Source organism: Aotus nancymaae, unplaced genomic scaffold (assembly GCF_030222135.1).
Source record: "Aotus nancymaae isolate 86718 unplaced genomic scaffold, 86718_ANA_hifiasm-v0.15.2.pri h1tg000072l, whole genome shotgun sequence".
NCBI classification, from domain to species: domain Eukaryota; kingdom Metazoa; phylum Chordata; class Mammalia; order Primates; family Aotidae; genus Aotus; species Aotus nancymaae.
In genome coordinates this window covers 14470118-14749721 of record NW_026988487.1, presented here as the reverse complement: position 1 = coordinate 14749721, position 279604 = coordinate 14470118, and the positions used below count along the sequence as shown (strand labels likewise).

At 50.9% G+C, this 279604-nt stretch overlaps 3 protein-coding genes and 1 long non-coding RNA gene across 10 annotated transcripts; 2 read left to right on the top strand and 2 right to left on the bottom strand.

Moving 5' to 3' along the window:
* The first annotated feature begins 52138 nt into the window (after positions 1-52138).
* MYO18A (myosin XVIIIA) lies at positions 52139-155535 on the top strand. Of its 5 annotated transcripts, XM_064367650.1 has the most exons (46): positions 88741-88811; positions 92222-92287; positions 95652-95792; positions 98192-98250; positions 100996-101688; positions 103552-103626; positions 104818-104853; positions 106966-107053; positions 107251-107357; positions 107480-107656; positions 107995-108208; positions 108443-108585; positions 109767-109867; positions 110863-110926; positions 111122-111266; positions 112817-112828; positions 113415-113591; positions 113813-113903; positions 114165-114357; positions 115176-115262; positions 117394-117535; positions 117668-117827; positions 118602-118788; positions 119189-119432; positions 122721-122830; positions 125928-125993; positions 129769-129897; positions 130563-130706; positions 131082-131171; positions 131297-131416; positions 131622-131733; positions 132185-132312; positions 132628-132782; positions 134427-134550; positions 134636-134836; positions 135404-135514; positions 136063-136167; positions 136487-136633; positions 137015-137128; positions 138496-138612; positions 138804-138887; positions 139319-139456; positions 142395-142580; positions 142904-143043; positions 147002-147124; positions 154511-155535. In XM_064367650.1, the coding sequence occupies exons 3-46, from the start codon at positions 95753-95755 to the stop codon at positions 154653-154655; spliced, it is 6024 nt and encodes a 2007-aa protein (XP_064223720.1). In that variant the 5' UTR covers positions 88741-88811; positions 92222-92287; positions 95652-95752; the 3' UTR covers positions 154656-155535. The 5 variants fall into 5 exon arrangements, with proteins under 5 accessions (XP_012304740.1, XP_064223718.1, XP_064223717.1 ...); XM_012449317.3 differs by lacking the exons at positions 88741-88811; positions 92222-92287; positions 95652-95792; ... (1 more) ...; positions 100996-101688; positions 103552-103626 and adding exons at positions 52139-52482; positions 62954-64033; positions 143833-143877; XM_064367648.1 differs by lacking the exons at positions 88741-88811; positions 92222-92287; positions 95652-95792; ... (1 more) ...; positions 100996-101688; positions 103552-103626 and adding exons at positions 52139-52482; positions 62954-64033.
* LOC105715106 (uncharacterized) lies at positions 135423-148599 on the bottom strand. Its single transcript, XR_001106976.3, has 5 exons — positions 148525-148599; positions 146979-147143; positions 146080-146807; positions 136667-136719; positions 135423-135686 (listed from the first exon to the last, which is right to left on the bottom strand). It is a non-coding gene; the product is annotated as an uncharacterized LOC105715106 (long non-coding RNA).
* Positions 155536-172208: 16673 nt separating the features above from the next.
* PIPOX (pipecolic acid and sarcosine oxidase) lies at positions 172209-186032 on the bottom strand. The gene is made up of 8 exons (XM_012449323.2): positions 185843-186032; positions 184240-184388; positions 176177-176390; positions 175715-175897; positions 174638-174784; positions 174110-174268; positions 173455-173530; positions 172209-173167 (listed from the first exon to the last, which is right to left on the bottom strand). Exons 1-8 carry the CDS (start codon positions 185954-185956, stop codon positions 173037-173039), a joined length of 1173 nt encoding a protein of 390 aa, XP_012304746.2. The 5' UTR covers positions 185957-186032; the 3' UTR covers positions 172209-173036.
* Positions 186033-224615: 38583 nt separating this feature from the next.
* On the top strand, positions 224616-276866 carry SEZ6 (seizure related 6 homolog). 3 transcript variants are annotated; one of them, XM_012449327.3, is made up of 17 exons: positions 224616-224834; positions 249678-250346; positions 251107-251240; positions 261877-262072; positions 267174-267359; positions 270810-270978; positions 271112-271278; positions 271882-272076; positions 272281-272419; positions 272532-272728; positions 273620-273814; positions 274224-274415; positions 274521-274718; positions 275006-275044; positions 275284-275401; positions 275486-275588; positions 275769-276866. In XM_012449327.3, exons 1-17 carry the CDS (start codon positions 224780-224782, stop codon positions 275796-275798), a joined length of 2982 nt encoding a protein of 993 aa, XP_012304750.2. In that variant the 5' UTR covers positions 224616-224779; the 3' UTR covers positions 275799-276866. The 3 variants fall into 3 exon arrangements, with proteins under 3 accessions (XP_012304750.2, XP_012304747.2, XP_012304751.2); XM_012449324.3 differs by having other exon boundaries at positions 275753-276866; XM_012449328.3 differs by lacking the exon at positions 224616-224834 and adding an exon at positions 248104-248210 and having other exon boundaries at positions 275753-276865.
* Positions 276867-279604: the final 2738 nt, after the last annotated feature.

Here is a 279604-nt window from a genome sequence, read left to right as displayed (position 1 = left end):
CTCACTGCAGGCTCGACCTCTTCGGCTCAAACGAGCCTGTCACCTCAACCTCCTGAACAGCTAGGACTACAGATGTGCACCACTATGCCTGGCTAATTTAAAAATTTTTTTGTGAGACAGGATCTCACTACATTGTCCAGGCTGGTCTTAAACTGCTGGTTTCAAGTGATCCTCCTGCCTTGGCTTCCCAAAGTGCTGGGATTACAGGTGTGAGCCACCAAGCCCAGCCTGAAATTTCCACATTAACATCCTGCTCCATGTGTATGTTTGTTCACACTGTCTTCAAGCTGCTCACTGCCTAGACTCCCTTTGCTCCCAGCAGGTGACCTTACAACCTATTTTACCAGGCGTGGGTTTCCTCAACTTTCTGTCCCTGGAACCTGCAATACCTGCAGAGTATCTATTACCACACCCACCTCACCTCTTTATCTCCAGCCCCAGATGATCAGCACTTCCTGTCCTGGATTTTATACCTTCCTACTGTCTCAGGAACTTCATTTAATCAATAGCCCCCTTTTATCTAGTATTTTTAAAAACAACTTCTATATTTTGTTAGAAAATTATGTATAACTTAAGAAGTCATATATTCTTGTGTCATAAATATTTAGTTCATCAAAGGTATATAATATATATATATATTTTTTGAGATGGAGTTTTGCTCTAGTCACACGGGCTGGAGTGCAATGGCATGATCTCAGCTCACTGCAACCTCTGCCTCCTGGGTTCAAGCAATTCTCCTGCCTCAGCCTCCTTAGTAGCTGGAATTACAGACACCTGCCACCACACCCAGGTAATTATTGTATTTTTAGTAGAGACGGGATTTCACCATGTTGGCCAGGCTGGTCTCGAACTCTTGACCTTAAGTCATCCACTCGCCTCGGCCTCCCAAAGTGCTGGGATTACAGGCGTGAGCCACCGCACCCAGCCTACATATTTTTTTTTAAATCCAGCAGCTACACTGCCTAGAGGTTAACATTTTCAACTTTTTAAGCTTTTCTTCTGGTATTTATCGATTTTGACATTATGTATTGATTGATTATCGGTTTTGGCAGATAAGATTTTATCCCTCTGGTCAGGCATGGTGGCTCATATCTGTAATCTCAGCACTTTGAGGGCCGAGGTGGGAGAATCACTTGAGCCTAGGAGTTTGAAACTATCCTGGGCAACATAGTGAGACCCCATCTCTACAAATAATAATAAAAAAAAAATAGCTGGGCATGGTGTCTCATTCCTGTAGGTCCAGCTACTCAGGAGGCTGAGGCAGGAGGATTGCTTGAATCTAGGAGGCAGAGGTTGCAGTGAGCTGAGATGGCACCACTGCACTCCAGCCTGGACAACAGAGTGAGACTCTGTCTCAAAAAAAAAAAAATTATCCTTCTTATGGTTCTGTCCCCCTCCCCACTGTCCTGTGGATGTATTACAAATTTTACTTAAATCCATATTCAGTGTTTCCATGTCTATGAGTTTGTAAATATTGTTCACTGCTGACCAAGTAAAATCTGATAGCATTTTTTTTTCTTGAATCATGTTTTGCTTTTTCTGGAATTAAGAAAATGCCTAATGTTTTCCATAGGTTCAGTTTCCTGGCATCTTCATTAAATACCTCTCGCATGATATTCTACATGCTTGAACCTGTCAGATCATGTCTCAGCTCCATTTTTCCCCCAGAAGACCTCCTTTCTGGAAGCCTCCCACCTCAGCCTCCCAAGTAGCTGGGACTACAGATACATGCCACCATGCCCGGCTAATTTTTGAATTTTTTGTGGCGATGGGGATTTGCCATGTTGCCCAGGCTGGCCTTTAAACTCCTGGGCTCAAGCAATCCTCCTACCTTGGCTTCCCAGAGTGCTGGGATTACAGGTGTGAGCCACAATGCCTCACCTGGAAGGCGAGTTCTGTTCTGTTCCAGTCTGGGGAGGTTTCTCCCTATGCTACTCCCGATGCACAGCTGTTGCCCCGAGACTTCTCTTGACTGATGTCCTGGGAATTCCCTTTGCTTGCCTTCAGGGTTGAACCCTATGTCTTTCTCTTTCATAGTTTACCCTCTTGTTTTGGTAAAGCACATTCTCTAATAGTGTCCTGAGACATGGTACACATAGATAATTTTTTTGAGGTCAGAATGTCTAAAAATATACTTTTGTACAGTAGCATTTAATTTAAGGTTTGGCTGGAAGTAAATACAATACTAGTACTCTGCAAATTGTGAAAATACTTCCCCTTTGACTTCTATGTGCAATGTTGCTATTGGGAAGTACGATGCCATTTTAATTTATGATTCTTTGTATAGGATTTTCTCTTCTTTCTAAAAACTTTTGGATTTTTAAAAAAATCTCTAGGGACATGAATTTCCTGAGGCTATGCTTTTGTGAAAGTCTTATTTTCTTGATTTTTCCAGGCATTTAGTAGACTTTTCCAACCTTAGGAAATCTCTGTTCTTCAATTCTTAGAAATATTATTGTATTTTTAAAAATCATTTTCTCACCCGTATTTAATGTTTCTCTTCAATTTCTATTGTTTGGATGTTGGACTTCCTGAATTGATATTCCACTTTTCTTATATATTTCTTCTATTTTATGTCTTTGTCTTTTTTGTGATTTTTTTTTGAGACGGAGTCTCACTCTGTCACCCAGGCTGGAGTGCAGTGGCGCCATCTCGGCTCACTGCAACCTCCGCCTCCAGGGTTCAAGCAATTCTCCTGCCTCAGCTTCCCGAGTAGCTGGGATTACAGGCACGCGCCACCACTCCCAGCTAATTTTTGTACTTTTAGCAGATACAGGGTTTCACCATGTTGGTCAGGCTGGTCTCGAAATCCTGACCTTGTGATCCGCCCACCTCTGCCTCCCTAAGTGTTGAGATTACAAGCGTGAGCCACTGCACCCGGCCTTCTTCTTCTTCTTCTTTTTTTTTTCAGACAGAGTCTCGCTTTGTTGCCCAGGCTGGAGTGCAGTGGCACAATCTGGCTCACTGCAACCTACACTTTCCAGGCTCAAGCGATCCTCCTACCTCAGCCTCCTGAATATCTCAGCCCACAGGTGCATGCCACCGCATCCGGCTAATTTTTGTATTTTTAGTAGAGACTGGAGTCTTGTGGCGAGGCGCGGTGGCTCAAGCCTGTAATCCCAGCACTTTGGGAGGCCGAGGCGGGTGGATCACGAGGTCAAGAGATCGAGACCATCCTGGTCAACATGGTGAAACCCCGTCTCTACTAAAAATACAAAAAATTAGCTGGGCATGGTGGTGCATGCCTGTAATCCCAGCTACTCAGGAGGCTGAGACAGGAGAATTGCCTGAACCCAGGAGGTGGAGGTTGCGGTGAGCCAAGATCGCACCATTGCACTTGCCTTCTTGTTCAAGCTGGTCTTGAACTCCCGGGCTCAAGTGATCCTCTCACCTGGGCCTCCCACAGTGCTGGGATTACAGGCATGAGCCACCACACTCAGCCTTTTATTCTGACTTCTAAGAGATTTCCTTGATTTTAGCTTTTAACTCATATTAATTTCCTATTGCTGCTAAAACAAATTGCCCCATAAAAAGGGAACACTTATACACTGCTGGTGGGAATGTAAATTAGTATAACCCTCTATGGAAAACAGTATGGAGATTTCTTTTTTTTTTTATATATGATGGGGTTTCACCATGATGGCCAGGCTGGTCTTGAACTCCTGACCTCAAGTGATCCACCCACCTTGGCCTCCCAAAGTGCGAGGATTACAGGTGTGAGCTACCACGCCCGGCCATCTTTTTTTTTTTTCCCCTGAGATGGAATCTTGCTCTGTTGTCCAAGCTGGAGGGCAGTGGCACCATCTCTTGGCTCACTGCAATTGCAACCTCCACTTCTCAACCTTCACTTCAAGTAATTCTCCTGCCTCAGCCTCCTGAGTAGCTGGGATTACACGTACATGACACCATGTCTGGCTAAATTTTGTATTTTTAGTAAAGACGGGGTTTCACCATGTTGGCCAGACTGTGTTCAAACTCTTAACCTCAGGCAATCTGCCCACTTTGACCTCCCAAAGTGCTGGGATTATAGGCATGAGTCAGCCCGCCTGGCTGGAGATTTCTTAAAGAACTAAAAGTAAGGCCGGGCGTGGTGGCTCACGCCTGTAATCCAAACACTTTGGAGGCCAAGGCGGGCGGATCACCTGAGGTCAGGAGTTCAAGACCAGCCTGACCAACATGGTGAAACCCCGTCTTTAAAAAAAAAAAGAACCAAAAGTAGATCTACCATTTGATCCAGGAACCCCACTACTGGGTGCCTACCCAAAGGAAAAGTCATTATATCAAAAAGACACCTGCATGTGTATGTTTATTGCAGCACAATGCCTAATTGCAAAGATATGGAACCAACTTAAGTGCCTGCCCATCAACCAATTACTGGATAAAGAAAATATGGTATATATACACCATGGAATACTACTCAGCCATGAAAAAGAGAAAAATAATGTCTTTTGCAGCAACTTAGATGGAGCTGGAGGACATTATTCTAAGTCAAGTATCTCAGAAATGGAAAACTAAATACTGTATGTTCTAACTTAGAAGTGGGAGCGAAGCTCTGGGTATGCAAAGGTATGCAGAGTGCTATAATGGACCATGCACACTCAGAAGTGGGAGGGTGGAAGAGAGGTGAGGGAGAAAAAACTACATATTGGGTACAATGTCCACTACTCGGGTGATGTGTGCACTAAAATCCCAGACTTCACCACTGTACAATTCATCCACGTAACCAGAAATCACTTGTACCTTAAAAGCTATTCGAATTTAAAAAAAAATTAGCTGGACAAGGTGGCTCATGCCTGTAATCCCTGCACTTTGGGAGGCCAAGGTGGGCAGAGTGCCTGAGCTCAGGAGTTCGAGACCAGCCTGGGCAACACAGTGAAACCCCATCTCAAAAAATATTTTTTTTTTAATTAAAAAAATGGCTGGACATGGTGAGTTTTGAGACCCTGTCTCAAAAAAAAAAAAAAATTACCACAAATATAGTAGCTTAAAACAACACAAATTGGCTGGGCACGGTGGCTCACACCTGTAATCCCAGCACTTTGGGAGGCCAAGGTGGGTGAATCATTTGAGATCAGCTGGCCAACACGGTGAAACCCCACCTCTACTAAAAATACAAAAATTAGCAGGGCATGGTGGTGGGTGTCTATAGTCCCAGCTACTCAGGAGGCTGAGGCAGGAGAATTGCTTGAACCTGGGAGGCAGAGGTTGAAGTGAGCTGAGATCGCGCCACTGCACTCCAGCCTGGGTAACAGAGACTGTCTCAAGACAAAACTAACCAACCAAACCAAAAAACACAAGAAACTTCACAAATTTATTATCTTACAATTCTGGAAGCAAGGCTGCACTTTTTTCTGGAGGCTATGGGGAGATTCTATTTCTTCGCCTTTACCAGGTTGTAGAAGCAGCCTGTATTCCTTGGCTCATGGCCTCTTCCTCCGCCTCCAAAGCCAGTAGCACAACATATTCAAATTTCAGTCTCTTTGACTCTGAGCTTTCTTCCTGCCTCCCTTATAAGGACCTTTGTGATTACATATCCCGATAATTCAGGACAATCTTGCTATCTCAAGTTCCTTGATCACCTCTGGAAAGTCTTTTTGTTACATAAGAACATATTTACTAATTCTAGGGATTTGGATGTGGACATCTCTAGAGGGCCATGATTCTGTCTGCCACAAACTCTTTTACCAATCTGTTATTTTATTTTATTTATTTAGAGACAGAGTCTCACTCTGTTGTCCAGGCTGCAGTGCAGTGGCACGATCTCGGCTCATTGCAGTCTTGAACTCCTGGGCTCAAGTGATCCTCCTGCCTTACCCTCTCAAGTAGCTGGGACTATAGGAGCACATCACCATGCCTGGCTAATTGTTTTTATTTTTATTTTTATTTTTGTTTTCTTTTTTGAGATAGAGTCTCACTCTGTTGCCCAGGCTGGAGTGCAGTAGCATGATCTCGGCTCACTGCAAACCCCGCCTCCCAAGTTCAAGCAATTCTTGTGCCTCAGCCTCCCGAGTAGCTGGGATCTCAGGTATTGCCACGACACTTGGCTAATTTTTATATTTTTAGTAGAGCTGGGGTTTCACCATGTTAATCCAGGCTGGTCTTGAACTCCTCACCTCAAGTTATCTGCCCTCCTGGGCTTCTTAAAGTGCTGGGATTACAGGCATGAGCCACTGTGCCCAGCCTGTTTTTATTTTTTAATAGTATGTTGAGGACAGGCGCGGTGGCTTATACTTGTAATCCCAGCACTTGATAGGCCGAGGCGGGCGGATCACCTGAGGTCAGGAGTTTGAGACCCCTGTGTGACCAATCTGATGAAACCCCATCTCTACTAAAATGGTGGCACCTGCCTATAATCCCAGCTACTAGGGAGGCTGAGACAGACAGGAGAATTGCTTGAACCTGGGAGGCAGAGGTTGCAGTGATCCGATATTTCGCTATTGCGCTCCAGCCTGGGCAACAAAAGTGAAACTCCATCTCAAAAAAAAAAAAGAAATGTATGTTGCCCAGGCTAGTCTTGAACTCCTGGCCTCAAGTGATCCTCCTGCTTCAGCCTCTTAAAGAGCTGGGATTACAGACATATGAGCCACTGCCCCTGGCCTGGTCAGGTATATTTATATCCCTCAATTAAGATCTGTCTGTTGTTTTTCTCATGATTAGATTGGGGTGATATTTTTTGGAAGATCGTAGAGAGAAAAAGCCAGTTTTTTTTCTGAGATGGAGTCTCACACCTTACTCTGTCACCCAGGTTGGAGAGCAGTGAGGCGATCTTGGCTCACTGCAACCTCCGCCTCCCGGGTTCAAGCAATTCTCCTGCCTTTTAGCCTCCTGAGTAGCTGGGACTACAGTGGCATGCCACCACGCCCGGCTAATTTTTTGTATTTTTTAGTAGAGACAGGGTTTCAACGTGTTAGCCAGGATGGTCTCGATCTCCTGATCCGCCCGCCTTGGCCTCCCAAAGGGCTGGGATTACAGGTGTGAGCCACGGAGCCCAGCCGAGAAAGAGCCATTCTTACCACATCACGTCAAAGACATGTACTATCAAGTGACTTATCGCTGGTGTGACGTAGTGTTTGTCAGTTTTCTCCACTTAAAAAGTTACTTTTTTTCCTCCTTTTTTTTAATACTGCCTTTTGTTTTTTCTTTTGAGACAGAGTCACTCTGACGCCAGGCTGGAGTGCAGTGGCACAATCTTGGCTCACTGCAACCTCCACCTTCTGGGTTTCAAGTGATTCTCCTGCCTCAGCCTCCTGAGTAGCTGGGACTACAGGCATATGCTTCCACGCCCAGCTAATTTTTGTATTTTTAGTAGAGATGGGGTTTCACCCTGTTGACCAGAATGGTCTTGATCTCTTGACCTTGTGATCTGTTCACCTTGGCCTCCCAAAGTGCTGGGATTACAGGCGTGAGCCGCTGTACCCGACCTATCCTGCCTTCTTTGGAAGAAAGTCACAATGCACAGCCCCCACTTAGGAAATGGTGAGTTATGGCTACCTCCTTTAAGGCTCTCATTTGCTTAAGTTGTATGTGTCTACTAGTTTGAATTTCTGTTTTTCGATCTCCACGTTCTGTTCCTGCAATTGTAACTTTTCCTCTACTGACCCTTTTTCAAGATCCTTCTCTTCAGCCTATAAACATGTTTAAACTTCTTTCATCTTAAAACAAAACACAAAACCCAGCAAAGACTCTACTTCCCTTTCTGGACATGACCCATTGTCACGCTGCCTTTCATAGCCCAGGCTTTAAAAGAATGGTGGCCCCTTCAGTGTCCTCATTGGCCACCCAGTCTTCAATAATGGCCTTCATATCTCTATCCTTGCCACTCTTCTGAAACCGCTTTGGTAGGGAAGACAAGTGGCTTCCATTGCCACACCCAATGGACTCTTTTTCAGGTTTTCTTATACATAATATCTCTACACCATTGGGACTATTGAACACTTTTTTAGAAACCTCTTTCCCCTTGACTTCCAAATCACCTCTCTCTGTTGCTCCTCCTCAATGTTTTTGTCCATTCTTTTTCTTCTTCCTGTTCCATCAATGTCAGTCTTCTCAGGATTTGTTCTCGGCCTTCTCATCTCTTCTCATTCTATACTCTCCTGAGGTCATCTCATCTACTGCCAAGAGTTCAATACTACTTTGTGCTGGTGGCTTCCAGATGTATTTTAAATTCATACATCTCTTTTTGTGTTAGTTTCTTAGGGCTGCTATAACAAACTGCTACAAACTTGGCTTAAAACAGCAGAAATGTATTTTCTCACAGTTCTGTAGGTCAGAAGTCTTCAATCAAGGGTTGGTTCCTTGACTTAAGGAGAAACTTAAGGCAGAACTCGTCCCAGACCTCTCCTTTCTTCTGGTGGTTGCCAGCAATGCCTAGTGCTCCTTGGCTTACAGAGGCATCATTCTGATCTCTGCCTCTGTCTTTACGTGGCATTCTTTATGTGTCTTGCTATGTCTTGTCTTTTTTTTTTTTTTTTTTTGAGATAGAGTCTCACTCTGTCGCCAGGCTGGAATGCAGTGGCGCAATCTCGGCTCACTTTGACCTCTGACTTCCTGGTTCGAGCGATTCTCCTGCCACAACCTCCTGAGTAGCTGGGGTTAGGCACGCACCACCATACCCAGCTAATTTTTGTATTTTTTTTTTTTAAGTAGAAACGAAGTTTTACCATGTTGACCAGGCTGGTCTCAAATTCCTGACCTCGTGATCCGCCCACCTTGGCCTCCCAAAGTGCTGGGATTACAGGCATGAGCCACCACGCCCGGTGGCTGTGTCTTTTTTTTTTTTTTTAATTATTATTTTTTTGAGACAGACTCTCGCTCTGTCGCCCAGGCTGGAGTGCACTGGTGGGATCTCGGCTCACTGCAACCACTGCCTCCTGGATTCAAGTGATTCTCCTGCCTTAGCCTCCCAAATAGCTGGAATTACAGGCGTGCACCACCATGCCTGGCTAATTTTTGTATTTTTAGTAGAGATGGGGTTTCACCATGTTGGCCAGGCTGGTCTTGAACTCCTGACCTCAAGCAATCAGCCTGCCTCAGCCTCCCAAAGTGCTGGGATTACAGGCATGAGCCACCACGCCCTGCCCTCGTTATGTCTTTTCATGGTCTTCTTATAGGGACACTAGTCGTTATATTTTATGCTTACTTTAATGTGGTATGAACTCATCTCAATTTACCTTATTTCATCCCTAAAGACCCCATTTCTAAGTAAGGTCATAAACCAAGGTTCCAGGTGGACAAGAATTCTGGGGAGACACTATTCAACACAGCATACCCTTCAACTACCTTCCAGACCTCTCAGGTTAGATGACTTCCAACAGACCCCCTAACCCAACACAGCCACGCTGTTCAGATGATCTCACTATTGTCCTAACTCCAGCCTGATCTTCCTTTGATGTTCCCCATCGCAGAGATGGTACCACTCAAGCCAGAAATCTAGGAATCAATCTTGACACTTCTCTCTCACCACCATATCTAACTTTTGGCTGAATCTTGCTAATTCTACCTCCCTGATAGTTCTGTACAGCCCCACTTCTCCATATGCATTGTATCATTTACTATAAGTTTGGCTGCAAGTCATAGAAAACTGAATGCAAACTGGCATAGACAATAAGAAAAGTATTTAGTTCACTTCACAGAAAACACAGTAAGGTGAGCCTCAGGCTTGGTGGATCCAGTGATGTTTCAATGACTGGGGTTTTTTCCATCTCCGTTCTACTGACTTCATTGTTGACTTCATCCTAAGGCTGATTGCTTTCATCATTGTTGGATGTTTTCCAGTAACAATTGGGGCTGTATTCTTCATTGTTCACATCCATGGTGGGGGAGTTTCCTGAGCCTTTCTATTTCCTTTTTTTTGAAAAGCAGCTCATTAATGACAAGTACTAATCCTTTTTTTTTTTTTCTTGAGGACAAGGTCTCACTATGTCACTCAAGCTGGAGTGCAGTGGCATGATCATGGCTCACTGGTAGCCTCCACCTCCTGGGCTCAAGCAGATCCTTCCACCTCAGCTTCCCAAATAGCTGAGACCACAGGAGTGTGCTACCATGCCTAGCTAATTCTGTATTTTTTTGTAGAGACCAGCTTTCACTGTGTTGCCCAGGATGGTCACGAACCCTGGCCTCAAGTGATCTGCCCTCCTCAGCCTCCCAAAGTGCTGGGATTAAAGTGCTGAGCCACCACTCCCAGCTCTTGGGTTTTTCTTTCTTTCTTTCCTTCTTTTTTGAGACGGAGTTTCGCTCTTGTTGCCCAGGCTGGAGTGCAATGGCGCAATCTCGGCTCACCTCAACCTCCGCCTCCCAGGTTCAAGCGATTCTCCTGCCTCAGCCTCCTGAGTAGCGGGGACTATAGGCATGTGCCACCACGCCCAGGTAATTTTTTTTGTATTTTTAGTAGAGACAGGTTTTCACTGCGTTAGCCAGGATGGTCCCAATCTCCTGATCTTGTAATCCTCCCGCCTTGGCCTCCCAAAGTGCTGGGATTACAGGTGTGAGCTACTGCACCCGGTTAGACTTGGTTTTATTTATCCTACTTAGGACTTCTGCTCCTCAGCTGGCAAAGTCCTTTCTTTCTTCAGTTCAGGAAACTTCCTCCCATCATCTCTGCATGCTGCCTTCCCTCCGCTGTTGTGATTTTTCCCCTTCTGAATTCCTGTTTGGAATTTATCATACGATACACCTTGTCATTCATTTTGTCTTTCTTATTTTCTATCTCTTTACCACTTCCTGAATGATTTCCTCATATTTGTTCTGATTCATTAATTCACTCTATAGTAGGATTTAGTTAACTGTTTATTAAGTTTTGTTCAGCTGGGTGTGATCTTGGCTCACTGCAACCTCCGCCTCTCAGGTTCAAATGATTCTCCTTCCTTAGCCTCCCGAGTAGTTGGGATTACAGGCATGTGCCACCATGCCCAGTTAATTTTTTGTATTTTTAGTAGAGACAGGGTTTCTCCATGTTGGTCAGGTTGGTCTCAAACTCCCAACCTCAGGTGATTTGCCCGCCTCAGCCTCCCAAAGTGCTGAGATTACAGCTGTGAGCCACCACATACGGCCAACCCTGTCTCTCAAAAAAAAAAAAAACAAAAAACACACATATATATATATATATATACACACACACACACACACATATAATATATATAATATAAAAGAAATATGTTTAAAATGTTGTTTAAAGTGTTCAAGTACTTAAAGGAAGAAATAGAATGTATATGATGAGAGTGAGATACTATGGGGGAAAGATGGGTTTGAAAAAGAACTAAGAAGAAATTTTAGAAATGAAAAATGATGTGTAGACATTTAGGGTTTTTTTTATTTTTTTGAGGCAGAGTCTCGCTCTGACACCCAGCCTACACTGCAGCCTCAGCCTCCTGGGTAGCTGGGATTACAGGTGTGCACCACCATGCCCGGCTAAGTTTTGTCTTGGCTAATTTTTCTGGTCTTAAACTCCTACCTCAGGTGATCCGCCTGCCTTGGCCTCCCAAAGTGCTAGGATTACAGGCATGAGCCACAGTGCCCAGCCCAGGTTTTGTTTTTTTTTTAAACAAAACTTTTAATTTTTTTTTTCTTTTTGTTTGGGCGTGGAGGCCCACAACTGTAATCCCAGCACTTTGGGAGGTCAAGGAGTGCAGATCACTTGAGGTCAGGAGCTCAAGATCAGCCTGTTCACCATCATGGTGACACCCTGTCTCTACTAAAAACACAAAAATTTGTCTGGTATGGTGGTGCACACCTGTAATCCCAGCAACTTGGGAGGCTGAAGAGGGAGGATTGCTTGAACCCAGGAGCCAGAGGTTGCAGTGAGTTGAGATCATGCCACTACACTCCAGCCTGGACAACAGAGCAAGATGCCATCCCAAAAAAATATATTTTTTTCTTTTTAAAGTAGAGATACACTTTCACTGTATTGCTGAGGCTGATCTCAAACTCCTGTCCTCAAGAGATCCTTCTACTTCAGCCTCCCAAAATATTGGGATAACAGGTGTTAGCCACTGAACCCAGCCTGAAACACCTTTTATTTATTTATTATTTTATTTAAAAATTTTTTTTAATTTAAATTTCATCCCCTCCCCTGCCTATTATTTTAATTTAATTTAATTTTATTTTATTTTTTGAGACAGAGTTTGGCTCTTGTTGCCCAGACTGGAGTGCAATGGGGTGATCGTGGCTCACTCCAACCTCTGCCTCTCAGGTTCAAGAGATTCAGCCTCCCGAGTAGCTGGGATTATAGGCGCCCACCACCATGCCTGGCTAATTTTGTACCTTTAATAGGGACGGAGTTTCACCATGTTTTCAGGCTGGTCTAGAACTCCTGACCTCAGGTGATCCGCCCACCTCAGCCTCCCTAAGTGCTGGGAATACAGGTGTGAGCCATCTCGCCAGGCCACATTTCTTTTAAATTAGCATTTGTGTTTCGTGAATTGAAACATTTTTTCAGATTGTCCTTTTACCTGTAATTTCCGGTTGCAACATTTTCTCATTCCTTGCATTTGCCATATGTTTATCATGGCATTTGCTTCTTTGTTTCCTAAGGGATCAGGGTCTTTCCCATTCTCTAGGTTTTGGATCAACTCCTGTGAGGCTACTTTGTGTTTCTAGCTGCAAGTATTTTATGCGTTTCACCACCTCTGGGCAGTGTTTACTAATTTCTTGCCCCAGGGTTCTCAAACGGCAAGTCTGGTGTATATTCAGGTGCCACCTCTCCGATTGGCACAGGGTTGGAGGTCTGATTTTTTCACCCACAGGCTCCAGGCCGACACCTCGCTCTTTGCTGTGGTGCAGTTTTTCTGGAACCCGTTTTATCTACCAGACAACACTTTTGTTCTTGACTTTGAGCAGGAAACCTGGTGGCAGCTCATGGGCCTGAGGCCACATCTCCCATCCCCAGAGGGCATTAAATTTCTGATTCTGATACCCTGGGCTTATGATAAGTGAGGCCTGGGGGTGTTCTGTGATTGGTCACAAAGAGTTTTTTAGGTAAACTTTTTATTGAAATCTATGAAGTCATGCCATAGAAAAGTGCACAAATCATGAGTAATCAGTCTGATGAGTTTTTACAAAGTCCACACACTATAACTGCCACACAGATCATGATATAGAACATTATTGGCAATCCCCTCCCTGAAACCCCTCCAGACCCCTCTAATCACTACTCTGCACATAAAGGCAATTAGTATTCCAGTTTCTAATGGCATTTCTTTTTAACCATTTGGTACTTTTACCTTATACAAATGGAATCATACTTTATGTACTCTTCAGCATCTGGCTTCTTTTGTCATTGTATTTGTGAAATTTACTCATGTTACTGTGTGTAGTGTTCTAGTCTATGAAAATACCACAATTTAAAAATCTGGCCGGGCGCGGTGGTTCACGCCTGCAATCCCAGCACTTTAAGAGGCTGAGGTAGGCGGATCACTTGAGGTCAGGAGTGTGAGACCAGCCTGACCAACATAGTGAAACCCCGTCTTTACTAAAAATATAAAAATTAGCCAGGCATGGTGGTGGGCACCTGTAATCCCAGCTACTGGGGAGGCTGAAGCAGCTGAATTGCATGAACCTGGGAGGCAGAGGTTGCAGTGAGCTGAAATTGTGCCATTGCACTCCAGCCTGGGCAACAAGAGCGAAACTCTGTCTCAAATAAAATAAAATAAAAATAAACATCTAGGCCAGGCGTCATAGCTCACGCCTGTAATCCTGGCCAAGGTGGATGGGTTACTTGAATTCAGGAATTTCAGACCAGCCTGGCCAACATGGTGAAACCGTCTCTACGAAAAATACAAAAATTAGCCAAGCATAGTGGCAGGTGTCTGTAATCCCAGCTACTCAGGAGGATGAGGAGGAGAATTGCTTGAACCTGGGAGGCAGAGGTTGCAGTGAGCCAAGATCGTGCCTTTGCACTCCAGCCTGGGTAACAAGAGCAAAATTCCATCTCAAAAAATATATATATATATTGTAGTGTCAATAGACCCTTAGGTATTGCCCCACTTGGAGGCTATTATAAATAGTATTTCTATGAACATGCTTGTATAAGTTTTCTGGTTAACATATATAAGCATTTCTTTTGGGAATATACCTAAGAATGGAATTGCTGGGTCATAAATATGCTGAGTTTTAGCAGATACTAGCAAACAATTTTTCAAAGTTGTACCAGCTTGTACTCCCACCAACAGTGAGGAACGTTTTGATGTCTATGCGTCACATATTAGAGGATTCAAAACTGGAGGAAATCTTGTCTCTCAACTACACTGGATCAAGTATTTTTTATTTTTTTAGATGGGGTCTGGCTCTGTCACCCAGGCTGGAGTACAGTGGTGCAATCATGGCTCACTGCTGCCTTCAACTCTCCGGCTCAAGCGATCCTTCTTCCACAGTTTCCTGTATAGCTGGGACTACTGGTTCATGACACCATGTCTGCCTATTCTTTTTTTTTTTTTTTTTTTTTGTAGAGACAGGGGTCTCACTATGTTGTCCAGGCTGGTCTCCAACTCTTGGCCTCAAGGGATCCTACTGCCTTGGCTTCCCAAAGTGCTGGGATTACAGGAGTAAGCCACTGTGCTTGGCCTCAAGAATTATCCTTTTTTTTTTTTTTTTTTTTCCCCCGAGATGGAGTTTCGCTCTTGTTACCCAGGCTGGAGTGCAATGGCGCAATCTCGGCTCACTGTAACCTCCGCCTCCTGGGTTCAGGCAATTCTCCTGCCTCAGCCTCCTGAGTAGCTGGGATTACAGGCACGCGCCACCATGCCCAACTAATTTTTTGTATTAGTAGAGACGGGGTTTCACCATGTTGACCAGGATGGTCTCGATCTCTTGACCTCATGATCCACCCGCCTCGGCCTCCCAAAGTGCTGGGATTACAGGCATGAGCCACCACGCCTGGCTCTAAGAATTATCCTTTTTAAGGTGAATTAATTAAGACTGATGTCAGAATCCTGGTATATGTTGTTCATACTTCATGGTATATAATTACAAAGTATTATGTTTCAAAATCCCTACAGCTATTTTGAACATTTATCTAGTGCCAGGTACTGTTCTAAGAGGCCATTTCATCACACAACCCTTTGGGGGAGGTGTTAGTATTTTTCATACGGTTCAGGTGAAGCAGCTTCAGGTTAGGAAGATGAAATAACTGTCCCGGGTCCCAGAAACAGCCTGACTCCAAAGCCTTGGGCTCTTCCTGCTGCACTGCAAATATATGTGCTCCTGTGTTTCCTTCCCAAGTGTGGACTCTGCCTCTTAAAAAAAAAAAAAACCAAACAACTCTTTTTAAGCCTCCTAAAGACCTAAGATCAGAGCTATATGTTGCTGGATACAAATACTTAGACCAGATGAAATTTGTCCAACTGCACCTTGAAACTGTGCCTTAGTATCCATGGATGAAAATAGGTGAGCAGTCACCTTGAAGAATTCTGTCCCCAAAAGTCTTGTTTCTCTCCAGCGTGCTGTGTGTTACAATGGCTCAATGCTGGCCCATAGTGGCACCTCAGTAATATTGGCTGAATGAAATTCCAGAAAAGTTCATATTTGTGCAGTTGATGGCACCCTGCAGACTGCAGCGCCTAGCCTCTAATTTCTGACCACCAGGGGGCAAACGTCTGTTCCCAGAGTACCCTTATTCCTAGCGGACTCTGCAAAGCAGGGTCCCTAAGGACAGGGAGTCCCAAGGAAGAGAGGGACTCTCCCAGAAAACTCTGAATTGAGAAAAAAGGTACATTAAAATTGTTTTTTCAGAAAGTGGTCCAATATCCACCAAACAATAATCACCTAGGGTGCGTGGTTAAAGTGCAAACTCCAGCTGATTCACTTAAGATTTTCTGGGGTTAGGACATAGGAATTACATGTTAAAGCCTCCAGGCAATATCCCCCCTGCACATGGCTGTTTGTTCGGAATACCTATGTTCAATATTGTGTTAAATGTGTGACCTCAGGCAAGTCAGTTAACCTAAGATTCAATATTGTCATATTAGGGGAAGATAAAAACCTAACTCCTCGGTATGTTGTAAGGAATAAATGTATCAGTCCATCTAGAGAGCTTAAAAGGATGCCTGGCAGAATCTTGGCTCTTATACCTCTTAAGATATGCTTATTATTGAATAAGCATAGGAAGGAGCGTGCTGAGGGGGCAAGAGCGTGGTGGATGAGAACCGGAAATCTGAGATATGTGACTCCAGTCTGGGCTATGCTACTCTTACTATATGATCTTGGGCAAGTCAGTTAACTTCCTGGGGCCTCAGTTTCTTTCTTTTGTTCTTTATTTTTTCGGGGAGACAGGGTCTCACTCTGTTACCCAGGCTGGAGTGCAGTGGCACAATTATAGCTCACTGCAGGCTTGAATGAACCCCTGGGCTCAAGTGATCCTCCCACCTAAGCCTCCTGAGTATCTGGGACCACAGCTGCGTGCCACCACTCCCAGTTAATTTATTTTATTTTTCTTTGAGACAAAGTCTTGCTCTGTTGCCCAGGCTGGAGTGCAGTGGCATGATCTTGGCTCACTGCAACCTCTGCATCCCAGGTTCAAGTAATTCTTCTGCCTCAGCCTTCTGAGTAGCTAGGATTACAGGCACCTGCCACCACACCTGGCTAATTTTTTTGTATTTTTAGTAGAGACATGGTGTCACCATGTTGGCCAGGCTGGTCTTGAACTCCTGACCTCAAGTGAGCCACCCACCTTGGCCTCCCAAAGGCATGAGCCACCACACCCCACCATACGAGATCATTTTTAATATTTTTGTAGAGATGGGGGTTACTGTTATGCTCTCCAGGCTGGTCTTGAACTCCTGGGCTCAAATGATCCTCCTGCCTCAGCCTCCCAAAGCGTTGGGCTTACAGGTGTGAGCCGCCATGCCTGGCCAGCCTGGGCCTCAGCTTCTACACATATAAAATGAGGGAGTAGGGCTAATTGGTCTGTGAGATCCCTTCCAGTGCTAATGCTTTATAAAAAACTTCACAGGGGCCAGGTGCAGTGGCTCACACCTATAATCCCCAGCACTTGTAGGAGGCAGAGTTGGGAGGATTGCTTGAGCTCAGGAGTTTGAGACCAACCTGGGCAATACAGCAAGATCCTGCCCCTACAAAAAATCAAAAAATTAGCTGGGCATGGTGGCGCACATCTGTGGTTCCAGCTACTGGGGATGCTAAGGCGGGAAGATTGCTTGAGCTCAGGAATTTGAGGTTGCAGTGAGCCATGATTGCACCCCTGCACTCCTACCTGGGCAACAGAGCAAGACCCTGTATCAAAAAAACAAACAAATGGCAGAGCGTGGTGTCTCAAGTTTATAATCCCAGCACTTTGGGAGGCTGAGGCGGGTGGCTCACTTGAGGTCAGGAGTTTGTGACCAGCCTGGCCAACAAGGAGAAACCCTATCTCCACTAAAAATACAAAAATTAGCTGGGCCTGGTGGTGGGTGCCTGTAATCCCAGCTACTTGGTGGAGCTGAGGCAGTAGACTTGCTTGAACCTGGGAGGTGGAGGTTGCAGTGAGCTGAGATCATGCCACTGCACTCCAGCCTGGGCAACAAAGCAAGACTCTGTCTTAAACGAACAATCAAACAAAAAAAAACCCAAAAACTTCACAGGGTTTGAGGATCCTCCTGAACACACACACACACACCCCCCACTTCCCTTCATTTATGTTCCTACAGCCCCTGTGTGGTTCATTCATCTTGAATGACATTGCTAACTCTCTTCCATGCTTTTTTGAGGGTAGGGACTGTGTCACATTCATCCCAGGACCTCAGAGCCTGGCATGGTGCCTACCATATGGTTCCTGTGCAGTAAATATCATCTCTACTGGAGAAAGTAGGAATATAAAGTGTGACACAAAGGGGAGGGACGGGGATAATTTTTTTTTTTTTGAGTGTTGCTCTGTCGCCCGGGCTGGAGTGTAGTGGTGCGATCTCGGCTCACTGCAACCTCCGCCTCCCATGTTCAAGTGATTCTCCTGCCTCAGCCTCCAGAGTAGCTGGGACTACAGGCGCATGCCACCATACCTGGCTAATTTTTTGTATTTTTAGTAGAGACAGGGTTTCACCGTGTTAGCCAGGATGGTCTCGATCTCTTGCCCTGGTAATCTGCCTGCCTCAGCCTCCCAAAGTGCTAGGATTACAGGCATGAGCCACCGTGCCCGGCCCATGATGGGGATAATTTTTTTTTCTTTCTATTCTCCCATGCTGTAGTTGGATTGCTAAGATTCTTCTTTTCCATCATGACAGCCTGGGTTTGTTTCCTAAATCAATCATGTTCTAGATTGATACTTGGTACTTCTGAAATAGCAGGAATTTGCCGAAGCTTAAATATGGTAATGAGATTAAAAAATGTTTTTGAAGGAGCTCAGCGGTTAAAGTCAGCTTAACTAAAAGCTCACATTCAAAGTGTGTGTATGTGTGTGTGTGGCGGGGGGGGGGGGCGCCGCACTTGCATGTCTGTATTTAAAATATCTTCTTTTTTTTCTTCCTAGGACCTTGTCTTTTTTTGTTGTTTTAATTTTTATTTATTTTTTATCTTTAAGATTGTCTTTTTTTTTTTTTGAAAGAAAGAAAGAGAAAGAGAAAGGGGGAGAGAGAACAGGAGTCTTGCTCTATTGCCCAGGCTGGAATGCAATCTAAAAATAGGTGTTAAAAACCTCTTTTTTGCCGATAATTGTGCTTAACAGCGGAGACAGGAAGGATTAAGAGAAGAAAATAACAAACAAACAGCCAATCGATATTTCATTTCAGTCTGTGAAATGCTATGCAAATGCTGAAGAGTGATTTACTTCCAATTATGTGGTCACTTTCAAAATAGGTATAATGTGATACTGAGAAAAGTGTATGTTCTATGGACCTGGGGTGAAGAATTCTATAAATATTCACCGAGTTTACTTGTTCCAGGTCTGAGTTCAAATCATAGATGTCCCTATTAATTTTCTATCTCATTGATCCGTCGAATATTAACAATGTGTTGTCAAAGTCTCCTGCTATTATTGTGCGGGAGTCCAAGTCTCTTTATAAGTCATTAAGAACTTGTCTTATGTATCTGGGTGTTCCTATATTGGGTGCATATATATTTATGATCATTGACTCCTGTTGTTGCATTGATCCTTTTACCATTATGTAATGTCCTTCTTTGTTTCTTTTGGTCTTTGTTACTGTTAAAGTCTATTTTGTCAGAGACAAAAGTTACAACTCCTGTTTTATTTTTGTTTTTGTTTTTGTTTTTTGTTTTTTTTTCTCTCCATTTGATTGGTAAGTCTTCCTCCAACCCTTTGTTTTGAATCTTTGTGTGTTCTTGCTTATGAGATGGATCTGGATACAGCGTACCGATGGGTTTTGACTTTTTATTCATTTTGCCTGTCTGTGTCTTTGATTGGGGCATTTAATCCATTTAAATTTAGGATTAATCTTGATATTTGTGAGTTTAATATTGTCATTTAATGCTAGCTGACTATTTTGCCCATTAGTTGATGTAGATTCTTCATTATGGAGATACTCTTTACCTTTTGGTAAGTTTTTGGGATGACTGATACTGGTTGTTCCTTTCTGTGTATAGTGCTTCTTTCAGAAGCTCTTGTAAAGCAGGCCTGGTGGTGATGAAATCTCTGAGTGCTTGCTTGTTCATGAAAAATTTTATTTTTCCTTCATTTATGAAGCTTAGCTTGGCTGGATATGAGATTCTGGGTTGAAAATTCTTTTCTTTGAAGATATTGAATATTGACCCCCACTCTCTTCTAGTTTGTAGGGTTTCTGCTGAGAGATCTGCTTTGAGTCTGATAGGCTTCCCTTTATGGGTAACCTGACCTTTCTCTCTAGCTGCCCTTAGAATTTTCTCCTTTATTTCAACGCTGGTGAATCTAACGATTATGTGTCTTGGGGTAGCTCTACTTGAGGTATAGCTTTGTGGTGTTCTCTGTATTACCTGGAGTTGAGTATTGTCCTTCCTTACTAGGTTAGGAAAGCTTTCCTGAATAATATCCTGAAGAATATTTTCCAGCTTGGATTCATTCTCTTCATGACATTCAGGTACACCTATCAAACATAAATTAGGTCTTTTCACATAGTCCCATATTTCTTGGAGACTTTGCTCATTCCCTTTTTTTTTTTTTGAGACGGAGTTTCACTCTTGTTACCCAGACTGGAGTGCAATGGCGCAATCTTGGCTCACCGCAACCTCCGTCTCCTGGGTTCAAGCAATTCTCCTGCCTCAGTCTCCCGAGTAGCTGGGACTACAGGCGTGTGCCACCATGCCCAGCTAATTTTTGTATTTTTAGTAGAGACGGGGTTTCACCATGTTGACCAGGATGGTCTCGATCTCTTGACCTCGTGATCCACCCGTCTTGGCCTCCCAAAGTGCTGGGATTATAGGCGTGAGCCACTGTGCCCAGCCCCGCTCATTCCTTTTTACTGTTTCTTCTCTAATCTTGTCTTCTCATTTCATTTAATTAAGTTGGTCTTTGACCTCTGATATCCTTTCTTCTGCTTGATCAATTTGACTGTTAAAACCTGTGCATACTTCGCAGAGTTCTCATATTGTATTCTTCAGTTCCATTAATTCACTTATATTCCTCTCTAAATTGTCTATTCTCCTTAGGATTTCGTCAAACCTTTTTTCAAGGTTCTTAGTTTCTTTACATTGGGCTAGGACATGTTCTTTTAATTCACAAAAGTTTCTTATTATCCACTTTCTGAAGCCTAATTCTGTTATTGGAACACACTCGTTCTCCATCAGGCCTTGATCCCTTGTTGATGAGGAGCTGTGATCCCCTGTAGAGGGAGAGGCATTCTGATTTTGGGTATTCTCAGCCTTTTTACGCTGGTTTCTTCCCATCATTGTGAATTTGTCCACCTGTCATCTTTGTAATTACCGACTTTCAAATTAGGTCTCTGAGTGGACGTCCAACTTGTTGATTCCCAGCACCAGAATCTGAGCAACCCACTGCGCTGGCTAAAACAGAGTGGTGTTAAGACTGATGTTGCTTTTCTGCCCAGGAATCTCTGGTCTGGCTTCCTTCTTGAGTCCCTTTTTCAATCAGCTGAATAGGCGACTCTGCCCTCCCGGAGCTCCAAACGTTGACCAAAAGGGGACCCAGTCCCGTTTACTCTGCACTGAGAACCGCCGCACCAGAGCACCAGCAAAACCTCCGCGCTGGCCACAAGAGTCGCACTGGTGACCCATGGGGCTCCTCCACTGGGAATCTCCTTGTCTGTGAGCAACAAATATTCGTCTGAAATTGTGGTGTCCTCTTGTTCTCTGCACTTTCACTGGGAGCTACAATCCTGAGCTGCTAGTAATCGGCCATCTTGGATCTCTCCCTTTTTTTTTTTAACGGTGGGGTTTCACCATGATGGCCAGGCTGGTCTTGAACTCCTGACCTCAGGTGATCTACCCACTTTAGCCTCCCAAAGTGCTAGGATTACAGGCATGAGCTACCACACCTAGTGATCTTTTTTTTTTTTTGAGACGGAGTTTCACTCTTGTTACCCAGGCTGGAGTGCAATGGCACGATCTCGGCTCACTGCAACCTCTGCCTCCTGGGTTCAGGTAATTCTCCTGCCTCAGCCTCCTGAGTAGCTGGGACTACAGGCGCGTGCCACCATGCCCAGCTAATTTTTGTATTTTTAGTAGAGACGGAGTTTCACCTTGTTGACCAGGATGGTCTCGATCTCTTAACCTTGTGATCCAACTGCCTCAGCCTCCCAAAGCGTGATGGGGATAATTTTTATTCCTAGTTGGTCTTTCGGGAAATAGTTGTTGGCAGTAGCTGGAGGGACCTCGAGACCTAAGCAGGGTGTTCTGGAGTATTGGGTGGACGGAGACCTGGGTGCAGGGAATGGGGAAAAGGAAGAGCAGTTTGGAGCAGGAGAGCCTACAATGTGTTTCACCTCCCAGGCTTCTCCTGCAATTGACTTTTGTTGTTGTTGTTGTTGTTGGTTTGTTTTTTTGGAAGAAGCAGTAATGTGGCCGGGCCCAGCCCAGTAGCCTGCATGGGGTAGGCCTGCAAATATTTCGAATATGAAGTCAAGAGTCATAGCACCTGAGAGCTAGAAGGAAACACAGAGGTTTGAGGCAGGCTTCTCATTTTTACAACAAAGTAGAAAACACAAGCCAGAAAGCAGCGTCCCTTGCCTGTCAAGTTGATGCATCAGTAGTAGTGGTGACGGGAATGTGGGTCTGCCAACTTCCAACCCAGGGCCCCACCCTGCACCCTGCTTCCTCCAACACTTTGGCTGAACAATGAATGACTTGCCTGGGAATGTTTTGGAAAGTGTGGTCATGACTTCACCAGTCTTTGGTTCTGTCCAACCATCTAGCTGCCTCCTCCATGGCTCCACCTGGATGGCCCCCGGGGCGTTTGAAATATAGATAGGCAGAACTGAGCTTGTTACCTTCTCCCAAGTTTTCCACTTCCCTCTTGTTTCTGCTCTCAGTAAAGGGTGCCACCATTTATTATTGCATTGTCCAGATTAGAAATCTGGGCGCGGTCCTTGACTCCTACTTCTCCCTCGCCCCTCATTCGTTACCAGTGCTTGTCAATCCCACCTCCTGCTCTCTTTCCATTTCATCCCCGTCTCCAGTACTGAGGCTCCAGTTCAGGGTCTCATCACGTCCAGGCAGACTCCTCATCAGTCTCACTGCACTTGGACTCCAGTCCCCAGCAGCTCAAAGTGTCACCTGCAGGCTGTTTGTAAAACACAAACCTGGTTGAATGTTGATTGAAGTCCTGTGCTTGGTGCTAAATGAATGATGATGAACAAGACAGATGGGGCTGAACAGTTAACCAGGGCAAGGGCAATATGGACAAGTATATTCTAATTATAATATACCACAGTGAGGGTGTGGCAGGGGAAATGCAGAGATGCGAACCTTGTGGAAGGACAGCTCCTGAAGCTGGTGTGTTGAATTAGTTCATGTGAGTAATGAATACTCCTAATCCTGCGAGATTCTAACATTTGCTTCTCTCCCTGTGTCATGTGGGCTGCGTGCTGTAATTGGGAGTGTGTGTGTATGCAAGTGCATGTCTGTGCACGCATGTGTTTCTGTTGGGATTGCATTTGGCTGTGAGTGACAGAAAACCGAAAGAGTGGCGGCTTAAACAAAATGGAAGTTTATTTTTTATCTGACTTAAGGTTCAGACCCAAGTGGTCCAGGATTGCTGTGGTGTCGTGTGTGTGTGTGTGTGTTTCTTTTTTTTGAGACAGGGTCTCACTCTGCCACCCAGGCTGGAGTGCAGTGGCGTGATCACAGCTCACTGCAGCCTCGGACTCCTGGGCTCAAGCCATCCTCCCGCCTCCTCACCGTAGCTGCAACTACAGGTGTGCGCCACCCCAAATGACTAATTTTCTTATTTTTGGCAGAGATGGGGTCTTTCCCTGTTGCCCAGGCTGGCTCGGCTTCCTGGCCTCAAGTGATCCTCCCACCCTGGCCTTCCAAAGTGCTAGGACTATAAGCATGAGCCACTGCACCCAGCAGGTTGCAAATTCTTTGACACTTCTCTCATTAAGCAGTTGATCAGTGAGAGCCTCATTGAGCTATAAATAAAAGTTTCAATTACTATAGAAGAAAAGGAATTTCATATTAGGGGAAGGTTAGTAGTCTCTGTCACAATGTGTGTGTGTATAAATTTTCTAGGCATCCTCTGTCCCTTCTCCTTGAATGCTGGTGGACTTGGGACCGCTTTGACCAAAACAGTAGGTCTATTAGAGTAGGCAGAAGTGATGGCAGGTACCTTCTGGGGTTCAGTTGTAATAGGCCATAGAGCATTGACTTTGCTCACTGGAATGCTTGCTCTGGGAGCCCAGGCTGCCATGTAAGAAGTCCAACACTCCTGACAGCTGGAGAGGCCACATGCGGATGTTCCAATTCGTAGTTCTGGCCGAGCCTTCCAGCTGTCCCGGCTGGCATGCCAGCCATGAGTGAAGCCATCATGTACTCTCCAAGTCAACCCGTGTGCAGGCTGAATTCCACCAAGTGACCTCAGTCAATGGCACAAGGAGTAAAACAATTATCCAGCTGAGCCTTGCCTGGAAGTTGCACTTACCAACATGATGTTTATCCTGGTCGACCGGGGAGTAGTCACATGGCCACACCTGGCTGAAAAGAAGGCTGGAAAAAATAAAGTCCTTATTCTGGGTGGACATTGCCCAGCTCTAAATAAAAGGTCCAATTACTATAGAGGATGAGAAGAGGAATCTCATATTAGGGGAAGGTTAGCTCTGTCACAGCATGTGTGTGTGTGTAATGTAAAGTTTCTATGTGTTTATCACTGGAAAGTCATTCAATATTTATTGGTTCTGTCACACAAATGAGGACCAGAGAGGTAGAGTGAGCCGCCCAAAGTCACACAGGAAGTGATAGTGCCTGGGCCTCTAATATCAGGTCAGGAGCATCCGGGCAATAGATAGACTAGGAATTTGCAGCTTCTGGTCCCAGGCCTACTCTGTCACCTCCTAGGACTATACTACTGGCACCTTTTCCACCTGACACCCACTTCCTTGTACCCACACTTACTTCTGGGTGGATGAGGAGGCCCTGGATTACAGCAGTAATTTCCTAGCATCTTCCAGAAAAGAGGGAAGACAGGCAGGAGGTGGCTCCAGCCTGGAACCCTGGGCAATACTTCTGAGCTTGGCCTAGGGAGCCACTGACATGTGGGCCAACCTGGCTGAAGGACCTACAGTCAGATCTTTTGATCCTTGGAAGGAAGATGGCTAGGAAAGACTTTTTTTTTTTTCCTGCATGGTGAAACCAGTTTACGTCAATATTTCATTACATCCTCATCCAGGGAGGCACCCGTCCCATCTGACTTGCTCATGGAGAGTAGTTCCTGATGCTGGTGACTAGGTAGCCTGAGGGATACTGGCGAGTCTTTGTGGTGCATGTGAATGGTGTGGCTCAGTGATTACAAGATGATTTTGCCCTCTGAGGATCAGTTTCCTCTTATGTAAAATGAGGATCGTAAGAACTGCCTCTTAGGATTTTTATGAGCATTTAAAATGAAATAATATTGGCCAGGCATGGTGGCTCACACCTGTAATCACAGCACTTTGGGAGGCCAAGGTGGGTGGATCACCTGAAGTCAGGAGTTCAAGATCAGCCTGACCAACATTGGTGAAACCCTGCCTCTACTAAAAATACAAAAATCAACTGGGCGTGGTGGTGGGCACCTGTAATCCTGGCTACTCGGGAGGCTAAGGCAGGAGAATCGCTTCAACCAGGGAGGTGGAGATTGCAGTGAGCCAAGATCGTGCCACTGGACTCCAGCCTAGGTGACAGAGCGAGACTCCGTCTAAAAATAAAAAATAAAAATTAGGGCTGGGCACGGTGGCTCACACCTATAATCCCAGCACTTTGGGAGGTCTAGGCGGGTGGATCACGAGGTCAAGAGATCGAGACCATCCTGGTCAACATGGTGAAACCCCGTCTCTACTAAAAATACAAAAAATTAGCTGGGCATGGTGGCGCATGCCTGTAGTCCCAGCTACCCAGGAGGCTAAGGCAGGAGAATTGCTTGAACCCAGGAGGTGGAGGTTGCGGTGAGCCGAGATCACGCCATTGCACTCCAGCCTGGGTAACAAGAGCAAAACTCTGTCTCAAAAAAAGGAAAAAATGAATAAATAAAAATAAAAATTAATAAATAATATAGGCAAAGTGCTTATCACAGTACCTGGCCATAACAAGCATTTAACACATATTAGCCATTACTATTATTATTATAACCACTACTAAGTCCTGCCAGGCTATAATATCTCTGGCTCTAAGAAAAAGGAATTTGGAAGAAATAATAATGGCAATCAGTTTGGATATAGTTATTATTATTATTTGAGACAGAGAGATGAGGTCTCATTTTGTTGGCCTTGAATTCCTGAGCTCATGTGATCCTCCTACCTTGGCCCCACAAAATGCTGGGATTATAGGAGTGAGCCACTGCACCTGAACTTGATGTAATTTTTTGCAGACCTTACCCGTGTTTTCCTTACTGGCATTTTCACACTTATGCCCACCACTGGTCCCTTTTCTAGGGGCTGGACTGTCCTGTGCTCATTGCCTCAAGATGATGCTGCAGAAATAAAGTTGCTTCCTGGCCTAGTTCCCCAGAAACCCAGCCTTTAGGGGAATGGAGAGGTTTCTGAACACAGGCCACATATTTGAAGGAAATACCATAAATGAAACTGGGTGGGGTAGGCTTAAGGGGAGTGGGCTTCCCTTCAGAAACTAAAGAAGCTTCCTCCAGGCTGGTGGCAGAGGAAAAGGAATGACTGTGTAGGTGGCCATGAGTTCCAGCAAGAAGAACCCTACTGTGTGTTTGGGGCCACAGCCTAGGCGAGCAGGAGAATGGCCCCATTGTGAGGCTGGGCAAATGAGAACTTGGCCCCCTGGAGTCCTGGAACCCTAAGTCTGGCATGAATGTAGTAAAAAAAAAAAAAAAAAAGCCACCAGAAGCCAGGCATGGTGGCACAGATCTGTAGTCCCAACTACTCAGGAGACTCCCATCCTCATGGGAGGATGGCTTTAGCCCAGGAGTTCAAGGCTGCAGTGAGCTGCGATCATGGCACTGCACTCCAGCCTGGATGACAGAGCGAGACACTGTCTCTAAAACAAAAAACAAAAAGCACCCACATGTGAGTCAGTGACTAGCTGAATAGTGGATGACACAGTGATTCAGATCAGCGGCAGATGACATAGAGGCGGAGTGCTTTCACCCCCGCCTTTGGACACTTTGGAAAAATCCTGTTGCAGAAGGAGGGGGATCCTAAAATTGGATGTGATTAAACTGAGTTATACAAAAGTTAATACCTATTTCCTGTACCCTAAAGTTGGGGGTGAAGTTGTTCCTGCTACACTTGTGTCAAGTACTGTATAATTTATGACATGAAGCCATCAAGATTAAGTCAATCAGATCTGAATTTGAATTCCAGCCGTGTGACCCAAGATAAGTTTCCTAACCTCTCTGTTCCTCAGTTTCCTCTGCTACCATGTAGGGATCCTAATATCAACCTCATAGAGTTGATGGGAGGATATGAATGAGGAAAGGGATGTAAAGTTTTTATGTGTTTAGCTCTGGAAATCCATTCAATATTTGTTGGTTCTCTTACACAAATAAGGACCAGAGATGTAGCGGGAGTTGCCCAAAGTCACACAGGAAGCCATACAGCCCTAGGCCCTTGGTTTCAGGCTTGGATGCTGAGAGATGTCAGGAAGGCCAGAGCATCTGGGCAGGCTTTCTGGAGAAGGGGACCCTCTCTTGGGAAGGTGCTCCTGGATGTCATCCCCAAGCTTCCCTGCCCCTTCCACCAAAATGGGAGAAAAGGACTTCACGAGGAAGAACTGCTCTGGGGAGGGACAAGCCACAGCTCCTGATTCATTCCTGCCAGTGTACACCAAGATCTCTTGGGGGCCAGGTGGTTTCCAAGCCAGGCCTCATCCGCCCTTCCACATGGGTGACCACGCAGGAGCCTCAGGGCGTCCACACTTGTGGGACAAATTTAACGAATCTGGCAAGCCATGGCCACATCCAGGTCCTCAGTGCTGGCAGTGGGGGGATTCTCGTGGCTTCTGTTGTGCCGAGTGGGCAGAATTTTCAGCACGAGGGATGCCCATTGTGTCTCCCAGCTTTTGTCCCAGCCTTTTCTGAGTTTTGCTCCTGCAGGGCCCCCAAGGCCTGGGGATAAACAGCCACATTCTGCACATTTCCTGGTCTGCAGTACCCCTAAGCAGGCGGCAGGTTTATTTGGACCTCCAGCTCTCAGAGACAACTACCTCCTTTCAGGTAAGAGAATGGTGGGCCTGGCTCTGGGGCTGTCCAGAAGGCAGAACTACACTAACAGGGATTTAGGATAGACTGAAGGAGCATCTTGCTGATGGGAGGAGAATGAGGCTATGGAGCAGGGTTTGTCTACGTGTTTGGTTCAATTTTTCTCTCTCTCTTTTTTTGTCTTCTGAGAGCATGAGATGTACAGGCCTTTCATGCCCTACCATCTCTCCTTTGGAGGCTGCAGAGCCTAAAGGGCACTGGCTTTGGAGACAGCAGACCTACATTGAAATCCCAGCCCTGACATTCAGTTTTCTCACCTGTAAAATGGGAAAAACTATATATAATCATATATATAGAATAACTATATATATCCTTATTATAAATTCCATGTAGCCATTCATTCAAAATGCTTTCATTGATTTTTGAGGAACACTTGTACCAGTAACCAACCTAAGGTTACAAATGAGAGACAAGTGTAGTTTTGACATGAATGTTGGTTGATAGTCTCATGTAAGTTAAGGAGTAAGATGAAAGTGAAACAATGAAGACTTTTGTCCTGAGCTTCATTCCTTATTCAATGACATGAACAGCCTCTTTGGTGAATCTGATAGTAGTTTACAAATACTGAAAGAATATTTCCTCGAATTTTTGTGCTATTCACAATGTAATGGCTACATACAAGACACATTATTAAGTTTAATCTACATAATTAACAATTTCTCCATCAATTTTTTTTTTTGAGACAGAGTTTCACTCTTGTTGCCCAGACTGGAGCGCAATGGCACGATCTTGGCTCACCGCAAGCTCTGCCTTCCGAGTTCAAGCAATTCTCCTGCCTCAGCCTCCTGAGTAGCTGGGATTACAGGCACGCGCCACCATGCCCAGCTAATTTTTTGTATTTTTAGTAGAGACGGGGTTTCACCATGTTGACCAGGATGGTCTCGATCTCTTGACATCGTGATCCACCCGCCTCAGCCTCCCAAAGTGCTGGGATTACAGGCATGTGCCACCACACCCAGCTACTACTATTTTTAGCAGAAACAGGGTTTCTCTATGTTGGTCAGGCTGGTCTTGAACTCCTGACCTCAGGTAATCTGCCCACCTTGTCCTCCCAAAGTGCTGGGATTACAGGAGTGAGCCACCGCACCTGGCCTCCATCAATATTTTAAGTCTCAATAATCAACGAAACAATAGATCAAGCCCTTTGTTTTGCAGTTTTTGCTGATTTCCATACTCTTACCATGGCCAAGTTCATGCTACCAACGTGACATCACTGAGCATGGAGGTGGGAGATTTACAGTAGTACACCACAGTGTTGCACTTCTACTATGCAGATATAGTAGACATGAATAATCTCAAGAACATAGATCATAGGAAAATGTAGTAAAATAATTAGGAAGTTATGAGTTTTGTTTTGAAGATAATTGACTTAATTATAGGCTTATATCATTTAATTTTTTATAATGACAGTACTTAACAACTGACTAAAAATTTGACAATCAGCTCTTGTGAGATAGTGCAAGCTGGCTGCAGCTCACCAGTGCACAGAAGATAAGGTAGGTCTTGTAAATGGGAGAAGTTGGCTGGGTATGAAGAGAAATTGGGCAGCACCCCCTTTCCCTAAATGGGAAGCTACTAACCAGGTCCCAAAAGCGCCCATCATGTGTAGTGTTGTCAGATTATCCAATTTTCTTTCCTAGAAATCTGGGTTTTTATGTGATTCTTTTAAGAAAATTGGCAACAAGTGAAGACATCTTTGCAAACATAGTGCAAGCCAAACCAAATCTATTTGTGTGCAGGATACAGCCTGTGAGCCCCCTCTGCCTTCACCTGTGCCTCATGAGCGCTCCTGTTAGGGACCCAGTGATGGCCAGGACTAGGATGAAGGGAGTGAGGCACTCACCCCAGTCATAGAACTTAAGGGGATGCAAAAAATTCAGTAATCAAAATAAATGATATTTTAATGCTATATTAAAAAAATTTTTTTAGGGATGGGATCTTGCTATGTTGCCCAGGCTGGTTTCAAATTCCTAGGCTCATACAATCCTCCCACCTCAGCCTCCCGAGTAGCTGAGACTATAGGCACACCACACTGTGTGCCTATATTTTTGGCAATGCCATATTTTTAGCAATCGGATTAATGCAAAAAAATCCATATTGAACAAAATGATATTTTCAGTAAAGACAGAATCAGTAACAGTATTGTGCCAGGGCACACTGGAGCCTGAGGCAAAAGTAAAAATCTATGATATTGATTTGGGACTAGGGGAGCTCAATGGGCATTTGTTAATGGAGCTTAATGGCACCATCAGTGCCATTCTCCGGCCCAGCGTCCTAGGGCCTTAGGGAAGGCAGGGATACTTTAAGATTTCAAGCTGGGAGGCCAAGCGTGGTGGCTCATGCCTATAATCCCAGCACTTTGAGAGGCCATGGTGGGTGGATGACCTGAGGTCAGGAGTTTGAGATCAGCCTGGCCAACATGGTGAAAACTCGTCTCTACTAAAAATAAAAAATTAGCCGGGCACGGTGGCTAACGCCTGTAATCCCAACACTTTGGGAGGCCAAGGCAGGCAGATCACAGGTCAGGAGTTTGAGACCAGCCTGGCCAATATAGTGAAATCCGGTCTCTACTAAAAATGCAAAAATTAGCCAGGCATGGTGGTGCGCACCTGTAATCCCAGCTACTCGGGAGTCTGAGGCAATAGAATCTCTTGAACCTGGGAGGCAGAGGTTGTGGTGAGCCAAGATCATGCTACTGCACTCCAGCCTGGGCTGCAGAGCAAGACTCCATCTCAAAAAAAAAAAAAAATAACCGGGTATGGTGGCGCACACCTGTAGTCCCAGCTACTTGGGAGGCTGAGGCAGGAGAATCACTTGAACCCAGGAGGTGGAGGTTGCAGTGAGCTGAGATCGCACCACTGCACTCCAGCCTGGGCGACAGAATGAGACTCCATGTCAAAAACAAACAAAGATTTGGAGCTTGGAAACTTCCTTCTAGGCCTTGGCTCTTCTTGAAGGCTTCTATTTTCCATGTGGTTCCTAGGAAGGCCCAGAGAATGCTTGCTCAGCAACCTACCCCAACCCCAGAAGATCTGAGTTAGACGAGGATCGGAATCCATCCACAGTGGAGCTGATTTGCATGACAGGGCTTGTCATTGATGAGGACCTGGGGATTCACCACTCCTGACTCTGAAAAGTCCTTGCTGTGTGACTTTGCGCAGCTGATTGGAGCTTCACAATTTCCTAGGATATGGGGCCTATGTTATTCTCCCTAACTTCCAGCCAGTCACAGCATCTTGTTTACCCCTTGTGGAGTTTTATTTTAGTTTTAATTTTTTAAATTTTACTTTAAGTTCTGGGGTACATGTGCAGAACGTGCAGGTTTGTTACATAGTATACACGTGCATGGTGGTTTACTGTGCCTATCAGCCTGTCATCTAGGTTTCAAGCCCCACATGCATTAGGTATTTGTCCTAATGTTCTCCCTCCACTTTCCCCCGATCCCCCTGACAGGCCCCTCCCTGTGTCCATGTGTTCTCATCGTTCAACTCCCACTTATGAGTGAGAGCATGTGGTGTTTGGTTTTCTGTTCCTGTGTTTGCTGAGAATGATGGCTTCCAGCTTCATCCATGTCCCTGCAAAGGACATAAACTTATTCTTTTTTATGGCTGCATACGTTTTATTTATTTTTTTTTTGGAAATATAGTCTCACTCTGTCAAGCAGGCTGGAGTGCAGTGGTGCCATGTCAGCTCACTGCAACTTCTGTCTCCCAGGTTCAAGCGATTCTCCTGCCTGAGCCACCTGAGTAGCTGGGATTACAGGTGCCCGCCACCACAACCACACCCAGCTAATTTTTGTATTTTTAGCAGAGATGGGGTTTCACCATATTGGCCAGGTTTGTCTCGAACTCCTGGCCTCAAGTGATCTGCCCACTTTGGCCTCCCAAAGTTCTGGGATTCCAGGTGCAAGCCACCACGCCTGGCTGAGTTTTACATTTTACATCCTAGAATATAAAGGTCATCTCTCTCCTCCCTTTCCTCCAAGCAGAAAAACACTGTGTTTAGCCTAGATCAGTGGTTCTCAAATAAGGGTTGGGGGAGTTTTGTCCATCAGAAGACATTTGGCAATAAAGGCGTTTTGGGTTGTCATGACCAGAAGCAGGGGTGCTACTAGCGTCTACTGAGTAGAAGCCAGGAATGCTGCTAAACCCCCTACAATGCCCAGGGCAGTTCCCTACACTGTAGAACTATCTAGTCCAAAATGTCAGTATGCTGAGGTTAAAGCTGAAGTTGAGAAACCTTGGCCTAAAAAGATAGATCTCTGTCCCGTTTTCGAAATTCTCCTGGGAGACTTGCTCTGCCTCCAGTTTTGTCTCTCTTCCGTTGCCTGAAAGCACCTTGGCCTTCCAAAGTGCTGGGATTATAGGCATGAGCCACCACGCAGTTCTCTTCCATTGCCTTAAAGTTCTGGCAACCAGAAACTTCTAACTCATTCACTCCTATTGTTGTTTTAGAACCTTCTTCCGGTCTAGCTTCAAGGGAGATAGAAAGTAAGTTCCTCGCCGGGCGCGGTGGCTCATGCCTGTAATCCCAGCACTTTGGGAGGCCGAGGCAGGCGGATCACCTGAGGTCAGGAGTTCGAGACCAGCCTGGCCAACATGGTGAAACCCTGTCTCTATTAAAAAAAAAAAAAAAAGTAAGTTCCTCAATCCCCACTCTCTTCTTGGGTGAACTGGCGTTTCTCCCTCACTCTTCTATGCCTTGTTTATTTATTTCTTTTCCACCCTTCTCCCACCAGGGCTCAAATCAAGAGAAGCAGGGGCTCAGTTCTGGTTTCCTAGATTTGAGAAGGAGCCCCAGCCTTTGCTCTGTGGAGAGGCAGGCCAGGGAGACAGGAGGTGAGTTTCAGGGTCTGTGGGGGACCAAGGACTAACAAGGACGAGCAGGGAGCTCAGCAGATGATTAATAAATATTGAACAATGGGGGGCAGGTAGTTCCCTTTTGCCACCCACTGTGCTTGGCAAGAAAAGAAGGCTGGGCTTGGTGGCTCACACCTGTGATCCCAGCACTTTGGGAGGCTGAGGCAAGTGGATTGCTTGATCCCAGGACTCCAGACCAGCCTGGGCAGCATGGCAAAAACCCTTCTTAAAAAAAAAACAAAAAAACAAATTAGCTGGGTGTGGTGGCACACACCTGTGGTCCCAGCTACTTGGGAGGCTGAGGTAGGAGGATCACCTGAGTTCAGAGACGTTGAGGCTGCCTTGAGCTGTGATTACACCACTGCACTCCAGCCTGGGCAACAGAATGAGACCTTATCTCAAAAAAAAGGAAAAAAAGGAAAGAAAATGCCCAGAGGTCTCCATCTCCCAAGTGCCTGCTGCCTGACCAAGGCGGCATACATAAAATGCCAGCCCTGCAGGAGCATCTACTTCCTTAGTGGTGGTGGTGAGGAGTTTAAATACTCAGACTGGGAGTTTCTGGTATTTTCTTCCTGAAGAGTGAAGAGAAGGGTTTTGGGGCAGCATGAGAGGAACTGCCAATAGCAGTAATAATAGCTTCTATTTATCACTGAGCACCCGCCAGGTGCCAGGCACTGAGGAAGGCCCGCCCACCCCCACCATTTGGTTATAGACGTTTTTTGGTTTTTGTTTCGTTGTTTGGTTTTTTTGTTTGTTTTGAGACAGAGTCTCACTCTGTAGCCTGGACTGGAGCACAGTGATGCGATCTCGGCTCACTGCAACTTCCGCCTCCTGGGTTCTGTTTTGTTTTGTTTTGTTTTGAGACAGAGTCTTGCTCTGTCGCCAGGCTGGAGTGCAGTGGTGCAATCTTGGCTCACTGCAACCTCCGCCTCCTGGGTTCAAGCTATTCTTCCACCTCGGCCTCCTGAGTAGCTGGGACCACAGGCGCGTGCCACCAAGCCTGGCTAATTTTTGTATTTTCAGTAGAGACGATGTTTCACCATGTTGGCCAGGATGGTCTCGATCTCTTGACCTTGTGATCCGCCCACCTCGGCCTTGCAAAGTGCTGGGATTACAAGCGTGAGCCACTGCACCCGGCCTGCCTCCTGGGTTCAAGTGATTCTCATGCTTTAGCCTCCTGAGCAGCTGGGGTTACAGGCACCCACCACCACATGCAGCTATTTTTTATATTTTTAGTAGAGGCAGGGTTTCACCATGTTGCCCAGGCTGGTCTTGAACTCCTGACCTCAAATGATCCACCCGCCTCAGCCTCCCAAAGTGCTGGGATTACAGGCATGAGCCACCATGCCTGGCTAATTTTTGTATTTTTAGTAGAGACAAGTTTTCACCATGTTGGCCAGGCTAGTCTGGAACTCCTGACTTCAAGTGGTCTGACTCCCTCAGCCTCCCAAAGTGCTGGGATTACAGTCGTAAGCCACTGTGCCTGACTGGTTATATAAATGTTTTGTGGTAAAATATACATATAAAATTTACCATTCTGGCTGGGTATGGTGGCTCAAGCCTGTAATTCTAGCACTTTGGGTGGCCAGGGTGGGCAGATCACCTGAGGTCAGGAGATTGAGATCAGCCTGGCCAACATGTGGACACCCTGTCTCTAATAAAAATACACAAATTAGCCAGACTTGGTGGTGAGCACCTGTAGTCCCAGTTACTCAGGAGGCCGATGCAGGAGAATCGCTTGAATCCAGGAGGTGGAGGTTACGGTGAGCCGAGATCGCACCACTGCACTCCAGCCTGGGCAACAGAGCAAAACTCTCAAAAAACCAAAATGTACCATTCTCGCCATTTTGAGACGTACACTTCGTTGGCATTGAGTATCTCCACAGTGTGGCTCAGCTGTTATCACCTCCATGCCCAGAACTTTCTCATCATCCCAGACAAACTCTGCACCCATTAAACAATAACTCCCCAATGCCCCTCCCCTAGCCCCGGAACCTCTGTTCTACTTTCTGCCTCTATGAATTTTGGGCAGAGTTTTACATTATCTCTCACTGTCACCATGTCTTTGTCATTCTATGTTAAAAATCTCTACTTCACAGATGGGAAAGCAGGCCCAGAGGAGTTAAGTAATTGGACCCATAGTCACACAACTAGCAAGTGGCAGAACCAGGATTTGAACCCAGGTCTGTCTGGCTCCAAAGGGCAGAGAAAGAAGAGGCAAGGAGGGAGAATGGAGGAGCTGCCTGAAGTGAGGTATGGGTGAGGAATGGAGGAGGCTTGTGTTTTCTTTCTTTCTTTTCCACTGACAGCTTGCTCAGGAACGCTGACCGGGTGCGTCTCTCTCTCTGACCTACCTAATTCAGGCCTTGAGCTTTGAGTGAGAACAGGTGGGTTTCTTTCCTGCCTAGTGCCTCTGTTTCCCCAATTTCATCTGACATCCTTCCTAGCTACGGTAAGGAGGAGCCAGCAGTAGGGGAATTTGGAACTCTGGGCTCTGAGTAAAATCTGGCAGAGCTTCCCCCGGAGCCTCCCTCCTCTCAGGCCTTTCTGTTCCTGGACAAGTTGACCAGTGTGTGAGTCTATCTGAGCAGTTCCCTTGTGCTTGCTGCTCTGTAGGGCACAACAACAAGATAAGGCCTGATAACAGGGAACGAGGCCAGCCAGAATGTGCGCAGGGATCCCGCATAGCGGTGAGCACAAGGAATTCAGGGATGGAGGTGTTCAGGGTGGGTTGGAATAGTCAGGGAGGAATTCCTAGAGGAAGTGGGTCTCAAGAGGTGGGTAGGATTGGGATGAAAGAAAAAGCAAAGAGTGTTCTTGGAGGTGGGAATAATTCAGAAGTTTTGGAGAGTACGCCTCTCTCTGGAGCTCTGGGAGCACCAATCAGGGAGGAATTCTTTCAGCTACCCATTCAATCTTTCATTCATTCAATAAACATATATTAAACACCTACTTCATATAAAGAGTAGTGATGGCCAGGCATGGTGGCTCACGCCTACAATCCACACTTTGGGTGGCTGAGGCGGGTGGATCACTTGAGCCCAGGAGTTTGAGACCAGCCTGGACAACAGGGAGAAACTTTGTCTCTACAAAAAATAGAAAAATTAGCCTGGCATGGTAGTGCATGCCTGTAGTCCCAGCTACTTGGGAGGCTGAGGTGGAAGGATCGCTTGAGCCTGGGAGGCAAATGTGGTGGTGAGTCCAGATCATGCCACTGCGTTCCAGCCTCAGTGACTCTGTGAGACCCTATCTCAAAAAAAAAAAAATAAGAGTAGTGACAAATAAGATACAGTTTCTGCCGTTGAATGATTCACAGTCAGGTAATGGAGATAAGTTTTGTGTTTTAAATGGAACTTGTATATGAATGGGAATTGCAGACATGATGCACTTAGCAGGAGGCCACCATGGGAATGGCCAGTCCTTTCTGGGATAGGATCAGGAACTGTCCTTGGAGAAGCTACTGCTTGAACTGAGTGTTGGGAGGTAAATAAGAGTTGGCTGGAAAGACAGTAGGGCTGGACAGGCAGAGGCAGAGTGTGAGTGACTGCTCAGGAGCATGGAGCTGCCTGCAGGTGTGCAGGGCTTCCAGGTTGAGAGCTGGAGGGTAAGGAGAGCACAGATGGGGCTGGAAGTGCAGGCAGAGGCTAGATTAGAGAGATTAGAGAGGGTCTTTCATGCCATCTTGGGGAGTGAGGCTTTATCCTGAGGACAATGGAAGCCATTGGAGAGTTAATTATTTGTTTATTTTTCTGAGATAGGGTCTCACTCTGTCACCCAGGCTAAAGTGCAGTGGCATGATCTTGGCTCACTGCAACCTCCACCTCCCAGGTCCAAGCGATCCTCCCACCTCAGCCTCCCAAGTAGCTGGGATTACAGGCATGCACCACCACACCCAACTATTTTTTGTAGAGATGGGATTTCACTATGTTGCCCAGACTGGATCAACTCCTGAGATCAAGTGACCTATCCATCTTGGCCTTCCAAAGAGTTGGAATTACAGGTGTGAGCCTCTGCACGAGGCTGAGAGTTATTTTTTTTTCTTGAGATGGAGTTTCACTCTTGTTGCCTAGGCTGTAGTGCAATGGCGTGGTCTTGGCTCACCACAACCTCCACTTCCCAGGTTCAAGTGATCCTCCTGCCTCAGCCTCCCAAGTAGCTGAGATTACAGGCACCCGCTACCACGCCCGGCTAATTTTTGTATTTTTAGTAGAGACGAGGTTTCACCATGTTAGCCAGCCTAGTCTTGAACTCCTGACCTTGGGTGATCTGCCTGCAGCTGAGAGTTTTAAGGAGGGAGATGAAATGGCCAGATAACCAGATATACATTTTAGGAATGCAGCCATTGAGAGGGTAGCTCAAAGGGACAAAACTGGAGGCAGAGCAAGTTATAAGGAGGTCAGCGTGATGATGCTGGCAAGAGAAAGAGGAAGGTCTGGACTAAGTCTATGCCATGGACTGATGAGAAGGCAGTGGGTGCAAGAGATATTAAGGAAGTAATACTGTGGGGACTTGGTTACCAGTTCGATGTGGAGAAGCAAGAGGGAGAAATTACAGATAATGATTAGGATTTGGGCAACCTGGCTGATGGTGCCATTCACAAGACAGGAAGAGGAGTAGGTTTGGAGGAGAGATAATAATACTTAATATTAATGAAGTACTTACCATGTGCCAGGCACTTTTCTCAGTCCTTTATATTTATTAACTGAGGTAGCCCATACAACTCTACGAGGTAAATCTCCTTAGAATCTCCATTACACAGATGAAGAAACAGAAGCGTAGAGAGATTACGCAACTTGCTCAAGGTCACACAGCTCGGGGCATCTAAGTGCAAGTTTATAGCCACTATACCACTCCTTTCCAGGACAGTAAGGTTTTTTGTTTGTTTGCTTGTTTGTTTGCTCTGTCGTCCAAGCTGGAGTGAAGTGGCACGTTCTTAGCTCACTGCAACCTCTGCTTCCCAAGTTCAAGCAATTCTCCTGTCCCAGCTTCCCGAGTAGCTGGGATTACAGGCACCCACCACCATGCCCAGCTAATTTTTGTATTTTTAGTAGAACTGGGGTTTCACCATGTTGACCAGGCTCGTCTCAAACTCCTGACCTCAGAGGATCCACCTTCCTCAGCCTCCCAAAGTGCTGGGATTACAAGTGTGAGCCACCACACCCAGCCCAGGAGAGTATGTTTAATGTGAGCTGGAGATGCCTGTGGCCATCCTAGCTGACTGCATCCTCCAGGACCAGTAAGAGGCTTGAAGTATCTTGAGGAACGTTAATGTCTACAGAGTGGAGAGAAGCACAGCACATTGACTCAAATGGAGCAGCCAGGGAGATAAGAGTCAAGAGAACTTGGCTTCATGAAAGTTAAGGAGGAAGAGGGAGGGGTCTCAGTAGGATCCCCAGGATTCTGTTTAGGAGGGGGTTAGGAAAGCAGTCAGTTATAAGGAAGGGTGGGGTCTGGTCTTTACTCTGAGTTTGCATAGTAAGCATGCTACTTACTGCTATTATGTTTAAACTGTGTCAGCCAGGTGCAGTGTCTCATGACCATAATCCCAGCACTCTGGGAGGCTGAGGTGGGAGAATTGCTTGAGGCCAGGAGTTTGAGACCAGCCTGGGTAAGATAAGACTCCCCCCACCACCACCCACTGCCTCTACAAAATAAAAACATGTATATATATATATATATATATATATATATATATATATATATATACAGATTTTTTTTAGATGGAGTCTCACGTCTCACTCTGTCGCCCAGGCTGGAGTGCAGTGGCATAATCTGGGCTCACTGCAGCCTCGCCTCCTGGGTTCAAGCAATCCTCCTGCCTCAGCCTCCTGAGTAACTGGGATTACAGGCATGCACCACCACACCTGGCTGATTTTTGTATTTTTAGTAGAGTCGGGAGTTGGGGTTTTGCCATGTTTTGCCAGGCTGGTCTTGAATTCCTGGCCTCAAATAATCTGCATGCCTCAGCCTCCCAAAGTGCTGGGATTACAGGCATGAGCCACAGTGCCCAACAATTTTTTTTTTAATTAGCTGGGCATGGTGGGACATACCTGTAGTCCTAGCTACTCAGGAGGCTGAGGTGGGAGGATCACTTGAGTCCAGGAGTTTGAGGCTACAGTGAACTATGTTGATGTTACTGCACTCCAGCCTGGGTGACAGAGTGAGACCCTGTCTCTAAAAAAATACAATAAGTAAATTATGTGTTTATATGAGAGGCAGAAGAGAGAGTGTTGACGGAGATAACGGGTGTAAATGCCCCACAAGCTATACACTTGGAATTTTTTCAGTAATTCTCAGGATCAGAAGCTGCAGAAATGTAAAGTAAAATGAGATTGTTGCAGTATGAGGCCTTAGGGACTTGGGCAAAGACAGGAGGATGTAAGACCTGTCTCTTTCAAACCCTGACATAGTAGCCAAAAAACATGTTACCCTGGACCCGGGAGGAAACACAATTTAGGTCATGAATTTCCACTGTGGCACCTTGGGAGAAATATCCCTGGTATAATGTAGATCTGGAGAAAATGCCAGGACAATTGGGAGGCCCGAAAGCCTGTTTAGTTAGGAAGAGTTCAGTGGAAGCCTGACTGTAATACGAGTGTGCAGCCTGTCTTGGTGAATTTTGGGCTGTGCCGAGCTCCTTCTGGGAGTCGCTGCTTCCATCTTTTCTTCTGCAGTGTCCTTTTCTCTGCCAGCTTGTTCTTCACGTCCTTGTCGGGCAGCGAGTGGCATGCTTGGGCGTCAGGCACAGATGGAACTGGAGCTCTTGCTGTGGGCCAGAAATAGCTTTGCAAATATCTGGCTGCGGGGGGATCATGTTTTCGTCCCCTCACTTCCATTTCTTGGGATTTCTGTGTCCACAGATGAGTGACTGGTCATTCCTGGGCTGGCTCCTGCGCCGAGTGCAGAACCATCCCACCGTGGTTGGCAAGGTATGGCTCACTGTCCTAGTCTTCCACTTCCTGCTTGTCACCCTGCTGGGAAGTGCTGTCTGTGGGATGAGCAGTGCAAATTCATCTGCAGTACCCTGCAGCCCGGCTGCACCCATGACCGCTTCTCCCACTTCTGCTGCTGGCTTTCCAGCTTGTGCTGGTGGCTGTACCCTGCGTCTTCTTTGTTGTCTGTGTGCTGCACTAGATGGTGAGGGAGGAGAGAGTGGGTGTGGAGAGCGGGTGTCTGCTGGAGACCTTGCAAGAGCTGGCAGCTGGAGGGGGCTCTCCCAGGACCCAGGCTGGGGCCCCTGGAGGCTTCTTACTTCCTAGAGGGGCAGCTGTTCATAGCAGAGATTTCCCCCCAAATGCCTTGAGGCTGCCACCCAGTACCCCAGCCTGCAGCCATACAAGGTCTTGGCCATCTGCACTGCCCACGTGGTGCTGCGGGCCTGCATGGAGCTGGCCTTTCTGGTGGGGACGTACTCTCTGGGTGTGATGTGCCATAGTTGCTTCACTGCCACTCCTCCCCCGCCCCTCCAGTCCTGACTGCTTTGTGTCCAGGGCCACGAGGAAGATCTTCCTGAACTTCATGTTCAGGTGCGGTTGGGCTGCTTCCTCCTGCAGCAGTGGAGTTGCACTACCTGGCTGGGTCTTCCTTTGCCAGGCACGCTCTGTGGCCTGCACCAGCTACTGCTACTTCTGCTCCACCGTGATGAGGAAGGACCTGGTGCTGGTGAGTGCCCGGGCAATGCAGGCCTCAGCACCACAGGCCCCAGGCTCACTGCCCAGTGGTGACAAGCAGCTGGCTTAGGGCAGCAGCAGAGACCTGACACTCTCCTGCAACAATGCCACCCAGCAAAAATATCCTGCCATCTCGCTTGATCTTTGAGGGTGGGGAATGTGGAGTGGGAGCTTCCTCCTGAAGACCTTACCTCAACAGACATAGTACAGTGAAGTGATGAAGAGTGAGGCCTCTGGAACCAGACCACCTGGGTTCAAATCCCAGCTCTGCCACTTACCAGCTGTGTAACCTCGGACAAGTTGCTCAACTTTTCTGTACCCCAGTTTCTTTACCTGAAAAATGGAAATCATAATAGATCATACCTCATAGGAATGCTGTGAGGGTGAAATGAGTTTATACGTGTAAAGTGCTTACAGATAGTAGCTGGTAACAACCGTTAGCCATCGTATTAGCCTCAGCTGCCTACAGCGTTGCTTTTGCCTCGCCTAGCTGCCTGGGCCACCCACAGTCGTGGAATCAATTGTCAATTCCTCCCTCACTTGCTGTTAGGGCTGTTGGAAGGCAAATCCCCCACATTCTTTCTTGTAAATCTCTCCTACACCTGTCCCCTCCGTCAGGTCCCCAAGTCATCTTCCTTGTTCACGTTTGTATTCTTGCCCCCTGCACTGCTGTTGCTGAACCTGCCAAGCACCTGCACTGCCCTTCCCTCCATTCCAACCTACACCTGCCTCCCTGTGGAATCTCCTTGAATTAATCACTAAAAACTTCTCTGCCTGGAAACCAGCATCTTCCATGAGCCAGTCCGGACCTCCCTTTCTAGCCTGATCACCCACTTTTTCTAAAGAAGCCCTCCATTCTAGCCACACCAGGAACTGTGCCTGGGGCCTTCACAGGCTCCCTCACCTTCCCCCCACCCTTTGCTTGTGCTCCCTCCCAGGGAGCTCTGACCTAGGAAGCTTTAGGACTGAGTTCGAATCCTGCCCTGCCACTAGATGGCTGTGTGAGCTTGTGCAACTACTTGGTCCTCTTGGGATCAATTTCCTGCTGTGTGAAAAGAGACTAATCATACTTACTTCACAGGGTTATTGTGAGGATTAAACAAGCTTCTCTAGGTAACGTGCCAGGCACACAATGTTCATCAACGAGCAGTAGATGCCATGATTATCACCTACATTCTCCTATTATTGCTCAGATACTACCTTTTTCTTTGCAGCCTCTCTTGACCACTCCTCTGATCTTTTCTCCTCTGAGCTTCCAAGGCAATTTCACTTGACAATTAGTCATGCAGTGTTTTGTGACTTCCCCTTTACTGTGGTCTTCAGCGGTTATTTAAATCCCATCCTGCTGTGTAACTTTGCACATGTCTCTCTTGTCTCTCGCTGGTCTTTCATCTCAGTTGCAAGGAGGGGTGGTGATGATGTGCTTTGCAGGAAGAGGACACACCCTTCTGCTCCCAGTTTAGCACTTTGCATGGAATAGGAGCTCAACTCATATATGCCGATTAAATTAATTTTGAAATCTTTAGGCTACATTTAGAACTGAGTCCAGACCTCATTTGATCCTTAAAACCCTGTGAGGTAGGAGTTTGTAGACCCAATTGCACAGGAGTGGAAATGAAGAGATTGGCATTTGACGAAGCACCTGTGCCAAATAAGTGGCAAAGGCAGGGCTCAACCTCAGCCTTTTGACTCCAGACGCGTTTGCCTGGCTGCCTCCTGCTTGTAGATATCCATAGTTTGGGGTGCCGGGCTCCTGGCTGGCGGAGCTATGGATCCCCTGTTCACTGTAGAACCAGGCAGAGGTCAGGAAGTTCTTGGAAGCGTAGAAGGAGCCCCACAGCGATGTGCAGATCAGTGCAAGAGTAAGGCTATAGGTTCACAGAAAGGCCAATACATAAACTTAGGCCATCAGGGGTTTGTAAGAGGGGCCATATTCTATGCAATAACCAGGCTCTTAAACAAATTTTTCTTGTGGTAAAATATACATAACCCAAAATTTACCTTTCTTTCTTTTTTTTTTTTAAAGGCAGGGTCTGGCTCTGTCACCCAGGATGGATTGCGGTGATATGCTCATAGCTCACTGTAGCCTCAAACTCCTGGGCTTAATTATTTTATGTATAAAATAGTTAATCCCAACATTTTAACTATTTTATGTGCACAATTCAGTGGCATTAAATAGATTCACAATACTGTACAACCATCAGCACTATCCATTTCCAGAACTTTAAATAATCCCCAGTAGAAACTCCATACCCATTAAACAATGACTCCCAGTTCCCCCACCCCCACCAGCCCCTAGTCCATGGTTAACTTCTATTTTCTGTCTATGAATTTGCATATTCTAGGTAGCTCACATAAGGAGAATCAAACAATCTTTGTCCTTCTGTGTCTGGATTCTTTCACTTAGCATAACGTTTTTAAGGGCTATCCATGTTGTAGCCTGTATTGAAATTTCATTCCTTTTTATGGCTGAATAAAAATATGCATACATTATAAATATATGCCATATTTTGTTTATCCATTTATCTGTTGCTGGATAGACTCTTTTTATATTCTTATATTTCAAGTGAAGACAATCATGAATTTCTGATATCTTAAAGTATTATTTCAGAGACAACTGGAGACAATGTGTTTCCAGATATAAGACATATTCTTGCCAAAAAGGAAAAAAAAAATCAAACTCAAAGCTGATCAAGCCTCTAGATCTATCTGCCAATGATAGGCTAATGAATTACATGATGTGAATGCAATAAGCAAAATCCTGACTGTGAGAAAATCTATAGGATCAATGACTGTGTTTCTCAACAAATAAGATTCAGGGGAAAAAAAAGAAAGAGATAGAAGGGAAACCTGTAGATTAAAAGATACTTAAAAGTGGATCTTGATTCCAACATTTTTTTAAAAAGACATTTATGGAGATCATTCCATCATGGAGATAATGGCATATTTGATGATATTAAAAATTATTGTTTAAAGGTTGGTACGACAATGGTATTGTGTTTTTGTTTTGTTTTTTATGTAATCCTAGTGGAGCGCAGTGGCTCACTCCTGTAATCCCAGCACTTTGGGAGGTCGAGGTGGACGGGTCCACTTGAGCTCACAAGTTGGAGACGAGCCTGGGCAACATGGTGAAACCCCATCTCTACAAAGCAAACAAACAAACAAAAATTTAGCTGGGCGTGGTGGTGTGCACCTGTAGTCCCAACTATATGGGAAGCAGAGGTAGAATCACTTGAGCCCCAGAGGCGGGGTTACAGTGAGCCAAGATTGTGCCACTGCACTTTAGCCTGGGTGATAGAGCCAGACCTTGTCTCAAGAAAAACAAAAAATAAAAACAAAACAAACCCTTATCTTTTAGAGATACAGGATTAAATTCTTTCTTTCTTTCTTTCTTTCTTTTGAGACAGAGTCTCTCTGTTACTGAAGTTCAGTGGTGCAGTCTCAGCTTACTGCAACCTCTACCTCCTGGCTTCACAGGATTCTCCTGCCTCAGCCTCCCAAATAGCTTAGATTACAGGTGTGTGCCACCTTGCACAATAATTTTTGTATTTTTTTAAGAGATGAGGTTTCACCATGTCAGCCGGGCTGGTCTCAAACTCCTGACCTCAAGTGAGTCACCTGCCTCGGCCTCCCAAAGTTCTGGGATTACAGGCATTAGCCACCGTGCCCTGCCTTTTTTCTTATTTTGAGACAGAGTCTTTCTCTGTCACTCAGGCTGGAATGCAGTGGTGTGATCTTGACTCACTGCAACCTCCTCCCTGGCTCAAGTGATCCTACTGCTTTAGTCTCCCAAGTAGCTTGGACTACAGACCCACATCATGCCAGGCTAATTTTTTTTTTGTATTTTTTTGTATTTTTAGTAGAAATAGGGTTTCACCACGTCAACCAGGTTGGTCTGGAACTTCTGCCCTCAAGTGATCTGCCTGCCTCAGCGTCCCAAAGTGCTGGGATTACAGGCATGAGCCACCACACCTGGCCTGAAATATTTCATATGAAATTATGTGATATCTGGGATTTACTTCAAAATTATACTTGATGTGGGGGTTGGGGAGTAGATGGGAAGGTAGTTGAAACACTATTTCTGTGAATTGATAACTATTGAAGTTGTATGCTGGCTACTTGTGGGTTTATTATATTATTTTGTTTATTTGTATATGTGTTTGATTTCCTGTTAGTAACTTTCTCACTCTATCGCCCAGGATGGAGTATAGTGGCACAATTTTGGCTCACTGCAACCTCTGCCACCCAGGTTCAAGTGATTTTCCTGCCTCAGACTCCCGAGTAGCTGGGATTACAGGTGCTTGCCACTGTGCCAGGCTAATTTTTGTATTTTTAGTAGAGACGGAGTTTGACGATGTTGGCCAGGCTGGTCTTGAACTCTGGACCTTGTGATCTGCCTGCCTCGGCCTCCCAGAGTGCTGGGATTATAAGCATGAGCCACCGTGCCCAACCTCCTGTTAGTAACTTTTTTACCTCATTTCAGAAACATGTTCCTTCATTTTAGACTGATCTTCAGCAAGTACTCTGAGAATTTAGCTTTAAGTTTCCTGGAGAGCATTCTCTACTTACACTCCAAATTTCTGTGCAAATGGTAAAGGATCTTAAGTTAATAAGTGCATTTTGAGGAACAGCATTTAAAGATGTGCTTTTGACATTTGAACATCAGCTATCAGACAGATTTGCAATTCTGTGGACTTTTAAAAAAGCAGACTCGCTTATTTTCAATTCTTTTTGGAGAGTTTTGTATTGTAGTAACTTGCCGGGTGTAGTGGCTCATGCCTGTAATCCCAGCACTTTGGGAGGCCAATGTGGGTGGATCACCTGAGGTCAGGAGTTTGAGACCAGCCTGGCCAATGTGGTGAAATTACTAAAAATACAAAAATTAGCTGGATGTGGTGGCATGCGCCTGTAATCCCAGCTACTTGGGAGACTGAGGCAGGAGAATCACTTGAACATGAGAGGCAGAGGTGGGAGTGAGCCAAGATCATGCCACTGCACTCCAGCCTGGATGACAGAGTGAGACTACATCTCAAAAAAAAAAAAAAAAAAAAAAAAAAAAAAATATATATATATATATATATATATATATAAATAATTGGTAACTTACCACATGACAGGCATCATCTTACACACTTTGCATTTGCTATTTCTTCTAATCCTCACAGTAACTCTACATATTATCAACCTTCATTTTACAGATGAAGAAATAGAGGTTCAGAGAGATTAATAATTCCTAACACTTGTTAACCACTTACTATATTTCAGGCACTGATCTAATCGCTTTAAATGAATTTGCTTATTTTATTGTCTCACACCCTTACAAGGTAGGCAATATTAATATTATTATCTTTCTTCTATGGATGAGGAAATTGAGGTTTAGAGAGGCTAAGGAGCTTGCTGGCAAGTTGCTAGAGCCAAGCATTCTCTCTGCATGGCCCCAAAGCTGGGCGCTTACCACTCTACCCAGGATTCAGCCCGGAGGTTCAGGGCAAGCATTCCAGGCTCTGCTATTTATTAGTCACAGTGCCTTGGGCAAATTAATTCACTTTCCTAAAGCTGGTTTCTAATCTGTAAAATGGGGATAAGAATAGCATCTCCCTAATAGGGTAATTCTGGGGATTAAGTGAGACAGTGTATTAAGGAGTTAGCATAGTGCCTGACCCATAGTTAGGCTCCCTTGATATAAGTGATTGTTTTTTTTCTTTTTTGAGATAGAGTTTCATTCTTGTTGCCCAGGCTGGAGTGCAGTGGCCCGATCTCAGCTCGCTGCAACTTCTGCCTCCTGGGTTCAAGCGAGTCTCCTGCCTCATCCTCCCAAGTAGCTGGGACTATAGGCGCACGCTACCATGCCCGGCTAATTTTTGCATTTTTAGTAGAGACAAGGTTTCACCATATTGGTGAGGCTGGTCTCAAACTCCTGACCTTGTGATCCTCCTGTCTTGGCCTCCCAAAGTGCTGGGATTACAGGCGTGAGTCACCGCACCTGGCCAATATAAGTGATTTTTATTACCAAGCTTCTTTCTGGGGTGGGGAGCTTCGTGATTAAAGTTGGGTCACTTTAGGACTTTAGGAATCTTCTGGAAAAAATTGGCCTTCCCATGACCATCTGGGTGACTTTATCTGGATACTGCTTTGGCTTTTTTCTATGTGAAGAGGAGAGGGGTGCTTTACTTTTACTTTTACTTTTACTTTTACTTTTACTTAGAGCCAGGACAGGGTTTGTTCTGGCCTTTAGGAAGGAAAAGACTAAAATCAAGTGACCAAGAACCAGAGTTACTGTGTCAGTGTGAGTGCTGCCCAGTCTTGCCTGGTGTCTGAAACTGGTTCCTGGTTCAGGCAAGAAGAACTCTCAGGGACACCATGTGCTACTCTGAGAGTGCCCTAGGTGTAGACACATGTCAATAAAAGAGTTGTTAATATACCTATTCATTTCACTGCCATGGTGTAGGGAAAAGAATGGGTTTGGAGTCTTAGGGACTCAGTTTGAATCCTGACTCTGTTACTCTTTGGCTAGGTGCAAGTCACAAACCTGTCTGTGCTTAATTTCCACAACTGAGTTAGAAAAGATAACCAAGCCAACAGCTATAGAATGCTTACTATGTGCTGGGTACTATTCTTTTTATACATTAAATCGTGTAATTTAAAAAAAAATTAATAAATACAAGGCCAGGCACAATGGCTGTGCCTGTAATCTGAGCACTTTGGGAGGCCAAGGTGGGTGGATCACCTGAGACCAGGAGTTTGAGACCAGCCTGGCCAACATGGCGAAATCTTGTCTCTACTAAAAATATAAAAATTAGCCAGGTGTGGTGGCACGTGCCTGCAATCCCAGCTACTTGGAGGCTGAGGCATGAGAATCACTTGAACCTGGGAGGCAGAGGTTGTAGTTAGCTGAAATATGCCACTGCATTCCAGCCTGGGTGGCAGAGTGAGACCCGGTCTCAAAAAAAAATAATAATAATAATAATAGGCCAGGCACAGTGGCTCATGCCTGTAATCCCAGCACTTTGGGAGGCTGAGGCGGGTGGATCATGAGGTCAGGAGTTTGAGACCAGACTGGTCAAAAAGGTGAAACCCCATCTCTACTAAAAATGCAAAAATCAGCTGGGTGTGGTGGCAGCTGCCTGTAATCCCAGCTGCTTGGGAGACTGAGGCAGGAGAATGGCTTGAATCCAGGAGGCAGAGATTGTAGTAAGCCGAGATTTCGTCATTACACTCTAGCCTAGGCAAGAGAGCGAGACTCCATCTCAAATAATAATAATAATAATAAATATTATTTTTAAAGCAGTTTAAGTTCACAGCAAAATTGAGCAGAAAGTACAGAGATTTCCCATATGCCTCCTGTCCCCACACATGCACAGCCTTTCCCACAATCACATCCTTCACCAGAGCTGTACATTTGTTATAATCGATGAACCTACATTGACACATCGGTATCACCCAAAGTCCATGGTTTACATTAGGATTCACTCTTGGTGTGTACAATAATGACATGTATCCAACATTGCGTTATCATACAGAAGAGTTTCACTGTCCTAAACATCCTCTATGCTTTGTATTTTTATCCCCCCCTGACCCTAATCCATGGCACCATGAACCTTTTTATTGTCTTCATAGTTTTGCCTTTTGCGGAATGCCATATAGTTGGAATCATACAATATGTAGCCTTTTCAGATCGGTTTCTTTCACTTATTAATATGCATTTAAGTTTCCTTCGTGACTTTTCATGACTTGATAGCTCATTTCTTTTTTTTTTAGTGACACATAAAATTCTATTGTCTGGATGAGCCGTATTATTTATCCATTTACCTACTGAAGTTCATCTTGGTTGTTTCCAAGTTTTGGCAATTATGAATAAAGTTGCTGTAAACATCATGTGCAGGATTTTGTGTGGACATAAGTTTTCGATTCATTTGGATAAATACCAAGGAGTGGGATTGTTGGATTGTATGGTAAGAGTATGTTTTTTCTAAGAAACCACCAAACTGTCTTTCAAAGTGACTATACCATTTTGCACTGCTACCAGCCATGAATGGGAGTTCCTGTTGCTCTATTTTCTTGCCAGCAGTTGGAGTTGTTGGTGTTTTGGACTTTGGCCATTCTAACAGGTGGGTAGTTTTATTTCACTGTTATCTTAATTTGCTATTCTCTTATTACATATGATGTTGAGTATCTTTTCTTTTGCTTACTGCCATCTGTATATCGTCTTTGGAAAGGTACTGATCAGATTTTCTGCCCATTTCTGAATTGGGTGGTTCATTTTCTTATTGTTGAGTTTTTAAAATTCTTTGCATATTTTGGATAACAATCCTTTATCAGATATCTTTTGGATATATTTTATCCCAGTTGTGGCTTGTCTTCTTATTCTCTTGACAGTCTTTTGCAGAGAAGACATTTTTAATTTTAATGAAGTCCAGCTTATCAGCCCTTTCTTTCCTGGTGCCTTTGGTGTTGTATCTAAAGAGTCATTGTGATACTCAAGGTCATTTAGGTTTTCTCCTATGTTATCCTCTAGGAGATAGTTTTATAGTTTTGTATTTTACATATAGGTGTATTATCTATTCTGAGTTAATGTTTGTGAAGGGTATAAGGTCTGGGTCGAGATCTCTCTCTTTTTTTTTTTTTTTTTGCATGTGGATGTCCAGTTTGTTGAAAAGCCCCTTTTGTTGAAAAGACTATGCTTATTTAATTTTCGAAACAAATTTTGAGGGAAGGAGTCACTGTTACTATCCCAATTTTTTAGATGTACAAAGTGAAGCACAGAGGGGTTTTATAATCACCCAGAGTAACACAGCTAGTACTTGACAGAACTGAGATTTGAACCCAGGAAATCCAGCTCCAGAGCACATGCACTCAACCCCTATCTATAATAATAATGTCTCCCTCATAGGTTCATTATGAGGAATAGAGACAGTGTCTAGTGCATAGTAGGTATTCAGGAAACACTAATGATAGTCATTGTCCTACCTCGCCTTCAAGTTGCTGCTCAAATGTCATGTTTTTGTTTTATGTTTTTTTTTCTTTTTTGGAGACAAAGTCTTGCTCTGTTGCCCAGGCTGGAGTACAGTGGCACAATCTCGACTCACTGCAATCTCTGCTCCCAGGTTCAAGAGATACTCCTGCCTCAGCCTCCCAAGTAGCTGGGATTACAGATGTGTACCACAACACCTGGTTAATTTTTTGTATTTTTAGTAGAGATGGGGTTTTACCATGTTGGCCAGGCTGGTCTTGAAATCTGGCCTCAAGTGATCGGCCTGCCTCAGCCTTCCAAAGTTCTGGGATTACAGCCGTGAGCCACCACACCTGGCCCCAAATGTCATTTTTGAAGCAGCTCTTCTCACTCCTCAAGCCAAGTAAGCCTCCCATCATAGCACCTATCTCATCATCCAAGTTATGCCAGCATGGTGAACCCTATTACTGTCACAGTTCAGCTCTGCCTGTTCCCCATGTGATTTCCCTGGAGATATGCCATGTCTGATCTCCCTCTCTGTCACCCCAAGTGCCTGGGGCTCTACTTGTCACTTAGCAGGCAGTTTGTTAAATTGAGTTTGAGTTGCATGTAATTCCAAAATGTGTATCCCGCCTGGGTCTATTTCTCAGGAACTCCTAACTCTTACTCAAGTCTTTGCTCCTGAGCCTCCCTGCTCCAACCTTTCCTGGTCTGTCAGGTTGGGCTGTCCTTGCCTGGAGAAGTTCCTGTTTGGGCTGTCTAGGGAGGCAGCTGTCTTTGTCTGCTACACCCTTCTCCCTGTACCACCCCACTCAGTTTCTTCCACGTTCTGGCACACCCACCCCAGCATGGACACTGCCCAGAGAAGTGTTCATGTTTCTTCCTCTATCCAAACTCCAGACATAGCACCTATCTTGGAGGCCTGGTCTCTGGATGTCCCTTGGCCTCTCCCAGGAAGCATAAATTTTCTTCTTGATGGGTAGAGCAGCTCACTTGATATTTACAGGACACCGTGGACCCAGGGACAGACTGCATTCCAAGGAGCTTCTGAAAGTATTAATCTTAGCATTGGTGAACTCCTTCAGGGAGTGAGCGGCACTTACAGCCGTGTCCCCTGGGCCCTCGTACGCCTCTTGATCCACTCCACTTTGAGGCAGGGCTCTATCAGACCAAACTATTGGGAATCTGTTCTGACCTTGGGGAGTGCATTCTGGCAGTGCCATCTCGGACATGGCAGGCAGTACCTGCTATGGACTGTCTGGGGCACCATCCAGCAGGGCCCTGTGTGTGCCTCTGCAGAGCCACCTTGGGAAGAGATGGCCAATTGCTTCCTCTAGACAGAGCTACTTTGAGCACAGCCTGCAGAGTTCGGTGCCTGCCTTGGACAGCCTCTCTTCCATACGTGCATCGTGACCCTGGTGCCTGTCCTGGGCAGTGCCACTCAGCCCCTTTCAGACGCTTTTCAGACAGCCTCCAGTGCCCAGTGCAGACAGAAACTCCAGGTAGGGCCTCTCTCAGACACAGCGAGAGGGGCTTCGGAGCCCACTGAGGACGGAGGCTCCCAGGGCCGCGCCCGTGCCCGCCTGGCCGACGTCTGGCGGCGCGTCCTGGCGCTGCCGGGCAGGGCGGGCGTTTATCCCCAGAGCCGCCAGCAGGGAGCTCCCTTTCGGCTCGGCTCGCGCGGTCGCGGGGGGCGGCGCTGAGCTGCGCCGCGCTGCGCTCCTCTCCAGCCCCGACCGGGCCGGGGCCGCTGAATGCCGCGTCTCCGCTTCTGCTGCCTGCCGGGCGGGCTCCGGCGGCCGGTGAGTGCTGGTCGGCGGGGGCAGCCGCTCCGTGGCGGGCAGGGCCCGGTGGGGCGGCGGGGCGGGATCCGGCCGGGCGGGCGGGCGGGCGGCGGGGCCCGCCGGCTCCTCCTCCTCCCCTGTCCCCTGGAAGCAGCGGCCCGGACTCCCGGCTCCCGTCCCTGGCGGCGCCGTGGAGCTCGACGCCCGGGGGTGGGGGCCGACAGGGAGCGGCGAGGAAGGGGGACCACCGGCCCTTCTGGCCAACCTAGGGGGCGCAGGGAGGCAGGACAGTGTGGCTTTTAGTGTGGGGGGATTTGGCGCTTGGAGGCGCCCAGGTGGCCCGGAGCTGAGCGGGGAGGGCTTCTCTGGGCCCGGCGCAGGCCCCCCGATGGAGCGAGTGAGCGAGCGGGGCGCTGGGGAAGGCAGCGGGGAAGGCGAGCACCTCTACCGAGCCTTTTATCCCTCCCAGCGGCCTTCACTCTTTCACTGCCGGGCCGACAGCGGGCTCCTCTCAAAGGAGCAGCTGCTAGACAGCTGGCAAAACAATGGAGACCCCGCTTCCCTGGGCCCCCTCCTCTTGGGACAGAAGATGGGGAGTGGGTGAATGGTGGCTGGCTTTGGGGATTAGGGAGTGCAGGCTGTGCCCTGCGACTGAATGCTCACCTCACCTTTCCCTGTAGAGGGGTGGGGTGCGTGTGGGAAGGTCGGACAGGCTGCCCCAGGCCTCTGGAGAGACCGCCCCGACGCCCCGCCCTGCTAACCTGTCATGCCAGTTGTTTCGCCAATGGGAAGGGGAGGTGGTAGGGGTAGCTGCCCCCTCACCCTGGCCCCTGTTAGTGGGGGGACGCTCCTTGGTCCCAAGCCGGGCCAGGAGTGTGGGTCCTGTTCCTGGGTGCGATAAAGGCCGCAGGGACCGGCCAGGCTTTGGGGCTTTGTTGCGGGGGCGGAAATGGGGGAGTTGCCCTACTGCTAGGCACATGTGTCTTGCTGATTAGTTGGAAAGGCTGTGGCCCGAATAAGCCAGAGGTGGGGGGTGGGGGAGATGGGGAGGAAGACAACCGGTTTGTTTTTGAGCCGGCATTAATTTTGCCTGGTCACTTGGCCAATGGGGCATGTCTTTGGCGCTGGCCTCATAGTTTGTGTTTGTGTGGGGAGGGCTGGGGGAACGCTTCCTGAGAGGGACTGTCCTGGCTAGGCCTTCATGCCCTCAGACGGTCGCCCAGAAGTATAGAATTGGGTTCCCTCCCCACTTCACCCTGCCAATGACTCGGGCTAGTGTGGATTTGTCTTGTCTTTTGGAGCCCCTGGCGTCTGTGGCTGAGGAAGCCTCATCAGTGCCCCTATAGCAAGTGAGCTCTGGGAAGTGTGTATGCACTGTGGCGTGCTGGAAGGGAGGGGAGGCCACCTGGGTGATTAAGAGCAAGATCACCTGAGCAGGACGGTGAGTACAGAGCCCATTGAACCAAGCTGCCTTTCCCTTGTGCTGTGGAGCCCTTTCTCGAGGAGGTTGGTGCCCTGTTGTCATGGCAACAGGCCTGGCCTAATGTTCCCCACACTTTTTAGTTCAGGAGCTACTTTCTATTTGGGGATGTTGAAAGTTGCTCTCCTGAGGTCTCTAGCTTCCTGACAAGCCTCCTTGGCTCTTTGTCCATGGCTTCCCACCTCTTCAGCTTCCCCTCTGTTTTTTTTGTGATGAAATCTTTCCAGGAAACATCCTCCTGGTTTCTGGATTTGACATGCAGGTTATATATATCCTCTGGTGGAGGTGTGCTTGTCCATTTTGGGTTGAGGACATTGGGGTTGTGGCCTCAATTCCAGGAAAACTATGGCTTTTAGGGGCAGCTATTGTGCTGGGGGGGTTAGGGGAATGAGAAGGGTTGTAGGTGGGGGTGGGGAGTGGGCATGGGAGGGGCAACAGGCTGGCGGTCACTTCCTTTGGGAGCTTTGAACTTTAAACAGTTGATGACCTGGTGCCTGGTAGCTCTGAGTGTCTAGTTTGTTTACTCTCTCCTGGCCTGGCCCAGGTGCCAGAGTGTGTGCCTGAGGGCTTCCTCCTGCACCCCAGACTTTCCTCAGGAGGGTATGCCCTTCCTGACTCCCACCTGGTCCTCAGCCTCACTCTTGGGCCGTCCGTGAAGGCCCCCTCACTGGCCCTGCTAGTGGTTGTTCATTGAGGGGCGCATATGTCTTTAGAAGCTGGGCCTCAAAACTCTGGGTCCCCCTTCAGAGCAGGTACCTGAAGGTGGACTGGGTGGGGCAGAACTGGGGCTCAAGCGAAAGGGAGAATCCACCCTGCTAAGGTGGAGCTGGGAGTTGTTGGAACTCAGGAAGCCTTGATCCCGACTTGGTGTGTCACAGGTCTCCAGGGCAGCAAGGTTGTTCTTACTCCTTCAAACCAGAGGTCTGTCCCCAGCCAGATCCCCTCACCTGGAGTGGACGCCACAGGCAGGAGCCAGAGCATCCCTGTGAGTTGGGTTTTGTTGGTAGTCTGGGGCCCCAGGCCTGAGTGTGGTGGGAAAACTGAGGGGCTCTGGCTGGTTGTAGTTTAAAGGTTTGGGGGTAGGAAGGCCCAGCCCACTGTCTGCTGTAATTGACAGGTTCCCACAGGACTTGAGATTGGTATGGGGACTTGATGGAGTTTAAGTTCTGCTTTGGGTCAGACCCCCGGGTGCTTTTTCTCTGATATTCAGACAGGTTGAACGATGGGCCGAAGGTCACACAGCAAGTCGGAGGCAGAGCGGGGTTAAAACCTGCAGCGTATGGTTGAGCGGAATACCTCTCCAGCAGAGGCCAAGGGCCAAGTCTGAGCTTTCAGGCCCTTGGAGATACTGTAGCTGAAATAGTGGAGGCCTAGAGAGGGAAGGGGACTTGCTCAAGGTCACACGGAAATGGGTGTTAGCCGAGCTGAGTGCCAGGCGGTGTACCTGGAAGAGCAGCAGGGGACCTGACGGGGCCGCGAGATTGCTGCGTTCCGGGGGAGACGGGATCGCAGCAGGAGGCGCCGCCGGGCTGCGGCTGCGCCGGCCCAGCCGCCGGGAAGAGCCGAGGGCCGCCCAGCTCCCCGTGCGGCTGCGGGCGGACCGGCTGATGTCACGTGAGAAGTGTGCGGTGGGAGTGAGGGAGCACACCTGGAGCCAGATAAGCTCCGTGTGACCTGGCAGGGAGTCACCCGGCGCTGCGGAGCTCAGCATAGCCGGCCAGGAGGAGGCTCTCTCTGGGGCGTGGGGCCGGGCCAGGTGCTGGCGACCCCTCCGGCCGCCGCTGTAACCCTCCGTGTGGGTCAGAGCCGGGATGGGGACCCCGGGGCTGGAGGAAACAACCACTCAGGGAGGTCAGAGGCCAAGGGAGAGAAGCCGGCTCTCTCGGGAAAGTATTTCCTTTGTATTTATTTATGAGTGTGGTCTGGGGGTTGGGGTGGGAGGACTGACCTAAGTATCCACCCACCGCAGCCAAGTCTGGGCGCCCTTGTCTTGGGACTCTCTAACGTTATAGTTTCCATTTCCTGTATTTTTTTTTTTTTCCTTTCTTTTGCCAGCTGCTGGGTGACCCATTTAAATGTGTCCCCACTTACAGCCACAAGACACCAGTGAGCTCTTTTTTAACCAAGTCCCCGAAACTTTTTCAAGACATGAAAATCCTTAAATTGACCATTACCCTGTTTGCAGATTTACTGCTAGTGGATTGCCTACTAGTTTGTCCAGACTTTTTTTTTTGGTCTGGAAAAAAGTTGATTCTTTAGGTAGAAAGCTAAAGCGTTACAAAAGTGTTACCCTTCTTCTTTCCTACTCTCCAGAGATGACCACTGATCAATTTTTGGATTGATTGTTTTTTAAAAGCTTGTTATATATATTTTAGGCATTATATATGTTTATAGTTTAATATATGTTATATAAAATATCATCTTATGTAAATGCTTTAAAAATTTCTGTGGCTGGGCGCGGTGGCTTACGCCTATAATCCCAGCACTTTGGGAGGCCGAGACGGGTGGATCACAAGGTCAAGAGATCGAGACCATCCTGGTCAACATGGTGAAACCCTGTCTCTACTAAAAATACAAAAATTAGCTGGGCATGGTGGCGCGTGCCTGTAGTCCTAGCTACTCGGGAGGCTGAGGCAGGAGAATTGCTTGAACCCAGGAGACGGAGGTTGCGGTGAGCCGAGATCGCGCCACTGCACTCCAGCCTGGGTAACAAGAACGAAACTCCATCTCCAAAAAAAAAAAAAAATTTCTGTAGGAGGCTGGATGCAGTGGCTCACACCTGTAATCCCAGGACATTGGGAGACTGAGGTAGGCAGATTGCTTGAGCCCAGGAATTTGAGACCAGGTTGGACAACATGGCAAGACCCTGTCTCCTCAAAAAATACAAAATACAAAAATTAGCTGGGTGTAGTGGTACATGCCTGTAGTCCCAGTTACTCAGGAGGCTGAAGTGAGAAGGATCACTTGAGCCCCAGGAGGTTGAGGCTGCAATGAGCCAAGATCACACCACCACATTCTAGCCTGGATGACACAGTGAGACCCTGTCTAAGAAAAAAAAAAAGGAAAAAAATAAGAAAAGTAGAAGAAAAATGATACATAACCCCACTCCCTAAAGCTCCTAGGTGTAAGCAAATACACATTTACCAGATGAATGTTCTTGTAAAAAAATTAAAATACAGCCCAGATGCGGTGGCCTATGCCTATAATCTCAGCACTTTGGAGGCCAAGGTAGGTGGACGTCTTGAAGCCAGGAGTTCGAGATTAGCCTGACTAACATGGTGAGACCCCATCTCTATTATTTTAAAAAACAAAAAATATTGAAATATGGATGAAACACAAGTCTATTTGACCCTTCTAAAATTCCAGTCTCCTCCCCAGAGCATACGATTTTCCTACGCATATGCAAATATTGTACACAATGTACGTGTAATATATTCACACACATATATATAGGTTTTTAAATTTTAGCAAAATTACAAACTATCCTGCAACCTGTTTTTTTCACTTAGCAATGTAGTATAGAATCTTTTCAGGTCAGTATACACAAATTTTACATTTTATATTTGTAGATTTGGTATTATAAACAATGCTTCAAGGATTAGCCGTATGTATTGTGTGAATGTACCTATAGGTGTCTTATAATGGAATTGCCCAAATAATATGTACACAAATATTTTCATATACCAGGTGCAGTGGTGGTACCTGTAATCCTAGCTACTCTGGAGGCTGAGGCAGGAGGATTGCTTGGGGCCAGAAGTTTGAGACCAGCCTGGCAGCATAGCAAGACCCTGTCTCTAAAACAATTTTTAAAAAATTAGCCAAGAGTGGTGGTGCATACCTGTAGTCCCAGCTACTCAGGAGCCTGAGACAGGAGGATCACTTGAGCCCAGGAGTTCAAGTCTGCAGTGATCTATGATTGAGCCACCAAACTCTAGCCTTCGTGACAAAATAAGACCTTGTATCTTAAAAAAAAAATTTTTTTTTTTTTTTACAGATGCCACTAACTTGACCTCTGGAAAGATATTAGTTGGTGCAAAAGTAATTATGGTTTTTACCGTTTAAAATTAACAGCGGCCAGGCACGGTGGCTCATGCCTGTAATCCCAGCACTTTGGGAGGCCAATGTAGGTGGATCACAAGGTCAGGAGTTTGAGACTAGACTGACCAATATGATGAAACCCCATCTCTACTAAAAATACAATAATTAGCTGGGCGTGGTGGGCACCTGTACTCCCAGCTACTCAGAGGACTGAGGCAGGAGATCGCTTGCACCTGGGAGGCAGTTGCAGTGAACCAAGATTGTGACATTGCACTCTAGCCCGGGTGACAGAGCGAGACTCTGTCTCAAAAAAAAAAACAAGAAAAGTAATGGCAAAAACTGCAATTACTTTTGCACCAACCTACCAATTTGTGTTTCCACCAACACGAAAATCTCTGCATCCCGTGGCCTAATTGATTGATGTTATCTACCTTGACAGTTTTTAACTAAACTGCTAATTAAAAAATAGTATACCTCAATTTCACATGTCTGTGAATATTATGGAGGCTGAATACCTGTTGATGTTTGTTGGTCATATTTATGTCTGCCCCTATGAATTAGCTGTCCATAGCATCCTTGGCATTAGCTACATGGGGCCTCTGGACTCAAGCCAGTGTGATCAGCTTGGCCTTGTGCTTATCGGGTTACCTTCACTTCTTTGGGCTTTACTTTTCCTGTACAAAGGTTTTGACTTATTTTAGTCATACTTGTCCTGATAGTCATTTGTGCACTCTGTTATCCTCTCTACTGTCCCATTTAGATGGCAAAAAATGTGCCCTGCTACTATTAGATACCTCTCTGAGAGTCTACTATGGGCTAGGCATTATATGAAGGGCTTTTTTTTTTTTTTTGAGACGGAGTCTTGCTCTGTTGCCAGGCTGGAGCACAGTGGCGCAGTCTTGGCTCACTGCAAACTCCGCCTCCTGGGTTCAAGCGATTCTTCCGCCTAAGCCCCCCGAGTAGCTGGGACTACAGGCGCGTGCCAAACACCCGGCTAATTTTTGTATTTTTAGTGGAGACGGGGTTTCACCATGTTGGCCAGGATGGTCTCGATCTCTTGACCTCGTGATCCACCTGCCTCGGCCTCCCAAAGTGCTGGGATTACAGGCATGAGCCACCGTGCCTGGCCTTAAGGGATCATATATGTATTTCATTTAATTCCCTCACCTTAGGTGGTAGTTACCATTATTATATCCAATTTACAGATGGGGAAATGGAGGCATGGAGGCCTTAAGTGGCTTGCCTGAGATTGCATAGCTATTTACTCATATTTTTTTTCATTTTTATTTTATTTATTTGAGATGGAGTCTTGCTCTGCCGCCCAGGGTGGAGTACAGTGGTGCAATCTTGGCTCACTGCAACCTCCACCTCCTGGGTTCAAGCGATTCTCCTGCCTTAGCCTCCTGAGTAGCTGGGACTACGGGCTCACGCCACCATGCCCAGCTAATTTGTATTTTTAGTAGAGACAGGGTCTTACTAAACCCACCAAAGACCAGACTGGTTTTGATTTAGCCCCCAGCATGTTGACCAGGCTGGTTTTGAACTCCTGATCTCAGATGACCTGCCCACCTCGGCCTCCCAAAGTGCTAGGATTACAGGCATGAGCCACCATGTCCGTCCCCATTTACTCAGATTTGTTCTCAGATTTGTCACTTGATAAGCAAAGCCCAAACTCTGACACTAGGCTTATTTATCTTTATGTTGCTTGCCTTTAGGAAGTGACTGAATGGATACATACTTTTTCCCAACATTTTATCGAAACGATCTGCAAGCGTTCAGAAAAGTTAAATAATTTTGCAATGAACATCCTTCATCTCCTAGATTCTACAGTTAACATTTTCCTATCCTTGCTTTTACCTAATCTTTATCCCTTGGTTCATCCATCAGGCTATTTTTTTTTTTTCTTTGTTTTCTTTCTTTCTTTCTTTTTTGAGACATGGTCTCACTCTGTTACCCAGGCCGGAATGCAATGGCATGATCATGGCTCACTGTAGCCTCGACCTCTCAGGCTCAGGTGATGTTCCCACCTTAGCCTCCCAAATAGCTTCCACAGGTGTGCACCACCATATCCAGATAACTTTTTGTATTTTTAGTAGAGACAGGGATTTGCCATGTTGCTCAAACTTGTCTCCAACCCCTGAGCTCAAGCAATCCGCCCGTCTCAGCCTCCCAGAGTGTTGGGATTATAGGTATGAGCCACCTTCCTCAATCTCATCAAGCTATCTCAAAATTTTACACATCTCAAAGTAAATTGTAGACATCAGTATACTTCACCCCAAATACTTTAACATATATATCATTCACTAGAGTTCAACATTTGTTTATAGTTCTTTAATTTTGAGTGAATATTTACAAACAATGAATGCACAAATCTTATGTGCATCATTTGATGACTTGACACATTTATCAACCCAAACCGCTATCCATATACAGGATATAAGCATCACCCAGAAAAGTTCCCTCAGGTAATCCCACTCCTACCCCCATCATAGGTTAGTTCTGCCTGCACTAGAACGTCATATAAATAGAATCTTACCAGTATGTACTCTTTTGTCAAAGACTTCTTTCCCTCTCACTTGACATCGTGATTTTGAAGTTCATCCCTGTTGTGTGTATCTTTGACTGTTTCCTTTTTCTTGCTGAGTAGTATTCCCTTGCATGAATGTGAGAATTGTTTATGCACTCTCTGATGGACAGATAGATGTATATTTGAGCTGAACGGTCATTGCCTTCAGGAGCTTACTCTCTTAAAGCGATAGAGCAGCTGAGTTGACAGATTGTACTTTCCTTTTATTTTGGGGGATAGTAAGGTCAAGATAAGTCAGGTCCATACCCTAACTTACATATGTACCTTTCCTCCTCTTAAAATTAGGAAAAGCTTCTTAGAGTATGGTGAGGAGAGAAAGGCAGAGAAGGAGGTCAGGGAAATTGTAAAGTTACCTTCGCTGGAGTGGAGGGAGAGGGTAGGAGGGAGAGGAAGGGGAAGCAGATAGAAACTGCAGCCTGGGATGCAGGGTAGGAAGGTGGTGGTGTCAGAGCTGTTGGAGGCTTTGGAGCTGAGGCCAGGAGGTGCTGGAAAGTGCAGGGTCTACAAGAAGGTGATGGAGCAGCAGCTGCATTGCAGATCTGATCATGGACGGGAGGCTGCAGGCAGCCAGGCAGCTCTAGACGCATGACTCAGGAGAGAACCAGTCCACAGCCAGGCCTGGTGATTATGGGGATGGCAGTGGGGAGGAGGTGCCTTGTGAGCTGTGTAGATGGTGGTGACAGGACAGGGGTAGTGAGGGAAGGGCTGGCTAGCCTCATTCTCTCAAGGCCCCAGAGTTGGGATGAGAGAGGTGGCTTTGGCAGAAGGTTAGTAGTTTAACCTGTGTCCCCAGGAGACTTAAATATTTAGAATTTTAGAGCCAGAAGAGACCTAGATCATGTAGTTCAACCTTGAGCAAAGTGACAGGCTAAGGTCCCCCAGTGATTTTTTTGGCAGATCCAGGCCTAGATACCAAATCTCCTGAAACTTCTGGCCAGCACCATCCTGTGTGCTGCTGCTGTGACTGGCTGCTGTTCCTCCCTGCCACAATGACAGTGAGGAACAAGCTTTTGCTGAGATGGGGGTTTCCATGAAATTACTTTTCAGGGACCTTTCCAGCCCAAAGATCCTAGAATGCTGGGAGCTCTTTTCCACTCATATTCCTCAGTGATCTAGTCCCCAGCAGAGAGCCAGGATTGGGTACGCATTATAGACAGAGAATTGGGTGTCTTGGTGGGACAGCATTATAGGCAGTTGGGTTCTCTATGGTTGGATTGAGGCCAAGATACTCTTGTTTGTCCCATCCAAGTCCCCAGGGTGGATTTATTTCATTTCTCCCCCAAGTACCCCTGGAGTTATCTTCTAAACCATCCCTTTAAGATGGTACAGGCAGTGGTGGGTGAGGTAAAAGGTGGCAGTAACAGCTGAAGATCCTACAACTCGGTTTATGGTAGGACTGTGCCATACCCCATGAGTATTCCGGAGGAGAGAGACTCCCCTTGTCATAGTGGAGCCCTGAGGAGACAATGCTGGCTGTCAGATACTCCTCCACCCCAAATCAGTCCAGACCTAGCTGGCCAAGGGCCCTTGCTGTGTACCTTTTGGGCGCTGGATTTCCTGTTTTCTAACTCCCAGGTACTGTGCATGTAGCATTTAGAACCAACACGTTCAGAGAGAACTTTGTTTTCCCAAGTACAAACTGAAGTCAGAGAGGGAAAAGGGTTCACACTAGGTACACAGAGATCTAGTGACTGGACCAGATGTCCCTTTTTTTTTTTTTTTGAGACAGAGTCTCTCTCTGTTGCCCAGGCTAAAGTGCAGTGGTGTGATCTTGGCTTACCGCAACCTCTGCCTCCCAGGTTCAAGAGATTCTCATGCCTCAGCCACCCGAATAGCTGGGATTACAGGTGTGTGCCATCACACCTGGCTAATTTTTGTATTTTTAGTAGCGACGGGGTTCTGCCATGTTGGCCAAGCTGGTCTCGAACTCCTGACCTCCGGTAATCCATCTGCTTCAGCCTTTCAAAGTGCTGGGATTACAGATGTGAGTGAATTTCTGACCTCAAGTGATCAGAAATTTCTGACTTCAAGTGATCCACCTGCCTCAGCCTCCCCAAATAATGGGGATTACAGGCATGAACCACTGCACTTGGCTTTGAATTATATTTCTTATGGACAGCACTGCTCTAGAAAGGAAATGAGTTGATATGCCAGGAGTGACATAAGTCAGGATGCTGGGCAGGGGGAAGCAATTAGCCATTGCACTGGGGCCTTTGGGAATTTCTGACCTTGATGCCTTCCTGAGCATTGTACCTGGGTTGAAGTGTGGTCCCTCTCAGTAGAATGGGGATCCTGGAGGGCTCTGATTGGTTGTGGGGGTGGGGCACACAGAGAGGAAAGGCCTGTCCAGGGCCTGGCAAGAGGCCATTACTAGAAAGGGTAAGTTTGTAGATCCTCTGTTTGAAACTCAGAGGCATAGGCTTTCAGAGAGAGAAAAATTCATTTGATTTCCAATTAGGTGGCATGGCCTATTTCTTCTTCTTGTTCCCAGCTGGTTAGAAGAAGAAAGGCTCTCTCAACTCTTTCCCCACCAGGCTTTTCTCAGTCCTGTCCCCAGTTAGAAGTGCAGGGGGGTGGGTAGGTTGGCGCCATGGTTGCACGTACTCTGGGGCTGGGTTTTTTCTTTCAGGAGACCACAGCTTTCTTCCTGGGGCTATATTTAGGTGTTGGTCTGGGGAAAAGGATGTGAATTTTTTAGGATCCTGTTTATCCAGCAGACCCTACCCCACCCCCACCTCACAGCTGTCGATTCTCTGGTCTGGAACTTCCCTTCCTTCCCTTGCTGCTTTACTTTGGTCACTCAGGCCCTAGAAAGAACTCAATATTTGCAATTGAATCCCAGCATCACCACTTATTAGCTGTATGACAACATATGCTTAATTTTCTGTGTCCCATTTTCCTCTTTCGTGCAGTGGAGATAATGATATCTACCTTGCAGGAATGCTGTGAGGCTCAAAGAAGATAGTGCATGTAAAGTGCCTGGCATTACGCTAGCAAGTGGTAGTCATTAAATAAATGTTGGTTCTTTTGAGGTCTTCTCTTAGGTGGTGGCTAAGGATGCTACTCTAGGGGTAACAGGCTGAGCAAAGAGCCCAAAGAATGGGATGTCTGTTGCTTAAATGAACATTGTCTGTGGGAGGTGATGGTACGCTGAGACCATTTCCTTTTCCCTTTGTGTTTGAATCTTTTTTTATTTTTATTTTGACAGGCTGGAGTACAGTGGTGTGATCATAGTTCACTGCAGCCTTGACCTCCTGGGCTCAAGAAATCTTCAGCTTCCAAGTAGCTAGGACTGCAGGCGTGCACCACCATGCCTGGCTAATTTTTGTAGAGATGGGATCTCACTATGTTGCCCAGGCTGGTCTTAAATTCCTAGCCTCAATCTTGCTTCAGCCTCCCAAAGTGCCAGGATTACAGGCATGAGCCACCCTGCCCAATCCGTGTTTGAATCTTGTCAGGTCCCAGGTTGACTTGAAATATCCTCTCACCAGGAGGTCAGGTCTCCCAGATACTACCTCCAGGTACACCTAAGTCTATCAAGGATTCAAGGAAATGACAGGCTTTGGAATCTGGGCTTTTACTGCCTTATCTGAACCTGAAGTTTCCTTATTTGTAAAATGGGGTAATAATAGTATCTACCTCTAGAAAGGTTGTAAGGATTAAATCAATGGAGACAATATTGGGTAAAGCAGAGTGCCTGGCACATAGCTAGCACCCAGAGGAGCAGCTGTATCATTCATTATGTCTGTACTGGAGACACATGAGGCTCTTTTTGAATAACTCTTCTCTCTCTGTTTCTGTTTGTAGCAGCAAAGTGGGGCACCAAGGCCCTCTGCTAAGGACTCATAATCCACTGGGGGTGCCACCCCTACAAACAGCACCCCCACCATGTTTAACCTAATGAAGAAAGACAAGGACAAAGATGGTGGGCGGAAGGAGAAGAAGGAAAAAAAGGAGAAAAAGGAAAGGATGTCAGCGGCAGAGCTCCGGAGCCTGGAGGAGATGAGCCTGCGACGTGGCTTCTTCAACCTGAACCGATCCTCCAAGCGTGAATCCAAGACGCGCCTGGAAATCTCCAACCCCATCCCCATCAAGGTGGCCAGCGGCTCTGAACTGCACCTGACTGACATTGACTCCGACAGTAACCGGGGCAGCGTCATCCTGGACTCGGGCCACCTAAGTACAGCCAGCTCCAGCGATGACCTCAAGGGTGAGGAGGGCAGCTTCCGCGGCTCGGTGCTGCAGCGGGCAGCCAAGTTTGGCTCACTGGCCAAGCAGAACTCACAGATGATTGTCAAGCGCTTTTCCTTCTCCCAGCGTAGCCGGGATGAGAGCGCCTCAGAAACCTCAACGCCCTCAGAGCACTCTGCCGCCCCCTCGCCACAGGTGGAGGTGAGGACTCTGGAGGGACAGCTGGTGCAGCATCCTGGCCCAGGCATCCCTCGACCAGGGCACCGATCCCGAGCCCCTGAGCTGGTGACTAAAAAGTTCCCAGCTGACCTGCGCCTGCCCCCCGTGGTGCCCCTGCCCCCGCCTGCCCTCCGGGAGCTGGAGCTGCAACGACGGCCCACTGGAGACTTTGGCTTCTCCCTGCGGCGCACAACCATGCTGGATCGGGGCCCCGAGGGCCAGGCCTATAGGCGGGTGGTCCACTTTGCTGAGCCCGGTGCAGGCACCAAGGACCTGGCCCTGGGGCTGGTGCCAGGAGATCGACTGGTGGAGATTAATGGGCACAATGTGGAGAGCAAGTCCAGGGATGAGATTGTGGAGATGATCCGGCAGTCAGGGGACAGCGTGCGGCTCAAGGTGCAGCCCATTCCGGAGCTCAGCGAGCTCAGCAGGAGCTGGCTGCGGAGCAGCGAGGGATCCCGCAGGGAGCCAGCCGATGTGAGTGCTTCCCTGGGCACCTGGGCTGAGCAGGGATGGGGAATGTGGGCCCCTCCTGCTGTTGTGCTTGGCCGGGTATTTGGGGTACCCAAGAGCTGCGATCAGAGCCTAGCAGTGTGTAAGTGGGGAAGCTGCGCTGCTCTCTGAGCCTGTGGGGAGCATAAGCTTAGGAGAAGGTGCCCCATACTCACCTTGTGAGGGTGCCACCCCTACAAACAGCACCCCAACCTAATGAAGAAAGGCAAGGACATTAAAGGAGTCATACTTTGTCTCTCTACCTTGTTCTGGGAGCTGAGGACAAGTCCGCAAAGGGTTATTACAGTAGGGTTCCCAGCAGTTTGGCCAGGCCTCATGGTTTTATGGTTCCCTCCAGTGTTCTGTGTCTGTTGGATTGACCTGACTGAATTCAGCGTAATGCCTTTCTCAAGGGTGCTGGGCTAGACCAAGCTCTGCCTGAACTTTAGCTGTAGCTCTGGAGCCCTCGAGAGAGGTCTGCTATTGGTTAGTAATTACTGTGAAAGTATTCAGCTTCTCCACTACAAGGACTGGTTAGGGGTTTGGGCACCATATTGCCTGAGTCCTAAATTGGGGCATGTAGGCTAACATGTCACTTCCAGGTATAAGAGACAATCTGGACAGTAAAATACAATATTTCCATGTTATTTAGATCTTGGGGATAAAAAAGACAAATGATTTCAAATTAGGGCTGTCATGGAACATCTGAGAGGTACAGCTGGTATGCTTATATCTTTGGAAAAGATGACCTCAGGCCACAGACTCCTCTTGCCCCTGAGTGAGCAAGGGAATACCAGGTGAGGCTGCAAAGAGGGCAGAGGCAGATCGCGGAGGACCTTGTAAGTCACAGTTGGAATTCAAATTTCATTCCAGTGAAATGGGACCATTGAAGGTTTCGAAGCAGAGGAGTAACTGGATCTAATTTATAAAGGTCCCTTGGACTCCAAGCATCTTTATTACCTCTCCTGGAAGGAGAAAAAGCGTGGACCCGGAAAAGCAAGAGGGATAAAAACTACACAGATAGTATGTCCTGACTGTCCCTGAGACCCCAGCTGCCAACCTGCCCACACAAAAAGAACAGCAGGAGGCACAGGGGCAGAGAGGTTTAGATCAGATGCAGGGGCAGATCTCCATGGCTCAACAAGCTCTTTTGATACGGTGGCTACATAGCAGTTTGAATGTCCTGCCTGGAGATAGTGCATGAAGGACAAGTTGTCCTCTGGCCATCTTCCCCTCCCAGCTGTGGGTTTTAGGACCATCCAGATCTGGCCCCTGCTGCCTGACCAACGCATGGCCTGGCCAGGACCTTTTGGTACTAAGTGACCAGCCAGTTGTGTCAAAATCAGAAATGGGAGGAAGTGCTAATGGAAGGAAATAGGCAGAGTCCCGGTCCCAGCTTTCTCCCAGGGAGGGGAAGCGGCTGCTAAGGATAACTACTCAACCCAGCAGCACCTTGGGCCTGAAGGGGGCGCTGGCAGTGGCAGGGTCAGACTGGCAGGAAGCCCTGCAGTTGGATTCCAGGCCTTCCTTTAACCTGGAGCTAGCTGGGTTTAGGCAGCTTTGCTAGTCGGGGAAGGATAATGAATGGGAGGAGGCCTGTGTGGAAGACCTGGACTCTTCATTCCAGAAGCACACATTGAGCACCTCCTATGTTTTAGCCACCAGGTTAGGCAGAACTCAGAGAACCACAAGGTAGAGGGGGAAGAACAAGGGAGAGGTCTTTATCTCAGAAGCAATGACTGTAACATGTTGCCATGCCTGTCTGCATGAGTTCTTCTGGGCTAACACTGCTTTTAACAGATGGAATTTTCTTCTAAAGAATGAATCCCCCAGGGGATTGTTGCCAGCTCCCTGCTGAACCACAGCAAGGCCTCTATGGGGCCCTGGGCCTGGCATCCCAGATGCTGTTTGATTTTCTCTTTATAGCACAGGGAACATCCTGGCATCTCACATTTCCTAGCTTTCCCTTCCCAAGTGGCTGCTGCTATCCCATCCCTGGGGAGGTAGATGGTTTAGCTTTGGAGGTCCTTGTGGATTCCAAGTTACAGCTGGTATCTCTGAAGTGCTGGCTCACTCTAGCTCCCATGGGGTAAGCCCAGCTGGTGCCCAGAGGACTTCTTCTCCCAGCCTCAGCCTGTGTCTTCTGCCAGGAAACATGGTAGCAAACTCCATCCCCATGTGTCTCCTAGAGCCATGTGGCAGGATAAGGGACACGTGGGCCTGAAAGAAGCCCAGTGTCTTCTCTCACCCAGGTAGGCGGTAGGGACTCATGCCACAATCAGAGAGGAGCAGGGTAAGCCCAGCGTTTCCAGCTTCCTGGACAGGCCTGGGAGTGGCGTGGGGTGCTCTAGCCTATTCCGTACCCTCAGCCTCTATCTCCTCCTCTTCCTTTTGCTCCTACTCCTGCTCCCTGTCTTGGCAGCAGTTCTGATCCTGGTTATGCACCAAGAGAAGTCTTCCCGCCTCCTCCAGACTCCTGGGAGGATACCCTGATGACTGTAGCCCCATGGGGACAGCTCCTACTGGCCACCCTGCCATCAGGCCATCCATCAACTGTGTCCACATATTGCCTGTCCCCAGGGAGCTCTGAGGGAGCTGACGAGACATCTGTTCTCTTCCTGCATGCAGATGGGGCCAGGCCTCCTGGCTCCCCTCCATGGCCTGTTTAGAAGGCTCCAGGGAGACACAGCCCCTTGGGTTTCTCTCTCACATGGTGTGTGTCCCGAATGCTGGGCTCACACCTTCATGTGTCCCTGTAGCTGCTAGATGAGGTTCCGTTGGGAACAGGGGTGAGCCACAGTGGTAGGGTAGACTTGGGACCTGGCAGAAATCTACCAGCAGGCCTGGGAGACCAGCATTTTCTTTTGCCATCTATCCTTCCACCAACCTGTCCATTAGGGAAGCGTTTTTTGAGCACTTACTGCATACTAGGCCCTGGGATCCAGCAGTGAGCCGCACATAATCGCAGCCCCAAGGAGCTCATAGTCTAGTGGGAGAGATGGTCTAGCAGCAGACCATGACAGTGCCCTCTGAGAAGCTCAGCCACAGGGGCCAGTCCTGGTGCTGGGGGTCCAGCAAAGGGGCTTCAAGTCCAGTCTTGTGGATGGGTCAGCGAAAGCTGACATCTGGGTGGTAGATGAGTGTAGGGGAGGCAAAAGGAAGGAAAATGCTGTCATAAACACATGCCAAGGCCTAAAGTTATGGCGAGAGAGTAACACACTTCAGGAATGAGGCTGGGAAATGGCGTGTGGGAAGGGAGTGTTGAGAGAAGCACTAGGAGGAACCCACGGGAGCCAGGTCACTGAGGCCCCTGTGAGCTGCACTGGGGACGGGAACTTTAACCAAAGGGCACTCAAGCAATTTAATCAGGGAGCAATAAGAACAGGTTTTAGGAAATCGCTCTGGCTCTTATGGAGCATGCTCTAGGGCGTAACAAGGTTGGCTGTGGGGAGAATGGTGAGGGAGTGATTGTGATCCCAGGAGAATGGATGGAGGCTGGGACTCAGGTAGAGGCAGGGGGATGGAGAGCCATCTCAGACTCGAGCAACCTCGAGCAACGAAGGCAGACTTACTCTGGGGTCTCGGTGACCCACTGGTAGTGACCTGAGGGAGAGGAAGGGTCAAGTGACTGACTGCCAGAGTACTGGGAAGATGCTACGTTCTTTCCCCTTTGATTCCTCAGGGAAAGTTATTGGGGGGGCATCTGTATTTGGATCAATTACTCTTAAGTTTGCTGAAGGCCAAGTGTTTCCTGAGTCTGGTGAGGTTAGGAGAGGTGTTGGTAAAGTTGAGGATCTTAAAACCCAGTTGGATCAAAATTCCCTCCTCTACTTCCACAAGTCTGGATGGGAAAGTCAGGGCCCATTGAGAAGGGGCAGAGGCCAGGCTGGAGACTCAGGCCTTGGGGAGGAGAAGGCAAGTCTGTTCAGTTTGTATCCTCAGTGGGTCCATCCTGGGGGAGGACAAGTGCAGTCCCTTAGGACTAGGCATGTCCTCCTACATCGGGGAGTACAGGACCTCTCTGCTGAGCTCAGAAAAGCCCACCCAGCTACACCCTGGCCAATGTGGTTGTCCTGTCATGAAGAGCCAGAGGTGCTGGCTGGAAAGCAAGGCCTCCCTGAGCATTTTTTTTTTTTTTTTTTTTTTGAGACAGGGTCTCACTCTGTCACCCAGGTTGGAGTGCAATGAGGCAATTTTGGCTCATGAGCTCAAGTGATCCTCCCGCCTCAGCCTCCTGAGAAGCTGGGACCATAGGCACACACTACCATGCCTGGCTACGTTTTTGTATTTTGTTTTTTGGTTTTTTTTGACAAGGAGTTTCACTCTTGTCGCCCAGGCTGGGGTGCAATGGTGCGATCTTGGCTCACAGCAACCTCTGCCTCCCTGGTTCAACAATTTTCCTGCCTCAGCCTCCTGAATAGCTGGGATTACAGGTGCCTGCCACCATGCCTGGCTAATTTTTGTATTTTTAGTACAGACGTGGTTTCACCATGTTGGTCAGGCTGGTCTCGAATTCCTGACCTCAGGTGATCCACCTGCCTTGGCCTCCCAAAGTGCTGGGATTACAGGTGTGAGCCACTGCGCCGGCCTAATTTTTGTATACTTTAATGAGGACAGAGTTTCACCATATTGCCCAGGCTGGTCTCAAACTCCTGAGCTCAAGCTATCCGCCCACCGTGGGGCTCCCAGGTGCTGTGATTATAGGCATGAGCCACTGCACCTGGCCGTCCCTGAGCTTTTGAGGATGTGGTGGGAAGGGAGAGGGGATCTTTAAAGAAAGGCCTACTACTCCCTCCCAGCCAAGTCTAGTCGCTGTGATAGGAGTACTTCTCCTGGTGGACCTTGAGGTTGCTAGTCAAAGATTTTAGTGTGTGGGGTGAAGGTTCTAGTCAAAGGCTTTCAGGCTGTTGGGTTCCTCATGAGGTTGCCATGTTCATGTAAACCACCTCCATGCTCAGGCGGGTCTGGGAGAGGGCATGTTACAGTGGAAAGAGCATGGGCTCTAAGGTCTAGAGCATAGGCAAGGTCTAAAAGGTAGCCTGCCCTCACCCCTTCCTGTCCTGGAGCCAGAAAGACCTGGGTTTGGGTTTTGCCAAAGTTATCAAACCTTTCAGAGCCTCAGTGTTCTCTTTTCCCTCAATAAATATTTAGTGAAGGTGACCTAAGGACTGGGCACTGTGCTGGCACTGGGGGATTAAATAAATAAAATATAATCTTTCCTTGAGGAAGGGTAGACCTAAGTAAAGAAATGCAAAGCTGCTATCGCAGAAGTCTGTGCAGACATACAGTGGGGCAGGAAAGAGGAAGTTCTGCCTAGAGGGAGGGGTGGCAGTCAGGAGAGGCCTCCTGGTGGAGTTGACCTGTGATCTCTATAAAATGGGCCTATTCTGTCCTCCCAGAGTTTGGGAAGGTTAAGTTGGAGAAGGATGCATACCCAATGAATTCACTCCACTTATCTCTGAGAAGCAGAATAGAATTGCAGGCCAAAGGGAGACTTACTTTTTATTCTATTCTATATACTCTATTTTGTGGGTCTTTATATGAGATAAGCATGTTTATGTTGGGCAAGTTGGCAAGTGGTAAATGCTTAGGAACATTAGTGCCCTTCCCTTCCCTCTGCTCATTCTCTCAAGCCATCCAGGGAGGGTAATTTTGCAGCTGCTTTACTTAATCCATCCTAGTATTCACGCATCCTTGCTCCTGAGGTTTTCTGAATAATGGAGACTCCTGATGCTTTCATCTAGACTTTTCCTGTAGCCCTAGCCTTACAGACAGCCAGCTGAAGGGAGAGATGGGCTTCTGGGTGCTTCCTATCCTTTCCTAGCTTATTAGAGGCCAGCTTCTCAGGCCTGCAGGCTTGGCCGTCAGTGACCCTGCAGGAGACCAGCAAGTCAGGGTTGCCTGCATCTAGGAGAAGGGCAGGAGAGCCCTTTTGCTGTAGGGGAAGCCCTAGGCCCCTGGGTGGAAACTGTATGAGCCTCATCAGCCTTGTCCCTAGAGTACCTGGCTGCTGCCAGGAGTGGGGCCTGCAGGACTCCAAGGGAAGATCAAAATGGTCATGCCTCCAGGTCTGCCGGGCGGGGTTTGGAGAACAGCACTGTGTGCTGCCTGGGCTCACTGTTCTAGAATGCTTCTGTTCCTGATTTTACTGCAAGTGATCCTTAAAGGGGTTTTTTTTTGGTTTTGTTTTGCTTTTGGTTTTTGGTTTCTGTTTTTCTTTTTAAACAGGAAATTTTTACTTCATTTTGTGCCAAAGCTTCAGGCACCCCTGGCATCTGAGTCTCGCCATGTGAGAACCCTGGCTTGAGGGCTCAGTGAGCAACCCTAACTAAGTCCTTTGGTAATGAAGGGCCAGGGGTCAGGTGTCAAGGGCACGGGAAGTGGTGGGTGAAAGGTGTTTGGGATTGTCCGTCCTGGATTAGTGGGGTACATGGGACTGTCAGGGTGGAGCAGTGGACTAGATCATTTCTATCCCATCAGGTCTCCCTTCTCTGTCCCTGGAGGTACCATTCTGCCTTCTTCCTCATGAGATGCTGGATGAATTGCAGCCCTAGAATGCCCTGGCCACCTAGCCCATGGGTGGTGGGCACAGTGCCCAGACCGCATTGACCTGAGTGTGGGTACATGGCATGGTCATTGGGTGCTTTTGCAGGCACAGCTCAGAGTCTTGGTGTGGGGGCAAGGTCTAAGAGGTAGCCTGCCCTCCTGTCCCTTCCTGTCCTGGTCCCTTTCTGCCTGCCCTGACACCCCAAGTCACCCTGCCCTCTGCTCCCTTCCAGTCTCTCTTATTTACATTGGAATGATTCTGGAAAATACCAGATATGCAAACACACTGACTGGGGGTGGGTGGGGAGTGGGGTGAAGGGGAGTGTGTGGCGGGTGGGAACACAAGTATTTTAAAAATGCTGCAAATCTCTACAGCGTTTCCCAGAAACCACAGGCACGCGCTGCCCGCCAGCAGGGCTCCCGCCACCCCACTGCACTAAGCTGCTGTATTCTCACTGCACTCTTGGGGTGGATAACAGCATGGGAGGGGTGGTGGGGACTGGTGACCCAGCCGAGGTGAGGGCTTCCCTGCTGCCTGGGCCGGCGGCCTGGCGCCTCCATTGTCAGTCCTGGGCAGCGGGTACGAATGTGCCCCAGGCATCTGGCAGCACTGTGGGCGCCCACCATGCCAGCCAGCCACTGCAAAAGAGTGGCGTTTTCAGGGCCCCCACCTCTGCTGTGCAGTTTGACAGGGGGCAGCCAACTCAAGAGTCCCACATGGTGTTTGGCAGCAGCTTCTGTCCTGTTAAATACAGGGGACAGTGTTAGCAAAGCTTATTTTTTCAGTTGTGGGCTCTAGTTTGGTTGGGAAACTATTTCCTTAGACCTGGGTCACCCCTCGGACTCCCTTAATCTCCCGCCATATGTTCTCCAGAATCAGGGCGTGGCGTTCTGCGCTGGTGCGCCTTGGCCTAGTTGCTTTGCTCAGACTCTGGGCCGGGGCAGGATGTCGGGTGTTTGCTGGGTGTTATCTGTAGCGCTTAGTATGGTGCACAGTGCAGACATGCACCCTAGGTGGTGTTTAATTGATCTGGGTAAGACTCAGCCGAGGCAGGGCACAGTGGCTCACACCTATAATCCCAGCACTTTGGGAGGCCGAGGCGGGCAGGTCGCTTGAGCCTAGAAGTTTGAGACCAGCCTGGGTAACATGGCAAAACACCATCTCTGCAAAAAATGCAAAAATTAGCCGGAGGTGGTGACGCACACCTGTAGTCCCAGTTACTTGGGTGGCTGAGGTGGGAGGATCCCTTGAACCTGGGAGGTTGAGGCTACAGTGAGCCATGATTATGCCATTGAACTCCAGCCTGGGAGACAGAGCAAGAGCCTGTCTCCAAAAAAAAAAAAAAAGACTCAGCTTAACAGAAATGCCGTGGGGGAAGGGCATGGAAAGTTCTGGCGAGGTGAGGATCATGCCTAACGTTCACTGTAGGTTAGGTGCTGTTCTCAGTGTTTTACATATAGTAGCTTATTTAATTTTCTCAACAACCCTTTGAAGGAGGGATCATAACAACCTGTTTTAAAGATGAGGGAACTGGATTACTGAGAGGTAAAGTTAAGCAAATTGCATAAGGTTGCACAGGTGACTCATCAGGACTTGAACTCGGGCCATCAGCTCTTGACTAGTCTGCTGTATAGGGGAGAAGAAGGCAGTTATCTGGATATCCATAGATGTCCATTGCCCAGCTGAGACCTTCTGACTCCTGCTGCCCTGTCACTAAAAGCCTCTTCAACTCCTTGTTGTCCTTCTGGAAGGGAAGCCAGGAGTGGCAGGCCACTCTTGCACTGTGGCGATGTGCTGCAGAAGGGTGTGACCACTGCTCTCAGTGTCTCCTGGAGGGTTAGCCAGAGGAAGTAAGCCCAAGTGGCAGCGGGCAGGATTCGCTCTTGCAGGAGCTGGGAGAGGGAAGGGTGGCAGAGGGACGCCTTGAGAAGAGAAGCGGCACCTGCCTTGGCAGCGTTTGATGTGGTCCCCAGGAGTGGAGGACCTTATGCTAGATCTGGGAGTCTGGGATGTTGCCCCTCTCACCTTTTTGGTCCATTCTGGCATGTTAGTGCTGATCTCCATAGCACTTGGGGTGACAGGATCCCTGTATTGTCACCTCTGACCAAGAGCGGGCTTGCCGGGTTGCTCGGGCCGCACTGTTGTTTCCTCTGTGTGTTGTGGAAAAACAGTGGCGGAGCACAGCCTGGCGGAGCGCCTAGCAGGGGTGGGAGCTATGCAGGCTTCTCACTGGTCTATCCTTGAGCTCCTGCTATTCCTATTGTCTGTAGCCCCTTTCCCTGCCCACCCTGTACACTTCTACACACATTGGCTTCAATTTGAATGTCACTTGTCCCTGATCTTCCCAGACCATGTCAGGTCCCCACCCTGGCAGCACCCCAGGCTCCTCATAGCATTCACAAGATGGTAATTACTGAGTTATCTTACTCATTCTCCAGTGCTGGAGCACTGCTTGAGGGCAGAGGTTATTTGTTGAAGGAAAGAAGATGGTTCTGTAATCAAGAACTGGTTTCTCATTCTCTCCATTCGGTCTTCCAGACCAGAACCAAAACTTGAGCTTAGTTTTGATTCCTGGACCCCTCCTGCTCCAGCTGGTCTGGTGACTTGTGTCTAGGACCTTAGCATGTCCCAATTCCACCCATGGAATGTTTCTTGCATGCCTGGGGCCTGGCATCTCTCACAGAAGTGGAGGAGAGGCAGCTCTGTGGGTGTCCAGGAGCAGGAGCCTGGGAAGGGGGGCTCCTGGGGACAGTCTGCCTCCTGCCCCCGCACCAGAGCCTGCATGAAGGTGCCAGGCTTGGGTGAGAAGAAGATTCAGGGTTACATGGAGGCCACACGGTGTCTGGCCCAGTCCTTGGAGGAATGCGCCCGTCTCACTGGCTGCAGGTCTCTGAGGGCTGGAATGTGGCCTGGTGGGGCTCAAGGCTTCCTCTTCCTTTCTGCTGCTCTCCCTGAACTGCCTTCCTGCTGGAATGTTGGCAGGCTGGGAATTTTCACAGCAAGGTTCTTGCCCAGTCACAGCAGTGGATTCCAGCTGGAGCCTGGGGACAGCTCCCATATGTTCTTACCAGGAAGGGGAGGGTGGGTGCTAAGGCAGCCCCAGTTGCTCTGCTCTTGGGGCCCAGGCTCAGCTCCTGTCCCTTCTGGGAGACAGTTTTGGTTCCTGGAATCTTTTCCCTCTGACTGGCCTTGGTGACTTGTCTGTAGGACCTTAGCATGTGCCCACTGTGCCAGGTCAGGAGGAACCTGGGCTTCTGGAGCTGTAGGGCTCAGGAGAGGGAGTGGGAGCTCCACCTCTGTGAGGCGAGAACGAGGCTGGTCGAGTCCCACAAGGCCTCGCTGCCTCCTGTGTGAACATGAGTCAGGGAGGGGAGCCGCCTCAGATTCCATCCTCAGGTGGGGCCAGGCCTCTGGACCCAGGTTCTCTGGCTGCTGGGGCCACCCAGCCTCGGTTGGAGGTGGCCCTGCTGCATTCATCACGTGTGCCTGTCTTCTACTCTGTGGGTCCCCGACCTCCAGGGCCTGGTTTCCTCTCTTAGTGACCTTTCTGGCTCCTGTGCCCTTTGCCCCCTGATCTCATTTCTGCTGGCTCCTCCCTCCCACTCCCATTTCTGTAAGGAGCTGACTCACTTCCTCCCTCCTTCCCCAGCTCCTCTCACTGCCAGGCCCTGGGGCAAGCAGGGTCCACATAGGGCGGCAGGTTCCTCCTAGGGAGCTCTTCTTTGGCAGCAGGACTAAGGCTGCCCAGCCCTGGGGCAGAAGAGGGCTGCATGTGTGGTGGGAAGAGGCAGGGCTCTGGGCTGTAGGAAAGGCCAGATGTGGATGTCCCCGGAGCCTTGGTGCAATCAGGGTGGGATGTCAGGATGCCTTGATGAACACCTGCTTCGGGTCAGCCCCTGAGCCTGGTTCTGTGGAGAAGAAAGGCTGAAGATGCCACCCCTGTGATGAAGGAGCCTGTGCTTCTGCAAGGACAGAAGACATCTGCTGGAAGAGCCATCTCAGCCCTGGGTGGCATGGGCCAGAGGCCAAGCAGTGACAGCACTGTCAGGCAGCGTGAGACTGTCATGACTCTCCGTGATACCCAGTTTTATGCCCGGCCCCAATACATCAAGGAGAAAGTATCTGGAGATTCCAGTAGAACCTTCCAGGGACATGGTGAGGGGAAGGGTCTAATACCATTCCATTATGTGGTTAGTTCTTCCTGCTGGGGGCCCTGCCTTCTGCTCCTGCCCCTCCCTCTCCTGTGGACTGCTTTGGTTGTGGAGCTGATTGTGGAAGCACTGGCCTCCAAGCAGTACAAGGTTTCCTCCCCAGCTGGGCTGGCATCATCTGCTTTGCCCTCCGCAGAGCTATCCAGGCTGTGGGAGCCAGTATGCCTGGCACTTCAGGCACGGGGGGAGGCCAGCCTGTGCTGAGACTGGCACAGCCTTGCCTCCTCGCAGCAGGCACCTAGGTTCCCTAAAGGACACAGGCACAGGGTGAGGTTGAGTCCCTGCTCACTTGGACATGCCTCAAGATCAATAGAGGCAAGTGGGAAACTGGGCCCCCTGCCTAAGAAGCCCAGGGGGACCACTGTGGCCTGTCTTCCCAGAATCGGTGACCAGCAAACATCCCTATTCCCCTCAGCACTTGGCTTTGCCTGGCAGAGCCCCCATTGCCCTGGCAGCCTGAGATCCTGGCCTCAGGATTTCTGAACAATAAAAGGGGTTTCTTGCTTAGGTGAGGTGAGGGGACAGGCAGGAATGAAGCCTTCTCTTAGGAGTACCAGCCTGACCACCTCACCCCAAATGCCCTTGCCCTCCATTGAGGGAGGTGAGCCACCCTGTGCAGGCACACCGAGGCCTGTCTACACGCTTCTCCCAGGGCTGCCTGATCACTCCTGCCTCCACCCATCATCACCTAACCTCAGTCTGGGGAAGAGAACCACAGAACGGGGCTCTGTGGCAGGACACCCAGCTTAGGAATGGCCTCAGTGCCACATACATGCTCGCTCGCTCTCTCTCTCTCTCTGCAGAATTTAGAATCGGTTGTCCTTTTCTCCCAGACCCCTCCAATTTCTGCTGTTTCCTTCTAGCTCTTACCTTCTCTTTCCAGGGGAAAATAGCTGGTTTCAAACCAGAGGACTTCGTCTCTGGGTGGGGAAAGCAGTTTTCCTGCTTCAATCAGGGCTTTGGGTTCCTCACCTAACCTGCTTGTCTTCCTTTGACGACTGATTTTGAGGTTTCTCTTCTGTGCCTCTGAAAGAGGGACCCATCCTATGAAGGGTCCTCTACCCTTTGTCCCGCCCATTTTCTTCAAAATGCCAGAACTACAGCTCTTATTGTTGCCATAGAAACAGATGCTTGTCAAACATGAAGTTGGTTGGAAGGGTTGGTTTAGGCTGCAGGAACTGCTTTCAGCTCGTCTGGGGAGGAGAGAGGAGGAAGGCAACCTTGGCAAGGGCCTACAGGGCAGGAGTTGCTTGTGGCTATGAAGGTGTTGTTAATACATTGCTAAGTGTTGGCTACAGCATGGCCTCTAGAGCCAGACTGCCTGGGTCTGAATCCTGGCTGTGCTGCCTACTGGCTGAGTGACCTTGGGCAAATTATTTAATTCCTCTATGTCTCATTTCCCTCATCTATAAAATGAGGGTAATGATAGTACTTTTAGTCCAGTGTGGTGGTTCATGCCTATAACCCTAACACTTTGGGAAGTTGAGCCAGGAGGATTGTTTGAGCCCAGGAGTTCGAGACTAGCCTGGGCAACATAGTGAGACAAGACCAGGCAATGTGGTGAGACCCCAATGTGGGATTTTATAGGCATGAGCCGCCACACTGGCCTAATATATAAATATGTATATTTAAAAAAATATATATAGGCCGGTGCGGCGGCTCATGCCTGTAATCCCAGCACTTTGGGAGGCCAAGGCAGGCGGATCACGAGGTCAGGAGATCAAGACCATCCTGGCCATAGTGAAACCCTGTCTCTAATAAAATACAAAAAATTAGCCAGGCGTGGTGGCGTGTGCCTCTAGTCCCAGCTACTCAGGAGGCTGAGGCAGGGGAATGGCTTGAACTCGGGAGACGGAGGTTGCATTGAGCTGAGACAGCCTCGTGACAGAGCAAGACTCCATCTCAAAAAAAAAAAAAAAAATTAGCTGGGTGTGGTGGTGTGCGCCTGTAGTCCCAGTTACTCAGGAGGCTGAAGTGAGAGGATTGCTTGAGCCCAGGAGTTGCTGCGGTGAGCCACGATTGCACCACTGCACTCCATGCTGGGTGACAGAGCAAGATCCTGTCTCAAACAGACAAGCAAACACAATATAATAGTGCTTTCCTTGTAAGGTTGTCTTGAGGGTTGCGTAGAGCAGTGCCTGAAAATAGTGTGTAGTGTCAGTGAGCATTGGCCAGGCACGGGGGTTCACACCTGTAATCCCAGTGCTTTGGGAGGCTGAGGTGGGAGGATCTCTTGAGGCTAGGAGTTCAAGACCAGCCTGGGAAAGATAGTGTGACTGCATGAAAAGTAAAAATATTAGCTGAGCATGGTGGTACATGCCTGTCCTAGCTACTTGGGAGGCTGAAGCAGGAGGATCGCTTGAGCCCAGGAGCTTGAGGCTTCAGTGAGCTATGATCATACCACTGCACTCCAACCCGAGTGACAGAATGAGACCCTGTTTCAAAAAAAAAAAAGTGAACATCATCATCATCATCATTATTAATCTGTCTCTGATACGTTGGGAAGCACTTGTGCCTGGTAGCTTGATACCCACAAGAATGTCACAGGTGCTGTTCCTGTTAATGGCTCAGCTCTGCTCATGGGGTGGATTGGGGGACTGCTTTATTCTTGTCCTCACACTGGTGCTTTTGCCCAAAGTGGGGAACAGGCTCAAGCTTACTCAGGCCTGCGCAGTAATCTTAGGGATTTCTTTGCTCGGAGTTTCCAATCTGGTCTGAAATTTGATTCCAGTTTTTAAAATTGTGCTGCTTTCTCTGTGACTCCCTCCAGTCAGATTCTTAGCTGATGGCAAGACCTTCGGAGTACCAGGTGTCTTTCTGCTTGTTTGTTTTCCATTTGGACGAACTCTCCCTACTTTTTGGTCTTTCTACAACTTATTTTGTTTCTTCACGCCTGTCTTGCTCCTGACAGCCCACTTAGATTAGGACTAAGCAGGAACTGAGGCATAGAACAGAGAGACAGTCCTGACCTGCCAGTTCCAGGGTCTGTTCTCTGCTCCTTCCACCACCCATATGAGTGTACCCAGACTTTCCCACTTGTAATTTTCAACTGTGGCAAAACCTCTCCAATGAAGTCCCTGCGATGGAACACAACAGTGGTCAGACCCGCTGCTCTGTTCCTTTGCTCTTCTGTGGACGTGCGGCTGGGGGGCTTCTCTGAGCCTCCTCTTCAGCATGTCAGGGATGTCAGAGTCCATTCTCCACCATGTTCTCCCCCTCCTACTCCTCATATTCTTCATCCAGCTGATGACACAGGGCGGTGTCCCATTATGGCCCTCACCAGTCCATGGCAGAAATCCTGCATGCCCTGGACGAGGCTTCACTGGCCTCATTTGCCCTTGAAAGTGCACGATTCTGTTGGGGCTTCTGTCTCTAGAGGAGTACTAACATCAGATAAGTCCTGCAGCAGGCGGCTTGGGGAAGCCCTCGGGCCACTGCATTCCAGATGTCTTACCCGTGCTTGGCCCAGAGACTGCAGAAACAAGGAACGATTGTGCAGGGCACTGAGGGGCTTTCTCCCAGGCCTGGGATGCCTCAGGGTGGGGGCAGGTTTCCATTCAGCCTTGGCTTCTGCTCCCAGCTGGGTATGAAATTGTGACTATAGTCCCCTCCTCCACCTCCTTTGGGGGCCCAGGGAACAAGGCAAGTCACGTGGGGACAGGAGTCTAAGCAGACTCTGGGGTGGGGAAGGGAGACAACAGCAGGTAGGCAGGGGCATCACCTGAAGGAGGCACTGGCAGAGGGACCAGGACACCCTGAAAGGGAACCTCTAGACCAGACCTGCCCAACAGAACATTCTGCAGGGATGGAAATGTTCTATAGTGCTGTCCAACTCAGTAGGAACTAAACCTTAAATTTTATTTGATTTTAATTTAATCAGAAGTATCCTCACTGTTTCCATTTAACTGGAATTGTTTTTGGAGACATGGTCTTATTCTGTTGCCCAGGCTAGAGTGCAGTGGCACCATCACAGTTCACTGCAGCAAACTCTTGAGCTTAAGTGATCCTCCCACCTCCCCCTCCCAAGTAGCCAGAACCAGACCTGGCTAATTAAACAAAATTTTTTTTGTAGAGACTGTCTCACCGTGTTGCCCAGGCTGGTCTTGAACTCCTGCCTCAAGCGATCTTGCCACCTAGGCCTCCCAAAATGTTGGGATTATGGGCATGAGCCACCATATCCCGCCAACTTCAATTTGAATAGCCACTCATGGCTAGCAGCTACCGTATTAAACAGCACAGCTCAACAGCTCCCAGAAAGAAATGGTGGGGTGTTTTTGAAAGTTTGTCTCCTCCTTCAGAGTCCCGCTGGTGAGGCAGGGGATGGTCATTTCCTCTTCCTCTCAGGAAGGAAGATCTGTCCTCTTTGGCAATTTCTACACTTCACCAGCTCTGGAATCCTGATGCCCCAGGGCCAGCAGGCCCCTGTCCGTGTGCCGACACAACTGGGGCAGTGCTTCCTTACTTCACCTAGCGTGTCTTCTGCCCAGCTTTGTAGCACACAGGTGCTCACATGCCCCAGAGGATTTTGCCCAGGCTCCTAATGCGGAGGTGGTGGGTTGGTAGGCAAGGTAGAGGCGTTTGCTTCTTCCTGTTACTATGGACATACTGTTAGTGCTTTATTTTTGTTTCAAAGCGTTCTAGAAACAGGCCCAATAGGGGCTCCAGAGGTGAGCACACAGATTCTCAAATATTTATTGGATGTCCAGTGTTTGGAGCAGCCTGAGGCTTGTCTACAGGAACCTCTCTGACTTTGAGAATAAGCACCACAGGCCTCCATCTCTCACACCCAGGAAGACCTTACTGATATTTTATTTAAATTGCTCTGGCTGACCCTTAAGCTGACTTTCTTTTCTTTTCTTTTTTTTCTTCTGTGGATTAGAGAAGAGTTGTCATTTATATGAAAAAGAGAACAATGCTTCATTATGCTTATCCCCTCGTGTCTGCCAGAGGGGGTGGGGAGGAGAACATGGTTGTGGTGCATTTAGGAGACCCAGAAGTGACCCAAGTCCTGATGAGATTTGGGGCAGGGCTGTGGAGGATTTTGGGAAACCATCCTCAAGGCTGGCTCTTGGCTTTGGGCCTTGGGAGAAGCTTGACAAAGCAGAGGCAATTTGGAAATCCCCGGGGGCCATAAGGAAATCCCCAGCAGCTGAGAGACCTCAGAGAGCAGCGGGCCTACTGCTGCCCAGTCAGGTGGTCCCCGCAGTGGGCCGCACCTGCCTTCCTAGTCTTCGTGTACTGACTCTGGGTCTTGGTAGACAGCACAAGCCCAGGCGTCCCTGCTTGGGCTCTGTGCCCGAAAAGGTGTAGTAAAACCGATGGGGTGTGCCAATGCAGGGACTGGGGGGTGTAGGGGCTGAGGGTGGTGCCAGAGCCCCAAGCCTCGGTGACCACTTCTGGGGCAGTGATCTGTGGCTCACTGTCCCATGCCCAGTGACCTTCCTGATTGCTTGTCCTGGGCCCCTCCCTACAACAGATTCAAGGCGTTCCTGGCGTCTTTGACCTTGTACTCTTGTATTCGATAAGCATCAGTTCCTACATATAGCAGGCATCCATCAATAAGCATTTACCGAATGTCTGCTATATGTAGGAACTGTTCTAGGTTCTGGGGATAGAGCGGTGATGAAAACAAAGTGGGTGCCGAGTTCATCACTGCCTCTTCTTGCCCTGAGCATCCTGGGGACGACGAGAGGCCATCTTGCCGCCGCAGCCCCCTCGGGCCAGAGCTCCCCCGGGACGCCTCCTAGGGGCGGGGCCCGGAGGCCGGCCTGGCGGAGGTGAAAGCCCGCGGCCTGGGTAGAGCGGGAGTATTGATGAGAAGGGGGCGGCCGCCCTCTGCCGGGCACCAGTGGGACTGCAGGGCGGAGCTTCCGGGGCTCCAGACGCATGTGCCGGGCCGGGCCCCGCCCAGGCTCCGGCGGGCTGTGGGGCTGACTGGGGAAGTGCGGGTTGTGGCGGGCGCCTGGGACTGACTCCGCCGTCACAGACCCTGACCCATGCGGAGGGTGCTGAGTGGCTGGGGCGGCCCTGGGCGTGCACCGTTGGTCACTTCAGGTTTCCTCTCAGCTCTTCTTCTCCTTCCTGAGACCATCCCTAGGCTTCTTCAAGGGAGTCTGCCCCCTAACACTTCAGAATCTGCTGGCCGTCGACACCCGGTAGAATTTAATAAAAAATCTTGGCACCTCAATACCAATCACTGTCTCCTAACACTGCTGTTTCATACGAGATGAGATTTTGTTACCCACAAACACAAAGGAATAAAGGAGAATTCCTCCCAAGAAAGGGAAGGCACTCCTGCGCTGGCATTTTCTTTGAGACAGGTGTAGACTCTAGTACTGGCCCTAGGGCTGGTGCTGAGGACCTCTGAAGTGATCATCCAGGAAGTGCACCTGCCACCCTAGTGGTTGGGCCCTCCCACCCCAAGGGCAAGTGCTCCAGGCCAACAGGACTCTCCCCAGCTTCCCAAATAAAGAGTTCTGTTAGTGACACTTTACACATGGCAAATGTGATTTGTAATACAAAGATCATCTAATTAGTACCCATTTATGGCAACGGTGCTTATAGACTTTTTTTTTTTAGAAGTTTTGATTTACAGAGGAACTAGAGGGACAAATGGGGTCAGGGAAGTATTCTTTTGTTAGGATCTATTTTGTTGAGATACTCCCAAGCTTAAAACCTTAGCATCTTCCTTTCCTTTTCTCAATCTCCACCCCCACCCGCTTGTGCCCATTTCCCATCCTCCCACAAATAGTCACCAAGTCCAGCTTATTTCTCTTGCATCACCCTCTCTTCTCCATCGACTGCCAGAATCCTAGGTAGACCCTCCTAATCTCTCATCTGGCATCACCTTTTACCTTGACTTCCTTTTTTTTTGGTCACCAGGCTACAGTGCAGTGACATGGTCATAGCTCACTGTAACCTATAACCTTGAACTCCTGGGCTCAAGATCCTCCCACTTCAGCCTCCCAACTAGCTGAGACTACAGGTGCACCCTGGCTAATTTTTAAATTTTTTGTAGATGGGGTGTCTCTGCATTTCCCAGGCTGGTCTTGAACTCTGGGTCTGAAGTGATCCTCTCACCTCTGCCTTCCAAAGTTTTGGGATTACAGGTGTGAGCCACCATGCCTGGCTACCTTGACTTTCTAATGTTCTTTCACCTTCTAGCCTCCTTTCTCTTCCTCTTGCATCCTGTTAGCTCAGATTTTTTTTTTTTAAGGCAGGGTCTCTTACTCTGTCATTCAGGCTGGATTGCAGTGGTGCGATCACGACTCACTGCAGCCTTGACCTTCCCTGGGCTCGGGTGATCCTCCCACTTCAGGCTACCAAGTAGCTGGGACCACAGGCATGCCACCACCACGCCCAGCTAATTTTCGTGTTTTTTGTAGAGACGGGATTTCACCATGTTGCCCAAGCTGGTCTTGAACCCCTGAGCTCAAGCAATCTGCCTGCCTTGGCCTCCCAAAGTGCTGGGATTATAGGAATAAGCCACATGCCTGACCTGCTCAGCATTCTTAAAGCACAGGTTAAATCATGCCCTGTTACTCTCCAGAAACTTGTTGGGCCTCCCATTGTTTTCCAGGCAGGTGGTGGTGTGTAAGGAGTCAGGCTCTGAATTCAGATCATCTGGCCAGTCTTAACCCCTGTAAACCCCGCTTCCCCATTCCACAATTCCCCTTTTCGTTACCTCGCAGGGTTTTGAGAGGAAAACCAGTAGCACTGTGCCTAGCCCATGGCTAGTGCGCGGTGTGTGCCTTCTTGTTCCTTAGACTGCCCACCTTGCTTTCATCTCAGGTAGAGCTCTTTCAGTTGCGAGCAACAGAAAGCCCAGCTCAACTGGCTTAAAAAGAAGATACGCATTAGCACCAATATCTGAAAAGTCCGACAGTAGAACTGGCTACAGGCCCAGCCTTATCTGGAAACGTTATTAGTGTGACTAGGACCTGAACTTTTCTGTCTCTCACCCCATCTTCTAGGCAGGCTTGATCCTCAGACAAGTAATGGCAAAATGTCACAGCCCTAAGTTCAAGTTGCTTGGAGAGAGAAGTATAACTCTGAATAATCCCAAAGTTTCATTATGTGTCCTTGAAATTAATTGCGTCGCACACCCTCCATGAACCTATGGCCTGAGGATATGATATTCTTATTGGCCAGGGCCAAGTCATGTGCTGGGGTGGGTCCCCAGAGGGAAACTGGGGTGCTGTAATCAGAGGATGGAGGAATGGGTGGCTGGCAGCAGAAATAACACATGTCCACTACACCACACACCTGCTTGATTTGAGACCCAGCTTCCTTCCCAGCTTTAATCCCTCCTTGCTTTCCTATATGTGTCGTACGTTTCTTTCAGACTTACTGTTCACATCTCATGCTTTCCCACCTCTTTGCCTTTTATTTATTGTATTGTATTTTTTTTTTTTTTTTTGAGACGGGGTATTGCTCTGTCACCCAGGCTGGAGTGCAGTGGAGCTATCTCAGCTCACTGCAACCTCTGCCTCCCGGGTTCAAGAGATTCTCCTGCCTCAGCCTCCCAAGTAGTTGGGATTACAGGTGCATGCCACCATGCCTGGCTAATTTTTTTTTTTTTTTAGTAGAGACGGGATTTCACCATGTTGGCCAGGCTGGTCTCAAACTCCTGACTTCAGGTGATCCACCCACCTCAGCTTCCCAAAGTGCTGGGATACTGGTGTGAGCCACCATGCCCTGGCCCCTCTTTGCCTTTTCTTACACTACTTCTTCACCCTGAAATTCCCTTCCTACCTCATTGCCACATTATAACATTTCTCTCTTTCATTGGCCTAGCTCCAAGCTGTCTGTAAGCTGTCTGCCTAATTCTCTAACTGGAACAGATCTTTGCCTCTGAACTTCCCTAGATGGTTCTTGATGTCCCTCTTGGAGCACTGAGCACATTCTGACTTGAATTTTAATTCTCGGAGTACCTTTGTTAACCCCTCTGCTGTTCTGTACATTTTTTGAAGTCAGGAAGTATTTAGTTGAAAACAAGAACTAAATCACCTTCTTTCACTCAGTCACACAAACATGCCTCATACTGTCTCTGAGCAGGACCCAGTGCTAGGTGAGTGCTGGGGTACAGCAATGAGCAACACACAGCGTCTGCCTCAGGAAGCTCAGTCAGTGGTGGGGAAGCTGAAAAAGAAGCAGGCATGGTGCTTCCCCAGTGTTTACCTTGAGGTATTACAGTTCATGGCTAGTTGAATAAGTGAACAACTTCCTCCAGCCCTCAGAGCCTCTTATCCGGCCTGCCCCCAGCTCTGCTAGGCCACTCTGCCTGGTCAAGTGCCTGAAACAGAGCCAAGGACCTTAAACTCACCCACGCCACCAACATGGAAGAGCAGAGCAGTTGAAGTTGTCACCTCCCGGGAAGATCCCCTTGTTCCTCACTCTGTTCCAGCCCACTTATTGTGCAGGCACTGTTCAGATCAGTCGGCTAAATCCATATGGATTTTCCTGGAACACCTGTTGTGTGCCTCGTGCTGGGGGAATGGGATGGGATATAAAGGAAGTAGGAAGTGGTCCCAGCTCTCCAGGGAGAGCAGGCTTAAACATTCAACATGAATCGATTATCATTCAGAACATTAGTTATGCTGTATAGTCATGGCACATGGACAGTACACTTCAATAAATTCAACTATATGGTTGTATAAGAAACTATATTACTGTAGTCTAAAATTATAAAAATTATATTTTGTGTGTTTTTACTATATGCTGTACATGGCTATTATGCTTTCCTGCAGCTATATTCTATCAAATGGCATACCCAAAAGCCATGTGTACAATACTTTGTGAGTAGTTTAGGGGGATTTTCAGGAGTTTTGGACTAGATTCTATTTTTGCCTTACGTGCTGACTTTAGAATCTAACCCCTTATAGTGTGTGATTCCACTGTATATAATAGAGCACCATATTGAGTATAACCAAGAACTATGTGTATGTGATATGTTTAGGTGTAGATAGTGAGTGCTATGGTTTATAATAATAATGATATTAATAATTTAATAACTATAATTTTCCAGGCTGCATGTCAGTTGCTTTATATGTACTGCCTTTTCTATTCTCACAACAGCCCCGTAAGGTAGATATCAGACTATTTTAAGGCCAAAAAAGTGGAAACTCTAAGAAGTCAAGTAACTTTTCCTTAGGTCAGACAGCAAGAAAGAGGCTGGGATTCAGACCCAGGCGTGTCCAGTTGCCAAGTCCATGTTCTTTGCACTGCTAGGTGGGTCTTAGGTTTCAGGGAAGGCTTTATAAAGAAGGCGGGAGTCGAGATGGGCTGGAGAGATGGAGAGGGTCGGCCAAGGTGGAGACACATTCATAGGGAATGGCTCTGGTGGTGACGAGGGCAGGCAAATGAGGGAGAGCTAGGCTAGCTGAGAAGAGGGAGAAGAGACTAGAAAAGTGGAAGGGGCTAGATTATAGATTCCAGCTGTCCTTGGAGGCAAGCTGAGGGGCTTGGGGTGGCCTGGCTGGCTGTGGGAGTGCCCACATGGCCCCTGGAGCCATCAGTTAGGCTAATTGAAGACACAGACCATGTCCTGAGATTGCACCACGCTTTGAGCAGCAGAGGCACTAGCTGTTGTTGCATGTGAAGCTGAGTGGAGACAGGCATGCCAACAGGCGAGTGACAGCTGATGGCCTAATGAGGCAGGGGACAAAAGAATTAAAAAGCAGACATATGGCCACAAAGGGCATCTGGCCTTCCTAATATAGGCATATCTGAGGCTTCAGTATGGCGGTGCCTAAGACGGACTGCTGCCCTTGGAGAGAGGTTGGGGCATTGGTGGGGCAGAAGCCAGGCTCTGTAACCAGGCCAGGAAGTTGGGAGTCATGATGGTGGAGATGGCGTGCCCTTTGGTACAGGATGGAGCAGAAATGGATTGGGTTCAAGAAGGAAGGCTCAGAGTTTGAGATCTTTGAGAAGAATTTGGAGTGTTGTGCTTAAAAAAACAGGGTATATATGTTTGTTATTTTTAGGATTATAAATAGTATAGAATTTAGAAAATGACTTAAATATTTTATCCCTTATAAAGGGTAGACTCCAGTTACCTGGAAATTTTGCTTACAATGCCTCATTTTTTCCCCATTTATGATTATAGGTAGATACTAATAATTAAAATGTATTGAGGCCAAATGTGGTGGCTCATGCCTGTAATCCCAGCACTTTGGGAGGCCGAGGCAGGTGAATTGCATGAGCCCAGGAGATTGAGACCAGCCTGGGCAACATGGGGAAACACCATCTGTACAAAAAAAAAAAAAAAATACAAAACTTATAGGGTGGCATGGTGGCGCATGCCTGTGGTCCCAGGTACTAGGGAGGCTGAGGTGGGAGGATGGGCTGAGCATGGGAGATGGAGATTTCAGGGAGCCAAGATAGTGCCACTGCACTTCAGCCTGGGCAAAAGAGCAAGACCCTGCTTTTTAAAAAAAAAAAAAAAAAATCTTGAAAATGAATGTGCTGGGCACTGTTCTCAGAGCTGTGTATATACTAATTCTTTTAACCCATGTAATAACCCCATGTGGTAGGTGTTGTGATTTTCCTATTTTACAAATGAAGAAATTGAAACACAGAGGCTGGGCGTGGTGGCTCACACCTGTAATCCCAGCACTTTGGGAGGCTGAGGTGGGTGGATCACTTGTGGTCAGGAGTTCGAGGCCAGCCTGGCAAAAATGATGAAACCCTGTCTCCACTAAAAATACAAAAATTAGCTGGGTGTGGTGGCACACACCTGTAATCCCAGCTACACAGGAGGCTGAGACACAAGAATCACTTGAACCTGGGAGATGGAGGTTACAGTAACCCGAGATACTGCCACTGTACTCTAGTTGACAGAGTGAGTTGAGACTCCATTTCAAAAACTCGAATACAAATGAAAAGACTGAACACAGAGAGGTCAAATTGTGTAGTTTATTATGGGGCAGGCCATGCGGCTCTGGAGTCTCACTCCTAACCATGGTATGCTGTGAATCATTCCTTTGAAGCAGTGCTTCTCAGACTCGAATGTGCCTCAGCACCACCTGAAGCCTAGTTAAACACAGATGCTGCACCCCATATCCAGAGTTCTTGATTCAGCAGGTCTGGGTGGGGTCCCTAGAATTTGCATTTCCAGCAAGTCCCCAGGGGGTGCCGATGCTGCTGGCGTGAGAACTTTGAGAACCAAAGCCCTTTCACATACATTATGTACCAGTTCCAAACTGGTTGGGTAAAAGAGTCAGTACAGGTGCAATCCTCATTTTACAGAGAAGGAAAATTTAAGTCACCTGCCCGTGTTCACACAGCTAAGTCATTCATTCACTCACTCATTTAACAAATGGACATTTCTGTGTTAGGCCTTATGCTGGCCTTAGAGACTTGCAGTGCTCAGCCTGGGCTACATGTAAGAATCACCTGGGGAGCTTTAATTAATAAAAAAAATTCCAGTGCCCAGGCCTCCTCCCCAGGACAATTATATCAGAAACTGAGAGGGAAAGGGTGGGCTCCAGGCATCAGTATTTTTTTCAAGTTTCCCAGTGGATTTCAGTGAGCAGCTGAGGCTGGCACCTTGTGCTATGTAGGCACTAGAGATGCACCTGTGACAATGCACGTGCTTCCGAAGGGCCAGATGCTCCCCCTGGGGAGACAGCTCACTCCCTAGAGAGCAGGGACACAAGCACCGTGTCCTAATAGCCTGAGTATCTGACTGTATGATGACGGGACTTGAACAGTGCATGGCAGGTAGGAGGGAGAGCTGGGTTTTCGTCCTCTCTGGCAGTGCTTACCGTCTTTTCATGGAGAAAGTCAGATAAATGACAGGGCCAGTGGCCCTTAGAGCTGGCCAGGGGCAACAAGCATGGGGTGTATGCCAGACTGGCGGTTCTGTATCAGGGCTTCCTAGCACCACCACCACCCCCCGCTTTTTTTTTTTTTCCTGAAGAGGAAGAGGGAGGCAATGACTGTTTCCTTTTTTCTGCAGAGCTGACAGCTTCTGAGACTTGCACTCCCTCTCTTTTGGCCCCTTCCCTTTCTGTTCCCCAGCTCCCATTTCAGCCTCTCGGGGGTCCCTAGTTCTGGTCTAGGCATCCCGTGGTGCTAACTGGAGAGCCAGGCCAGGATTTCTCTTCACAAGGAACACTGGCTTTTCACAGGCAGCCATCGCTCATTGGCCAGACACCCATGACTTCCTCTGTCTGCAGGGCTGAGGCCCACCCCACCCTCCCCACTGTGCAGTCCCTCTGTGTGAGGAGAGAGAGACGTAAATGTGGAGAGTGCAGTTGATTCTCTGCACGTCCCCCGTGTGCTGATGGCAGTGGGGCAGTAAGTGGGCCTGCCCATGTGGGTCTCTGCTCCTGCCAGACCTTATAGGACTGCTCTGTGGCTGCTATGTGGGCACAGCGTGCAGTGGGCCCTGTGCGTTGTCTTGGATGTGACATTAGTGGCTGTCTTGGCCTCTGCCGCAGTAATTAAGTGGCTGGGGTAGGCCTATGATTTGCGTGTTCTCAAGAACACTGCACTGATTGAATGTTCATGCATGGTGGTGTGTGCGTGTGTGTGTGTGTGTGTACATGTACGTGAGTCTACATGAGTGCGCATGTGCTTGTCTCAAGCTTGGCCTGTGGGGCCGGGGGCTGCAGGTCTCAAATTCCTCTGCTATTTTTAGGAGCCATATCAGCCCAGCTGTCCCGGAGCCGGGGTGTGTGTCCATAGGAACGTCCCACCCTCCCTATCCTTGCCCTAACGCCCCAACACTGCCTGCCCTCCACCCTAATGGCTTTACTCTAAGAGCCTTCTCCTTCTCCACACACACTGCTGTATCACCCTCTCCCTCCTGGCATACCTGATACCCGCAGTCCTCCGGGCCACTGGCTCCAACCAGGGCTGGGCAGCTTGGAACGGGAGGGGCTGAGAGGGCGGGAACTGGGCGGGGCCAAGCCTGTGCTATTTTGAGCCGCTAACGGAGCAGGAGCAGCATCAGAGCGGAGTCTCCTTGCTCTGAGCTGCTCCTGGCCAGGCCATGCGGGTGAGTGTCCCTCTGACCCCCCACCCCGGAAATGTCCGAGCTTCCTCATGCTATTTCCTCATTTAGGAAAGGAGGGACCTTTCTGTGATTTCCCCAGATGTCGCTGAAGTAGATGGGGAGAGGAGGTGGGGCTGCCTTGGGGCTCAGCTCTCCTGAGCTTCTTGGTGAGAAGGGAGTTACTCAGCCCCGGAAGCCTCAAAGAAGGGAGTTACCCAGACCCGGAAGCCTCAAACCCCTCTGTGGCTAGGAGCAGGGCATCCTGGGCCTGACTCCTGACTTCAGGAGGGGCACTGTCTTCTGTTTCCTGGGTTGCTTCCACCCCCAGCCTGTGACACACCTTCCCGCCAACCATTAGTGCTTTTTTGGCCTTCATGCCTTAGAACGCTGTTTTCTTCCAAAGCCGCAGCCCCCCAGCACCCAAGGTCTTCAGCCATCTTGCCCCTGCTTTGTTGCCGGTATAGCTCTCTCCTCTCTTCCTCCTTGAGAGGGGATGGTCCTTGGAGTTGTCAGGGAGCAACCCTTCTCACTGTCCCCAAGAGTAGTCTCAGCCTGGCCACCTCCATTGCTTGCACAGGACACTTGCAACGGGCACAGATGGCATGTCGGGGATGCCCTGACTGGCCCTAAGTCTCTTTTTGGGTAGAGATTACTCCAGAGAAGTAAGTTCCTTAAAAAAGAAAGTGAGGAGAGACATAGCTGCTCCCAGGCCTTTCTGTTCCCCTGACTCTACCCCTCCCAACCCAAGGGTAAGGTTTTCAGTTGTGTCAGCAGTTGGCAGAGTGCCTGGGCTGGCCTGGTGTGGAGGTGCATCAGGAGCCTGAGATGTGTCCGTGAGCACTTGTATCTCTCTGTGCTCAGGACTGCCCTGCCTCAGCCCCAAACTGGCACCAGGGCTGAGGTGTGTGGGCAGTATGCCTGGGGGTGGGGGAGAGGTCAGAGAGAGCTCCTCACCCTGAGAGATGGGTGCTTCCTGGTCTAGCTTACTCTTCCCTAGCCACCCCGAGCCACTAGCACTGGGCCACAGATTCAGGGCCATGCACAGTGATGTCCAGGCAGACAGCAAAGTGCCCTGCAGAGGGGCAGGGAGGATCCCCAGGGAAGGGAGGCCTCCAGCAGGTCCAGTCGTTGGAGGAGGAAAGCCAGACCCTTCTGCAACTGCAGTTGTGGCAGGAAGCCATTCCAGTGCACCTGCTTCCTCTGGGCTGGCCTGCAATGAGGCGGGTGCCTGGCTGCTTTCTCTTCCGCCCTGGGGCTGGGGACGGCTCTGGCTGGAGGCAGGACTGCAAGGGCCAGGTTGTCCCTGCCAAGCTCATCTCCCCCTCCTCCTCTGTCTGGCAGTGTGGCCTTCGGTTCATTCCCTAGAGAGCTTCCCTTCTTCTCAAGCAGTTCCATGTAAAGCATATTCAGGTCGGTGGGTGGAGAGGCGGGTCCTCATTGGAAACCCCTGCTTTCCTCCCAAGCTGCTGTTCTGGCAGCTAATATAGAAGGAGAACAGTGCAGGTGAACCAGGGGAGGTGGCGGGCAGGGTGTGCCTTCATCCCTTCAGGTGAGTTGTGGAGGTCTCTCGCTGGAGACCTGAGTGTGAGTCCCAGATCTGCCACTTGCTGCTGGGAGGCTTTGGGCAAGTCACCTGACCTTCTGAGCCTCTTTTTGCTCATTTGTAAAGTAACAGTAACACAGTCACACTAGTATCTATTTCAGAGGGATGTTGTGAGGATCAAATGAGATGATTCATGTGAAGGATTCAGCACAGTGCCTGACACATAGCAAATGCTCAATAATGATTAACTGTTTTTTACTGTTATACTATTATTTCTTCCCTTCTCCTTTATTCCTCTCATCCCCCCACCCTCAGTCCTTAGATAAATTGGTTCTAGGTTGGTACTGGCAGGAAGAAGTCTCCTGAGAGCTGCCCTCTGTGCCTCCGAATGGGAAAGGAGAGGGAGGAGAGGAGAATGCCCTGCCTCTTGGTCCTCAGAAGGAGAAGCCCTGGGTGTGTGAGTGCTGGCAGAGGCGGCGAGGCGGGGAACTGGCCTCAGCCACCGGCCACGTCTTGGCTTCCTCTGGGCACTCTCTCGAGGGTTACCTTCTGCTCTCGGGGCCTTGCAGTGTGCAGATGTCTGGCATGGATGCTTGAGCCTCGATGTGGTTGCCGGGCATTCTGGGCCTGAGGGACTGGCTGAGGTGTGGCATCATTCTCCTAGGAGCATTTGTGCCCCCATTCCCTCCTGTGAGGAGCACACAGGATGCAGGTTAAGATAGGGGGCTCGGCCGGGTGTGATGGCTCACGCCTGTAATCCAAGCACTTTGGAGGCCAAGGTGGGCGGATCACCTGAGGTTGGGAGTTCAAGACCAGCCTGACCAACATGGTGAAACCCCATCTTTAAAAAAAAAAAAAAAAGATCGGGGGGCTCTGCTGGCATGGTGGAGGGTAAACCCCAGCTGGCGCTGCTCCCTGAGTATCAGAAGCCTTCCCGGGCCGAGGTTTGACAGTCCCTCAGCATACTTCTTGGGTTTCTCCTCTTTGAGAACAAATGCTTCTAGCTATTATCTTCTTTGCTTTTTCTTTTTTTATTGACTATTTAGCCATCTTCACAATAAAAATAAGCAGTAAGTAACAAATATATAACACAATAAATACCAAGTGTTCCTATTGTGTCTAATTCGCACAGTTTACAAGATTATTATGATCACTCTTTGTATACTATTTGAGTTCTAGTTTTTTTGATCGATGTTATTTTATGTGGAGATTTCCATATGGTTACATTGTCTACACATTTGTCGATTTAAATGGCAATAGAAGAACGGGTTGCACCTAACCATTTCCTAATTCTAGGCATTTGGGCTGTTTCCAATCTGGAGCTGTTATACAGAGTGCATCTATAAAAATCTTTGTATTTTTTTTCTTTCTCTTTCTTTCTTTAAGTCAGCTCATTGGACACACATTCCTGAAGATGGAGTGGCTAGACCAGAGGATGATGCATTTTGTGGCTGTTGTTCCACAGAGAGCTACTAAGCAATTTCAGTGTCCTTGCCCTCCCCTAACTCAGGCACCGAGTTTACTATGTATTTATTGGGAGTTCGTTTAGAGATTATACTTCCCTTGTTTGTACCATGTCCCTGGGAATCAGAATGGGCAAGTGTTGTTCTCTGTAGTTTACATTTGGGGAAGAGATTAGATGGGAATGAGAGGTTTGTGCAAAGAACCCCTGTCCCATTATCCCGTGCAGCTACCATTTATTAAGTGCCTACAGTATGATGGGTAAGTCCTGCTCAGGGATGAATCACAGTCCAGGATGACAAAGACACACAAACAGCTCCCCAAGATCCATTCTGGTTGTGGATCCCAGCTCTACCACTCACTAGTTGTGGGGTGCTAGGCAACTCACTTTCTTTATTTCCTTATCTAGAAAGTGGGTTGTGAGGATTCAATGAAGAGACCTGTGTGAAGTGCCTTCCCCTGTGCCTGGCTCATAGTAAGTGTTCAGTGAGTGTTGGTTTCTCTTGCCGTCCCTCAAGGGAAGAAGTCAGAAGTGCCACAGGGGGAGTAGGTGGGCAGCTCTGCACAGAGTGGCAGAATCATGGTGGGGTCTCCCTTTTTGCAAGTCCATAAACTCAATTTGGAAAGTTGCACACTAGTGAAATACACGGTGAATCCGTGCTTTGGCCTGACCAGATCTGCTGAACCTTCACGCTGATGAAGCTTATCAACCAGATTTGGCTACCAAGGATGATGCCTGCCTAACGTACCAGAAAAGGTTGGCACTAAGGAAGCGTCACAAGCTTTGGAGGCAGACCAATGTGGATCGAAGTCCGAGTTCCCCCACTTAACTAGCTTTGTGACTTAACCTCTTTCTGAGTCTTTTCCCTCATCAGTAAAATGGGAATCATAATAATTCCCATATCACCAATCCTAACATTGTTATAAGATTTACATTAGAAAATAAATGTTGAATAACTTGTATAGGGCCCATCTCATTGTAGGTATTCCATATTCAGTAATGTTGCTGCAGGTAGCTGAAATCTCTAGAGAGAGAACAGGTCATTGGCCTGGCACAGTGGCTCACGCCTGTAATCCCAGCACTATGGGAGGCTGAGGTGGGTGGATCACCTGAGGTCAGGAGTTCAAGACCAGCCTAGCCAACGTGGTGAAACTTCATTTCTATTAAAAATACAAAAATTAGCCAGGTGTGGTAGTAGGCGCCTGTAATCTCAGCTACTCGGGAGACTGAGGTAGGAGAATTGCTGGAACCCAGGAGGCAGAGGTTGCAGTGAGCTAAGATTGTGCCATTGCACTTCAGCCCAGGTGACAACGAGACTTCGTCTTAAAAAAAAAAGAGAGAGAGAGAGAGAACAGGTCAGGGAAGAGAGGCCTTAGACCTAAACACCCTTGCTCCAGAGAGCCATTTGTTCCCAACTCAGATGTTGCCACCAACTTTGGGGCCTGAGTTTCTTACCTATTCTGTATTGCATAAGAGCGACTTGATATATTTTTAAAAAAATTTTTGTGGGTGCATAGTAGATGTACATACTTAAAGGGATATATATGTGTATATACATATGTGTGTGTGTATACATACATATATATATATATATATATATATTTTTTTTTTTTTTTTTTTTTTTTTGAGACGGGGTCTCACTCTGTCACCCAGGCTGGAATGGAGTGTTGCAATCTTGGCTCGCTACAACCTCCGCCTCCCACGCTCAAGTGATCCTCCCACCTCAGCCTCCCCAGTAGCTGGGACACCATCCCTGGTTAATTTTTTGTGTTTTTGGTAGAGACAGGGTTTCGCCGTGTTGCCCAGGCTGGTCTCAAACTCCTGAGCTCAAGCAATCCACCCACCTCAGCCTCCCAAAGTGCTGGGATTACAGGCATGAGCCACCATGCCCAGCCCATGGGATGTTTTGATATGGGCATGCATTGAGAAACAAGCACTTTGGCTGGGTGCGGTGGCTCATGCCTGTAATCCCAGCACTTTGGGAGGCTAAGGCAGTTAGATTACAAGGTCACGAGATTGAAACCATCTTGACCAACATGGTGAAACCCTGTTTCTACTAAAATACAAAAAATTAGCCGGGCGTGGTGGCCCTTGCCTGTAGTCCCAGCTACTTGGGAGGCTGGGGCAAGGGAATTGCTTGAACCCAGGAGGTGGAGATTGCAGTGAGCCAAGATCGAGCCACTGCACTCCATCCTGGCGACAGAGACTCTGCCTCACACACAAAAAAAGAGAAACAAGCACATCATAGAGAATGGGTTCTCCACCCCCCCCCAAGCATTTATCCTTTGAATTATAAACAAACCAGTTACAAGATAACTTGCTCTTGATCCAAAGCAAATCTTAGCTGAAATTCAGTGATAAGGAAGGGAGGAAAACTATCCAGGCAATTCTGCATAAAAGCCACAGAGAGAATTTCCTCTGGGGAGAGCCCCACATATGTGTTAGAGTAATGCTCACAGGAACAGATGATGCAGAGGAACAGGCATGGGTGGAAATGGCCCGGTGTCCTCACAGCCTGGGCCGGATGGGACCTCCCTGGACAAGTAGGAAAACTTGAACAAGAGATCAAAGATCAAATGAGTTAGTTACACTAACAAACTTAAAGTCTCTAGCACATTAACTGAATAATAAAACAGAAGTCAACAAAGCAAAATAAAAACAATTAATTGAAAATAAAACATTTTCTAATTTTTAACTATTAATTTGTGATAAGTAGTTATAAGAATGAACCAGTTCTTAAACTCCACTGAATTGCACTGATTCTTTGGATGAGGCCTCTCCCTGGACTGAGGCAGATTCTGACTTGATTTTTCAAGAGGCCCAGCTCTGGTTTCTAATCCACAGATGGACAGTTTTACAGTTCTCCAGGCCTCTTGCCCCAGGTAATTGTGTGTTACAGCTGGAAGGCAAAGTTGCTGGATCCTGAGGCAGCTTCCTCAATTCCTCTCCTAGGTCACAGGCCCACAACTTCTATTGTATTAAGGGTTTGAGTGCCGGCCAGGCGTGGTGGTTCACACTTGTAATCCCAGCACTTTGGGAGGCTGAGGGGGGTGGATCACCTGAGGTCAGGAGTTCAAGACCAGCCTGACTAACATGGTGAAACCCATCTCTACTAAAAGGGCATGGTGGTACATGCCTGTAATCCCAGCTACTTGGGAGGCTAAGGCAGGAGAATTGCTTGAGCCCAGGAGGTGGAGGTTGCAGTGAGCTGAGATCACGCCATTGTACTCCAGTCTAGGTGACAGAGCGAGACTGTCTCAAAAAAAAAAAAAATTAATAAATAAGAGTTTGAGTGCCTCTCCCCACGTAGACTCCTAAGGTGCCAGACATAGAGAGGCTTTGAGCCATTATCTAGACTAGTCAGGTCCTAATTCTTCATGGAGACCCAGAGAGGCAAAGTGGCTTATTCGAAGCACACAGCTTCACTTTAGGACACCGAGGCGGGCGGATCACTGAGGTCAAGAGTTCGAGACTAGTTTAGCCAACATGGTGAAACCCTGTCTCTACTAAAAATACAAAAATTAGCAGGGCTTGGTGGTGCATGCATGTAATCCCAGCTACTTGGGAGACTGAGGTGGGAGAATCACTTGAACCCGCGAGGCAGAAGCTGCAGTGAGCCAAGATGGCACCATTGCACTTCAGCCTGGGCGACAAAGCAAGACTGTGTCTCAAAAAATGAAAACAAAGCACACAGCTTCCAAGGGTAGGGAGTTCTATGTTCTGTGTCTACCTGCCTTCATTTTTTCCTTTAATATTTTCTTCCTTGCTCCAATACCCTTTTGAGTTTTGTAATCCTTCCTTCTCCACTCCATCCCTCCTTTCCCCTTGTTGCCCACAGCATTTGTCCTGGCAGGTTCTGACCTTTAGGAAGACTGAGACCCTGAGAGACCCTGCCCCTCATTTCTTCTCTGACCCAGGGTACAGGTTACCTTCAGCGCCATGGCCTTTTCATCAAGGTTCGCCTTCTGGGAACGAAAGGAAAGTTGGATTTTAAAATCTTTATGTTTTTCCTGTATGCTTGGCATGTTGTGTCTGCAGGCAGGAGACTGGCTTGTGGGAGAGGGAGCTTTGGAAACTAGAGATGGACTGGGGCACGTGTGTATAATTGGTGGTGGTGGGGAGAACGATGGGGGCTGGTGAACTCCTATTCTGGCTGGATGGGATCCTGCGCTGAGTCATGCTCCTCCCCTAAGCCCCACCTCTGGTAAGGTGAGCCGCCTTTTGTCCCGCTGCTGGTATCCCTCTGGGTTAACCCCTCCATACCCTTCCCATCGCCCTGCTGCTTTGACTCATCCCTGGAACATGGGCTGCTGTGCAAAGACTGCTGGAACTGGGTGTTCCTGAGCCTGGGGGCTGCAGTGGGTAAGAGGACAAGGGGCCGAGGGTGGGGAGTCAGGCCAGTTGGCCACCCGCGTCCAGAGGGTGATTCAGGCTGCAGACTTGGGAGTGCCTTTGTGCGTGTGTGCAGTCCCCAGCTGGGCAGTGACCTACAACAGCCGGAGCCCTTCTGGCGGGGGAGGTATGGGTGAGTCAGCCTGACACTAAATCCAGAGCTTAGCTCAGAGCTGGGCCCAGTGTTCCAGGTGCCTCGGGGGCACCCAGTATTTTCCCCAATGCCACACCTTGGGGAAAACACTTGGGGTCCCAAACTTGAGCCACTGGAGGGAGGACAGATTTGGAGCTGGTGAAGAGCACAGAGTGGACTTGGAATCTGGGCCACCCCGGAACCCGAGCTAACGGCACTGTGCACAGTAATGAGTGTGTCTGTGTGGTTTTCAAACCCTTGTCCCCCCTCGCACCCCCCCACCAACCCCCCACCCCCCCACCCCCCCCCCCCTCCGCTAACCTGTGTGACCCGGAGCTACTGCATGGTGTGATCCCTGGGGGAGGGAGCGGGGAGAGTGATGACTTGGTGGGCAGCAGCAGGCACGGACCTAGACCCTGCCATTCTCCTCACTCTGTCCACCAGCCCTTCCCTTTCTCTGCTCCAATTCCAATTCTTAAAAGAAGTAGGCTTCACTCTGGTGAATATTTGCCATTTCCACCCATCCTCGGCATTGTAAACTAACTGTGAAGCTTGAGCCTGTTGCAAATAGCTCTGTGGACAAGAGGCAGCTTTAAAACTGCAGTGGCTATCATGCCGGCCGCCAGTGCCCCTGGTACTGCTAATTTGAGTTCAAAGTTAGCCATAGACCCTGATTGAAATTGGAGAGTCCCCCCAAGTGGATCATATAAATGATTCTGGATGTTTCTAAGGATCTTTTCCCTTAGGAATCAAGGACTTCTTGCCATGCTCCTATCCACAATGTGCCGGGAAGGGAGGCACGCTGAGGAGGGGGTAGGGTTGGTAGCAGGGCTGTCTTTTTCCTGAAGTCCTAGGTGACTCAGGAAAGAGGAGAAATTAAATCCACCAAGACTGCCTGAGCTTTTGGAGGGAGAGTTACTGGTGAGGTGGAAAGGAGAGGGCTCTTTTAAACTTGAGACCCGGCCCCTCTAACTCTATTGTGAGCCAGTTTCTGAACTGAAAGAACCTTCAGAGCTTCCACATCATCTGCCCTTTTTCCAGATGTGTGACAGTATCTGCTGTTTCCGTGCCTCCACTCCTCCCCTCTGACTCAGGCCAGCCAGCTCCTGGGCTGTAGCACAAACCCCTGACCACAGTGTACAGAGCTTAGCATCTTTCCTTCTTCCTTACCCCACCCCTAACTTCAGAGTTCCCTCCCTCAGCTGCATGGTTGGCAGTTTTGTGGGTCTGAGGTTGAGAAAACATCTGGCCTCCTGAATCTCTGCCTCTGCCCTACTCCCAGCCTCCAGCAAGAGCTCAGCTGAGCTGAGGGAACTGTGGAGGACCAAAAAGCAAGCCAGAACCAGCCCAATAGGGACCAACCTTCACCCTACCCTAAACGCTGCTGGCCCACCAGGCACCCACGCTGGGTTACTTTTACCTCCTCAGTCACTAGATCAGGGGCTTTTTGTTCAAACCACTTCTTGTCTGAGCTGGGGATGACTCTTGTAGTTTGGATGAGTTAAATTAGCTGGCTCTTCCTATCCGCCACGAAACCAAAACCACGATGTCGCTGTGGGTGGACCTCTTTAGACAGCCCTCCAAGTGGGCAAAGTGGCTGGTCTGGTCGCTGAGGGCAAGAGTACTTGGCTTTCACCCCCACAGAGACTCTTCATTCTCGAAGTCATCACCGAACAGTTCTGATTCTAGGATAGGATAGCTCTTGCCCAGGTCCTCTTGCCCCGGTATTCCTAAAGACTCAGGAGCTCTGCCTCTTAGGGAGAGGGAGGCCCCTTGAATGTTCTCTCCCTGTGCTTCTAGTGCTGGGTCCCCAGCCTTGACCTGCCAGTGACTTCTTCACCTGCTCCCTCAGGTTAAAGAGGAGGACAAAACTCTGCCAAAGCCTGGCCCTCCTGGCAAAGAGGAAGGGGCTGTAAGTGCTTCCCTGAGTTCTCCGAGACACGTGTGTGTGTGTGTGTGTGTGTGTGTGTGTGTGTGTGTGTGTTTGCCCCTGCACCTGCTAGCCCTGGACTATCCTGTGAGACAGTTCCATGGAGTAGGTGGAGATTGCAGGGGGCCCCTTCCTATGTGGCTCAGCTGGAGAGAATTCTAGTAAAGAGGCAGAAAGTATGGTGTGTGTGATGCCAGCCTGAGGTGTGTGAAGAAGATGGCCAGGGTGCTTTGGGGACCTCCTTTAACCTCCTCCCCAATCCCTTTTAGTTGCCTTCCTTTGGTTATGGGTTCCTGAACCCTTTGGGCCTGGAGAGGCTTTGGTGGGGAAACTCTTAGATCAGGGAGCATTGAATGAGAGCTCAGCTGTTGGGATTCTTCAGCCTGCTCTGGGTGGCACAAGACAAGGGCATGGAGGTACTTCACTCCAGTCACTGCTGTCTCTTCCAAGACCCTGTCAGCTGCTTGGTGCAGGTGACCTGGAGGCAGGTTCCAGCTGCCCACTGCCTCCAGCCCCAGTGCATTGGGATAGAGACCCTGAATAAAGCCAAACTCTTCTAAGGCAAGAGAGAAGAATCCGTTTCTGAATAGCCAAGTCCAGAGATGTGTAGTTAGGAGAGGGCAGCTCGTAGCACAGGGAGCAGGAGTACCCGGGCTCGGGGGCAGGAGTACCTGGGCTCTGGGACAGAGCTGGGTCACAACACAGATCCTTACTTCATTACCCCAGATGGTGTCTTTCCTGGCTCCCCGCACTTCCTTGGTCAATTTGATTAGCCAGGCACTGTGGCTTCCACCTAATCTGCAAACAATCCTGCAAATTGAGCCTGTGATTTAAAAGGGATGTATGTGTGATAGGGAGAGGCCTCAGAGTTGCCCAGAATTTTTTTTTTTTTTCAAAACCGACACGTAAAGTGCTTGAAAGAGGGTTGTGGCCCATGGTAAGTACTGTATGTGTTAGCAATCAGTATCATCATCATCTTTTCTTTTTTTTTTTTGAGACAGAGTCTTACCCTGTCACCCAGGCTGAAGTGCAGTGGTGCCATCTCAGCTCACTGCAACCTCTGCCTCCCAGGCTCAAGCCATCCTCCCACTTCAGCCTCCTGAGTAGCTGGGACTATAGGTGCACACCATCAAGCCTGGCTAATTTTTGTATTTTTTGTAGAAACAGTGTCACATGTTGCCCAGGCTGGTGTTGAACTCCTGAGCTCGTGATCTCCCTGCCTTGGCCTCCCAAAGTGCTAGGATTACAGGTGTGAGCTGCCACACCTGGCCCGTTGTCATCATCTTAATGATGGAAGGGGGATGGAAGGAAAGCCAGAAGAGGAAGGGGAGGAGAGTAGGATCCAGCGGCTAGGGCCACTGGCCAACTCTGCAGTGCCCTGGCATGCCATTGAGCACTCTTGGCCTAAGAGGTCGAGGAAGACCTTCAAGCCCTTACTCTCTCTATCCCTTCAGCAGAGCCACCCTGTAGCCAGGGCCTAGACTGAGGCCCTTGGCTCAGCTCTGCTCAGAAGGCGGAACAGCCTCTTCATGTGGCATACAGGGGCAGCTCCCAGGTGTGCCTACTAAGAGCATCTTCCTGCATCCAAGCAAGCATGGGCGGGTGGGCCTTCGTGGAGCCCAGTGCCCACGTGAGTTCTAGAACCAAGATCATGGTTTTGGGCAACAAGAACTCAAGCACAGCTCAGCTGGTGACAGAGCTCTGCCTGGCCAACAAGGAGACCCCAGGTTACCCTTGCTCCCCCCAGGCAATGTGGCTGGCTTTATGGAACACTCTACCCTGCTGTTAGCCAGCCTGGCCTTCCAGTGGCAGTCCCTCGGGACCCAGACAGTTACCACCAGTGTGTGGGGGAAGGGTGGGTATACCAGCTGGAGTATACCAGCCCACTTCAGGGCAGAATGGAGCTGAGGCTGCTTGAGTGCTTAACCCTTTGTGGGCTATACACACACTCTGGGAGCTAGGGGGTCTCCAAACTCTTGAGAGGTTTGCAGGAGGAAAACTGCAAAGAGACTGGCAGAAAGCAGGCTGAAGCGGAAGCTTCCTGGGCCAGTGCTGGGCTCTGCAGCCCTTGAGAGTATAAGTGAAGGGCAGACAGTGGCCACAGAACAGGGACACTGCCAGGAGGAGGCTTGGCATGTCTTGGGGCCAGGAAGAGCTCCCCTGATCATTTTTTCCTTCAGGATGGGCAGGCTCTTGGTCTGATTGCCCAGAAAGCGGGTGATGGAAGGGCCAAGGACCACAAAGGCAGGAAGCCCTGGAGTTAGGCCTGGGATTAGTGGTAGGAATGGAGGTGGGAATTGGCTGTTTGACCTCTCCATGCTCCATCTCTGCTGTGTCTGGGCTGTGAGGCAGTGGGCTCGCCTAGATTAGAACTTGGTTGCTGCCCTAACACAAAGCCAGTAACCCCGGAGCACCTCACCGGCCTCTGGGCGCTCTGTGCCGACATCTCACAGGTCCATGCTAAGCCTGGGGATAGACAGCGGGTGACAGTAGTACCTGATTGTGTTTTGTGGGAAAGAAGCCAAACTCTTAGCTGCAGTCATCCTGTCGGGAAGATGGAAAGTGGGCTTCCTGGGGTAGCCTCTTGGAGCTGTGTATTGCTTGCTGGATGGATGAATGGAAGATCTGTCCCTGGCCGTGAGGTCATACCTTCTTACTCCTTCTGCATGGGGTGGGCAGGGATGCAGGGGATGATGCTAATGTCTACCTGTATTTGTATGACCTTAGCTAGAGGGCAGCTCAAAGGAAGGCAGTGGCCCATCTAAGAGTCCTCAGCCTCCCACCAGCCCGATACCCCCAGAGACTTCCCAGAGAGCCAAGAGCCCTGCACCCACACTCGCCATGAATGGCCTGGGAGCTGCCACAGCAGAAGGCCCAAGCGAAGAGGCCCAGGGCCTGTCCCAGAAGCGGGTAGCAAATGCAGTGAGGAAGGTGGTGAGTAAGGTGCTGCCCGGCGAGGAACTTGGGAATGCCAAGGAGCCCCCAGGCAGAGGAGTCAAGTCCCCTGAGCACCCGACTCGAAGCAAGAGGGGAGAAAAGGCAGCCCCTGGTCCCAAGCCGCCACCCCCTCCCCCGCCTCCCCCTGCTCCGCCTAAGCCTGAAGCGAAGAAGGAGGCGGCCAAGGACGAGCTCTCCCTGGGCCTGCGGAGCCTGATGTCTCGGGGCAGGGGCAAGGAGCACAAGCCTCGCAGCAAGCAGTCTCCTGGGAAGGGGGAGAAGCCTTCCAGCCAGAAGCCAGGCTCCCCAGACAGGGTAGACTCCCCAGAGAAAGCAGGATCCCCAGCCAAGCCTGAAACCCCAAAGAAGCAGCGCTCCCCAGCCCCACTGGAAGAGCTGGCGGCCCCAGGCTCCGCTGGCCCGAAGTCAGACCTCGCTGGAGAGCAGCAGTCCAAGTCACCAGCCCCTGGTGTGAAGCAGGAGGTACACGAGTGTGTCACTAACCGCTCCTGCCCCTCACCAGCCTCGCTCAAGGGCCAGGCACCCTCACAGCCGGCTTCCCCAAGCCACCTCTATGAACCCCGCATGACCAAGAGGCTGAGCCCAGGGTCGTGTGCTGAAGGCAGGGGCTGCATGGCTTTCTTTAACAGAACGCAGACCCCGAGATTGCCTGGGCTCTGGGCCAGCAGCTGGGATGGAAACTGCTAACCAGCATGCTGCTGGCCTTGCCATGGGAGTCAGGGCCTGGTACCCAGCTACATGGCACCAGCTTGAGGCCCCAGACCGCAAGCCAAAGATCAGAGTCTCAGCAGATCAGTTCCGGGCGGAAAGATGGTGTTTCCTCAAGTCAGAGGGTCTGGGTTTGCATCCCCAGCCACTCACCCCCTGGGACCTCAGCAAAGTCCCATCTCAGACTTCTTCTGTTGAATGGGGATAATGCAGGTCTGAAATTTTTTCTCTGATACCCTGAGTGTAGAAGTATTTTGGAAATTAGTAATTTTTGTATTTTAGTGCCATACAGTATACATAATGAGCAACAACGCGTGACAAACATCAATATTTCCAAAGCAAAATCTGAATATTCACACTACAGGGCATAGAGGATAAACTACCAGGTTTTGCCGCCAAAATAGTTAAGAAAAAATGTTTTGTTTTGGGGGCTTTTGGGATTTTGGAATTGCAAGTAAGGGATAATACTGCTTTGAAGGATTTTAAGTAACTAGAAGATTAGAAATGATACAGATAACGCTCCAAGCTGGTCCCTGGCGTGGTGGGTGCTCTGTAAATGGTAGTGTTGATAGTGGTGCTAATAACCCTTGTTACTGATGCCATCACTGCCTTCTTTAGGTCTGGCCAGCATGACCCTCTGGCAGCAGGACTCTTGAGGAGCCCTGTGCTTGGATGGCAGATGGGTACAGTGGGCCCCTCAGGATATAGGGACAACCCCATCTTCCCAGAAAGTGTTCTCTGGGTGGGGCAGGAGGCTGAGAAGCAGGAGGGAGGCTCAGTCCAGCCTCTTCCCCTTCGAAGGTATTGCTGCCTTGGGTGGCCTCTGAGTTGGGGGCAGTTCTCTTCAAGCTTCCCTTTTGCGGACCCTGCTGAGGCCTCATGGGGTGTGGGGGAGGGGCATCAAGTTTTGCCACTACTTCCCTGTGCCTGTGCAGGCTCTTTCTGGCTAGAAGGAGAGAGATCTGGAGGGTGCCAGGGAACAGCCTGAGAGACCTTGAGGCCCTCCCTGACTGTTCCCTCCTGGGACCTGGGGAGCTTTGTTGCTCCCCATTCTTCCTGGGCATTGCAGCACTTAGAGAAAAGCCAGCCACCGCTTTCCCCACCCACCTGGCCCACTCTGTGAGTCAGAGAAGTGACTGCTCCTGCTCACAGGGAGGAGCTGGCATGGGCATTTTAGGCAGGGCATGGGCAGAACTGTCAGTCGCTCTGGAGAACCTATAAGCACTCTGGCAGGGAGTGCCGTGGGCCTGTTCCTGGGCTGGCTGCCCTCCCCTCGGACTCCTTGTCCCTCCTCCTCTCCCAAGGGAGGAGTTGGGAGCTGAGCTGTGCCCTGACCTGGAGTTTAGCCACCTGTCACCTGGGCCTGGGTCAGAGGCCAGTGGGCAAGTGGGATAATAGGGCTTAAGAAAGGCAAGTGGGAAGAAATCACCTCAGGACTCCCAGGCACCTGTTCTTTTTTTCTAATCTGACAGTTTAAAAATTCAATTTGCTGCGTGGCTTGCCTCCCTGGCGCTACTTCCCTTCCCTGATGGGTCCCAGTGGCTTCCTGGACTGGGAGCTCGGCATGCTGCGGCCCCTCCGTTTCTGGGCTGGGACTAATAGTGGTTTAACCTTTAGGCAGGAGCTGCCAAGGTCCAGCTGACCCCCGTGGAAGAGGCCCACCAGCGGCTGGAGAGGATCTTCACAGCTTCTGTAATGCCACTTGCGTGTGTGGGTCTGAGTCCCTGGCCGCCATCTTCCTGAAGCTGGCGGCAGGGCCCTGGGTGTGTCTGTAGGCGCGCTGACTGTGAAGGTGGCTCCGTGGTGGCCTGTGGGCCCTCACGTTGGCCCCTCTCTTGAAGCAATGAGAGAAGGGCTCTGGGGAGAGTCGTCCCTCCGGAGAGCCCAAAGCCATGTGCACGTGGGAGGGCGCCCTGCTTGCTCAGGGTCCAGTCCCTTTCTCTGGCCACATTGCCCTGCCTTGAGGGCATGTCTTAGTGTCAGGGCCTGGCGGATAGTAAAGAATGGTGCTGTCGCTATTTTTGGTGCCCTGGCTCTCCAGACCCTGGTGGGGCCTGTTAACTCCTTGCCCATTTCTAAGAGGTAACATCCAAGTCCTGGTTGACGTGCCTTCCTCCCCAGAAAGGCCTTTTCAGGGCTTTAAGTAACCAGAGAGGTCACAGCTGGCTGCAGGGTCTGCCCACAGTGCCTTGGCTCTTGGGCAGCTGTCAGGTGGTCCCCAGGTTGGATCTAGGCGGGGTCACTGTGCCTGGCTGGCAGAGGTGGGAGTGCTGTAGGGTGCATGGGGGTTGAGGGAGAGACCCTAGACTGGAGCTGGTGGGAGCTGTGTTCAATGAGGTGCAGGGCTACAGCTCTAAGCACAGTCCTTGGCCTGGAGAGTGGCACCCCTGGGCTGTGTTAGAAAGCGAGGAGCAGCTCTGTGCTGGGGCATTTCTCTAGGCTGAGAAATGCCCTGGAGATAAGGCAAGATGCTCCCAGGGGGCCCAGGCCTTGGGTGTGGTGAGGTGGCCTGGCCTGGTAGACACACGGAAGAGGGAGCCTGATTCAGAATGGACCAGATGGCCAGCTCAGGAGAGGCTGCGGCCAGAGGCAGAGTGGCAGACTCCTGCCCAGGCCACTGGGAATGACTTAGAACCGCATCTCCTGAGGCCTGATGGTCACTAGTGTCTCTTCACCTTCCTGGCCTCTCCTTGACTGGGTACAGTTCACCTGCCCAGGCCCGCTCCCAGGTCCTGTGCTAAGCTCCTCCACTTTCACCCCGGGGCTTGGATAACCAGAGAGTGCCGGCCTACTTGACCCAGGAGCGCTTGCTAAAGGGGGCGTGCCAGTGGTCTGCTTGTCTTCACCCCTCTTCTCTCTCTCTCCTTTGCTTGCTGTCGGTAGCTGGACCCTGAGGCTGCCTCTCCTGCCCACAGCCAGGTAGGGTGCTCTTCCTCCACTCAGGAGCCCTCTGCTCCCTCCGGTGACCACCCAGTGCCCCCGGCCTGCACCTGGGCTGGCATCTGTGCGCGGGCCTCCTGCTGGAGTGTAAGGCCTCTTTCCCCTCCAGGCTCCCACCCTGTGTCTGGGAGGACCCCAGGGGGAGGCAATGCCAGGAGCTTGAGATGGTGCAGCTCTGTGCCAGGCCCTTGGGGAGCATTTAGACCGAGTGTTGCTCTTCAACTTGGGCCCATGTGGCATATGGTTCTCAGCCACTGGAGCCCATGGGGGGCCTAGTTGGGTTCTAGGTGTTTCAATTCTGCTCACTCTGGCTAGAGAAAGCTGAAAAGGCCAAATCCCTGCCCTCTTCCCAGCCCATGCCTGAAGATGAGACATTCTTTGTCTCCACCTCCTGGCCAATGTGAGAAACCTATTTTCAGATTAGCTCTGAAGGAGTTCATTATAGGCTATGATGTCACCTTCATCAGTCCCCAAATACCTGGTGCATAGAAAGTGTCCAATTAAGACAAAGGTTTTCCGTGTCTTATGTGATTTGAAAAAAAATACAACATTGTAATAATTTGTATAAAGTTATATAGTTCTGCAAGTATAAAGAACTAGCCTTTTTAATGTCCTCGCTGAACACACCGAAATGTTGCCAGCCCCATGGTGATCCTCCTATTCAAAGAGTTATTTCATGCGTCCATGAAACCCAGAGATCTGGGAGCCACTAGTGCAGCCCAGCCCTCTTACTCCAAGCTGGGAAAGGGCAGTCCAGCGCTGGAGGGATTTGTCTAAAGCCAGAAGCCAGCCTGGGAGGAGAGCCCCCATCTCCTTTTCTTTCAGCTCCGAGAAATGTGACAAAGAACATATTTCTTACGTTTTCTTATCCTTTCATAATTTCTCACCCAGGGGTCAGGACCCAGGGAGTATCCACGGCTGGGCCTTGGGTCTCAGGCTAATTGTGCCTCACAACTGGGGCCCTCTAAGAGTGTAGGGGCTCGGGCTAACCTGAGGGTGGGCCCATGGCACTCTGGTGCCCATCCCCCACCCAGGGCACAGTACAACCTTGCTGCCATTTCACCCACACACAACAAGGGGAGCCCGATGGGCCCTGGGTCCCTCGTCTGTTTCCCCAGCTCCCCAGGCACCATTTCTTCCCAGCTCAAGTGTCCTTAGGGGCGCCAGGTTTGACAGCCCCATACCCTTTCAGTATCTATGAATGATGATTTCTGAGCTGATGACCTTCTTGAGGCCTCTGGGGGCTCCCAGCTCCTTCACACCACTCCTGTGCCACTCCTGTGCCCATCTGTGTAATGTGCAAGCCTCTCCCTGTGTTTGACAGAGCAGGGCTGCCCCTACCCCCATATTTCTGGCCGCACTGCCTCGTGCCCTTGTGTGGCATCAGCATGTCCACTAGGTCTGTGTGTCGGGGGTCTTTGCTGACAGTGGCGTGGAGGAGGAGCAGGGAGGCTGGTGTGTGTACCTAGGCACTGTCCCCCTGCCCAGGTAGAGCACCCTCTGCAGGGGAGGGCCAGGGCTGAGGCCAGGGCTCCGAGCCCACCTATCATTCTGTACTGCAAAGTCTGGGTGACACTCCCCTCTCAGGTCTGAGGACATGCCCTCTCCCAGCTTGGCAAAGGAGGCCCTATCATTTGGATGAAGGGAGAAGCTGGGCATGGAATATCCTAGTAGCTGTGGCCAGGGTCTAGGGCCTTGGACTCAGGACACTGATCTCCCAGGCTTGGCAGGGTGGAGGGGCAGAGGGCAGCGGAGGGAGAACCTGGTGATTTGCTTCCCTGGGGCTTGCTCTCTCCCGGGCACAAGCTTCCTCTGTCTCTGTCCTGCCAGATCCTCACTGATGGTATGGTCCTGAGCCTCTGTGTCCCATCCTCAGGGCTTCTTAGAGCCGCCCCTGCCTCCTGGCTTCCCCACCCTCTTTCCTGGATACCTCTGATGTCCCTGTGTTTGTTCTGTGTCTGCCACCTAACTCATCCCTCGCCCAGTGGCTCATCTTGAAGCCCTTCCCTTACTCGCCTCCCCTCTCCTGCTGTCCTTGTCCCTGTCTTCCATAGCAGGGCCTGACTGTTTACTCTTCCCTGTCTCTGACAGGCAAAGACAGAAGAGCAGATTGCAGCGGAGGAGGCCTGGAATGAGACGGAGAAGGTGTGGCTGGTCCATAGGGATGGCTTCTCACTGGGTGAGTCTCGGAGGGTCGGGGACACATGTCGGGACTCTCTGGTCTCAGGGCTGGGCAGCGGATGTGCCTTCTGCATCTGGGCAGTGAGCAAGGGGAGGCTGGTTATGCAGTGGGGAGGAGGGCAGGACCGAGAAGGTCCCGAGTCGGGTAGCAGAGGCTTCCCAGCCCCATCCCAATTGTCTGTCCCTCCCCTGCAGCCAGTCAGCTCAAATCCGAGGAGCTCAGCTTGCCTGAGGGGAAGGTGCGTGTGAAGCTGGACCACGATGGGGCCATCCTGGATGTGGATGAGGATGACGTGGAGAAGGTGGGCAGGGGGCTGGGGGAGGGGAGGAAGCTCGGGAGTGCACTGGGAGGAGCAGACCCGTCCTCTGGCAGCAGAGATGGGCTCTGCTGTTCCAGTGCTCACCCGTTTGTCCTCCCACACAGGCTAATGCTCCCTCCTGCGACCGTCTGGAGGATCTGGCCTCACTGGTGTACCTCAATGAGTCCAGCATCCTGCACACCTTGCGCCAGCGCTACGGTGCTAGCCTGCTGCACACATATGCTGGCCCCAGCCTGCTGGTCCTTGGCCCCCGTGGGGCCCCTGCTGTGTACTCCGAGAAGGTGCGGCGCCCTTGAGGCTACTCCACGGACTCCTGGCCCCACCCTCCGCCCTGGCTCTCTGCCCTTCCCCTCTGGCATCCCACTGGGCTCCTGTCCACTCTCACAGTTGACCTGGGAGGAGGAATCATTTCAAGAGATGGAGACAGGACCTCCCCACCACCTTTGATGGAGTCAAGGACTTAGTGTCTGCAATTCCACACATGGCCTTGGCCTTGGCCTCGGAATCCCTGGGCACTACAGGAGGGAAAATCCAGAAAGATGTGGGCCTTGGGGGTAAGGGATGTCTAAATGGGAACAGCTAAGAGCCAACCCCTTCTCTCCCCCGCTGTCCACCCAAGGTGATGCACATGTTCAAGGGGTGTCGGCGAGAGGACATGGCACCCCACATCTATGCCGTGGCCCAGACCGCATACCGGGCCATGCTGATGAGCCGCCAGGACCAGTCGATCGTCCTCCTGGGCAGTAGTGGCAGTGGCAAGACCACCAGCTGCCAGCATCTGGTGCAGTACTTGGCCACCATCGCGGGCGTCAGCGGGAACAAGGTGTTTTCTGGTGAGGCAAGGACAACGGAGAAAAGTGAGAGTGGGGTGAGGAGGGGAGTGAGGAGAGAGCACCCGCTGAGGTGCCAGCTCTTTTTCTCCCTGGCCTTTCCATTCCCCCAAAACCCCTCTGTCCATGGGCAGTTCTGGTCTGAGTGGCCCCAAGCCTTCATGCCTCTGAAGCTCCTAGCTGGGGGATAAGCTGCCTCTGGCTTTCCTGATGTCCCCTTGGGCCTGTATTCTGCAGTGGAGAAGTGGCAGGCTCTGTACACCCTCCTGGAAGCCTTTGGGAACAGCCCCACCATCATGAACGGCAATGCCACCCGCTTCTCCCAGATCCTTTCCCTGGACTTTGACCAAGCTGGCCAGGTGGCCTCAGCCTCCATTCAGGTGAGAGTGCTGCCCAGGACTTGGGGTAGGAGGAGATGGGTCACAGCATTTCATGACCTAGAAATGAGGCTGTCTCCTATGCCTCATTTTCCTGGGATTCTACCTCAACAAAATGGACCCAGACCTGGGCAGGGTTGGCCTGTGCTGCCCGGAGGCATCACCTTTCTGCCCTCTGTGCCTCCTGCCCTGTATGGGGCCCGGCCCAGCTTTCTGCCCAGTTCCCTTCGCTCTTCCAATCCTGGAGTTGTCCTCAGCCTACTGCTGGGCCTCAGCCTCATGCCCACTTTCTGAAATTCATGCTCAGGGGCTTCTCTCAGACCGATTTCACCTAGCAGAGGAGTGGCTTGTCAGAAAGTAATGCCCAGCCAAGGCTGATTCCCTCCCATACTAAATACATCACCACAAGCTCCCACTTCCAGAAGGCAGGTGCCTGCAGGCTGGGCAGAGCAGCAGGGCCCCTTTGGGAGGAGCTGGGCCTGTCTTCTTCCACCTTGTTCTGGTTTCTGTCCCCTATTTGATCCTAGAGGGATCTGGTATCTGGTTGAGCACCTTGGGAATAAGATGTAGCTGCTTAATTGAGCCAGATGTGGTAGCACACGCCTGTGGTCCCAGCTACTTGGGAGGCTGAAAGTGGAGGGTCACTTGAGCCTGGGAGATTGAGGCTGCAGCAAGCTGTGATTGTACCACCGCACTCCAGCCTGGGCAACGGAGCGAGACCATATCTAAAAAAATAATTCTTAAAAAAGATGCAGGTTGGGAATGGTGGCTTATGCCTTTAATCCCAGCACTTTGGGAGGCGGAGGCAGGCAGATCACCTGAGGTCAGGAGTTCAAGACCAGCCTGACCCCATCTCTACTAAAAATACAAAAATCAACCTGGTGTGGTGGTGCATGTGCCTGTAATCCCCGCTACTTGGGAGGCCAAGGCAGGAGAATCACTTGAACCCAGGAGGCAGAGGTTGCAGTGAGCCGAGATCGCACTCAGAGCACCATTGCAATCCAGCCTGGGTGATGGAGTGAGACTCCATCTCAAATCTAAAAAAACAAAAAATGCAGCTGCTTGTTCCCCAGGGCTTAGAGGACTGTGGGCTTGATGCGTTCTGGTGTGCTGATGTGGGGTAGGAGAAACTCAGTCTGGCACTACCCTCCTTACCTTACCCACACCTCCATGCCGTCCCACAGACAATGCTTCTGGAGAAGCTGCGCGTGGCTCGGCGCCCAGCCAATGAAGCCACATTCAACGTCTTCTACTACCTGCTGGCCTGTGGGGATGGCACCCTCAGGTGAGATGGGTCAGAGGGTGCACAAGGGTGCTCTGAGCTCCAGCCCACTGACTGGGCTCCTGGGCCTTGACTACATCCTCAGTTAAAGCCACCTGATCGCATCCTGCACTGTTTGGTCACTGCATGTCTGCTACGTGCTAGGCTCTGAGCGAGGTCCCAGGGACAGTGAGATGAATTAGACATAGCCCCTGCCTGTCAGGAACTCCCTGCTCCCAGGTACTGGGGCCCAGCTGTAAGGGAGGGGAACAGCCAGCCCTTCAGTGTTTCCAGGGCCTAGCTAGGAGCTCCGTTACCTATGAAACCAGTTTTGGAAAGCAAAGCACACTGAGGTGCCAGTGGCTGGGGAGTTCACTTGGGCTTGTGTTCTGCGATGGAGAAGTGGCAGGCTCTGTACACCCTCCTGGAAGCTTTTGGGAACAGCCCCACCATCACGAATGGCAATGCTACCCGCTTCTCCTGGCTGGGAGGGGGCTGAGCTGGTATTTGAGTCCACACTGGGGCCAAAAGCCCATGCCTTTTCCAGTGCCTTCCAGGCTGGCCCTTCCTGGCCCGTGTTGGCTGCCTCTGCCATGCTCTTCCCCTCAGACCTTCAGACTTGGCATGTGTGTTCACTAAAAGGAGATAAATGATGAGGCTGAGTCGGCAGCCCCAGCCCATTGTTCTCTTTAGCCCTTCTTGTAACTGAGGGCATGGGCATGGTCTCTGCCTTGGCTGGACTCGCCCTTTGGGCAGGTCCCCTGCTCTGTTCTGAGGGCCTGGCTGCATCCTCTCAGCAGGGCATGTCTGGTAACCTGTCCTCGGGAGAACGGTGCTCTGACCAGGCTTTCAGTCCAGTTAGGAAAGCGCGGCAGCTGGCCTGCCAGTCGGGGATGATGGCGTGATGGGCAGACAGAACTTGGAGTCTGGAAGCTGAGTCTGTCTCTCTCCACCCTGGGAGGGAAATGGCCTTGGCGTGGGGACCAAGCGCCATGCTGATGCCTCATTTGTACCCCTAGGACAGAGCTCCACCTCAACCACTTGGCAGAGAACAGTGTGTTTGGGATTGTGCCACTGACCAAGGTGAGGGGTCCGTGGGGTCTGGGCTGGCAGCCCTGAGCCTTGGTGGGTAGGAGAAACCTCCAAGGGTCCCATGGGAATAGCGGGAGCCCAGCTTGCTCCAGCTGCCGGCTCTACCCAAGCCTCACCCTCCCTGAGGGCCCAGACTGTGGGGATGTGCTGGGAGGGACAGTCCTTTGAGGTCATCTGTCTCCACAGCCTGAGGAAAAGCAGAAGGCGGCTCAGCAGTTTAGTAAGCTGCAGGCGGCCATGAAGGTGCTGGGCATCTCCCCTGATGAACAGAAGGCCTGCTGGCTCATTCTGGCTGCCATCTACCACCTGGGGGCTGCAGGAGCCACCAAAGGTAACCTGCAGTGGGTCCCAGCAAGCTGGCAGCTGGCCTATCCCCTGGGAGACCTCCTAGGAACCCTGCCCACTCCCAGTTTATTCTGGCCCAGGACAGACTCAGCCATTATGAGACACCTCTCTTTTGCTTCTCAGCCCCCCACATCAGAGCAGAAGGCCCAAGAAGTGTCTTTGCCAGTGACGGCCTGAGGCCTGGACTTAACTGTCCGTGCCGGGGGTAGCATGAGGATGCATGGAGGGCTGGGGGTTCAGAGGCTGAGGGACAAGAAGGGTACTAAGGCAGGGCAGCCCCCCTGGAATAACTCTCCTCCTTGTTCCCTTCCTGACAGAGGCCCCCGAGGAGCAAGAGGGTAACTGACTTCGGCCCTGCCCTGGGGTGTAGGGGACACCATGCCCTGTCTTGGTGCTTACCCAGGACTTTCTAGGGGCTGAGCTTGTTCTATCACTGCAGAGAGGACTGGTCTGGGGAGAAGCCCCGGGGTTGAAAGTGGAAGGGGAGCCTGCAGACTGTGGGGTGTCTTGGAGTCCCAGGAGTAGCTGGTTCTCCTGCCTGTTTTTGATCTGGATTCTGGAACCTCTCAGGATGCCCTCCATGGGGTGGGGTAGGGTGGGCTTGCTTCCTGGGGCCTCCCGAGACCAGTTTTCCCCAGTCCTCTTCCCTTCTCTCCACTGGTTGGGCAGCTGCGTCTCTTCCTCTTGCATGTCAGGGTGGCTGCCACTAGATGGCAGCAGGCACCGCAGTAACAAATGGACTGCAGCTAAGGCACTTGCGCTTGGGAACTTGGCCTTGCTTGGAAGAACTCTGCTCCATCCTCCAAGATGACTTACATTGGAGGATGGCGATCCTCTTCACCCCTTTTTCCTCCAGTTTAGAGAAAGGGGATGCTGGCACTGAACAGCACCTTGGGCTTTGGCTTTGTACCCCTCTGGGATGTGAAGGGCCCCAGGCTGCTCAGCTGGAGTGAGAAAGCCCTGGCGGGTGGTGGGTGCCTGGTGGAACGGGTGCCTGGCCTTGAGGCTCTGTGTGACCCCAGGAGGTGGCATCCCTGCCCAGGAGGAGCCAGGCTCTGTGTTAGAGAAGTTGTCTCAAGACTGTGGAGGATGGGCAGGCAGGCGGGCACATGGCTGCGTCTTGAGGGAAGTGGCTTCACTCTGAAGCGATGACAAGCCTGGCTTTCCTCTAACCTACCCAGCCCCAACTGCAGACAGAGAGCTCCGGGTGTCAGCACAGGGACCTTGTGGAGCAAAGTCTGTTAGCGCCTCAGAGCTTCCGGTGTTTTTTTGGGGGGCGGGGGGGGTTGTGCACAAATGTCTTTACAGGTCTCTTTCTTTGTGTGTCAGTGTGATTACACCCACAAGCATACTCCCTGGAGACTGTGTGTGTGTGTGTGCGTGTGTCCCAAGTCTGACTGTGGTTGTGTTTTCTTGCCTGCTCATCCTCACAACCCCCCGCCCCATGGACCCTCCGAGACAGCAAGCTCCATTGATGACTGTTTGCTAACACACTGTTTTTCTTTGCATGCTGCATGCTGGTCCTTTGCCTTACAGAAGCTACTGAAGGTAAAACCTTGTTTCTTGTTAGCTTTCCCTAATTGGCGTGATTAGACACATGTTGGCTGAGGCGCATATGTCTGTGCAGGCTGTTCCCTTTCCCCTGCGGCTTTTTTGCCTCCCCACTGTTGGGCTATTAGAGGGTGTTTGTGGTCTCCATGGGCAGATGCCAGGGGGTAAGAGGGAGGGTTCTAATGCACCTAGGGAATGAGGAGTCCTCTCTCAAGATAAATCCCTCCCAGGCACATAGGTTTCTTGTGCCCATCCCAGGTGGCTGGTTTGTCCTCTGACTCTGCCCTTCCCCTAGTTGGGCACCCCTGGAGCTGAGCCCTCTGAAAAGGGATTTTTGCAGCTGGCCTGTTGCCCTCTGGTGGTAGCATGTGGAGTTACCGCCTCTTTAGGGCCTGCTCATTCTCTTTATCCCCACGGAACGCTGCTGGCCACTGCTAGCTGCCCCTGTTCTGCCTGAAGCCCATCAGGTGTCATCTGGGCCGATTTTTGCCTCCAGAAGATGCAGTCATCAGCTGGTCATCAGGTGATCAGCTGGCCTAAGGAAAAACACCCAGGATGCGAGATCCCTTTTTCTACCCTACAGCTGGGCGCAAGCAGTTTGCCCGCCATGAGTGGGCCCAGAAGGCGGCGTACCTGCTGGGCTGCAGCCTGGAGGAGCTGTCCTCAGCCATCTTCAAGCACCAACACAAGGCTGGCACTCTGCAGCGCTCCACCTCCTTCCGCCAGGGCCCCGAGGAGAGCAGCCTGGGAAATGGGACAGGTACTCTTTGCCCCTTGGCTGGTGATTGTGAGCAGGAGGACTCATCGGGGCTTGCTGCCATCCCTGGGGCTAGAGGGGACTGCTGAAGTGAACAGATGCTCTGTCAGTGGCAGAGGCCCCGCCCCATGTCCCCTGCTGACTGGGCCCTGGGCAGTTCAGGGGCTTACCCAGGTGGGGAACCCTGGGGAGCAGGAGATAGCGCTGCTCCCCCTGCCCCACAGGCCCGAAACTGAGTGCGCTGGAGTGCCTCGAGGGGATGGCGGCTGGCCTCTACAGCGAGCTCTTCACCCTTCTCGTCTCCCTGGTAAACAGGTGAGTGCCAGGCGGGACCCAGGGCGTTTCCTGCTTTGGCAGAGGTGGAGTTGATGCCTTTGTGTCTGGTTGGCTGAGGCGGAGCTAGCCTCCTCCAGCAGGGGCTCACTGTCTCATGGGGGCCATGAGCAAGGCCGGCACTCCCTCCCAACCAGGTTCCTGGGGACCTGGGCAGGGGTGGAGGTCAGGCTTGGGTAGGGCAGGGCTGCCTGGTGCCAGGGACCAACCAGCAGGGCTCTGACCCAGGCTGTCCCTGTCCAGGGCTCTCAAGTCCAGCCAGCACTCGCTCTGCTCCATGATGATTGTGGACACCCCGGGCTTCCAGAACCCTGAGCAGGGTGGGTCAGCTCGCGGAGCCTCCTTTGAGGAGCTGTGCCACAACTACGCCCAGGACCGGCTGCAGAGGCTCTTCCATGAGCGCACCTTCGTGCAGGAGCTGGAAAGATACAAGGAGGTAGCTCTCGGACCTGGGCCCCCTGGGCCCCACCCAGCCTCAGCTTCTGGCCTTGGCACCCCCAGAAGGGCATCTGTGGATGCAGAAGGCACCCCCTCCCCACTCCTTACTCTCTGTTTCTGTCCTCCTGTGCTCTCCAGAGCAGGAGTCATTCATTGCCACCTTTTCCCTGGCCTCTGGCTTTGGCTATGTTCTTACTTTGTGGAGAGTTTACTCTCTAAGATGCTGCGGGTGCATTGAGGGCCCTCAGGAGGCTGCCCTTGCCCTCTTTTGAGGCACCTCCCCGGCCTGGTGATTGCCACTGTGTGGTTCCCGTTCCAAGTGTGTCTGGGCCTGGCCTTCCCGTCTCCCTTCCCTGATCTGTGAGGATGCCGGGTGATGGCTTAGTGCCTTCTGTAAAAGAGTGTCCTGGATGGGATGAGAACTGGAACTCCTGCCTCATCTGAAAGTGAGTTGAGTGAATTGTCAGTATATTTATTTGGGATGAAAGAAGATTCAGAAGGAAAATGGCATTTGTCTTCAAGTGTTCAAGGATGATTGTGTGAAATTGAGAGTGGGCTTACTCTGTGTTGCTTAATCAACTGATGTGAGTAACAGGAGAATGTGACTCTGGCTTAGGTTAAAAAGAGGTTCTGAGAATTTCAGCTGTATAAAAAATACAGTGAGTTGTCCTGGGAGCAGTTTCATTTGGGATGATGGCGGGAGCACCTGCAGCACAGAAGGAGGTTGGCCTTGCTGGCCTCAGGACCCCCCAGCCACTCATAAGGCTGTGCCCCCGACGTGACCCTCATGCTCGGTTGCTCGGCCTTCCTTCCCAGGAGAACATTGAGCTGGCGTTTGACGACTTGGAGCCCCCCACGGATGACTCTGTGGCTGCCGTGGACCAGGCCTCCCATCAGTCCCTGGTAGGAGCTCCAGAGAGGGTCTGGGCAGCCTTTCCTCTCCTTACTCACCCCTCTCCCCATCTGAGCTGCTGCTGGGGGTGCCACTGTGGGCTGAGGGAGGGTCCAGCAGTCATGCCCAGACACCAACTACTCTGTGGAGCTGGGGCTCTGCCTCTCAGCACTCAGGCAGTCTGGCCAGGAAGGTGGCATTTTCTTCTGCCCTGGTGCCCTGGGGAGCCACAGCCCATGGGTGTCCCAGCCGGGCAGGAAAGCATATCTCATTTCTTAGCATCTGAGGCTCAGGCCCCAGCTGGTGACTGGCTGAGCCACCAGTGCATCTGTCAGGAGCCCTGGTGACCAGTCCCAGGTGGTGAGGGCACAGACCCCAAGGACAAAGTCATGCCCTCCCATTGTCTCCAAGAAGAGGACTGGTGCAACCTAACAGAGCAGGGCCAGGAGCCAGCCTCCCACTCCCAGCGGACACAGTGCTAAGCTGTACAACTCCCTCTGGGGGACTGTCATGGATTTGAACCCTTGCCCCTCAACCCTGGGGGCAGGCTTTGTCACCCTTCGTGCTAGTGTCTTGGGCACCTTGGCACTCGGTGGACTGGCTGGCCTTGCGAGCACTTGGCATTTAGCGCTCGTCCTCCATTGGGGAATTGCATAACGTGCCCTGTTGGAGAACCGGCATTTTGCGAGGCTGCCGATCTCCCTCCTCTGCTTCCATTCCTGCCTCTCCCTCCCTCTTCTCTGCCATAAGGCCCTGTTTGGCTTGCATTCGTGGTGGGGCCTGGGAGAGAGTGAGTATCCCCCGGGGACAGATGTTTAAAGTGCCCAAGCACTGCGTCTCCCCAGGGAAGTGGATTTTCTTTTCCTGACACCTGAGCTCCTGTAGCGGCCTCACTCAGAGCCGTTGTGGTTCCTGGGAGAGGGGGCACATCAGCATGTGAGACTCACGAGCAGCAGGGGTCAGGCAGCGTGTGGGAAGAGCTCGGCCCCCCTTTGTCTCCTGTGGTCTCCTCTGACTACTGTGCCCTGACGTGGGGCGGCTGCACCCCTGGGAAGGGGCCTTGGTGCCAAGCCTGTCTCCCCATCTGATGGCTTCATTGCTTGTTCCCGCTACTCAGCGCCTGCTGCCAGAGTTGCCCTGCCCTTTGGCCATGTTCTGCTTCCTTCTGGTAATCACGCCAACTCCCTTGGGCATCTGCGGGGAGGAGATGCAGGCAGCTGGGGTCAAAGAGACGAAAAGTGGCTCTTTTTCTCGCTTCTTTTTTCCTCTGGTCCCTAAAGGCCAGGCCAGAATAGGGTGTAGGGAAGGTTCCATCCTTCCTGCCCAAGGAAGATGTGGGAACTCCATAGAAAAGGCACCTTCAGGCCAGATGTGGCCACAGGCCTAGTTTGTTTGGCCTTCATGGGATATTAGAAATCAGAATTTTGTGTATTTCTACCTTCTCTTGAAGAACCAGAGAGTTTATCAGTGCTAGGCCAGTGTTCTTCCAGGACAGCAGTTGGCTGCAGCTCAGTGGTGGTGGTTCTCTTTAGACAGGGACACCTGCTCTCTAGCTCGTCCCAGCTTCCACCAGGTTTGGCTGCCACGTCCATTAAGTCACCTGTCTTATGCTTTTGGCCCTTGAATTTATACCCTACAGTGATCCCGGCAGCCATCTGAGCCCTCTCTGGGTTCTCTCCTCTCAGGGACCAGGATTAAGCCCACAGCCATCACTCACTAACAGCTTCCACAGGGCCAAACCTTGTGCTCAGGGCCTTCCAGACTTTATCCCACTGCCAAGGAGTGAGAGCGGTACAGGACTCACCCAAGCCCCTTGTGACCTCTGAGGGGACAAGGGTGGAGGAGGGCCTCGGGGCACAGGCTTGGGCCAGCAGGAAGGCTGCAGTCTTTGGTGACTTTGGACCAGAGCGATAAGTGTCCTCTTTTGCTGTGGGCTTCCCTCCGCTCCATTTCTAGGCTCCCCTTTCCCTGGGCCGCCCGCCTCCTCCACAAGGTGTCAGCAGTGAGCAGCAGGAGCTGCGGCGTGTGCGTGCGTGCATGGGTGCATGTGTGTAGCATTCTGTAGGGTGTGTTTGGGCCCAGGGACCCTGGTCCCTTTCCCACAGCTCCATATGACAAGGAGGGATTGCTCCTTCTCTGTAGGTCCGCTCTCTGGCCCGCACAGACGAGGCGAGGGGCCTGCTCTGGCTATTGGAAGAGGAGGCCCTGGTGCCAGGGGCCAGCGAGGATGCCCTCCTGGAGCGCCTTTTCTCCTATTATGGCCCCCAGGAAGGTGACAGAAAAGGTAGGTGGCATCCCTAGAGGGTAGCTCCTCTGCTTCCTCTTACACACAGGTGGAGCCAGGTGGCACTCCCTGGGGCCCACTTTGTGCCTGGGCCCTGCCCGACAACCTGAATCTTGCTTCTCTTACCCCCAGGCCAAAGCCCCCTTCTGCGCAGCAGCAAGCCACACCATTTTCTCCTGGGCCACAGCCATGGCACCAACTGGGTAGAATACAACGTGACTGGCTGGCTGAACTACACCAAGCAGAACCCAGCCACCCAGAATGCCCCCCGGCTCCTGCAGGACTCCCAGAAGTAAGACCGCCACTCTGTCCGCCCCGTCCTGTCCCCAGGACTGTTGTGGTTTTGGGGGTCCCTCCTCCTGGAGTTGTCTCAGAGGCCCCCTCACTAGCAAAGTAGATGCCTTTATTCCTCAGAGGCAATGGCCCAGGGCACTTGGCCTTGAGGAACTGGAGAGGGCTCCTGGAGTAGAGCGGGGAGGCAGACATGGTGGAAGAGCCATGGTTTAAATTTAAAGAACACCCCACGGTCAAAGAAGGCAGGAGCAGCCTTTGAAACCCCCTGCCCCACAGGCCCTGTCAGCTCACTTACTCAGAAGATGGTTTAGTGGGCATCCACCCTGCAACAGGCGCTTGGCAGATAATAGTGAACAAAACTGAACTCCCTGCCCCTGTGGAATTTACATTCTAGTGGGAGAGACAGATAAGAAACAGGAAACGTAAAATTATATCATATGTTAGAAGATGTTGAACCCTAACCCCTCCCGTCACATTGGAAGCCCTTCCACACCTCTGCCCTCCCTGCTGAGGGAGAAATAGATGAGTAGGTCACTCTGCCTGATTCCTGTCCACCCCTTGGCTTCTGCCCACCTCCTGCTCTCTCTCCTTACTGTTTGAAAATTTCTCCAGTTTGTTTCTCTGTAGGGTGTGGGACATATAGTCAGGTAGCCAGGCCCCTGGATGTGGCTGAATGGGACTGTTTGGTGCCCTGGGGCCTCGTGGGAGGAGTAGTCTCTCCTGCTCCATTGAGGTGACTCCTTTTCCTCCCTTGTCCTCCCACCTCTGGCAGAAAAATCATCAGCAACCTGTTTCTGGGCCGCGCAGGCAGTGCCACGGTGCTCTCAGGCTCCATTGCAGGCCTGGAGGGTGGCTCACAGCTGGCACTGCGCCGGGCCACCAGCATGCGGAAGACCTTTACCACGGGCATGGCGGCTGTCAAAAAGAAGTCACTGTGCATCCAGATTAAGCTGCAGGTGGTAAGTGCCAGCCCAGGCCCCAGCAGACAGGCCTGGGGACTCTTCCTTACCCCTGGCAGGCAGGCCTGGTGACTCTTCCTTACCCCTGGCAGGCAGGCCTGGGGACTCTTCCTTACCCCTGGCAGGCAGGCCTGGGGACTCCGAGCACACTAAGGCCATCTGTTGCCCACTCAGCATCCCGCTGTGACTCAATGGCTGCTGGTGGGGTCTTCTTTTCAGTGCTGCCACCTGTGAGTGGCCACCCAGGCCTGGTGAGGGCAGAGTTGTCCAGGCTTAGCATGTCCTGGCTGGTGCTGGGACCCCTGCTACCCTGTGAGCAGTGGAGATGCTAGCACCAGTCCCTGCTCTCCTGGGCACGGGCCATCAGAGCCCACTGAGGGCGGTCCCTTCCCCTTGGCAGGACGCCCTCATTGACACCATCAAGAAGTCAAAGCTGCATTTCGTCCATTGCTTCCTGCCCGTGGCTGAGGGCTGGGCCGGAGAGCCCCGTTCTGCCTCCTCCCGCCGAGTCAGCAGCAGCAGTGAGCTGGACCTGCCCTCGGGAGACCACTGCGAGGCTGGCCTCCTGCAGCTGGATGTGCCCCTGCTCCGCACCCAGCTCCGCGGCTCCCGCCTGCTCGATGCCATGCGCATGTACCGCCAAGGTGGGGCCTCCTTCCCTCTCAACTCCTGGCTCTCTTTTCCAGAGCTGGCCTGCCCTGCGCAGCCTCCCGCCCGGGACCCGTGGGCCGCGGTGGGGCTGCTCCTGCCTCAGGGCTGGCCCTTGTCTCTTTCCTCACACTCCTTTCTGCTCTGATCTCTCCTTGTCTCTCCCAGCCCACAGCCCCTTCCTTTCTCCATTTCTTTCCATCCTACAGAGTCCCTGCCTCCTGTCCCTTCCATATTCAGTTCTTTTCACCCCCCACCCCTGCTCCACCCCACTCCTTGTCATTTGTCCAAAGCCTCCTATCTCCCCATGTCCCCAGTTTGAACAGCTCAACTTTGCCCACAGCAGCAAACCTGGTGCCCTTTCGGAGCCATCTGCCCAGTGAGAAATGAGGTGCTAAATCTTTCTGAAGTACTTAAAATTCCCAAGAAAGGTCAGACAGACTCTTTTTATGGACCCATCTAGAGGAGGAGACAGAGAGGGTGATAGTAATAGTGGTTACTTAGCGTCCTTAGACCATTTACCGCACACTCACCATTCGAAGCTCTTCCCACACATTCACTCATTTAATCCTCACAACAACCTCATGAGGCAGATGCTGCTATCATTCCAGATGAGGAGACTGAGGCTCAGAGAGGTTAACTAGCTTGCCCAAGGTCACACAGCTCCTGAGTGGCAGAGCAGGATTTGGCTAGGCAGGCTGGCTGTAGAGTCATGTCTCATGTCTCTCAAGTAGGGTATTTTTTGTTTGTTTTTATTTTTTGCCTGACAAGTTATGAGTTGCTGGGTTTCTGCTGTTTTTCTCCTTCGCTAGAAAAACAGGTGGGGTCCCACCGCCCCCCCCCACAGCCAGGTCCTCTTCAGATATTCCCATGGGCACCGTCACTTTTCCTTAGCAGCCCAAGCCAGGAAATGGGCTCCCTGTCCTGCTCTAAATAAATCATCGATCTGTCCCCACGTCTTGATATGGAGTTGGTGTTTATTATTTCAAAACCAGATTGTTACCGCTCTGAACCAAAATCAATGTGCTTTACTCAAACAAGCAGATCGATGAGGCCGGCAGCAGCAGGCCCCCCTTCCCTCACCCGGCCCCCAGCCACCGACGATAGCACTGATGATTAATTAAGATGCCAGGCGTCCGGACCTGCTATCCTGGCCCATCAATTTAATTGCAATTCAGATACAATCAATAGCTCACTTTGTCTTGGCCCCTCAGCAGCCCCTGCCTCCTGTTTCAATTATCAGGCACATGCATCAGCCTCACCTCCCAGCTGGAGGGTTTCCCAGAGCCAGCTAGCCCAGCTCTGCTGTGGAGCGAGCCCCTGGCTGGCTGTCGGGAGCCCAGGTTTGGAAGCCAGTTCTGCCCCCAGCGGCAGCCTTTTTGACCTTGAGCAAGCCAGTCGCTCCATTTCTGGGTCTGAAAGATGAGTCGGATCTGGTTCAAGATCCCTTTCCAGTTTGAAATTATGTGATTCTGTGGGAGTAGTGTTCGTGGCCCTCCACCCTGGGCTCTGGTAAGATTGAGGTGACTTGGTCACCTCCTGCTAGCCACTGCTCTGACCTTGCTCCACGCCAAAAGCCTCCTCACACTGCCCCTGACCTGAAGCCCAGACACTCTTCAGGGAAAGAGAATCTACAAGTCTTTTTGGTCACCTGGCCTAGGACTCAAGGTCAGGGTGCAGGCAGGGAGGGCAGCTTTTCTGATGTCCTGCTTCAGTGGATGGAGGAAAGGAAAGGAGAGTTTATTAAATGCCCAGCAAGTGAGTCACACTGTGCTTTTTACCTGGTTTCTCATTTACTCTCCATGACTAGCATGGAGTGCTAGGGCACCATTTAAAGGTGAAGAAACTGAGGCTCAGAGAGATTGAGTGACTGGCCCAAGGTCACATGATCCTAAGAGGCAAGGCCAGGGCCTAGCCCAGTCATGTTTCCTCTCAGTTACTCTGTGGTGCCTTTTATTTATTTATTTATTTATTTTTTTGAGACGGAGTCTTGCTCTGTCTCGCAGGTTGGAGTGCAGTGGCACGATCTTGGCTCACTGCCACCTCCGCCTCTTGGGTTCAAGCAATTCTTCTGCCTCAGTCTCCCAAGTAGCTGAGACTACAGGTATGCACCACCATACCCAGCTAATTTTTTTGTATTTTTAGTAGAGACCAAGTTTCACCATCCTGGCCAGGCTGGTCTTGAATTCCTGGACTGAAGTGATTCTCCCACCTTGGCCTCCCAAAGTGCTGGGATTACAGGCGTGAGCCACCGCACCTGGCCTGGTATCTTTTTTTTTTGAGACTAGACTCTTGCTTTTTTTGTCCAGGCTGGAGTGCAGTGGTGCCATCTCAGCTCACTGCTACCTCTGCCTCCTGGTTTCAAATGATTCTCCTGCCTTAGCCTCCCAAGTAGCTGGGGTTATAGGTGCGCGACACCACGCCTGGCTAATTTTTGTTTGGCTTTTTTTTTTTGAGACGGAGTCTTGCTCTGTTGCCCAGGATGGAGTCCAGTGGCACGATCTCGGCTCACTGCAACCTCTGTCTCCTGGGTTCAAGCAATTCTTCTGCCTTGGCCTCCTGAGTAGTTGGGACTACAGGTGCACACCACCATGCCCGGCTAATTTTTGTTTTAGTAGAGATGGGTTTCACCATATTGGCCAGACTGGTCTCGACCTACTGGCCTCATGATTCACCTGCCTCGGCCTCCAAAAGTGCTGGGATTACAGGTGTGAGCCACCGCACACAGCCTAATTTTGTATTTTTAGTGGAGATGGGGTTTCACCATATTGGCCAGGCTGGACTTGAACTCCTGACCTCGTGATCCGCCTGTCTTGACCTCCCAAAGTGCTGGGATTACAGGCATGAGCCACCATACCTGGCCTATTATTTTTTTTTTAAGACCATAAGATGTCATTCTGTCTGGGTTATCACTGAGGCATAGATTTGGAGGGCTAGAGAGCATCTTGGGGATGCTTCCTCGCAGCCGGTCAGCTGCCCCACAACCTGCTATTTGCACACCTCACTGACTAGGAGCTTGCTTCCCTCTGAAGGAGACTGTTCCTTTTTCAAGCTTTCCTGTCCCCTGTGGAGCAGGCCTGATTCCTCCTGGCCTCCTCTTCCTCCTTCCCTGCCTCCCCCTTCTCAGCTCTCCTTTCCAGGCCTGCCTCGACCACAGGCTTCCCACCCCCTGCAGTTTCTTCCCCTTCGGTGACTCTCCACTGGCTTCCTAGGCACCAGTGGCTACTGGGGTGTGCTGGGAGCAGGCAGCGTTGACAGGCCCGGCTCTGGGCCACTCTCTCTAGGTTACCCTGACCACATGGTGTTTTCCGAGTTCCGCCGCCGCTTTGACATCCTGGCCCCGCACCTGACCAAGAAACACGGGCGTAACTACATCGTGGTGGATGAAAGGCGGGTAGGTTCGGGTCCCCAGATCCCGCTCCCTCTGCCCAGGCCCCTCAAGTAGCTGCCCTTTCCAGACTCCTGCCCTCCCTTCCCTAGAGACCCCGTCTGGCCCTGCTCAGGGGCTCCCAGTTTTGGAAGCACTCAGCTGTGGCCTGGGGCCTGGACCCTAGGAGCTGGAGAAGAGCCACCCCTCCTTGGAAGCCTGAACTGGGGGTGTCTGCTCACTGGTGAGCTAGACAGTCATCCAGAAGCAAGCAAGGCCTGGGCCCACTGGGGACAGATGAGAATTAGTGATTTGGGAACCCCATGAACGGCATCTGGGCCCCCATGCCAGGGAAAGCCGTCCAGGGCTGGGTGAGCATTCCTCCTAGAAGGAAGGTGGATATGGCGAGACCTCTGTGGTACCAGGGTGAACACAGGCTGCCAGGCCCTTTGCCGGCCCTGGTTGGTGAATGCGTGGCTGTGGAAGGGGTGTCCCTGCCAGTTTGGGCCATCACCCTGAACCCTAGAGGCAGCCCCTCAGATAGTCACAGGGCTCCAGGAGCAGAGGAGCCCCTCCCTCACTGTGCTCAGGCCTCAGGCACCCAGCCTGACTCTGAAAGCACCTCAGACCTTAGGATGGCTTCCCTAAAAGGAGGGGATGCTGCAGAATGGGACAGAAAGCCCACAGAGTTCCCAGGCTGTCTCTGTGTGTGCCCCCCCACCCCCTCACCCCCGACTTAAAGACCTGCATTCATGGAGGGGGCCCGGAAGCCCCTCCTTCCATCCTCTGGCCTGCCGGTGACCTGAGCAACCTTGTGTGGATGTAGATGCCCATCCCACGCCCCCTTCTCATGGGCCCTCAGCCTCCATTCCAGCCTCTCACCTGTGGCTACACCAGCACCTTATTAGTCCTGGAAATGCCTCACCTCTAAAATCTGAAATTCCAGCATGGTTTTCTCTGATCACAGCCTCCTGCCTTCTGGTCCCACTCCCCTCTTCCCCTCAGGACACCCGCTCTCTGGCTCCATCAGGACCTCTCATTTCTGGATTGCACTCCATTTCTCTGTCGTTCTCCCCTTTTCCATGGTTCGCTCTCCAGTCACTCAGCCTCCATCGTCCTCAGCCCTCCTGAGCCTCCCATAGCTCCTGGCCTGCCAAACTTCCACCCTGAAGTGCCAGCCTTTGGGTGTCTGCACTCCTGGCTCTGGGCTCCCAAGGGTGGTGAGAAAAAATTAGACAACTTTGTGGACTTGACTTCCTACAGGTTCATGGTCTTCAGCCTTTGGTGGGCCCTCAGGGGGACCAGCAAGTCTTCTAGATGTCCCTTCCTTATCTGGCCGTGACTGCAGGCTTCCTATTTGCTGTTCCATTCTCCATCTTTCTCCTCAAATCCTCCCCACCCCACCTTCCCGGCTCACCTTCCAGCAGATGCCCAGCATCCAGATCTCAGGACATCAGGCTCCAGCTGCTTCTTCCGCCTCCTGCAAACCTCCCTTGGACTGCATCTTCCCGCACCCCTTCTGTCTTGGTGGGAGAGGGTCCTCCTTTCGTCCAGTCCCTTGCTCCTGTGCCTTGGAGTCCATTTCCTTGGGTCCGCCCAGAGACCTGTTCCATCAGTGTCAGCTCGCTTCTATCTCTATTTCCTCTGGTGTCTCCTCTCCTGGCCCTTTTCCTTCCATGGAGAAGCTCCCCACAAACCCTGCAGGCCTTGCTCTCTGGAGGGAGCCTCTGTCACCTGTGTCATCGTCCCCCTGGACTGTGCTCTGCCTCCCGCCTACTCTGGGCTTTCCTCCTGCTGCCCCCACTGCCCATGGCTGCCTGGTCCCCCTCCCTGAGGCCCTGGCACCTGTCTTCTCATCCCCCACACCTTCCATATTGCCAGAGCCAATGAGCACTTTTCTATCCCTTTGTTACTTGAATTCTTAGCAGCCTGGGGCTCCATTCTTTCTGAGACATTCTCTGCTGCCACTCCTGGTTTCCCCCTTGACTCTGTTCTCACTCCCTCTGAGCTCCTCTTTTTCCACTTGCCCCTGAAGTAAAGATGTCTCTTTCTCAGAACTCTGCTTTTCCATCTGTATTTTCTATTCTGCACCCTCTTCCTGGGCAACTTCATTCACACTCATCATTTCAATTACCGCATATATATTGATGACTCCCAAATCAATACCTCTAGCCCAGGCCTCTCTCCTGAGCTCCAGACATGCATTTCTATCTGGCTGCCTTCTAGACTTCTCTACCCCTGTGCCTTATGGCATCTCAGACTCAGCTTGTTCAAACCAAACCCATTCTCCCTCCTCCCAAGCTGCCTCTTTCTCTTATATTCCCTACTTTAGGGAATGGCACCATTATCTGCTTAGTTACATAAATCGGAAATCTCAGTATAGCTCTAGATCTCTCCTTACGTACCTTCCCCCCGTATCCGGCAAGGCTCTGTCTCCTTAACACCTGCTGCAGGCTCTCCTCCTCTCTTCCCCTTGGCCGGGCTTTAGCCTCCCTTCCTGTGGATTATGGCCTAAGTGGGGTGGGTCTCCATCCATCTACCCATTTGCCAGTGAGATCTCTACCAGTGCAAACCTGGTCGTGCCCAACCCTGAGATGACCCTCCAGAGGCCCCCAAAGCACACAGGGCTCCACGTGCTTCAGCTCCTGCCCCTCTCTAGTTGCACCTTAACTACCCACCCCCCATCCCAGTTCCGATGAGTGACTTGGAGTTTCCTCAGTGTGTTTTGCTGTCTTGTGCTCCTAGGCCTTTGCGTACGTTGATTCCTCTCCCCGAAATGCCCTCTCCTCTACTTTGTCCAGCTAATTCTCACTTGCATTGAAATTTCTCACACAAGCAAGACCCATCTGAGGTGCCTTGCACGTGCCTTGGTCTGATGTAGGTGCCACCTCCTCTGGGTACTGCACTAGTTCACTGGTCTTGCTCCCCAGCAAGACGGTTCATTCCTCTTGTAGTCATCTCTGTGTCCCCAGAGTCCAACACAGGGCCTGACACTGAGGAAGCCCACCCAAGTGCATGAAGAATAGATTGTCTAGGAGGAGGGAGGGGAAGGGCTGAGGGCCTGGAGGAAGCCCTGCATGGCGAGGGGTGGCCCAGGCGGGCTGACAGAGGCCTTTCTCCACAGGCAGTGGAGGAACTGCTGGAGTGCTTGGATCTGGAGAAGAGCAGCTGCTGCATGGGCCTGAGCCGGGTGAGTTGCCCCGCAGGAGGGCAGTCGGGCCTCCTCCAGCGCCTCCTGTCAGGTGCTGGCCCGCTCCTCCTGTTCTCCCTGCTCAGCCAGACATCACCAGTCTCCTGGTGTCCCTCTGAGTCTTGCCACCAGCTCCACCCGGCCCTGCCACTCAGGGGCTGCCCCCTTTGGGGCCAGGGGCCAGGGAGCTAGAGGTTTCAGATGCAGCAACCTGGCTTTCCTTCCTTCTGGATGACTGGCTTGTTCAGTCCCAGGAATGCCTCTGTGATGTCAGGAGAGAGTGGGTGGAAGGTGGCCCTGAACTTGGCTCAGATCCTGGTGTGGGGAGTCAGGAGGGCTGGACCCAGAGGATGTGGGCTGGAAGAGGCTGGAAGGCCGTGGGTAGAGCCCCTGTGGAGAGTTGTCTGGGGCTGCTGGGTTCCAGAGAGTAAGCAGGACATGGTAAGGCTATGCCACCACCACCTGCCTACAGGCCGAATTCCTCATCTGAATGGAACGCCATGCGTAAAAGGCAGGCACACCCACCCCTGGGTGCCAGTCTGCCACGTCACTCCTCACCAAAGGGTCAGCTGAGTATTCCTCCCACGGGCAGGGAGCCCTGTACGCTCCTCTCTTTCGAGCCTGGGAACCCTGGACAGGCGGCATCTGCATATGTGCCCCAGGGCCAGGGTGGAAGGGAGGCCAGTGGGGGTTCTGGACCCGTCGTCTGCTGGTAGAGAGGGGAAGGAACCCTGAGTCGCAGGGCCCCATGGGGTGTGTGCAGGGGAAGGAGGTACTTGCAGAGGTTTGAGTCTCACTTGTCCTGTGTCCTTGGTCCTCCTCTTGGCCCTGCCTGTTGAGTCGCTTTCCTGGCTCCTCCCACCCTCCCTGTCATTCACTCCCATCTCTGTGTCTGCATCTTCCGGTCTTTGCTTCTGCTGTCCCTGGCTTTCCCTTTGGCCCCAGCAGTCCCTGCTGGTCTCTATTGCTTGGTTTCTGGTTCTGTGTTTTTCTGTTTCTCTCCTCGTTCTCTGTATCTTTGTGTCCCATCCTCTTTCTGTGTCATTTTCTGGTTTGTGTCACTGCTTTGTCTATCTCTGTGTCTGGCTCAGCCCTTTTCTCTCTGTCTGTTCCCCTCCCCTTGCTGCTTTAAGCCATCTGCAGTCCGGGGTTTGCTCCAGCCGCAGGGTCTGTCCCAGGGTCCGCTCACACTGGTCTTTCCCTCCAGGTTCCTGCCTCTCAAGCAGGCTGAGCTGCTGCTGGCTGCCATTGGGGATGGCACCTCCTCCAGCCTATGCCTGGGTTCCCAGGCCTGTCTCAGGCAGAAAAGGGCCTGTGCAGGCTGATTCTCTTCCCAGCTGCTATCTCAGACCTTCTGTCATCCTAGCCATGCCAGGTGCCCAGCTGAGGCAGGCAGGCCCCAGGGCCCAGTGTCACTCCAGGGCAGAGCTGGGACAACATTGGGCACCTGCTCACATCTAGTTTGGGAAAGAAAGCTCAGGTCATCTAGGCTCTGGTTAGCACTGTCTCTTGAGCAAGGATTCCACGTGTGTCACATTGCTTCAGCGAGAACAGGGTCTTCATCCGAGTCATGGGACCCTGAGAGTTTCAATAAGGACTTTGGGGGAATCAGAGCCTCCTGACATTATAAAATTTGTATGAATGTATATTTTGGGGAAGAGATGGCCCTGAGCTTTCACCCCATACCCAAAAGGACCCGTAACCCCACAAATGTTCAAGAGAGATTTGAAGTTTGCTGCTTTGGCCTCTAGACCATTCTTTCTCTTCTTTCTCTTCTCACTGTGTCTCTGGGCCATTCTCCACCCGCAACTCCGGCACCTCAGTTCTGCTCTGGGCAGGTGGCTATGGGTCCTAACCAAGCGTGTTTGCTGTCCCACCATGGAACCTGGATATTCCTTACCCCCAGTGGGATTCCGGGCTTGCACATTATATGAAATTAAGCAGCTGGGGGCCAGGTGTGGTGGCTCCCACCTACAGTCCTAGCACTTTGAGAGGCCAAGGTGGGCGGATTGCCTGAGTTCAGGAGTTTGAGACCACCATGGGCAACATGGTAAAACCCCGTCTCCACTGAAATACAAAAAATTAGCTGGGCACGGTGATGGGTGCCTGTAGTCCCCAGCTACTCAGGAGGCAGAGGCATGAGAATCATTCACACCTGGGAGGCAAAGGTTACAATGAGCAGAGATTGCACCACTGCACTCCAGCCTGGCAACAGAGCGAGACTGTCTCCAAAAAAAGAAAGAGAGAAAGAACAGCCAGGCATGACAGCTCACACCTGTAATCTCAGCACTTTGGGAGGCTGAGGCAGGAGGATCACGTGATGCCCAAAGTCCAAGACCACCCTGGGCAACATAGGGAGAGCCCATCTCTACAAAAAAATACAAAACTTAGCTGGGCATGGTGGTGCACACCTGTAATCCCAGCTACTGGGGAGGATGGCTTAAGCCTGGGAGGTCGAGGCTGCAGTAAGCCACGATCACACCACTTTACTCCAGCCTGGGTAACAGAGGAAGACTGTTCAAAAAAAATTTAAAGAAAAGAAAATAAATTGAGGCTCAGGTAGAAACTAAGACCCACGGGAGACCTCATGTTCGATGGTGGGATTTAGGGAAGTGTCACAAAGGACTGAGCTGACCTTTTCCAAGGCCAGCCTCAGGGGACCAGGTTTTTATGGAGTTGCCAGAGGCAGAGCTTTCTCAGCAAAAAGTTTAAGCCTTCTCTTTGGATCTTTGCTGAAGAGGGCCTTGGGATACTGTGCCTATTCGCTCTGAGTGCATTTATGTAACCTGTGTTTCCCATCATGTTCACATCTTCTCTTTTCCCTACAAAAAGAAACTTTCTGTGTTCTGTGCCAGATGGAGGTAGGCATATACATAGGTGTCTGTGCCCACTCTCATTACAGAGTCATTTTTTCACCTAACCCTTCCAGTTTCACATACACTCCTCTTTGTGGTGTGTGGCAAATTTTACCAAGCCCTATCTCAGGGCAGCACAGAGTGTAAGGAAAGGCCTGGTGTGGGGGCGCCCAGCTGGTTCCGCACACGCCTGCCCTCCAGCCCCCAAACCTGTATGACAGGTCCTTCGGCTGGGCCAACCCCCGCCCACCTCACTGGCTTCTTCATGAAAAGGTGAAACCTGGGTGTGTGTTGAGGGGGGTGGCACATGAAAGAGGAAACCGTCTGAAATGAGACTAGCAGGGAGCGGGAGGAGAAGGCAGGAGCCTCCCACACCCCGCTTCCTGCTCTCCCCGCTCTTCCTCTGCACGCTGCTACTCAGTGCTGCTTCTCACTCAGACATCCGCCAGCATCCACTTCACCTGATCCCAGCAGTCAGGAGTCAGAGGGGGCTGGAGCCCAGGTTGGGCCCTGCGGTGGGCTGGGGGCACAGGGGCACTGACAGGGTTGCTGGCAGTCCTGGGTAACGAAGCCCTCACAGATGTGGCAGGACGCTCCCTCCCTGTTTGACCAGTGACTGCTCCATTTCCTTCCTTGCCCCAGGTATCTTCCCTTTACCTTCCCTCGCCTTTTCTCTCTTTGAAGTTAAATTTCCCATCTTACTCCTTGCCTGCCAAAACCTCCCCAGTCCCTTCTCCCTCAACCTTCCCAGGGCCTCTTCCTGTTCCTCCCCTCCTCTTGGACAATTGGAGTTTGAGGCTCTTCCCAAGCCAAGGGCTGCACTCCCTGACCTGCTTGTTTCTCCAGCTCCCCGCCTTCCCTCCCTTTCCTCTGCTGGGCTGGCCCCATCTCCTGCCTTCACCTAGCCTGCTTTTCCACAGGTTTTCTTCCGGGCGGGCACCTTGGCACGGCTAGAGGAGCAGCGGGACGAACAAACCAGCAGGAACCTAACCCTGTTCCAAGCCGCCTGCAGGGGCTACCTGGCCCGCCAGCACTTCAAGAAGAGAAAGGTGCTGCTCTAGGGACATCCTCTCCCCCTCCCAGCCTAGATGGGCACAGCCAAGTTCCTGGGGTAGAGACTATAAGGGGGAGAAGAGGCAGGAATCTCCCAGGGCACCATGCCCTGGGCCAGGGTGGGAAACAGGCAGCTCCCTGGTACCAGCAAGTGTGCTGGTGTGCCCAGTGACAGGGCCTGGTTGGAGGGCTTTGTTGAAGGGTAGGGGGAAGCAGGGCCGAGGCAAAGGTGGGCTCTGGATCATAGGCTGCTCCATGAAGATTAAGGAGCTGTGTCAGCGACTCCTTTTCTTATTAGCAAGTCCATAAAACAGCCAGCACTGCCGCCTCTTGTGTTTCAGCAAGATTAGGTTTTATAGCACAGCTAGGCCAGGGTGCTGGAAATAATCAGGCAGCAAATAAAGCAGATGAAATGATTCCTAATGGCGGTGGAGTGGCTAGTGCCCAGTGCAGTGCTCTCAGGGTTGGGGTCTGCGCTGCCCACCCTCTGAGGGAAGGAGGGAGCCTGGGGCAAGGGGGAGCATGGAAAGTATCTGACTCGAGGTCAGGGGGCCAGAGGAGCAGCCCTGGGGGCCGATGCTGGTGGCGGGGAGGATTCTGGGCCGAGCTTGGCTAGGGTGACTGAGAGCTCCACTGTGTGCTACCCCCATCTCACCTGCAGATCCAGGACCTGGCCATTCGCTGTGTACAGAAGAACATCAAGAAGAACAAAGGGGTGAAGGATTGGCCCTGGTGGAAGCTCTTTACCACAGTGAGGCCCCTCATCGAAGTACAGCTGTCAGAGGAGCAGATCCGGAACAAAGACGTATGTGACAGCCTGGGAGGGAAGAGCCGTGCCAGTTTATCTTGGGCTTCTAAGTGCTTCTTCATTTAGTCCAGAGAGCTGGCATCCTTGAACTGTGCCCATCAAACAGAAGATGTCCCTCTGGGGTGCTGGCTGAACCCCAGCATCCCTCTGGGGTGCTGGCTGGGCAGCCTCTTATGATCAAATCTTGGACATCCCCAGCTTATTGGGAAGGGTCTAGGGACAGGATCCCTGGGAGGCCGTGGCTCTGCTGTTGGGTACATGCCTCCCCCATGATGTCCTGGCCCAAGCTTTGTTCACTACAGGGGTGCAGACCCAGGGCCCCAGCCCCTTGCAGTGCCTTTGGCTCACTTTGCCCTCTTCGGTTCACCCTAGGAGGAGATTCAGCAGCTGCGGAGCAAGCTCGAGAAAGTGGAGAAGGAGCGGAATGAGCTGCGGCTCAACAGCGACCGGCTGGAGACCCGGGTGAGTGACTCCTGGCACCACACAGACTGGCCATGGCCTCAGGGAGACCCGGCCCCTGCAGGTCCCTCGGGTGTTCTGGCTGAGTGAGGCAGGCACTTCAACTGGTGGTGACTCCCCAACCCCAGATCTCAGAGCTGACATCGGAGCTGACGGATGAGCGTAACACAGGAGAGTCCGCCTCCCAGCTGCTGGACACGGAGACGGCGGAGAGGCTCCGGGCTGAGAAGGAGATGAAGGAGCTGCAGGTGAGAGCAGGGCCCAGGTGAGGACGGCAGGCTGGTGACTGTCACACCCTAGTGCCCATCAGCTCCCCCCAAAGACACTTGGCATCTTCACCCCTAGCCCAGCATCCCTGTCTGTCCTGGGTAAGCATGTGACCATGGTCTTTGTGGTTCTGGGAGTGGGTATGAGGGGGCGGAACGGCACACCCCATAACCCCATCTTTTCCAGACCCAGTACGATGCACTGAAGAAGCAGATGGAGGTGATGGAAATGGAGGTGATGGAGGCCCGTCTCATCCGGGCAGCAGAGATCAACGGGGAAGTGGATGATGATGATGCAGGTGGGCCCGAGGCCCAAGGAGATTAGCCATGGCTTGTGATGCGAGCCCTGATGCCCACCCCTGGATAGTCATGCCCCTTGTCCAGGCCTGTCTCCCCTCCATGGGGCTGTTATAAGACTAAAGTGAAAGAAATAGATGAGAAGGCAGAGGTGCCAGTAAATGCAGGGGATTGTTACGTAGAGCTGAAACAGCCATGGTCATGACAAAGACTGAGGGCCGTGGTCCCAGCAGTCCCTGGCAAGGGGACAGCACATGCAGCCATATCTCCCGCTCTGGTCTTCTCCTGGCTAGTGGCTCCGTCTGCCTTGGGAGGAAGCCATCATTGCAGACAGCGTTCTGAGCCTCAGCTGACTCTTTCTGCTGCCCGCCCCCCGCTCCATCCTCCTTCCCCTCTGCCCCTTATGAGGACTCTCAGCACCTCCATCCTCCCTTGTCTGCCTCAACCCCACAGGTGGTGAGTGGCGGCTGAAGTACGAGCGGGCTGTGCGGGAGATAGACTTCACCAAGAAGCGGCTCCAGCAGGAGTTTGAGGACAAGCTGGAGGTGGAGCAGCAGAACAAAAGGCAGCTGGAGCGGCGGGTGAGGCTGGGGAGGAGCCGAGGCCTGTACCTGGGAGTGCCAGGAGGGGACTGGTGCCTTGTGTTGGTCCAGTGAATGCTGGGGGCAGGCAGGCCTGGCCTGGGATGGATCAGAGAGGCTGGCATGTTAGCTTCTCAGTGCAGCAGCAATCAGGAGCAAGCTATCATTAGAGCTTCTTCAGTTCCCTGAGAGACCCAACTTCCTCCTGCACCCCTGGGTCTTCCCCTCACTCACCCACCTCCCTCCTCGCCTTCTCCACCAATGCCTCTGGGCCTCTCCGTGGCCACTGACTGTGCACCCCATCTTGGTCCCTAGCTCGGGGACCTGCAGGCAGATAGTGAGGAGAGCCAGCGGGCTCTGCAGCAGCTCAAGAAGAAGTGCCAGCGGCTGACGGCTGAGCTGCAGGACACCAAGCTGCACCTGGAGGGCCAGCAGGTCCGCAACCACGAGCTGGAGAAGAAGCAGAGGAGGTGGGTGGGCCCCTGCCCTGGGCCCAGAGAACCTTCTGGAGCAACCAAAGTCAGGACAGCCTCCTTGCCCTCCAGAGAGGAAAAAAGGAAGGACCTGAATTTGTCCAGGGGTCTTGCCTGCTTGGTCATTCATCCTGGAACGTGAAGGGGCCCCCTCTTGACCTCCAGGGTAGACTCAGGCTGTGTCCCCACTGAAGGCCTGCCCAGGCCTCAGCTCTTGGAGGTGCTCCCCGCACTGTGTGCCTGTCACCCCGTGCCAGTAAGGGCATCAAGCAGGACCCATGCAGGAACCGCTGCGTCCCTGCCCCTGGCCCCCAGCTCTGCCTCTCCCTCACTTGCCTTAGCTATACAAACACACTCTCCTGACTAATGTTGTTAAACTACCGTGCCACTTCCATCTCATTATGGTAATGACACAAAGGAGGGGGGTGGCCCTCACAGGAGAAAATCCAATCTAAATTAATTTCCTGGGCTGGGAATGAGGATGGGACGCCTTTATTAGCAGCACTGAGGAACCCACACACCCTAGGAATAGCAGGGTGCCCCAGGGAGCGGGAACAGTGCCCGTTTCTCCTCTGCAGGGGAAGGGCTTCTCAGCAGAGGCACTGGTTGCCTTTGTGAAGGGGCATCCTCACACCCAGGACCCTGGGAGTGAGGATGGCAGAACAGAGCCTTTCCAGTGACCCTGGGTTACCCCTGGCCTCCTGAACCCCCAACATCTCCCCAGCTGGGGAAATAGGAAGGTTTTCCATTCCTCCCACCCAATACCATGACCACTACTTCCCTCGTTTTGAGCACCCGATGGTAATGCCAGTTCAGCCTAGTTACTGTGCTGCCATGCTCCCCACTGGGCAACTTATTAGGTTTCGGCTGCCCGGAGTTTTCTTACTTTTTTTTGATGTGGGGTTGGGGTAAGGGGAGCTGTTCAATTTCCACAGGAACCTAATTAGCTATTCAGGGAAGATGTTAAGAGGAATTTCAGCAATTTGCTCCATATTTAGTGGGAAATGGAAGGCTGGGAAGTGGAGGAGTGAAGAAAGAGGCCCTCCTGTGTGCCCATTGAGGCATGTAGCCAGCTGGGCACAGTGGGAATGCCAGCTCTGAACCCAGTGTGGGGTTTCCTGGTGGTATCCTGCCAGCACTGCTGGGGTGTGGGGTCCTGGCCAAAGGTTGGTGCCCAGAGGCAGGGGCAAGGAGCCAGTTGCTGCCCTTACAGTTGCCAAACTGAATTGTGGAAAGTGAGTTAGTGGAAGCAGGGTGCTCATCTCTGCCTTCTTCCCACCCAGCCCTCACACCGGTCCCTCATTCTTTGATGTGTTGAAATGGAGAATGTAGAGCTTTAACTCCTGAGGGCGCCTGTTCCCCTGCCTAGAAGCAGTCTATGGGTCTCTCCTAGGCCTACTTGGTGAAGGGCTTACCTGATTGAGTGCTCCCCATCCCAAACCCGGTTGCTCAATAGTGCGTCAGTGGCCTGACCTGCCACCTCTAGATGTCCCCCCTACCTCACTACTGGCCCCACGTTAGGGCTGCATGGGTTCCCCAACCCCTGCTTGGGTCTTGTCCATGGCATGACCTCCTGACAGTCTCTGTGCGGGGGACCCCGGCTCTTCCTCCGTCTGATGGAGACCCCACACTCCCTCACAGGTTTGACAGTGAGCTCTCGCAGGCGCACGAGGAGGCCCAGCGGGAGAAGCTGCAGCGAGAGAAGCTGCAGCGGGAAAAGGACATGCTCCTCGCTGAGGCTTTTAGCCTGAAGCAGCAACTGGAGGTGGGTAGGATCGCCCACCATCTGTGCCCTGTCCCCCTCACAACCTGGGGCCAGCCCTGCACCAGCCTCATCTCTTTTGCTCCAGGAAAAAGACATGGACATTGCAGGGTTCACCCAGAAGGTTGTCTCCCTAGAGGCAGAGCTCCAGGACATTTCTTCCCAAGAGTCCAAGGATGAAGCCTCTCTGGCCAAGGTCAAGAAACAGCTCCGGGACCTGGAGGCCAAGGTTAAGGATCAGGAAGAGGAGCTGGATGAGCAGGCAGGGACCATCCAGATGCTGGAGCAGGTACAGGAGGGCTTGGCCAAGGGAGGGGTGAGGTGCATTGGGGCCACCACCATCCCCACAGCCAGCCCCAGGCACAGGCCAGAGGATCCCGCCCCCATTCATTCACCCTCGTTCACTCGCTCACCTACTCACAAAATGTGGAGTGAGCACCTGATCTGTGCAAGCCACAGTGTGAAGAAAGTTAAGTGCTCGTGGAGCTTTCCACAAAAACAAATCTGATGGAGCTCTGGTAGGGAGGGGCTCAGGATGCATGGCAGCCGAGGGCCACAGGCCCACCCATCCTGCCACCAAGCCACCAAGTCAGTTCAGGGAGCTAGAGCCTGCAGGCAGACGGAGAAGCTGCAGGGCTGTCCCCACTCCAGCTGCCTCTCTCTGGGCCTATGCCAGACCTTTAGTAAGGGAGTTCAGCTGCTCTGGAGAAGCTGTTGCCACAGGAGCAAGGTGCCGGCAAAGAGAACTGGCTGGCAGGACGTTCTCGGCCCCTGAGCCTAGCGAGAGTCATGCACAGGTCGGGAGCAGGTGGGCGCTGCTGAGGAGGGAACCCAGACCCTACTCCACTACCTCCAGGCCAAGTTGCGTCTGGAGATGGAGATGGAGCGGATGAGACAGACCCATTCTAAGGAGATGGAGAGTCGGGATGAGGAGGTGGAGGAGGCCCGGCAGTCATGTCAGAAGAAGGTGAGGTATCTGGGTACTTACCTGTCCAGCGTAACTGCCTGTTCCCATCACTGCTTTTTAGTCAGGGGCTTTTCTTTCTCCCTGCCTCAGCCACATTGTCTTCCTTTGTCATTCTGGGCCAGGAAGCGCCTCTCAGGATCCTGGCATTTGCAGGGATGTATTGGCTCAGAGTCTGTAGAGAAACTTGGGACCCTGAGGAACTAATGCTCCCTGCTTTCTGTGCCAGGGGCAGCCCCCCCGTGGCCCTGCTGTGCTGCGCCGGTGCTGCCTGCAGTCAGCTAGCCTGGCCGGACAGGTCTCCACTGGGCAGCAATGTCTCCTACTCTGGCTCAGGTAGCCACCACATGTGGCCTGCCATCCCTCCTCATCCTCCCAGGCTGCTTTGAAACCCTAGAAACCTGGAATTTAGGTTCTGGCCCCTCCATCAACATCACTGTGCTCAGGTCTGCCCCACTGTTTTCCTGGAGTGGGGGACCCAGAACAGAAGGGGCCTGCTTGGAACCAGGCACTAAAGGGACGGATGGGTCTCTGTCCCCACGGTACTCCAGTTAAAACAGATGGAGGTGCAGCTGGAGGAAGAGTATGAGGACAAGCAGAAGGTGCTGCGAGAGAAGCGGGAGCTGGAGGGCAAGCTCGCCACCCTCAGCGACCAGGTCAGGGGACACTCCACCTGCCAAGCCTGGCCGGCTGCCTGCCCATGCAGCCTGATGGGTGGGGATCCTAGGGATGGGGAGCTGGGAACAGAGCTGCCAGGGGAATGGGGGTGCTCCAAAGAGCCCATCATCCCTCATGGAATGGGGACATCACCATATGTTGGCGCATCCAGGCCTTTGTCTCTGGTTGGCATGATCCTGGCTCTTCCAGGATCCTTATGGGGATGCTGATAATGAGGACGTGGTGAGGAGGGGGTTGGGGAAGACAGGAGAAGGCCGTGTGCTGGTGCCTAGAACCCCAACTGCTGGTGCCACCCAGGTGAACCGGCGGGACTTTGAGTCAGAGAAGCGGCTGCGGAAGGACCTGAAGCGCACCAAGGCCCTACTGGCGGATGCCCAGCTCATGCTGGACCACCTGAAGAACAGCGCTCCCAGCAAGCGGGAGATCGCCCAGCTCAAGAACCAGGTATCCAGAGAGCACAGGCACAGCAGAGCTTACCTTTTCCATTCTCTTTCTCTCTCTCTCTTGCTCCTCTCAGTGGCTCTTGAGTCCTTGGGAAGGAAAGTGACAGGAAAGAGGGGAGCCACATGTAGCAGCCAGACTCCCCAGGCTCTGTGTGTGTCTACTGTCTCACCACCCAGACCAGGATGGTGTGGACGGGGCCTGGTGCCCACCAGCCCTGTCACAGGAGGAGATGCCCATGCATGCACTGCCACACACCCATGGTCCTGGAGTCTGAAGTGAATGGAGGAGGAGGGCATCTGGGCTCCCTCTTCTCTGCACAGCCCTCCTGTGCCCAGGGAATGGCTGACATCTCTCCCTGGGGTGGGGGTGGTCTGTCTCCAGCTGGAGGAGTCAGAGTTCACCTGTGCAGCAGCTGTGAAAGCACGGAAAGCGATGGAGGTGGAGATCGAAGACCTGCACCTGCAGATTGATGACATCGCCAAAGCCAAGACTGCGGTGAGGGACCAGGGTGCCTGGGGCAGGGCTCAGGGGGCTGAGGCAAAATAGAGCTGCGACTGTGGCTCCCTTCACCCCAGATAGGTCCCTCCACACCAGGACTTGCTGCAGAAAGAGCAGGCCTCCCCTCCTCTGCATCTCCCCACTCTGAGCAGAGGCCTCGGGGAGGAGCGGGTGGAAGACGGAGCCAGCAAGGGCCCATCTCCCTGTTTAGCCACCTGCCTGCGGGAGCTTGGCCGCAGGCCCCAACACCATAAATAAAGGCAGCTAATGTGGCTGAGGGATGTAAACAGGTGCCTGGAGATTAGCAGAAGCACCGATAAGAGGACAGGATGGTTCGGCTTCCCTCCCCTTCCCCCTGCCCAGCCCACTGACAAGCCCAAGCAGCAGCTAATTACAGCTCTTATTTAATGCCTCCCTTTTAATTCCCCACCTCTCCCATGGCCCATCCATCGACAGAGAATTCATTGCTGGGATGTGGCCACCGATACCTCCTTGGGCAGGGAATGGGACAGGGGAGGAGGCTGGGCTGGGCTGGTGGCTTTGTGGCCCCTGAGCTAGTCACCTGGCTGCTGAGAGATGCCAATCTCATGGGCATGATTTATCCCCTTGACATTTGTGCTCCTCAGCAGTTTTCAGGTGAGTAATTCAAATTCCTTAATTGTGTTAAAAAAGGCTGTTATAAAATTACCATTTTATTTAAATCTGAGTTAATAAATTTCTTGGCGGAGGCTTCCTCAGCTCCCCACAGCCCAGTAACAAGATGGATGGGGCAGAGAAGGAGCCAACACAGTCACTTTGGTTTGGAATTACAGGCTAATAGATCCATTCATTTCCTGAAGCTGCTGTTGGCTCTCTCTTCCCCTCCCCCAAGGAGGGGACTGGCTGTGGGGGCTGGATGCCCAGGGAGTGGGTGGTCCCAGGGGAAATGACAATCTAAGCCAGGAGACCTTCACAGATTTGAGGGGTCCTTCCCTGGGGCCTGAAGGGGGCAGAGTACATGCAGGTCAGGGCCTGGACTGATAGTGCCAGGATGATGGGTCATTTGTTCTGGGCAGACCTTTTCTGCCTTCTCATTAGCCTCAAAAGAGCTGCCAGGAAGCAGCTGTCATTCAACTCAGCGGCCCAGGGTCTGCCTATACTGCACACAACCCTTTACCTCATCTCCCTGGCTCAGAGCAGGGCAGGCAGCTCCCTGAGCATCACTGGTCCAAGACCCACTCCAGTGGGTGGGCTCAGCCCATTATCATCTTCTCTTTTATACCCCCGCCATTGGAGGTGGCGCAGGAGGAGGCTTGGACTTGCCACCTGGAGCCCACAGGCACACCGGGCCTGAGGCCCTCTGATCTGCCTTTGCCTCTGTCCAGCTGGAGGAGCAGCTGAGCCGCCTTCAGCGTGAGAAGAATGAGATACAGAATCGGCTGGAGGAGGATCAGGAAGACATGAATGAGCTGATGAAGAAGCACAAGGCCGCTGTGGCTCAGGTACCCCTGCCGGGAGTGCCCCTCACACTCTGCACCGTCACCATCCTTCTGGTCGTCCTCATGGGTCTCCCACACAGCCACTTTTGGGAGGTGACGGTGCGGGAACCTGGGTCCCCTGGTGTTCCAGCTGGGCTGGGCTAGCTGGATGTTTATGGGGGATCCTGCTTCTGATGCTCTCACCCCTTTCCCAGGCTTCCCGGGACCTGGCTCAGATAAATGATCTCCAAGCTCAGCTAGAAGAGGCCAACAAAGAGAAGCAAGAGCTGCAGGAGAAGGTGAGGACCAGGGGCTCCCTCGGGAGAGAGGGTGCCAGGGTTACTACATGTGGGAGGAACCCCCAAGTTCACAATTTAGAAGGCGCTTTTCTCTGCTATCAGTAATCCACAGAGCAGAGTAAGCTAGGAGCAAGAGCTAGGCTTGGAGCCATGTCACCATAGCAGACATTTGGGCTTCAGCTGCCTCATTTCCCATCTCTATTCCCTCTCCGGTCCTTAGCTTTCTCCTTTCTCTCCAAAGGGCAAGATCTGTGCCAAGCGCTGGGGCAGATGGGGGAGGCCTCTGGCTTGGGGCCCCATTCTCTTTCCTCCCCAGTGCATCCCTCCCTCCCTCCGCCTTCTGGTCACCATGGTGATATTGCCTGCCCCAGATGCAGCCTCCTCCCTTTCTGGGCTCAGTTATTTCTTCTCTTCCTGCCCCTGACCTCTAGCTACAAGCCCTCCAGAGCCAGGTGGAGTTCCTGGAGCAGTCCATGGTGGACAAGTCCCTAGTGAGCAGGCAGGAAGCCAAGATCCGGGAGCTGGAGACACGCCTGGAGTTTGAAAGGACGCAAGTGAAACGGCTGGAGGTGAGTTCGCGCTTCTCTCGGGCCACACCAAGCAGGGCAGAGCTGCCCCAGCACTGGAGCCGCGCATGCTCAGCAGGGCTGGGCAAACCCCTGGACACTCCTCAGAGGCTTGTGCCTCGATGCCAGGCCAGCTGATGGGCGGGTGCTTCTCTCTCACCCTGCCTGGCCTGCTCTCTGGGTACCGTGGAGCCCGCCTGCTTTACATTCTGTTTCCGTGCTTGCTTTCTGCCAAGGGACCAGAGCAGCTTAGCTCTTCGTCTTCATATTTTCCTCCAGCACGAGCTCCCCCCGCCTGTTCCCCTCAACCGGCTCTCTGGCAGGGTCATAAATATGCAGCGGATGGTGCCACTTCTGTGCAGACTGGAGCCTCTTCTCTCATCTGCCCTCCCTCTCCTCCTCTCCCCTTCCCTGCTTTATTCCCTTTCTTCCTCACTTCTTCCCGCCCTCCTGTCTCTGCTTTTTCTCTCTCTTCCTTTTTCTTGATTATGGCCCTATTCTTTCTTCTCCCTTCATATTTTTTCCTCTCCCCAATCTTATTTCTCTTTCTCATCCTCTTCTCATCTCATTCTCCTCTCCCTTTGTTATAAAGTTCATTCTCTTTTTTTTGTTTGAGACAGTGTCTCGCTCTGTTGCCCAGTCTGTAGTGCAGTGATGTGATCATGGCTCACTGTAGCCTCGACCTCCTGGGCTCAAGCAATCAATCTTCCTATCCTCCTGCCTCAGCCTTCTGCGTAGCTGGGACCACGGGCATGTGCCACCATGCCTGGCTAATTTTTGTATTTTTTGTAGAGACAGGGTTTTGCTTGTTCTCCAGGCTGGTCTCGAACTCCTAGGCTCAAGCAATTCACCCAAAGTGCTGGGATTACAGGCATGAGTCACCAAGCCAGGCCCTATTTTCCTTTCTCTTTCCTTTAATCCTTCTCCTTTTTTGTTCACCTTTTCTGTATCTTTTTTTTTTTTTTTTTGAGACGCAGTTTTGCTCTTGTTACCCAGGCTGGAGTGCAATGGCGCGATCTTGGCTCACAGCAACCTCCGCCTCCTGGGTTCAGGCAATTCTCCTGCCTCAGCCTCCTGAGTAGCTGGGATACAGGCACGCGCCACCATGCCCAGCTAATTTTTTGTATTTTTAGTAGAGACGGGGTTTCACCATGTCGAACAGGATGGTCTCGATCTCTTGACCTCATGATCCACCTGCCTTGGCCTCCCAAAGTGCTGGGATTACAGGCGTAAGCCACCGCGCCTGGCCCCTTTTCTCTATCTTTTTATCCTCTTTCCTCCCAACTGGAGTTTCCATATTCCAAATTCAATCCTTTTTCTTTTTTTTCTTTTTCTTTTTTTTTTTTTTTTTGAGACAAAGTCTCACTCTCACCCAGGCTGGAGTGCAGTGGTATAATCTCAGCTCACTGCAATCTCCACCTCCCAGGCTCAAGCAATCTTCCCATCCCAGCCTCCTAAGTAGCTGGGACTATAGGCGCATGCCACCATACCCAGCTAATTTTTGTATTTTTTGTAGAAATGGGGTTTCACCATGTTTTCCAGGCTGGTCTCAAACTCCTGGGCTCAAGCAGTCTACCTGCCTCAGGCTCCCAAAGTGCTGAGATTACAGGCGTGAGCCACCATGCTGGACCAATCCTTTTTCTTTCAGTCTCCAAAGCCAGCATGGGCCAGCCCCTTCCATCTCTAGCAGAGCACATAGTAAGAGAGAGACAGAAAGGATTCTCTCCTAGGTTTACACCCATCTCACCTTATTTTTAAGTTCTTGAGTTTTTAAGCATTTGTCTCCACACCTTCGATTCTGCCTGGGCCCTGTGTTGATGAGTGTGGTTGGTGAGGGGCAGCCCTACCACCTCCTTAATCAACTCCCAGTCCATGGAGCAGGCACTTAGGTAGGGATGGAAACACGTGGGCATCTAGAGGGCATTAATAACCTAGACACAGGAAGAGAGCACAACTGACCCTCCCAAGGTGGGGTCACAGTCCTCAGGAGAGCTGGAGAGAGTTAGGGGAAACTTAAGAGTTTATTTTCTGCCTGCACCAACCCCAGGCTGGCTAATAATATTTTGATCCCTATTTTACATACAGGAAGGGTTACCCAAGGTCACAGAGCTATCAAAGGACAGAGAGACCATTGGTCTGGTGGACACGGGGCAGGCCCACAGGATCTGTCTCCTTTTCTCTTGGGCCTAGTCCCTTTCTGCACCTCTATCTCTCAGGTTCCCTTCTGCTCAGAGAGTTTTGTGGTTTAGACTCATAGGATGTTAAATATGAACGGCCCAATCCTGCAGCCTGGCTCTGTTATTTTAGGGACATAGAGGCTAGAGGCCCAGTCAGAGGTAGAACCAGGGTTGCAAGAAGATGCAGGATTCTTTGCTCACATTCAACCCCTCTCTCCAGGTCATTTCTTGCTCGGCATCCCACTGTCTGGTGGGAGATTCATTAGGCTTAGAAAGATGCCCTCTGCTTGGAATCTGATGATTGTTTACTCTCTCCTAATCCAGAACTCCAGTAAAGCCATTTAGCTCTGAGCACAGGATCTAGCTTCTTTTGGGGCTTCTGGGTTCAGAGTCCCTGCGGGAAGCCCTACTGACCTCAGAGGTCTCTACATGCCATGTCAATACAGACAGGCCCACCAGGCTGTACCCAGAACACTCCCTCAGTCTTGGTGTAGTAATGATGATAATAGCACCTTTCATCTTTCAAAGTGCATTCACATTCATTACCTTATTCATCCTCAGAAGACCCCTGGGGGGCAGGTGTTATTCTCCCCCCATTTTACAGAAAAGCAAGGGAAGCCTCAGGATTGCTAGCCCAGGTAGCCAGTGAATGGTGGAGCCAGAGCTCTGACCCAGGCCTCTTGACCCAGAGCTCTGCCACACCCTCCCTCTGCCTGGCTGACGGGCCTACCTGCTGTGTCTTTCTTCCCCACCTGCCTGTCCAGAGCCTGGCCAGCCGGCTCAAGGAAAACATGGAGAAGCTGACTGAGGAGCGGGATCAGCGCATTGCAGCCGAGAACCGGGAGAAGGAGCAGAACAAGCGGCTACAGAGGCAGCTCCGGGACACCAAAGAGGAGATGGGCGAGCTTGCCAGGAAGGAGGCTGAGGCGAGCCGCAAGAAGCATGAACTGGTAATGCCCCCCATCCCCCACGGGCCCCACATGGCAGCCCCCTGAGTAGCTGCTGGTTGGGGATAGGCTGCAAAGAATTCAGATGAGTCAGAGAATGGGAGGGAGGAGGAGGATATCAAGAGGGTAGGCCAGGGAGCCAACGGCACTGGAGGCTCTCTCAGGCCCCCACAGCCCAGCAGCACCAGAGCAGAAAAGGCTCTGGAAGCCTGTGTCAGCCCTCAGGTAGCACCCCCATGGCTGGGAGGGACTCAAAGCAGGCTTCTTCTGGGCATCTGGGGGAGAGGCTAGCCCTCCCGCAAACTGGGCTGCCCCCTCCCTTTTAGGAGATGGATCTGGAAAGCTTGGAGGCTGCTAACCAGAGCCTCCAGGCCGACCTAAAGCTGGCATTCAAGCGCATCGGGGACCTGCAGGCTGCCATCGAGGATGAGATGGAGAGTGATGAGAATGAGGACCTCATCAACAGGTGAGGAGTGGCCTCTGGGGCATCTGCAGCCAGCACAGAGGCCCTCTTGACCGCCTCTGGAACCAGGCCACCAGGTTGAACAGTTGCAACCTCTGCCTCCCCATTACCGAGCCACCAACCCACCCTCCCTTTACTGCCAGACCCCAGCATGGCCTGTCCTGCAGGGCCAGAGGGTGAGACAGGTACACTCTGAGTGAGGCCCCCCACCCCGTCACCCCTCCCTGGGACCGGGCCCTCCTGCTCTGCCCGTTCAAGATGAGTTATTCCCCCGTTTAGCTGCACTTCCAATGGCGTCTGCCCCACTCTGGGGAGAGCAGAGATTTAAAGGCTGTGATGCCTTGTTACTATGCCAGAGATTTTCTCATAAAACCCACCCAGGGAATGGTTTGGAGAGAGAGAGATTTGTAGTCTTAGGCTGATGAGAAAGTCACGAGGAGGGAAGGCTGGCAGTGCGGGGTGGCGCCAGGCCTTGGAGAAGCTCCCATGGTTTCACTAGGCACACCCTAGACCTGCCCCCTTCCCACCTCAGGGCTGGGGCCCCTCCTGCAGGCAAGTCTGGGGCAGCACAGAGAGCCTGCTGCATTGGGGCAGGGGAGAGATGCCAGGGACAGCCCAGATCAGGTTCTGAGGACAGCACTATCACACGTCCCCCTACCTGGTCTCAGCCAGCCAGAGCTGGCTCTTGCCGAGGGAAGAGAGGTCCTCAGCTAAGGGGTCCACCTTGGGTTGCCCATTCATTTCGTCTGTTTCCTCTGGACCCCTTTCCCACCCTTTTCTCTCTATTTCCAGTTTGCAGGATATGGTGACAAAGTATCAGAAAAGAAAGAATAAACTGTGAGGACTGGAGCGCATGTGCTCTCTGCCTGTCCTCGAGGGTGTCTAACCACCCCTAACACTGGCTCACACCCTGGGGCCGCTGCACGCCGCATGTGGACACAGCCTCCCCACACTCCCGCCTCGCTGGTCTCTAACACTAACACTCTGACTCTGTCCTTGGTGGGGCTGGGAGTGGGCAATGAGGTGTGCTCCCTGGAAGGCTGGGGCTGGCCTGGGCACCCTTGGTAGGCAGGATGGCTCCTGCGGAAAGGAAGGCACAGCCTATTCGAGAACTCTACCTTCCTGAGCTCCAGCACGTTCCTCCCTCAAAAACCAAGTGTGGCCATCTCTCTGGCCTATTTCTCTGGGAGAAAGTCTGTTTGGGCTGGATCTATCCACATCCTTGGGCTCCCTGGGAGCCTGAGCTGCCTGAAAGAAGCGGGTATGTTTCATCTTTAAAGGTTCGCCACCTTCTCTTGGCAGACAAGGGTAGAAGGTGAGGGGCATCTCCTAGTTTCTTGTTTGGAGAAAGCATTCAGGCAGCTAATCATGGGCTGCTCTGCTGTGGCGGGGGAAGGGAACACAGCCAGATGTGTTTACTTTACTCCCTGCGGCACCGTGGGCAGAGGGAGGCCCTGGCGGCGTGTGCTGGTGCTGTCTGTCAGGTGGCGGGAAGCCCAGGAAATCCACCCCTCTCTTTTCCCTCTTTCTGGGTGGGAGCTGGACAGCAAATGCAGATGCGCAGGCCTTCAGGCAGAGCGAGCTGATCCTCCATCAAGTTCGACAGGGTTGTTTTTTGGAGGTTGTTTTTCTAGCGTGGCATTGGGTTTCTTCCCCCACTCTCTCTTGCCTGGTAGGCCTCCTCCCCTGGCCAAGATGGGCTGGTGGTAGCACACAGGACTCGGTGAGAGCTAATGATAAATGTAATAGTGTGTAACAGTGATAGAGGGCCGCTGGAGCCTGGTTGTCACACACAATTAATATCCCCCGCCGTTCTGTCTCCGTTTGTTTGTTCCCCCGCGATTCGGCTCCCAGTTAACTAATAGCACATGAGCCCGGACATAAATTGTATTTGACGTGAGGTTTAATTCCGACCATTTAAAATTTCAACTGCCCCCTGAGCCTGCCTGCCCCTGGAGTTTGTTTATGGGCCTGATTATTTAAGGAAAAGAACATCTTCTAGATGCTGAAGGCGAGGGCAGGTAGGCCAGCTTTGCAAACCATCCACTGCTCTGAATGTAAGGAGGAAAATTCGTATTCTGGGCCCACAACTGTCTGTCCCCTGTGTGTTTCAACCCTGCCATCCCTGGGCAGTAAGAGCTTCAAGGGCTGATAAAATGCGCATTTAAGATCATATTCTAAACTACTGCCAGACATGCACACACAGGCACACCGCGCATGCACACACACGCACACTGGTGTGCGCTCACATAGACGCATGGGGACGTGCAGCTCTAACCAGGTTCCCGCTGATGGCAGAGAGGTGGTGTGGCTCCTCCCTCAACAGCTCTGGGCCCCAGCTCCAAGTTATTGAGCCCAGCGCACTAAGGCGGGCAGAAAAATAATGTTTCGATTTACTTAGAGATACAGTTGTTATTGCCATAACCTTAATGAAAGCAGTAAACAGCACAGTATTAAGGGAGATTTATACAGAAACGCTTTTAACATGTAGACATAGATTTTGCGATGCATACAGCACCTCCTTTCTAAAAGCAATCAATATGGTTATGAACAGCATGATAAATTATAGGCTCTGAAGCTAGAGAGGGAGGTTTTTTGCACGGGTGTATAAATCAGGTGGTATTGGTGTTCCATGGGGCCCATGCACCACAGTAAATCTGCCAGGCTCGGACAGGCATAGGGCTTGCATTAGCAGTTTTGAGGCTGTCTGCTAAACTCCTGTTTACCCGGGGCATCAGCCAGTCTCGTCTTTGTTATAATTCTGTATTTGATGGAAGCCCATAAAATATACCTCTTTATTCCCCTCCCCATGAGTTGGGCTCTCTCCTGGTCCCCAGAACAATCTGGTGGTTTTGTGTGTGCCTGTGTGTGTGTGTGCACGTGCCTGTGTGACTATTTATTTAAGAACATAATTCAAGAATGGAGCCATTCCTGTTGACACAGAGGAAAGGAAATTTATATCAAGGAGAAACCCTAGCCTATCCGTAGCAGGGGAACTTGGTGAGCAGACATTCTGCAGAATTTTAGAAGCAATCTTACCTAGAAGCTGTCTCCAAGCCCAGCTGCTTCATGAGGAGGGTGACCATGACTTCAGCCTCAAAATTTGACTCCTTTGGGCTTTCCTGTAAGTGCTAAGGTCAGCTCTGCCAGACGAAGCACTTTTGAGCAAGGGCTGGGGGCTACCTGACAAGGCAAGAAGAGACCTTGAGTGACAGGGCTCTGGGCTGGGACTTTCTGAGCCCAGCTGGGTCTCCAGGGACAATTTAGATGCTGAAACTGTTGCTAGTCCCTCTGGAAATGCCAATGCCTCTCCTTTTCCTTTCTCTGTTTCCTAAAAGCCAGAGAAGCCACAGGGTGGATCTGGGATATGGCCTGGGCCTCCTTAATCTAGAGCCCAGGTTGGTGCTGCCATCTACTAAGGAGACCTCCAGCTTCAAGCTAACTCCAAATCCTATGAAACTCTTGCCTTCTGCTCTGTGACCGACAGCCTAGCCTTGTAACAAAGACATGGAAAATGACAGCAACTATAGCCACAATTTGAGGAGTGGCAGACAAGAAACAGCAGAGTAGTCCTCAAGGAGTCACAGAAGGACCCAGGGCTCCTGTTCTTAGCTCAGAGCCATTTAGGTGTAATTGATGAGTGGATGGTCTTTCGGTAATTCTTCTTGGGTTGGTCAGCTGAACAGTGGCCTGTCACAGATAGCTGGCATGGCAGCTGCCTCCATGCTCCTCAGGTTCTTCTTGGTGGCTGTCACACAGTGTGGCTGCTGAGTGGGGACAGGTTCCTTGTGAATGGTGTGCTCTAATCTCTCTCATTCTCCCCCCAAATTCACTGACCCGCATGCCGCCCACATGCCCCCTGCCCAAGACACCCCCTGTACCCGCTTCTGCTCTCCTCCTGGGCAGCAGGTGTCCGTCCCTTGCCTGGCCTTGCCTACCTTTCTGTTCCTCATCCCTACAGTGAGGGAGACTCAGATGTGGATTCGGAGCTGGAGGACCGGGTTGATGGGGTCAAGTCCTGGTTGTCAAAAAACAAGGGACCTTCCAAGGCAGCTTCTGATGATGGCAGCTTGAAGAGTTCCAGGTGAGCATGTGGTCTTGAGCTGGGAGGAAAAGCCATCTCGTGTCACCAGGAATGGACGAGCAGCACCTGGGTCCCATGAGGGCAGGCCTGCATCTCTTGCCTGGCGTCTGTGAAAACAGCCCAGGTGTGCTTCTGGCATGTGCATGAGCACAGGAAGAGGCTTAGTTTCTTCTTATCCAGGTCTGCAGCTCCCTTATTTTTCTCAGGTAATGTTTTCCCATTAGGCTCCGGGCTTTGGTTTGGCGTAGGTTTAATGTCACCTCCACTTATTCAACAAATGTTGATCAAACTACCTGATAGTTCACATCCTTGGAATCAAGACTGGAATGGAGCACAGGGCACTCTTGATCCCACAGCCCTGGCCAGCTCTGGATCTCTGACATCTTACCATGAAAAGCAGCAGAAGAGGCACCAGTTCCACTGATTCTTGTCCCAGCTACAGGCACATTTGTCTTTCTCTGCCCGTTCTCTCCTTCCTCTAATCTCTTCACTGTCCCCATGTCTTTCTTCCTAATAGCCACTAGGGGAACAGGCTCCCTGTTTTCTAGCCAGTCATAGTCCTCTGATCATATACACAGTCACCCCTGGAATCCAGAGCTTCCCCTTCCCTATCTCTTTCCTACCGACCAGTGTGGCAGTAGGGAGAAAGAACAGCCCTCAGCCCCCTCCCCTCCTAAAGCCACATCCCTACTCCCCTCCCACAACATAGAATCCTCCCTGCAACCCAAGCCCATCCTGATCCTCCAGGGCACACCTTTCTCCATCCCCTCCCAGAGACAGCAGGTAGACTGGGTAGGAAAAGTAACATCCCTCCCTCCCTTCTCCAGCTCCTCTGAGGCCCCTTCCCCAAGCCTGGCCCCTCATCAGAAGCACCCAGCAGCCCCCTCTAATTGGTTTAATTTATTCGGCCAAACAACATTTTGTTATTGCAGATAATGCCGGCTTCCCCGCCCCACTGCCGTGGTTCACCACGGCGTGGCACGAGGCTCCAGGTAGTTGACAATGAAATAAATTGAACTAAACGTTTAGAGGGGGAAAAGTGATGAAATAGAACAATAGTCTAATTTACATGACATTCTCCATGAAGCTATTTTCACTGACGCAAATTATTTTGCTTCATTTCCTCCGACACTCTCACCACCACTTTGCCAGGGCTGCCGTTTTCTCCTTCTTTCGCCTCCCTCCCCCCGTGTCTTTATTCTCTGGGTTTACTGCTTGTTCCTCTCTCTCTCTCTCTCAACCTCCCTCCCTCCCTCCCTCCCTCCCTGCTGCCATCATCCATGGCTGCTTCCCGCATCCTCCCTGGGAACGGCCCTCTGCAGCCTCTCTAAGGAGGCCCCAGGGGTGGAGGAGAGGCCGGCTTCGGTGGTGAGCTCCCTGAGCTATCGGAAGCGGCTCACCCTGAAGGACTCCATCGGGGGCACCGGGGATGCAGATTCACTCTTCACCTCCCTGAGCGAGCGGGCGGCCTCCCCCGAGAGGCCCCCGCGGAAGGCCCGCGTGGGCCCCAGGGAGGAGCCAGGCCCGGGCAGGAAGTCCGAGGAGCCGGAGGAGGAGTGTGGCTCCGTCCTCTCCGGGGCCGCAGGGCGCGCGGGCCGGAAGCGGTGGGGCTCCGACTTCAGCCGGGCCTCCCCAGTCTCTGCACCCGTCAGCCGGGCCTCCTCGGCCACGCGTCGGGGCTCTGGTGAGGACAGGGCCGGCTCCTCCCTGAGTTTCTCGCTGTCGGGCTCGCCCAGTTCCCGCCGCAGCGCCTCCCGGCTCGACAGCCTGTGCAGGACGCTCAGCCCTTCCCTGAGCCGGGCCTCAGGCCTAGGCCGGGAGAGCCCTGATTCCCGCCTGTCCCTGGGCCGGAGCTGCCTGGACGAGTGGGACGACGGCGCCAGCGTGGCCTTGAGTGAGACCTGCTCGCAGTACAGCCACCCGTCGCTGGCCCGCAGTCTGTCAGTGCCACCGCGGCCACGCAGCTCGGCCTCGGCCATGGACGAGCCTCCCAGCTCCAGCGTCCGCCCCGTCGGCCGTCACTCCTACCTGGACCCAGACCTGGAGGCCGCCATCAACGAGGTCTTGAGCTACAAGCCTGTTCCATTCCAACGGAGCAGCCTGGAGCCCGACTCCGAGGAGGATGACAGGAAGAGCATCCAGAGTGCCCGGAGCGCCCACCTGGACCCCCCAGAGCGAGCTGCCAGCATCCGCCGCTCCGCCTCCGCTGCTGATGTGTCCCGGTCCCGCGGCGGCAGGAAGAGCCGGAGCCCGCGAAGGCACAGGAGCAGAAGGAGCAGCTCCAGCTCCAGCTCCAGCTCTGAAGCTTCCTCGGAGCACAAGAGGCGGAAGAAGGGGCGCTCTCGGAAGAGCAAGAAGTCCAAATCTAGGAGAAAGAGAACAGAGACAGAGTCTGAGTCCTCCTCATCGTCATCCAGCGGCTCGACCGTGTCCAGCCACAGCCGCTCCAGTGTGAAGAAGGGCCCAACTGCAGAAAGTGAAGAGGCCGGGCGGACGCACCGGCCGTCAAAGGAGGAGAAGAAGCGCAAGAAGGAGGTGGACAGCCTGATGATGCGGTACCTCTACCGGCCTGAGAGCGACTAGTGCAGTAGGTGGCACCCGGCCTGGGTTCAGCATGGCGTGTCCCACCTGGTGTGAACTAACGTGCTCCCTGCCCCTCCGGCGGCCACCTCAGGGCCCACCCGCATTCCTCTCGGGCACGCCTGGCCTCGGAGAGCCTCCTGGCTGCCTCGGAGAGCAGGGGCCTGCCAAGCTGGTCAGCCTTCCTGAGCCCAGAGCCCCATCAGTTAATCTCAATGGTGATGTCATAGCTCCCACTTACAAGTCCTGACCCTGGACCAGGGACAGGGACTGTCCTTAATACTTGCCACATTTTAGTCATTTAGCCCTCACAGTAGCTCCATAACAAAGGTCTCATTAGCCCAGTTTCATAGAAGATGAAGCTGAGGTTTGGAGAGGTTAAGTCACTTGCCGTGTGGTCACGCGCAGCTGAGAAGCGTTGTTGCCGGGGTCTGAATGGGGTCTGCCCACCTCCAGCCCTCTTGCCCTTACCCACTCCTCCACACCGCCAGTGCAGAGCACATGGATGACATGTTTACTGTGTGAGCCTGGCAGCACCCATTCAGGAGCTTTCGTTCATGGCCCCAACAGGCTGGGCCCAGGAAAGGTCCCAAGCTGACACCCCAGCTATGGTTGGTGCACATCAGTGACCCTAAGCTATTATGGGACCTTTTGCTCAGCTCTGCCTCCCCCTACCCCACCCCCGCAAAGCCACCTTCCTCTCTGGCATAGATCTCAAGCCTAGGAGTACAAGGTTCACAGGGCTGCAGCCCACACAGCATCACACCCTACAGCAGACCCAGGAGATGCCTGACTCCCTCCCCAGCCTTCCCACCAAAGGCCCACACATGGGCGTCACCTCAGTTCTACTTATCTTGTAAAGTTCTAATGAATAGAAATTAGCAGCTGCTGAGTGACAGCCCCCTCCTGGCTCTCCTGCCTCCCCCAGCTCTTCTCCCTGTGGGGAGGGAGATCTAGCAGTTAGGCCCTTTATGCCCACACCCCCACTGTGGAAGAAGGGCAGAGCCTGACTCATTGGAATCCCATTGTTGCCAGTTGCCCTGGTGGGTGGTGACATTTTAGATCACCCTGCTTATGTGAAGCTGTTTTCGGCATGGTGCCCTTCCAGGGCAAGCTTGCTGCTTCCCAGGAGGTATGACCCCCGAGTGCAGCCCCCTGGGGCACGGGCATTTATTTCCCAGATGCATGAACTAACACACCTGTCGCATGCTTGTGCTGTGGAGCAGCTGGACACCCAGGCTGACTTTGAATGGATTATACCAAAAGGGACTGATTTAAGATCTTTTAAGGAATGGAGCAAGTGAAATGGCTCAGCCCTGCTCTGTCACTTCCCCCATGCAGCAGATGGTTACTGAGTGCTCCAGGAGGAACAGGAAGCATCTCTGTTGTACTAGGGAACCAGTGTTGGCTCCATAGTTAAGACAAGAGTCAGCCGGGCACTGTGGCTCACACCTGTAATCCCAGCACTTTGGGAAGCCGAGGCAGACAGATCACCTGAGGTCAGGAGTTTGAGACCAGCCTGGCCAAGATGGTGAAACCCCATCTCTACTAAAAATACAAAAATTAGCTGAGCATGGTGGTGTGCACCTATAGTCCCAGCTACTCGGGAGGCAGAGGCAGGAGAATTGCTTGAACCCGGGAGGTGGAGATTGCAATGAACTGAGATCTCATCACTGCACTCCAGCCTGGGTGACAGAGTGAGACTCCATCTAAAAAAAAAAAAAAGTTAAAATGTTTGATCAGCCATCTTAGCCTTCCCCCTAGCAGCCCTGCTAAGTGCCCCACACCCCTAGGGCAGGAAGTCAGCTGATGGACCCAGGAGAGAGGTTTGGAAAGCAAAGAGGGCCAGACCTTTCTGCACACTGTGCCTGTACCCCAAGAAGGATGTGGGCCTAAAGCTGGGCCATCCCACACTGACTGGCGACTGGCAGATTTCAGACCCCAGTGCCCTCAGCCCACCATCATCCTTGACCCCACAACCAGAAAGAATAAAAAAACCAAAAGCCTGTTTCTTCCACCAGTCACCAGCGCAGTTCCTCTTTTCCACCAGGAAAGCTGGAATAACCCTGACACCCTGTACACTATCATCTCCAAGAAGGATTGGATTCACTGTTGGTAGAGTGGCACCAAGCCAGAGCCTAGCCAAGCAACACAGAGCCAGAGGGAAAAGGCCAGGGGAGGGAGGACCTCGGTGGCGCTCAGCATCAACTGGCTTTGGGGTGGGGGCATGGGACGGAGCAGTCGCTTAGCTTCCCATCTGGTGATGAGGACCAGCGAGAATTTGCAGCAGGAATGCAGCTTCCATAATAAAGTCAAGGAGAGGGAAGCTGCTGCCCTGGACTTGCCTGGCGGGAATTACCTTATGTACCAAATTGTTTGTGACAGCGCTGAGCAGGAGACACTGGCTTGTGGGGAGGAAGGCTTTTTTAAACAATTTGGTTAAAATGTTCAAATTGCCAGCCCTGACTCTTGCCCTGGAGAGGAGGGCAGTTGCCTGCTGTTGGCTCCCTGATGGCTGGAGTAGTGGACGCCACTAAGGAGACTGGCTAAAGATCACCCAAGCTAGAGGCAAGAGCAATCTCGTGGGTCCACTGCCCAAGGCAGAGAGATAGAGTTTACCACCTCCCTGGCAGCCTCTGCCACTGCCCAGCATCTTGACGAAACAGTGTGGAAACCTGGCTGTCATTTTTCCAGGTGTCTGCCTGGCAGGCACAGGAATGTGGGTGTGGGGCCTGGAGCCCCCACTTTGAAAAGAGGTGAGGCAGTGGAAAGGAATAGAGGGCCCCAATTCAGTTCACAGCACCCCGGAGCTCACCAGCAGTGCCTCATTTGCATCTGGATTCCAGCCCTGGCATCTACCTTGCCCCCCTCTGCCCACAAAATAACCCCACTGTCTTTCCACAAAGTGAGGTGCTCCTTAGCCTAATAGACCCTAGCCCTGAGTGCCCAGAAATTCTATATAAAAAATGGGAACCAAACCAGGCACCCACTAATTTAGAATTCAAACAACCCCAAAGCTAAAATAACCCCAATTTTTTTCTGTGTTGCACAGTCATCAGTAAGCTTTATAATTTTGTCCTAGAAACCCCCCCACCCACAGAGTCCTTAAGTGCCTTTGGCCTATCAAAGTGAGACTCATTTATGTTCAGTCTAGTTTGTATTAAATGTGTTTTGTGCTATCCTGATTCCTTTAAAAATGGTAATTCATTCATGAGAAATACAATAACTGTTAACCATACTGCCCCATTCCTGAACCATTTTGCATAATTGAACATGTATTCTATCAGCCTTTTCCTTTCCCCCAGGGATAGAGAGAGAAGTATCTTTACATAACCCCCGGGCACTGGCCCAAGCCAGGAGAATTCAGGTTTGGTCTTGTTTTTTTTTTTTTCCTCAGGTCATCCCATCTAGTGGCAGGGTGAAATCGTCCAAAGTCTTTGAGGTCTGAAAGTCCCAAATTTAAGTTTACATACTGTGTGGCCTTGGGCAAGATCCTTTCATCTCTTTGGACTGGCTTCCTCATAATATTTCTTAGGGTTATTGTGAAAAGTAAGAGTCCGTCTCGGGTGCCTAGGCCATGTCTTATGCACAGGAGTACTCAGTGACCAGATCTTGCCCTCTGCATCTCTCACTGCCACCTTGGGAAAAGCTGAGAAGGTGGTCCTTTCTGCAGAACCTTGACTCCTCCTCTTTTGGTCTGGGGATAGAACTTTAAACGGGCTGGTAAACAAAGGGCCCTTTTCAGCTTCTTAAGTCAGAATTGTAGGCAGCAGGAACATGAAACTGCTGTTTGCCGAAGTTGGAACTGTCTAGGATCTGGAGGCAGGGCTGCAGCTCAAGGGACCCGGCTGGGTGTGGGGCACCAGTAGGAGAGGAGCCACAGTGGGCTGTGTTTTCTGCAGTTGTTTTGAAGCGAGAGTGCACTTGAACTGACAGAGGCAGTGGAGGCAGGAGGAGTAGAGGAAGGTGGCCCTAAGGCTTTGGAAGAAAGAAAAGGGAAGGTGGATGGAGCTGTGAGATGAGGTCCCCTCTTCCCTGTTCAATGCCGTGATCCTGCTCCATCCAGGGGAAGAGGCCTCTTCACATCAGGGATAGCTAGAGGCCTCCAGAGCCAGCAGCCTGATGAAGACTCTGAGTTATGTTATTGTACTAAGAAAGGGGCTTTTCCCCTTGGGCCACCCTAAAACAGGTCTTCCCAGCCTCTCCCTCCTCAGCCTCCATTTCTTGTGAGTAGATGATGCCATGGTAAAGGGTAAAAATTCTCACAGGCCTCAGGGGGCTGTCATTAGAGAAAAGGGTTCGATCTGGGAGTATTTGATGGGGAAAGCGCCTCCTTATCAGAAGCAATCTTTTTAGGAATCGGTTGCCTAAGACAACTTCTACCCTAGACAGGTTGTAATCACCAGACCTCTAGTCTCCAGGCCAATGTGGTTCATGAACTGCTTGCTTCAGAGCCTTCTGGAGAAGGACTGAAAATGCAGAATTCCTGGGTTGTACCCAACAGCCAGCGATTCAAGATTTCTAAGAGGACGGGCCCAGGAGCCTGCATCAGATTCTTATGCCCGCTCAAGTCTGAGACCCACTGCTCTCTGCATCCCTTTTCTTGGAGCTTTAAAAGCTTCCAGAGTCTCCTTCCTCTTACCACTTTGAGTATCTTCCAAGTAAGCCAAGGAAGGTTTTTACCTAACAATGTTTGGCTTTTGGGGAGTGCCCTGATGCGGCTTTGTGGGCCTCTAGAACCAAAGGCATGGGTGCTTAAAGGTAGGAGTGTCATTTGTCCCTAACCTTATTCCTCTGTCCCTGCAGCCCCACCAGCTACTGGAAGTCCCTTGCCCCTGACCGGTCAGATGATGAGCACGACCCTCTCGACAACACCTCCAGACCCCGATACTCCTACAGCAATCTGAGTGACAGCGACACAGAGGCCAAGCTGACAGAGACCAATGCATAGCCCAGGGGAGTGGTTTGCAGCCATCTCACCCTATGGCCTGCAGCTGCCTGGGTACCTCTCCCAGGAAGTGGTGGAGCACCCATCTCCCCCACCCGACTGCTGCTCTGCATGGGAAACACCCTGACCTCCTTCTGTCAGGGGAACTTTCCAGGCTATGGGTGTCTGATGTCTTCACGTGGAAGAGGTGGGGGAAAGAGGAGTTTCTGAAAAGAGAACTTTTTGCTCCTCTCTGCCTCAAAATGCCACACTCTTGGCTTCTACCCTGGGCCACCGTGGGCAGTGGCAGGTGGCCTGGCACTGCATGGAGCCAGCACGTTGACCTCCCTCTCAGCCCCCTGCTCAGGGACGGTGGACAGGTTGCCTACTGGGACACTCTAGGTTGCTGGGTCCATGGGGAGGATTGGGGGAGGAGCAGCGATGCCTTCCCTCTGGTGTGGGATGGGGGCTCTCTCTTCTCGGTGCCTGCTGTCTTTCTACTTTTTAATTTAAATACCCAACCTCTCCATCACAGCTGCATCCCTCAGAGTGGGAGGGGGCTACAGTGGTGGCTGGGGCCCCCAGAAATGACTCGGGAATCTCGTCTCATCTCCATCTTCACTCTTCAGAGAGCAGTTCTTTCTCTGTGCAGCTGGAGACACTGGTGAGCAGAGCCAGGTCCAGGTTCTTAAGAATGAGGTGGGAGGGGCTCTCTGGTGCTTCTGGGCTGGGTTGAGCAAGCCTATGCAGACAAGGGTGCGTGGGGACCATCCACACCTTCAGCCCCCACCCCACCCTTTGTCTCAGCGTGTTACGTGCAATGACCTATTTAAGATAAACCCATTCCAACTACACCAGTTCAGGGCTAATCCAAGCACTGCCTCCCTCCTGCTCTGTCCAGGTTGCCTGGACCATAAACTCAACTCGAGAGGGAAGGCTTGAGATTGAGGGCTTTGTGATCAGAAAAACTGAAGATGGAAGTTTTGGCCAGTGCTCATTAGACATGGATCCTCACCCTGTGTCCTAAGCCTGTGTCATTCTTCTTCCAACTCGCTGCCCCCAGACACTTAGACACAATGCCATGTGGTCTGGAGGACCCAGCCCCCACCCTAAAAGGTTATCCTGAGAACTCCACCAGTCTTGGGAGCCCAAGGGCAGTGCCTGGTGCTGCTCCCATCTGCCACCCCCCTTCTCTCCTGCAATTGGTTTGTACTCATTGGGCTGTGCTCTTCCCTGTTTACCCGATGTATGGAAATAAAGGCCCTTTTCCTCCTGGCTGTACCAGTTTTCCTGCCTGTTCTTTCAGGCTCAGGTAAAGCCCAGATTGGTTGTGGCAGGATGGGCAGAGGCAGGATTCTGATGGGGACCATGGGGACATCACCCTGAACTCTGGCCTGCTCCCCAAAGTGTCAGACCAATGCATCTTGAGCCTGGGCAGTGCATTTTGGGGCAGGCAGAGGTAGTGGGATGAGGGGATTGGTCAAGGAAGACATAAGCCCCTCCTTTTATGTGAAGAGCTTGGGGACTGTGATTCAGATTAGCAGAGCCCTTCAAGCCTCATCCTCCCTGGCCTCCACAAGGGAATGTTGAGGTCTCTCTGATTATTAAATCTCACCAGTTACAGAGATTCTATCTTCTCTCCCTCTTTTTCTTCTTTTTTTTTTTTAGAGGATTCAAGCCCCTCTCATTAGAACATTTTTTTAAAAGTTTAATTTTAGTCATTTCAAAGGTGACTTTTTTATGAAAATTCGCAGAACTAGCTCTGGCCCACAGGGCAACTTGAAAAAGTCGGGAGCGCTGTCTCTGTGCCCCGCTCGGTCTGTCTGCATACCCCACTTCATGCTTTGTTCCTTCATTGACAGCAAAGAGGCAGCTCATGCAGAAGGGCAAGAAACAAATGACCCACCTCCTTCTCTTCTACCTTCTGTAACGTGGCCAGTTATAATCCCTGAACGAATAAAGTAGTTTGGGCAGATTGGTGGGAAAAGATGTCAAACAGCCCAAGTGCTGAGGCTCTGGTAATGTCAGCCACCCAGAGTCAGAAAGGGAAAGAGGGAGAAAAGTCTCCCAAAATGAGTGGAACAGAGTGAGAAGTAGATTCGTCTTGAACAAAGGAGACTGCCCCTCCACTGCTCCACGACAGAATAGAGAAGAGGATAGAGACAGTAGTAAAAGTGAAGTTACTGTTTTTCTTTTGGTGACAGAGTCTTGCTATGTCGCCCAAGCTGGAGTGCAGTGGCACAATCTCAGCTCACTGTAACCTCCACCTCCTGGGGTTCAAGTGATTCTCCTGCCTCCGCCCCCAAGTAGCTGGGACTTGCAGATGTGTACCACCACACCCAGCTAATTTTTGTATTTTTAATAGAGAAGGGATTTCACCATGTTGGACAGACTGGTCTCAAACTGTGACCTCAAGTGATCTGCCTACCTTGCCTCCCAAAGTGCTAGAATTACAGGCATGAGCCACTGTGCCTGGCCTAAGTTACTTGGAAAAAAAAAACAAAACTGCTAGCTTGGGTTCAGTTCTATCACTCTTATCTTTTATTTCTGTTTTCACATAGCTCAGTACATTTTCTGTTTCTCCCAGGAACTAGTGTGACAAACCTCCCTGCCACCTTTAGATGAATTCCCGAATCTGTTCACTCATACCGAGTCAGGCCTCTGTTTAACTGGAAACTCCAACATCAACCTCCAATAACCCCACCTGGGATAAAAAGCTTTGTTCAAGTCAGAAAACATACTCACTTCCCTAACAGCTGAGAAATAGTTCATGACTGCCTGCTGTGCCTAGGCCCCATTCTGGGTGCTGGTGATGGATAAGGTCTCTTCCTTCATAAAGTGGAGGGAGGTAGACACAAAATACATACTGCACTTCTTAGTATGTGCAAGCTTGGAGTGGGTGGGTAGAGAGGAACACATCATAGTATCCATCCTCCAGGGGCTTGTGGACGAGGGCTGGAGCAGGTCCACGTGGAAATAATTACGTAAGACATAAAAAGGACGAAGAAGTTGCTTTGGACATATTATGGAGGGAGATATTCTCTTTGGCATGGAGGATTGGGAAAGCCTCTAAAAGGAGCTGATATTTTGACCGGGGCTTGAAAATAGCACTTCCACAGGTAGAATTGCTGGGAAAGGCATACTGAGAAGAGCTTAAACAAAGGTCCTGGGGCAGGGAAAGATAGGTGATGGTAGAACATGCCACAGGCTGGCTATGCATTGCCACATGACCAGTGCTTCTCCAAGTTTCAGCACAGCCCCTTGGCCAAGGTGGTAGGCTCCAGGCTGAGAAGGAGACAATTCCTTTGGCACCAGTTCCCCAGAGGAGTCCAGGAGCCTTTAAGATCACCAAAGCCCATCTTCATTTTGGGTGTACCTTGAAAGCTGTGCTGTTGGCCTTACCTGTACGCTCATGGTACCTCTGGTCCTTAAGATGCTGCGGAAGGCAGATCTGGCTCTTTACCAGACTCAAAACCAGCCTGCTAGATCCTCTCTATAATTGCAGATCCCCAGGATTGCTCTGACTCCTGAATAAGAGGCACGGGCGGGAACCAGCACCCTGTGGGACTCCCATTGGTGCCAAGTCTGTGCCTAGAAACGGCAGTGGCAGGCAGTGACCCCTAAATGGTCTTCTTTTGTCCTTGTGTCTCCTTGGCAGATTATCCCAGTTGTCCTTCCCCCATCCTCCGCCCCTGTGCCTGGTGGCACAGACACTTAGTGATTTGCTCCTTAATTGTCCCCCAGCTAGGCTGCGCAGATGCCGCTCTTTAATCTCTCCTGATAAATGAATCGCGCCGCTCCTTTAATCATATGTTCATATCCAAGCCAATTTGAATCAATTTGGCAGGGAGCGTGTTGCAAGAGATGCCATGACTGCTGTTTCTCCCCCAGGGCCCTGGAGCCAGAGCAGCTGCTGTCCTCACCCTCAGCAAAGAGCGCAGGAGGCCCATCCAGAGAAAGGATCTCCTACCTGAATAGTGGGGACTTTTAAAAGTCATCTAATTCATTCCTGACCTCCAAGCAGGCCATGTGGGACTGGAGGGAGATGGATTCCCAAAGGCCTCAGAAGTGGAAGGGAGGGGGATGAGTTCCTAGCCTGCGTTGGTCACTGAATAAAGGGCCCAATTTTCATCCCTGGGAGAAAGTACTGTCTTAAATCTAACCCTAATCCTTTCTGTTCCCTGTTCATTTCCACTGCACCGGTTCTCTGGGAAGCTGGAACACTTCATCACCTTTTATATAGCAACACATTCCAGACAAGTCTATGATAATTTGTCCTTGCCTGCTTCGGCTACTGGCAGCCACCCGACTCCTTTCATCTTCCCCTAGGACATATTTTCTAAAACCTCCAGCCTGGTGGGCAGTCCGGGACACGCTTGATAATGTACCAAGCTCTGCTGCCTTTGCTGCTGCTGCCTTTTCACCTCCAGAGTGGTGCCCACGTGCAGTAGTGAAAACAAAGCAAAAATAGACAAAACCTGCCAAACTAAGCTCTTCTTCTGCCTCTAGCACTGCAACCTTGGAGAAGGGGCTTAACCTGTCAGGCCTCGGTTTCCCCATCTGTGAAACAAGGTAGTACTGCTGGCAAGAACCTTCTGGCGTCTAAATTCAGAGCTCCTTACCACAGTCAAAAGAATCTCCCACGCCCTTCCCCTTCATCCCCTCTAGTGAGGAACTGGAGGGATTGACGGGTGGTGCCAGTGGGGCTTCGAGATCCTGGTGCTGTGGAAGAAACGACGTGCATGGTCTATTGGGAGTTGGTTTCCCTTCTGCCACTCGGTTGAACCTCATCCTGTCATTTCCTCTCCTTCCCTAGCCTGCTCTGCCTTGCCATTCACTGGGAAAGCAAAGTTTATTAGCATATTCATATCTCGTTTGCATGTCCACTGTTCTTCGGCCTTCTGGTCCCGCCTCCGCATGGAGGTTCTTTATTCAATAACAAGAAGCCACGCCTCTTAAAAGGGCAATAGGTTTTCTAGTCGCTGACAGGCAAGCCCATGTGGGTTGCCCTTTTTTTATTTTTATTTTTTTGAAACGGAGTTTCCTCGCTTGTTAGCCTAGCTGGAGTACAAAGGCGCGATCTCCGCTCACTGCAACCTCCGCCTCCCAGGTACAATCGATTCTACTATCTCAGCCTCCCAAGTAGCTCGGATTATAGGCATGCGCCACCACGCCCGGCTAATTTTTTTGTATTTAGTAAAGACGGGGTTTCACCATGTTAGTCAGGCTGGTCGCGAACCCCTGACATCAGGTGATCCAACTGCCTCAGCCTCCCAAAGTGTTGGGATTACAGGCGTGCGTCAGCCGCGCCCGGACAGGAACTGCGTTGCCCTTTTAAGGATTACAGTGGCATAAGGACCCGTCTACTCTTCCAGCAACCCGGAAATACTGTTTCCCGCCCTTTTAAGCGCACTTGGAAGTCTCTGGTCTGAGCTGAGGCCGAGAGCCAGTGGCTGGGACTGAGGGACCCCTTCCTATCCTGTCAGTAGTGACACTACTTACTTGTGCAATGATGAGGAGGGTGATAAGACCAACAATAGTTCCCATTTGTTGAGAACTTAGTATGATGGCCCCAGTGCTTGTGCACTTTGCCTACAACTCATTTCACCTCCATCACAACTCTGTGAAGACCTGGAAAGAAAACCAAGGCTGAGGGGTGATGTCATCTTTCTAAGCAGAGTCCTCAACTTGCTTCCAGCAGCTGGCCAGGCGTCTCCTAACTATTCTGGCCTTGGCAGAGGATGCAGTGAGACGCAAGAAAGCAAAGAACTGCTACCATGGTCCTCATTTCAAATCGTGTGCGCTTGGCATTCGCCAAGGCCTGGCCTCAGAAAGGAAACGCTTCTTGGCAATTTGGGGGGAAAATATCTACTTCACATTTGCGTCGCTCTTCACAATTTTCAGAGCATCCCCCATACATTATCACATTTTCACTTCACTCCCACTGTGCCAGCAATATGAATAACAGTTCCACATCGCTCAGAATGCATATTTTAAGCTATATTCACTTCAGTCTAATTTCATTACAGTACAACAACAATCCAGACCATTCCCTGCTATTTGATCTGGGAGGAAAGATTTCCACAGCAATAGCCATTTTGGAGTTAACAAGGATGCTGCATGTGTTTAGAAGGAATCGTACAGAGAAATTGAATCTTCTGTAGCGTGCGCCCCAGTGATGGGTCATATACATAAGGGAGATTCCAAAAAGAGTGTATGCTTTGCGATTGAAGTCAGTGACATAAATCCCCCAGTGGAATACTTATGTGTGCAGATAGAATTTGCTGTAGATATTAAAAGTCAGCTATGATGGTTTTACAAAAAAAGAAAATTCAAAAAGGATATTACGTTTTGACACTATCCAGGCAAATTACATTTGAAGTGGCTTTGGCTTAAGAGTCAAAGAGTTTCCACATTTTAATAAATTTTTATATGTTTTGTGCCACGTCTATGATCTGACTAGATTAGGAAAAAAAGCAAATGGATTTGGGAAAGAGAGGACACTAGGGAATTTGAAAATGGAAATTCTTTTTTTTTTTTTTTTTTTAAGAAAAGAAGTTTAAAAGATCTCTGTATGGGAAAGATATAGTCAATAGATTCAGAAACATTAGGACTTTGAAAGACAGATGAGTGACAGGTAGCCAGGCAAATATAAAATAGTATGTGACGAAAGAGGTCTCATGGCTCATCTTAACCTTGGGGGCTGGCATCAATTGCAGGTTGTCACCCTTGCTTGAGGGCCGCTGGGGGACTACTGTCCAAGGGAGAGCAACCCTAGTGAGTGCATTCCCTGGAAGTTTCTGCCCTGGAAACACAGGTCTCATGGACTGCCTTTGTGGGTTCCGGAGCACATCTGTTTCTGGTAGACACATACTCAGCCACTGGGCAGGATTTAATAGTAGAAACGAGTGTCTGCTACCAGAACTGACAAAATAAGCCGAGAGAACCAACTAGAAAGTGAGGCAGTCTTCTAGCTCTGTTAATGGGTTCCTAAGGTTACATATAGACATGACAAAAGTAGATGGGAAAACACAGATCAATAAATAAATATTAGAAGGGACCTCTGAAAACTGTAAGTTGTTTTACTTGGGGATGTAGGGTTATAGGTGAAGTAGCTGTGCTTTCAATACCAAGTTTTCATACCATTTTTAAAAGTCAGTACAGATGTGTGTAGCAACACCAAAGAAGGCCCCAATTTGTCATATTAGCGTGACTATAAGAGTCACTTCTTTCCCAGCATTTCATATACAGAAATCATAGCAGGTGGGGTGGTGGGGGGGGTGGCAAACCGTGTGGCAAAGCTGCTTAGAAACTGCTTATATCTCTTGCTCAGGGAAAGCCATTCTTAAAGCAGCAGGCTCTCTTGGCACAGCTGAGAGTGGAAGCTGGAAGAGGAACAGATTGGAGGGTGGAACATGAACAGGGTATTTAGGGGAGGGGAGCAGGGCGGATGAGACAGAGCATCTAGACCAAGCCCTCCCACTTAGCCGGGAGCCCTGCAGGTGATCGGTTTAGGTGAGGATGTTTTTGTTAAAGGGACTGGCAGTGGGGTTGGGATGAGGAGAAGCCAAGAACTGAGAAGGTCATTTAGGATATTTGTGTCATAGTGATATACTTTTTTTTTCCTCAAAGATCTGCAAGGGGGGCATATGGCTCATTGGCCAGACTTTGTGCCTGGCTGGTAGATTTGTGCTTCTAATACATGATTTCATCTAAGGTGTAGCCCCTTAGGGAAATGTTGTTGCCAGAGTTGAGTGACCAGTGAGTTTCTCTGAGAAAATGCAGGACCCCTAGTAAAAGGGGAAGCCCTGGGGTTCAGGCATCCTGGAAGGTCTGAGAGGAGCAAGTCCCCTGAGGGGTGGGTGTGATCTCCATCTCCCTCCCCACCCCCACTCCTTGCTCCCCAGTAGAAATCAGCTACAAATCTCAGCTTGTTGGGAACAGATGGCCTTGGCTGACGAATAAACCACCGCAGGCTGCTCCACCTGTTCTCGGGCTGGAATAATCAGCTCGAGACAAACATCAGCGCTGAAATAACTCATGGCAGCGGGTGATGCGCAGGCACCGATTCCAAAAATCTCTTCAACAGCCCCCCCTCCAACTCTCTCCCCTCCCCATCCCCTAGAGGCCATGGGGGAAGGTAATGGAGCATAGAAGACAGATAGAGCCCCAAATTGAGCGGGAGGCCGGAGAGGGTGAGCCTGTGGAAATGGCTAGAGGACAGGGCTGAGTTGTGCAGCGGGATGGGGGCGTTCACTTCAGCAGGGCAGGAAACTGTTTCTCAGGAGCACGTGGAGAACATGGGCACTCCTGTGTTGGTCATGGGCCAAGGCTGAAGAGACTCAGCTAGTTTGGGATGCTAGATAACTGAGAATTTAGGATTCATTTGATTTGTTCATTAAAAGAGTGATATGCAAGTAGGGTCAAGCTACCGGGGAATCTCTCTGGGGCCTTCTCCCGCTCCCTCTGTCGATGGGGTCCTGGGTGCTCACAGTTCTACGGATTTGTGTTCAGGCTGCCCCCAACCCCTGATGAAGTCACCTGGGCTAACGTTCTCTGGCACTGGTAGATAAGCCTGTCAGAGGAGTGACGGTGCAGGGAAGCAGTGGTGATGGGCAGTGGGGGATGCCAAAGGAGATGGGGGTCTGAATCCCTGTGGAGCTGATCAGGAGAGGGCAGGGAGGCAGAGAGAAGAAGCTCATTGTTTGATTGGTTGCCTCAGGCAGGTGGCTCCCTCAGTCTGGCCTCCAGGCCTGGTACAGAGCACGGGGACTCAGTCCACAGAGGCTGTATGGGCGTACAGGGAAGAAGTTTGCAGAGCCCTCCTGTTGGGGTCCGTGAGATCGGCACATCTGCCGGGGGTCTCTTGACCAGCAAGAGGGTCCTAATACCTGGAAGAGAGAGTGCGCGGAAGAAAAGAGAGATAGAGAAAAATGGATCTGGAGGTCTGAAACGAGCTGTGCTCAGATCAGTGATTTATTCTTTGTGCACAGATGCTTATATATGTTTTTTCATACAGTGACTGACGTAGGTCCCATTACAAAAGTTTTATCAGGAGGGAACAGAAAATTACAAAGTAAGCATGGGAGAGGGTAGCATACAGGTTTATCTAAAGATCGCTGAACCCAAAACAAACAAACGATTCTAATCCTATTAAGATTCTTATCCTCTTATCAATGACTACAGTTACAGTAAATAACATCAAGGCGAGCGATAATTTGAGGGGTAGCATTTTTTAAGTAACGTGAGCGAACACGGGATTTAGTGAATGCAGGTAAACAGAGTCATAAAACCAGCCCAGAACGGGAACTTAAAGAGACAATAGTCTCGTAAATAGTCACGCAGGCCTCACCCAGACATGCCATTAGCTCAGTGGATCAAGAATAGGCTTCTGCAAACTCAGGCCTCTATCACTTCCTTCTTTTTTCCTCAGCTCGACTGGCCTCAGCGGTGGGGGGAGAATATGTCCGGGCTCTAACTCCGTAATGGCGGAGACACGGAGGGGTCTCTACGCTGATGGAGTGATCCCCATACCCTCCAAACCCCAAGTTGCATCTCTAAGTGCCAGTTATTCTTTCCCCAAGTGGCCTTGTGCTGCCCAGGGCCCAGGACATTGGAGACAGAGCCAGCCAAGACCCTCTTATTTAGGGTCCTGCAAACCTGTTCTCCTCCAAGCTGGTTCTGCCTGCAGAAGTGCTGAGGTGGCCCCTGTCTTCCTAAGTGGCTGGTTCTGAGGTTCTCACCCCAGGCTATTTTGGTTTATATATAAAAAGTAAAAAAAAAAAAAAAAGGCATAATGAATGAAACTGTTGATATGGTTTGGCTGTGTTCCCACCCAAATCTCATCTTGAACTATAGTTCCCATAATCCCCATGTGTCGTGGGATGGACTCAATGGGAGGTAATTGAATCATGGGGGCACTTACCCCCATGCTGTTCTTATAATAGTGAGTGAGTTGTCAGGAGAGCTGATGGTTTTATAAGGAGCTTTTCCACTCTTCACTCTGCACTCATTCTCTCTCCTGCTGCCCTGTGAAGAGGTACATTTCATCATGATTGTAAGTTTCCTGAGGCCTTCCCCAGTCACACGGAACTGTGAGTCAATTAAACCTTTCTTTATAAATTACCCAGTCTTTAATATTTCTTCATAGCAGTGTGAGACTGGACTAATACACCTGTTTACCCATTAAGCAGCTTCAACAGTTATCACTCCTCAGGAGGCTGAGATGGGAGAATTCCTTGAGCCCAGGAGTTCAAATTCAGCCTGGGAAACACAGTGAGACCCCCATATAAAAAAATTAAATAAAAAAAAAAATTTTTTTTTGAGACAGAGTTTCACTCCTGTTGCCCAGGCTGGAGTGCAATGGCGCGATCTCAGCTCACTGCAACCTCTGCCTCCCAGGTACAAGCAGTTCTCCTGTCTCAGCCTCCCAAGTAGCTCAGATTACGGGCATGTGCCACCACACCTGGCTAATTTTTTTGTATTTAGTAGAGACAGTGTTTCACCATGTTGGCCAGGCTGGTCTCAAACTCCTGACTTCAGGCGATCCACCCACCTTGGCCTCTCAAAGTGCTGGGATTACTGGTGTGAGCCACCACAACTGGCCTTAATTTAATTTAAAATAAGAAAAATTAAAACAGTTATCAACAGGGAATCTTGCTTCATTGGCAACCCTGCCACTTCCCCATTCTCTTCACTGTATTATTTTGAAGCTGACAGACATGATGTCATTTCACCAGGAAATAGTTTCGTATCCCTCAAAGAAAAGAAAATGAAGCCAGGCACGGTGGCTCACGTCTGTAATCCCAACAATTTGGAAGACCGAGGCAAGTGAATCACTTGAGCCCAGGAGTTTGAGACCAGTCTGGGCAACATAGAGAGCCCCCATCTCTACAAAAACTAAAAATAATTAGCCAGGCATGGTGGTGTGTGCTTGCAGTGCCAGCTACTTAGGAGGCTGAGGTAGAAGGATCACTTGAACCTGGAAGGTCAAGGCTGCAGTGACCTGCGATAGCACCACTGCACTTCAGCACTTCAGCCTGGGTGACAGAGTGAGAGGATATCAGGATGTCAGAAAAGAGAGGAGATGAGAAGAGAGGACAGGAAAGGAGAGGGGAGGGGAGGAAAGGGGAGGGAGGGGGAGGGGAGGGGAGGGAGGGGAGGAGATGAGAGTCTTACTCTCTCGCCAGGTTGGAGTGCAGGGATGCCATCTTGGCTCACTGCAACCTCCACCTCCTGGGTTCAAGCGATTCTCCTGCCTCACCCTCCTGAGTAGCTGGGACTACAGGCACACGCCACCACGCTCACTTAATATTTTGTATTTTTGTTTTTATTTTATTTCATTTTTTTTTTTTTTTTTTGAGACAGAGTCTTTGCTCTGCTGTTGCCAGGCTGGAGTGCAGTGGCGCGATCTCAGCTCACTGCAACCTCCACCTCCCAGGTTCAAGGGATCCTCCTGCCGCAGCTGGGAACTACAGGCACTCACCACCACGCCTGGCTAATTTTTTTTATTTTTAGTAGAGATGGGGTTTCACCATATTGGCCAGGCTGGTCTCGAACTCTTGACCTTGTGATCCACCTGCCTTAGCCTCCCAAAGTGCTGGGATTACAGGCATGAGCCACCGCTGTGCCCGGCCAACCTCCTTTTTTTTTTTTTTTTTTTTCCAAATAGAAACAAGGCCTTGCTCTTTTGTCCTGGCTGGAGTGCAATGGCATGATCATGACTCACTGCAGCCTCAAATGCCTGGCCTCAAGTGATCCTCCCACCTTGGCCTCCCAAAGCACTGGGATTACAGGCATGCGACATCACACCCAGCCAGAAAATGACTATAAAACATAATCACAATACTCTTAACACATCTAAAATATGATCAATAATTCCTTAATACAAAACATCCAGTCAACGTTTAAATGTCCCTGATTTTATTATATATTTTTGTTATATATTTTATAATATGTATATTTAAATTGGTCTGTTTAGGATCCAAACAAAATTGAAGAGCTTTTTAAAAAATTTGGTGCCTGGGGACTTCTCCCTCAGCAATTCTGATTTAATTCGTCTTGGGTGGGGCCCAAACATCAGGATTTTTAAAGCTCCCCAGGTGGTTATAACGCACAGCCAGGGTTGAGAAATGCTCTTTCCCCTACCAGCTTCCCGCCAACTCCTTTGTGTTCATACCATGAAACACTTCTCCTCGTTTCCGGCCAGGCGACCAGGCAGTCCCCAGAGCCGCTCAGACCAGGTGAAGGCTGCCCATCTCCAGGTTCCTCTTTCAAGGTGGGCTCGAACTCTCTGTGGACACGGTATTCCCTTGTCCTACAGATTCTCTCACCAAGTGCATCTGTTCCGATCTCGAGCTCTTTCTCCCCTAATAGACCTGGTGCTTGTTCTTGCCTTGCAAGCGTAGCAGATTTTTTTTTTTTTTTTTTTTTTTTTTTTTTTTTGGCGTGAAAATAGCAAAATTCCTGCCTCAGGAAAAAGTGAGAACTTCCCTGGGGACTGTCACTCGATGCTCCGACGCCTCAGTGCTGTGCTGGAGCTGAGCACGGGGCCTGCTGGGGGCTTGGCAGCAGATGAAAGGGAAACCAGGGATTCGAGTGGGACTTGAACCCAGCACATTTCGGGGAATCTAAGAAACCTCTCTCCTGAAGATGTTGGTCCCAGGAGCATTTTGGAGAGTGATGCCCGAGTCCCTCGCTCTGTGCCTCTGCTCACAGCTGTGACCTGCCTTCCCACAGCTGCTGCTTCCGTTCTCCAGCCCCCGACCCCCTCACTCCACTTGCCTTTTGGATTCGTTCCTCTCTCCGGTGCCCACCCCCACACTCCATGCCTCACTGAATGTTGGTGAAACAAATCTAGTCTAAAATAATGAGCAATCAACCACCCTGATGCTTGGGGGCAGGCTGGGCAGGGGCGGGGGGAAGGGGTAGGAGCTGAATCGTTTATAAAGCTTAATAAAGATACAGATGAGCAGTGCTAACTAGGAACCCCAGAGCTGGGCTTATTCATGATTCAACGTTATGTAAATGTCAAGGGTCCTGCCTGTTAGAATCCCACCCCTTGTCCCTGCTGCTCCTCCAGGGCTGACAGATCCAGCCCACCTTGGGCCTCCCCATTCTCCCTAACCCAGGTGCCAGTATCAGCTCTGTCTTAGGTCCAGATATCTATTTCAGACCCTACCCCCAGGGTAATAAAAATCCTAGGCCCCCTTTCTAGCCAGCAGACTTCCAGAACTTTTGAGGGGAGGCCCTGGCCTTCAGACAAGCCTCTACAGGCCCAAATAGCGGGGCTTCTCATTTTTTAAAAAAGATTTCCAAGGAAAAAATACAAGAATGCTCATCTACATGTTTTAGTATCTCACGAATCTACCTAATGGGATGGATTTCCTGAAGTCTAACTTTAATCCCTCTTGCTGCACTAAAAGCCCACCATTAAAAAAACAAATTCTTGGCCAGGTGCAGTGGCTTACGCCTGTAATCCCAGCACTTTGGTAGGCCGAGGTGGGCGGATCACAAGGTCAGGAGATGGAGACCATCCTGGCCAACGTGGTAAAACCCCATCTCTACTAAAAATACAAAAATTAGCTGGGCGTGGCACCCATGCCTGTAATCCCAGTTACTTAGGAGGCTGAGGCAGGAGAATCGCTTGAACCAGGGAGGCAGAGGTTGCAGTGAGCCAAGATCACACCACTGCACTCCAGCCTGGGTGACAGAATGAGACTCTGTCTCAAAAAAAAAAAATTATCTTTCATCACTCTTCTAAGAAGTAAAATACAGGCATGGAGTTAACTTTCCAGCTGACTGTCTCCAGACTGACTCAGCCTTCTCTGACCTTTCTAGATAGTTAACCCTCCTTCCTGGGTACACTCACATTCTTTAAGCTCTGAAATTCATTCTGGGATGCCAAACTCTGCTGGAGTCTTAACTGGTACTGAGGACAGTGTATACCTCCTCTTCTCCCCACCACCATCCCTGACTGGTACCCCACGATCACCTGGGTCTAAGGACTCAAATTACTTTGCCCTGACTCTCCTCCCTCTTTGCCTGTCTTTCCCTATTTCCGCTCCATCTCCTCATGTTTTGGAGAGGCTGAGAGATGAAAAATTGGGTCAGAGTCACGAAGGCATCGATTGCCTCTGCTCTCCCTTCTTTCCTGGTCTGGCTTTCTTCCCTCCCGCCCGCAATCTATTTTCAGCCTGCCTCTGCTTTCCTCAGTCTGCTTGCCAACCAGGCCAGCCTTTCTCTTCGTTGCCCTTATCTCTCCTCTGCAGCCTGTGCAGACCCTAGCTGCCCTTCCAGAGGTCTCTTCTTGCCTGCCCGATTGATTTTGATTTTCTTCCATCTTGAAGATCTGTATGGCCTGTCTGGCCACGCTCAGGCAGAAGGGAAGCAGAGAGAGAAAACTGGTTGGTCTGCTTAGGAAAATCCTTCGATATAACTGAAATTCTCAGGTTGTCCCGGGACCCCTTCTGCAATGACTTTGGCTTTCCTCTAGGCCCAGAGACTATTCCCAACATCTCCTCTACAATCCCACCCCACCCCACCTAAGAACTGCTGGTTTCCCCCACTTGGGCATTCTGGGCCCGTTTCCTTTGGCTTTAGAGGTGTGTGGCATCCCTGCAGGTGCTGACCTGCACATTGTCAATCTCTTCTTTCCCAATTTCTTGTCTCTCTGCATTCTTCGCTGGCCCGATCCATCCCCCAACATCCATCCTTCCTCACTCACCCCCTGCCACATCCCACTCTTTCCTGGGCTCATCTGGAGAGGCCTCCGCCAGCTGAGGCCGGGTTTGGGAGCAGCCCCCACTCGTCCTTTCTCAGCCTCCGGGAGACACTGGTCCCTCCTTTAGCTGCCACCAACAAGCTGAATAAGGCTGGATATTTTGGAAGGGGAGCTGCAGCTGGCTGGGGGAGGGGGTGGCACGGAGAGAAGCCAGAGGGAACTGCGGGCAGCTGTGGGGTGAGAGGGGACATTCCGAGCATCTTTCTCCCCAACTTTCTCGGCTTGGGAGCTGGTGGGATCTTATTCTGGTCCATCTCTGTGTCTCATGCATCTCTCCCCGCCGGTGATAACACAATACCTTGCTTTACAACTCAGAACATTCTTTCACCTGCATCCAAAGGCCTGCATGGCGTACTCCTTCTCCTTCAAGTCTGCCCAAAGGCCCCTCCTCTGTGAGTCCTACCCTGACCACCCACCTGAAAGGTCAGACCCTCCCCCAGCATTCCCTTCACCTCCTCATCACCCTGCTCTGTTTTATCCCCAAAGCATTTATCACCTTCAAATATATAATTACTTACATGAATTGCTTATGTGCCTCCTTCTCACTGGACTGTAAGCTTTATAAGAATGAGATTTTTTTTTTTAGTCCGGGTGTAGTGGCTCACACCTATAATCCCAGCGCTTTGGGAGACCAAGGTGGGTGAATCACTTGAGGCCAGGAGTTCAAGACCAGCCTGACCAACATAGTGAAACCCCATCTCTACTTAAAAATAAAAAAAAATACAAAATAATTAGCCAAGCGTGGTGGTGGGCACCTGTAATCCCAGAAACTCAGGAGGCTGAGACAAGAGACTCACTTGAATCCAGGAGGTGGAGGTTGCAGTGAGCTGAGATTGTGCCACTGCACTCCAGCCTGGGCAACAGAGTGAGACTCTGTCTCAAAAAAAAAAAAAAAGATCTTTTAAAAATTGTGGTCGAAAACACGTAACAAAATTGACCATCTTAACCACTTCTAAGTGTACAGCTCAGTGGCATTAAGTACCTTCACACTGTTGAGCAACCAATCTACAGAACTCCTTTCATCTTGTAAAACTGAAAATCTGTACCCATTAAACAAATCCCTGTTTCCTCCTCCCAGATCCTGGCAACCGCTATTTACTTTCTGTCTCTATGACTCTGACTACTCTAGATACCTTGTATGGTTGGAGTGTAATAATACTACTTGTCTTTTTGTGACTGGCTTATTTCACTTACCATAATGTCCTCAAGTTTCATCTATGTGGTAGCATATATCAGAATTCCCTTCATTTATTTATTATTTTTAGACAGGGTCTTGCCCTGTCGCTCGGCTCACTGCAACCTCCACCTCCTGGGTTCAAGTGATTCTCCTGCCTCAGCCTTCCAAGTAGCTGGAAGTACAGGCGTGCACCACCACGCCTGGCTAATTTTTGTATTTTTAGTAGAGACAGGATTTCACCATGTTGGCCAGGCTGGTCTCCAACTCCTGGCCTCAAGTGATCCACCCACCCTTGGCCTCCCAAAGTGCTGGGATTACGGGCATGAGCCGCCGTGCCCAGCCAGAATTCCCTTTATTTCTAAGGCTGAATAACATTACACTGTACGTACAGATCACGTTTTGTTTATCCATTCATCCATCTGTGGACACCTGGGTTGTTTCTGCCTCTTGGCCATCGTGAATAATGCTGCTCTGAACAGGAGTATATAAATAACTCTTTGAGATCCTGCTTTCAGTTCTTTTGGGCATATACCAGAAGTGTAATTGCTGGATCATATGGTAATTCTATTTTTAATTTTTTGAGGAACAACCATACTGTTTTAGAACAGGGATTTTTATCTGTTTTGTTCACTGATACATCCACAGTGCCTCACATAGTGCCTGGCACATAATAGAGGCTCACTCAGTATTTGTGTTTTGAACAAATACATGAATGAATGATCTTAATTGATCCTCACACACCCCTGTGGAGTTGGTCGGTATTATTATTCCCATTTACAGATATGACAATTCCCGTTTTATAGAGGCTGAGGTTCAGGGAACCAGCTGAGAGCACACAGAAAGCAGACTTGGCATGGGGTTGATGGGCTTGGCTGGCTTTTTTAACTCACTGGAGAATCGGCACTGATACACGTGCCTGGGCCCTTAAGGACTCAGGCAGTTGAAGAGTCATTTCCTCCGTGTTCTATTTCCTTTGGGAATATTTGTACTGTCATTCTCACTGCCTGCTCCTCCCCAATCTGTGACTCCCTGTAACACATCCCCACCTTCCCCGCCCAGTCCCAGTTTTTCTCTCCCCAGGGCATTTTAACTCTGGACTCGAACTGGCCCGATCTGGAGATCCTCCAGGTGGGTTTCATCTGAGTGCATCTAGCCTTGCTCGAGTCCCTGTTTCCACCCCTCACCCCTCCACCCACCTTGGGGTGGTTATAAGCCTGTTCCCTTCCAAAGCAATTAGTGCAAGGAGGCCAGCCGACTCGGTGCTAATGCTGTTTCATTAAGTGGGAGCAATCCTAATGATAATAAAATGGCACATTTAACATTCAAACATTGAACAGGGTTTCTAAGCGAGTGTGTCTCTCTCTTTCTTTCTGGTATAACAGCTCCATCTTCATAAGGGCCTGACAATACACCTTAATGAGAGACGGGGGAGCTGAGCATCTTCACAGAACCAGAGAGGGGGTGAGGAGGAGACAAAGAATCCAAAGAAAGGGGGTGCAGCGCATTGAGGGGATAAAGACTCCAAGGGTTCCTGGGTTAATGGATTCTGTGGTGCTAATTCAGACAATTAGAGTCTGGAAGAAATGAGGTCACACAGAAAAGAAAGCCCACTACAGACTTCATGCAGGGCAGTTATTTATTTGTTCCACAAATATTTATTTGGTCATCGAAGACAAGCCAGATTGTATGGGCGTTTGTGATGGAGGCTGGCTCTAGCTTTAGGATAAGGAAGTCCAAGGGCACAGTGATCTCTGAGATCATCTTGTTCACCCTCCTCTGGGAAGACTTAGTCAAATCCATCCCACGCTCTTCAAATATCCCAGCAAAGAGAATTTTTTTTGTTTTTGTTTTTTGAGACAGAGTCTCACTCTTGTTGCCCAGGCTGGAGTGCAATGGCGAGATCTCAGCTCACTGCAACCTCCTGGGTTCAAGTGATTCTCCTGCCTCAGCCTTCTGAGTAGCTGGGATTACAGGCATCTACCACCACACCTGGCTAATTTTGTATTTTTAATAGAGACAGGGTTTTACTGTGTTGGCCAGGCTGATCTCGAACTCCTGGCCTCAGGTAATCCACCCCCCTCGGCCTCCCAAAGTACTAGGATTACAGGCATGAGCCACGGCACCCAGCCCCCAACAAAGAGAATTTTTAACAACTGCTTTGGTCTCCGGAGCCAGTTCTTGTGCCCTCTTCTTACTGATATATCAATCTCAAAGGTCCTCACTACTCTGCAATTATAGAATATCTGATCAACATTCTGGAAGCAAGAAAGTAGTTGCGATGGGGAGCTGGCCAAGGAAAGAAGGTAGACTTAATCATCTGGTGTTTACGAGGGATTCAAGTGAGGCAGAATAAAAGGATGACATCACAGGGACACTCCCTTCATCTGAGACATCTCCGTCTGTGAAATCGGCTCCTATGCACAGAAGGGGGGCTTCTGACGAGAGGTCAAAGATGGGCTTTGCCCAGGCTCGAGAAACGGCTGATTCGAAAAGGTGCCAGGTCATAAGATGGTGTTAATTTCATGCTTAATTCATACAAGATCTTCCCCACCACAGGGGCCAGCTTGAACCCGTGCCCTGGGAAAAGAAGAGCAGACTCTCAGGCAGCCTCAGAGACAGAGAGGCTGGGCTCTCTGCACATCCCCTTCTTACCCAGACAGGGCTGACTGCCCTCCTGATCACAGCCCAAAGCCAGAAGCAGTCTCCCACCATGAATACCCCTCCTCTGACTGCCCAGCCTCCTTACACACACAGTGTCCAGGCCAGCACCTATCTGAGCAGCTAAGAGTGTGGAAAACACCGTTTTGCCTGGCACTGAGGTCGGTCGGCTTTAAGGTGCCCCATTCCCCGCAGCTCAGGCTCACCAGAGAATCCAGCGCCAATGACAATGTTGTCATACTTTGGGTGGTGATCCAGAATGAAGTGCTCATCAGGGGTGTTCTAGAAAGAAACAATCACACCTTGTGTCCTTTGAGGCTCAAGGGAAGGGGCTCTGACAGGAAGGGGCTGGGCTGGATTTCTTTCCAGAAAGGATGGAATGGGACACAGGGATGCTTCCCGCATGCCAGTGCCCCTCTGGGCATGCCAGTCTTTCTCATTTGTCCATCTGCCTTTCTTCTCGCACAGAGCTATGAACACAGTAGGTGTTCAGTTAATCTTTGTAAACTAACTTTAGCCAAGATGCCTCAGGCCCTAGTGACATCTGTCTCTTCTCTTTGTCCCTAAGGCCTGCTCATCTGGAGGAGCTTGCCAAAAAATCTTTTAGAGCTCTTCTGGGAATCAGAGTGAAGGACTGACTGCCAGGCGTAGCCTAGTTTCCTAATGAAGAAGAATAGGAATAATTTCTAACAGGCCCCTCTCTGGTAGAGGTGAACCGACCCACAGAAATGAGCTCCTTTGTTTAAAGTCATACACTACGTCAGGGGTCAAACAATCGGGCCTGGCCAATGCGGGGTCTGTCTCCTTCTCCCCTTCTGCAGAGTGGTGAGGGGGCCCAGGGAGGCTGCCCAGACCCCTTACCGTGTACATGCAGTGCTCGATGATGGCAGGTTCGGGCTTCAGGTCAGGTAAGTAATCTCTGACAAAGCGTTTCAGGATCTCGATGTCTTGGCTCTCTGCGTGTGCTGTGGGGCAGTCCCGCTCCTCAGGGTCTGCATGGTTGCCGTGGTGATAGCTGACCTGGCTTCCAATCAGAGCAGCGTGAATGGCGAGGGCTGGCCTTCCATGCACACCCACAGCCGAGGGGCAGGCGTGTACACAGGACGGCCCCATCCATCATTCCAGCCTTCCCACTCCTGGCAGGTGCTGCAGGCTGTCACCTGAGACTGCTTAGCTCTTGGTCCCTACAACCACCCTATGTCTGCAAAGGAAAGGCTCCTTTTGCTGGGCCTCAGGGCAGCTGAGGGTCTTTCCTTGCAAATCACCAAGAGTAAAGCAGGCTCCTGATGCTGCCCCGGGACCCAAGGGCGTCTGTGGAAGGGAAAGTCAGAGCAGCTGCCCGCAATCTACAGGGGCATCTACCAGCCTTATCTCAGTCTTTCTGCTCACCTTCATCAGCTCTGGGTACTCTCCTTCGGGCAGTCCATAGATGTGGTGGGAACTCAGGCCCAGCGCCAGGAAGCACGGAAAGGCCTGGGACACACCATAGCTCCTAGGAGCCATCTGTCGCCAGTAACACACGTTGATCCGCAGGGTCTTGAGGCGGGGAGAGGAAGTGGGAGGTGAAGAAAAGCCATGGAACCCACAGCAATGAAAGCAGTTTCTTTGGGGCCCTGAGGCCCTTTGACACAAGCCTGGACACCCCATTGAATTCATCCATGCTTGTCTCTTATTTACCTGTCACATGTGTTATGATGCACAAAGATCTCCGAGCCTCAGTCTCTTCTCCCATTCTTAGATTTTTCCCATAACTATACCCAGACCCAGCCCTATTTCTCTCTCGGGGAATTAATAAGACCTCAGATTTATTCAGTGCTTACTATAAGCCCGGTTGTGTCCCAAGGGCTTTATTTTTATTTCGTTTCATTTTTTTTTTTTTTTGAGACAGGGTCTTGCTGTGTCACCCAAGCTGGAGTGCAGTGGTAGAATCACAACTCACTGGAGCCTCAACCTCCCAGGCTCAGGGCGATCCTCCCTGCCTCAGACTCCCGAGTAGCTGGAACTACAAGCACATGCCACCATACCTGGCTAATTTTTCTTAGTTTTTGTAGAGACAGGGCCTTGCTGTATTGCCCAGGCTGGTCTTAAACTCCCAGGCTCAAGCAATTCTCTGCCTCAGTCTCCCAGAGTGTTGGGATCACAGGCATCAGCCACCATACCTGGCCTCTAAAGGTTTTGTATACAGCATATAGTAGGTTGGTGCAAAAGTAATTGCGGTTTTTGCTATGACTTTCAGTGGTAAAACCGCAAATACTTTTGCACCCACCTAATAATTCAGGTCTCCAACATCTCTATGACATAGCTATCATCCCCCATATCACAGGTGATACAACTGAGGCCAGTGAGGTGAACGAATTTGCCCAAGGTTGTCCACTTGCAGGAGGTAGATCCAGGACTCGAGTTTGACTCCATCTGGTTCTAAAGCTTCTCTTAAGCACCAACTCTCAGGCTTTCAGCTCCTCTTACCTGGAGAGGCAGCTCAATGCCCAGGGGACGGAGGAGCTGGTTGGTCCAAGGACCTGCTGTGATGACCAAGCTCTTAGCTTGGTAGCTCCTGGAGGTGGTTTTCACTGTGACTGGTAGCCCTGGGTTTATCTCCACCACCTTCTCTCCGTCACACACCATGCCTCCCAGCTGTCCAAGCACATCCTGAAAGGGCAGAAGCAGGGAAAGGTCAATTAGTTCTGTATGTGGTTCACCCTGGTGGACAAAAAGCCTTTCTCCTAGGGCAGAAAAGAGTACAGAATCTAGACCTGTCCTATATTGACAAGGCCCGCAGTGTATATTTCACTGCCCTGCCCAAAAAGTCAAGACTAAAACCAGCAGGGCAAAGGCCTCATCCAGAGGGGCGTCTTGGGCTGGCTGGTTGGGACCCAGGATGCCCAGAGCAGGGAGCACCTGCATTGCCCCAGTGCTATACCACGTTACCTGCAGGGCTCTGAGAGCCTTGTCTGCATAGAGAATTCCTCCGAACTTGTCCAAGAGCCCCACTTCTCCCCTGGTCAACCGGATATCTGGGAAACGTTGCTTCAGTTCCTCAGATGAAAGACACTGGTGTTCCACCCCCTCCCTAGACAGAATGGCCTGGATTGTCTTTAATTCTTGATTCTCCTTCATTCCCAGAAGCAGTAGTCCAGTCTGCCTGTTGAGAAATAAGTTACCTAGGTGAAGGTATGTTTCAAAATCCTGGGCCCGATGTGGTGGCTCACACCTGTAATCCCAGTACTTTAGGAGGCTGAGACAGGAGGATCATTTGAGGCCATTAGTTCACTAGCAGCCTGGGCAATGTCATGCGACCCTGTCTCTGAAAAAAGTAAAAATTTTTTTTTTTTTTTTTTTTTTTTTTTTTTTTTTTTGAGACGGAGTTTCGCTCTTGTTACCCAGGCTGGAGTGCAATGGCGCGATCTCGGCTCACCGCAACCTCCGCCTCCTGGGTTCAGGCAATTCTCCTGCCTCAGCCTCCTGAGTAGCTGGGACTACAGGTGTGCACCACCATGCCCAGCTAATTTTTGTATTTTTTAGTAGAGACGGGGTTTCACCTTGTTGACCAGGATGGTCTCGATCTCTTAACCTCGTGATCCACCCGCCTCGGCCTCCCAAAGTGCTGGGATTATAGGCGTGAGCCACCGCGCCAGGCCCCCAAAATGTTTTTAAAAAATTAGCCAGGCGTAGTGTCACATGCCTGTGATCCCAGCTATTTGGGAGGCTGAGGTGGGAGGATCACTTTAACCAGGGAGGTCAGGCTTGCAGTGAGCCATGATCGCACCACTGCACTCCAGCCTGGTTGAGAGAGCAAGTCCCTGTCTCAAAACAAAACAAAAGAAGGCAAAGCCCTGGGCCATCTGCTTTCCTTTAGGAGGGATCTCGGGTCCAGGTGTAGGCCCTGAGAGGAGTCATGGCCTCGTATTCAGAGAACAGGTGAAGCCATCTAGAGTCAGTTGGTAGAGTCCCAGTATTCTCATGCTGATTTCCAGCCCATTCCCGAGTCTGCCCTTGGCTCTCACTAGTGGTTTTCTTGTCCCCTATCTCCCTTCTCAGGACCCATCCTGCCCTTGAGGGCAGAGATCTAAGTCCTCTTTCATGTTCCATGGCTTGGAAGTGGTGTCCCTGACCCCATTCACTATTTTGATCTCTTTGTTCTGTATTCTCCTCCGCCCTCCCCGCTTCCACGCCACCCTCTGCTCTGTCCCTTCCCTCTTTCTCTTTCTTGTCGGATATGTTTGTCCCTTCCTGTGTGTCTGTCTCTGTCTCTCAGTTCCTTAGAGGTAGCCTGTTTTGTGGAAAGGGTCTTAAACTGGGAAACCTGGCTCTGTCTCTAGTCCTGGCTTCACCTTGGCATGACCTTGATCAGGTCTCTCACATCTCTGGGCCCAGATCCCTCCTCTGTAATGTACCTGTTGAACTGCTGATGGTTCCACACCAGGGTGGTACCCCCGGCTCACCCACCCACACTCCCAGGGACAACTGAAAATGGCATGAGCCATTTCAGTAGTTGGCACAATGCCTGGGGCTGCCACTCCCATTCAGTGGGCAGGGGCCAGGGATGCTACACCTGCAATGCTCGAGAAGATTCCACCCCAAATTCCAATGGCGTTCTCATGCAGAAACACTGGTAGACGGTCTCCTAGGGCTCCAGCAATGCATTCAGTGACTGTGATTTTGTTTCTCCCATACCTCCCTCTATGCTTTTACTCCCTAAAGGAGTGAAAGCTGTTTCTCTTTCATGCTTCCTGCCTCTCTGTCACAAGAGACCAGATAGAGCTCCTTTTGGGGGTGGGGGGAACGGATAGAAACAATGGAAGCGTCACTCTGGCCTTTAGGACCGTTCCTGTGGTCCTTCTCCGTTTCAGCTGCTGCACTGCCCAGCGGCGGCCTGGTACATCCCCCAGGTAGTGCGTATAAAGCTCGTAATAGCCTATAATGGAGTCTCATGGATATTACATGCTTCCAAATCCCACATTATCTGGTTGGGGGGATTAAAGAGAAGATTGGGAGGGGGTAGGGACACAGTAGGCCCTGGGGCGGGTGTCAGTACACAGAGCCGCGCAGCGTGCCCAATCCATTTGCCACGGCCCCCGCCTACCCAGCATTCACCACCAGCGAGATAGCAATGAGAGCTCTCACTCTGCAACGCTCAACAGAGGAAAGATGCCGTGGAGATCTCTGCTCTCAGCAGACTGTCTTTGTTCTGTGGCCCCGAAAAGAACTTCAGATTGGTTCAGAGGTAATGAAAACTTGCCTAGTAAACTTTTTTTTCCCAAGATGGAGTCTCGTACTGTCACCCAGGCTGGCGTGCAGTGGCGCGATCTCAGCTCACTGCAACCTCCGCACCCCAGGTTTAAGCAATTCTCCTGCCTCAGCCTCCGGAGCACCTGGAATTACAGGTGTGCACCACTACCCCCAGCTAATTTTTGTATTTTCTTTTAGTAGATACAGGGTTTCACCATGTTGGCCAGGGTGGGCTCGAACTCCTGACCTTGTGGTCCCCCTGCCTTGGCCTCCCAAAGTGCTGGGATTACGGACATGAGCCACTGCGCCTGGCCAAACATTTTTTGTTTCAATGGAGATAGGGTCTCACTCTATCACCCAGGCTGGAGTGCAGTGGCACGTTCACAGCTCACTGCAGCCGCAAGTGAGCTCCTCCTGCCTCAGCCCTCCAAGTATCTAGGACTATAGGCGCATGCCACCACACTTGGCTAATTTTGTATGTGTATAGACATAGGGGTCTCACTGTGTTGCACAGGCCTGTCTCAGACTCCTGGCCTCAAGCAATCCTCCTGCCTTGGCCTCCCAAATATCTGGGACTGCAGGCATGAGGCACCACACTTGGCTAATTGTTTGCGTTTTGTCGACACAAGGGTCACTTGCTGTGTTGCCCAGGCCTGTCTCAAACTCCTGTCTTGACCTCCCAAAAGTGCTAGGATTACAAGCATGATCCCCTGTGCTCAGCCCTAGTAAACTTCTTAGTCAACAAATAAGTATGAAGTCACATACGTATATTTCCTTGAGCCCTTTTTACCCAGTGGGGTCCTGGCTGGGTGGGATTCTGGGAGAGACCTGGCTTAAACCACACCCAAGCAGATGTAATGTGAGATCCCTGACCTGGAAATTCCAGAGCAGCATATTCTAACCTCTGCTTGCTATAGCAGCCTTGGCCTCTCATATGCTCTGAGATTTCCTTTCCCTTTTTCCTTCGTTTCTTCCTCCTTTTCTTCCTCCTTCTTTCCTTCTTTCCTTGAAATAACTCCTCTTACGGGGATGTACTATATGGGAAAAATGAACGCATGCCAAGACAATGGGCAAATCTGTAGAATTATGAAATGCTGAGTGATGTTCTAATTCCCAAGCCGTCCTGTGGTGGATGAAGCGGGAGCTCCCCATTCCTGGGAGTAATCAGCGAGCTGATTCCGCCGGTGAATGTAATTGTGCCGATTGTAATCATTTTGCTCCAGCTCTCTGCCCCTGTGGCATTTATTTCTTAGCCCAGATATTGATCTAACAGTGGGAAATTTTCCATCTGAATGTGTGATGCCGGACCCTCCCCTAGTCCGAAGATGTGTTTGGGAAATTCTCATTTTCCGTGGATCACAGCTGAGCTATTTGGCCTGAGGGAAACCGTGCGCTGCTGGAGAAATGCCTTGGATTGGAGAGAGATTTTTGACCATTATGAGCAAATCGGAAATAAATGTAAAACACTGCCTGGAAATGCAAAGGCCTGTCATTATGGGAGATAGGTGAGAGGCTCCTATGGGAAATGCTTAGAGAATTGGAAACCAGTCAATCAAAACCGGGCTTGGAGAATGGGCCTTTTCCCCCCAGTATGAAGATAGATGACTTCCATGGGCAAATTGAAAATCATTTAAGTGCTTATTTTCTTAATGGCTTTTTCTAGATCCCAACAAATAGACTGCTCATTCTGCATCAATTTCTCACCCCTGTGCTCGTGAGCGCCCCGTCTTCTTTTTTCTGCTTAGACCTGGGCTGCAAAGTTTGGGAAAGAGAAGGGACAAGGGCATCTGCAGGATGAAAATTGACCAGGAAATGAATGGTCAGGACTAGCTACAAAGAAGGACTTAAAGCCAGCACTTGGGTTGCCAGGGAACCCTAAAAGAGAGAGCAGCTCCCAGAATGCCCATCAGCTGAGTCAAGAGCATTTGATATGAACTATTCCTTCCTCCAGACCTAGCTTCATCCAGCACTAGGAAGAGGTAATTGAAGATTCCTCCCAAGGGCCGTGTTGACTCCTCTATGGCCTGACTAATGCCTCAAATGTGATGTAGGGAGTTGGTGATCAGGGATTTCCACCAGTTACTATGACAGGACAGGGTGCAGGATGGAGTGGGGAGGAATTGGGAGGGGAGACTGCTCTCCCTGCACCTGTCATCTCCCATCCCAAGCTCCAGCTCTCCTCTCTGGGTTAAAAATGCCAGGCAAGCCAGCTCTGAGTCACCTTGGGGAAGGGATTCGAATGGGGACTTGGTAATGGCTGCTGTCTTTGTTGGTTTTGGAGGAGCTCTCGGCATTTCATCTTCTGCTCAGTGGGCCGAGGTGGAATTGGTTAACAAAGACTGCTCCAGGGAGGGGATGTGGCTGACAAGCCAGACACTTCGCAGACACAAGAAGCAGCAGCTGCAGAGGGGGCCACCAGGTTCTGCCAGCAGCTGTACTGCCTACGGCTGTGATCTTGTCTGATATTGTCAGCTAAGCAGGGGCAGCCCGGGTCAGGAGCTAGATAGTAGGACTCAAAGGGAGAAGGCGGGGCAGGAAAGAGATGGGCCAGGGAGCTGGGTTTTGCTGTTGGAATCAGCGTCCTGGCTGTGCACATCACAGAAGATTCAGACCTTGTGATCTGACACATGTGTCATTGTCTGTTCCCAGAATATATGCAAATACACCAAACCCACCCATGTTTAGTATGCCGCTGTCATAGGAAGCAGCTAAACAGAATGAAAAGCACTGGACAGCCACCTGAACTGCCAACTCCTAAAGGTTTTTTTGTTTGTTTGTTTAATCATCATCAAACAGCATTAAGTATGCTCATATCTATCAGTAGTATTATGGTATTGTGCTGGTTCTTCTAGAAGAACCTGGAAAGACCTAAGAACCACACCGATGATGAATCATTTAGAAAACCAGAATCAGTAAAAGCTAAAGGAATTAAAATGGCTTTTAGCCCTAAGGTAGTAGAGCTGTATTTAGATACCATTCTGAGACTGGGAAATATCTGTTCTGTGTCCCTGCTAAGTAAAAGAACCAAATAAATTAGTGTTCCTGAGTACATTAGCCTAGCCACAAGAAAGGACTTTTAATAATAGAATAATAACAACAATGGTAAGAATACTCAGCACTCTGTAACACTTTAGAGGTTTTTAAAGCATATTCACATTACTTTTCATTTTTCATAACTGGGGCTGTGAGACATCGAAATGGTCTTTTAAGAGGTGCCGTGACATTTCCCTGTCTTTAAATGCACAGTAGCAGTCTTTTGACCTGGGATGATTTAGGCATGAACTTATTTGGAGACAGAAGTGGTCAAGTTAACCAGTTTGAAGTGTCTGCCAGGCCCAGGGCCAGCAAGCTGCCACTCGGGAACCAAATCTGGCCTTCTGCCTGTTTTTGTCTGGTCCATCAGCTGAGATGGTTTTTAAAATTTTAAATTGTTGACTTTTTTTAATCCAAAGAAGAATAATGTAGAGTGACACCTGAAAATTATATGAAGTTCAAATTTCAGTGTCTATAAATAAAGTTTTATTAGAATACATCCAGGCTCACTTATTTACATCTTGCTTTCACGCTACAGTGGCAGAGTTGGATAATTGTAACAGAGACCACATGGCCTGCAAAGCCTAAGATACTTACTAGGTGGCCATTTACAGAAAAAGCTGGCCAACCTCTATTCTAGACTTAAGAGTATAGTAATTCTGTGATTTGCATTAATGGGATAAGACGCTGAATGTCTGGCAGCAATCCTCTCATGAGGTTGTGGGGAGAACGGAATGAGTTATAGGTATCAGATACTTAGAACAGCTCCTAGTTTCTTTTCTTTTTCTCTTTTTTTGAGACAGAGTCTCAGTCTGTCGCCCAGGCTGGAGTACAGTGACACAATCTCGGCTCACTGCAACCTCTACCTCCCGGGTTCAAGTGATTCTTCTGCCTGAGCCTCCCTAATAGCGGGACTACAGGTGTCTGCCACCATGCCTGGTTAATTTTTGTATTTTTAGTAGGGGTTTCACCATTTTGGCCAGGCTGGTTTTGAACCCTTGACCTCAGGTAACCCACCTGCCTCAGTCTCCCAAAGTGCTGGGATTATAGGCGTAAGCCACCGTGCCCAGCGTAGTTTCTTATTGAACACACTAAATATATGGCGAAGAGGAGGAGGAAGATGGTTTTCCAGGTGCTGTTCTAAGTCCATTACCTCACACCAGCACCATGACACAGGTATTAGTAACCCTACTTCACAGATGAAAAATCTGAGTCTCGCCAGAGGTTCAACAGCGCATTCCAAACCACACAGCTGAACGTGTCAGAGCTGAGATTTAGAGCCAGGCCCAGTTCCAAAGCCCTTCCAAATTCCTGTCCTCCTGCCAAAGAGGAGGACTGTGCACTTCTGAGACTGTCCTACCCAAGGGTCCCTCTCCCTCTTTCCTGCCGCCACTCCCCTTGGTGTCTGTGGTTGTTGCATTCATCTGTCTCCTGCCTTTCTTCCCCCATAGCTCAATGGAACAGGATGCAGCTGACCCAGAATAGATGGAAGGGACTGCCCCTTATAGAAAGGTGCTAGACACTGGGCCAAGTATTTCACAAAAGTCTCATTTAATCCTCACAGAGCCCTATGAGAAAAACTGAGGCACAGAGAAGTCAAGAAACCTCCAAGATCACATAGCTGGTGAGGAGTAGAACACAAAGTCAAATCTAAGCCTGTCTCACTCCAGACTCTTCTCCCTCAGAGATTCCAGACACTCTTAGTTGTCTCATCATGTGCTGGAAGAAGTGTGCCCTCCAAGGCCCAGGGCGATTCTTTTAGCAAAAGATGCCCAGCAGCATTCACAGACATCTGACACAGAAGGGTCCCCTCTGCCAGGCCACCCCCCAGCAAGACATGCTCCTTTATTTGGGTGCTGGGTGCATTAGCTGCCTCTGGATAAATCTGTAATTAGCTGCCCCGACTGTATTTGCATAATGGATTTCACTTTGTTCTTAAGTTAATGGTGTTTTTGCAACAGAACAGTAACCTCTTGGTTCTTGGCCATTAAAAAAACTGCCACCCTATAGGGTAGAGCCAGGTGGCAGTAGAGCCAGGGTTTGTTGGAAGTTCAGTGAAGAGTCACAGAGGAGGTGGGGGGGAGGCGGGGTGGTTAAAGTTCCCACTGCATCACAGAGTATTGACTTTCTTTCCCACGAGTACTTGAAAGGTCAAGGTTTGGAGAGAGTCATGAAGGCAGCCAAGAAAGAGGTGCAGGCTCACTCCCCGGCAAGCAATTCAGCCCTGGGGAACAGCCCCATTTTCTTCTTACAGTAAAAGGTATTCCAAGAGAAAAAAATGGGTTTCTAGGGTTGCTATGTGGGGGGAGGACCCCGCAGGAAAAGTTATGATACTGGTTGGACTATAAAGAATCCTGAAAATAGCCTCCGACTCTAGCCCAACCCCTCCCCTGGCCTCTGCAGAGTTGAAAGTACACACTCCAGCAGATTCCCGCCCCACTCGGGGCATCTGCCACATGGTGCCTTGCCAGCAGGCTTTCCAGTACTGCTTCTGCTAGCCTTGGACACATGGCCTGAACCCAGTCCTGCAACTCAGAGCCTGGCCAGAGTCAGCTGGACCTATGGGGTGACCACCATGACAGCAGAACTCTCCCGTGCATCTGGTACTTCCTGAGCCCTTGTGTCCCTCCCATTGCATTCCCAATGTTCCATGGCAGTGCCCCTTCACACACTACAAGCACCTGCAGGTGCAGAGCCCCATGATTCAAGGAATTCCTCCCGCAGCCCACCTGTGCAGTTGGGTTCCAGCCTCGCGCTCCAGTTGGGCCCACATCTGATAGCACTCATGCATCATCTGGGTGTAAAAGTCTTGCGGGTATGCCTTTCGGATTATCCGGCTTTGTCCATGGGAGCTTCCTCGGGAATGTGGTAGAAAGAACTGGAAGAGGAAAACAAGAGAGATGAAGGAAGCCATCACCCCTCACACCCAGCGTGTGCTGTCAACCAGGAGTCATTTATCCTTCAAATATTTTCACACAATCCAGGGAAGGATTACGCATAGGAAGATCATTTGAGCCCAGGAATTCGAGACCAGCTTGGGCAATATAGCAAGATCCCGTGTCCTCAAAGATTTAAAAACTAGCCAGGTGTGGTGGCATTTTTAATCCCAGTGGCTTGGGAGGCTGAGGTAGGAGGACTGCTTGAGCCCAGGAGTTTGAGGCTGCAGTGAACTATGATTGCACAACTGCACCCAGCCTGGTAATAGAGTGAGATCCTGTCTCAAAAAAAAAAAAAAAAAATCCATACAATCTTTCCAAATTCTCTCTTTATGACCAATTTACTGACTTGGCAATCAAGATAGAAGTTGTTCAATAGCCCTAACTTGGGCTTCCTTTTTGCTAAGATCGTTCACATCCAGAAGTTTCTTTGTTAGCTAGTCTTCAACCATCCTGCTGCAATCTCACCTCACTTCAATTCATAAGTAAGCAAAATTAGAAAAAACCTTCCAGATCATGCTAGTCTCACCCCTTCATTTTACGAACAAGGAAACTGATGGTGACTTTACTTCTCTGTGGCTACAGATCACTCAGGGTAAGAGAACCACCTCAGGATTCCGCAACAATGAGTTTCCTGAGAGGATGAACCAGGAATCCCTTGGGCTTTGAGAAAACTGATAGAGAAATGAAAAAGGCTTCTAACTACTCTGGCTCATTACCAAGAAGAGCAAACCATGGCCAGCCTGGGTAGCTGCAGGCAGAATGGACGGGAGAGCCCACTGCAGTGGGAAGCTCTGCTGACAGCTGGACAGCCCTGTCCTCGAAGGACCCTGCAGACACACAGCGCCCACCCACACATGCAGCGGTCACTGCAGACTGCACTGCGTACCGGGAAAAATGAGACCTCAGTCTCACTGATCATGTGTCAAACGAGGAGGCTGCTATTATCTGGAGATGGCAGAAAAAAACAGAAGCTGCTAGGCTGGGAATATGCAGGGCAGAATCCTACCTCTTAGGCTGATAAATCAACCTTTGCCTCTAGGCAAAATTACCTTTACTGTAGGCTACCCAGAACCAATTATTTTTCTGGGTCGGATCAACCATTTGGGCACAGAAGAGACAGAGTAGTGAGAAGGAAGAGAACAGGGCCTGGGACGCTTGGTCAAGGGCAGGAACTAGGAGGCAGTAGGAAGAGAAAACATGCCTAGATGTGGGTGTGAGGGACGTGAAACTTCTTTGAATTGTCATGAAACACACTAGGCAGCTAAGATACAAATTACACAGAATTTTTGATGATTCAGGCCCTTTGGCCTTGCCCTACAGCTCTGGAAACCCCTCTACAGGGAAGGTGGGTAGGACAGTCCTTAAGGTCAGGGGTGCAGAAGGGACACAGTACCTGCTCCAGCAGGAGGACCCTCTTCCTGTGTTTGGCCAGGTGGTATGCAGTGAAGCAGCCCTGGATGCCTGCCCCAATCACAATGGCGTCATAGAGATCTTTCTGAGCTGCCATGATGCCCACTCAGCCCCACGGCCACAGAGCCTCAAAGGCAAAGGCAAGCAAAGGCAACCTCCCGGCTGAAGGACAAGGATAAAGGCAAAGTCCAGCCTGGCCAGTGTTCCCACAATGCCCTGGGGCCGTGTCCTCCCCATTCCCTCCCTGCCAAGCCTGGCCCAGGGCTCAGCCTCCCTTCTCCTGCAGAGCAGAGCTGGGTAGTCTGATTTGTGAGGTTTAGCCCAGCTCAGCTGCCAGCCTCACCCTTGTATCCCTGTGGCTTTCTATTCTTGGCTCAATTATTGTCATGCAAATGGCTCCTTCCTTTGCCACCTTCCTGTCTCATTATGATCTTTGTCTCAGGACATCGGCCCTGGAATTTCAATGCCTCCTAGACCATACTGGGCACCGGGAATGCTGCCTCCCCCTGCTGGTTTTCCCCTCTTCAGCCTGATTTCCTTTAGAGATTCTAGAGGGCCCAGCTAAGAACTTGGCACGATGCCCAGGGAAAGGCCCACCTCCCTGGTGGGTGGTGAGGTCAGGGAGTAGAGGCAGAGGCCAATTGGGAGGGCAGTTTTGTAATTATGAAATTATTCCCAGCATGTTTTACTTTCATTTTGAAGAAAGGAGAAGAAATGATCCTGAAAAGATGGAAAGGACAGAGTGAGAGGAGGAGCCCTCTCCTCAGGCACAGAGAGGGGACCAGGCGCCAGCCCAGTGCCTGGAGGGGCCCCGTGTTGAGCATCTCTCTGCGCCAGGCAGTGTGCTTAGTAAGTACTGATACTGGCATTCAGGACAGAGCCAAGAGGGGTAGGGCCTGATTCTTATACAGTTGGAGGGGCCTCTTTGAGCAAAAGGAAAAAGGATAATTATTAATACAAAATTAAATGCCCGGATGTGGAAGAAACTGTTCAGTTAAGGAGCCCCATGGTTGAAGTTTCATTTTTTTCATGGTAAATTTGCCTCTGCATGCGATATCTCATTTACTCCTCCCAGCCCTAGGAGTTTCTGTACTGTGATTTGTTTTGTTTTGTTTTTTTTGAGACAGGATCTCCAGGATCTCACTGTCACACAGGCTGGGAGTGCAGTGGCACGATCTCTGCTCACTGTATCCGCCACTTCCTGGGCTCAAGGGATCCTCCCACCTCAGCCCCCTGAGTAGCTGAAACTACAAGCACACGCCACTATGAGCAGCTAATTTTGTTTATTTTTTGTAGAGACAAGGGATCACTATGTGCCCAGGCTGGTCTTGAACTCCTCTACTCATCTAATCCTCCCACCTCGGCCTCCCAAAATGCTGGGATTACAGGCATGAGACACCGCACCCGGCTTAGGAGTATTTTTATCCCCACTTTTGACAGATTAAGGATGGCGTCAAATTCTTTATCACTCCTTTCATCATAGACTCTGTGACCGCTTCACCAATAAAATATGGCAAAAGTGATACCATGACACTTTCTGGGCCAGCCCTAAAGAGACTGGCAGTTTCCTCTTCTTATGTTTGAACCTTTACTCTTTGAGCCCTGAGCTACCGTGTTAGAAGTGCGGGCACCCTATGGGAGAGTGCACGTGGAGAGGACCTGGGACTATGTGGAGAACCTAATGTAAGAATGAAGTCGGCTGGGCGCAGTGGCTCACATCTATAATCCCAGCACTTTGGGAGGCCGAGATGGGTTGATCATCTGAGGTTGGGAGTTCGAGACCAGCCTGACCAACATGGAGAAACCCTATCTCTACTAAAAATACAAAAAATTAGCTGGGCGTGGTGGTGCATGCCTGTAATTCCAGCTACTCGGGAGGCTAAGGAAGGAGAATCGCTTGAACCAGGAGGCGGAGGTTGCGGTAAGCCGAGATTGAACCATTGCACTCCAGCCTGGGCAACAAGAGTGAAACTCAGTCTCAAAAAAAAAAAAAAAAGAATGAAGTCATCTTGGCTTGGGAGGCTGAGTCAGGAAGGATTGCTTGAGGCCAGGAGTTCCAGACCAGCCTGGGCAACATGGCAAGACCTTGTCTCAAAGAAAAGTGAAGCCATCTTATGTCCTCCAGCCCAGCCTAGCACCAGCTAAATACTACCAGGTGACCCAGTTGATGCTGCATAGTGCAGAAGTATCACCCAGTCAAGCTCCATCTGAATTCCTCATCCACAAAACCGTGAAACAGAATAAAATGGTGGTTGTTTTCAGCCACAACATTTTGGGAAGGTTTTTTACCTTCCCAGCCATAACCAAAATACTGCTTAACAGCTGAAGACATGAAGGCTTAGAGAGATCCTATCTTACCCAAAACCACATTCCTGGTATACAAAGACACTGAGGCTGGGCACAGTGGTTCACGTCTGTAATCCCAACACTTTGAGAGGCTGAGGCATGGGAGAATCACTTGAGGCCAGAAGTTTGAGACCAGTCTGGGCAACATAGCAAGACCGCATCTCCACAAAAAATGGTGGCGCGTGCCTGTAGTCTTACTTGGGAGGCTGAGGCAGGAGGATTGCTTGAGCCCAGGAGTTTGAGGCTGCAGTGAGCTATGATCACACCATTGCACTCTAGCCTGGGTAATGGAGCACGACTCCAGCTCTATGAAAAAAAAAAAGAAAGAAAGAAAAGAAAGACACTGAGATGTGACCCTAGGTCTGTCTGCTCCAGAAGCCGCTCCTTTAACCACTGTGCTTTACGGAGGATGAGCCAGAACTTGTAATGATGATTCGGTTTCAATTTTTCGCTGCTTCTCTCACAGTGAGTGGGAGAAAATAATGGTCCAGGAAACACACATGACTACAGGGGACTGCCAGCCTCCTCACGGTGGCCCGCCAAGGCCCCCAGCAACGCTTCTCATTCCACAAGTAATCCCCCAGACTGGTCTTGGCAACTGGCTGTCCTCTCAGCCCAGCCCTTTTGTTCCTAGGAAAACAGGAGCCCAGAGAGGAGGTGCCATCGGACTGGATTTTTCATTTATCTTTTTTGTTGTTGTTGTTACATGGTTTCACTCGTCACCCAGGCTGGAGTGCAGTGGTGTGATCACAGCTCACTGCAGTCTCAAACTCCTGGGCTCAGGTGATCTTCCCACCTCAGCCTCTAAGTAGCTGGGACCACAGGAGTGCACCACCATGCCCGGCTAATTTTTGTATTTTTTGTAGAAACGGCGTTTTGCCATGCTGCCCAGGCTAGTCTCAAACTCCTGGGCTTAAGCAATCTGCCTACCTAAGCCTCTCCAAGTGCTGGGACTGCCCAGGGGCTCACACCTGTAATCTCAACACTTTGGGAGGCTGAGGTAGAAGGATCACTTGAGGCCAGCATTTCAAGACCAGCCTGGCCAACATGGCAAAACCCTGTCTCTACTAAAAAATACAAAAATTGGCTGGGTGTGGTGGCATAGGCCTGTAATCCCAGCTACTCAGGTGGCTGAGGCAAGACAATTGCTTGAACCTGGGAGGTGGAGTTTGCAGTGAACCGAGATTGCACCACTGCACTCCAACCTGGGCAACAGAGCAAGACTCTATCTAAAAAAAGAAAGTGCTAGGTTACAAGCATGAGCCACCATGCCTGACTTTTTTTCTTCTGGAAAAAAAAAAAAAAAAATATATATATATATATATATATATATATATATAGAGAGAGAGAGAGAGAGAGAGAGAGACAGAGACAGAGACAGAGAGAAATATATATATATTTCTAGAGTCCAGAAATCCTCACAACTCCATGCCACTCCCACCCCCACCCCACTGGGACAGGCTAGCATCCACATCACAACTGGACAGCTCCCAAGAGTAAAAAATGGCTGACATAACCGAGAAAAATGTTCTATCTGAGTATGTAGAGGCTTGATGTAAATATATAAGATCAGCCCCCAGATTTCTCTTGATAAGATGTCAGAGGAGATGAACAGTTTACATATGAGGAAAAGTAGACAATAAATCCCCACATGGAAGTGTGCCCAGTCTCACTAGCAATGAAAGAAATGGGAATTAAACAACTGCAAGGTACTATTATGTGCCTATTAAATGAGCAAAGCTAAATAAAAATGACAGCATCTTATGTTGTCAGTGCTGTGGGGACAGAGGTAGAGGAGGGTGGCAATTTGGGTCGTCAGATCTCCTTGGAGGTGGCTGAGGCAACACACAGTAATCCAGGTAAAATGGCTCAAGCCTTCTGACCTAGAAATTCAGCCTGGGGAACCATATCCCAAGAGGAGAAAAAGTCATGAAGATATTTATATCTGTGCTTTTACAATATTTAAAAAAATGGGAAATAACCAACCACAAGGAACGGATGAGCAAGCTCTGGCTCGCTGGCACGATGGAATACTACGTAGCTATTCCAAATGACAAGCTGGACTCTGCTCTGCAGAAATGTGTGTATTAGATAATCCTGAGAAAAACAAGCAGAACACAAATAGACACACACACACATCGCAGCCAAGTGTTCTGTGTGTGTGTGATCAAAGATCGAAAGAGAACTTGGTGGGGTAATTGAGCTTCATTCTCATTAGTTGCCGTATTCTATAAAAATCACACAGCCATTCACAATTTGTAAAAGAAGGAGCAAGCCCCCGAGGAAGCAGATGCTTCAAATCTCCCTGGCCCCTGGTTCCAGGGCCTGGGGAAGTTCACTCTTTGTTCTAATCTCAGTTCTTCCTGCTGCCCTCGATATTTCTTATTGCTCAGTCCTCCAGGGAAGGTACAAAGCGTCTCTGTATCCCGCACCCCCACCCCCACTTTGTTTAATACAATATCCCTTCAGAGATAAAATGACAATTCCATTTCTCCATCCCTACTTCACAAGGCTGCCCTGGATTCCTAGACTCAAGCATTCTGCTTCTCGTTAAGAATTTCAAACAGCTCCTCCGAAAGCAGACACTGGCCATGGCCCAACCTTGAAATGAAAAGCGAATCGACTTCTGAAGGCTTCCCCTTCTCTCAGGGTTGCCCGTCCTTGTGGATGTCCTGACAGGGGCAGGCAGAGAGAAGCTATCCACTCAAATTCCATTTTAACACCCATTCTGGATCGGAAGACTATTAAAAGGAGAGCCAGCAGCCTTACACCTTGCTGCTTGTGTGTGTCAGCAATCGCTTCTTGTGTCCTGGGGCAGAGACGCTGAGGATATGAGGCTGAGCTGCTCATCTGATGGCTTGATTGACACTTTACAGACGGGGGTGGGAGAGCCGAGCCAGGGAAGCAGCAAGCTGTACAGATCAGAAATAATGAGAGGACCCGAATCCGGAGAGAGCGAGGGATAAATGAGAAACCTAGGAGTTGGATGGCGAGGGAAACGCTTCTGTTCTCTTTTCCCTGCCCTGCTTTGCCAAGGAGCCTGGGGCAAGGAGGCTGGCAGGCAGACCAGGAAGGGCGCTCTGGACCCATCCTGCCAGCTGCTGGGGTATCTGGGGCATCGAAACGTGCAGAGGATGCCAGCGTGAGAAAACAGACAGCAGCAGAGCAGGCTTTGTGCATGGTCTCCATACATATTGCCAGCCCAGTTCAGGTCTCAGGTTTAATCCCTTCTCTGCCATCCTCCCTCCCTTTGCCCCGAGGGTCATCTGTCCACCATCTCTTACCTAGATTATTGCATTAACCTCAAAACACTTCTCCCCGCCCCATCCTTGCCCCTCTTTATCCTCCGCATCCCTGCCAGAGTCATCTCTCTAAACAGCAAATCTGAACGGGTCACTCCCTGCTGAAAATTCTTTAATAGCTGCCTATTTCCTATTAGGATAAAATCTAAATTCTTTAGCTTGGCACACAAGACGGTTCGCACTCTGGCCTCTGCCTGCTCTTGCAGCTTCGTCTTAGGTCCCTGCTCACTGCGTCCTTTATGCCTGGGCAACGCCGAGCCCAGAGAGGATTTCAGCATTCCGGGTGATTCTTCCAAATTCCCCGACACCCCCAAGCCCACTTAGACGGCCTCTCTCCTACACTCCCTGCCCACCCTGCGCGTCTCAGTAACGGTGAGCATATTGTATTGTAATTGTTTGCCTGTCTGCCTTCCCCCAAGCTCTTTAAGGAGAAGGCTTTTTTAGTTGTCATTTTTTTCGTAGGTAATACATACACATAGAACAACAGCATAGTGTACAAAAGAGACCACTGTGTAAAGGGCGTCTTTTTTCACCCTATCCTCAGCTGCTTAGTTCTCCTCATCAGATGCAAGCAACGCTGTTGCTATTTTCTCTTGCGTCCTTCTAGAAATGTTCTATGGGTAGACAAACATACACAGTATATTCTCTTTTATTCATCACAAAAGTAGGGTATAGAACACGCTGGTGTTGTCATTTTCTTTATCTTGGCAATCCACATCAGTCATACCGAGTGGTCACCTTCTCCCTGATGGCTGCATAGTATTCCATGGTGTGTGGGATACATTTGGGAATAAGAAAGCATCCCTTCCTGTTTGCTGATAGGCTGTGGGTTTCTCTGACTCACAAAGCTCTCTAGCTGTCTGCTATTGGGTGTTCAGGGAGGGCGAGATGCCTATTCTGGCCTGGCAAGGTTTATCAAAGGCTGACCATGCCCTTTGTGAGTGCCCAGGACAGCACCCACCTTCAGACCAGGTGGGTGGAGTCAAACACCCAGAGATCCTGGTTTCTACTTCCTTTATGTTTGTATTTGTTAAATGACAGACATTAGAGTCAATGCTTCTCCCTCAAGATACAAGAGTATAGTTACTAGGCAGACTCCAGAAAATAAGGGCAGAAAATAAGAAAAGCCTTGGGAGGCGGCAGGCGCCATGTCTGGCTGGGAAGGTGGCAAGAAGAAGCCCCTGAAACATCCCAAGAAGCAAGCCAAGGAGATGGACGAGGAAGATGAGGCTTTCAAGCAGAAACAAAAAGAAGAGCAGAAGAAACACGAAGAGCTAAAAGCAAAGGCCACGGGGAAGGGGCCCCTGGAACAGACAATATCAGTGAACCTGCTATCCATGGGTGCAGTGGCTCACGCCTATAATCCCAGCACTTTGGGAGGCCGAGGCGGGTGGATCACGAGGTCAAGAGATCGACACCATCCTGGTCAACATGGTGAAACCCCGTCTCTACTAAAAATACAAAAATTAGCTGGGCATGATAGCACGTGCCTGTAGTCCCAGCTACTTAGGAGGCTGAGGCAGGAGAATTGCTTGAACCCAGGAGGCAGAGGTTGCAGTGAGCCAAGATAGCACCATTGCACTCCAGCCTGGGTAACAAAAGCAAAACTCTAACTCAAAAAAAATAAAATAAATAAAATAAAATAAAATAAAAAAAGAAAAGAAAAGCCTTGGGAATTCAGACCAAAACCTCTGAGAAAATGTGAAGTCATGATTTAGCCTGGAAGTTAGGGGCAGGCAGGATAAACCCAAGAATGAGCGCCCTCAGACCTCACTGGGACAAAAGGAAATACACAGAAAAGGAGGGTGGAGTGGCTTTCATCTGTCTTCAGGGGAAACTTGCCTGCAGATGAACACTGGAATCTTCTTTTTTATTATTGTTATTATTTTTTTTAGAGACAAGAGTTTCACCATATTGGTCAAGCTGGTCTCGAACTCCCGACCTCAGGTGATCCGCATGCCTTGGCCTCCCAAATTGCTGGGATTACAGGCGTGAGCCACTGCACCCGGCCCATCACTGGAATCTTCTTAACCTTATTTCCAGGTCTTTCCCTGCCAACCCTACACAAAAACATGTCGGTATTTGCACGCTCATCTGACTATGGTGCCCTAAAATATCCCCAGGTAGTCATTAAGTGGTGTCTTCATACACATGTACATCGGAGTGGGTATATATCTACCAATAGGCTTTTGAGAAGGCCCCATTAAAGCTTAGCAGGCAGTGGGAAAAATGAGAAATAAGAGTGCTGAGAAGTGGTTCCGGTTCCTCTGTGGAGGTGAGGGTGTGTCTGGGATGGAGATGAGGTATGTGGCCCCTGTTTGCAGCCTCCCCTCCCTTCTCTGCAGAGATGCTCTCCCATGTCTTTCCTGTGCCTCACAGCCTGGATATCACTATACCCTGAAGTGGGGATTTGGGGGAAGAGTGGAGATTGGAAGCAGGAAAAGTAAACAGCTTTTACATGAACTGGGTTGGCTTGACAGGTGACAGGGCAACCAAAATTCAGCAGCATGCAGGAAGATTAACTCCAGGACTTGGCCCTCTGGTAGTCTCCTTTCTGGGTAGCTATGGTCTTCCTCTCCTAGCTCTGCAGCCAGACCTGCTGATGTTGCTGTTTATTAGGGTACATAGACAGATATGCAAAGTCGGGTCTTTCCCACACTATCCTGCCAGCTATGGAGGCATAGAATCATGGAGGTCATGGAGGCAGAGAATCTGAGGGAAGCCTGAGAAAAAGGAGGGACGAAAAGCAGAATTCTGGACAACTTCTAAACCTTCTTCAGTGCCCACCTTCTGCTTGTTGCCTCCAGACTGGCCCCAAAGCCAGTCTGGCCCACCTCTGGGCCATGATGCCCGCAGGACAGACACATCTTACTTGCTCTTTTTTCTCACTGTTTCTTATTCTCTTCTTTTTTCTGTTTCTGCCTTGGGTCCCCTTCCTTCCTTTGAAGTCAAGAGAGAAAGAGAGGGCTAGCCTGGTATTGTGGCATGCATCAGTAGTCCCAGCTACTCTGCAGGCTGAAATGGGAGGATCACTTAAGCCCAGGAGTTTGAGTCCAGCCTGGGAAATATAGCAAGAGCTTATCTCTCTCTCTCTTTTTTTTTTTTTTTTTGAGACAGAGTTTCGCTCTTGTTACCCAGGCTGGAGTGCAATGGCGCGATCTCGGCTCACCACAACCTCCGCCTCCTGGGTTCAGGCAATTCTCCTGCCTCAGCCTCCTGACTAGCTGGGATTACAGGCACACGCCACCACGCCCAGCTAATTTTTTGTATTTTTAGTAGAGACGGGGTTTCACCATGTTGACCAGGATGGTCTCGATCTCTTGACCTTGTGATCCACCCACCTTGGCCTCCCAAAGTGCTGTGATTACAGGTGTGAGCCACCACGCCCGGCATAAGAGCTTATCTCTTAAAAAAATAAGACAGAAGGCTGAGTGCGGTGGTTCACGCCTGTAATCCAAGCACTTTGGAGGCCAAGGTGGGTGGATCACCTGAGGTCAGGAGTTCAAGACCAGCCTGACCAACATGGTAAAACCCCGTCTTTGGGAGAAAAAAAAATAAGAGAGAGAGAGAGACTAGGAAAATAGCTAAATAAAAATAAGGGAAGGTCTTTATGGATGGATAATAGGAAACCAGGACCTAGCTAAGGAAGAGGCCTTGAAGCAGTGGAAAAGGGAGAAAAGCCTAGAAGAGCCAGGGAATCTTTGCTGCCAAAGCCAGAAGGCTTTGCTTCCTGTTGGGAAGCCCAGGGCTTTTTCTTCTCATTGGGGTTTTTATGGGAAGTTTAAGTGTGCTGGAGCTGGAAGGCTACTCTCAGCTGTACCCCTCCCTCCTTTCTCACCTGGCTGCTGGTTTAGACAGAACTGTCATGTTTGGAATTTCATGCCCCTTGGATCTGTGGACTGGTGTCTTTCATCTGCTTTGGAAAACTCTCAGACATTATCTCTTCAAATACTTTCCTCTGCCCTATTTGTTCTTCCCCCTCTTTCTGTGAAATACATATGTTAGACCTCTGCATCCTATATCTCTTATCTTCTCTATTCTCCCTCTCTCTTTTTTTTATCTCTGCATTCTGGGTAATTTCTCCTTATTATCTCCTACTTTGCTAACTCTCTGTTCCACTGCATCTAAGCTGCTTTTAAATTAATGAGTTGAGTTTTAATTGCAGTTACTGTATCTTTAGTCCATTTTGTCACCTTGCATAATTTCCTGTCCCTGCAAATATTTTCAAGCTTGTCTTTTATTTATTTGACTGCAGTAAGCATGGTTTTATTATAGTCTATGTATGATCATTTTAATATGTGAAGTCCTCACAGCTTTTTTATTTTGTCTCTTGTTTCTTCGATTCTCACTCATGGAGTCTTATTTTCTTATAGGCTTGGCTGTCTTTAATAATGTTCTGGTACCTGTGCTTGAACAAATAAATTGGAATTATTTTCTTATGAAAGTGCTTCCTTTATAGCAGATTGTGTTTACTTCTGCCAGGCATCAGGGGCACAACCATCTAAACCCAGTTCCCAGCCTGAGGTTCCCTGGAGCACCCAGGCAATGTGAATGGAGCTAGTTTACTTTGGTTTACCCTTATCCTGATGATGTAGCCCTTTGGGGGTCTCAGCATATTGAGGGGAGAATCTTTTACTAGAGTCTCCATGATGAGCAGGCACTGGGCTTGGATTTCCAACTCCCTTTCTCTACCAAGCCATCAAAATGAAAGTTCAGATTTGCGAGAATTGACAGTTGCTCTTTAAGGGAAAAGCGTTTTCTGTGCGGCCTCTGGTTTTCTCTTCCATGTTGGCCTGTTAATTCCTCACTATATTATTAACTCTTCAAGGCTTTTAAGATGTTATTTATTAGGCGAGGTGCAGTGGCTCACGCCTATAATCCCAGCACTTTGGAAGGCCAAGGCAGGCAGATCACAAGGTCAGGAGTTTGAGACCAGCCTGACCAACATGGTGAAACCCCATCTCTACTAAAAATACAAAAAATTAGTTGGGCGTGGTGGTGCGCACCTATGATCCCAGCTACTTGGAAGGCTGAGGCAGGAGAATCTCTTGAACCCAGGAGGCAGAGGTTGCGATGAGCCAAGAGGGTACCATTGCACTCCAGCTGGACAACAAGAGTGAACTCCGTCTAAAAAAAAATAAAAGACTTTATTTTTATTTTTTTATTTTTTGTTGAGACAGAGTCTCGCTCTGTCACCCAGGCTGGAGTGCAGTGGTGCAATCTTGGCTCACTGTAACTTCAGCCTCCTGGGTTCAAATGATTCTGCTGCCTTAGCCTCCCTGGTAGCTGGGACTACAGGCACGTACCACTATGCCCAGCTAATTTTTTTTTGTATTTTTAGTAGAGACAGGGTTTCGCCATGTTAGTCAGGATGGTCTCGATCTCCTGACCTCATGATCCACCCGTCTTGGCCTCCCAAAGTGCTGGGATTACAGGCGTGAGCCACCGTGCCCAGCATGTTGTTAATATTTTATCTAGCATTTTTCATTCTCTTAACTGGGATAATTGGTCCAAATAACTCAGCCTGTCATTGCCGAGCTTCTGAACTTGGTTGCAATCAGAATACTAACTCCCAGAGTAACTAAGCTCTGCAGTATGTTCTGCATGTGTACTGGTCTCTCATTTCCTTCGCCCCTTCCTCCCTAGATGCCAGGGTGAAAAAAGACAGTGGCAATTGTCAACAAGGATAACCACCTCCCTCCGAGGGCAGCAAGAGTGAGAATCTCTTAATAGTCATCCTGAGAGCTAGACTTAGGTGTGAAGCAGCCAGGCTGTGGCTGAGGGGCCAGTATACGTGGAACCCTAAAGCAACATCATGAATTGGAAATACCTTAGCAGAGCATCTTGCTGTCTAGAATATTTTTTCGGGAATCACTGTATTTGTTTAAAAGAAGAAATATTTTGGTAAGGTGCAGGTGCAGGCTGTGACCCCCAAGGTTAATTGCTTTCCACAAAGAGTAGGTCCTGCTTAATGTACAGCTTTTGTTTTGATGAATGGGCAGCAATTGCCCACCACCACTGAATTGCTCAGATCCACAGAGAAGCACGGTCCTCTGTTCATCCTTCCTTGTGCGGTGCTTAACCTCTTTAAATAAAGAGTTGAACAAATATGTATAGAAAATAATTTTTCTCTCTATAAGGATAGCAAGAAACTGGCAACACTAGTTGCCTCTGGGGAGTGAAGCTGGGTGGATTCTTGCTACGTATAGGAAACAACTGAGGAGAAAATACTGTACAGATCATTGCGGTCCTGTGGGAGTCAGGGATGGGATCTAGGCATTGTCAGCATCCTGTCTGCACCTCTGCTCCCAACCACAGCCTGGGTAGGAGTGAAATCCACAAAAAGGCCAGGGAGCAGGTGCATGGTTGTGTGCAGCATCTGGAAAATTTAGAGAATATAAAGGAAGTGGGATTGCTGGGCCTATGCTGGGTCTCATCTCACTAAGCAAGGTTCTCATCCAGAGCCTTGAAAGGACTCGTGCAGAGCTCTCAGTAGTGCGGTATTAGCCAACTGCCACCCACTTCCCGCCTCATCCTCGGCAGCCCCCTTTCCCAAGTGGAATCTTAGCTTTATTCTTTCTCCGGCTTTCTCTCTCTCTCGGTCTCTCACCTCTCAGGCTTGTCCACACTTATTTCCTTGCTGTTTAGAAGGACAGAGGAAGAAAGGTTTAGAGAAGACATTGGGAAGATTCCAGTTGTGTTTGGAACAGATCATCAGGGATCCTTGCCCAGAATTCTTAAAGGGATAGAGAAAGTAGAGGTTCCTGGAATGGGCTGGGGAAGATCTGCCCAGAACCCATTCAAAGCTCTCCAGATGCCATGGGGTGCTGGATAACTACGCTTTTCATCATTGCTCCTTCATAACCGCGCGCCAGGTCGTGTAAACTTGTCACAGGTTTTTTTTTTTTTTTAACTCCCATTTTGCAGATGAGGCAACTGATCACTAAAAAGCAACAGAGTCGCATTCCCACCCCCACCCAGGACTGCTCAGCCCAACCCTTTCTCCATATCCAGAGTGAGGCTGATATTCACACTCCTCAGCAGTCCGGGTCTTGGGTCCTGCTCAGTTCTTTTGTGAAGATGGGGCAAGAATGTGTCTCATTCCACGTTGCAAATAATAACATTCCCTACCTCTACCCATGCCTGCAAAGGAAGAGAAGAAGCATGACCCCCAGTGAGAAGAAATTCTAAAGCAGCCCCTAGGGACCTCTGGAGAAGCTGTTTGATTTATTCCAGTCCCTACTGGTACTCTGTGCCACATTTATAAACGTCAGCGCTGAAAATGAAGTTCCCACTGCCCTGGCAGCTGCCGGTTGCTGCTGTTGCTCACCAAGGGTTCAGATAAAGTATCCCCCTCCCCTTGATTGATACGGAGCCAAGAATGAAAGAAAAAGAAAAGCCCCCTGGAGCATTGATGGAAGGGAGGAGGCAGTTTCTCAAGAAGAGAAAGGGTGCGATCCAGAAAGGGCTGGTACCGGTGGAAGGCGGGGAAGGGGTCATCTGTCTGTCTGTGTCTGTCAGTCTATAAGAAAAAGACCCTGTTGTTAAGGGCACGTGGAAAATAAATATCCTCCCTGGGAGACAGAGTGAGACCCTGTCTCAAAGAAAAGGGGAAAAGAAGAGAATACATACTTCTGTTTATGCAGAGAGAAAAAAGGTGGTGAAATCCACGTTTCATTGCAGCGGCTCTGCCACAAGATGAGGGAAGGAAAGCAGCTTGGTGAGATGTCTTTGTGACCTCTGGGCTTCTGTGCTCCTGAACAGAACTGCTATCTTCTGGGGTCTGGGACAGGGATGAGGCTGGCAGAGACTTAGAACAAAGGATGTTGGGCACGATGGCTCATGCCTGTAATCCTAGCACTTTGGGAGGCTGAGGTGGGTAGATCACTAGAGGTCAGGAGTTGGAAACCAGCCTGGCCAACGTGGTGAAATCTCGTCTCTACTAAAAATACAAAAAAAAATTAGCCAGGTGTGGTGGCAGGCACCTGTAATACCAGCTACTCGGGAGGCAGGAGAATCACTTGAACCTGGGAGTCCATGGTTGAGGCAGGAGAATTGCTTGAACCTGAGAGGCAGAGGTTGCAGTGAGCCAAGATCGTGCCATTGCACTCCAGCCTGGGCGACGAGAGCAAAAGTATGTCTGAAAAAAAACACACACACAAAGGGGTCCTAGAGGAGAATGGAAAGACATGAAAGGTAAAAGGATCCCAGTGGACCATGCAGATACATAGTATTATCAGTGGCTGAGACTGGGGAGACCCTGCTGGGAGCAGCTTGTGGCACTCCAGGTAGCAATGTGCTCTCTTCTGCAATAATGGCTTCCCTTGCAGCTCCCCTGCATCTGTGGTGCTCTCTGGTCTTTAGGAAGTGCTGACTGGGACCAAGTCATGCAGCCCAGGCCAAGCACCTGAGGGATGCAGCAGTTAAGCAGGGGTGGCCTAAGGGTTTCAAAGCAACAAGACATTGAAAAGCTGTTTTCAACTTGATTATTGTACCTTTACTTTAAAACATACCAGATCACATATTTCCAGACGACTGTGGTTCTCTTCAAAGCCGCCCCCTTCTGAAGTTGAGTAAATCCAGTAGTACTCAATGTGTGGCCCAAGTCATCCTGGAGGCTGATGTGTGAAATACCTTCAGGCCAATTTATAACCCAGGCAATAAAATGTCTTGCTACTTTATAGGGGTTTCCTTCCTCTCCTTTAACTTGATTTATCAGACCTGTTTCCCCGTAACTTTTGGCCCTTACCAAACGCCAATTGCTCTGCCAAGCTGCTTTCTCTGAGAGGTTTGGAGCGGGCTGGGGAGGACAGGATTGTTCAGGGATGGGATGGAGGTATCATTACTAGCAAAAGAGAAATGAGAGAACCATTATCTTAATGTGGTGGGAATCTGGGTGGGTTTTCTCTGTTTTTCACTTTCCTTATGTGAACATGTTTCTGTTTTTAAAAAGGGTGAAATAAACAAAATGTGACATATTCATACACTGGAATATTATTTGGCTTTTAAAAAAACAAAGGTGACCCAGCCTAGGAAACACGACAAAATCTCATCTCTACAAAAAATGCAAAAATTAGTCAAGTGTGGTAGCCTGTAGTCCCAGCTACTCCAGAGGCTGAGGTAGGAGGATCCCTGGAGTCCAGGAGGTCGAGGCTGCAGTGAGCTGTGATCACACCAGCACTCCAGCCTGGGTGACAGAACGAGACCCTGTGTCAGAAAAAAAAGAAAGAAAGAAAGAAAGAAAGGAAAGAAAAGAAGAAGAAAGAAATGACATTCTACAGAAGAAAGAAATGACACACTACAACATGGGTGAACCTGGAGTACACTATGTTAAGTGAAACAGGCCAGACACAAAAGGAGAAATATTATGAGTCTCCTTATATGAGGTACCTAAAATAGACAAATTCATAGACAGAGAGTAGAACATTGGTTACTGAGGGCTGGCGATAGGGGAGTAGGGGAGAGGGAGTGAGTGTTTAACGGGGCGGCGGGTGGGGAGAGTTCCAGTCTGGGAGATGAAGAAGTCCTGGAGACGGAGGGCAGTGATGGCTGCACAGCAGTGTGAACATGCTCAATGCCACTGACTGTGCCCTTAAAATGGTTAAATTGCAAATTGCAAATGTTACGTATATTATACCACAGTTTAAAAAAAAAGTCTAGATAGCCGGGCGCGGTGGCTCACGCCTGTAATCCCAGCAGTTTGGGAGGCCGAGGCGGGTGGATCACGAGGTCAAGAGATCGAGACCATCCTGGTCAACATGGTGAAACCCCGTCTCTACTAAAAATACAAAAAATTAGCTGGGCATGGTGGCACGTGCCTGTAATCCCAGCTACTCAGGAGGCTGAGGCAGGAGAATTGCCTGAACCCAGGAGGTGGAGGTTGCGGTGAGCCGAGATCGCGCCATTGCACTCCAGCCTGGGTAACAAGAGCGAAACTCCATCTCAAAAAAAAAAAAAAAAGTCTAGATAACAAAATAAAATCTACTCACAAGGTAAAGATTTGGCTGGGGATGGTGGCTCACGGCTATAATCCTAGCACTTTGGAAGGCCAAGGCAGGTAGATCCCTTGAGCCCAGGAGTTCAAGACCAGTCTGGGCAACATAGCGAAACGGTATCTCTACAAAAAAATTAAAATAGAAAAATTAGCTGGGTGTGTTGGTGAGCACCTGTTGCTACTCAGGAGGCTGAGGCAGGAAGGTCACTTGAGCCAGGGTGGTCAAGGCTGCAGTGAGCTGAGATTGCACCACTGCACTCCAGTCTGGGCGACAGAATGAAAGACTCTATCTCAAAAAAGGCAGTGGAGGGAGGCATATATATCACTGATGTTATTCATAAGAATATGCTATGGGGTGGAGTGGGCCAAAGTCCAAAGAGAAAGACCCAAAATATTCCTTCCTCAGGAACAAAAAGTAGCCGGGATCAGCTGGATTAACTACAGGTATCTGTCACTCCTGCTCTAAAATAGCTCCAGGAAGGGACCCCTCTTTCAGTTCTTCTCCCATAACATCATGAACCTGTCTCTGCCCTGGAACATTCCACAGCACAGCCTTGGTTTCCCTGACCCGGGGCCCGAAGGGGCTGGTCCACTCCCCTGGCCATGTGAACGAGGCTCCCGAGAGTCGTGGTTCTGCTGGCCAGGAGGCTGCTGAGGTGGCTTTTTAATCCTCCAGCCGTGCTGTCCTAGTGATTGCTTTTATTAGGAAATGTAATGAAAAAGACTATATGAAGCCCCTGCCAGAAAAAAAAAATCTAATAAGATTTTGCACTGAGTGTGGCGAGAAAAGAAAGAGGGGAAAGCACATTAGGAGTCAGATAATGAGATAAATGAAAGACCGCAGGGAAGATCATTTTTGCAGACTTGCTGGATGGTTGTAAAATTTTTAATTTGCTGAATTCTCTTTTTTCGTGGTCTCTGACTGTCCTCATCCCTGTCTTTCACTGTCTTTCTGATGGCTGAACCCTTTCTCTCTTTGCCTCTCCCCTTTTCTTTGATTTTTCTCCGTTTTAGCTCTTGCCTTGGGTGTGTGTGTGTGTGTGTGTGTGTGTGTGTGTGTGTGTCCTTTCCCCATGGCCAATCCTGCCTGACTTGGATAGGAGGCTGAGATCTGGACAGTGAGGACCCACCTAGTTAAGGGAAGAAAGAGGACAAGGAGCTGCCTCCCCCAGTCTTTGCCTTCTAGGGAGCAGCTATGATTCAGCTAAAGAAAGAGAAAGAGGAAGAAATCAAGGGAAGGAGGGGGAGAAATGGACTATGGAGGGAGGACAGGAGATCAAAGACCAGGGAAGTAAGGAGGAAGAGAAAGCCCCCGCTGCTCCTGCAAATCGATTCCCGGCAATGCCCGCCTCCCCGTCTGTGCCCTGAGCTCCTGAGCAGAATGCCACCTCTGTGGGATGCCAGTCCTGAACAGAAGGGCTCTAGGGCCCTGGGGACCCCAGGCCTGCCTTGCCCTGAAGAGCGAGGTCCCCCTTCCCCAGGACCACCCTCTCAACATCCACACGCGAAGTCCTCACCAAAATCTAGTTTCACCACTTGCTCTGATAGATTCCTTCCTCCTGTTCCACTTGGGAATTCTGAGGTGTCTCTGCTGCTGTGCATAAGTCCCAGTTCACAGCTGCAGCTTGGGGGACTGAGAGTGGACACAATGAGCAGCTTCCCCATAGGGAGCCGGCAGAGGCAGGAGGCTGGGAAACTGTGAAGTATAGGAAGAAATAGCTCAGGATGGAGTCGCACTGCTAGTTATTAGGAACATCCCTCTCGCTCCTCGGTCCCTTGTCCCTTCCCCAGTGGGGACTATCTGCTCTGTTTCCCTCCCAGAGACGTCATCTCTCTTGGCGCTCTCCTACCTGCAAAAGTGTGCTGCTGGTTACCAAGGGAATGGGCGTTTTCCTTACCGGCCATTACAGGAGATAAAAGAGCCACCCAAATCAGCAAAGTCCATGGGAATGAGAGGACCCATTAGAAACCACGCGCTTTGTACCCTTTGATCAACAGTTTCCCCTTTCCCTATCCACCCCCCACCCCACCCCCACCCCCGAGCCTGTGGGAGCCATCATTCTGTTCTCACTTCCACAACTAACTTTTTCGGATTTCACATATAAGTGAGATCATGTGATGGATTTGTTCATTAGCCTGACTTAATCATTTCATGTTGTAAACATATATAGAAACATCAGGCCAGGCGCAGTGGCTCATGTCTATAACCCTAGCACTTTGGGAGGCTGAGAAGAGAGGATTGCTTGAGGCCAGGAGTTTGAGACCAGTCTGAGCAACAAAGCAAGACCCCATCTCTACAAAAAATAAAATAAAATAAAATTAGCCAGGCACGGTGCTGCATACCTGTGGTCCCAGCTACTCAGGAGGCTGAGGTGGGAGGACTGCTAGGAGTTCGAGGCTGCTGGGAACTATAATCGCACCACTGCACTGCAGCATGGGTGACAGAGTGGAACCCTGTCTCTAAAATAAATAAAAATAAAATAAAAACATCACAGTGTACCCCATAAATATATATACAGTTATTATTTGTCAATAAAAAATAAAATTTTAAGCTGAGCAAGGTAGCACATACCTATAGTCCCAACTCCTCAGGGGCTGAGGTGGGAAGATCACTTGAGTCTAGGAGTTCTAATCTAGCCTAAGGAATGCAACAAGACCCCCATCTCTTAAAAAGCAAACAAACCAGTCAGGCGCAGTGGCTCACACCTGTAATCCCAGCACTTTGGGAGTCCAAGGCAGTCAGATCACGAGGTCAAGAGTTCGAGACCAGCCTGGCCAACATGGTGAAACCCTGTCTTTACTAAAAATAATTAGTCTGGCATGGTGATACGTGCCTGTAATCCCAGCTACTCAGGAGGCTGAGGCAGGTGAATCATTTGAATCTGGAAGGTGGAGGTTATAGTGAGCCAAGATTGCACCACTGCACTCCAGCTTGGCAACAAAGCAAGACTCTGTCCAAAAAAAAAAAAAAAAAGCAAACAAACCAACATATACATATATATACATATATATATATATATATATATTTAGAAAAAAGAAGAACTCAGGCAAAAGACATGATGAAATCTGATATGCATCAACGGTACTCTGGGGAGTCCCAGGGAAGCTTCCAGGAATGAGGGATATGTGGTGGGGTGTGATGGTGGGGTTCCACGCCAGGCTGGGCAGGGAAGGAAGGAGGCTAGGATTGACACAGTGATGGGTCATCTCAAGAGGGGAGATGAAATAGGTTCAAGGCCAGCTGGGAGCGGGTGGCTGCTACCAGACTGGAATAAGAGCTCGCACACACGTAGACCAGCTCATTGAAGTGGGAAAAATACAAACGAGCTAATACACACAGTGCGTCCTATGCTCCAGGAACTGCTCTGAGAACCTGAGATATTTACTTATTTAATCTCGCCACAATCCTATGGAGTCTGTACTATTGTTAATACCTCCGTTTACACACGAGGAAAGTGAGGCTTGGTGAGAGGATTCAGAACACAGCCACCTTCCTCCAGAGTCTGTGCTCCTAACCACGCTACTCCAGAATAGGAGCCTGGGTTGGCAAAGTCATGGAGAAGGGGGAGAATGGCACCTCACTTAAGAACGTGACCTTCTGGGCCAGGGAGCCTGACTTTCACCCTCAGCGTGACTTTGGATAGGATGCTTAGCACTAAGGTCGGCCTGCAGAGAGACACAGAGTGACTGGAAGCTTGTAGGTAGAAACACAGGCACAGTGCTGCCCCTGAGCTCAGTCGGAGCAGTTTTTAACACTGCCCACCACGCCCGGCCTAGGTTTGCAGTTACTCTCTGCTTCCCATGAGATAAAGGAAGCATCTTTGGTACCTGGCAATTGGCCAGGCTCAATTTCCCACCTCCAATTTTCCACCAGAAACACAGGAGACCGACCCTCCAAGGGACTGACTTCTTAAGGGCACACAATCCTGCAAACAGGTCTCAGCACACATAGCACAGCCCCTCTCCCCAGAGCCAACCGCCCCTTGCTGTGTCCTGATGATCCCCGGGGTTCCCAGGCCCTGGGAGCACCCCCAGTCCTGTGGCTCACTCCATTGTTCCAGGGAGCGTGTGTCACCCTTCTGTTTCCTCGCCTCCTTCCCTCCCCCAGCCCCTGCTTTTCTCTTTATGGAGAAGGCGCAAATTAGGCAGAAAGGAAAATGTTGACAGTTCCCAGCCCTCCCTTCCTGGGGATAAAGAGAAATATGTTAACGGTTGAAGCTTTAGGCGGATCAAACACAGTTTGTGAGATGCTTCGAATGTATTATTCATCTCACCAATGAGATGCAGTCTTGGGCTTTCTCTTTTTGCCCCATCAAGAGGAAACCTCGGCTACTGTGGAGATGCCGGGCTCCAGAGGGGAGGGGGTGCTTTCAGAATGCCATCTTTTCAATTAAATCAACAAGTCCATCTTGTGTCTGCCCTGTTTCTTCTGAAGCTTTCCAAATGAGACGGGTCAACTTGCAAGAGAATCTAAGAGTGCAAAGGCTGTGGGTGACACCCACAAGTGTTGAGCAGTGACAGGCACCTAGAATCAAAGAGAAGACGGAGACACTTAGAGAAGGCAGGAGTTGGAGCCAGTCCTAGAAGGTCCTCCATGTCCACATGAACTTGAGGCCATGTCACTCTCATGGGCTACAGGACCTCCAAGAGGAGCCATCTCGTCTGTGCCTTTAGCTCTGCGGCGCCACTGCAGAAGGTGGGGTTGTACTCTCCCTGGTGTTTAGATCCCTGTTGGGAAGGATCTGGGTCCAGCCGTGGGTTGTTGCTGTACAACCTTTGGCTTTGTGATTTGGACTGGTGGAGGCCCCTGTCCCACCTGCCGAGGGGTTCTATACCCATTCTTTGATCCTCCTCTTTTTCCTTTTGGCCACCGAGGTCCCCTCTGGGCTGCTGCCAGCATCCTAGGGTTCTTTACCCCAAGAAGTTTCCCCAGCCTCCCATGAGTTTGCCTTACTATCTCACAGACCTTACGTGTGTGCTGTGTTGAACAAATCTGATGTGGGAGTAGGGTCAGGCTCTGCCAACGGAACAGGAGATTGGGACAGCCCAGAGGGAAAGAAATCTGATATGAAGGATCAAAAAGCCATAAAGTATACACCACCTTTGACCCAGCAGTTCCATTTCTTAAAGCCCCCACCAAGGAAATACTAGATAAGTGTGCAAAGATATATTAGGTTTGCCATTACTTACTTTCTTTCTTTCTTTCTTTCTTTCTTTCTTTCTTTCTTTCTTGTTTTTTTGAGATGGAGTTTCACTCTTGTTGCCCAGTCTGGAGTGCAATGGCACGATCTTGACTCACTGCAACCTCCACTTCCTGGGTTCAAGCGATTCTCCTGCCTCAGCCTCCCGAGTAGCTGGGATTACAGGCAGGTACCACCATGCTCGGCTAATTTTGTATTTTTAGTAGAGACAGGGTTTCTCCATGTTGGTCAGGCTGGTCTTGAACTCCTGACCTCAGGTGATCCACCCACCTTGGCTTCCCAAAGTGCTGGGATTACAGGCGTGAGCCACCACACTCGGCCTAGGTTTGCCATTACTTTCAGTGGCAAGAACCGCAATTACTTTTTCTCCAACCTACAAAAAAATACAAAAACGTCCATCTCAGCTTTATAACAGCAAGACTTGCAAATATCTTAAAATCACAATAATAAAGGATTGATTAAATAGTAGCCTTCTGAGCCAGTCATTTAAAATCAGATTCCAATGGAATAACAGGAGGAAGTAATATATCAATATATTTTCATTCTAAAAAATTTCCCTTTAATCCTTACCCAACCTCATTATTTTCCCCCAAGGTACTCATCGTTATCAGTTTACTTTGTATCCTCTCCGATCTGTATTTTTGAAGAATCATATTTAATGTAAACAAGTAATAAAACCAGGTTATGCCAGTTTGTGACTATAGATGCATGCATCTATGCAAAGAGAAAAGGCTGGCTGAAATGTGAACACCAAAAATGTGAACAGTGTTCAATGTTCAACTCCAAATAGTGGATTGCATATGACTTTTTACTTTCTTCTGCAGAAATTACTGTATTTTCTACATGATCAGAAAAGAGAAACAATGCTATTTTTGAATACAGTGAAACAGAAGCAATTGCTGGCACCGGCTGCCTCTGAGCAGTGGGAGAGCCTGCTCACCTTATACTGTTTTACGTCTTTTGAATTTTGCACCCTGGGCACGTATCACCTATTCCAAAAAATGAATTAAATTTTTAAAAATTTAATATGGCAATAAAATGAAATGAGGGGGGTGCTGAAGACCTCCAAAGGACAGCAAGCTCTGCTATTCTGAGGATCTGTAAAATTCCTCAAGCTGTACAGTTTCTGAATCAGCTCAAGATTCACTCCAATAGTGCTGGTCTCTTTCTGTCTCACCAGACAAGGAATTAGGGCCTATAACCTGGAAGAAATGAGGTAGGGTCTAAAATAAACCAGGCTGCCAGCCAGAAATAACTTTATAATAATATACAGCATGGCAACAGTAATGGCTCAGTTGAACCTGTTTTCATACTTTTTCAAAGAACTTTTCATCTCCCTTTGGTTCTCCACATTTTCCTTGCGGCTACCCACTGCTGTCAGGTTCCCGGGGAGGAAAGGATGGGACCCAAGACCTCGTCTAAAGGGCCATTGTTTGAAGTCTGCCAGCAAGGTCCACATTTCCCGGGGCTGGGTGTTGGTCTCAGACAATTCTCTCTCCTTCCCAGGGCCCATTTCACCCATCAACACCCAGCTTCTGCCACCTGTCTCTGCACCTCAGTTTCCTCGCTTGTAAAATGAGGGTAATCAGCCTGGTTGTGAGATGTGGGTTCTAGTCAACAGACTGTATGGCAAGAGTGCCACCCACTAGAACAGAAGGTCCCTAGGGCTGGAGTGGCTTGCAGGCGCCCGCCCTGGGGGAAGAATCTAGACAGCGAGTCCGAGGAGGCCTGGTATAGCTGCTATTTATCAGCTGATGACAGATATTTTCAATCTGCCATGTTGTGAGAATTAAATAAGGCCTGTGCGTCTGTGTGTGAGGATGCAGGCTGTCCACCCAGCCTAGAAAATGCTGCATAAAGGATTAATTCTCCCAGTCCCACCAATCACATCTTCCTATGCCTCTACTCCTCGGACACCTCCTTGTATTGTCATTGTGTACTTGTTTCATGAACAATGTCCCCAGACCAAGTTCCTCAACAGCACAATTTGGGTCCTAATCATTTTAATATGTCACGTAGCAGATCCCCAGAAACTGTTTGCTGAATGAATAAGTACATGCTATTTGTAAGGCCATGATCCTTATAAATTCTCACTAGGCTGCCTCTCGTTCCTGCCCCTGAAGCTGCTGGAGACCCATGCTCCCTGTCTGAACTAACTCTGAGCCGGACCCAGAGGAGGTGGGAGCAGAGAACTTCAGGGGGCAGCACAGTGTGGTGAAAAGCGGACTGGGGCTGTGGTCCTGGCCATCGGAGACTTAACCTTTCATCTCAGTTTCTTCATCTATATGTGATCATTAGAGCAGATCGGGGTTGAAAACTCAAATGCCCACAGAGCCCAGGAAAATAATGTAGAGAGGGCAACAAAAGGGGAAGGTGGCACCCTCCCTTTGTTGGAGAGCAGGCATGCTCCTTGTCCAGTGCTGCCCTTCTGTGCCAGCTGAACGTCGCCAATTGATGCAAGACTGTGGGTCAAGTCTTGTGGCAAGATTTTCTGATCTTTCAAGGGAAGCCTGCAACGTGGATTTTTATGTGAAGTCTGTTGAATAGGTCAAACTCAAGTCCATAGGCCATTTAAGCCTGGAGGCCACTGGTTTGTGTTCAGTACCACCAGACCACCTGGCTTCCTTCCAGCTCTTCAATTCTGTGCGTTTTGAAGAGGGGAACGTTCTTGGAAGTAACTGTTTAAGGGAAGGACCCAAAGTCTGGACCTCATTCTGGCCGCTGGGCCTCCAGTAACTGCAAACCTGACCCCTAAACTGCAGCTTTATGCCAGGCATGTCCCCTGTCTGCCAGCCCCCTGCCCTACCCTCCACACACACGGTGGGGTAGAAATGGGGGGTGAGAAGGAGACAATGAGCATTTGTCCTGAAATGGGCCCCTCATGTTCTGCCCCTCGGAGTGCCCGCCCTGCCTAGAGAGCTAGGCCTAGGGGTAAACTCCCCACCTTAGGCTGCCCCGCAGAGGGATGCCCACTGGTGATGCAGTCTCACCTAATAAATTCCCGTCAGAAAAGTTGTCAGGGCCTGGGAAATAAATAATGATATTTAACATTTTGTAATAACAACAATTAACCAGTAAATAATGTCCTTTAAACTGCAAACGCTAGAGTAAATTAATTCTTCTAATGAGCTGTCAGGCACGGAAGAAAAAAGTCCCCGTGTTCTTTGTTGCCACGCGGCTGCCGTGTGAGCAATCGGGGAAGCTCACCTCGAGCCCTGGGAGCTCATTACCGGGAAGCACGCGGCGCGGGGGTTCCCGGGGAATCAGCACGGCCTCGCCTGCACCCACGTGGGCACTCGGGCGCCGCCGGCTCCCGGCGCCCCGCGGCCCCGCCCGCATTGCGCACCGCGCGCCCCTCCAGGTGCCGATCGCGAATGGACAGCGCGAAGGGCATTTCAATTAGAGACCTCTCCCTCTCCCAACTGGTCGCCTGGGCGGCGCTCAGCCTCGAGGTGGCGGGGGAGAGAAGCTGGGAACGGAGGAGGGAGGAGGGGGTGAAGCCCTGAGAGCGTCCCTAGTCCTTGCTGAGTGACCTTGGAGAGGTTTCCTGCCCTCTCTGGGCGGGGACGTTGTAAATGGAAATGTGAAGCTAATCAAACCAGATGTGATTACTTCTGAGCTCCTGAGAAGCCCGTGACCATAAAAAGACACCTAAGAGTGAGGCAGCTCTTTATGTACTGATTCGGAGTAATCTCCAAGATATATTGTCAGGTGACAAAAGCGAGGCACAGAAGAGCTTGCAGGGGATGCTACATCTTGTGTATTAAAAATAGGACTCAAGAAAGAGAGTATGTGTCCGTGTTTGCTTGTATATGTCTAGACAGGGAGCAGGCAACATTGCTTGCTTCTAGGGAGGGAAACCTGGAGACTGGGGCTGGAGGGAGAGTTCAGTGAACAACCTTTTGTACCCTTATTATTTGAACCACGTACAGGTATTACCTATTCAAAAAAATAAACGTTACGGAAGAACAAAGCCATACACATCAGGGGTCATCTTTTCTCTCAGCAGCTATCAGGAAGTGGAAAGCTGAACAGAAGCCCCATCTGAAATCCCTCCAGAGAGAGAGCACACTGTTTCTCTAATAACCTTTTCTAGAGACAAGCTAATGAGTCAGGAAGTCCTTCCCAGTAGCTAATCCCAGTCTCTCCTCCTATAATTTAAGTTTCTCTCTTCATGTTCTGTGTTTGTGGGCAAAGGGCTGATAGATAATTCTCTGCAGAGAGTTGGAGGTAGAGGACAGCCACTGTACAGACAAGGAGAGAGTCAAGGGCAGCCCCAACCCTCTGGAGCCCACAGACCTCGGTTTGAATTCACTTCTGTCACTTGCTCGCTGTATGGTGTGGTGTGTCACTCTCCCTGTTGGGCTTCGCTTCCTACGGTCCCTGCCCGGCTTGGGGAGAAGATTAAGTGCTGAGCCCAGTGAACAGGCATCTACTTCCTATGGGAGCCAGCAGGTCCATTGCTGCCCAAGACAGACAGAAACCTCCAGCACAATCCTGGGTCATCTGTCCCCCCACACCCCCCAGATCTATGCCTCTCCCAGCTGTGACACCCAACCCCATCTTCCACCCAGAGCAGCTGTATACCCCTCCCTGAGGCCAGAAGCAGCTTTGCCCATTTGGCATCTAAATTGTCATGCCCTGAATCCAGAACAGGTTCAAGGTAACTGGTGACTGAGAGAGCATGTTGGAGCCAGAAATCACCAGATGTGATCAATTCTGAGCTCCTGAGAAGCCTGTGACCTAAGACACCTGAGTGAGGCAGCTCTTTATGCACTGGCCCAGGGCTTGAGGAAAGCACTTGAGCGGCTGCTATGGGGCTGGGGTGAAAGAGGGGTTCAAGCCAGGAGAACTCCCAGCCCCTAGCACCATCTGACCAACTCCCCCTTGATCTATTTTGTTCCTTGCCATCCTCATAAAGTATCTTTTGATTAAAGAGTTTCTTAGCTGGCCAGGCACAGTGGCTCACACCTATAATCCCAGCACTTTGGGAGGCCGAGGCGGGTGGATCATGAGGTCAGGAGTTCGAGACCAGCCTGGCTAGCATGGTGAAACCCCAGCTCTATAAAAAATACAAAAATGGGCCAGGTGCGGTGACTCATGCCTGTAATCCCAGCACTTTGGGAGGCCGAGGCAGGTGGATCACCTGAGGTCAGGAGTTCAAGACTAGCCTGGCCAACATGATGAAACCCCGTCTCTGCTAAAAATACAGAATTAGCTGGGTGTGGTGGCGCGCACCTGTAGTCCCACCTACTCGGGAGGCTGAAGCAGGAGAATCGCTTGAATCTGGGAGGTGGAGGTTGCAGTGAGCCAAGATCACGCATTGCACTCCAGCCTGGGCAACAAGAGTGAAACTCCATCTCAAAAATAAATAAATAAATAAACAAAAATGACCCGGGTGTGGTGCTGCACACCTGTAATCCCAGCTACTTGGGAGGCTGAGGCAGGAGAATTGATTGACCCTAGGAGGCAGAGGTTGCAGTGAGCTGAGATCATGCCACTGAACTCCAGCCTGGATGACAGAGTGAGATTCTGTCTCAAAAAAAAAAAAAAAGAGTTTCTTAATTAAAACATATTTGAAGTGCCTTGACCTCTGCCATTCAGAACTGGGCACCCCAGGCAATGGGGTTTCAGAAAGAGCGGAGACAAGAAAGGGAGAAAGAACTCAATGCCTACTGAGGACCCACTCTATGCCAGGCACTTTCCATGCAATTTTCCCTCTAAATCCTAACAACCTGTGGTTTGAGTAATATTATCCCTACCGTATGGACAGGATGAAGGAAGTTCCAAGGGGTTAAGAGACTTGCCCAGGTATATTCAACAAATAAATTGTAGTTGGGCTAGAATTTGGACCCAGATCTGCTGACTCCAAAGCTGCATCTCCCAAGACACTGCTGCCTGTCCCAGCCCCTCACCTCACTATCTTGATCTGTTAATGGGGCAAGTGGAAGTGGGGTGGTACAGAGCTGGGGTGTGGGAAGAAGGTCAGCTCAGCCTCTTGACCCTCTCATCCCTCAACATCCTCTACTCAGTCCCTGAAGCACTGAGATGCAAGTTCAGGGAACAATTGCTGATTGTAAGAATTCATGAGAAAGGCTCCCCTTCCCTGGGCACCTGGAAAAAAAGCACTGGCTTCTCCTGTCAGAATCTGCTTCCTCCTCTCTAAAGTAGGAATTACTTAACCAGGCAATATCCAGACAGGGGAAGAATATGGGCACCTCTGATGTCATCTTTAGGAGAGTGTGGTGGCTGAAACTTAGGCACAGAAGTCTAATAGACATGGGTTCAAATCCAGGCTCCACTACTTACAAGCTGCGTGACTCAGGACAAGTTACTTAACCTCTCTGAGCTTTGCTTTTCTTCCCTGCAAAATGTGGATTGTTGCTACTGATCTCTTTGGGCTGTTACAAAGGTTAAGAAAATGATGTGTATAAGCTACTTAGCATGGTGCCTGGGCATAAAGTAAGCACCCAATACATGACTACATCTGTCCTGATGAGTTTTTTGTTCCCCTGCCAGACAAACGCAATCTCCCAGACCAAAAAGGGCAGTTGTCCTGGTGCCTGAGATAGGCAGCCTACCTCTGCAGCTCCCTGATTTGGGAGGCAGCCCAGAAAGGCCTCCAGGCTTGGTTTTTTGCAAACAGCAGCGGAAAATCGAAGCCGAAGCCAGCAAAACAAGTATCCCAGCAGTGGATCTGAGTCAGCTCCTTCTGGGTCTAGGGGTTCAAGAGCCTTCCTCAAAGTAACACAGCTTCCTGGAACCCTGTCCTCCATGTGGCTGCTCCCCTTGGCCTGAGCCCTCTGAGGGCCCTGGGCACCTGTGTGCATAGAGCATCAGCTGGGAAAGAGGGGTGCTTCAGTGAGCAGAGGAAGCTGGGTCTCAGCCACGCGGAAATTAAAGCCAGCTTGCCCAGCGCTGAGTTACCATGTCGCCTGAAATCAGATTGATTTCTTGGGCTTGTTGTGACGGCAGTGTTGCAATTGATTCGTCTGGATGGCAGGGAGTTTATCTATTCGGAGCTGTCTGTCATTGATCTGAATAAGCTGCTAAAATAGCCCAAATACCTGGCGAGGGCGAGGTCGCCACCAACCTCGGCTCAATATTAATTATAATAATGAACAGGCATGAGGAGTGTTGGTTCATTGCCTGCCCTGCAGGGCTGGCCTCCGTGAGGTTTGGTGTTTAATATTCATTTCAAGTCAACAACGTGCAAAAAGCGGGTGGACCCTCCTAAGCTGAGAGAAGTTTGCAGGGGCAGTGAAGCTGATCTGTGCTTTCATGGGACTAGGAAGGAATCAGTGCTGCTGGAACAGAAAAAGTTTAGGTTAGACCTCAAGAAGAACTTCCTAATGACCAAAAGTGGGTGGACATAGAATATCTAATTCACTTATTAGCATGGACAAGTTACGTCTCCTCCCTGACTCAGTTTCCTCCTCTACCTGGCCAACATGGTGAAAACCCATCTCTAAAAAAATATATACAAATATCAGGCTGGGCTCAGTGGCTCATGCCTGTGATCCCAGCACTTTGGGAGGAAGAGGCAGGGGGATCACGAGGTCAAGAGTTCGAGACCAGCCTGGCCAGCATGCTGAAACCCCGTCTCTGGCCAGACTCGTAAAACCCCAATTTTAAAAATGGATAATACTAAAAATATAAAAAATTAGCCAGGCATGGTGGCACGTGCTGTAGTCCCAGCTACTCAGGGGGCTGAGGCAGAAGAATTGCTTGAACCCGGCAGGCGGAGGTTGCAGTGAGCCGAAATCGAGCCACAGCCTGGGCAACAGAGTGAGACCATCTCAAAAAAAAGAAAAAAAACAAGTATCAGCTGGGAGTGGTGGTGCATGCCTGTAGTCCCAGGTACTTGGAAGGCCAAGGTAGGAGGATCACCTGAGCCTGGGGAGGTTGAGACTACAGCGAGCCATGATTGTGCCACTATACTCCAGCCTGGGCAACAGAGTAAGACCCTGACTCAAATAATAATAATAATAATACCTACTTCCTGGAGCTGCTGCTACTGATGCTCCTGGCCAAATAGCAAGATGAGGAGAGACGAAACAACAAAACTGGCAGACTCTTCTGGGTTGTCGTCTGGTTCAGGGAGCAACAGAGGGGTCCTACTTCGCGTAACAAATCACCCTTCTCAGCCTTGGCACAGAGCGAGCCTTCCATCAATGGAGCTCTTATAATAATTATTGATTCTGTGACTATTTACTGAGGCCCTGCTACATGCCTGACACTGAAGAAAAACTATTGAACAAGCCATGATCCCCTGCCTTTGAGGAGATGAATTCTGGGGTTACTATGGGAGCTAGGGCATCCCCTCACCGGAGGCTCTCAGGAATAAGGGTGAGCCCTGTCTCTGGGAGCTAGCTTAGAAAGTGCTCCTGGAGGCAGGCAGATGGAGGTGAAGACCTCATTCGATGGCTGCATGGGGATGTTTGAGGCATAATTATCCAGCAGAAGATCCTACTAAAAATCAGGCAAGAAGAGCCCCTCCAGAATACTGTTCTTCCAGAAAGAGGTGGATCCTGCCCTTGACAGGTCTTGCAAAAATGTGGTCAGACCTGGGGTTCAAGTCTACAAGAAGTCAAGAGTAACCAAATTATTCCCCTGCCCCTAAATACAACTGAACGCCGGGCGCGGTGACTCATGCCTGTAATCCCAGCACTTTGGGAGGCCAAGGTGGGTGGATCACCTGAGGTCAGGAGTTCAAGACCAGCCTGGCCAACATGGTAAAATCCAGTCTTTACTAAAAATACAAAAATTAGCCAGGCATGGTGGCGCACACCTATAGTCCCAGCTACTGGGGAGACTGAGGTGGGAGAATACCTTTAACCCAAGAGGCGGAGGTTGCAGTCAGCCAAGATAGATAGCACCACTGTGCCCCAGCCTGGGTGACAGAGTGAGACTCCATCTCAAAAAAAAAAAAAAATTGCAGCAAGAAAAATGGAGGGTAAACGAGCTTTGGAAAGCAGTGAAGGAGACCATGATGAAGAGATTCCCCTGTCTGTCTGGAAGCCTGGTCGGCTGCCTTCCTTGTGACATTCCTTCCTCTATTCCTACAAAGCTCTACTCTCTTCTCCATCTCGGCTGCTGGTGGAGACCCCCATGGCCAGCCTTAAGAGAAACATCAGAAGAAAGTTAATAGCGAAACGCTCTGGCGGATCTAATTGATTTTTTTCCTATTGGTTCCCTAATATAGGCAACACCGTTCCTGCCGCTTTTCTGGGCTGGAGATTATGTCATAAATAAAGAGATTTGCTCCCTATTTCCATGTGCTTATCTTCAATAAGTTAAGAACTCAACAAGCTTTAGGAGGACTTGAAATAAGCAAGAGATCCAGTGGTGGCTTCGGCTGTGGCGGTGGCTTTATTTCAGCAAAGGGGGAGGCAGATGGCTGAGGCGGGTGGGGGAGAATTTCCATTATTTGAGCTGCATAGGGCCCAGGCTCAGCTAGGAGAAGAGGGGGGTGAGTGGGAGAGCTGAGGGAGGAAATTCGTGGTGGCAGATACAGTAAAATGGATGGACTGGGGCTGGGGGTAATGTGGGAGTTAAAAGCGTAGGTTCTAGAGCCAGGTATCCTGGGTTCAAATCCCACCTCTGTCCTTGTTTACTAGCTGTGTGACTTTAGGCAAATTACTTAGCCTCTCTGTTTCCACATTTTAAAAATGGATAATATCTAGCTCATAGGTTGTTGTGAGAATCAAAATGTAAAGCACTTCGAACAGAGCAACAGAGAGGTTCTACTTCTGGTAACAAATCACCCTTTGTTAGCCAGTATATTGTTAAGATATCCTCTAACTCAGTTCACCTTAGCTGTTGCTGAGCCTGTGCCATGTGTCAGGCCCTGGTCTGGGCTTCGTAGATGAGTGAGACATGGTTCACTCTGACTTCAAGAAGCACCCAGCCCCTGTGACTGGTGTGAGCTGGGCAACACTAATAGGTGTCGCACAAGGGGGAATCCAGAAAGTGAATGGTCACCCGCTTCCTGGAGAGACTGCCACTCACCTTCCAGTTCTGGACACCCCACAGATTAACTCACATCTCCTGAAAACTGACGGTGAACAGAAACTGTGCAGTGCGTGCAGAAACAGCCTCACTCAAGTTTAAGTACTGTGCGCCTGCCTCACCTGTGCCAAGCTCTGCTGTTTATTTGCAGGGTCTCATTTAGTCCTAATCAACCCTGTGAAGACAACAGTATTGCCATCTCCCATTTTACAGTTAAGGAAGCCAAGACACAGAGAGGTGATTTGCTCAAAGGCTTACAGCTAGCAAGTAGCAGAGTGAGGATTTGGATCCAGGTCCACTGGCTTCCCCTGCTCTAAACATTGCCCTCTAGTCCTCATCCTGCACTTAGAGTGCATCTATAATCGTAAGCATTCGTAAGGTACATATCATATGCAAGACCCTAGGCTTAAGGGCTGAGGGGATAGAAAAAAAACAGTAACAAGTACAAGTAGACAGAAACAAGCACCTACTATGTGCCAAGCTTTCCTACAGGTTATCTCACTGAATACTTTTCTGAAAGGCAAGTAGCATCATTTTCCTTTCACAGGTAAAGAAATGCAGGTTCCGAAACTTATGATTTAAACTCAGGCCTGCCTCTGAAGCCAATGCTCAGGATGACCCTCAGCTTTCTTTTTTTTCTTTCTTTCTTCTTTTTTTTTTTTTTTTTTTGAGGCAGTGTCACTCTTTCACCCAGGCTGGAGTGCAGTGGCACGATCTCAGCTCACTGCAACCTCCATCTCCCAGGTTCAAGCAATTCTCCTGCCTCAACCTTCTGAGTAGCTGAGACTACAGGCGTGCACTACCACACCTGGCTAATTTTTGTATTTTTAGTGGAGACGGGGTTTCGCCATGTTGGCCAGGCTGGTCTCGAACTCCTGACCTCAGGTGATCCGCCCGCCTCGGCCTCCCAAAGTGCTGGGATTACAGGCGTGAGCCATCACGCCCGGCCTCCCTCAGTTTCTTAATGAGCAGTCTCACTTTCCAGAAGGCCTTGCTCTTGCCAACCCCAAATGTGGCCCTACTGCAGACGGCCTGAGAAGTGGAGCCGTCGTCCCCCATAGGCCTTGGGTGGCCTCCCTGCTTTCCAGGAGATGATCTCTATCCCAGGCTTCCATTTTGCAGTCTTCCTTTCTCTTGCAGGCCATTGTTTGGACCCACAGATTCTGTTGCTTTAAGGACTAGTGACCTCACAATCAGTTGCCATAGAGACCATTGTGACGTCACAAGCAGAGGACAAGTAGTTCAAGGAGGAGTGGGGGAGGGAATGCATAGCTAGAATTGAGGGACACTGGGGATTTCTGTCCTATTTTCATGCCCAGAAAAGGAAGTGGCTGGAAGTGTATCTAAGGCTGGGTACTGATAAGGGAGACTTGCCCATGCTCTCATATCACTTCCCCTGGGTTCTCCTGAGACATACCTCTAAGGCCCAAATAAAGGATCAATGAGAAGGAACATCAGAAACACTTCCCACCACTCTGGGGCTACAAGAAGCAGGCTGCTTTTGTAGCAGGAAGGAATAGTATGAGATGTCAGGAAGATCTGTGTGAATGGAAGATTCCCTGGGGGAAATGATGGACCCTGGCCTTGGGAAGCTTGAAGCATGGGAGACTTGGCCTGTAGGGCTTCCAGAGCCTTGTTTAAGTATCTTGTAGAGACAAACATGCTGTATTACAGGGTGTTGGGGTTGTTTCCCCTCCCTGATCTGGGTGCTCCTTGAAGGCTCTCCCTCTCCAGTAGCTAGCTCAGGTCATGGCATACACACAGTGCTCAATAAATGCTCACTCATTCAGTAAATGAATGAGTGGGTGATGAGTGAATTGGGAGGTAGTAGGGTGAAGGATGAATGAATAAATGGACAGATGGATGAGCAGGTGGGACTCCTAGAGATTTCATACAAACCATCAAGCTTTCCTACACCCCAGCTCACTAACTACGTCCTGCACCACAGTTCTTGTTAGCTGCCAGCCAGCCACACTAACCAGCTCCTAGTCCTGCCTACCCTTGCACATGCTGTTCCCTCTGCACGGAATGTGCTTCCCTTACGCTTCAATTAAATAAGTCATCCGAATCTCACTGTAGCCTCCTGATGCCCACCCCCCCAGGGGCAGCCCACAGGATGCACCCAGGGCTTCCTCCCTCTTTCTCAAGAACTCACCCCAGCTGGTGACCCACTCTCTGATCACATGGCTATCAACCTGGCACCAGGTTCCCAGCCCCAGAGCAGCACCATAAACCCAATGCCTCTGGACAGATGTATTTTATGTAAGTTTAAGCACTAGAAATATTGAGTTCAGAGAATTTTATTTCTGGAGCCCTCTATATTTCTCTGGGATTATCGCCTGTCTTTGTTCCCTCCCTCTCTTGGTATTATCTTTGGACCGTTTCCAAGTCAAGCTGCCTTGATTGCTTGGAATGACAAAGGTTCCCAGCATCCTGCCATGGTGTCTCTGGGTCTGGGTCTGGGGAGAGTGACCTTGGGAGACCCTTTCTTCTTCCTTCAGCATAACCCTGCAGGTGGCCACAATGCCAGGCAGCCTTGGCTTTTAGGAGCTGGCTTCACTAAGAGACTCTCCAAGTGTCGGGGAACATGAAGGGGATGGTGGAAGTGGAGACCTCATGCCCCCCAGTTGCAGAAAGCTATGCTTAGAATAAACTCTGGGGTACAGAGGGGATGGAGAAGGCCAGCTGTTCTCTTTCCTACACCATGCCAACCTAGCCTGACACCAAATTAATAGTATTCAAATGAGATACAAAGCATTATGCAAATCTAGAGAAGAACACCACTTACCAGGCTGTTGGAAGGCCAGCGGCTTGAGTCCTTTGTGGAGGACCCCACAGGCTTCTTTCAACTTCAACTCCTGAACCTTCAGCACCAGCTGGTGTGAAGAATCCAATGAGACTGGTGTGGCCCTCTCCCGATCATCTGATCCAGTGCTCATTCTGGCTTCACGTCCCCTACCCCCCACCCCGCCCCGCCCTGCAGGCACTCAGGGCCTCCTGAAATGATATAGAGGCAGCCACAGAAGGTAGCACAACCTCCCTCTAGATGCCAGAATTCCATCTCCCCACTCATCAGCAGTGTATGCAAAGTAGATGCAGGGTATTTTGCATCTATTTAACTGTCCATTAAAATGGCCCCTCGCCTGTCACCTCTACACAGCCTCAGGCTTCCAAATTGCCAACCCCCGCTGCCTGCAAGCACCATGTGGTTCTTGCGCCTGGTAATTGCTGTGGTGTTCGTTGAGCTGTATTTGCATTTGATTGTCATTTAACTTTCCATCTTTCTCCTTCAATCAAACCAGAGATTGAGCTTTTGCAATTGATTATTCATTTTATTTTCAGCCCCTTGGTGGTTTTCAGAGAGTTTTCTTTATTAGTGCCACAAAACTGAACGCTGGGACTTCTCCTGCCATATGATGGGGGAAAGCCTCCTCTCAGCCATCCCAGAGCTCCTATGTGAAAATAATCTAGCCAACATTGTAGATCTTAAGTCCTATCCCCAGTCTCCCTGTTTCAGCACCTGCCTCATTTCTGCCCAGCCGGTGGCATTAAACATTTATGGAGCTGTGGAGGATCAAAGGCCTCGGCTGGGGGTGGTGGGCAGGCTGGAGGCCTCTGTTTGGAGATGGAAAGTAGCTCACATCAAACCACTTTCTGCTGCATCTCCCTCTACCCATAGCCAAACTGGTCCAGCTCCTGGAGCAGGAGCAAATGCCCAGACTCTTCATTTATCAGAGCAGGGCCCTCCTCCTGCCCCTAAATCCAGTGGGTTGACTTTGGGTAATGCAGGGAGCCTGGCTGGAGCCCTGGCAGCCCTGACTGTTCTAGGCACTGCAAGGTCTGGGAGCCTGCTCCACAAAGTGGGTTGAGGTAAGCAGCTCTGTGCCCCTGGGAGCCTCTGGAGTGAGGTGGCAGCCCCTGCCCTTGCCTCCCTGAAACCCTAAAACCCCTTTGGCTCCACAAAAGATATGGCTCTGGTTTGAAAGCTGTCTTGGAAGAGAGTAATTTTCTCCTCCTCTTGTGCAGAAAGCAAGTGTCATCTCAGCAGAGACTTCAAAATAAGTCACCAATGTGCCTGTGATCCTACAGATTGATGGCCCGTTTGGAACTGTGGAAATGAAGCTGGCTTCTCCAGGGATGGGGGCTGTATGTATGTCTAGCGGTGTCTGGGCAGGGGCTGGGGTCTCTGGGATTGAAGAGCCCCTTCTTTCCTCTCTCTGGCTCTCAATCCTAATTCAGTCACTGTAGCTCAGACACACACCCCACCCCCTGGCTTCTGAGTCAGCAGTGAACCCCACAGTTCCTACCACTTGCCATAGTGCTTGAAAACATACGTTAATGATGCCAGACTGCTCTGTTTCAGTGCAAATATCTTCACGATGGGGTAACCCCTTCAGTGTAGCCACCAAGTATGTCCTTCAGCTCAGGTGACCACCAAACCTCCCACAGCCAGGCCCCAGCCTACTCCAGCCCTTCCTCCTACTTCCCAGCAGTGACTCTGCTGTAGCAGAACCAGTCTTCTCATTGACCCCAGAGTAGCTTGCATTTTCCACCACTGTGCCTCTGCATTAACCACACCCCCTCCACACCCATTTTGACTGTCTTCCCTCTCCTTCTCCATTGAATCATAAAGCATATCTGGGCCAGGGGCAGTGGCTCATGCCTGTAATCCCAGCCCTCTGGGAGGCCAAGGTGGGAGGATCACTTAAGCCTAGGAATTTGAGACCAATCTGGACAACACAGGGAGACCTTATCTCTACAAAATATTAAAAAATTAGCAGGCATGACAGCGCACACCTGTAATCCCAGTTATTCAGGAGGCTGAGATGGGAGAATCACTTCAGTCCAGGAGGTTGAGGCTGCAGTGAGCCCTGATCTCGCCACTGCGTTCCAGCCTGGGCAACAGAGTGAGACTGTCTCAAAATTTAATTAATTATTTTTAAAAATTAATTAATTAATTAAAAAAAACATATTCAACTTGATTTCACTCATCCATTATATGAAGATTTCACTGACCTTGCCTCATCCCCAAAAGAAACAATTGCCCTCTTCTTCATTATCTCACAGCATTCATTTGGCACCGACGAGCAACCTTGGGCTTTAGACACTCCTCATCCTTATCGCTTATCCACAGATATTTATTGAACGTCTACAATGTGCCAGCCACTGAGCTAGATTGTGGGTAGAAGAGACAGACATGATCCATGCCTTTGCAAAGTCAACAACTAGTAGAGCAGACAAGGAAGCAAGGAATTACACAGACAGAGGAAGCCCGGGTTCTCTGGGAGCAAAAAGCCAGGTGGGGGATGCAGAGAACAGGAGAAATGAGAACAGTGAGGGGAGCCTTGAAAATCCCGCCAGAATGTCCCTTTCAAATGTGCCTATGAATTGAGTAGACTATAAGCCTGCCAGCCCTGTATATAGCTAATTGTCCCTTGGGCATTTTATTGTTCTCAATTTGTAGGTAATATCAAGGTCTGGTTAGGACAAGCCCTTTGGAGGGCACGACAGAGGGCACCTGACAGAAGCCCTGTTGTTTCCCAGTTTGGCCCAGGCTCTGCCTCAACCTGCCTGGGAACCCACTGCATAGAGGCTATGTTCATTACCTTTAGGAGGGAGGGACAGCCCAAGTGCATTGTCATGCCCATCATGCAATATAAGCCCATCTTCTGAGTTCAGGGTACAGTGCTGTATTTTGGGACTTATAGTCACCATTCAACCCTCTAGGTTAATTCAGGCCATAGGGAAGGTGATGTGGCAAGTTTCAGGATGGCTCATCTCACCCTCCTTCATGTGCATAGTGCCAAGCCCATCAAGGAGCCCTGTTGCCAAGAGAGTCAGACAAGCCTGCCACCAACCTCCAAATTCCCATGAATCATCCTGGCATCCAAGGTTCATCCCTAGGTCATGACTCACCCTCCCTTGCCCAAGCTGCCTAGCCATGAGGGACCAGGAATACTTTCAAGGAGAAAAGGAGAAATCTCATGACCTTTGCTAGCATTTCCCTAAACTTCCCTCAGCCACACAAACTTCTACCTCTGTGCCTCTTCCCTTCCTCTGTTGGCAACTCTTTTTCTGCCCCCCTCTTGCACATTCTTTCCTGGCTTCCTCTCTTCACCCCTGATTCTTTCATCAACTCCTCCTTCTTCCTGCCATCCTTCGGCTACTGCCCTCTTTTTCCTCAGCTTCTCAAAACAACTGTCCAGAAATCCCAGTATCTCCCTAATTCCACACGCCATCTGCCTGCTGCCTGGGATTCTTTACAGCAGTTGTCACAGATCCCCAGAGCCCACAAGAAGAGTGTCTGGAGAGAATCCAACCAGCAGAGCTGGGAGACTCTGGTCAAGAGGACCAAAAGAATCTCTAAGGAACTTGAGGAGAAACTTCACCACCTGCTTCCAGGATGAGGTCAGGAAGGGCATTGGACAATGACTGGAGTCTGGAAGCTTTGGGGAGAAACCAAGTTCCCATGAAAAGAACTAAACACAAAACTGCCCTTCTCCCAGGGAGCAATAAGGACTTCAGCCCTCCTATTCCTCTACAGGGAATAATAACATCAGCCATAGGGTCCTGTCCCATTGTACCCATTAAAGTTCTCCAAGTGAGTCCATCATGAGCCCCTGCCTCTAAAGCGCACCCTCAGGATGGTACAGCTGTGACTGCCCCCTTGCTGTCCTGTGACTCACTGGGGCTCATCAGGGCTCTGGAAGGTTATTTTTCCATGCCTTTAATAGTACAGCCTACTCCCCTGGGCCTCCTTCAAGTCTCTATCTAAAACAGCTCTATGGCACAGTGGTGCATGCCTGTAATCCCAGCAGTTTGGAAAGCTGAGGCAGGAGGATCACTTGAGGCCAGGAGTTCAAGACCAGCTTGGGCAACATAGCAAGACCTTATCTCTACAAAAAAAAATTAAAAATTAGCCAGGTGTGGTGGCGCATGCCTGTAGTCCTCGCTACACAAGAGGCTGAAGTGGGAGGATCTCTTAAGCCCAGGATTTTGAGGTTACAGTGAGCTATTAATATAATTATGCCACTACACTTCAGCCTAAGCAACAGAGACCCTGTCTCTAAAAGCAATAAGAAAATAAAATAAAATAAAACAGCCCTAGGGAATGCTCTCTCATGCCTATCCCATTTTCTCCACCAGTTCCAGAAACCTGGGCAGAGACGGCATGAAGGGTCTGTATCGACTGTCATTGTGGCTTCTCTGGTCCTGCAGAGGGGCCAAGGCAGAGTCCTGGAGACCCAGGGCTATGTGGAGACCCAGGATACTACCTTCAGCTGCCCACAGCTTGGCCCAGGTTGCCTCCTGCCAAGTGAAGAATGTCTCCCCAGGACGCAAGTGCCACTGGCTTTTAACTATAATATCAGGATAATTAAGCTTTTCTGTGAGCACAGTTTGCTGCTGATGCAGCTGCCTGGAGCCCTGGCATTTATTGAGCGCGAAGTAATAATTTATTGTCCTTTGTACGCTCAAAAGCCATCTTCATTATCGGCCCAAGACGGAACTGCCACAAGGGCACGCGGGCCTCACCGGCTGCCTCACTCGGATGTGTTCCCAGGTCACTCTTGGTGCCCTCAGGTACCAGGATTGGGTGGAGAGGGGTAGGGAAGGTGTTGCTTTTTCTCATGGAGATTCAGAAGACAACCCACCTCCTTGGCAGGCTGTTAACGGGAGAGAGGGTAGCAGGCTTGGCTGGGCGTGGGCAGCGCAGAAGGGCAGGGGCCGTGTGCCCACATGAGTAGGGCAGTCCTTTCCGGGAGCTGGCGGTGGCGCGGGAGCCTGGGCTTCTGCCCCTGGGTCTCTGCGCCTTTGCTTGAGACTTTACGGTAAGCCGCTCCTCCCGCGCCCCCGCCCCCAGCCCCGCGCGGCGGTCCCCGGCGCCGACGCCAGGCGCTGGCCGTGGTGCTGATTCTGTCAGGCGCTGGCGGCGGCGGTGGCGGCGGCGACGGCGGCCCCGCTCCCTCTCCCCGGCCGGACCCTGCTCTGCCCCCGCGCCCCAGCCCCGCCAAGCTCCCCGCCCTCCCGCCGCGGTCCCAGCCCGGGGCGCGGCCGCAACCGGCACCATGCGCCCGGCAGCCCTGCTGCTCCTGCCCTCACTGCTGGCGCTCCTGGCTCACGGTAAGGGACCCCGGCGTCCGGCGGCTGGACGAAGGCGGGAGCGGGGCCCCAGGGGCGGGAAGGGAGACCCGGTACCCAGCTTCGCTCATCTGTTTGCCCAGTCCAAGCACCGAGCCCCGCCGGCTGCGCTGCCCCCGGCGCCGGCCAAGCCGGGCGGGGCGCTGGCTTCGCGGGCGGGAAGCTGCCGCGGCTCCCGCCATTCGCGCCTGGCCGAGACCTCGCCTTTAATCATCTCCCCAGATCTAATGGGATTTCTCTGCTGCAATTTATCACGCCACCCACTCCCCGCACACACGCGCTCACCCGCGCGCTACCTCGCCACACTCTAGGCTTCTTAGGGCGCCGGGGCGCGTGCTGGGGGGCGCAGGGCAGTGAGTCGGGACGGTCCAGCTGGCGGCCCGCGGTCCCGTTTCCCCTGCCGCCCGCCAAACTTCGCTCGACTTTGCCGCCGGTTCCGGGCCCTCTCGTGTTCTTACTGCGGGGAGACGGGGCCGGATGGCGGCCGGACCCGGGGTTGGAACCTCGCTCACCTCCCCATGCCTTGGCGCTGCCACGCCAGAGTCGGGACCTAGAGCACAATTCTAGAGAGAAACTCCGAGGGCCTGGACCCCGTGTCCAGCTCCTGGCTCTGCCCTGGGCTGCAGTAGTGGAGGTCCTGGGATAGAGACTCTGTCCTCCCCAAAGTCCTTTCCTTGTACACACACACACACACACACACACACACACACACACACACACACCACTGCCCCGAGCTCTGCCTCCCTCCCGGCCTGCCTTTCTGCCCGGCCCCGGTCCACCCACTACCCCCGCGGCAGATTCGTCTCTGGAAGACCGGTACCCCACACCCTGAGAATCCTCGCGCCCCCTCTAGGTGTCTGGTCCCCAACTTCATCAGTCTCAGGTCGAGGGAAGCTTGGCCATGGAGTGGGTGGCAAGGGAGTGTTGGGGAGAGGATAGGGGTTCCGTGCCTCAGAGAAGAAAGATTTCTGAGTCTTGTCTGGACTCAAACAAGACTCTCTCATGGAAGCTACTGGCACCCAGGTCCTTCTCCCGTTACAGCCAGTCGGCTGGTGGGGTCGGCGGAACCGCACCTGGAATTGGGAACTGCCATCCCTTGCCATATGGTTTGTAGCATCTGATGTGGAGAAGTGTGAGGGTGGGAGATTCTAACCTCCCTCCTCGATCCTTCCAGGCCATGGTCGAGGTCAGGGCAGCACCACCACGGACAGGCTGGGCCCCTGGATGGCAGTTTTCTTCATCCAGGAAGAAAACTGCCACCCCAGAGAAGGGGAAGCCTTTGTCTGAGCCTCTAGCTCCACTTTCACACAGCCCAGTGTCCTCACCCTGCCACCTGGCTGCCCACGCTGGGTCCTCCGGCAGCGCCCAGAACTTGAAACCATGTGTTCACCTTGTGGGGAGAGGTGAAGAGTCCTGCAAGCCCCACCCCAGGGACAGAGGCCAGGGAGGAGAAGCGTGAATCCTTGCCCAGCTGCCTGAGGATGTCCCTAGGAATTCCAAACCTATCTTGCGTGGGGCTGGGTCCTGGCACTGGATAGCTCCCCTCGGGTGCAGAGCCTGTGTCTGTCCCCTGGCACATAGTCAAGGCCTTGTGTGTGAGTCTGTGGGTCTGAATGTGAGAGTACTCTGGGCCCTGCATGCCTAGAGGAGCCAGTCCCAGTGTATCTGCACTCCAGGTGATCCGAATCTTGGGTGAGGGCTCAGCAGTGAACAGGTGTGAGGACTGTGTGAGGCCACTAGTGTGTGGGTGCAGCCTCAGCCAGAGAGCTCCCTGCAGGGCTAGAGTGAGACTGTGGGAATCCAGGAGAAAGGCTGGTGTGGCCGGGAGTTGGAACAGCCCTAATGGGGGTGTGGGTGTGAGTGTTAGGAGGAATCTGCTCACTCTGTGGCCTCAAGTCTTTGTGTCCCTGGGCAATGTCCCTTCCCAACTGTCAGGATCTCTAGTGCCCATGGGGGCACCTGCTCATGGGATATGTGGGGTAGGAGCCTGGCTATTGGGGAAGAGCTTTATTTTCACTCCCCAAGGGAGATAAAGAAGCAGCTCCGAAGTGCCAAGCCTGAGGGTGAGAGGGCTGGGATGTCAGAGCCTAGTGGCCAGAGGCTCCTCTCTCCTCAGCAGGGCTGGAGGTCCCAGCCATTGGGATATTGAGTCATCTCACTGGGGAGCAGCACATTTGGCCATCCCGGAGTTCCTGGGCACTTCAGCTTTGCAAAGGCGAGCCAAAAGGAGCAAAGGCCTTGGGCTATGAGCCTTTTTGGAGGCCAGAAGGTTGTATCCTTTAGCCTTTTGGCCCTGCCACTTCTCCGATGAGGCCCTCAGAGCTTTGCTTATAGGTGGTATGCAGGCTGCAGGATGCAGCCAGGCACAGCCCAGATGCCTTGGGAGGCCTGGTATGCCAAGGCTGCAAAGGTAGGGCGAGATCATGCTGGGCCTGGCCCAACCTCACAGGCTCAGTCCCCTATTCCTTTCTGCAGCCTCCAAGGTGTGATTGGCCTTAGGCATCAGGGGTGCCTTGGGCCACAGAGTATCTTCCCAAGCCAGGTGCCTGGGCCATCCAGCCACAATGGAGGAAGAAGGAGGTGTGGGAGGGGCTGCGTGTGCCGAGCCTGCTGTGTCAGTTTAATGATTTTTAATGAGCAATTACCTTTAGTCATTCCCCTAATTTCTGAATATCAATAAAGTTAATTAAACTCTGCATGTGTGAATGTGGCCTACGGAGATTGTGAAGATGGAAGCCGCTGAGACTGGGCTAATGTTGGGTCTCGGGAATGGAGGCTGCCTCCAAGGCTGTGTGACCTTGGACCTGATGCTCCACCTCTCTGAGCTCCACTTAAGAATGTGGTGGTAGAGGGGGCCTGGGGATGGCAAGTCTGGGTTGCTCACTCTGCCAAGAATTGAGGGATGACGTCTGGGAGGCAAGGTCCAGAGGAGGAAAGAGAGGAAGGACGACTCAGCTTTCAGGAGCCCCAGTGCTGCAAGGGTTAACAAACCAGGGCTGCCTTAACCTAAAATGGTAATTGCTGCTTCCTGCAGACTCCTTGGTAGGTGCTGGATTCTAACAGCACATCCCTGAGTCTGGGGGCTGATGCTGAAACCAATACTAGGTCTTGCTCCTTGTCCCCAGCCTGGCATTTTGGGATCAGGAAGTGGTGCTGGGAACAAGGCCCCATGGGAGACAGTCCAGATTCTGTTCAGAACCCTAGAGGTTGACAGGGCAGGTAGGAGTGCCCGCTCCCCACCCCCACACTTGGCTTCTGAGAAGCCTGGAGAACCCAGAGACTGCCATGGACAGGAGAAGTCTGAGTTGGCTTTTTGCTCCTCACAGGCCTAAGCTTGGCAGGCCCTGGCGGCCATCCCGGCCTCTCAGCAGGGTGGCAGCTTAAAATGCCTTGGGGACACTGTGGGGCGCTAATGGAGAGCAAGGAGACACGAGGGCTGGGCTTAATTAGAAACTGAGCTTCCACTCCCCACCAGTACTACCACAGCTGCCTAAACATGGGGGCATATCAGAAGCCTGCTTCCTTAGCCCCTCCATCCATCCAGTTCCAGGCCCTCTAGCTTCCTGTATTCCTTATCCCCACCTATCCTAGCCTTATCAAGCCACATCTGCCCGGGTGGGATCGGCTCAGAGATGCTGTGCCCCCACCTGGGCAGAGCTGTCAGGGCTCAGTACTCCTCCAACCCCACCCCTACACCCACCAAAAAAAAAGAAGAAAGAAGGTGCAGAAAAGGGCCTATTAGGCAGGGGGTACATTAGTGAAGGAACTTCTCAGCCCAGGTGGTTAAGAGCCCAGCTCCCACGTGATCTTATGTATACCCCTGCCCTCTCTGGGCCTCTAATTTCTGGAGCCTTCAATGTAAGGTTGCCATGCCTGATAGCACATGAGAGCCTCAAAGTTCTCGTTAAGTCATTCAGATTTCTGGGTCCCCAGCTTACTGGCCTATTCTCAGGGAGGAGGAGCCAGGTTCTATATGGAAAAGGCTTCCGGAAGAAACTATGCTGCCAGCACTGGTCTGCAGCTGGGTGGTGGGAAGCAGGCAACAGGAGGTCTCCAAGACCAATTCCAACAGGAATCAGCAATTCCAGGAAGCCGACCCACCCAGCCAGGCCAAAGGAGTTTTAGCTTCAGTTCCCCAAATTAGCCAAGTTCTCAACAGCTTCTGGGCTCTTGTCAGCCCTTCTGCCTGAAATTCCTTTCCCCTCCTGGGCCAATCTGGCTCACTCTACCGCAGGCTTCAAGTATTAGCTTAGCTGGCACTTCCTGTAATTTTTCAGTACATATTTAAGGGGCATCTTCAGTACATATTTAAGGCCTGCCCTTTAGCCTGGGTCAGAGGACTCTTCTGTGCTCCCACCCTTGGCTTCCCCCATCAAGGTCTTCGTTTTGCTGGGTCACAAGTCCCTGGTTACTTGACGCTCCAGCAGCAAAACTAAACTCAGCAAAGATGATCCCAAGTCTGTTTTCTTCACCCACTATGTCTTGGGGAAGCTCTAGAATTTCTGTTTGGGAGAAGTTTAGGGTCAGCTGCTTGGTTAGAAAGGCGAGGCGGGCCTATGGCAGCTGGGACCAAATCTTGAAGCTGAGTTTGCGTAGCAAGCACGCTATTTTTACATAGATTGTATGTTAGAATTTTTTTCCTTTCCTAACAGTTGGCCAATTATCCCAACTGTAAATTATAGCCTTTACTTAGTTTTTTCCTTCTACAAATTAAGCTGTCACGCTGTCAGCCTGAGGTGGCTCAGGGGTAGGGTGCTGATGGCCATTTTGAATGGGTTAAAACCTCTCCCCAGTCAGTCACCCCTTAGTGCCACCACTGCTTGTGTCCCCAGTGGCACAGAGCCTAGTACATGGCAGACATTAAATACATGTAAAATAAATTAATGAGAATTGCACAGGTGGATATTAGCAGAGGTAAAGCCCGGGCTTCCTGACCCCCTCCCATAACAGCCACCCTAAGCACCCACCCATCACCCCTAATGGCTGAGAGGGATACCTCATATGAAGTTGGCTGGCACTAAGAGGTAAGGGAAGGATTAATCCATGTCGTCTGGCTAGACATGGATTCATTCTGTCATCTGAAACCACCTTATCCATCTCCCAGCTTCAGACATTCTCACATAGCTGGCAGGGACCAACATGAATCTTTGGGAGCAGCTCTGAGCCTGCATGCCCTTTAATGGAGAGGTAGAGGTCTAAGAATCATCGAGAACCACAATAATTCAGGTCCTCAGGTCCTCAGTTCCACAGCTCCTAAAAGAGCAGGCCTTGTATATCTATTCATCCATCTATCCATCATTCATTCATTCCGAAGACATATATATTCTATAGACATATACATTGTGGCCCAGAATCCCTAGGGGCCCAGCCTTCACTGGCAAAGCCTTTCACATGACTTTTCTATTTAGTACTCACAATAAGAGATTAGTTGTTCCCATTTTACACATGGAAAAACTGAGTTTTGAAGAGCTTAAGTCACTTATCCTGAGGCTGCACAGCCAGTAAGTAGTAAGGCTACTCCAAAGTGCCTGCCTGTTTCACAAAACCTGGCTTCAGCTAGCACTGTGTCCACTTTCCCAGCATAGGGCAGAGCTTCACTACAGGCAGATGGGAACCCAGGAGAGTATCACTATCCAAATAATAGTAATAGCAACAATGATAATAGCAAACATTTATTTGGTACCAACTGTGTGCCAGGCACTGTATACATTAGCTCATTTAGTTCTCTTATCATCTCTATGAGATAGAAGCTATTATATCTGCCTTTTATTAATCAAACTCAAACCCATATTGTCAGACAGACCCAAGACATAAACAGCCCCTAACTTTATTCTAGTACATTTCTGGTGATGACAGGTGCTTCTCAGTCCTTAGTGGCAAAGGAATAAAACATCCTTTCCAACATTTGGTGGCCAGGAAAGAGCAAGAGGCTGGGTGACCTATGATCCCTGACGTCTTGGGCCAGAGATCAGTGATTTGCGGTGACTTACTCTTAAACCTTTTGAGTGCTTTGTGAATGAGAGGACCCGTCACTCCTGTCCTGGCATCCTGGGCTTCTGTACCTCTCCTCTTCAGCCTCCACTGAGGCCCAGCCCCCAGGTGGGAAGGCCCAGCCCTGCCCAGCTTCCTTCTACCTGCCTACCTGCTGCCCAAACCACCGGACCTGGGAGGGAAGGATCGATGCTGCAGCCGCAGGCAGAGTGTTCTTGGCCATTGATTGTTGAGATTTCTCCGCGGGCTCCAGAGCAAACAAACCTGCTGCTTCTCCAACAACAATCCACAAACCTGCCGATTCTCAGCAACAATCCGGTCCCGGGTCTCAGGCTGCAGAGCCTGCAGCCTTGCTGGCAGGCAGTCTGGCAGGAAGGGAGAGGATGGGGTCGAGGTTCTGGCTGGGCCCATCTGGAACAAGGGGCTTTGCCAGGAGATGAGCAGGGACTGAATGAAGGGGCAAGGACTGATGAAGGGGGCAGTGGGGAGATGCCATGAGGATGCTAGGGCGAATCTCAGACTCTGCGCGTGCCTTGTTTCATTCAGCCCCTACAATTTTGCTCAGCCATTTTTTCGCATCTGGAATGCCATCCTGGGTCTTTCTGCTTATTTCAATTCTCCCATCCCCTCTTTTCCTGATCACCCAGCCCAGATGGCTCTCTCTGTCTCCCAAACACAAACAGAACTTAGCCTGTCCATACTCCATCCATCCATCTATTCTCCATTCAACAACCCTCGATTCAACACCTGCCAGGTGCTTTGATCAGCAGGAATACAACATAATCCCTTCCCTTAAGGAACTTAGTTTGGAGGGAAGCTGCCTTTTTGATAAGCTCAGTTGTGACTATCTGTCCAGCTAGACCAACAACCCTCTGATTTTAATAGAACAAGATACAGATGAAATGACGAACAGCGCCTATATGATCCAATTACTCTGACCTCCAGAAGGAAGGAAACTCTTAGCCAGGGACTGCTCAAGGCCTCAGTTTCTCATTTGTAGCAAAAGAGTTTGCCTTTGGGTCTGTGAGGACCCAGCAAACCTCTGGGGTCCCTGGGCCAAGCCATGATGGGTGCTCTTCATCACAACCCTTCCCATCTCTGGCAGGTCAGGTGTGCCCCTGCAGAGCAGGTACAGGGCCTCTTCTGCCACTGGACAGCTCTGGCTATTGGAGGATCCTCCTCTAAAGAGGGGCTTCTGGTTTCTTCCCAGTCAACAGCCCCCTGATTTCCTTTGATCCTGATGCTGTTTCATAAAAGAGGTGGGATAGGCATCATGAATTTGTGGTGGGGAGAGAAAGGGGAGTCCACTGTTTGGATTCTGCAGCAAAAAATTGCAAGTACTGCAGAATCTCTCCTCACCATGCCCTCCTTCCCATGCCCTCCCTCCCTAACCCTGGGTACCCAGGGCCCAGCCAGAATCTTGACACTGTGGCATCAACCCTGGCATCTCTCTCAGTCTCTCCATCCCCCGCCTCCCAACAGGCTCATCTCTCTACCCTTAAGCCCCTCCCTCTAGCTGGTCATGAGTCTGGGAGGACAGAACTTGGGGGGCACTGTGAAAAGTGCCTAAACCACTGAGCATGCCCCCATGCTCATATGCATGCTGTTTTACCCCTCTTTCCTCGCTGGCTCCTTGTTAAAGACACCAAAGCAGACTCTGCTCCTCCTGACTTCCAGCCCCATTCCTCCTCCCTCCCCATAGCTTTTCCCTCACTCCCTCCCTCCCTCTTTTCTTCCCTCCCTCCCTCCTTCCTTCCCTCCCTCCCTCCCTCTCAGCTCAGCAGCTGAGTCCCAACCCCTTTGTCCCCCAGGCAGCCACCTGCTGAGTGTCTGGCCTGGGTCCCAAAAGCCAGCAGGTGCCTAAGGAGTCCCAGAGCCTGGGGTTGGGGGCAGGGTGGCATCGGACAGTGTGAGAAGCCAAGATGTGCTCAAGGAGGAGGGGGGAGTCCCAAAGGAAGAACATAAGAGGAAGAAGTCTGGTCAGGGAGCCAGGACTGCAGGGTTTACACCCAGTGCTGGGTTTTGCTAGCTAGGTGACCTTGGGCAAGTTGTGTCACACTCCTATGCCTCAGTATCCTTGGGAATTCATGATGCCTGTCCTTGCCCCACCTCTTTTGTGGAACAGCATCAGGATCAAAGGAAATCAGGATGGGCAGGTGGTGACTGGGAAGAAACCACAAGACCCCTTGAGAGGAGGGTCTGCCACAGCCAGAGCTGTCCAGCACCAGGAGAGGCTGATTTGTCAGGCATCTCTGGAGGGGCTGAATTGTGCAGCCCAGGAGTCCAGGGCTGGACCGCTGAGGCAGGGGTGGGGGTGAGCTCCAACTGGCTCAGGTCTGAACCAGGAAGGTGAGACTAGCCACGCAGAGAGACCAAGGTCAGGGTACTTCTAAGGCCTTTACCCTGGCTTGCTGCTCTGATGGACATTGTCTTAGACATCGTTTACCTCTAGCAAAGAGATATGCTGGTGATTTGAAACATCTGGTCCAGCAGCTGGCAGGCCCCTCCTGTCATGAGGCCTTATTTTCTGGCTGGTTAGAGGAAATGTAAAAGATGGAGTTACCTTTTGTGGACCAAAGAGTCCCTGGCAAAGGGGCATCTCCAGGCAAATGTGTGAAGGTGGGATCAAACAAGGCAGGCACGAGAGGGGTCATCCATGCATTTACCTCCCCAGATTCCCTGGCCTCCTTCCCTCACTGCCCACCCACCTCCTGGCAGAGCCCCAGTCCTGCCCTACTGTGCCCAGTCACTTCTCTCCCATGCCTCGCTCTGCCTGCCAGCCAGGCTAGAAAGAGGCCTGTTGCTCAGGTCGACTGATGCTCCTGAGGTGACAGCCACTTGTTGGTGCCCTGACTCTGGTCTGTGCCGTAACACTATCCATTCCTGATGCTGCCTCTGGTGACCCTTGGTCCTTCCCTGCCCTGAGCTGCACACACAGGAGACTGAAAGAGACAAGGGAGGAGGGCTTAGCCCTCTCAACTCAAGGTCTCCACACATGCAGCTCTTCAGGGTCCTTGGAGGTCAAAACAAGGTGGAGGCAAGGGACAGGCCTGAGAGGCTGGGGGCTGTGCAGCTGGGCCCATCTGGTGTTCCTGAGGTTCGGGAGAGAGGAAGCCCCAGATATGCTGGTGGCCATGTCTACGTGCTTCTCTGCCTGGCTTGTTCACCTGTCCCTGAGTGTCTGTGTCCACTTGTCCCTGCGTGTCTGTGCTCTCTGTCTCTGCATCCTTGGACTGTGGCCTGGGTATAAGGCACAGCAGGCCCTAGCTCAGGCTGGTCTCTCTCCCTCCCTGCAGCCCACTCCAATCTCTTCCTCCCCAATCTCGTGCTCCACTGACCCCTCAAGGAGACTCATAGCTGGAGCTGCTGCTGCTATTTTTAGCAGCTCTGCACCCCTCCCCTCCCCCACTCAGGTTTGCTGGGGAAGTAGAGGGCCAGGCCAGCCTCATGCGCTAGAGTGCTGGGCCAGTGAGGCCCCTTCCCCTCAGGCCCACAAGGCCTTGGAGAGAAAAAGGAGCCTGAGATAGCCCACAAGTGCAGGGCACACACCCTTGAGCAGGTGAAGCTCATCCCACCTGCCTGCTGGGAGAGGTCCTAGGATGCCCTCCCTCTGCCCCCCACAACCTCACCAAGTCCCTAAGGGCAGAGCTCAGGCCTCCAGTGACTCCTCCCTAGGCCATTGAGAAATAAGGCTGGAGCTCCTGAGTCTCCCACACAGAAGCTGGGAGAGGCAGAAAGGGACTCAAAGTGTCAGAACGTGGAGAGGAGGGAGGCACACCTCGAGGAGGTTATTCACCCAGGGACCTCCAGTACTGCCCTTGCACTTCCCAGTGGGGCTTCAGGCCCCTACTACAGCTCAACTCTGCCAAAAGGCCACCGTTAGAGCTCATTGCCCTCCACACCCTTGAGCCTTCACCCTGGGTCCCACCTCCACCACTGCTGTAGCTGCTCTGGAAACTGGTACCAGCTGGGAGAAGGTATGGTAGGGCAGTTCAGGGTGTCTGAACTGAGAGACCAAGGAGGGAGTGCTCTGGTCTCAGTCTGTCTTTGCTTTCAAAGGTCTTTTGTTCCTGCATCTGTCCTGTCTGTCTCTTGTGCTCAACAGGACAAGGATGCCCCAGGGTCTGCCTCCCAGGCCCAGCTAGAGCACCTCCCACAGGTCACATCAGCTCTCAGACCCTGTTTCTCCACCTGTGGGATGGGGAGGATTAACCAGATAGTGTAGATGTTGGGCAGCAGAGTCTAGAACACAGGAGCTGCCCAGAAACCTTGGCGCTCTCTCTGGGCCCTCTTCTCACACCTCTATCCCCCACTCCTCACCTCATACCCTCCCACATACATGCGCACACACACACACACACACAAAAATATGCTCACACACCTACATATGTACACATGTGCACACACTCACAGACACACGCATACACAGCCTAGCCGTCCAGATGCTCAGCACAGGGAGATGAGGAGACAGGCTCCAGTGCACACAAAAGGAAAGTGGCAAGTCAACAGCGCGCAGTCCCCACCATGCCAAGGCCCTCCTCCTCTAGCTCTGCCCACCAGGAGGCTCCATCAGCCACCAGGGTTGGGCACCGATAATAAAGGGGCAGTGAGGCCGGGCGCGGTGGCTCACGCCTGTAATCCCAGCACTTTGGGAGGCTGAGGTGGGCAGATCACCTGAGGTCAGGAGTTTGAGACCAGCTTGACAAACATGGTGAAACCTCATCTCTACTAAAAATACAAAAGTAGCCAGGCAGTGTGGTGCGTGTCTGTAATCCCAGCTACTTGGGAGGCTGAGGCAGAAGAATCGCTTGAATCCAGGAGATGGAGGCTGCAATGAGCCGAGATTGTGCCACTGCACTGCAGCCTGGGGAACAAAAGCAAAACTCTGTCTCAAATAAATAAATAAATAAATAAATAAATAAAGGAGCAGTGACTATGTCCCATCCTCCCAAAGACTCTAAAAAGTCAGTACTACCACCGGGCGCGGTGGCTCAAGCCTGTAATCCCAGCACTTTGGGAGGCCGAGGCGGGTGGATCACGAGGTCAAGAGATCGAGACCATCCTGGTCAACATGGTGAAACCCCGTCTCTACTAAAAATACAAAAAATTAGCTGGGCATGGTGGCGCGTGCCTGTAATCCCAGCTACTCAGGAGGCTGAGGCAGGAGAATTGCCTGAACCCAGGAGGCGGAGGTTGCGGTGAGCCGACATCGCGCCATTGCACTCCAGCCTGGGTAACAAGAGCGAAACTCCGTCTCAAAAAAAAAAAAAAAAAAAAAAAAAAAAAAAAAAGTCAGTACTACCAAGTACTGTATGAAAAACTGGCCAGGCTGAAAGAGGCCGGGCAAACCCAAGGCCGCATAGCCTGTCAGTGGCAGAGCTCCCTCCGTGCCTTCTAATAAGGCCTCACCAGGCTCCTCAGCTTCCTCAGCTAAGAACAGACATGCCAGGGACCTCCAGGGTAGAGAGTGGCCAGATCTCACCTCAGCATCAGGGCAGCCCAGGGGTCTGGGCTCAAGGCCCCTCCATCTACAGCCAAGCTCCTCAACTCCATCTCCTCCCAGATGCAGCAGACAAAAGTAACCACAGGGCAAAGGTCACAAGATCAGGGAGGTAACTTTGGTCCTGGTGCACAACAAAGTCCCTTCGTCTGACCCAAAGACCACAGAGTCTTCAGGCTGCCAGGCTGGTGATTCGCTCAGAAGTGGACACGCGTGCTGGAACATCCTCAGTTGTGCTGCCTTTTGAACCTCAGGGTACAGGCTGGGAGGGGGCAGTAGTCCAGAGATGCTGGCCTGGGGCCTAGGAAGGAACCTGCTCTCCCGCCCTGACACCTCATGACCCCGTCTTGCTGGGCTGCATGGCTAGGAAGGACTGTCTTTGGTGGTATCTGGAGCCTGGCCGGAGGGCAAAGGATGGAGGGGATGCTATTCCTCCCTAGATCAAACCCTGTCCCCTAACTTTACCACTGGGCTGGGCAGAGCTGGCCCTGGTACTGGCTCCAGGGAGAAAGCAGTTCCTGCCTCCACATCCTTCCTTGTCCCAGCTGACACTTCCAAGGTTTTCCATTCAGAGAAATATGGTCTCTGCTGCTGATATGGTGGTGGTAGAAGCCGCTGGCACTGGGGGAGGGCCGTGAGCCAAGCACCCATCTCAGGGCCATGTACCTCTGCCCACCTGCTCCACTACCTTGGGGCCAGTAGGTAGCTCCTCATTCATTGCCTCCTAACATAGCAGGTAGGAGGTAGGAGAAGGGGCTTGGGGCCAGCAGATGGACAGAAGGAGCTGATGGACAGAAACCCCTCCAGGGAGAGAACGAAGCCCAGTGCCCACCTCCATCCCTACCTAGGCTTCTGCCCCGGCCACACTTCTGGGAGTTGGCATGATCAGGGTGAGGTACAGCAGACTGATTATCAGACTGGTGAGGGGGTGATGCCAAGAGGACCCCTGCTGCTTTTCCCATTCCTTCCATCCCACCCCAGGGGCTGGGGTCAACTCCTGCCCCTACCTGTAGGTCAGCCCCTCCCTCTCACCTAACCCCCACTCCAGGGCCCCAGCTCCTGTACCACCTGCCCAGACTGAGGAACTGTGGGCAGGCAGGCTGGGGTCCCCAGAGCCAGCAGGCAGACAAGGAGGGGAACGCAGGGCCGCAGGGGAAAGTGTAGGGCGCAGCAAGTGACACTGGAGCAGAGGCCTCATTCATCACCTCTCCAGCCCCCAGCTCTGCAGTGGCGAGACCATATTAGATTGTAAATTGGAAAGCAGAGAAGGTGGCAGTTAGCTGGGAGCTCCCTCTCCCCTGGGCCCCTGGTCACAGCCTCGTGGGAGGGAGTGGACACTGGAGCAAAGAGGACTGGCCCAGCCACAGCCCCGACTAGTCTCCCCTTCCCCCACCCATCCAGAGCCTGAGCCACTGTCCAGGACAGAGAGCCCTGGGAAGAGTCAGGTCAGGGCTGGAGGAGAGGGCAGAGTGAAAAAGAGGGCACAACAGCCACCTTGGGAAGAAATATATCCCTTCCTTTAGGAGGTAGGGCCTTTCTGGGCTTGGGGACCTCTTGAAGCCAGGTCCCAAGGTGTGGCATCTTTGGGCAAGGACACATGGTAGTGACTTGTGGTGCAGGCATGTGTTTGGACTGACACATGCACACGCACTTGAACACACACACACCCCTGGGCTCATGTACACATGCCCACATACAGATGTGTGTGCACACATGCTCACACCAAGCAACAGCCACAGCAGTAGACATTTTCATCCCAGGCTATGGAACAGACAGACCTAGTTCAAACTCTTTATTTGCCACTTTCCTCTGTGTGAACTAGGAGGATTCACTTTGTCTCTCAGCCTCAGTTTCTTCATAGGCCAAGCATACTATCGATTCCAAGCACAAAGGGCTGCCACTCTAGGGAAGACAGCTCTTTCAGAAGTGCATGGCTGGCCCATAGTGGGTGCTCAGCAAATGTGAGTGCCTCTCCTGTGCCTGAGGCCAGGCAGCTGCTCTGGGGTAGTAGCCAGGCCAGATATTCTGCCCTCCGTGCTGCTGGCTGGGCAGCGAGGCAGGGGCAAGCCAACAGAGCACAGCAAATGTTCCCCTGGAATACACACGTGAGGGCAAACCACGAGGCTAAGTGTTCCTGGCTGTCCTCCACCCATAAAATTCTCCTAAACTGGCTCTGCCTGCGCTTCCAGGATTGTGCATCGTAAATCCAACCCTCAGAGCACCAGTGCTCGGCCAAGGCTGGGAAGCAAACCGCATCAGTGGGTGAGAGGAATCCTCCCTGAGGAATGAGTGGCTGCTACACCCAGGTCCCTGAGGCCTTTCTGAAAAACCCAAAGAAGTCCAGGGCTCCTTGTCACCTCTCCCTGCCAATCCCAAGCCGCAATCTTCCCAGACCCAAAAGGAGGGGAGCAGACACCCCATCTTAACTCTTTTTCAGGAGCCCCACCCTGCGCTCTTCCCCAGTGAGCGGTGGTGAATACTGTAAGGCTGAGAAGTCAGGTAGGGATATGCACTTTCCATTATGGCAGCCACTGACCACAGGTGCCTATTTAAATGTAAACTCATTGACATGAAATAAAACCTAAAATTTAGTTTCTCATTCTCAGTGGCCATATTTTGAGGGCTTGATAGCCACATGTGGCTACTGACTACCATACTAGACACACAGATATAAAACATTCCCAAGCTGGACATGGTGGCATGCATCTCCAGTCCCGGCTACTCAGGAAACTAAGGCAGGAGGATTCTTTGAACCCAGAAGTTCCAGTCTGTAACTACCCAATGGGTTCCTTTTTGCCCACTTCCCAGATAGAGCCTATTTATCAAAATTGGGGAATTGCAATAGTAAAATTGTTTAACACACAGGGCCAGCTAAATGGGAGACCAAGGGCTGGGCACGGTGGCTCACGCCTGTAACCCCAGCACTTTGGGCAAGGCGGATCACCTGAGGTAAGGAGTTTGAGACCAGCCTGGCCAACTTGGTGAAACCTCATCTCTACTAAAAATACAAAAGTTAGCTGGGCATGGTAGTGCATGCCTGTAATCTCAGCTACTTGGGAGGCTGAAACAGGAGAATTACTTGAACCTGGGAGGCAGAAGTTGCAGTGAGCTGAGATCACACCACTGCACTCCAGCCTGGGCAACAGAATGAGACTCCATCTCAAAAATAAATAAATAAATAGTGGCTGGGAGCAATGGTTCACACCTGTAGTCCCAGCACTTTGGAAGGCCGAGAAGGGAAGATCACCTGAGGTCAGGAGTTCGAGATCAGCCTGGCCAACAGGGTGAAACTCCATCCCTACTAAAAATACAAAAATTGACTGGGCATGGTGACACACACCTGTAGTCCCAGTTACTTGGGAGGCTGAGGCAGGAAAGTTGCTTGAACCCCAGAGGCAGAGGTTGCAGTGAGTCAAGATCCCGCCACTGCACTCCAGCCTGGGTGACGGGGTGAGATTTTGTCTCAAAAAAAAAATAATTAATTAATAAGTTAAATAAATGGGAGACCAGAGTTTTATTTACTACTCAAATCATCCTCCCTGAATATTTGGAGTCTAGGGTTTGGTGGTTTTGGGGTTTTTTACTCTTATTATTATTATTTTTATTATTTGGAAGTCATCTTTCATGTCTGAAGGAGGCTAGGGTTTTTTATAGCTGGGGGCTGGGGAATGAGTGCTGCTGATTGGTTGGGGATGATATTATAGGGGTGTGGAAAATGGTCCCTCCACTTCTGGGTGGGGACCACAGGACCCAGGAGTCATGGGTCTTGGGCCAGGTGGAGCCATCTTGTCATCAGATATGCAAAAGTCTTGCCAGGCACAGTGGCTCACACCAGTAATCCTAGCACTTTGGGAGGCTGAGGTGGGTAGATTGCTTGAGTCCAGGATTTCTAGACCAACCTGGGCAACATGCTGAAAGTCCATCTCTACTAAAAATACAAAAAACTGGCCAGGTGTGGTGGCACACACCTGTAGTTCCAACTACTTAGAAGGCTGAAGTGGGAGAATCACCTGAGCCTGGGAGGTCAAGACTGCAGTAAGCCAAGACCACACCACTGCACTCCAGCCTGGGAGACAGAGTCTGTCTCAAAAAAAAAAAAAGAAAGAAAAGAAAGAAATAAAAAAGGAAAAAAAGAAATGCAAAAGTCTGAAAAGACATCTCAAAAAGCCAATCGCAGGTTCTACAATAGTGATGTTATTTACAGGAGTAATTGGGAAAGTTGTAAATCTTGTGACTTCCAGAATAATGGCTGGTAATTGTTTAATTATGCCTACATCTCAGCAGAAGTCAGGGCCTTCTCATCCTCCAAACCTGGGTGGTCTTTCATTAGTCTTTTTCTCTTTTTTTGCAGGGGGTGGAGACAGAGTTTCGCTGTTATCACCCAGGAGGGAGTGCAATGGTGCTATCTCAGTTCACTGCAACCTCCATCTCCCGGGTTCCAGTGATTCTCCTGCCTCAGCCTCCTGAGTAGCTGAGATTACAGGCACGCCCACCACACCTGGCTAATTTTTGCAATTTTGGTAGAAATGGGATTTCACCATGTTGGCCAGGCTGGTCTTGAACTCCTGACCCCAGGTGATCTACCCTCCTCAGCCTCCCAAAGTGCTGGGAATACAAACATGAGCCACCGTACCTGGCCTCTTTCATTAGTTTTTAAAAGGTGGTTTAGTTTTAGGAAGAGCTATTATTGTTTAAACTATAAACTAAATTTCTCCCAAAGTTAGCTTGGCCCAAACCCAGGAATGACGAAGGGCAGTCTGGAGGTTAAAGGTAAGATGGAGTTATATCACATCTATTGGTTATATCACATCTATTTCACTGTCATAATTTTCTCACCATTATAATTTTTGCAAAGGCAGTTTCAAGTCTAGTATGGGCAACATAGCAAGACTCTCATCTCTAAAAATAAATAAAAATATTTCCATCATCACAAAGTTCTATTGAACAGTTCTGCTCTAGGGCTAGACAACCCAGATTTGAATCAGATGCACCCAAAGTGCTAATGCATTTCCCTGGGTTTCAGTGTCCTCATCTATAAAATGGGATAATAAAAATTCCCATCTCATAAAGTTATGATGGGGATTGAGTTAATTCTGGTAAAGCACTTACAGTGTTGCTGGGCATGTGGTAAATGTATACTCAGTAAACGGCAACATTCAATTTTTTTTTTTTTTTTGAGACAGAGTCTCGCTTTGTCGCGAGGCGCCAGGCTGGAGTGCAGTGGTGGGACCTTGGCTCACTGTAACCTCCACCTCACAGATTCAAGCAATTCTCCTGCCTCAGCCTCCCCAGTAGCTGGGACTACAGGTGCGCGTCACCATGCCCAGCTAATTTTTGTATTTTTAATAGAGACGGGGTTTCACCAAGTTGGCCAGGATGGTCTTGATCTCTTGACCTCATGATCTGCCCACCTCGGCCTCCCAAAGTGCTGGGATTACAGGTGTGAGCCACCACGCCCGACCTCAATATTTTTATTCATAGAGCCCTTCATGATTCACTAGATCCTGGAATGTTAGAACTGGCAGGGACCCATTTTACTGTTGAAAATATGGAAACTCAGTTGTGGAAGTGACTTGTGCTGAGGGACCTGGCCTGTCAGGGGTAGGATGAGGATGGCATGGCCTGACTCCTAGCTGGTGTCCACTACCTCCACCCATGCTCCCTCCATGTGGCAATGAGACCCCAACTCTGGAGATGCCAAGGCCCACAGTTACCCCTGTCCCCAACCAGGACAGCTCAGGAGGCAGTGGGCTGTCCCTGGAGGTATGCCTACAGATGACAGACAGCTACAGATTGGAGGGTTCACTCTTCCCAGCAGTTGGGCCAGATGCCTTCTCAGCTCCAACCTGAGTCCCAACCCTGCCCCAAGTTTGCTGTGTGACCTAGGAAAACCTTCCAGACTCAGTTTCTTCCTGGGTAAGTGAGGGAAGGATGAGATGCTCACAAAGGCTACAAGGGCTCAGGTTCTGGGAACCAACCACTGCCTCACCTGGAGCCTGGCCAAGAAAAGGTGCCTCCATTCTTATTTGCAATCCAAATTTGACTGGACTGCAAGAGTTAACCAAGAAAGAGAGGGTGGTGAGAGGCTGTGATGGAGATGATCAGTGGCAGGGGAAGAGAGGGTAGTCTGGGGCAATGGGGACCCAGCAGCTTGTGCCAGCAGACACTCCCCATCAGCTGTCAGTTTAGGGTGTGATGGGGCACTGCCAAGGGCTGGCTGCCCATCTTCTCCATGCAGGACCCACTCCTGCTCACCCTGCTGGCCAAGGGCTAGGCACTTTGGAGAGTAGGGTGCCTTCTGAGTGTGCAGGGAGACAGAATCAGAGCTTGGAAACACTGTGCCCTGAGCCCAGCCTTCACTATGCCTAGCACCAGGTAGAGAAATGGGAAGAGAGATGCTCACTGCTGGATCCTTGCCCAGGGACACAAGCCATTCATGTGTTAGGAGCCCACTAGGAAGTGCCCCCAGGAGGTCAAGGGCCAGGCAAGGATGGTTCCCTAGAGGATGATAGGAGCTGACCAGTGAAGGATGGGGAGGGTTTGCAGAAACAAAGGAATAGAGAAGTCATGGCAAAGAGAGAGAATCATGTGAGCAAATGGAGCCAAAAGGGGGAGGGCACTTGTTCTGGCAATGAGAAGGTCCCTTTGAGTGTATCCCTGTGTCCACCCCAACAACCACCCCTCCAGGACACCACCAGAACATCCTTCCCCATCATTCAAGCCGCAGGGCTCCTGGCACGAGTGCCCTAGGATAGTGGTGTCCAGCTTGGTTGGGAGCTAGGAGGCCCCAGGTGCTACAGCTGAAAGCCAGCAAGAGCAGCAGACAGCTGAGCTATGGAGCCGCCCAGCTTTGGGTTCTAGTCCCAGACTCTGCCACTCATTTGCTGTGTGACCTTGGACAAGCTTCATAACCATTCTGGGCCCCAGTGTCTTCAACTCTTGGGATAATGTCACAAACCTCCCTGGAGCAAGGGGAGGATGAGAAAAAAACCTTTTTTTTTTTTAAACGGAGTTTTGCTTTTGTTGTCCAGGTTGGAGTGCAATGGCGCCATCTTGGCTCACTGCAACCTCCACCTCCAGGGTTCAAGCGATTCTCCTGCCTCAGCCTCCCAAGTAGCTGGGATTACAGGCATGCGCCACCATGCCCGGCTAACTTGGTATTTTTAGTAGAGACGGGGTTTCTCCATGTTGGTCAGGCTGGTCTCAAACTCCCAACCTCAAGTGATCCACCCACCTTGGCCTCCCAAAGTGCTGGGATTACAGGCATGAGCCACCGGGACCGCCATGAAATTATGTATGAGGGCACTGAGTGCATGGTCAGCACACAGCGGGCACAGAGTAAGTGAATGGCAGCTCTCGCCAGCCCCAGTTGCCTGGCTCCAGACCACAGGAGACAGAATGTGTCCATTCTGGCTCGGCCATAACTTCTAGGTGGCCTTGGAGGAGCCACAGCCTCGATCTGGGCCTTGGTTTCCTCATCTGTCTCGTGGGGGTTATATTGCTTTCCCTGTCAACACAAGCAGATGGTCAGCAGCAAACCTGCCTCAGGTGCTGGACATTGTGGGGGTAATTATTTCAGTAGCACATGGAATTGGAAGCCTCTAGAACTAGGCTTCAGATCCCAGCGGCCCTATGTAGCCCTGCCAGCCTCTAGCTGGGGCCTCACAGTACAGAGGGCAGGGCTGGGCCTGCGGAACTGTCACTCTGAGGCTGGACTCTGGCTCTGGGGGGCCCAAGAACTCTCAGCTCCCTCAGGTTCTTGGATAATAGGGGTCTGCAGGGACCAGACCCTCACTAATCCCCTATTAAAACTTGAAAGGGGCCAGGGAACCTCCAGAATAAACTCATTAACTTTTATGGGATAATAAATGGATCCCATTAAATCCTGATTCTCCCCGTGCTGGGCCAGCTTAACCTCTGGAACCCAGAGGAGTGGGCCCCCTGCCTGCCCTGTCCCTCAGGCTTCCCCTTGTACCCACATGCTGTCATGTCCTCTCCCGAAGCTGAGAGTTGGTGCTGCCACAAGGGAGGGTTCAGGCCTGAACTCGTCCCAGAACTTTGGCTCCTGTGCCTGCCCACCTCTGAGGGGCCAGAGGCTTGGGGAATGCCTGGCACCTCTTCAGGGGCTGCCAGAGCGACAGGAAGTGCCGCCTGCCCTTGCAGAGGCTGTGGTGGGTGACAGCACATGTCTGTCCACAGCTGAGCCCTCCCCAAACCCAGCATGTCTTCACTCCACAGATGAGCAGACAGGCTTGAGTAGGCAGCCCCTGCCCAGGCCACGCAGCTAGTGCGGCATGGATTTGGGAGTGGAACCCAAGGCTTTCTGGCTGACTGGTACAGAAAGATCTGCAGAAACAGCAGCGCTGAAGGGGCAGGCCAGCTGGCCCTAAGGTGGCACCACTGCCTGGTACAGCGGTTCCCCCAGGCTGGGGCACTGCGTAATGTCTCTAGCTCCACCGCACACCAGCACTGTGAACCTGGGCAAGCTCCTGGGCCTCACTGAGCCTCGGTTTCCCCATCTATAATAAGACAGATGTCAGAACACCTACCTAGCTGGACGCTGGACGAAGCCCCAGTCCTTAAGGCTTCCCCTAAACACAAGCTGGGCCCTGCCCCCCATCCCCATCCAGATCTGACGGGGGTAGGGCGCTTGGGCCCTCAGCTCCACCCTCGCCCAGCTGGGCCCTGGGAAGAGGGGCAGGGTAAGCGGCCCTCCCAGGGAGTCTCAGGCTGGGGTTGGGGGGAAGGGGCCTCCAATCCCAAGAGGGGCCTTACGGGGGCGGTGCGGGCAGGGAGGCGGGAGCGGGAGAGAATCCACCGGGGAGGCATCCTGAATGGCTCATTAGTGCCGATGAAAGCCTTTTTTCATTTCGTCTAAATACTTTAAACAGGGCTCCCTCCGATGTCTATTTGCATAGCTTAAGAGCTAATGCGGGGGGAGGGCCCAGGCGGCGGCGGGGCCGAGCCAGGGCTAGGGGCTGCATGCGTGGGGAAGTTCCTGGCGCGCGGGGAGGGAAAGGGTATTTCCCGGACCCAGCCCACTTGGAGGCAGCCCCCGGCCCTGCAGGAGGGGAGGACCGAGCTACAAGGAGTGAGTACATCCTGTGTTCTGGCACCAGGTGGGCCTGGCAAGTGGGGATCATGGGGGACGATCTTGCTGTGGCCCACCGCTGCGTCCCCCACGGACATGCAGGACCTTGATGGTGGCCGCCCTTTGCACGGTGCAGTGTTATCCTTGTTTTATGGAGGAGGTCTTTGACATCCTCAGGGTCACACATGCTGCCACCCCAACATGGAACATGGGTGGTTCCTCCAGAGAGGAGAGACCTCTACCTGCCAGGGACCAGCTCCTTCCTACCCTAGAAGCCTGTCTCAGTGTTCCCCTGACAGGGTCTGCCCAACCTCTGAGTGTGGCCTTCTCCCTCAGTCTTCAGAACTCTGCTATTCAGAGCATGCAGATTCCCACAAAACCCTTCCAAAGTGCCGTCGTTGTTGTTGTTGTTGTTGTTGAGATGGAGTTTTGCTCTTGTTGCCCAGGCTGGATTGCAATGGCGCGATCTTGGCTCCCAGCAACCTTCGCCTTCCGGGTTCAAGTGATTCTCCTGCCTCAGCCTCCCAAGTAGCTGGGATCACAGGCGTGCACCACCACACCTGGCTAATTCTGTATTTTTAGTAGAGACGAGGTTTCTTCATGTTGCCCAGGCTGGTCTCAAACTCTGGAGCTCAGATGATCCACCCACCTCAGGCTCCCAAAGTGCTGGGATTACAGGTGTAGCCACCACACCCAGCCGAAGTGCCCAATTTATAGCTGAGGAGGCGAAGGCTCTGAGAGGCAACTTGCCCGGCTCACAAGACCTTTAAGTGGCAGAACTGACACTTGAACCCAGGTCTGTGTGGCTCTGTGCCGTTGCTCCTCAGAGCAGTGTTGCTGGGTCTCCAGTTTGGGTTCTAGGCTCAGATGTGCTTCAGGCCAGGTGGAGGGGGGGCTTCCCTGGGTCCCAGCCAGAAGGCTTCCTGAGGGCCTGCTCAACCAGCGCCCAACTCAACCAAGTCCCAGATGCCAGAAGCTCTGGCCTCAGACTTCCAAATGGCATGAGATCTTGGATGAGTCCGTGCCTCTCCCTGGGCTTAGTTTCTTCAACTGGCTGGAGTGTTCTCTGCTGTTTAACTCCAGTCTCTCCCTCCCATGAGGCAGGTGGGTGCATAGAAAGACCTAGGGCTTTGAAGCCAGATCAACGTAGGTTTAAGTCCCAGCCACATCACCGCGAGATTTCAGGCAAGTCCTTGCCTCACCTGTCTAGACTTCAGGTCTTTGTAAAGTGGGAATAAAATTCCCATCTCCCAGAGGTGCAGCATCCGGTAAATGATACAAGGTCTGGGGAGGGCCTGACACAGTAGTGCCTGATGAGACTGGGCATTGGAGCCCCTGACATCTTCTTCTTCTGTCCCCTGTATCACACTCACCCTTTGTCAGTCCCTGTACCCCTGAAATCCGTCAGCCCAGGCACAGAGAAAACCCTATCTCCTGGACACAATCCTGGGAAACTAGGGGGCAGGTCTCAGGGCCTCAGGCCTCCAACAAAGTCAACCAGGGGGTCTGGAGATGCCCTTTCCCCAGAAATATCTTGTCTCCCAGAGGCTATCTTACCCTCTCTGAACTGACAATGGGTGGCACTCTTTGGGACCAAGTGGCAGCTGATTTTGGAATCAATTTGCTTGTTTGATATGCTATCTCGATCCCATTTAACCAAGTGCTCGGTCCCCCCACATAACACAATCAGTGCAATCGACAGTGACGGGAGGTACCCATTAGTGCCGCTCCATTGCTCAGCACCCACCTCACAGCCAGCAGGAAGAGCTGTGCCCACTCTGGTCACCTCCTGAATTAGAGGATCTCTGTGCTCTCCCTTTCCCAGGGAAGAATACCACAGCTACCTACTCTGAGAGCCAAGCGCCACATCTCTTGTTGGGTACTCTAGAAAGGGGCCACCTAAACCATCCCTGACTCCAGGGGGCTCCAGTCTATGTGGTTAGAAAAGCCCCCCTTCCTTTCGTGCCATGCTAGAATCAGTCTCAGCTTACCTGGCAAAGCCTGTGTGACATCTGGGGGGGTAGGCAAAAAGAGGAGCCCTGTTCTGGCATGTCACAGGCACTGCCTGGACCTTCCATAACTGATTCAGATGAAAGACAGGCACTGGTGGACCATCTGCTCTGGGGGGTATGGGCCTGGCTGGACATCCAGATTGGACGGTGTTGTCAGTGCCTGGCACATAATGCCAAGACACAGATGGGCTGCTTTAGTGGGCATCTCGGGAGATAGCGGTTGGTCCTGGTTTCTAAGGGCTGCAGGGTGCCCAAGCTCCTCTGACCCAGAAGAATGGAGAGCCCTTCAACCTGTACCCACCTCCCCTACCCAATTTCCTCCCTCCTCCCATTTGTCTGACACATCAGAGCTGCTATGGTCTCCTGAACAGAACGTAGGCCATCTGCTGCTTCCTCACGCCTGCCAATCCATGGAGTGGGTGTGAGCCTGTGGAATGACAGCCCCACCACCAGACGTGCGGAGGAAGCGACCTTCTCCTTGCAAACTCTGTTATCTCACCCCGGCTGTGTTTCCCTTCAAGTCCTCGTGCAGCCATTTTGAGAGCTGTAAGGATCAGAAATATCCTCCCAGGCTTCTCAGAGCTGGCAAAATTGTGTATGAGCTGAATCTGGAGCCAGCATTCATTGACCTTTTCTTGGCAGTTAAAGATCTGGGGAGCCGAATGGGCCACAAGCAGAATATGCATCATTTCTCCAGCTATGTGGTTGAAAAAGTCAACATAATCAATAGCAGAGCAATCTGTACCTCAGACCAGAGATAGCAAGTAAGTTTCATCCCCCAGAGCCAATCTAATTGATTGGTAGTGGCTGCCTGGATAACGTTGTTGAGAAGGAAGTTGCTAAGGTCCATGTGGCCTTAGAAAGAAATAACCAATATTGATTAGCAATGCCTGCTGTGGATTAGGGGGTGGGTGGGTAGCATGCTAGATTTCCATTCTACACCTGTTTTTGACCTTGCCCTAGATGGAACCTAACTAGTGTCACCAGAAAGATTAAGGGAACTCAGGGAGACATATCAAATAAAGAAGGGAGGTAGTATTATCTCAGTCAATTCTAAAAAGGAAACCTAGTTTTACAGATGAGAAAACTAAGGTTCAGAGAGTTTGAGTTATTTGCCTGAGGGCGCACAGCCCTAGAGTAGTGGATCTGGGATTTGAATATCTGCCTAGCTCCAAAACTTGGCTCTTCCCACTCTACTCATGTTACTGCTCTAGAAGGACCATAAAAACAGAAAAGAGTACAAAAGAAATATTTCCTAAGAACTGAGAGAAATAGGACCTAATGATCCCCTAACAAAGAAGGGTGCGATGGCTCATTCCTGTAATCCCTAGGAGGCTGAGGTGGGAGGATTTCTTCAGCCCAGGAGTTTGAGACCAGCCCAGGCAATGTGGTGAGATCCCATCTCTACAAAAATTTTAAAAATTAGCCAGGCATGGTGGCATGCACCTGCAGTCCCAGCTACTCAGAATGGGGGTATGGGGAGTGTGGCTGAGGTGGGAGAATCACTTGAACCTGGGAGGTTGAGGCTGCAGTGAGCCGTGATCGCGCTACTGCATTGCAGCCTGGGCCACAGAGCGAGACCCTGTCTCAAAAGAAACAAACAAAAAAAGAAGCCATGCAACCATGAGGAAATCTAAAATAAAATCCCACATATGTGACGCATTTCCTGAGGCTAATGACTAGCAGGTTCACTGAGAACAGGAAATGAACTTGAATGCCCTATCATCTCAGGCAGGAAAGACACTATGGTGGGAGACACACTCACTCTCACTTAAGGTTCTCATCTCAGTTCACCCGGTCACGTGACTTTGAGCAAGTCACTTCCTTTCTCTGGTCTATTTCCTCCTTAGTAAAATAAGGCTTTTGTTCTTCATTAGGGATGGCAAATATTTGTCAGGTCAGTCTGAGGTGTCAGGTGTGACCACCTGGAGTGCAGTGTTGAGAAGGATTCTGAGGCTGAACCTGAGAACAGTAGGAAATGGTGCACGGATGGGCTAGAAATGTCTGCCTCTGGTGCTGGAGGAGAAAAAGTATCTCATGTGCCATCCTTGAAGTATGTGATAGCGTCTCACTTCCAGCTCTCAAATTCTGTAGTTCCGTGAGTCTCAGCAGTGAGCATACTCCCTAGGGCTCTCTATCAAAAGAGAGCTGGCTCCCCCACTGCTCAGGCTGGGTGTGATGCTGCTTTCTGGAGCAGGGGGAGAACCTCTGACCATCCCTTGTTATTTCAGGACTCTCTTCAGAGGCCCCAACCATGGGGAAAGGACAAGCCTCAGGCATCGAGGAGGCAGATGGCGAGCTAACAGCAGCCCCCACACCTGAGCAGCCAGAACGAGGCGTCCACTTTGTCACAACAGCCCCCACCTTGAAGCTGCTCAACCACCACCCACTGCTTGAGGAATTCCTACAAGAGGGGCTGGAGAAGGGAGATGAGGAGCTGAGGCCAGCACTGCCCTTCCAGCCTGACCCACCGACACCCTTCACCCCGAGTCCCCTTCCCCGCCTGGCCAACCAGGACAGCCGCCCCGTCTTTACCAGCCCCACCCCAGCCATGGCTGCAGTACCCACTCAGCCCCAGTCCAGGGAGGGACCCTGGAGTCCAGAGTCCGAGCCCCCTGTCCTTCGAATCACAGCTCCCCTACCTCCAGGGCCCAGCATGGCAGTGCCCACCATAGGCCCACGGGAGAGGCCCAGCACTACACCCCCCGGCAGAGCCTGGACACCAACCCAAGAGGGTCCTGGAGACATGGGCAGGCCATGGGTTCCGGAAGTTGTGTCCCAGACCACAGGGATTGGGATCCAGGGGACCATCACCTCCTCCACAGCTTCAGGAGATGATGAGGAGACCACCACTACCACCACCATCATCACCACCACCATCACTACAGTCCAGCCACCAGGTCAGCTACCTGCTGGCTTGCAGATGTGGAAATAGGGATGAGGGGGGCTGCGGGGCCCACACTGTCTCTGACACTGTGCCAGCCTGCCCTGCCCTTTGGCACCATGGGCCAGCATGCAGGAAGTATATGGATTGGACCCAGATAGACCTGAGTTCAAATCCTGACTCTTCGGCCAGGTATGGTGGCTCATGCCTGTAATCCCAGCACTTTGGGAGGCTGAGGCCGGTGGATCACCTGAGGTCAGGAGTTCCAAGATCATCCTGGCCAACATGGCGAAACTCTGTCTCTACTAAAAATACAAAAATTAGCCGGGCGTGGTGGTGGGTGCCTGTAATCCCAGCTACTCGGGAGGCTGAGGCAAGAGACTCACTTGAGCCCACGAGGCAGAGGTTGCAGTGAGCCCAGTCTTGGCAACAGAGCGAGACTCTGTCTCAAAAAAAAAAAAAATCTTGATTCCTCCAACTATAACATGACCCTAGGAATTTCACTTAACATCTCATTTCTGAGCCTCATTTGTAAAATGGCAATAATAAAACAAACCTCATTGAGCCACTGTGAGAACTGAGATAAGATTGCTCATGGTAGGTGCCCAATAAAAGGTGGCCCCCTTCTTTCAACAGGGGACTAGACATCCCAAGGGTGGTCTTCACCACACACACACACACACACACACACACACACACACACACACACGGTTCAGCCTTGACTGGACCACTTCACCAGAGCTGGCACTAGCTTTGTGTCTCCTCCTGCCTCCCAGGCCCTTGTAGCTGGAATTTCTCAGGCCCAGAGGGCTCTCTGGACTCCCCTACAGCCCTCAGCTCACCCCCTGATGTCGGCCTGGACTGCTTCTTCTACATTTCTGTCTACCCTGGCTATGGCGTGGAAATCAAGGTGAGTGACCTGGATCTGGCAAGGGCAAAGCTGGGACTGGTGTATTCTCTTTCTTCAGAGAGGCGCATGCTATGAGAGGATGTGGGGATGCTTCGGGGCATCAGTTGAAGGGGGTTGCTTAAGGCCAGGGCTGGGAAATAGGCCTAAAACATGGTTGGATTCTGTCCTGTGTGCTTGGCAATGCCCTAGGCCAAGAAGGGCTGTGGATGGTCAGGGGACTGGGTGAGTATCAACCCTGCATCTGAATCTATGGGCTGAGCAGAGAACACAGGGCTGCCTGGTTGGGCCTGAGAGAGTCATGGAGCCTCATTCATTCATTCATTCATTCAGCAAATCCTCTCCGAGCAGCTCCTCCAGGTGAGGTCCTGTGCTGGCTCCTGGGCTGCGGAGGTGGGGGAAGACAGACCTGACCACACCATCAGAGAGGTGATCAGCTGATAAGTCAGATCTACAGCCCAGCCTCCTATCCCTAGCCTCCCTGGGCTATCTCATCCCTCCCTTAGGATTAAGACTTTCTCTTAATCCCAAGGCCTGAGGCTGCAGGTCCTCACAGATATCCCACAGGCTCATCAACCTCCACAAACCCAAATCTTCCTTTTTTTTCCCCCAAACCACTCCTGTCCAGGTCAGAAACCTGGAGCAGAGCCACCACAGTGCAATGAGGATGAGTTCCTGGAGCTATGCAATATGGGGTCACCTTGGCCCTTCCCTGTCCCTCTTCCCCCAGTCGTATCAATTCATCCCCAAATTCTGTCACCATGACACTCCCCTCTAAATATGTCTACTCTTCTCCCTCCATTCCCACAACCACATGTGGTCCAGCCTCCCCCATCCCTCCCTTGATGATGTAGTAGCTGCCTCACTGGTCACCCCACCCACACTTGCCCCCTACTACCCATCTCTACCTCCACTGCTGTCATCTTTCTCAAATCAGTCCTGCTCCCTACACCTCTCAAGGGGCCCCTGAATCAAGGTCAGTCTCTCTGGGTCTACCCCTAGCCACTTCTTCCCTTATTCTTTACCCTCACTTGGCACTTAACAACTTGCAGCTAACTCAATGGGCCAAACCTTCTTTCCCAAGTCCCAGCTGCACATACTGGTCCCTCTGCCTGGAAGAGTCATCCCACAATGCCCTCCCTTAGGACTTGACCCTGGCATCACCCTCTCTGGGAATTCCCTCAGATCCCCAAAGCCTGGGGCATCCCCTGTCTTAGCTCTGAGCAGTCTGCCTTCCATCCATCTGTTTACACAGCTGTCCACCTCCCCAGCTAGACTATGAGCTCCTGAGGGGTGCCTTGTTGTGCAGAGCCCAGATGGGTACTCCATGGACTGACTGAATACCCGGATAAAGGAATGGAGGAAGGAAGGGATGTGGTGACCTTTGACTTGGATCTTGGAGACTGACCAGGGGTGGGCCAGAGAGGCTTTCAGCCCGGTTGAGGGAATTGGGCAGGGCACCGAGAAGTTTGTCCTGCTCCCTGTTCCCTGCCTTCTGTTCTGCTTCCCACCCATTCCAATTCCTGCCTGTCCCTGGATTTGGGCCTGGGGCTGTCTAAACCTGTCCTAGGGCAGTGCCTCTAGCCCTCCCCTCTGGGGACGTCAGGTCCAGGTCTCTGAATCAGACCCTGTGTGGGGGACCCTCTCCTACCCCTGTTGGGCCCCTCCCCTTCTTCCTACAACTGTTTCCTCCTACTCTGCCAAGCCCTGTGCCCCTCGCTCTGGGCTGACTGGGAGGGTAATTAGGAACAGTCACTCCCCCTCTCAAGCCATTAGCACTCAGCACCGCTTAATTAAGGTAATTAATGTAAAATCATCACCTAATGAGAGGTGGCACCGGCTGTGGCTCACTGGGTGGAAGGCACCAGCTGCAGGTGTGGGAAAGGGGGTGGGAGGGGGCAGGTGCCGGGCTTGGTGCCCCCCTGCAGGCCTGGGAGGCTCTATCTTTCCCCCAAGCCTATCACCCCTACTGAAGCCCAATGGACCAGGCTAAGCCCAGCCCTGGTACCCTCCACAATGGGGCAAGATGCTGGCTCTGCTTGCCTCCAACTCTGACCCAGCCACAAGCTCCATGCTGGATGCCCACCCCCTCACACAAGCCCCGTGTCTGTTGTCTGGTGCTGCCACGATTTTTTTTTTTTTATCAGAATGCAAAAGCCGTTACCAGGCAACCTTGAGACGAAGACCTGCCACAGCCCTGGGTTGCTGTCAGGAAACGTGGCAGATGCGGGCCCCACCCTCCACCTCGGCGCCATGGGGGCAGGGTCCTTGGGGACACAGTCATCCCTGCGGGCCTGAGACAGTCTGAAGCCTTGGAGGGGAGGGGTCACAGGGTGGCCAGAGCTGGGTCAGCAGCCAATTTGGGGAAGAAGCAAGAGACAGAATCAGCCAGAACTAAACAGGATTGAAGGTACTTCTTCCAGGGCCAGTTCTGGCAAGCCACCCCCCGCCCCGCCCCACCCAGGCCACTTGGGACCTGAAAAATTTCTGACACTACACACCAATACCCACTGGAGAGTCGGAATAACTGAGACCCAGGCAAGAAAAGGGATTTGCCTAAAGTTGGTCAGTTAATCACGAACCAGTTAATTTTGTTGAGAGGATCTGTCCCATAAGCATACGTTGAGAATTTGCTATGTGCCACGTTCTGCGCTGGGCTCTGGTGACACAGACCTTCATAGTTAGTAGGGAAGACAGAAATCATAAACAACGACCACAGAACACCAGTGCTGGTGGGTTTGGGGATGGGAAGCACAGGTCGGGCACACCCCACCAGCCTGGGGATCAGGGAAGGCTTTCTGGAGTTGATGACACCTGGCCTGAGGCCTGTAGGATGAGAAGCCAGCAGCCACGCCTGGCCTGGGCAGCAGCAGGTGCAGCACGCCTGGCCCTTGAAGGCTGCCGTGGCTGTTTTAGAAAGGTGGCTCTGTTGTGTAGGGGCAGAGAATAAGGCCAAGGGCTGCCAGAGGTTCGGCCCAAGAGCAGTGCCCTTCTGCCCAGGCTGACAGTTGGGTCAAGCCATGCTGGACACTGGGGGCAGGATGGGTGGGCAGCTGGAAGGCCTGCAGTGCTGCCCATGGCTCCTCAGGCTTGGGGAGAAGGAACTGCCTGTGGCTTCCCTCCATCATGGAGAATTCCCCACCTGCCCCTCCATGAATTCACTGCAATCACTCAGGGCAGATAGGTGGGACAAAATCTGGGCAAGGAGAGTGGCAGGAGCCATGGAGGCAAGGACTGTTTTAGGGACCCACAAATCACCCCTGAGCAAGGCAGCCAGACACCATGCTGGGCCCCTAGCATGAGACCACAGCCCGTGCCTAAATTCTGGGACCTTGAGCCAGACCCTCTCAATTCCCCTTTTTTTGGAGGACCAGCCTCAGTGGTACGAGAATCCCTAAAAGCCCTACTCTCCATGGCTTGGACCACAGCCTCTCATAACCTGCTTCATCCCCTGCCTCCTGCCTCCTTTGAGGATGCTGCAGTTATTGATGCCCTCTGAGGCCAAAGGTCTGAGCCACCCATAGGGAGGAGGCCAGGTCAGGCCCTCTATGATCCAAGGGGGCTTGCCTACTTCAGCTGGGGATCAGGATTGGGCTAGGCTCTTTCTTTCTTTCTTTTGAGACAGAGTCTCGCTCTGTCGCCCAGGTTGGAGTGCAGTGGCGCAGTCTTGGCTCACTGCAACCTCCACCTCTCGGGTTCAAACGATTCTCCTGCCTCAGCTTCCTGAGTAGCTGGGATTACAGGTGCATGCCACCATGTCCAGTTAATTTTTGTATTTATAGTAAAGACGGGTTTTCACCATGTTGGCCAGGCTGGTTTCAAACTCCTGACCTCGTGATCCTCCCACCTCAGCCTCCCAAAGTGCTGGGATTACAGGTGTGAGCCACCATGCCTGGCCATGCTAGGCTATTTCTTGAGAGGTCCAGAGAAGCCCCTTCAGGATGGGTGAGCATGAGCCCCATGGCCCATGTGGGTCCTGTCCCCTCTCCAGGCAGCCAGTCTCCCCCTGAGGGCTCCAGGCCTTTCCAGGCCTGGCGCCTGCCTCTCTCTGCACTTGGCATTCCAAGAGCCTTCCCACTGCCAGCCTCCATCTTGGCTTGGCTGCTCTCTGTACCATCTGGAGCCTGGGCACAGCTGCCCATAGTCCCTGCCCTCATGCCCCAGGTGGTCTGTTGGCACATAGCTTACCCATGCCAAGCCAGCTGTCAGTTTGATGGCCAGAACACCCTCCCCTTCTAAGCTAGGTCAGGACCAGGACTGATGTGGGCATGGGGTAGGGGGTCAGTGGGTGGAATTTCTGGGCAACTTTATATTTCCTGGCTCTAGGCAGGCTCATCCAAGAGGCATGACGAGGTGCAGGCAGGTCTGGCCCCATGGATTTTGGCCACTCTCCTCATCCGTAAAACAGACCTTACCCCATACAGTTTTCTGGATGAGTGCCAGTTCAGAAGGGCACAGAGGCTGTCTTGTAGGACTGGGGTTTCAGTGTGGGCTCTGCAGCCTACCTCTCCATGACTGTGCTTAAACCCCTGGCCTTCTCTGGGCCTCAGTTTCCCTCTCTATGAAAGGAGATTGAAGCAGATGATGCACCAGGCTCCGGCTAGCCAGTACCTTTGAATGTGGGGTCAGCAAGCTCCTTCATAGGCCTGACTGAGCAGGGGCAACTCAGGCTCTTGGCTCTGCTGCTTGCTTGGCTGCAGAGCCTGGCCAGGGAGAGGGTGGCTCCAAGGTACAGCGCCTCCCAAGCAAGCCCTGGCAGACCTGAGGGTAAAGTAAGTTCATAGCCAGCTAGCATTCCCGCTGCAGGGCGCGGCCCACGTCTCCTCATTAAACGGAAAGATGACTGCTAGCGCTGTGCTCCTCCATGCTGAACCCCTTACCGGCAGGATCTAACCAAATCCTCACAAACCCATGAAGTAGGTAAACTGTCCCCATTTCACAGGCAAAACTGGGGCTTGGAGAGGTCATATGACTTGCCCAAGGCCCCTCAACTGGTCAGTGATGGAGCTGGGATTTAATCTAAAACTCAAGAGCACCTGTTCTTCCCTTGGCCCAGGAGATAGGCCTGGCTGTGGCACAAGGCAAATCCAAAGGGGGAGGTCCAGGCGGAGATGGGACCTGTCAGGCTCTGCCCCAGATCCCCTTTCCCAGTCAGCCCTGCCTGATCCTGGAGGACACCCACCTGGAATTCTCCCAGTTCTGGGGAGGGCCTGGGGGTGCCATGCACACAAGATGGGGCTCTGGACCAAGAACCAGGAGTCCTGACCTCGAGTCCTGGCTTTGTCTTGGTCTCACTGTGTGACCAAAGAGAGTCTCTCAACTTCTCTGATTAAAGGTTCCCTTATCTATAAAGTGCAGGGAAACAGCCTGCCCTGCCTCCCTTATTGAAATTTTTTGAGAGCTGAAGAGACAATGGATGTGAAAACTGCAAAGGTTCTTATGGGAAAAATTGTGATTATCCTGTGGTTGCTGTGAGGGAGCACAGGTGTGTGAGGGCAGGCACATGCCAGGACACATGTTTGAGGGGACTGTGTGTGTGTAAGTGGGCCTGTGTCCAAGTACACACAGGCGATAGTGACCAAGGGAGCCTAGGAGACCTGTGGCCAGCATCTGGGGGTAGGGATCGCACACAGGAGTCATCTTTGAGCTCATCTGCCTATGCTGGGTTGTACTGGTGCAAATGTGTACAAAAACTGTAGTGCCATCTCTCTTAAGGGTTACACCATTAGGGTACGTGCTGGAGGCCTGACTGACAGCTTCTATGGGGACAGACAGGCCAGATGAGGCTGTTGATCTAGGGGCTGGCAGAAAACAACCTGAATCCTTCCCACCTCCCATCCTGGAATGGGCCAGCCTCTCAAAGTGGCTCTATTTCTTCCTTGAGCTGACCCCATGGTCTGCTGGAAGCAAGGCAGTGTTAGACAGCCCAGAGTCCTGCAGGAATTGTCCTCAGCTCCCTCTGCTTCTGTCTTCCCCCTGCCTGGCCCCCAGGTCCCCTCCTGTCACTGGCTATGGGTATGGAAGACAGCACTCATGAACAGAGCTGACATTTCAATCTGTCTCCCAGGCTCTACAGATGCCTGCAAATTGCATCAAGACTTCATCACCCCTCCCTGTCCGACACCCAGCCCTGTCTGGCCCCTGTCAGCCTGGCCCTCAAACAGGTGACAAATTACATTCCAGCCACTGCAGCAGACCCGGAAGAGGGTGCTTGAAACCCAGGGGACCAGAGCTGCTCAGACAACCCCTGGCTGAGAACAGGGAGCTTTCTGAATAGGAGCCACTTCATTCCACATTCTCATTCCAACCCTCACCACGAGGCTGAGCTAGGAGCCAGGCCAACTTGAAGGGGCCATGCCTCCCCCAGACCAGAGGGGCCAGAGGTCTCAGCTCCCAGTTTTCCCAGGGAGCAAGAGGTGGCTGGTGGGAACTTAAATCCCAACATCTTAAAAAAGCCAGGCCAAGCCAAAACCCACCTCCCTGCTAAACCTGGGCGGCCTGGGGCCTGAGAGTAAAGATGTCTAAACGTCTGTTTCTACAGAAGATGCCCCCATGAAGTTGGGAGGATAGGAGCTGCCTTTGTCTCAGCAAGCCAAGACTGCTTAACACCTGTGTGACCTTTTACAAGTCCCTTAGCCTCTCTGAGCCTCTCTTTACTTGTGGGTATTTTACCACCTACCTTAGAGAGTTGTGATGAGGATGAAAAGCACCTAGCACAAGGCTTGACACACTGTAGTGCTCTATGATAGCAATTGTTACTGTGTGGCTACAGCTGCTCTCTGGTCCCCACAAAGCAGCAAGATCGGGAGCAAGAAGCTAGAAGTCAAGCCAGAGGTATACAGGGAACTAAGAGAAAATACTAAATTAATTTCTATTAAAACTTCTCTGCCTTTGCTTTCGTGGTAATTGCCCTGTAGTGAGTGTCCCCCCTTCCTCCTTCTCCCAGTGCTCCTCTCTTCAAGGCGCTCTGAGACCCACCTGCTCCAGGCGCTTTCCCTGAGCCTCCGAGCCCTTCGCTCTCCCCGCGAGGATTCCTGCTGCCTGCATTCGGTGCCACTTAAGGCGGAATTATATGCTGCCTGGCATCTCTCGATAATTACAGATTCCACGTGTGTGAGTCTTGTTTTCCCAACTCTAGAATCACAGAATCTCCAAGTTTGAAGGGACCTCATCCAGCCTCCGCCTGCTGCAGGAATTCCCTGAGGAATGTCCCCAGCAGATGGTCAGGCAGCCTCCGCCCAAACGTGCCTGGGTGGGGAGCTTCTCACAGAGAGGAGACGCCTCGGCCTCCAGCACCCTGCCTTGAGCCTTCTCTTCAGCTTGAAGACCCACCAGGTCTTTCCTCTCAGGCAGGGGTGGGGACCTCGCCCTGCCCAGCTCCCCCTTCTGGAATCCCCAGGCCACATCTGTTCTCAGCACCCAGTCTGAGGGGCCCTGAGCCTCGCAGCAGCCATATCCTTGGACCCGCCTGGGCTCGGCATCCTCTGTGCCTCTCAGCTCGCAGATATCTGAGGGGGAATGTCCCTCCAGCAGCCCACACATTTACTCTCTCCACACATCTTTGTTGAGACTGGCCAGTGAAGAAGGCATTGTGACCCAACATGTCACCCAGAGCTTTAACAGCAAGATGGGCAGGGGCCAGTGGGAAGACTCTGAAATAGGAGGACTGCCTGGCCTAGCCTGGGAGGCAGAGGATGCAGCCTGAGATCTGAAAAGATGGCCAGCTTCACCAGGAGAGGAAGAAAGGAAGGCATTTCCCCCGCAGAGTCCCATATGCGAATGCCCAGGGGGCGGAAGTGAGGGCAGCCTGTGGCTGCAGTGCAGGTAAATGAGGGCGGCAGAGCCACTGGCAAATGTGAGCTGGGCAGTTTGGATCTTGTCCTCTGAGCAATCCGAAGTCAGCAGGAGATGAATTGGGGGTGGGAAGCGTGAGACAGACAGAAAGCTATTCTCAGGTGAAAAATCCTGGGCAGGAAGTAATTAGGGCCAGGACAGTAACAAGAGGATGGAGAAGAGGAACCCATTGGGGTATTTAGGAAATAAGATTGGGAAGGATCTGGTGACTCACTGGATGCCACTTACCCAGCCCACGTGGTTAACCCTTGAAGACCCTGCTTCAGAGCAACACAGTAGGAACCTTGAGCCCATGTAGATCATTGCTTTTGAGTTGCCCTAAGAATCCTGTTAAAATGCAGAGTATACTTTAGTGGGTCTGAGGTGGGGTCTGAGACTCTGCGTCTCTTATAAGTTCCCAGGTGAGGCTGATACTGCTGGTCCAGAAATCACATTTGGAGTAGCAGAGATCTCCACTAGCTCATTTTATAAAATGAGGAGGCCAGGCGTGGTGACTCTCGCCTGTCATCCCAACACTTTGGGAGGCTGAGGCGGGTGGATCACGAGGTCAGAAGTTCAAGACCAGCCTGGCCAAGATGGTGAAACATTGTCTCTACTAAAAATAAAAAAATTAGCCAGGGATGGTGGCAGGCACTTGTAGTCCCAGCTACTCGGGAGGCTGAGGCAGGAGAATTGCTTGAACCCAGACAGCAGAGGTTGCAGCGAGCCAAGATCATGCCATGGCACTCCAGCCTGGATGACAGAGTGAGACTCTGTCTCAAAAAAAAAAAAATTAAACTGAGGAAACCGAAGCTCAAATAGCAGCATATTTGTCCAAGACCACATGGTTAGGATGAGGTCCCAGAGCTCTGGGCTCCCAATCAATCCAGTGTTCCTTCTGTCAAGCCATGCTGCTAATTTCCCTCTGGGCAGAGTCCATCCTTGTCCAATCCTTGTTTGCCTGAATGGAGGCATGGAGCCCAGAAAGATGCTTAAGGGACCGAGGGTCTGAAGACTAGCGGTGGCAGAGGGGCCTGTGACAGCCAGGGGAAAGGATCGGTGAAAGCAGCTCAGAAAAAAGAGAGAGAAAATCGTGGCTGACATGAGGAGGGGAGTGGTGTAAGGCCAGTTGACAGCAGGGGCCAAGTTGGGCAGGGCCTTGAGGGCTAGGCAAGGAGTTTGAACTACATCAAGGGCGTCATGGACTCAATGGGGAGCCACTGGAGGACTTATACAAGGAAGCACCATGATCAGCAACAGATCTAAGACTATTAGCTGGCTATAGTTCAGAAAATATTGCTGTAGAGGGAGGAGTGGGTTAAGCCCCACAGGCAGGAAGGCTGGCCAGTAGGCTGCTGTGGTGATCTAGCTGTACAGTAACAGCAATGAGCTGGGGAAGCGGCAGTGGGGATGAAGAGTCATGAACAGATTTGAGGTCCAGTTGATGGGACTGAATGACTGATTGGGTATGAGGGAGGAGGCAAGATGCCAGTTTCTGACTTGGACACCCAGGGAAATAGCGAGATCATTCCCAGGAAACTGCTGGCTGGGGGAAGACAGTGACCTAGTATGAGGCAGGCTGGGTGTGAGGCCTCCAACAGGGATGTCCAGGGGAAGCTGGGCACATGGATCTGATACTTAAGACCTCATACTGCTGACCAGGCCCTTGGGCACCATCTGGTTCAATACACCTACCCCATCCCTACTTTACAGATGAGAAAACAGAGCCCAGGGAGGGGAAAGGACAGGAAGCAGCTGGTGTATCTGAAAAGCTCTGGAGACAGAAAGATGTGTTTACAAATTCCAGATCTGGGCCAGGTGCGGTGGCTCACATCTGTAATCCCAGCACTTTGGGAGGCTGAGGCAGGCAAATCACCAGGTCAGGAGTTCGAGACCAGCCTGGCCAATATAGTGAAACCCCATCTCTACTAAATATACAAAAAATTAGCCAGGCATGATGGTACGCACCTGTAATCCCAGCTACTCAGGAGGCTGAGGCAGGAGAATCGCTTGAACCAGGGAGGCGGAGGTTGCACTGAGCCAAGATCACACCATTGCACTCCAGCCCTGGCAACAATGTGAGACTCCGTCTCAAAAAAAAACAAAAGTCCCAGATCTGCTAAGTGTTGAAAAACCTGCGCTTTGAATGAAGAGACCTTCCAAACAGGCTTTGTGTGAGCAACATGGTTGTTTATTTACCTGGGTACAGGTGGGCTAAGGCCGAAAAGGGCATTAGCAAAGGGCAGTGGGATAGGAGTTGGTGTTATAGGTTTGGGTAGTTTTTTGGGGGCCAGGGGTGTTGCAGAGTAAGCTCAGTTACAGTGGTGGGGTAGGGGGCAAGAAGTATACATGACCACAAGTTCAGTTACAATGGCAGGGTTAGGTGAGAGGTATTTACATTATCATAAGAACAGTTAAGATGGGAGGGTTGGGTGAGGCGTTTGTCTGGGAAGCTCCACTGCTGGGGGATCAGGGACCACGGTGAACGCAGGCAGGGGGTGGGAGATATCAGCTGGGGCAGGCAGGACTTCAGACTTTCGGGCTCCAGGCTTGCACATGAAGACCTGACACTAAAAATCTCTATGTGACCTTGGATCATTTACTTAATCTCTCTGAACTTCTGGTCCTGTCTCACACTGAGCTCCTCCTGTACTGCTGAAGCGCCCAGCTCAGGGCCTAGGGGCTCCGATGCCCAAGGGGCATTGAGGATTGATCTGTCTGAGGCCTGCAGGATCCTGAGGGCGGTGACTCAGGCAGCAGGAAGAAATCTGACTGCTTTGCTTTTCTCTCTCCACTCCACCGGCAGGTCCAGAATATCAGCCTCCGGGAAGGGGAGACAGTGACTGTGGAGGGCCTGGGGGGACCTGACCCACTGCCCCTGGCCAACCAGTCTTTCCTGCTACGGGGCCAAGTCATCCGCAGCCCCACCCACCAAGCAGCCCTGAGGTTCCAGAGCCTCCCGCCACCTGCTGGTCCCGGCACCTTCCATTTCCATTACCAAGGTAAAGCCTCGGTAGCTGAGGGGAACCAGCCCAAACTCGCTGCCCTCTTGGTGGGAGAGGGGTCTCTGTGCAATTATAGACTAGAGGGGGCAAGGAGGGGCTGGTGACACATAGCACAAGTGTCCAGTGAAGCTCTGGACAACCGCAGGCAAGTATCGTGTATCTGAAACCTCCTGGGCCTTCTCTCTTCCACCCACCACCCTGCAGAAAGCTGGTCTTGACTTAGGATCAGGTAGCCTCCAAGTGTGCCCAATGTCACTCATTCATTCATTAGCAGACTTTTCCTAGGCACCTGCTCTTTGCCAGGCTTGTGCTGGACACTGGCAATGTCAGGATGCACCAAGATTCTTGCCCTCAAGGCGTTCTTTCTCAGGAGGAGGCAGACACTTAAACAGGCAATAAAAATAGACGCCCTCCCCAAATGCAAGAGGTTAAAGGTCAAAGAGGTCTTAGCTGCCAGACTGCCCTTCCTGGACCGCCTCATCCACCTTGACCTGGCCCATGCCCCAGTCAGCTCAGCACACCTCTGGAAATAAGGGAGCAGCATGATGTAATGAAGAAATCACAGAACTCCAGCGATGGGCAGATTTGTACTTGAATCTCCTTCTCAGTGGCTGTTGACCTTGGCTGTCCAAGGTCATTTGACCTCTCTGACCCTTCTGCTGTAGTATAAGACCAAAACACCTACCCCACAAAGTCATGGTTAGGATTAAGTAAAATGGTACATGTCAAGTGCTTAGCACATGCTTCATTAAGGAAACCAGAATTACATGACTGGCAGGGAGGAAAAGGGCTCGGGACTTTGCCAGTCTCTCACCTGTGTCCCTCCTACCCATCTCCCTCTCTGAGCACAAAGTCAGCTTGATCTTTTGCATGGATTAACCAGTTGAGACTAGGGAGAACTAATAGGGAAATAATTAGTGTGAACAATCACGGGATTGTCTTACATTGTCATGGATCACTTCTGCAGCCCTGCAGGGGACCACAGAGAGCCGGCACTCTGGAGGTGGGGCTGCTTGGAATCCCACCTAAGGAGCACTCACCCCACCCTCACCTCTCCACCCAAACTAGGGGAGCAGTCTGGCATGGCAGCAGGGAGTCTGGAAGTGGGCGGGGCTGTATAGTGGCTTGGCAGAGGCAAGGGGCCAGCTGAGGCAAGGGTGAAACGTCTAGGCGGCCCAGCTAGCCTCCCTAATGGCCCATCAATCCTCCCTGGCAGCAGGCATAATTTCACGCCATGGTAACCTCTCTTGCTGCAAATTCCTTTGCACAAAACTCGGGACCTCGTCTCTGTCGGGCCAGACAAAGGTGGCTGAAATGGCAGTGAGCTGGAGGCCCAGCAAGGGGGAGCAACCTCCAAGGAAGGGCTGGGAGAGCTGATCCTGGTCCTGCCTGCTCCGCTCCCAGAAGCCCTCCCTTGTCAGCCCAGTTTTTGTCAATGATCAGCTCTTGCCTTAATGAGTGTAATTCCCCTAATTATAGTCTGTAATTAGCCCTGATCCCAGAGATGGGAACAGGAGGAGCGTGTCCTCACACTCGCATCTCTGTGGGCTAGAGAAAGAGGGTGCCAGAAGAGGGGGTGACGGGCCTAGTACCCACACCCTTGCTGAAGCTGTCCAAGCTGATGTTGGGGGTCATGAGTATGAACCTTCACAAGGGCCTCATCGCAGGACCAAGTTCCAACTTCCCTCCTACAGCCTCAGGCAGGGTGGGGAGGCAGACGACCCTGACAGGCATCCCCCTCCTCCATCCTCAGCATTCCTGGCACTGGACTTGGCTCCAGAAACAGACTCCAGTGAGAAAATAACTCAACAGATTGCAGTGGTGCAGGCTCCCCGGGAACGGTTGTCATGGCAACAGGAGGAAGCTCATCTTGGGAAGTGGTACTTTAACTACTATGGAGTCTGGGGGCTCCATTGTCTGCCCCCAGCATCCTACCCTCACCCCATTCTAGCCCAGTTTCCTCATCTGTGAAATGAGGGCCCTTCCTTACTAGAGTTGTGATAAGAACTCAAAAGGGGAATATGTAAGGGGAGATGTTGGGCCTGACGCCTGGCTCATGGTCTAGACCCCACATCCCTTTCCCCATCCCATCCTGCCCTTGGATCTCTCCCCAGGTCACTGTGAGTGGCTGCTCTGGACAACCACCCAGAGCAGACTTGTCTGTTACTCTCAGACTTCTCTGACCCCTGAACCCAAGTTTCTGCTTCAACTGGGGAAGCAGGTGGGGTGGTGGTGGAAACCATGAAGGTTCCAGAGTCCAGGAGCTTCAAGTTCCTGCTCTAGCACTTACTTGCCTGTGATGAGGGCACGGGGTCTCTCTGAACCTGTTCTCCTCATCTGAAACTGGGTTAATAGCCCCTACCTTGCCTGCCTTCCTCCCAAGCATATTATAGACCTCAAGAAAGAAGAGTATGAAGACATTTTAGAATCTGGACGGTACCTGCAGATGTAAGGTACTGGCTAGTGTCTCAGGCATTTGTTCAGGAACTGCTCATATGTCTTCTCACTTAACCTCCACAACCTTGGATGTAATACTGAAAATGGGTGGATAAACGAGGCAACGGAAGCACAGAGAATTTAGGTAACTTGCCCAAGGTGGCACAGCAAGTAGGGCAGCCTGCATTCAAGCCCAGGCAGTCTGACCCAGAGCCCACCTGCTAAGCACAACTAGCCACTTACTGACCATTCTCTCCCTGAGAGACAGAAGAGAAGAAATTCTCTTCCCACTTCCACAAACATAGTAACAGGACAGGGGAAAGTCATAAAACTCAAATTTCTGGACCCTGGCCTGCCCAGAGACAGCCCCTTTTTCTTTTTCCTTTTAATGGGGAAGGAAGAGGAGGTCCCTTTATTTATTCACACAAAGGCACCCAGGAACAGAGCCCTTGCATGGATCTCTCTCCCCATCTACCTGGTACCATCGATGGGGCTGCCCCCCACCCCAAGACTCAAGTTCTCCAGTCTAGACAGTCCTCACCTTTCCTACTACCCCAAGGGTTGTCAGGCTCTGCCTCTCAACCTTTCTCTTTGACCCCTCCGGGCCTTTGCTCCCACCTCTTGGACTGCACCTCTCAACCTTTCTCTCAAGACAGGATCTTCACTTTTTGAAGATCCTCAAGACAGGATCTTCACTTTTTTTTTATTTTTATTTTTTTTGAGAAAGTGTCTCACTCTGTCACCCAGGCTGAAGTGTAGTGGCACAATCTCTGCCCACTGCAAACTCTGCCTCCTGGGTTCAAGCAATTCTTCTGCCTCAGCCTCCCGAGTAACCAGGACTACAGGCACGTGCCACCATTCCCAGATTTTTTTTTTTTTTTTTTTTTTTTTGATTTTTAGTAGAGATGGGCTTTTACCATGTTGGCCAGGCTGGTCTGGAACTCCTGCCCTCTTAATCCACCCACCTCAGCCTCCCAAACTGCTGGGATTACAGGTGTGAGCCATTGCGTCCAGCTGGATCTTCATCTTTATTTTATTTTATTTTATTTATTTATTTATTTATTTATTTATTTTTGAGACACGGAGTCTCACTCTGTCAGGCTGGAGTGCAGTGGCACGATCTTGGTTCACTGAAACCTCCACCTCCCATGGCCAGGCTGGTCTTGAACTCCTGACCTCAGGCGATCCACCTGACTCAGCCTCCCACAGTGCTGGGATTACAGGCATGAGCTACTGCGCTGGCTGATACTTTTAGCTACCAGTCCAGCTTGACCCCAGGATCGGGATATGCCAGGTTACTTTGTAGGATTTGCTGCCACCATTTGGTCAAATGTGGTATGACAATTCCAAAAGCTACCAGGTTTCCCAGGGCAACTTGTCCTTCCCCCAACTTCCATGAAGGCAGTGCCCTGCCTCCCTATTCTCATCCCCATCTTTTTCTTGTTTGTTGTTGTTTTTCGAAACAGGGACTCACTCTGTCACCTAGGCTGGAGTGTAGTGGTGCAATCACAGCTCTCTGCAGCCTTAAACTCCTAGGCTCAAGCGATCCCACTTCAGCTTCCTGAGTAGCTAAGACTATGGGTACACATCACCATGCCTGGCTATTTAAAAATTTTTTTATATAGAGATGGGGGCCTCACTATGTTGCCCAGGCTGGTCTTAAACTCCTGGCTTCAAACAATCCTCCTGCCTTGCCCCAGCCTACCACCATTCTGTTTTTAAAAGAAGTCCGGCCGGGTGCGGTGGCTCAAGCCTGTAATCCCAGCACTTTGGGAGGTCGAGGCGGGTGGATCACGAGGTCAAGAGATCGAGACCATCCTGGTCAACACAGTGAAACCCCGTCTCTACTAATACAAAAAAAATTAGCTGGGCATGGTGGCGCGTGCCTGTAATCCCAGCTACTCAGGAGGCTGAAGCAGGAGAATTGCCTGAACCCAGGAGGCGGAGGTTGCGGTGAGCCGAGATCACGCCATTGCACTCCAGCCTAGGTAACAAGAGTGAAACTCCGTCTCAAAAAAATAAATAAATAAATAAAATAAAATAAAATAAAAGAAGTCCACAGCCATTGCCATCAAGCTTTTTAGCATTTCTCAGTGAATACTATCAGACAACCTTTACTGTTTGACTTCAATTTTTGCTGCTGCAATTCACATTTATTCCCTAAAGGAAAAACAGTATCAACACTTTACATCAGTATAGGCTTTTCAGTATTTCAAGTGCTTTCATGTCTACAAGTCATTCAATAAGCATTTCTTGAACATACATTATCAGCTGGGTACCAGGGATACCGAGGAAGATAAAATACTATCCTATTTATTCTCACAGTAACTCTGCACATGGGCTGGGATTTTAAATCTCATTTAACAAATGAGGAAACACACACAAAAAGATTAAATAACCTGCCTTAAGTGTCACAAAGCTTAGGCCAGAACCCAACCCTTCTAATTTCCAGCTCCGTATCTGCTCCAGTAACCAGCCCAGGCCGCTGGAATATCATTGGCACCTTCCAGGGAGGGGATTGGAGTCATTTCAGAACTCCTAGTGCTTCCTCTGGCCCCAAATGACACCTCCAGGCAGACTGAGGCAGATGTCCCCCACAAATGGCTCAGCTCCCGCCCCCACTCTGCACACATACACAGTGTCACCTGTTCTGTCTTTGCAGCCTATCTCCTGAGCTGCCACTTTCCCCGTCGTCCAGCTTATGGAGATGTGACTGTCACCAGCCTTCACCCAGGGGGCAGTGCCCACTTCCATTGTGCTACTGGCTACCAGCTGAAGGGTGCCAGGCTTCTTACCTGTCTCAATGCCACCCAGCCCTTCTGGGATTCAAAGGAGCCTGTCTGCATTGGTGAGTGTCTCCAGGGGAAAGGGCTCAGTGCCGAGCAGAGAAGTGAGGTGGGGGCTCATGCCTGCTCCCTGTTGCTGTCTGCCACTTTCATTTGCTCTTCATAAGGAAGCCAGAAAATGGCCACACACCACAGCGGCATTCATTCAACCTGAACTTATTGAGCATCTCCTAGATGAGGCACCACAGGTATACAGAGCTGAATTAAACAGCTAAAGAACCCTAAATGTGTCCTAAATAACCCACATTGCCAGGAAAGGGGGAAAGGAGAAAGCACAGAGGTCACCAATTTCCAGGGCAAGAAGTAAAACTCACCAATGAAAAGACATAAAGTGACCTGGGAGGTGAGGGCACAATCATTCTTAGCCGGATATTTAGGAGGTTTCCTAGGGGAGGTGGCACTGAAGGTTTGAATTTATTATTTTATTATTTTTATTTATTTATTTATTTTGAGGCAGAGTCTCACTCCATCACCAGGTTGGAGTGCAGTGGCACGATCTCAGCTCACTGCAACCTCCACCTACCCGGTTCAAGTGATTCTCCTGCCTCAGTCTCCCTAGTAGCTGGGATTACAGGCACCCACCACCATGCCCAGCTAATTTTTTTTTGTATTTTTAGTAGAGACGAGGTTTCACCATGTTGTTGGCCAAGTTGGTCTCGAACTCCTGACTTCATGATCTGCCTGCCTTGGCCACCCAAAGTGCTGGGATTACAGGTGTAAGCCACCGCGCCCGACCAGATTTGACATTTAGATGGAGGGAATGACATAGGCAGGGACACAGAGGCAGGAAGGTGAGGATGTTTAGGGACACAGAAGACAGCCAGGTTTGGCTGAAGCCTGAGACATGTGGCAAGGGCAATGGGAGGGCCTTGAGTGTCAGGGCAAGATACAGGCTGTGGAGCTGTTGAAGCTTATTAGAGAAGGGAAGGGCTTAGAATTCCTTAGGAGAATCAACCAGGCAATTGGTCTGCTGGCTGGGAGGCCAGCCAGACAAGACAGTTTGAACCTAAAGATTGTAATTTGGGGAATGAAGAGGAGGGGAGTTCCAGAGACACTGATGAGGGAAGAAGGGAGAGGGAAAAGGGACTCCCAGGTCTGTTTCTGAGTGATCGGGTCTGAGATTGCTGCCAATGAAAGGGGGCTTATTGGAAAAAGGAACATGCAGTGTTTGGTTTGCAGTATGAAAGGAACTTGGGCTTTTTCTTTTTAGTGGGTGTGGACTTAGGCTTTTGAATCTTTTTTTTTTTTTTTTTTAGATGGGGTCTCCCTCTGTCACCCAGGCTGGAGTGCAGTGGCATGATCTTGGCTCACTGCAACCTCTGCCTCCCAGGTGCAAACAATTCTCCTGCCTCAGCTTCCCAAGTAGCTAGGGTTACAGGTGCACGCCACCACACCCAGCTAATTTTTTTGTGTTTTTAGTAGAGGTGGGGTTTCACCATGCTGGCCAGGCTGATCTCAAACTCCTGACCTTATGATCCACCCACCTTGGCCTCCCAAAATGCTGGGGTTACAGGCTTGAGCCACCGTGCCCAGCCATGAATCTTATTTCACTCTATAAACTCTTCCTGGGTGCCAGGCACAACCAGAGATAAATAACACAGACATGTTCTCAGCCCTTGAAGATCTAGCAGGGAGACCGGCAAGCAGCTCAGTGCAGAGGATGCTACAATAGTAGTAAAAGCAGAGTGCTGTAGGACCCTGAGGGAGGGAGAACCACTCCGATATGAGGGAGGCCAGGTGCAGTGGCTCACGCCTGTAATCCCAGTACTTTGGGAGGCTGAGGTGGGTGGATCACAAGCTCTGGAGTTCAAGACCAGCCTGGCCAACATGGTGAAACCCCGTCTCCACTAAAAATACAAAAATCAGCTGGGAGTGATGGCACCCACCTGTAGCCCCAGCTAGTCAGGAGGCTGAGGCAGGAGAATCGCTTGAACCTGGGAGGTGGAGGTTGCAGAGAGCCAAGATGGCACCACTGCACTCCAACCTGGGCAACAGAGAAAGACTCCATTAAAAAAATGTATATATATGTGTGTATATATATATATTTGAGACAGGAGGCAAGCAAGGCTTCCCAAGGGGATAGCATGGAAGGATTTCAGAAATGTTAGTTTGGGAAAGTGGGGTGGATTCCTGGAACAGTATATGCAGAGGTGTGGAGGCATGAAACAGCACAAGACAGTGAGGACACAGCAAAGTGTGCTTGAAAGAGAGGGCATGTGAGGAGAGGGGTCTAAAGCTGTGTCCAGAGAGAGTGGGATTCATAAAGGGCTTGAATGGCATTTTCAGCTAGAACTCTATCCTGAGGGTAATGGGGAGCCAGTAAGCAATTTCAAGCAAAGGATGGAGGATGATCAGATTTGAAGGGCAGTTCCATTCTGAGACAAGCCAAGGTAGGTCTGTCCTTTCTGCAGAGAAGGAATTTGCCCCAGCCCCCCAGGAGCTTTATTGGGTTAAAATATACTGCTGCTTTGAGCATTTGGAGACAAAGGTCCTGTGTTTTGGTCATGGCAGCCTGGTCACTGAGAGTCAGGTGGGTCAGAGCTGTGTCCAGGAGAGGAAAGCACTGCCTGGAACCAGCCATACTCCTCTTGCCTGAGGCCCCCTCTCTGGCCCCAGTTAACTGCCAGGAGCTTGTGGCCACATAACCCAACAATCCTCCTCACAGATAGCCATAGGCAAACTGTTCAGTCTCTCCTTAGAAAGAACAGTCCCAAGCCAGAGGGGTCAGCACCAGAAAGGTCAGTCAACCCAGGAATGGCAGTGGTAGTGAGGCCTGGAGAGCTATTTCAGAAAGCGTTTGAGGCCATCAATGGCCAGCAGCGCTGCTACAGGCGCAAGGTTTCGGGGTGGATGGCATGCATATCAGGTGTTTGTCACCCTGGATCTAGTGTTAGCCCCCTTTCACATTCATTCACTCATTTTACTCAACCAACGCTGAACACCAACTCTGTGCCGGGCCTGAAAAGAACTGGCTCCTACTCCAGGGGGTCCTAGTTAAGGGACATACCCAAACAACTGATTTTAGGAAAGTGGCATGAGGTAGAAGTAGCAGATGTACCCAAGAAGGTTGAAGCCCAGAGTAAGGGCTTTAAGAAAGTCCACCTGGGGAGAGTCGGGCACGGCCTTCTAGAGAAGTCAGCAGAGAGGGAAAGTGACTTACCTGGGCACACAGCCAGGCAGTGACACATCTACTCACAGTCAAGAGAATGGCCCTGGACAGTCCCAGGACAGTCCCAGTGAAAGGTTATGAGGCAGGATTCTGGAGCTCAGGCTGCCTGGAGATGCAAGGTCACCAGGCTAAAAGGTTGACCTTCAGGACCATGATGTCAAAGATGGTAGGGAGGTCCCTGCTGCTCCAAGCGGAGGAGACAGAGCTGGGATGGGGAAGAAGGCATGTTAGGCTGCCTGGGTTCAGGCAGGGGCCTAGCCTACACCCTGTCCTGGTCTTACAGCCGCCTGCGGGGGAGTTATCCGTAATGCCACCACCGGCCGCATCATCTCCCCAGGCTTCCCGGGCAACTACAGCAACAACCTCACCTGCCACTGGCTGCTTGAGGCTCCTGAGGGCCAGCGGCTACACCTGCACTTTGAGAAAGTTTCCCTGGCAGAGGATGATGACAGGTGAGGGGCTGTCCTAGTGGAATGGGAGTGCCTGGCCTGGTGATACCCTGCTGGAGAGATGCTACCTGAGTCCGGGGCCACACCCCATCTGGGTCAGCCACCAGCCTACATAGCTGCCACTCTCCTGGTTCAGGCTCATCATTCGCAATGGGGACAACGTGGAGGCTCCACCGGTGTATGATTCCTATGAGGTGGAATACTTGCCCATTGAGGGCCTGCTCAGCTCTGGCAGACACTTCTTTGTCGAGCTCAGTACTGACAGCAGCGGGGCAGCGGCAGGCATGGCCCTGCGCTATGAGGGTGAGCCTGCTGGGGCCTCACTGGGAGTGGGGGGTCCAGGAGGATGGGCTCAGGGCTAGGGTCTTTCTCCCACACCCTTCCCCTCTGTGCCTCCATGCTGTCACTCCTTCCAAGTCAGCCCCTGCTCACTTAGTACTTAGGCCCCCTTTCCCTGCCCCTCCCTTTGGGACCAGGATCCCTACCCCAGCTTTGCAGGCAACCTCTGCCTGGACCCAGGCCCTCTGATCCAAGGGAATAAATTCTCCAGATTTTGAAAAGCAAAAAAGGCCTCAACCCTTAGGGAAGAAAAATTGCTGTAAGAGACATTCTAGAACCATTTATGCATGCATGTATTAATTCATTCAAAAAACATGTATGGAGTACCTTCTGTGCACTAAGCACAAAACCAGGAACCAAGAACAGCCTGGTGATCAAGATGGCCTCCTGAGCCTAATAGGGATGGATATGTCCTTCCTCCATCACCTCCCTGCTCCAAGCCCAGGACATATATTTATCATTCGTACCAAGTAAAAGAAAGGCTCTGGGGAGGGAAATAGGAGGATGCTTGCCCACTGTGTTTAATACCAGTTGAGGCTGAGCTGGGCTGGGCCCTGTGGTTTACAGCCTTCCAACAGGGCCATTGCTATGAGCCCTTTGTCAAATACGGCAACTTCAGCAGCAGTGCACCCTCCTACCCTGTGGGTACCACTGTGGAGTTCAGCTGTGACCCTGGCTACACCCTGGAGCAGGGCTCCATCATCATCGAGTGTGTTGACCCCCATGACCCGCAATGGAATGAGACAGAGCCAGCATGCCGAGGTCAGTAGGCACCAGTAGATGGGCCTGCAGGGTGGGTACCAGGGGACTAGCCGCAGAACCTGGGGCCACAGGGGCCCTGTGATCTATGTGGTTCAAGTTTCCTCCAAGGAGGAAGTGGGGGCTCCCAGCAATTGATGGGCATTCCTGTGGGCAGATGGTAAGCTGGAAAAGCAACACACCTTCTGGGCCTCCCCTGCCTTCCAGCCGTGTGCAGCGGGGAGATCACAGACTCGGCTGGCGTGGTGCTCTCTCCCAACTGGCCAGAGCCCTACGGTCGTGGGCAGGACTGCATCTGGGGTGTGCATGTGGAAGAGGACAAGCGCATCATGCTGGACATCCGAGTGTGAGTACCTACCGGGTCAGGCGGAGCCAACTCCTGAGTTCTGGGGATATCATTTGTCCAGCCCATCCTGGGGCCCCCAGGCCTGCTGTGTCCTGACGCTCCTCCTCCACAGGCTGCGCATAGGCCCTGGAGACGTACTTACCTTCTATGATGGGGATGACCTGACAGCCCGGGTCCTGGGCCAGTACTCAGGGCCACGTAGCCACTTCAAGCTCTTTACCTCCATGGCTGATGTCACCATTCAATTCCAGTCGGACCCCGGGACCTCAGTGCTGGGCTACCAGCAGGGCTTCGTCATCCACTTCTTTGGTGAGCTTGCCCCTACACCAATAAGAGTGCAGGCCCCAAGCCATGGCAAGTCAAAGATGCCAGGACAGTGAGGTGCCTGAATGCTCTCTCAGACAAGGGGAAGCTGAAAAAACACCAGGGATCACCTGGAGGAAGCTAGTCCCGTTCTCCATCTGCGTTGAGGGGGAGCCAGAATTCTGTTGTCGCAAGAGGGGTTTGGGTAGGCAGCAGAACAACTTTCTTTTTGTTCCTTTTTTTTTTCTGAGACACAGTTTCCCTCTGTCACCCAGGCTGGAGTGCCATGGTTCAATCTCTGCTCACTGCAACCTCCGCCTCCTGGGCTCAAGCGATTCTCATGCTTCAGCCTCCTGAGTAGCTGGGATTACAGGCGCCCTCCACCACACCTGGCTAATTTTTGTATTTTTAGTGGAGACGGGTTTTCGCCATATTGGCCAGGCTGGTCTCAAACTCCTGGCCTCAAGTGATCTGCCCACCTCAGCCTCCCAAAGTGCTGGGATTACAGGTGTGAGCCACTGCACCTGGCCAGGACAACTTTTAAACAAAAATGGAGAACAAAGGAAAGGTGCTGGCTTCTATCTTACTGACAGTCTTTCATAGAAGTGACAATTTCCCTCACCCTACCTGGTTCCATCTCTCAGGCCTGAGGAACTGGCCAAGGTGCTTTTGGAAGTAAGGCCAAAGCCTAAATGATTACCCTGGAATCTAGGAGACAGAGCAATGTCAGCGGCAGGCAAGGAGGGGCCCTTGAGCAGGGAGGAATAGATCCCTGAGCCTGCCCAGGACAGTCTAGGTCCAGGACCAACCAGCAGGAGCCAGAGTGCCTTCAGGGTGAGGGGGACAGTCACTTTGGTGCTGGCTGAAGGCCTGCATCTTGTGCCTCTGTGCCCCCAGAGGTGCCCCGCAATGACACATGTCCGGAGCTGCCTGAGATCCCCAATGGCTGGAAGAGCCCATCGCAGCCTGAGCTAGTGCACGGCACTGTGGTCACTTTCCAGTGCTACCCTGGCTACCAGGTGGTGGGATCCAGTGTCCTCATGTGCCAGTGGGACCTAACCTGGAGTGAGGACCTGCCCTCGTGCCAGAGGGGTGAGTATACCTGTTACCCATGCTCCCCTTCCCAACACAACCTCCAAGCCTCTCTCCTGGATTCTGAACCAGACTCTAGCTGTTATTAGCTAGTATCCTCAAAGTTCCTTCACGTCTCATAGCCTCGGTTTCCTCATCTGTGAAACAGGGATGATACCTTTTCATGGGGTTATCAGCCAAGTACTCCAGGTTATTTCATTCCTGGTAGATGGCCAATCAGTGTTTATCAACCCTAACAGATGGGAAGGGGACAAATGGGGGGACACACCAGCATAATGGTAGGGACAGATACACAGGGGACAGAGCTATACAACATGAAGAAGTTAGCTGGCCTAGAACAAAGCCAGGGTGAACTGGCCTCTGCTTAGTTCTCCTTGGGCTACTTCCCTCCATCATCCCCTACCCATAGTGACTTCCTGCCATGACCCTGGAGATGTGGAGCACAGCCGACGTCTTATATCCAGCCCCAAGTTTCCTGTAGGGGCCACCGTGCAATATATCTGTGACCAGGGTTTTGTGCTGACGGGCAGCTCCATCCTCACCTGCCATGATCGCCAGGCCGGCAGCCCCAAGTGGAGTGACCGGGCCCCCAAATGTCTCTGTAAGTGTCAGATGAGTAGGAGGGAAAACCTCTAGTTGGAGATAAAAGATGCTGCCCTGGAGGCCAAGGGCATGACACCCTCACTGGGCTCTGCCTGCTTTGCAGTGGAACAGCTCAAGCCATGCCATGGTCTCAGTGCCCCTGAGAATGGCGCCCAAAGTCCTGAGAAGCAGCTACACCCAGCAGGGGCCACCATCCACTTCTCGTGTGCCCCTGGCTACGTACTGAAGGGCCAGGCCAGCATCAAGTGTGTGCCCGGGCACCCCTCGCATTGGAGTGACCCCCCACCCATCTGTAGGGCTGGTGAGTGCCCTGTCATCCCTCAAAACCCTGCCTGGACCATAAAGCTGCTCTGGCAAAGATGTGCAATGTTGAGAACCAGAACCACCTGCCCATGCCACCTTCGTGTTACCCTTGGTCTCCCCTGTCTTTGCCAGATCCTTCTGATCTGGCATCACCAAGACCCATGCTGGAGTGGGCTCTCCTTGGACAAATCCTTCCCATGATCAGCCCACTACCTCTGCTCCCTGCCTTAGTGGTTTGGCCCCTTGGAATCACCCACTGCCCTTGGCCCTCCCCTCTTGTTCCAGCCTCTCTGGATGAGTTCTACAACACCCGCAGCCTGGATGGTGAGTCTCCACCCTTGAGGGCCAGAGAAGTGGTCTCCCTGGTCCTGGTTCTCATGGCTCCCAGGCCATGGGCTTCCCAAGGAGGGATGGCAGAGAGAGGTTTGGGCCTAGCAGAGTAAAAAGCTCCTTCCCTGCCCCCAGCCAGCTAGAGGGAGCTGGTAGTCCTTGGGCAGAGGTGAGAGGATATGGGCTCCAGGTGACAGAGACCTCTGCTCCAGTCCCACCCTCTGTGTCTTCAGTTGCCAAGGCGCCTGCTGCCTCCAGCACCCTGGATGCTGCCCACATTGCAGCTGCCATCTTCTTGCCACTGGTGGCGATGGTGTTGTTGGTAGGAGGTGTATACCTCTACTTCTCCAGGTGAGTCTGGTTTCTCTTTCTGCTCTGCATGCCTGACTCACTCCTACCCAGTAGTCTTGACTCACAGGCTTCTCTGCCCCACAGGCTCCAGGGAAAAAGCTCCCTGCAGCTGCCCCGCACACGCCCCCGCCCCTACAACCGCATTACTGTAGAGTCAGCATTTGACAATCCAACTTACGAGACTGGAGTAAGTAACCATGCCAGCCTTGCCACCCTATCCAAGACCCAGTTCTCTGCTGCTTTGGGCAGGTAACCCTGAGGGTCCTGCCAAGCTCGCTCACTTTTTCCCTTTTCCTAGGGAAGGTGAATTATGGCCTGGTAAATCTAATGCAAGTTTCCAACTCCCAGCAGTCTCTTTCCTTTGCAGGAGACGAGAGAATATGAAGTCTCCATCTAGGTGGGGGCAGCCTAGGGAAGCCAACTCAGGCCTGCACCACAGTCCAGCAGCAAGGCTCCTTGCTTCCTGCTGTCCCTCCACCTCCTGTACATACCACCTGGGAGGAGATGCCACCAATCCCTCAAGAAGTTGTGCCCTTCCCCACCTGCAATGCCCCCCATGACCTATTTTCTTGGTGTCACTGCCCACTTAGGGCCCTTCATTGGGCCCACGTCGGGGGGCATCTGCCTGTGGGCAGAACACGGCTGGAGCACAAGCATCAAAAGCCAGCATCCCAAGCTTCCTCATGCCTGGACCAGTCTGGAACACACAAGCAGAGCAGGAGTACCTCTCTTCATATGACCACCATCCCGCCCTGGCATGGCAACCTGCAGCAGGGTCAACTTGACCATGGTAGAAACGGCACCAGGATGCTCCTCACGTGGCGATCACCAATGGCCAAAACTCCTCTCAACGGTGACCTCTGGGTAGTCCTGGCATGCCAACATCAGCCTCTTGGGAGGTCTCTTGTTCTCTAAAGCCCCAGGAATGGACAGTTCTGCCTCCTGCCCTGTCCCAGTGGAGGCAGTAATTCTAGGGGATACTAAGGAGTTCAGGGGGATCCTACGCCAACCTCAGGTTGGGCTTCCCTGGGCACTCATGCTCCACACCAAAGCAGGATACTACATTCTCCCCTGACTGCCCTATACCCTGAGGAGAGGGAGACTTTCCTCCGATGTTTATTTGGCTGTTACGAACGTCTTCATCCCACTAGTCCCTCCTCCAATTCCAGCCACTTGTCAGGCTCTCCTCTTGGCCACTGTATTATGTGATAAGGGGAGGGGTCGGGCATATTCTGGAGAGGAGCAGAGGTCCAAGGAGCCAGGAATTTGGCATGAAACAGGTGGTAGGAGAGCCCCAGGGAGACGCCCAGGAGCTGGCTGAAGGCCACTTTGTACATGTAATGTATTATATGGGCTCCAGCCAGAGAACAATCTTTTATTTCTGTTGTTTCCTTATTAAAATGGTGTTTTTGAAAAAAATACAAGCAATGGCCAGGTGAATAATGCTTTCATGGAGGGACAGGCGGTGGGAGATAAATGGGATATGAACTTCAGGACCAGAAGGCATACTAGACCCACCAATCAATCATCCTTAGATTTTATTTTATTTGTACTGTTTTTGAGATAGGGTCTCACTCTGTCATCCAGGGTGGAGTGCAGTGGCTCGATCATGGTTCACTGCAGCCTCAACTTCTGAGGCTCAAGTGATCCACCTCAACCTCCTGAATAGCTAAGACTACAGGTGCACCCCACCACACATGGCTAATTAAATATATATATATAGTAGAGACAGGGTCTTACTATTTTGCCCAGGCTGGTCTCCAACTCCTGGGCTCAAGTGATTCTCCCACCTTTGCCACCCAAAGTGCTCAGATTTTATTTTAAAAGAAATAGTTACATGCAGTTGAACAGGGTCCCCTGTCCCAAAAGGGACAGTGCAACAAATGGCAGGAGAAATCAGAGGCCCCAGTGGTTGGTGCCACAGGATGTGGGAGCCCAGGAACCCCTATGCATATCCACTCAATGCCCTATTTCCTCCTCTTTGCCAGGCCCAGAACTACAGGCTGTCACACTCTCAAATCCCTTCTCAATGCCACTGATGCCCTTCTCAATGCTAACTAGGCTCAGGAAGCCTGATGCATCTCTCCTTCCCCTTATTCCCAAGCAAGCAAGGCTTTGGAAATTGGAATAGGAAACAGAGACTGATCCCCTGAACATGAAGCCCTAATCTGGCTTGGCCTCAGAGAACACTTAGATTGTCAGAAGCAATGGTAATGCAGCTTAGGGACTTGGCTCCTAAGTTAGGCAAAGGCCCTAACCATGGGTTCTGGAAAAAGGTGGCTGGGAGGATCTGCTTAAGTTTGCCCCTTCTCTATGAGACCCAGACCAACCAAGATGGGAATGCCCCGCATTGGCCCCCAGTATGCACATTCTGTGCTGAGAGGTGTGCCCTGCATGGCTACTTTCCAAGAGTAAGAGCAAGAAGCCAGCAACAGGAAATTATGAGAACTCAGAATCTCCAGTCTTCCAACAGGGAGATCTTGACCACTCACGCTACCTACTCTTGGCTCTAGTACCAGCCACCTTGAAGGATGATGAAGCTAGTCCATGCAGAGTGCAGTGCCTAGATTAGCCACAAGAGGTCACTTCCAAAGATGTCTGTATCCCACCTGCTCTCTCTTCAATCCCCCCGAACTGTCAGGGCGGGAGCTCTCCAAGGTGGCACCATCCCTGGGCCCCACTGGCCTAACTTCATCCTCCAAGTTCCAAGAGGAAGGTGTGTGAAGTTTCCCTGGCACCTGTCAACAGAGCTAGGTCTTATTTCTCTCATTAGCCCATAGTTCCTATTATCAGCTGCAACTGATGGTGTCGATCAAAGCAAAGCCTTGTTCAGTGGATGGATGCCAATGGCTTACTTTTCTGCTCCATAATGCCTTCAGGCTGACACAGCAGCACAGCTGGGCCCTGAGCAGTAGGAAAAAAGCCAGAGAGAGAGAGCACATGAGGTTCTAACCTCTGAGAGCCTGAGGCATAAAGTATAGCCACAGAAGACAGAAAATCTTGCCTCTTTCATACAAATGATCTAGTTCAGCTCTCCCCTCTCTTAGGGTACACTGACATCCCCACTCTAACTCATCCTCCTTACTGTCCCCAAAGAAAGCGTACCAATTCCTTAGAAACATTCGACATGGTGTAATGGAGTGTCTGGCCTGAGAATCAAGAAATCTAATTCCTAGGTCTCCCACAAATGCACTCTGTGACCTAGGCAAATCACTGCTCCTCTCTGTGCATCTGGAAAATACAGGATTAAATCAGATGATCTCTAAACCCTTTTTTGTTTTACGACTCTGAGAATGCTGTGTCCCTTAACATTAAAAGTGGGCAGAGCACAGCTACGAGAGAACAATTCCAACTAAACCCCTAGTGTCAAGCACAACGATGCAGTTCCCTTCTCCACTGCTTCATCCACCATCAAGCAGCAGTAACCGGCCATCTCTGACGGCGGTACCAAGGGGAGGAGCGGGAGCCCTGAAAAGGAGTATGAATCCCCGCCCAGAATGAGAGGCGGGCCCTCAGACTACAAATCCCGGCATCCAGCACAGAAGCTCTCAAAAGTATCCCTTCCTGGCAGGCAACAGACTCCTCCCTGGGTCCATCCTACCATAGAGTGCATCGCACGCACACGGAACTACAGCTCCCACAATCCACCAGCCCTATCGCGATTCTTGCTACCAGCGTGCAATGCTCCCCCCGTCGCCCTTTAGATCCTTTGGCATTGCAAACTGGGAGTTGGAGTCCGGGATACGCAGGTAGCTGGGCGTTGTCAGGATTATAAACTCTCCGCTTTAGGCTTCCTCTAAAAGAGATCTCAGGGACATTGGTGAAGAGAGGATGGTAACGGGCAGGCGCAACTCCCCACAGTGCCACCACCACAGAAGGCAGGCATGCTCAGGATACAATTAACTGATAAAATTAGCTGTCAGGAGCGGGAGAAGAGTAGGAACCACAGTCATCCAACATGCCACCAAAGGCGTCATTTTCTGTCGCAAATGGCTTTTCTCTTTACCAATATGGCGGCCTGGTCCAGCCACACCTGATGCTAGAACCAAGAATCCAGTACACACCCCTAGGAACACTGCTGTCAACGACAGGTGACCAGCTCCATCCAACACCACACCTTGCTCCTTTCTGTTCATGCTTGAGGACTCCAAGGGCATAATAGCCCATATCCCATTACCAAAATGGCGAAAGGAGCAGGTTTCC

Coding starts and splice junctions, on each gene's coding strand:
- MYO18A (XM_012449317.3), top strand. CDS start 63,035: ATGTTTAACCTAATGAAGAAAGACAAGGACAAAGATGGTGGGCGGAAG. Junction 107,657..107,994: donor CTGCTGTGTACTCCGAGAAG/GTGCGGCGCCCT, acceptor TGTCCACCCAAG/GTGATGCACATGTTCAAGGG. Junction 108,209..108,442: donor CGGGAACAAGGTGTTTTCTG/GTGAGGCAAGGA, acceptor TGTATTCTGCAG/TGGAGAAGTGGCAGGCTCTG.
- PIPOX (XM_012449323.2), bottom strand. CDS start 185,956: ATGGCAGCTCAGAAAGATCTCTATGACGCCATTGTGATTGGGGCAGGC. Junction 184,389..185,842: donor GGGTCCTCCTGCTGGAGCAG/GTACTGTGTCCC, acceptor TTCCTCTTCCAG/TTCTTTCTACCACATTCCCG. Junction 175,898..176,176: donor AGGCTCTCAGAGCCCTGCAG/GTAACGTGGTAT, acceptor CTGCCCTTTCAG/GATGTGCTTGGACAGCTGGG.
- SEZ6 (XM_012449324.3), top strand. CDS start 224,780: ATGCGCCCGGCAGCCCTGCTGCTCCTGCCCTCACTGCTGGCGCTCCTG. Junction 224,835..249,677: donor GCTGGCGCTCCTGGCTCACG/GTAAGGGACCCC, acceptor TTGTTATTTCAG/GACTCTCTTCAGAGGCCCCA. Junction 270,979..271,111: donor CTGGCAGAGGATGATGACAG/GTGAGGGGCTGT, acceptor CTCCTGGTTCAG/GCTCATCATTCGCAATGGGG.